The sequence below is a fragment of the Crocodylus siamensis genome, chromosome 2, assembly GCF_052110815.1.
Source record: "Crocodylus siamensis isolate JL-2025a chromosome 2, ASM5211081v1, whole genome shotgun sequence".
In the NCBI taxonomy this organism is placed as follows: Eukaryota; Metazoa; Chordata; order Crocodylia; family Crocodylidae; genus Crocodylus; species Crocodylus siamensis.
The window spans coordinates 231,133,922-231,366,999 of NC_143396.1; the positions used below are offsets into that span (position 1 = coordinate 231,133,922).

At 45.2% G+C, this 233,078-nt stretch overlaps 4 protein-coding genes across 7 annotated transcripts; all 4 read right to left on the reverse strand.

Annotated features, from left to right (window-relative positions):
* Nucleotides 1-343: 343 nt before the first annotated feature.
* On the reverse strand, nt 344-16,655 carry LOC149871854 (cytosolic phospholipase A2 delta-like). The gene is made up of 9 exons (XM_090034646.1): nt 16,617-16,655; nt 13,415-13,532; nt 11,818-11,955; nt 10,824-10,910; nt 10,656-10,712; nt 9,346-9,582; nt 7,867-8,036; nt 3,171-3,357; nt 344-1,773 (listed from the first exon to the last, which is right to left on the reverse strand). Exons 1-9 carry the CDS (start codon nt 16,653-16,655, stop codon nt 1,565-1,567), a joined length of 1,242 nt encoding a protein of 413 aa, XP_089890772.1. The 3' UTR covers nt 344-1,564.
* On the reverse strand, nt 10,824-45,851 carry LOC149871855 (cytosolic phospholipase A2 delta-like). The gene is made up of 13 exons (XM_090033361.1): nt 44,135-45,851; nt 33,675-33,747; nt 32,600-32,736; nt 31,560-31,688; nt 26,156-26,219; nt 23,247-23,374; nt 22,992-23,105; nt 20,054-20,091; nt 18,522-18,657; nt 17,947-18,083; nt 16,617-16,839; nt 11,818-11,955; nt 10,824-10,910 (listed from the first exon to the last, which is right to left on the reverse strand). The coding sequence occupies exons 1-11, from the start codon at nt 44,222-44,224 to the stop codon at nt 16,728-16,730; spliced, it is 1,158 nt and encodes a 385-aa protein (XP_089889487.1). The 5' UTR covers nt 44,225-45,851; the 3' UTR covers nt 10,824-10,910; nt 11,818-11,955; nt 16,617-16,727.
* A 6,580-nt stretch (nt 45,852-52,431) lies between these two features.
* On the reverse strand, nt 52,432-69,677 carry JMJD7 (jumonji domain containing 7). Of its 3 annotated transcripts, XR_016440309.1 has the most exons (9): nt 69,548-69,677; nt 68,849-69,002; nt 67,905-68,158; nt 65,748-65,804; nt 64,789-64,884; nt 57,781-57,857; nt 54,471-54,630; nt 53,781-54,122; nt 52,432-52,650 (listed from the first exon to the last, which is right to left on the reverse strand). XR_016440309.1 is itself a non-coding variant. In XM_090033362.1 (8 exons), the coding sequence occupies exons 1-8, from the start codon at nt 69,621-69,623 to the stop codon at nt 52,562-52,564; spliced, it is 963 nt and encodes a 320-aa protein (XP_089889488.1). In that variant the 5' UTR covers nt 69,624-69,677; the 3' UTR covers nt 52,432-52,561. The 3 variants fall into 3 exon arrangements, 2 of the variants coding, with proteins under 2 accessions (XP_089889488.1, XP_089889489.1); XM_090033362.1 differs by lacking the exon at nt 53,781-54,122; XM_090033363.1 differs by lacking the exon at nt 53,781-54,122 and having other exon boundaries at nt 69,349-69,662.
* An 858-nt stretch (nt 69,678-70,535) lies between these two features.
* On the reverse strand, nt 70,536-201,852 carry MAPKBP1 (mitogen-activated protein kinase binding protein 1). Of its 2 annotated transcripts, none has more exons than XM_090033365.1 (31): nt 201,665-201,852; nt 200,691-201,030; nt 154,301-154,392; nt 130,190-130,252; nt 129,509-129,566; nt 126,427-126,597; nt 123,360-123,497; nt 122,247-122,429; nt 120,838-120,998; nt 115,284-115,473; nt 113,456-113,602; nt 111,457-111,641; nt 111,245-111,336; nt 110,697-110,822; nt 109,853-109,923; nt 109,300-109,421; nt 108,163-108,238; nt 99,366-99,477; nt 98,676-98,739; nt 96,480-96,605; nt 89,050-89,198; nt 88,437-88,486; nt 87,734-87,970; nt 86,444-86,562; nt 84,633-84,778; nt 83,995-84,162; nt 83,012-83,090; nt 79,068-79,378; nt 77,672-78,571; nt 76,170-76,255; nt 70,536-75,607 (listed from the first exon to the last, which is right to left on the reverse strand). In XM_090033365.1, exons 2-31 carry the CDS (start codon nt 200,805-200,807, stop codon nt 75,320-75,322), a joined length of 4,827 nt encoding a protein of 1,608 aa, XP_089889491.1. In that variant the 5' UTR covers nt 200,808-201,030; nt 201,665-201,852; the 3' UTR covers nt 70,536-75,319. The 2 variants fall into 2 exon arrangements, with proteins under 2 accessions (XP_089889491.1, XP_089889490.1); XM_090033364.1 differs by having other exon boundaries at nt 86,444-86,613.
* Between the last annotated feature and the right edge of the window lie 31,226 nt (nt 201,853-233,078).

Below are 233,078 nucleotides of genomic sequence, written 5' to 3' on the forward strand. Positions count from 1 at the left end.
CCCCATAGACTTACCTGAGGGGAACTGCAGGAGCTGCTCTCCACCCTTCCTGGCTGCCACATGCATGTATCCACGCACACATGCATGTTGCACCCTGTGCCCGACTACTTTCCCCCCGCTCCCTCCAGCCCCTTCCAGGCTGGAAGTCTGTCAGGCTGCAAAGAGGAAACCTGTGCTTTCCCGCATTTTTCTGTGGTTGTTCATGTTCCTTTCAAATATTCTTGCGACCCACTTTTGGGTCATGACCATGGCTTGAGACACACTGCTCTAGACAACACTGCCTTTCAAAAGAACCAGGAACCAATCAATCAGAGGTCACAATCCTGCCCACTCTACAGTTCTGTAAAATGATCCTCTTTTAATAAAATAAATTTTAAAATTAGAATATATTAAATAGGAAACCAATGTTTGTAATATAAACAGCAACCAAAAAATATTCTATTAGATTGTTCAAAGCTGGACAAATCACAGTGGCCCCTGTCATCTGGGTGCTGGCGGAAAATGTAGGCCCTTGTACTTTGTAACTAACCCCTGATTTGAATTACTTGTACCAATTAGGTTTCCATTAACTAGAGTTTAGCAAGTAGTGATCAGCACCCCAGATTAGCCGCTTCAGTAAGTATGTTGTCATTAGGTAGGGCATACTGAGTTGCACAAGTGAGATTACACATTTATTAACAAGCCCAAATAAAGCATGACAACTGTAATTATGCAAGGGAGAGAGAAGCAGAATAGAACCAGCTAGCATTCCCGTTACGTATAGAATCCAATGCGGGGAGGCCTGGAGGAGGCTGGTGTTTCACAGACTAACAGAAAGCCATGATACTGTTTTACTTCTCTCCCCGTGGCACTATTTCATGGAGCATTACTGACACTAAATTATCATAACATCTATTTGGCTTATAAATAATTATACTGGGAAAATTTCTCTGTTGCGTTAGAGTTCACAGTCTATTTCTTTTGGGGGGTCTAATTCTGACAGGTTAGTGATCCATCTTACTTAATCATTAGCATTTAATTCATTCAATTACAGTGCATTACGCATTGCAACTATATATGTATTGTCTAAAACTACAGGACAGGTTCATCCAAGTTCTAAGTGGCTACAGGCTGCACCACCCACAAAGGTAACAGCAGGAAGTGGCAGCCCAGAAGGAAGGTGGTGACAACAGCAGCAGTAGGAGCAGGTGATTTAGGGAGATGGCAATTGCTGGGGGGAAGAAAAAATGACAGGAGCCCACAGGCCATGAGCTCATGGACAGCCCTGCCCTAGAATATTAATGACCCATGTTTATGGTTTTTTACTTTATACAAGTCAACTGACAGGTTTTTGTTAATCACTTATGGATAAATTATCTGATTTATGGACGCTTGCTGTCACCTACTTAAGCTGTATTTAGGCCTGTGGCCTTCCTACTTCTGCTATGTATACATTAGTGTATGTCCTCAGTCTACTGGATCATTACTGGCATTACTGCAGAAGCCATATCTTTAAGCATTACCAGGATTTACACAGAGGCCAGAGTGAAAATTGATATTAATCCAGAAATTCCACCAAGGTGAATTAACTTTGTTGATGTTTTCTCCTTTCTACAGCTTTGTAAAAAGCTTGCAGCATCAAGTCTTTGTTATTTTGGACATTATACTCAGTGACCATTAGCAGTTTGTCAAAGTCATCATTGCTATAGGTCAGATTTTCCAGTTTATAAGGTGACATGGAGCTGACAAAATCTATATCATCTTTTTCCATCTCTGCCGGGCTGCGTTTCACTCCTGCAACAACAACAATAAAATATCAGGACCTCAGCCTAGAGGTTGCCAGGAGATGGGAAGCTGAATTAAGGTATGTGACTGTCACAAGGCTGTCTCCCATCCTTTCATGCTGTTACTTAAGCACTTAGGGCATGACTTTCCTCCACTAAAACATCATGAAGTAAAAGAAATATGCTTCTGCTTTAGCCCTGACTGTTAGAAGAGGATCTTTGGAACAAGTTCAACTATCTTCACAGCATTCTGTGAGCCCTTGCTGTGAAACCACTACCCCAACACCATCTAAAATCATTCACTCAGCATCAGAAGCAGCAAGAGGACATTGAAGAGCACTGTTAGCAACTTGTAGGGCAATGAAAAGAGCATTAGCAGCTTTTTCACCACAATGCAGCCAAAATCAAGGGCTTTTGTTGTAACCAACCCAAAATCAAGGATTTTTCTTGCAACAAAGCACAAGCTTATTTCACCAGCAAGATTTAGAAAGATCCGACTGCTGCTTACATTGCAAAGTTTTGTCCCATAAAAACTGTTTCTTTTACATAGCGTTTGATACTGAAATCATCAAACTAGAGAAAAACTGAGGCTTGTAGCACATATGCAACACATCTGATCATTAGGGGTGTGCAAAACAGGCCATATTCAATTCAGATTTGACCCAAATTGGGGGCAGTGATTCAATTCGTTGATTCAGATCACTGTCCCTGATTCAATTCAGCCAAATCTGAATCTGAAGATTTCATGCTGATTCAGAGAATCAGTGATTTGGCACAGCTTTAAATGTTTTTTCTATATACCTCGAGGTACCAGGTACATACCCCCTGTGTGCTTGGTGGCAAAGCTGAAAGAGGACCAGAAGTACTTCCAATCCACTTCCAGGTCTGGACTGGACGTGCTTCTGGTCCACTTCCGAGTTGGCTGCTGAGTGCGCTGCGGAGCCCCCTCCACTCCTGTGAGATGCTCCATCCACCCCAGCATCACAGCATTGACAAGCTGCCTAGTACCTTGAGGTATGTAGAAAAAACATTTACAGCTGTGTCTATGTCTGAATCACCAAATCTTTCCAAATCTTTCTGATTCAATTAGGATTCAGAAATTTAGCCACAGAATTGGGCAGAATTGCCGCCAGATTGAATTAGGGACCGAAGCTAAACACAACCCTACAGATCATACCAATGCCTGTTAAATCAACACTTAAGCAAACTTCCATTGATGAAGATGAGATAAAAATTGTGTTACACCACAGAATGTATTTACACCTTCTGTCAGCCATGGGTTTTTATTTTCCGGCATGGGGCAAAAGGTTCATGATTCTGAGCTACAGTAATTACCTACAAACCCTATTATGGGATGTCAGGCTGAAATGAAATATGATAAGTACCTGTGGAAAGTCAGTCACTCACCGGGTGCCTTGTACTCTTTAAAAGTGTTGTTCACCAGTGGGAAGAAAAGCACAATGGGAACCTCTGGATTCTCATCATCCACAAACACATAGCACTCCTTTGGATTCTTCTTGTCTTCTTCAGTCAGTACGATTTTAGGGAAGGGTAGTTCTTGTTCCACACAGTACTGCCCTGTCTCTTCTATGGACTACATCATCAAGGAGGGGAATAAAATTAGAACCTGAACATCAAAACTAAGCTCTCTGGTCTGTCTTGGAATATAAAAAACCAGCTTGCTACTCAGATTTTCTGCCTCTTCTGCACTTTACAAATAAAAATGTTTGAACATGTATTAGCAAGACTGTTTTCTTTTAAACAAAATTAGAGTAGGACTGCAAGCCATACAGCAGCTAACACACTACAGGCAGTCCTCAACTTAAGACTGTTTGAGTTACGACAAACAGCACTTACGACCTTTGTAAATTACAACACTGTTTCAAGGTTCTGACGGGGTTTCGACTTTATGATGCTGCACACAGCTGCCTCCAGCTGGTAAGTCCTTTGTGGTGGGGTGTGGCGGGGTGGCAGATCAATGTCCCTGCAGCAAGGGAGGGACTGGGGCTGGGACTGGCACTGTAAAGCAAGCAAGGGGAGGGTACGAGGGGGGGCGGCTCCCTCTGCTGTGCCCTGCCGGTCCAGGAGGCTATAAGGAGCATGTGCCCCAGACATGGGCAGGGTGGGTGGGGCTGGGGCTGCCCTCCTGCCACTTGCCTAGCCTGGGTGGGACGGAGCCGCTGCGCTGCCTCCGGACAAGCAGTGCACAGCAGCCAGAGTGGCCCCAGCCTCCCACGCCTCCTGGCCCCGCCCTGCCCCGGCTGGACAAGCAGCAGCAGGGCATGGGGCGGGCGTGTGCCCCCAGATCTGCACAGGGTGGGTGGGGCCAAGGCTGCACTCTGGATGGGCAGCAGGGGCTATGGGGAACTTTAGGTGGCAGCAGCCCTCCCATAGCCCCCAGTCTGCCACCCAGCCTGCCCCAATCCAGGGGCATACTCCCGCCCCCCATGCCCCGCTGCTGCTGCCGCTGCTGCTCACCCAGATGGAGTGGGGTGGGGTGGGGCAAAGCCACGGTTTGTCCAGGAGGCGCGGAAAGGCCAGGGCGGCTCTGGCCACTGTGCACCATTTGTAAGCAGGTAATGCAGTGGCTCTGCCCCAGCCCCGTCCTAGCCCCAGCCCCAATCCCTCCCTCACTGCAGGGGCATTGATATGCCCCCCCCACTACAACAGACTTACCACCTGGAGGCAGCTGTGTCAAGCATGGTAAAGAAACCAAGGCCCTATTTATAACATTGTTCCCATAGGAAAATTGGTTCCAAGTTACAGGTACCCCTCAGACTTATGTTGCAATTAGTTCCTGAAAACCATGTCTTAAGTCGAAACATTGCTTCACCCCACCCTGCCCCGGCTGGGTGAGGAGCAGCAGCAGGGCATGGGAGGGAGTGTCCCCCCAGATTGGGGTGGGTGGCAGAGTTGGGATTATGGGGGGGCTGCAGTCACCCTAAAATTCCCCATAGCCCCTGCCGCCCACCTGGAGCACAGCCCTGGCCCCGCCCACCCCACACAGATCTGGGGGCATACACCTCCCGCCATGCCCTGCCACCACACACCCAGCTGGGGTGGGGCAGGGCAAGGCTAGGAGGCATGGGGAGGCCTAGACAGCTCCAGCCAATATGCACCACTTGTCCAGAGGCAGCACAGTGTCTCTCCCCTGCCCCAGCTCAGCAAGCGGCAAAAGGGCATAGCCCCCACTCCCAGCACCATCCGCTGCCAGCCTGGAGTGCAGCCCGGAGCAGCCTTAGCCCAGCCCACCCCACGCATGCCCCCCCTTTCCCCCCCAGACTGGCAGCACATAGCAGAGGGAGCCACTCCACCACCTCCCTGTGCACCCCTGCCCACAGGCCAGCCCCTGTCCCAGTCCCAGCCCCAATCCCTCCCTCGCTGGGGGAGCATTGATCTGTCCCCCCCATGCCCCACCACAACAGACATACCAGCTGGAAGCATCTGTGTCCAGCGTCATAAAGTCAAAACCCCGTCGGAATCTCAAAACCGTGCTGTAATTTACTCAAACAGTCGTAAGTTGACGACTGCCTGTAAAATGTTTTGACTTAAGACATGGTTTTCAGGAACCAATTGCATTGTAAGTCTAAGGACTGCCTGTATAGCACAGTTAATAGCAGTTCAAGTTTCTTTACAGTGACCCACTAATCATGTCTCTCTACCCATCCTTGGGGAGCACCTCTACGTGAGAAAGTTTAGTTAGTTTCCCCTGCCAGCTCAGTATCTGTGCTATAAACTGACACTTTCTATGAAGGTCAGGCTTATGCTGGGTAGATCTTGCTGGTTATTTGCAACCAATTTCTAAGCAAGTTGCCACAGAAGATCTATTGCAATCAGATTAAATGTATTACTATCTTATAGTGGAAGACCCAGCCAAACATCTAAAGATTTCCTTCATTCACGCACTTTAACCAGATCAGGCAACTGTGATCCCAAAAGATCTGTGAAAGGAATAAGCCAGTAGGCATTGGTACTCCTTTGGATCATGGTATCACCCGTTTCCTCGAAAGAGATTCGTAACTTACATATTATACTATGTCATAGTGGCACGGTTCTACCTCTTGTATCATCTGGCACTTGACCACTGTCCCTACACAGCAATCTGAAAAAAGGTAAACCAGACCCTTCAAAGCATAGTTTTCTCCTGAGGTACTGGTGCTGTGGATGCCCAATTAGGGGAGAATACAAGAATGTCACTTTTCAATTGCATTTATTTAGGTCTGTACTTTTAACTTGCATGATTCTTATAGTCCTTTCTCACCATCCAACAAAGTAAGCTGCTGCTTACAAAAGCTTATGCATCTCTGATTTAGGTAGTCTATAAGGTACACATCTACCCTGCCTTCGTCTGTTACAGCAACATCTCCTTCAACATAATTAGCATATTAAATAAAACTGAGGTGCTCCAGACAGCAAAGGGAGCATGATGGGGTTTGTAAATCCCATGCGGCAGGGAAAAAGTTAAGCAAAGCCCTGGCAAAACTAGGATCTTGCGGCAGCCAGTCTCCAGACTAACCAATCAAGGGGCAAGTGCAGCATGCAACAGAAGAAATGAAGCAAACCTGAGCAATCTGAACACACATCTAAGGCAGAGAATGACCCTGAGACTTAGAGAGAGCTCTGACACTAAGAGGAGCTCTAGGAAGGGAGCTCTGGGTCTAAGATAAATTCTGAAAACTAAGTAAGGGTGTAGTGAGGGGGGCAGAAGTGAGGGCCCTGAATATTCACAGGGGCAGGGGAAAAAAGGGGGAACCCCAGGGGCAGGGAGGGTTCTCCTGTCCCTGCTGCCCCTGGGGCTCCCAGAAGTTGGGGGGAGGCAGGAGTACATGGGGGGAGCTCAGAAAGGGAGTGGAGGCGAGGTGATTCTTACCTTATCTCTACCAGCTGCCCCCCAGCTGTGGGGGAGGAAAAAGCAGCTGGGAGCAGTGCCTCATGGGATTCCTGAGGACCACTCCCAACTACTCTTGGACATATGACTGCAACACAAGCTGCCTGAAACCAGTTAGAGATAATCCTTGATGGAAAAGAATTATCTTCAACCTATTCAGAGCATCCTCAGTTCATGTTTTCCTGCCCTAATATGTGGACATTCCTGTAAGATCCCTTAACACATATTTAAGGTAACATATAACAACACCCTAACTGAGAGTAATCAACATGTACTAGAGGTAGCCACTGTACAATAGGGGGACAGACAAGAATAAAGTTGGCTGGAAAAACTTAACTTCAGGATCCTGGGCTGGGACTCCATAGAGTGGAAAGGCCTGAGTCCTCCTACCTAGCCAGTGAAGAGAATTCATAATATTCATCTGCTCCAGGATTAAGCAAACTAACTGACTTAGGATGGAAACAGACGCTGCTTGGTTTGCTTTTATGAAGCAAAAGCACAGGCAGCCCAGAGCTGCCCATGCTCTCCAGGCACCCCAGGCAGGCACTCCCATAACTTAAGAGGCCCAATCCTGCACACCACATGAACTCCCATGGCAAGTTTGTAAGTAGGGAACCCCAGTTTTCCTCACTTACAGAGATGCATCTTTATAAGCAAGAAAGCCAAGATACTGTGCTTAAAGATGCGCTCTGGGGAATTTCCAAGGTGCATCTCTGTAAGCGGGGACCATGTTGCCCATTTTCCCACAGGTTTGGGCCCCTAGCTGATGCAAGACAACAGTCAAAGTGTGTTTCACCCAATTCAGTGGATCAGTTGTGGTTGGACACATCTGTTCAGCTGAATGATATTGGAATGCAAGCAATACTAACTTCAACCAAAAAAAATTGGTCAAAAACTTGGAGAAAAAATCTTGGAGATAATTGGGAATGCTGGTCAGGGAAAATTCTCAAAAAACCAAAAAGAGATAAGTCCATACTGTTCACTGACCCATTCCAGACTGAATTCAAACACTCACTGTGAACCTATACTACCATGCATAAAATGACAAAAACATATCATTTTTCAATATCTGCAAACATTTTGCTTTTGGGAACAAGTTTCTGGCCCTTATTTGCAAAATGAAAGCAAATTTCAATTCTACACATTAAATGCTACTAGCTCATAGCAAAAGTACAGCCATTTTTGAGCTTCACTAGATTATTTGAATATTCTCACATCAAAACATGTCTTCAATAGGCTGTAACCGAAGTACAGGATAACATCTACTCTTCTTTCCTTCCTCAGCAGTGGTGGGCAACTGGTATTAATGAAATAGGCAGCATCAACCAGACATAATTCCTCTTCCAGAGTTGTGAAATGATTAGGGGGCACATCCACTTGAACATCTGGTCATTAGCAAATATTCCTTGTCATTAGCAAATATTTGATATATGTAAGTATATAAAGAACATTTCTATAAACACAGATAAAAACAAAAGGATCTCGCAGATGCAACTCTGATTCAGTATATTTAAAGTATGTCATTATCCTAACTATAGACAGCTTCGTTCTTCTTGAATTTACAAAGAATTTAGCCTTCATGTTCTTTTGAAATGTGATGCATATGTCTGCAGAAAGGGTCAACATGATGCCTATGCACAGCTTAAATACCACAGAAGAATCAAACTTGAGCTTATAAGAAATTTAAAAGGTACACACACCTGCATTTCTGCCTAAAGATAAACTTCATACCCTATCCTTGTATGTCCTATACAGCTCTACCAATGACCTCACAACTCAATTTGTAAAAATAATCCGATCCTAGAGACAAAGGAAAACTTAGTCTCTTTAGTAATTCAGAGCTCAGTTTAGACTCCTTGGACACTCATTTAGTAGTAAGCATAAGCAGTCCCATTAAACTGGATATATGCTGTGCAGTCTGACTCTGACTCAGTCTATGGGATAAGCAAAAAGGTACATGAGGGAATCCTGGCATTGAAAGCATTTTGTCCTGGAGAGCTACTCCCCACTTAAATCATGTATATGCCAACAGCTCCTGACCCTAACAAAGAAAAACCACAACTCTTTTGGAAAGTTTATGCCACCTGAAATCATACTTGTTTAAGAATGAATGGGATGAAAGATATGGCAATTTTCCAGAATAGTTACTTTGGCTGCTTGTAGATGGGTTGGGGGGAGGGAAGCAGTACTTTACTTTAAATTTAGCATGCTCCTGTGCCAAGTCCAGCACACACCCTGAAGAGGCAATGTGTTAGTTGCATCCAACTTCCCCAACATCTGAATAAATCAGGCACTTCAGTGGGGCTTTTTTGGTGCATTTATGTAAGAACTGATTGAATCCGCTTTAGATAAAAGTGCTAAAAAGCCCTGCTGAGGCACTTGATCTATACAGGTACTGCGGAGCCGGGTCAAAGTAATACACTGCTGCTTCCAGTAAAGTGCATTTTTTTCCGCATCTGTCAGCACCCTTTGTTACCAGAGTATCCTTCATCAAGTCCAAACAAGACTATTTACTTCTACAAGCTTATGTGTATGATGAGGGGTACAGAGACTATGTGGGCCTTGTAACCACACACATTTCACCAAGCGCCATCCACCCTAACTTGTCAGCCCTTCTGTTTAAGATTGGTTTCACATTTGCCCAAAGAATCTGATCAGATCTCCCCCATGAAGTCATTTTTGAGTTTGATTTACCATTCCATGTAGAAAATTCCTCATGCTGGTCATAGTCTTTGTGGAACTGGAGACCTTTCAAGAAGTTAGGGGTCCGTTCTTCCGCTGGGCGACTGGTCAAAATCTTATTGACAATGTGTGAGATCTCATCAGGTGGGCTGAAACAAAAAGTCTTCTGAGCCGAGAAAGGCTGTGTAGACAGACTCTTGTTTTTCTCTAGAATGGAAGGAAAAAAGCAATTTGATAGTGTCAAGGACTCTGATCAGGCAGACTAGCCCTGGCTAAGTACAGCCTGGGACTCCAAGTAGGCAGGCCAGCCTGGACTAAGTACCTCAGTAGCCACACCTGCAGCAAGCCTCGTCTAATGAACTGTGCCCTAGTTTAGGAACTGCAAGCATCCCGATTGCCTGCTGGGAGCACCACCTAGCCATTTAGCACCAGCAGTGGCAAGCCTCCTACTTCCTGACCCTGGTTTTCAGACTTTGGCTCTGCATTTCCCTCCGGTTCTGTTTCCTGGCTCCTGGCCCCAGTTTAACTCTGTTTTTGGACTTTGCCCTGTGGATTCCCCTCAGATTGGTAGTTGGCATCTGAACCCTGGATCCTGACCCTGGACTATGTTGTGGACATTGCTTCTGGATTTGCCTGAGGTTTCAGTATATGGCTCCTGCCCTTGACTCAGCCCCAGGCCCTGCTTTCCCTTGGTGGCCTAACCATTATTCCAGACTGTCCACGTCCCAGTCCTTACAGATAGTGTACTAAATTCTGTTTTCAAAGGCCTATTATGAATATCTTGATTCCTCTGATCAGTAAAATCTACCCAGCAGAAGCCTGACCAAGAACCAGTTGTCAAACTGGTTCAAACTGAAACGTCTTCAGTTGATGATGATGATCAGCAAGTATAGGCTGAGGGTAGGCCTAAGAGAAACCTTAACTAGCAGTGCAGACAGCCTTCGCGTCGTTGCTTCCCCACAGTGCCATGACATTATCTACTCTTTGAAGTAAGAGTGGAGGGAACTTTTGGTAGAAAGACAGCTTTCACATGGCAGGTGAATTCTGGGCCAACGTGAGTAACAAGAGGCCTAAAGATATAAAGAGTCCATTCTCATTTTGTACATTTAAATTTGAGAAAAGTCACTTCTTCCCTATGAAAGATGTCTAAACCTTTATCACCAGCAAGAAAGAGCCAGTAATACTTACAGAGCGGTGGTGAGCAAGAAGCAGAGTCCTTGTCCACAAATAAGAATCAATCCCCAGCCCCTCGATTCATCCTTCTAGATGTAGAAACCACCACTGTATTTTTAACAGGCTGAATACGGAAACATCTTACCTACCTATGTAAACCTTCTCTAACATAACACTTCCCTTCACCAGCTCTAAAGAGACAAACTCTAGAGAGACATTTATCTTGTGAAATCAAATGAGTTTTACTTTACATTTTCTTTCAGCACAACTCTCTCCCATTAATACAAATAAAATGGATAGTATAAAATCCCTATTACCGTCCTCTTCCTTCCATTCTGGGTACAAGCTGGTGACAACATTCCAGACATCCAGCAGGTTCACAGAAAAGATGTTACTCCACACTGCTGTAAATACAGGCACACTGGGGACTGAGAATCTGCTAATTAGATCAAAACCTACAAGTCATTTCATTGGCTTTCCTCTTAGCCTGGTTCATTAGAATAAGATAGTCATCCAGGTGGTCATAAGGGAAACAGGAACCAAATTTGCTTAATTTTTCAAACACCAAGGGCTCAAAATTCAGCTCAACTTTCACACTACCAGATTAGTATTTCTCTTATGAGAAACACTAAAAAAAAAAAAAAAATTGGGGGAGTCTAGGGCAGGGAAAGATCATTGAAGTCCAACAGGTTAAAAATGGAAATGAATAAAAAAAAGAGAGAGAGACTAATACAAAAGAGAGAAAAAATCTAGGCCCAGATTTCCTGTTGTACCACATTACTCCTCAACCAAGGAGGGGAAGAGTTTAGTGGGTGGTCAGTAAGCTGGTGACAAGTCTCTGATTCTGATGGGTGATGTTTGTTGGTCCAAGGCCTGGAGTAGGTTAAAGATTCCTGGAGTTGCTGCAGAATTGCTACCACGCCAGGCAGAATTCTGCTAACACTCGAGCAAGCCAACATTTTTTTTCATCAAAACATGGTTTGGGGGAAAAAGACTTTTTGACAAAACAGAACTTTTTGCATGCATCTAAAAATCTGTTTTCTTCAGTCTTTGCTTTTGGTCCAAAATTGGAAATAATTTCCGTGTTGAGCCATTATAAGCTTTTTAAAAACTTGGAATTTACCATTTTAAATTACTTTACTACAAATTTGAAAATTATGAAAAGTTTCATAAGAAAAAATATTTGCCAATCATCTCTACGTGGGATCCTGCCCCAGGGTCCGCAGGACCTCGGTAGCATAGGCCACACTGTCTTTGTGTGTCCAACTGTTCCTTAGAAGTCTGAGGTTTCCTCTATTGTAATAACTTTACCTTCCAAGTAGCAGATCCTTGATTCTGGAATCCTGTTCATCAGGCGTCCCATGAAGAAATGACTACCAAAATCTTCTGAGCGAATGAAAGCTCCATATTTCAGAAATCCCACCTCAAAAGGAGAAAATTCACACCATTCTGTAACAGAACAAGATGTCAGGAATTGAGATGTGTGCAGTCACTAGTCAAGTTATGACTATGGTGTGAGAGAGTGCTTATGCTAAGCAAGGCCTAGCATTAAAAAAAAATGCACTAAAACTCCCAGAATGCTTCAAGGAGGTTGAGGAGTCAGCGATTGACATTCTGGTAATCACTTTCTGACCCTTAGATGAAAATACTGAACTTCTGACCTTTAAACAATGATAAAAATAACAGACATGCCGCTTACATTGTTAAGAATAGGAAACTGCATGGCTAAACTGCAATGACGAAAAAACAACCGCATATTATGTCAGTTTTGACATTTTAACCCTGCAAAACCCAGCAAAACATATAGATGAATAATGTATTTAGGTTATAGAAAATTAGCATAAGAAATATAAAGGTCATTAAGAATTAACATAAGAAGCGTAATGATTATAATACAAAGCGTATCACCTGATATTATAATATAGATAAGTTAACTAAATAACCAATAGAAGTAAGAATTAGAAATGCATATGTATAAGTGTTATCATATATAACTAATAGTAAAGTTATGTTAGATGCCTCACTTCCACCATGGGGACAGTTTTGTATCTTTTGCCTAAAAAAAGATAAGGGACTCCTTTTAAATGAGCTGTTGACCAGTTCTGAGACTACTGAATCAGGCAACCGCACCTAGCCTCCGGGTTAGCGAGTAAGGGCTTGATTTGGGAACCTCGTGAACCAACAGACCTCCTTTAGTTTATGACTTTGTGAAACAATAAAAGTTTTAAACTGAACAGGTCTGAGCCTGTGCTTAATTCAGTCCTACATAATTCGGCATCGAGCTCACACATATGGTACGCTGGCTAAGAACTCATAAATATGTTTTGCAATGTATGCACCTGATAAACCAGCCCTTTTTTACGGTGTGCTAATTAAGCCACAGAATATCTTAACTGCATTTATTCAAAATATATGCAGAATTTGTCAGCCTCAGCTCTGTAATCCTTCCTCAGTCCAGGAAATGAAGGTACACTAAGGCTGATGTCCAGTAGCATAACTTACAGGGAGCAACTAGGGCAGCAGCCCCAGGCATTGCCTTTGCAGGGTAGGGTGCCCAAGGTGCAGAACTGCCCTGCTATACCTCTGCTGAGGTCTAGTAGTAGTCCAGAAGTATGGCCTGTTGGGAGACATTTTGGGGAAGCTCAGGACCACAGATGGAGCAAAAGACTGTAGGAAGATTTGTAATTAATTTGTTTTATTACTGGAAAGAGTTAGGAATAGAACCTGGCATTGTAACAATCAGGAAAAGGCCATGACAAATTAAGGAAAAATATCTCTCCTCCCAAGTCAGAAGAGGCAAATAATTTCACATGGGAAGGGTAGGTGCAGAAAAGTAAGTGTTTCTTCACATACTCAATATGTGTCTCCTTTAAACAGAGAGGTAAAATACCCCTATTTGAACATTTACCTTTAAATGCAAAACTGCTTTGCATGTCCTTTTTGACATTGAGGGCCAGATAGAAAGGCAAGGGGTTTTGCCCCTGATTCATAGCCTGGCGCTGATTGGAGAGTGTGCTATTATTTAGCTAATCAAAAGCAAAAAACAGATGTAAGAAAATGGCAATGAGGAAAAAAATCACAGCGAAGCAAAGAAGATCGCCTCTTTGTATGTCGGATGGCAGTACCATAAACTAAGAAAAAATAATACCAGAGCAGCAGTGTTACATAACGTGGGTATTTTTAGAGTATTTGTTTTTTCTGGTTCTGAACAATGAGGTATCCTTAGACAAAGACTGCAGCTAATTTAAAATGAAACGTATTTAAAGTCAGAAGTAGCTGCTCGTACCAACCAATGCAGCACTCACATTTTGTATATAAAATGAATCAAACTGATCTATGACAGGGGTGACCAATCTGTGGCATATGAGCCACAAGTGGCACAGGCAGCCTCTGTGTCTAGCATGAAGCAGACTAGGGTTGGGACAGGCAGCACAGAGGCAGAAAGCAGAGCAGCAGTTGTGTAGGAAGCTTGGGGCAAGAAGCAGAAAGCAAAGCAGCAGATCAGGAAAGAAGCACAGGGGAGTTAGCACAAAGCAGAGTAGCAGATGGGGATTGGAATGGCACTTGAGGAGGGTGTGGGGCTAATCTGTAACATTCTTGCCAAAAAGCTGGCCCCCAGTAAAAGTAGGCTTAAAGTAGGTTTTATTCCTCTGTCTGAGAGACTTCTCTGAATGTGAATTTCCAGGCATAACTCTCTAGTGATAGCCAATGCCCCTGGAAGAGTGCTGAAAATAAACAGGACAGCTGGCTGCCCTAAGAACTGGCCATGCTTATTCATCCTTGTTATTAAAATAGACAAGGTGCTTTGGGTAAATCTGATATCTTTTATTAGATCAACTCAAATAGTTGGAAACATTCTTCTTTGCAAGCTTTCAGGTATAAATACCCTTCATCGAGCTGAGGAAGCATTTGCAGTTGACATGTGCTCTTCCTGGATGGAATAAATAGTAAAAAATCCAGAGGCTGGTATGCATGCAAGAAAGCCAGTCAGTGAAGATGTAAATTGAAGAGTCAGTGAGTGAGAGACAGGTTGTGGAAGGGTGATGAATGTTGGTGGTAAATAGTTTAGAGGTACCTGGGGAGTCAGATGTTAGGTAGGTTATGTGTCATAAATCCAATGTCTATATTTAGTCCATAATTTTTTGTATCCAGTAGGTTGACAAAGTGAAGTTTGTAGGCTTGTCTGTGAAAGGTATTTTGTAAATTCCCTTTGAGGATTAGAACTGAGAGGTGATGAGTGGTTTTGTTGTGAGAAATGTTATTTCCTTGTTATTATGGCACTGGGGTGGTTTCCTGGGTTTCACAGTTCATGGCCTTTAACTAGATGAGACAGTGATGTTCTTACCCTGTTGTAAAGATGCCAGCCTTTTAACAGGCTGGTACAACTGTAATTGTGTTGGTTATAGACATCTGACTGTGAGCAGTTGCTGAGGAACAGGGCCTCAAGGAGCTTAATAGGGTTGTCTCCCTGTTATCCCTCTTCTTGTTGATTTATTAACAAAGGTCTATCCTGTTTTTGAAGGCTGATTACAGTTCCTCTGTTGAACCCACTTATAATATGTGGTGCCAAAAGTGGTTTGAGAGAAACTGTTGGCGTTTTGGAAAAGAATGGACCAGATTAGAGCTTCAGTGCATCTGAACCTCTCCAGAAATGCAACAAAAGGCTGGAAGAGATTCAGACAAGAAATAGAATTCTTCTCGAAAGCAAGTAGAGCTACAGAAAAAAGCAAGGAACAGAAAACAACCATTTTTCTGACTATTGCAGGGATGGAGGTAGTAACTTTATTTACCATATTTTCTCACTTACCACGTGCCCCCAAATCAGCAATCAGTAATGGTAAATTTGGCATCAAGAAAGGGAGTGGCTGCAGTAAGAGGTCTACATTAACACCCTGGTTGCTGGCTATCCCAACACCTCCTCCTGCAGCAGCAGCCTCTCCCACAGCAGAGGGTTGAGACTGACAAGGGGACTGGGACTACTGGAATGTAACCCCCATGAGCCCCAAACTCCACCAGCTTTGGGGGACTCCACTGCAAAACAGATCTTGGTTTGCTTGGTTGCTGACCCATAATGTAGAGTATGCCATGCTACTGGGTTCAGTAAGCACAGAACACATACTCTGAAGGAAAAACAAGAACAAGCAAACAAAGTTTAGAGCAATGGGAATTAAGCATGCTGCCTTGGTCAAGCAAAGCCACTACTCCAACCAGAAGCTTGTCAACTGATATCAAGTGGGCAAGCACCTTCCAGCCACATGAAAGGCTGCAGACACTGTGGAGGAAAGCACAGACCCAAAGGGGAAAAAACAGGAAGGATAAAGAGTAGAACAAAGAAGTTCCAGGAGCAGAGGCTGAACCTTTGAAAAAACTGATGTCTATAAGAACGAAAAAGCCTATCCAGAGATTAATTGGGAGCTGTTGCGGCTGGAATGCTATGAATGTAAACAGATATAGCCTTTTATTATTTTTCATAAGAAAAAGGGAGATGTGAAGAGCCTAGTCCTTTAAGAGAATTGCACAAATGTAACCATGTGGGTGGTGGAGAACTGGCTGAGCAGGGGCTGCAAACCGTTTTTTAATAGCGCTGTCTCCCAGTTATCTCTCTCCCTTAGTTTATTTATGATAAAGTCTAATCTGTTCCTGAAAGCTGCCTACAGCTTCTCTGCTGAACCCAGGCATTACACACTGGTTTAGAAAGTGCTTGACTTGCTGAAGGATCAGGAAACTCCCCTGGCTTAGACAGAACATTCGTAACGTCATGGACATAGGGGCAGGAAACAGAATCGGTCCGAAGCCTATCTCGCCAGCACAGACGTTCCAATAGAGGGTACTTAAGTGGTATTTTGGAGCAAGTGAGAAAAGTTATTTTAGACTCTTCCTTATCTAAAATAACCAACTCAACCTGGCTGCTTATTTATATCTCCTTTCTCATATGCAGCTGAGCAACTAACTGCAACAGTAACTCCTGGGAACCATTGAGCCATTTCAGCACCTCAGATTTATTTTCATCCTCAGCCCCAGACATCAAGAAGATCTCTAGGAAGACAGATAAGGACATGGCTCCTCACAGAAATCTGGTAGCAAAGGAGAGTGATTTGCAGAACACATACCTCACCATGCAACATATGTTCAAGTACAAGAGCCCACATGTCTGTGAAAGAAATGAGGTGTCCTTCTTGGGCCCTCTGTCTCAGCTCCTTGATGTAACGCTTCAGAGTCTTTCAGGAAGAAGCGCTTGCCTTGCTTTTGGTGATATGCTTTTGAGCTTTGCTGACTGGACCCACCAGATCCTTGTGTGACCAATTAGCATCTTCATACAAGTTACTGATAGCCCTGGGAAAACAGAGATGTTAAATGAACAATTGTCTGTTAAAGATTGTGAGATTCCAGCATCTGTAATTAATATCTAGGGCTCTTTGATTAATAACTAGAACTCTACATCAAAAATAGAGGCACTTTAACTGCCTACTCAATTTTTCATATTTCTTTATAATTAAATGGTTAGCCATTTAAAAGGGATAATGAAATACGACAATGTCCATATTTCCTCACATACCATACCCGTTTCCCCCCTCCCCACAAAACCAGCTCTCTGAAATTGAGGGTCATGTCTTAAGCACGGAAGAGCTCTCTGATTTTCTTTGCCAGAGTAGGTGCATGGAAGAACAAAATGAGAAAGAAACTCTGCTATTAGATGACTGCCAGCTTCTCTCTCCCCGCCAGCAAGCAGGAGGGGGCAGAGGGCAATGTTTACTCTTTCACAACCACTCTCAGATTGGCACCAGTTTTTGGCAAGCTTTATTGCATAACAAGGTTATGGGGGATAAGGTTATGTCTACTTCTGAGCTTGAGCTTTCTGAACTTCCCTTTGGAGATGCCAATTGTTTATATAGGCTCCCAGCTCTGAATCACTCTGAGCCACCTAAGTGCAATCATTTATAGTATGGAGGTTGTAGGCACCCAAACCCAATCAAACTGAATGACTGTCCTGAGCAAAGTGCCTCATCTTTAGGCGTTCCAACAGCTAAGCATTGCCATACATGGAACCAGCTTGAATCTGACCTTGGGCCTTGAAATACTAAAATATGCAGTGATTCTCAACCAGGCTGCCACAGCCTCCTGGAGTGCCATAAAATCCCTTTAAGGGCACTGTGGAAAGCCTTACAGTATTAGCTCTGTTCCGTGTACAAGCACATGCACATGAGTCACAAGATAAACCCAGAGATTTCAAATAGGAATCCATCGAGTCAAAAACATTTTGACCCGGTGTGGTCTGAGTTCTTTACAACAGAAGAATTGATCCATTATTTTTCTGTAGTTAAGAAATAAGTGAAAGCTAAGAAATGGCATTTTCTGAGTGGTGCCTTGAATCTAACAAGGTTGAGAACTACTGAACAATGATTTAGAATACCACCTCCCCCACAGCCTCTTTGTCTTTACCAAGTTGAACCAGAAGTTCCAGTAAGATATGTAACACAGTCCAGCAAATTCATCTTCTGGAAACCTAGAAGATGGCCATATAGTGATGACATTGCCCTATAGCCTCCACCTGTCGCCATAATAGCTATTAGTGGAACCTGTTAAATACATAAGCATTATCGTTAATGACTAAGGTTCCTGCCTAATGGAGAGAAGCCTAGCCCCTCAGATGTTCACTTGCCCCAGTGGAAGATTTCTAAAGTATTACATTGGTACAGTATGTTTTTCAGCAGAGGATGTAAAACATCCAGTGTACGTGATTAAACATCTCACAAATTGTAGCCAATTGTGTATTAAAATAAATAGTATATCGATATAGTATCAAATGTGCTCCTCTCCCTCCTATTCCATACATTAAGAGTTAACATAAAGAACTGAAGAGAAGAAGCCATTTTAGCAGACACAAGTTTTACTGACCTACAAAAGCCAGGACTATCCTGCATGTTTTTCGGAGATCATCTCCTGGTACCTTATCTATTAACTTCAGCAAGCTCCTAACCAGGGAATTCTACCTCGCAAGCCCCCATGCAACATACCTCGTGCTCTTGCAGATCCTGTTCCAGATAAAGGCACTTTTTCAGTGCTTCAGCAACCACCTTCTTCCTTTTCCTCAGGAAATCCTGCTCCTCCACACACAGATCAAACCCCAGGCGCACATCAAGGCCTTCCAGGCTGGAACATAGAGAGATATGGACACTGATACACCCTGAGGTATTATATATTGTGCATAACGTGACCTCCATCCTGAGGGTGGTACAGATCATGCACCCTCTCCACAGCCACTCTGCTCTGCTTCCTGCTGAAGAATAGCTCAGCCCCTATGTCCTTTGGAATGGCTACAACCAACTGCTGTACGCAATCAAATAAAATGTTGGATCACAATAAGAGGCAAATCATGAGCTCCAACATCCAAGCTCCAATTAATGTCAATGAGACCAGCATGTGCTCCTAAAGGTGACTAGTCTTGAAGAATGTTCATAGCTGTTGGATAACTCCTAACATGCCATTCAACACTACAGGGATTAAAGTATTTGCTAATAGACAGTTACATCACTGTTCAACACCATTCATCCTCAGTCTAGATTATCTCCAATCTTTGTTTGTGATCCTTCTGCTCCACTCATGACACCACCCCCAAATGCCTCTGTATTTGATTGCTTTAGTAGCCCTTCCCCCCTGAACAAGAAATTGGTTCACCCAAGCACCATCACCGTCCAATATTTATTCAAAACCCTCCTAAAATCTCATTCCTTCCATCTTTCCAGCAAGGAATTAGTTACATTAAGAAAAAATAATTACAGAACTTTGGGAACATGGTCATGTTTGAGTGAATGTGCAACCCCATTATTACAAACCTTTTTCTCACTTATTTTTATGTATTGTCCTTACTGTGTGGTGTGTCTGAAACTTGATTCTAAATTCACTGGGATGAAGAACAGAGCATAAATATTCAAGAGCTACTGATTTTGGGATGTTGAACTTGAAAAGGGGCCTCCTGCTTCCAGTGAATTCAACAGAAACTTCCCATCAATATCAGTGGAGTAGAACAGTGGTGTCTCGGAGGTCGTGTATTCAGCATTCTCTAAAAATAAGGCCCCTTTAAAGCATCTTGCATCATATATCCAAAACTTCAGGCATAAAAAGTGGATAAAAATTCTTTTAATCTATGTATTTTAATTTTTTTTAAAGTTCCTAGCATCTTTGTGTGCTGTAATATATTATATTAATTAAAATAAAAGCAGCCCTACAGGACTACTGCTGTTAGCCCCACATTTGAACCTCTATGAAGTTGTTGTTGCTGGTTATTTTGTTGTTGTTGTTGATGATGATGATGTTAGCAGCACACAAGGCTCTTAAAAAATCAAAGTCACTGTGCCCAAAGAAAGGCAGCCATCTAGGAGCATACCAAAGGTGGGTCACAATAATCACCATAACATAGGCTCAATTCTGCAGGGTGCTAAGCACCCTACATCTGATCCAGCAAAGGCTTTTACTACCATGTACTCTCATTCTTCAGCACACAGATCTTCCCTTTAAGTTCAGTTGTGAATAGGACAAAGCAGCTTACCACTCACTGGCCTTCAGCTGTAACTCCAAATGTGCTGGCTGAAAACAAAGGATTTCAGGGTTACGTAACTCAGATGGCAAGAATATGAGCATACTGCAATGAAATTAATTCATGGTTATCGCTGAATAATTAGCATACCCCCCCAAGAGAACCAGACAAACAACTAACATGATGGTTGAATTGTCTGCCACTGCAGACAAGAGATAGACTCATGGGACACATCTCCATATGCAGGGGTATACACTTGCAGCAACAATAACAGTAGTGACACAAATTTGTGCTGCTACTTTTTGCCGCAGCGCACACCTTTGCACTGCCAGTGTATCCATGTCTGACAGTGTATGCTCCTGTTGCATGTGCCATGCTGCTTTTTTTCTTGCCTTTTTTTTTGTTACCAGGATTTCCTGGTAGTAAAATGTTGCCCTGTACTACAAATCTGCAATGTGGGGCACATTTTAACATTCTGCACATGTGGTTTGTGGTGCTGCAAAGAGGTCTGCAGTGCCAGAAACAGCATGTGCCTGCACATCTGGATATGGCTGTGTGTGATATAGATGAAGGGGCCATTATGAACATCTAGTCTACCCCCTGCATTAAACAGATTAAAGAATTTCAAAGATTAAAGAATTTGATGACTGTTACATCAAGCCCAATCACTTCTGGTTAGGCAAAAGCAAGTACTTTAGAAATATATCAACTGTGACAGAATAAATGAAATGTAATCGTAAATTATTATACTCTTTATATACTATCATGTAAAGCAGAGGCAGGCAATTATTTCAGGTAAAGAGCCACTTAACAAGCTTTGGTGAGCTTTCGAGGGCCACATGGGTAGCCCTACCCCTTGACAGTGGCCCTGCCCTCTGTTCACCATCTTGAGACTGGAAGTCCCGCTCCTAACCCCTGACCTTTGCTACCAGAAGTTACTCCCTTTGTTCCCCTCTCCCTACTCCCCCCCACCAAGAAATACTCCTTTTGGGAGGGGGAGGGGTGCCATCTTGGAACCAGAAAAAAATAAATCATACACTAAAAGTCAAACATCTACTATAAAATATTTGAATTTTATTACAAAAAATATTTTTGTCATGATTTGTGTTTACATACTGTATATAGAAGTGATTGCATAATAACTCAAGAATAAATTCTAAGTCTTGACTATTGTGTGGCAGCGTGTGGTTGGGGATGTGTGCATGTGTATGCTGGGGTGTGGGTGTGTGATAGGGTGTGGGGGGTGTGGCTATGTATATATGTGTGGGATTGTGGGAGCAGGGTGTGGGTGTGTGGCATTTGTGGGCTGAGGGAGGGTAGAAGGGTGTGGAGACCCCCTTCACACTCCCCACTATGACACAGCAGCAGCAGGCAGGAACGCTCAGGGTGGTTGTGCCTGGCCGAGTCCCAGGATCTGTGCAGCAGGGAGTGATGAAGGCTTCCAGCTCCAGAAAACGGAGCTTCCCTCCAGTGGCACGCAAGGGCAGGGGCTGCACATGTGTGGCAGGGAGTGTCAATGATAAGGCAGCCTGGCTGGGCTGTGTCCCTTGCTGTGATCTGCAGTGCTGGCCAGAGCTGCATGCCATCAGGCAGCAGCACCTATGGTGGGCACAAGCACCCTGAGCACTCCCACTTGCTGCCACTGTTGCCTGCTGGGCCTGTGCACAATGTGGGGAGTTTAGGGGGTCCCCCCCCCCTCACAGCTACACCCTGCCAACCCAAACTCCGCACTGCCACCTCCCCCCTGGGCAAGGGCTCTATGTTCCTACCCAGCTGCAGCTCCCCACCACCACCACCACTTCCCTATCTGCTGCCCGGAACAAGTGGGATGCTGAGGAAGCTGAACAGGTCCCCTGGCAATGGCAGCAAACCCCGACCTGGAAGCTGTGTGCTGGCTGGGCTGGGCCCTTCCGCCCACGAGGTGGAAACGAGGCGCAATAGGGCATGTTGCGGGGGGTGTATACGTGGGTGCCTCGCTCCCATCCTCATGGGTGAAAGAGCTGAGAGGAGTACAATTAATTGGTGGGCACCGTAGGCCAAATAAAAATGCCTGGTGGGCCATATTTTGCCTGCCCCTGATGTAAAGACTGAAAAACCATGCATCTTATTGATTCAAAAGGCATAACAAATTAAACAAGAACTTGATTATTAAAACTAGCTACCATCATATGCATCTGATTCAACAAAAGAAGGAAAAGCACTTATCCATGGATGGATCTACGATTTTGAAAAAAGAAGTACAAATGGAAAGGTACATCATCATCTATAACACATCATCATCTATAACATATTTTTCTCCATTTAAAAAGAAACTAGAAGCTTTACAAATAAGCTAGGGACCTAAGGCTTATTACTCAGTTTAAGATTAAAGCAAAAAAATGTTGGAATGTGTATTGATTTGCTATATCATATATGATATATAAAAACACAACAAATTAGGCTCTGAAGACATTGCTTCATTAGTCCTGTAGCCATTAGAATTAAACATACATCTCTTTCAGGTTCATAAAATAAAATCAAGCCTTCTTGACAGTGCATCCAGTGCTTCAGTTAAAGTTATTTCCACACCTGAGTTAATGTTCACCTAAATTAAAATATCCACACGCAAGTTAATGTTGCCAGGTAGAGTTAAAAACAGTGTTCAGGCCAGTGAAATAGGAGCTACATTACCAGACTGCAGAATTGCAGAAGAAAAGATAGCTTGATTAGTAAAAATATTAAAAACCATTAAAAAAAAGAGGGAGGGTAATTAATGCTTGTCCAAGGAAGAGTTTAAAAGGAATCAAATTGTAGTGAGCCTTGAAGTCAATTGACTCGTTCACTGCTGCCTGAATAGAAACGCTACTGCCACTGCCAGGCAGTTGGTTTTAAACTTTGGGTGCAGCAGGAAAAAAAGGGGTGTGCAACTGCACCACTGCGCCATGCCCCCCCAGTCCCACCCTGCATTTACCTTTTCCAAAGGCAGTGCTACTTTCATTTTCTGTCCAATGGAGAATGAATTAAGTGGTACTTCCAGGCAACCACTGGAAGCATCTCTTTGCATTTTTGTTTCAGCTGCACCACTCTGAAAAGAAAATCCCAAGTATTTTGACTGCAGTGGGAAACATTTTAAAAACACAGTAAACTAAAAAAAATAGATTAACCTGGTGCACTGTATGCAAACATTGTACAAGCTGACAAATTGATAATGGATAGAGGATGTTACCTCTAGTGTGGCTTTTAATGTTGGCTCCCAACCCTTTATGCAATGCAAGCACAGGATGTCTGAGTCCTCAGTGATTCTTTGCATTTCTTCATAGGATTCCTTCACCATAAGCATAACACTTTCACCCCCTAGATAAATCAGGCCAGTTAGTGTACATAGGGTTATCAACATAAGAACATGACAATGCACCCCTTTGGAACACCTCCCAGCTAGCTGTGTATTCTCTCCCCTGCACACCTTACAAATCCTAAGCAAGCAGCCCTGTAGTCCATTCATCCATGCCAGAGCCAAACCATTATAAAATGGGAGGTCCATTTCTCAAATAACCTTATCGCTTCTAAGTTCTATCTGTGTCTCCACAATTTTTTACAAGACAGGCAATTTGATCACAGAGGAGAAAATTTTTCTATCCAGGTGCTTTCTCTTTCTCTGATAATAAGTTATTAAGGAAGTAATAAGTAATAAGGAAGTCAGCTCTAAGATTCATTATTATTGTTCATTGTTATTATTAATAACAATGAATCATAGAGCTGACTTCCTCCAACATTCAGTTATCCCCACTCTTCCACCATTACCTCCTAGCGTGCACATAATATGGTATGAACTGTTTTTTAGTCTTATTCAGGAGCAGAGGTGAGCCCTACCAGACATCCCATTGAGTAGAATCTCTTCCCATTTCTCTCATATGATGCCCTTATTCAAGAAAAGTAAATTTCAAGGTGTATTGACTTTGGCACTAGAGACTTAGGCACTTCCAAATGCGGAGAATTGTTGGTCATTCAGAAACATGAACAGAATTAATCATTGATACTGAAAGTAGGGCTGTGCAAGTAATTCATAGGTAATAACATTTTAATGAATTGTACCTTGTTGCAGTGCACCCTGGTGCCCTGCGCCTGAAAGTGGAGATGGCTCAGGAGAGACCCCAAGTGCCGGGAAGGGGGAGGCTCAGCTGCCAGTCACCAGGGCTGTGCAGGTGCTGGTTGCCGGGGCAACCAGTAAAACCAGCTGACAGGAAGGGGCAGGGCTTAGCCCTTCTTAAGCCCAGGCTGGAGGCCAGGAAGGCAGTTCCTCTCCGGCAGCCATGGGAGTAGGAACTCAGCTAGGACAGACGGAGGGGAGAGCTCTGGCGGTGTGAACATCCCCTGGTTGCTGCTGGGGTTGGGGAGCTCTCCCTCCCTCTCTCTTTCACTCTCTAGTAGGGGGTGAATCTAGTTTAACCAGATGGTCTAGTTTTTATGTTGTAGCCCAGGGGCTTTGTGTTCTTATGTTCACTATTTTGACCAGAGGACCGGGTGAGGCTATTAGAGGTTGGAGGAGGCCTCATAGGGACTCCCCAGTAGCATGAGGGTTTCTGGCGCCTGAGAGGGCGCAGCATTTGTGGGGTACATTGGCCCCAGCCCTGAGCAAGAGGGGGCAGTGAGCAGCCCCGAGTGAGAAGGGGACAGCAAGGAGCCCCCAGAGTGACGGGGGGCAGTGAGGACCCCCCCAGGAGTAAAGAGCAGGGCCAAGACACAACAGGGCCCAGGTCAAACCATGTCAGCACCATCTGCGAGGCTTGGGCTGCGGTGTAGGGGAGGAAAAGGAGCTGTAGGTAGTGCCCCCTGTCACCGGGGCACAGAAAATGGGCAGCCTCCCACTGATTACAACAATCTATTAATCAAATAAGATCAAGGTGTGGCAGGTGAGTAAGCAAGCGGTTGGCCCATTACAGGAGGGCGGAGAAAGGCTCCGATAGTGATACTCCTGTCACATACCTCTTAGCTTATTAATACATAGGTCTAAGGGAGGGGTTTTCAACCTTTTAGGGTCATTGTACCTCTGGCAGCTGGTCAAAAAGGCAGGAATCCCCTGGTGGCCAGACGAGTGGGTGGGGGAGGAGTCCCCAGCAGCCAATCGGCAACTGGACGTGGGTGGCATGACTGGCAGCACAGCAGTGGTGGAAGCACCAGCAGCACGCACTGGCAGCAGCCACTGCCAAATACCCCCTGAGGCCATCAGAAGTACCCCAAGTGTACACATACCCCCAGTTTAAAACCCCTGGTATAAGGAATTCACAATATTAGTAGTGATTTGAAAGTAACCAAGGAATATTTTCAGTGAACTTTTTGGTCTGAAGCTTGTCTATGAGCATTTCCTTGGGGATATCCAATCTATGGAAATTCAGACGGCTTTCGTAAATTGTGTGATATACCTCTGATCAGTGTTTGCATGATCATAGCTGAAGTCTACCAGACTTCAACAAACTTTTGAATTCTACTAGAATTCTACAAAGACTCGGTATTTGTCAGGAGACCTGGGTTCCAAACTTTATTCTGCCACTGATCTGTTGTATGGGAAAGTTGCTCTATTTCTTTTTTGCCTCCATTTACCCTTTAGCCTTTAACCATCTCATCCATTTAGGCTTTAAACTCTCCTGGTTGTGTATGGTTTCCAGCCATGCATCTGGATCATCTAGTACAATACAGCCTTCTCTTGCTTGTGGCCTCTACTGAAATTCAAATTATTAATAATAATTTTAGAATTAAATTTCTGAATATTTTTAGTTGCTAAATGTAAATTTGTTTTCAAGAAATATTTTCCAATATTTGTCAATATTCTTACCAATAAGGTCATTTGCTAGAACACATCTGGAAAGTTAGCATAAAACAGGATGTGAAAATGGTCTAAGCAAACTTGTTTAAAAATGTGAATGCTGGTAAATAAATATTTGGGGAAGTTTGAAAGGGTTTCCCTTCACCATTTACTCAGATCCACATGGAAGACAGTTGTACCAAGGATCAAGCTTTTCTCAACAATTGTTTTCTTTTGCTATTATGGATATTTGGAAGTAATTCAGAAATTTAATGTTTCTTATTTAACAAGTGTGGGCTGCCAAGTAGGCAGGATTTACTTCATGGTAAACTCACTTTTTAAAGGCTCCTCATTTTCCCCTTTGGTCATCTGAACTTCCAAACATAACATTTCCCGGGCCTGTGACAGACAACCCATAAGGATAAAACCAGCTACTGAGAAGCATTTTGCTCACAGAGAGTAGATGTTTGGTCATGCTTTGCTCTTATGCAACTTGTAATAGAATTCTAATGTGCCTCAATACCCCCCCACTAATCCAGATAAAGGAATTTCTTGCAAAACCATTCAAAATTAAGGTCACATAGAATGCAAATTTGAATACCCATCTGATTTTCACATGGCATACAAATTTATCAAGCTAAAAAGAGACTTTTCCCAGTAAAAATAAAGATTAAAAGCAAAAATGGGTCTATTTTCAAGTGAAATAGGCTTATTTAAACAGTTAAGCAAGCTTTTCCTCTATAAAAATATACATTTATACATGTTTAATATAAAAATTTGATCAACACTGCAACACCTAGTTGTGGGCAGGGAGGGCAAAAGCATGCCTTCTAGTTAGTGTGTTTTGTAAAACTTGGATGACAAGAATGACTCAATTTAAATGTATGCATGATTTTTCCTGATACCAACACTGCTGAATTCAAAAGTTCAAATTCATGAATCAGACCCCCCAAATCAAGTCTTTTCAGCTGCCTTTCATTTGTTTCAGTTTGTGGGCTTCCTTTGTCCTCCTTTACACCTCCCTCCCTGCTTTTCTCTACAAACATAACAGTAAGAAACATTTCTTTTAAAACAGATTTACATAAAAATCACTAGACTTCAGGACCTAGGGCTAAAGGAAATTACAAAATACTATAAGAATTGCAACAAAGTCACAAGAGATGGCATGACACCACCATGATTCAGAAACCTTACCACCAGGACGCCATTAGTAATGAGTTTCTCGGAGGACTGGGGCTGGAAAAAAGGCATTCAAATAAAAGCTTTTAGCAATGAGGTACATGTATTAAATGTCTCAGTTTTAGGCATGTTGAAAAGCCAGCTCTTCTAAGCCTGTGCAACATGTTGTTACTTTATCTGCCTGGGAGGTAAATTCAAAGCTTCCATGGATTACAACACTAAGCCCTTGTTGGTGGGTTTTTTGTTTTTAAGGGAGTGGGGCAATATGGCAATTTCAGAATTAGAACTGGTCAAAAATCAAAGAAACTCTCTCATACAAATGTCCAGGTTTTGCCATTTGTTTTTGTTCTAGTGTAGAGCAACTCAGACACCTCAAAACTTATCACAGAAAAAATCCAAGAGAGACACCTCCAAAATAGTGATAAACTGGTGGCTAGAGCCCTCACCAGAGACCTGGGAGATCCAGCTTCCTGGTCCCTGCTCTAAATCAGGCAGAGCAGAGAATTGAGCCTGTGTGTTCCTCCACCAGTACCACAATGAGAGGTGGGTCATCATGGCAGCAGCTGGACACCCACTTAGGCACAGCACAAGAACACAAGCTGCCATTGCTGCTGGCCCAGCTGCCACCCGGAGTACAGACTCTGGCTGTTACACCTTTGCCCCCAGCATCACCAGTGAGTGCCCTGCCGCTGGGCTACTAGTTATTCCATGAGGTCTCTGTGCCCATCCTCTCACCTCCTTCCATTCTGGACCTGAAAACCTGTTCTGAAAATAATGTCATTCAAACAGTTTCTGGTTTTCCAGTTTTTTAAGGAAGAAGAAAAATCAAAGAAAAAATCCCAACCAGTTCTAATCAAAACACAAAAGCTCAGAGACATAATCCAGGCCAACTCCTGCCTGAGACAGAATCATTTGTACCCAAATCATCCCAAGCACATCCTTATCTAATCTACTACTAAAACTAAACAGGCAACCCTGCCACACGGCCACAAAGCATAGCACCCTAACTTGCCACAGGTAAGGCAGGGGAATAATAATGGCCAATATCCTGTTGCTGCAAAGGTTGTTAGAATAGGCTTGAGAGATCCAAGGAAGAGAGCCACATGCCCCCACTACAGAGGAAGGCAAAACCCCCCACAGTCCACACCAATCTGACAGTGGGTGAAAAATCCTTCCTGTCCCCAGAAGGAATGGGAATTGGTCTGACCCTGAACACAGAAGCAAGACCTACTATCCAGGAACCTCTGGGTTTTAGTCATAGCAGGAACCTTGGCACAACCTAGTGAAAATCCCCAGCCTTGATCTATAATGACTATTATATTATAGTCACTTATAATGCTCTAATTTCAGAGCAGATAACTTACATGCTTCCTATCATGAATTCCACTTCCAAAACCTCCTTTCCCTAGGGAAGAAGACAACAATAAGTGATCAAGGAAGAACCCTGGTTTATCTAAGTCTCTTTTCTCAGGCATCCCTGGTAGCCAGTATGATAGAACATACAGGATGGGTATGACCATATTCTTTGATTACAGTGTGACATGTTAGTAAAGAATTAATAAAGTGGGACAAACAATTTTTGTGAGAGCGCCAAACTCACTAACAAAATGTAGATTTTAAGTTGTACTTGCAGCTAAACCACCCTCAAGGTGCTGTCCAAATAAGAACAGATATTATACTATTGTAGAAGCTAAGACATCAAAAACAATTATCAGCACTAACAATAACCAAACACAAAAGAGCTTAATCATAAAAGATCAGAAAACATGAACTTTGGTGATCTGTTTCTAATTATATGATGTGTCCCATTTGAGTGGGAGCTATTATTTTTTATTCTCTTACAAAGAAGGTAAATCCAGCTAGTGGGTAGCCAGCTGATGTTCTTTAAGCACTGCACAGAACCTTACAACTAGGCTTGGCACAATTTGGTTTTTCTCGCTAAACAATTTCACCTCACATGTACAGACTGACAGAAAAATATTTCCATCAGTAATAAACAAAATGTACAGAAAAGGGATGTAAGAAAAAAAAATCTGAGATGAGGGGGTAAGAAAATCCAGGCTGGGGGTGCTGTGCACAAACACACACATGGCAACCTCTGCAGGTGGGGTGGGGGGAGCCTGGGCTGTGTTGCCTGCACACTGTTCTTCTGGCACTGGCTCAGGCAGCCACTGCAGAAGCTGAGGGCTGTGCTGGGAGGGGTTTGGTTGGCTGCTGGCTGCTGGCAACAGAGCATGGAGGGGGGACACTGCTGCAGGGTCCTGTTGCCAAGAGCCCAGTGCCACAGGCTGCTTGCTCTGTCCAGGTCCCAAATGGGTATCAGATGACAAACTCCCATCGAGCCTGACCCAGCTCCTGTATGCTCGAGGCAGGGCACATGGGGCTGTTCCCAGGGCCCAGCTACTGTCCATGTGCCACCCACACGGGCAGGAGGCTATGGCTGGGCTGCCCCTCCACTGGTGACTGCCAGGCAGGGCTTGCTCCCTAAGGGGCCGTGGGGAGCAGTTTCTCACCTAGAGCTTGGAGACTGCTGTCCCCAGCACAGTGCTCAAGGCATTCAGTGGCATTTGGCAGCCTGGAGTCTCCTGACTCGCCTCCCCCTGCAGCAAGTGCCACCAACTCTAGTCAAAACCTACTGGCACCAGATAAACTAAAAATGAAGGCCATTTCATATTCATATTTTTATTCACTTTAAAACACCTGCCCGTGTCTTACATCTTTTCAGAACTTGAGAAAATTAATGCATCCAAGACTTTGAAAATACATGCAATAAAACACAAACATTAGAAAAGTAGGATATTTCACTGTTTGAGTACTGCCTTTTGTACCACACCTTGGTACAGCCTTAAATCAGCCCCCTGGTATCATTGCCATAATTCATGCCTTCGGTAAATGGGGCATTGCTACCCCATCACTCAATCTGTTAATTGGTACTTTTACTCACTTTACCTGCAGTCTCAGCTTATATTAACATCCCTGGCAGTTTTGATTTGCAGTATTTTTGTGTATGTAATACAAATGCCAAGTAGAGAAATATTTCCCAAATTTCACTAAGTAAGCTTGAGTCTGAATGAAAATTGTCATAGCTCACAAACATCCAGAAAAGAGGATTTGAATTTGTGTTTTCAAAACTCCAGGACCAGTTTCTGTTCTCCAAGCTATGGTTTGTGTGGGTTATGCAACTTATGTTATTAAAAAAAAAAGATGGCCACAAACTCCTGGAAGATCAATTCAGGCTCAACATTAGGAAAAAATTCTTCAGAATCAGGGTGTCCAGACTCTGGAATAAGCTCCCTCCGAAGGTGGTGCAATCGCCTACCCTGGAAATCTTCAAGAGGAGACTAGACAGTCACCTTGCTGGGACCACATGACCCCCAGCTGTCTTTCCTGCTTGGTGCAGGGAGCTGGACCTCATGAATTTCCAAGGTCCCTTCTGGCTTTACAATCTATGAGCAACCCCAGCCTGCAGCCCGTGGCCGAGCTTCTGCCCCTGTGCTTCACTCCATACGAGCAAAGGCTCCAGCCTGGTAGGAATATACTACCACACGAACAGAATGATTTAGAGCAGGTATGCTTTATTGATGTATGGATATTTTGACATGTGCTTTTATAAAGCTTTTAAGAGTATACTGTTATTTCCAAATTGTCTGCCTCCCATGCCCCTAACTGCACACAATCCTGAAAATTTAAATCAATAAAAATCTAAATAAATGCTTAAAAATAAACATTGGTTTTAGCTGTTGAAATTAACAAAAAATTATAATCAAATTCTGCCAAGCCTCATTGTAACCCATCTCACTATTACCTTACTCCTTTCCTGTCTGTCATTTGTATTGGTATTTCTTCTCCCCTCATGTAATTAAATTAAATATTTGTGTTATAGGGATGCATGACACGTGGCACAATAGGATCTTGATATTTGATTAGGATCTGTTAATGCTACACAAGTCACATATATATACAAGTAAATGTATTATTAAAGGTTTTATTCACCTTCCCCTTTCCATTTCCAAACCACAATAATTTCTGTTCCCAGGAATAATGAACAGAAAGATCATTTTTGGTAGGCCTTACATAAATATTTTTATTTTTTTTGATGAGAGAGTAGAAATTTGTAGGAATCCCATTTATTATTCTTTTTTTTTTAATTTATAGACAATACCAGAATACACTTGCTTGCTTTTGTTTGGCATGATTTTAGTTCTTGCCTATATTGAAACTGATTTGAAATGGTTCCTTTTAACTAAATGGGAATCAAGTCATTATAAGCCTGGGATAGAAAAAGCAGCAGACAGTACAGGCTATAGATGAATCAATTCTGAAAAGCTATCTCCTCTCTCATGCAAATGATAGATCATTACAAAAACTACTAAAAATAACTAGCAAGGATGGAAAAAAGAAGGCCTTTCATTGTTCCTTGGAAATGTTCCTCAGAAAAAATCTTGCTGGAGTCAGCTCCACGTGCAAAGTCAAACGAACTCAAACGTAAAAAAGGGTACCACCTGAAAGGAAAAAGACAGCAGCATCCTTCCCAGCTCTGCTTATCATTTTAGGCCTTACCTCTGAATTAAAAGTGAGTTGCTCATGAACTGTTTCTCCAGGTTTGACTTTAGCTACATCATAGGTTACAGTAAAGAGATCATCCTTAGTAACTACATCTTCATCATACAGCTCCATCTCCAGAATGTTCTGAAGCCAAAGGAGAAGATGGGTACGAATTCAAAATTATATTTTAGGGACACCAAGAAATGTAGGTAATGCTCACAATGGCCCTGATGGGTTCAATCAATACGAAAGAATAAGTGATAGGGCTGTGCAAAGCTTTGGTCCCTTATTTGATTTGGCAGAAATTTGACCCAATTCAGTGGCCAAATCTCTGAATCCGAACCGAATCAGGAGACCCTTTAATCTCTCTGAATTGAATCAGAACCCTCCAAATCAATTCAGAGAGATTCAGAAAGATTTAGCAATTCAGACATAGACACAGCTTTAAATGTTTTTTCTACATACCTCAAGGTACCAGGCAACTTGTCAACGCTGAGATGCTGGGGTGCATGGAGTGTCCCACAGGAGTGCAAGGGGCTCCTCAGTGCACTCGGCAACAGACCTGGAAGTGGAGCAGAAGCACTTCTGCTCCACTTCTGGCTTCACTTGGGAGCTCCCCCTGTTCCCCCCCCAGCTCTGGGTCTGGGGGGCACCCAGGGTCACCCCTATGGCCAGTCACCAAGCCAGGTGAGCTCTGCGCATTCAGCAGTGGACCTGTAAGTGGACCGAAAGTACTTCCGGTCCACTTCTGGGTTTGTTGCCTAGCACATGGGGCGCCCCCACACTCCTGTGGGATGCTCCATGTGCCCCAGCATCACAGCATTCACGAGCTGCACCTGGTACCTCGAGGTATGTAGGAAAAACATTTAAAGCCCTGTTTATGGCTGAACTGTTGATTCTTTAAATCAGTGTCAAATCTTCAGATATGGATTCCGCCGAATTGAATCAGGGATAGTGATCCAAATCAACAAATCAAATCACTGTCCCCGATTCAGGCTGAATCTGAATCCAAATCGAATATGGTCCATTTCGCACACCCCTAATAAATGACCTACCTTGACTTGAGTCTGGATCCTAAAATGGAAGCTTTCATTCCAGAGAGGGTTACTGTTGTTTGAGATGGTTTTGGTCCTGACCTTTTCATGTGAGGCTGTAGGCAACCACAGGCTAACATAGCAATCAGAATGGCTCACTACAGCAAAAAAAGAAATAATATATTGTATTCACATGAGACATAAAATACACTAGAAATTTACTAGTCTGATGCTAATGTTAGCTAATGTGACACTGTAAGGAAGTAATTCTGAAAGCAAGAGAGAGAGAGAGTCACAATATGCTCAGCCTCTAAAAAGAACTCCATGACAGACAATGGACACATTTTCAAGATCTAACTCCTAAATGTTTGGAAGTGTGTAAGAGTACATGTGGTAACTACCAGTCACTTCGAACTAAAGCAATAGAAATATATAGTTGGTGGTCCAGGGAGCGGAGAAGAAAGAAGCAAGAGATTTGTTTCTTTTCGGAGGGCTGCCATATAACCTGCTATGAGGCTTGGGGAAGTCATTTAGGCCAACGATACCCAAAGTGGCCTCTTGAAGAGCCACATAGCTAAAATGTGTTCAAATAATGCAAAATATTATGATGAATCCAAAGACAAAGCAACACTTATTGCCTAATGTCTGCACTTAGGTAATGAGAGTATCCCAACATTTTATTTGATTTCTTGGTGATTATCACCTGGGAGGAGCCTTACCTAATAAACTGAGAAAATTAACAAACTATAACTGCCCTTCTCCACCGGACACTACAAATGACTAATAACTGCCTCAAACTAGAGTTGTTTAATAATCAGGGGAATGTACCAAAAGAATTTTGCAATATGTTGCAAACCATTTTTCAAAAAAGAAATGTATAAAATAATCTTCCCATCTCAATCAAGGAAAACCAACAGAAAATCCTGATTAGGAGCCCCTGATTCTTTGAAATGAGTTCCAGCACTGTCCCTCTATCTCTTAGTAGAATACTTAATGAATTTCAGACATTCTTGCTGATTTAAAAGGACTCCTGCTTCTATAATAATCATTGCTCATACTCTGAAAACTGTAGAGGAAAAAGAACATGAATACTCACATAGGTCTTTGCAGGGAATGTGTCTGGCCTGAATTATTCTTACAGAAAGAAGATACCAGGAGGAGGTTTCCTTCTGCGGGAGAAGTAAGCACACAAAACTGAATTCCACCACCTTAGACTTGCGAGCATTACTTAGAGAGAATGCTACATTGTCAGTCTCCATTAAAAGATCAAGTCATCTACTCATTTCTGTTGCCTAGAAATTAAAAGCATCAATCACTGACTTTATTCCATTATTTTCTGACTGTAAAAACCCTTTTAGCTTACATTGAAAATGCTACATATCAGCACAATGGGGCTTGCCATCCTTTATATATCCAAAATATTCAGTATGTTTGAATATACTGCACCTGATTCTTTGCTGCTTTCACTTTGTACAGTCAACCTGTTCAAAAGGGATTGTGAAATGCTACCAGGCTTTCATAAGAACATATCATGCCTACTTTGCAACAGCTAAGCAACTTAAGCTTACATACATAACTAACAAATACTGTGAATAAATTTATCTTGCTCTTATACAAGGCTTTTAATCAGTATATCTCAAAGTGCTTTATAGATGGGGAAACTGAGGCACAAAGCAATCAAGAGTTCTGCAGGTCAGTGTTGAAGTCAGGAATACAATTCCTGAATCAAAGTCTAGTGCTCTAGCCACTGAACAATACTGCCTTGACTTTAGCAGAACTAATCACACATTTCAAGACAGGCATTACTTACTAGAAGCCAGGACAAAAGGATTAAAGGATTGTCATTAAAGAATTGGATTTGTTGAAAGATGAGTCTTCCAATTGGCTTTTTCCTTTACTCTAAACAACATAAACTACAGGTTACCTATTCTGACACATCCCTAAGTTTGATTTCTTCTACACAGAGGACAGAGCTGGACAAGACTGAGCATGTAAGAAGTAATTAACTAAAAAATCTGACATCCTGCCTTCGTGCTTATTTGTCCAAATGAGAAAAGGTTTTCCCAAACACACTAGTGGTTTCCAAATTTCCTTTACAGTGTTAGTCATCGCACCAGTACCACTTCACCACACCTATGACACAGGCTGATGGTTAAGCTAGTGATAAGGAAGGATGTCTAAGTATTTGGAGGAGGAAAGGCTGATAATGAGCAGCCAGCATGGATTTGTTAAGAACCAGTAGTGCCAAATCAGTGTGACCTCCTTTGAAAAAGTAACTAGCTGGGTAAATTAAGGAAATGTAATGAACTTGAAATTTAGTAAGGCTTTTGATAAACTGTCACATGACCTTCTCATAAGCAGATTGGAGCGATGTGGACTAGATAAAATTATCACAAGGTGGAAAGATAATTGGCTCAAAAATGCAAGCACGAGAGAATCATAAATGGCAGTCAGAAAGCCAGGAGTTTTTGAGTGGGCCTTCACGGAAGATCTGCCCTGCATCCAGTGGTTAACGATTTGCATGCCAGAATTCAATGCTTCCTGGGCAGTTTTGCAAATGACATGATTCTGGAAAGGACTTCACACACACTGGACAATAGGAACAGAATTCAGAAGGATCCTGAAAGATTGGAAAGCAGGGCTAAAAATCAAAACAGACAAATGCAATGTGCTGCACCTGTGGAAGAATAAATCAAAAGCACCAATACAGAATGAGAGATAATGGCTGGGTAGCAGCATTGCTGAGAAGTATCTTGGGGGCTTGTTGACTCACATACCTAACATGAGTCAGTAATGTGATGCAATTGCAAAAAACCCCCCCCAGAAAATGATATTTTGATCTGCATCAACACAAGCAAGTATAAAACACAAGAGGTGATAAAGCCATTCTGAACATTACTGGTTAGACCTCATCTAGAGTACTGTGAACAGTTCTGGGCTCCATATTTTAAAAAGGATGTGGAGAAGTGAGAGAGGATACAGTGATGGATGATAAAAATTATTAAGGGGTTGGAAGGTAAGCCTTTGGAGGAAATGTTGAAACTTTGCATGTTTATCTTGCAGATATGTTGATTAAGTGGGGAGATTTGATAATAATTTTCAAATATCTGAAGAGCTACCATAAAGAAGAGAGAGAATAACCATGGATAACCATGCAGGATATGAAGCAATGGATTCAAATTGGAGAAAAGTAGATTTATATCAGATATCAGGAAACATTTTCCTACTGTTAAAATAGCGAGGCAGTGGAAGCCCGAGGAAATTGTGGAATCCCCTTCACTGGAAATTTTCAAGAAAAAGTTGATGATTTTATGATAAGAACAACATAGCCTTGCTGCCCTTAATACTGCTGATCACCAGGTGGTATCTACAAATATGCACAGAGATTGGAGCTATCTGTTTTAGAAACGCCTCCCTGCCTTATATATAGGAACATGGGAAAATAGGACTGGAAAAGATCTCATGAGGTCATCTAATCCAGCTCCCTGCTCAAGAGAGGATCATCCCTAACTAAACCATGTTAGCCAAGTGCTTGTCTAGCCTGCTCGGAAAAATTTCCAGAGATTTGAGAGATCCTAGGGAGTAGGATCCTGGGATATTAATTTTCCTAGTGGAGCAGTAAAAGGCTCCTAGCTCTAAATAGGTCTCACATCCAGTTATTCATGCATCGCACTCCCATACTGCTCTACTAGGAAATAGAATAGCCTCAGCAGCACTGGACACATCTACACATGCACATTTAATGCACATTAGCCTGATTTAAGGTACATTAAGGGTAATCTTCCACAAGTGCACACCTTCAATGTGCCTTAAAAATGGTGAATTTAGGCTAATCATGCTTTGATCTGATACCTGTGTAAGCAGGTATCAAATGAAGGCACGACTAGTTAATGTGCATTAATGTATGTGTAGACGTGTTAATGCACATTAATGCAGGGACTTTAGTGCTGGGTCTGCCCAGCTACTAGGGGGCCGGCCAGAGCCCAGACCCAGAAATCCTGGCTGGCTGCCTCTCCTCCAGGGCTGGGCTGCTCTCTGGCAGCCCCTAGCTGCAGGGTATAAAAGCCTCCAGCCATTTTGTGCCTTGGGGCACACAGCATAAGGAGACCGAAGAAGCCGGCTGTCTGCAGGAGCCCACCAGGCTCCATGTGCCCCCCTGGACAGAATGCAGGCAGCCTCTGCCCGTCTTGTACCCTAGCCAGAGCTGCTCCTTGGCCACAGGTGAGTCTTGCAAAGGACTGCAGATTGCTGCACCCCCTGCCCAGCCCTGAGATTCCCCCAGGGCTGCTGGCCCTGCTTGCTATGGCAGCAGGGCCAGCTCCTGCTCCCTGCTGCCGGTCACCCCCAGCTCTCTCTCTTTGCAGGCATTATGGTGAAGCACCTCTGCCATGCAGCTCAGTCCCAGCCCATGCCCCTGTCCTAGGTGCTGCTGGAAGCTGTCCAGGGCCGGCATCGCAGGAACAGGTGCATGGAGGCCCAGGGAGCTGGCACTGGGAGCATGTCCAACTCATCATCCCTGTTGAGCCCCAGCTCATGTGCCCACACCCATCCCAAGCACCAGGCCCCCAACTGGACCCAGGAAGTGGTACACAAACTCACAGCACTCTGGAGTGGGGCTGACATCCAGAGACAGTTCACGCAGGGCAGGTGCTCAAATGTCCATATATATGAGACCATATCTCATGGGATGCGTGCATGCGGCCACTCCCAGTGTGGCAGTGCCACATGAAGGTTAAGGTCTTACAGGCACACTGGGTGGCCATGACCAAGTTCAATCTTCAGCCTGGTCATGCACAAAAGACCATGCCCTTCATTCAGAAGCTGACCCACATTTTGGCACCCTAAGAGCCAAGCCACACCCCTGCAAGTGCCATGAGCAGGGGCAGCCTGCCCTTGCCCGCACCCTGCCCTGGTGCCTCTGGTGATGCATCATCAGAGGAGACCTCAGGCCTTCAGCACCCCACCCCACTCACCTCCATGACTGCTGCGTCTACTGGCCAGCTGCTGCCTTGCCCTCAGCCCAGCCCCACACTGTGCTATGAGAGGCCAGCAATGTCACTACCAGCCACTAGCTCCTCCCCAGGGAGGACTTTGGCTGGTAGGCTAGTGTGAAGCAGTTAGTATTTGCTTAGGATTTGGATTCAGCCAATGTGGGGGCCAGTGATTCAATTCAGTGATTCAAATGACTATCCCAAATCAATTCGGCCGCAGCCAGATCTCTGAATTGAACAGGCCCTATGCCCTGCCTGCCCCCAACCCCATGGCTGCCCCACCTGGCCTCAGTATCTCGGCTCTTTAAAAAAAAGAAAGAAAAGTCTCATACTCACCAGCTTCTGCCAGGCCGGGGGTGGGGGGAAGGGGTGATCCCTGCTGCCCCCCCACTGCCCTGTGCTGCATCGGGGGCTCTGCCACAAGCTCCCATTCCCCATCCGCTATCCCAGCCCCATCAATGGCTGCCCTGCCTGGCTTCAGCATTCCAGCACTTTTTTTTTAAAGCCCCTGCCAGGCAGGGAGGGCCCATCCCTGCTGCCCCCCACTGCCCCATGCTGCATGGGGGGTTCTTCCAGGAGCCCCAACAGTCGCTGCAGCAGCCAGTGAATTTGGAGCTTTTTATTTTTTTAAGTGCCCGTATGCCAGGATGCTGGGGATTATATTGTTGGTAGGTGTGGAGGATGATGGACAAGTTCTATGTTTTGGGGAGGGAAGTGAGAGGGGGCTCTTTTGGTTGAGGGGGAGGTAGGGGTTGTGAGGGGAATAAAGGTTTTCATGAGAAACATACATATCCTGGAATGGTGCTGGGGGGTAGGCAGGGGGAAAGGGGGCGTGGGAGGCAGGGCATGCAGGTGTCAGTGGGAACAGCTGGGTCCTTCTCCATGTCCTGGCACTCAAGGTGGGGTCAGAGCTGGTGCAGCAGGTCTTCAAAAGGTGGTCTGGGTCATCCAGAACTTGTCAACCCAGTGCTTATCATCCTATTCCTGCAGCACGTGCTGCCACCAGTCCCAGCTTGCACAGCGGGCCCAGAGGGGGTGGACGGCTGGTGGGACAGGAGGGCAATGGTGGTCCCAGAAGTGGCATCCTGGAGACCGTTTTCACCATGGCTAGTGGCATCAGCTGTGCAGTAGCAGAGGCCCCAGAAGGCCATGTACCAGTCATCCAACAAGTGGCAGAGTGGGTGGGGGAGTCAGGCAGTGCAAGGTGGCCAAGCACCAGGCATGTGGAACAGAAGCAGGCACATAGGCCAGGTGTGGCAGCCCTGAAGCATGGAGGACCCTGTCCCTGGGTGCCAGGGCCAGGGCCTGGGGAAGCCAGGGCTGAGAAACACAGCTGTGGCAGAAGCAGAGCAGGCAGATGCTGGCTGTGACTCTGCCAAGTTGCTGTTCTGACAGAGGTCACAGTGTAGAGGGTGTGCTTTTAAGATGGCTGCCAAGTGCTGGCAGCCATGTGTCCACGGCACGGGTGAACAAAATGTGGCCTGTGGGCCGGATGTGGCCCACCAAACCATTCCATCCAGCCTGCAGGGCCCTAAATATTTTAGAAAATTAATATTTATCTGCTCCTGGCTTCCTGTCATGTGGCCCTCGATGGCTTGCCAAAACTCAGCAAGCAGCCCTCAGCCCAAAATAATTGGCCGCCCCTGGTCCAGAGGGTGGAGTTCCCCCAATGGGCACAGGGGGACATGGCAGGGCTGGAGCGACTTGGAACTAAAGGTAGTCCCAAGTCACAGCCACAATTTATACATATATATTTGTCTGCTCCAAAATCCAGCAGTTAATCGAGTCTAGTCTGCATGCAAGCTGATGCACCTGGCGCTGCGTCACATACATAGCAGGCTCACCTTTCAGAGCTTGGGTTGAGGCCCAGGCTTGAGAGCCTGCTGTTTTGATCCACCAATCAGGAGGCAGCAGGAGAACTAAAGTCACGCCCCTTTCCTGAGGGGAGGGGGAGAAGAGGTCTCTGGGACCTGATTGAAGACTGTAAACTGTCAGGTCCGGAGGACTGCAGGGGCGGAGCCCTGGAGCTGCGTGCCCAGCACGAGGGGCAGATGCAGCGAAGGACTCAAGAAGAGCGCAGCCAAGAAAAGCTGGGAACTCTCCCCCAGCAGGCAATAGGCCAGGCCCAAGGCTCCTGAAGCTGCCACTGGAGAAGCGGCCCTGGGAGCGGTGTGAGACTGCTCAGGCTGTTGACGGCGCACAGGGACGGCACGCAGAGACCCGGCCCTGGGAGCAGTATGAGACTGCTTGGGCCCATGATAGCGCACAGGTCAGTGCACAGAGCCCAGGCTTTGGGAGCCGCAAGCAGCGGCTTGAGCCTGCAACCCCGGCAGGGCCAGCAGGCCGCACACTGAGCGGGGCAGCGCATGGGGCAAAGACCTTGGGGCTGCAGTGAGGCGGCTCAGGCCCCATCTCCCAGCAAGCAGCCATGTTCCACAGTGCACAGGGCAGCGCACAGGCCCGAGCCTTAGGAGCCAAGGAGCAGCGGAGGCTGCTTGGGTTAACCACCTGGCGTGAGGATGGCAGGAGCCTGAAGGGCCTGTGCTAAGAGAGCCCTCAGTGCCGAGCAAGGGCACGGGGAAAAGGTAGTGCTGCAGCATGAGGCCCAGCACCCAGGAGCCAGCAGCAGTGGTGCAGCAGTTGAGAGGGGCTGAGCCAGTGCCTCAGAGTGGGGCACAGGGTGGAGAGGAGCCCAGAGGTGCAGGAGAGGCCTGGAGAGGTGCTCCAGGAGAGGAGACCCCATTGAGCTGTGCCCTGACCACTGCCACCTGAGGGAGCATGAGTTATTGGGCCCTTGGGTCCCACAGGGGAAAGATATTTGGGGTGGGCAAACCCTGAGAAGGGGCTGAGTGAGCAGGTCCCCCCCCACCTAGTCAAGGCCCTAAGGGCAGGGGCCCCTAGTGCTTCCTGGACACCCCCCAAAGGACCCCATTGGAAGGAGGGCTATCTTGTGCCATGGGTCAGGGACTATATTAAGGAATAGATGTTAAGATGGGTCATGTTTGCATCTTATATTTTGTAATTGAAATGTCGTATTGTGATGTTGTAAATAGTGTTATTTAGGGTTTGACCTTGGTTATTGGGTAGTGTTCACTGTGTAAATATATGTATATGATATTTAGTTTAATGTTTATGTATATTATAACTTAATAAATTGTATATAGTTAAGAACTTTGGGCTTGGCCTAACTCTAAAGAGGCAGGAGGGATCTGCTTGAAATTCTGGCATCCGTCTCACAGCACCCCCTCCTGCCTACCTATCCCATTCAATTGAAAATAGGGCACACCCTTGTGTACCCAGGTTACACATATATTTGTATAAATGGTGACGTGCATCAGCACTGTGAAAATGTCAGTGGTGAGTTTTAGTTCAAAAGTGTGCTGCCGCCATTTTCTCAGCACCTACGTGCATTTTGCCTTTTATACAAATGCATGTGCCGTAGCACCAGGAGCTTTTTTTAAAAGCACCCGACATCGTGGCACAAGCATATGTACTGCCAAAAAATGCTTAATGAGCATTAGTTTAATATGCACTAAATTTAAGCACACTTAAATTCATGTGTAGACAAGCCCACTATGATTAAAGAGAGAGCCTCACCTAGGAGCAAGGGTTAGATTTTATATCAGACAGCAGGGGTTTTCAATCTTTTTTGGTTAGTGTACCCCTGGCGGCTGGTCCAGAAGTGGGGAGTCCCCCGACAGCCAGTCAAGAAGCAAGGGGGGAGAAGTCCCTCAGCAGCCGGTTGAGGAGCAAAACCGGAAGTCCCGGTGGCTTCTCCAACAAACTGCCATGTACCCCATGAGGCCTTCCAAAGTACCCCCAGGGGTACGCATACCCCCGGTTGACAACCCGTGCCATACAGCATGCAGCACGGAGGTGGCATATAAGGATATTCACAGCTTGTCCTAGATTTGTAAACCTTTAGTTGTTAATAAAACATTAGTTTGGTTCATTTCCCAAAGCAGTTTATTCTCCTGTTAGCTGTCCATATTTGTTCCGCATGTAAGATTATACAACTGTTATTTTGCTTTATCCTGATCAAAGGTTGGAAATAAGCAACTTGCAATCAGAATCATAGTGCTGTCATGAGTTTTACATTTGTTTTAAACATCTGCTGACTTCTTGTGAATGGTGGCATCTTAATTCACTGTCTTTTTTGCATGACTAAGGATTATTTTATTAACTGGATTTTATTAATGATTAATCTTGCAACTTTTACATTTCAGAACAACGTGCACCTTCAGAGGAATTGCAGCCGGTTTAATAAAAATCTAAGCTCTTGACCATTCAGTAATTTTCTAACTTACCCTTAACTTTCAAACCATTCACAAAGTATTCAAATCATCCCAGATGTGGCTGTAAAATCCTAAAATATTCTGCACTATCCTTTTCTCCATTAGATAACCCAAGGTAACACATTTTCAAAACTGGTCCAGTTTATCTTGGAGCAGAATTTTTTTCTTCCTGTGAAAGGCTATATTTTAGTTCTGTTCATACATTTCCCTTTCTCTTTTGTATGTAAGGTTATCTTTCCTGCTCCTTGCTGAACTCCTCTCTCACAAAAGATCTGACAAGAACCAGGTAATTCATGGCTGTTCAGGCACAAGCAATGGTACAGTGAGAGTCCCAAGGTCAAAACTCTGATCCAAAAAACTCCTTTATTACCTAGCCTTCACAGTACTTACATTCAGTACTTGCCTTCTTGTTTATTTTGAACATTTTCTGAGAAATTAAGAGAGTTCTACTTCTGCACATGCTCAGAACTGAGCATCTTCATGCTTATTTCCTCCCTCAGCCCAATCGGACATCAAACCTACAAAGGTATTTTTCCACCTAAGTCCGGTGAGAGGGCTGATGTGGCAACCATGCTCAGAGCACACCACTACAATCAAGTTCCTCAAAAATGTACTTGTAATTACTTAATTCTAATACACAGCTGAAAAAGGAGCTTGAGGTGGTAGTGCTATTATCACCCTACCTTTTATTTATTAACCTACTAGATAGAGATGTCTCTCAGGAAGTGGGAGATATGGGTTTAATTGCTTCTTCAGCCTGAGGCTGCTCAAACCCACATCTATTTCCAGGAGAGTGCCCTAAACCACAAGGCTTTAGGCTATTCTGGGTGAGAGGGATTCTTCCACCCTTCCTGTAGAAGCTGTGTCACTATGCAGCCAAAAATGCAGAAGTCACGGGAGCCAGAAGGAGAGGACAAGTAGGGTGGAGAATCCCTCTGTAGCTGGAGGATTGGTAAGATATTCAGGTCCAAGGATGGAATCCAGATTCTAGTCTCTGCTACAAGGACTGTCCATGCAGTTTACATTTAAAAAGATATATCTTACAATGCATCACACACTTAGGCACCAGTTAGTTATTCTATGTCATAACTTGCCCTGGTAAAAGAGAGTCCAAACATACCATTTCCTAAGAGTAGGATACAAGATTGGATCACTTACTTTCAGCGTGAACAATCTTTTTCTCCAGAACAGCCTCGGAGATTAAGCATCTGCTGGTTCACAACTGAATTTGTCACCCCAATCACTCAGGAAACCTGGCTTCAGTAGTTTATTAAAAGAAGTAACACCATAGATCATGGTTCTTAATTTAGATCTGTTTCTGGCTGTTTTGTCTGACTACAGCTCTAAAAGGGTGTTCCCTACCTGGGAAAAGTTACTATTTAGCCATCCATTTGTATGGTTATTACCAACTTAATAGCTAAGAGTCTTATTAATGAAATAGCTGCTACATTCTCTCTATCATAATAATGCATCACTGGTAAATTTTCTTTAGCCCAGCGCACAATTTTTCTCAACTGCTTCTTATGTTTGCAGATAGGAACAACTCTGAAAACATGATTTTAATCTTTGCATTGAATGCATAGATGAATGAAGTATATGATTACACACCAGAATTAATGGTAGAGTAAGCTATAATAAACAAAGCTAACTGTGTTAGTCTGAAGAAGGTACATCTCTATCTTGCTTTCTGCATATAATAAACAGTAAGAAGAGCTTCTAATAGTATCTTATATTTCTAAAGAGCCTTTTAGACTGAGCAGTCTCAAATCACTTCACAGATGGAAAGCCTCTTGCATAAATCTACGTACAGGAATATTTATAACTGCAGTAGAATTGCACCCACTTATCATATGACAGATGCACGCATTACGTCATTAAGTCCACTGAAGTCAGTGGAATTTACTGAGATGTAGACCGGTATAACTGACAGCAGAGCTTAATCCACTTAAACACTCTAACTGAATTGTCTCTAACATTAATCATTTTTCTTGAAAAAAACTGAAAGTGATTATTATTAGAAAATACACACCCTCAAAGACTGAAAAACATCAGGGTCATCCTGCTGCTTTCCCACTGCTAGCTGGCTAAATGCTTCCTTAGAGCACTCCTTGAAACAAACGCAAGATTCAGTTCTCGTGATCTCCTATTAGCAGCACATCTCCACCTCTCAGAGGACCCAGAGTGCATTTTTTGAGACTTGCTATATAATTCCTGAATAGCCAGGTCTCTGTCAAATTTTAAACACAGGAAACCTTTATTAGTTTTCATACCTTAAGCATTGCAGTCTCTGTGATTGGCAGGATAGATGGGAAAGGTGACACTTGATCAGAAAGAGCTATTGTGTGCTGGCCAACAGGCATGCCCACAGCTCGTCACTCACTGTTAAATACTGTGCGCTGCATGACAGGTTTAATTCATGCAGACTCTGAGCTCCACCCTCTCTAACTCCTACATTTCAAAAAGCATATTCCTTCAATGCATCTCTTATCCAAAAATGCCTACCCATAAGAACCTCAATATCTTCTTCCCTGAGGGAAGAAGACAAACAGCAGTATCAAACACTGACCTCTCAGACGGCAGGTGACCATTTCCATATTCATCAGGGTGAATCCCAACAGTGCCACTCTCTACTGAACTTGCAGAGGTTTATGGCCAAAAGGCATGTCTACTTACCAGGAGGATATGAGCTCAGCACCATATGACATCTACTAAATATCACAGCTTCTGTTAGGTGATTGAAAATCTTCTGAGATGCTGCAAGCTCTGGTGTTTAAACTTTTGGAGACAGTCTGTACCAGCTTAGGAACAACGGAGTACTTCTGTGGCATTCAAGGAACAGGCTGCTCCTTCCTGTGCTCAGGGTGGAGTTAAGGCAGGCTGGCGCCTTTGCTTTATGCCCTAGAAAATTCCCAGCCAGTAAAATTCCTAATCTACACTTACCTTATGGATTCTTTATAAATGCCTCCTATGGCAAGTTTCTTTACCTGTCTAGCTCAGCACTCAGGCTACTCAATATTCCTCTCCATGTTATGGACACTTCCACCTTTTTGACCACTATAAAAATCAGACTTAAGAGATAATTTCTGGTAGTAGGTTGACAGTGCGGTACCTAGGGCAGCTTACGAATAGGAGGGAGGTTGATGGTGATGGTGTGTTTGCCCATTGTGACAGGACTTAATACACAGCTCCTGACTACTTGAAATATGAATTAGGGTACAGATGTGACATGATTACTATGGAGTAATTTATCCCAGATTTTACTCGACAGTACATTTACTACATGGGAAGGAGTAGACACATAAACAGCTTTCCCAAACTGACTGCCAGCAAGAGTGCATCTAGGATTTTGAAAAAGGAGTGAAGTCATGATCAAGCCCTTCACGTCCATGGCTGAGAGAACATGGTAAGCACTGTTGCCTGACCAGTGACCACCCAGCTCAGGAATTGGGGCTGTGCAGTTCAGCCACAGCTTGGCTGCCAGTAGTGTGTGCTATTACAGTGCCTGGAGATAAGGCAGTTCAGAAGCCAGTTTACACAGAGCAAATGGGTACTCAGATTGAACTGACTAGGGGAGCAGACACACAACTGGTATACTGGTATAACACCCCACCTTCTGAGAGGTACCTTTTCCATAGAATGAAGTGATTTACCCTAGTGTAAAGCTCCGTATTGTACATTTGGTGCACTTTTTATTATGAAGTAGTTCATTTACTCTGTAGCAAACATATTGTTTGTCCACACCTCTTGTTACATAGTAACAAGCTTTGAGCATTGTAACTATAGCTTTGAGACTATAACTTTCATAGCATCTGACAAAGCAAACTGTTGCTGCCAGAAGCTTACCTCTCTCTAAATTAGTCTATAAGGCACCACTTTTTTTTCTTTTTTCATTTGGCTGCTAGACCTAGGTCCCATCATAATAAATTAGATAACAGAAATCTGACTTGCAACTACCTTGGTCAAACCCATTCTTTGCAGTTTCAACTGGCTTTCTATTTGGTTGTACCTCCAACTCCCCAGTGTCTTCCACTCAGCCTTCCCCCTGCTACTGTCATTCCCCACCCCCCTTTTGTTTCTTTTTAGTTTATCTTCTCCATTCTACCTCAAGGAAAAAAAAACACTGAATGTGCTTCTTGTCATCACCTTGTCCATTCTGCCTTTTATTATTATATATTGTGTCTTGTCTATTTAGACTGTGAGCTCTTTGGAGCCAGGCATTTTGCTGGTATAATACCTAGCATGATGGAGTCCTGTTTGACAGGGTCAAAAGTACAGCTGTAATGCACATGACTAACAGTAATAAAGTAAAATGTGCTAAAGACCAAGGATCAAAGAGTGTGTTTTTTTAATGTAATACTTTTACCTCCTGGAGATTTAAGCATAATGTTTGTAAATTCTATCAAAATGATGACTGATGATCTTTTTTGTGTCATTCTTTCACACAGTGAGATAGGAACCAAAAGGAGAATTTAAATATTTACAATAAAAAGTTGCACACTCCATGTCAAGTGTCACAAGATAATGTCCTGCAGCTGAGATACAGCTTAGCTGAACTACACATGATCTTGCCAGATCCAGAAAACCCCTCCATTAGCGGGCGTAAGCAGAGAAAGACCCCAGGCACTGTGTAGTCCCTGTGAGCTACAAGGCTCAGCCTATGGTAAGCGGACAGAGTGCTGCCAGTGAGGGATGAGATATGAATGCACAAGTGCTTCATGTTTTTGAAGACTATCACTAGATTAAGTGTCTGGCTGTTGGAAGGTGCTAGTGGTAGCACCCATCCAAAACTCCCCATATTGCACTGTAGGATGGAGCTCCATCCCCTTCCCCCCACAAAAAAACAAGCCATGGAAGATACTTACCCATTAAATGGAAAGGAACATCTGTTTATCCTAAGTGTCCCTTTAAACATCTTCCCTGCCCCCTACCCCACGCCATGTCCTTTTACTCTCTCCTAAATGCCCCTTGTAGCTCCCCATGTTTCTCTTTTACCAGTCAAGCTCCCTTCTCCACTGGCCAAATTCCTCCTTCCTTTCCCATCTTCCTTTCTCACCTTTGCCTTGAAATGTCCCCCTGATCCCCTCCCCAGGGGTCCTCCTACTTACCTTTACAGTAGGCTGTGAAGAACTTCTCGCTTACCTCAGAAGTCACCTTCTCCAGACCACATTGCTGCACTCAGACAGGTGTAGGTTTTGTCTTACATGAGAGTCAGCTAAGCAAGACATTGCTTACATTAGCCCATAGCTAAGCAAGATGTTTGGGGAGAATAAAACATATCAACAAAAAGAAACAGGATGATGCACCTAAGAGTGATATATGCCCTTTGCTGGATGTTGAGCATGGCATGAGCAGGAACAAGATTGGAAGTGATACCGAGGTTTATTCGTTTTCCAGATGAGAAAGTTACTGGGCTGCTTTAACTTGAGAGACATTGGAGTTGAAACAGAATCTATAAGAAGCAGCAGAGAAGCTACCAGGGGAGCAGTGAGTGCAGGACCTCCCAGTGTTGCAATGGGACACTGAAGAAAAAAACAGAACATCGTCACATTTGCTCTGTAGTGACATCCTCTACATTGTTCTGATAGTTAGCTTGTGATGTGCTTGCTGCTTTCACAGACCCGAGGAAGGGCATTTTGTACCTGATTGTCTAATATTTCTCTCAACCATAAGTCGGTCCAATAAAAGATATTACCTCACCTCACCTCACCAATCTTGCATCTATTTAAGCCCTGTTAACAACGACAGGACTATCTCTGCAAAAAGGGGCTCTGAAGATGGGACTCTAAGCAGAGTAGGGATATTATATAGGCTACTGAAATTTGTTCATCTGGGGACTCAAATTAATTTAAAATAAATGTTTAATGTTTGAATTAATTTAAAATAAATGTTTAATGTTTGAATGCCTCAGACTGTGACACAACAAATGGAGGTGCTCCCACAGCAGAATGAACATAGGAACAGATTTCATATACTGGAGCTGTAGCATTTAGTTCATAAAATTCAGTAAAAGAATTACAAGATGTAATGATTTACCTTTCTAGCTGAAGGCAGTCATGCAGATAAATGATGATGCTTTGTCCGTACACAAAATGTCATGTTCTCATCAAATTCTCAGTACATCGTACGCCCATGATGACCTTTCCATTTCTAGATTCTCTCTTTGATGTCAGAATCCTTGTTTTTTTAGGACACCCATTCTCAACCATGCCACAATAACCTAGGGTGCCATAAGATACTTTTAAGGGTGCTGTGCAACACTGGCACCATTAGATGTGTAAACACCTACAAATAATTCACAACATAAACCCAGAGATTTCAAATCTATAGTGACAAAAACAATTTTGACCTATTTGTGCTCTTTCCAAGCTTTTTTTCACAGAAGAATTGCTGTATTAGTTTTCTGTAGTCAAAAAAGGAGTGAAAGCTAAGAGCTGGCAGTCTCTGAGGGGTGCCTTGAGTATAAAAAGGTTGATAACCACTATTCTAGTGGTTCTGATAGTCTGGGGATACTGGCAAAGATTACACACAATGAGTTGCTATGGTTGCCAGCCATGTATTAACATAATGCAATATACAGACAAATGATATTCAGAAGCAGCCATGTCAGTAACTGGTTACAAACTGAATTTAAAGCAATAATAGAGAGATGCTTGCATTTAGTTATGCTGGAACACTGTAGCTACAGCCTCCTAATGTCTTCATTTCCCTTGACATACATTGTAGATAGATACCAGGTTGCCCTGCATCTCATTTGGACATAAACTTCTGGAGGATCCCAGAATTCGTGATGTAAGTATAGATGAAGGGAAACACGAGTTTCTCCACCTACTTAAAATGCTCACGGCAAAAATTCTGAGGCAGGTGCTTTGTTTTGAAGATGGGTTCGAGCAGGAGTAACAAGAATAACCAATCAGCCCTCAAGGTTAGTGGTTAACAACCCATGTATCCAGCAATGAAAATTCAATAGCATCCCAAGTCAATAAAGTGGTGAAAAACTGCATTAATACCAGGATCACTGTTTGGACATTTACAATGACTTAAACCAGGGCTAACCAGCTGGCCTTCCAGGGGTAAAAATACAGCCCCTGGGCTCCTAACCAGCTACTGGTCCCCCCACTACCCTTGCTTCTGCAGTGGCTGAGTTCTCCAGGCTCTCCCTCCCTCCTCCAGCTTCTGCTTCTTGAGCCCATGCCTGGGGACACTAGGCCTAGCAGCAGGAGGATGTTGCATGTGCAGCAGAGGAAGACCCAGGGTGCCCACCTGGCAAGAGAGGGGTAAGTTTGCCCATGCTGTGTACACATGAGCTGTGTACACTGCTCATGCAGTGGAAGAGCTGGGCTGCTTGTGGAGGTGAACTGGAGCTGGTAGGGGGACCTGCACTGCCTGCAATGGCAAGAGAGGTGCTGGTTTGCTGTACAGCCAAAAGGGAGGCTGTGCTCCCCACACAGCAGAGGAGAGTCAGGCTGCTCACACCAACTGCAAAACAAGAAGCAAGCCGTTCACTTAGCCTATGGGACAAGGGGGGGAGTCAAATCATTTCCAACATCCATAAAGCTTGGGAAAGCCAGACTACCTGTGCAGCTTGGGGGGGGGGGGGGGACAGGACTCCAGGGGGAGGAACCTACAGAGTGACCAAGGGGCACCTCCATGTGACCAAGAGGTCTGTGGCCTGAGGAGTGTGCATCCCCCTCACACTGGTCAGAAATTGGACACCCCTGGCTTAAACATTTCATAGTTTACATTGTTCATTTCCACCTTCTATCACAGTTCATGTACACATACTTTGCATTTTCTGATGAGCACAGACATTTCAGCCTGAAACAAATTGTACCTAAGTCAGTCATTGATGTATGTAACAGAACTTCTGCAAAATTTCATTTCTTGGGATAGAACCATCTTTGAGGTAGAGAAAAAAGCATCAGTGCACTTTATATCAGCCACAGAGGTAGATGCCTAGTCACAGGAGACAGGGACCAGGGTTGAAACCAGAAGGGTAGAAATCTTATTATTGGAGTATATCACTGTCTTGTATTCCACAAAGTCAGTTCAACTTGCTGCCATGTTTGTCCCAACGGTGCGCAGACGTGGGCGAATACACTAGGATTTCATCTCAAAAAACTTTCATTCACGCCTACACCAGCTTAAAGTTGTGACCCTGAGAGCTGCTGAGCATATCCAACACCCGCTGGTTTTATTATTTGGCAATAAGCAACTCTCAGGATCAGATCCTAACTCACAGTAAAAACAAGATGAGAGATTAGCAGTATGCAAATGACACCACAAAACCAACTGGCCATGATGGGCACCTTCCGTTCAATAGGGGCTTCATCCAGTGGCATGCTGGCAAGATATGGGCAGATTACACAGTGCCTGCAACCATATACTTGAAACTCTAACATTATCTATAAAGCTTATATCCATTCTAGAATATATATCATATCTATATTCTAGGGATTTTATTTTTTTTAGTTATTTGTGTGTGTACACATGGGGGTGGAGGGGAAAGAGAGAGAGAAGGTGCGCATGCACAAAACTAATGGAGCCAAATTAGAAAAAAAGATCCAAGCCCTTTCTCCTTCCAAACTCTGGAGAAGTTTGGATTTGACTCTCAAATGATCTGGGAACCTCATGGCTTGAGATCCTCCATAAAGGTAGAGTGATTACGACAGGCCTGAATTCCAGGCTGCCTGCGGTTCTAAACTAGTTATAAATCCATCTCTGATTTTCAGTAAACGCTCAGCGAGAACTAGAAGTAAAGCTCACAATTCATTTGTTTCATAAGAAAGATTAGAACAAAGATTAAAGGATTTTTTTCCTGCCTTGCAGTATGTAAAAGTCAGCTGCTGCCAATATACCCCTGACAACATTTGTATGTACCTTTGAAGACTGGGGATGTTATTCAAAAATTCAAAGAGTGTCACGTGTTATTAATAAGAATGTTGCTTGCTACATCTTTTGAACTGTCTATATATTTAGTAGTCGGGCTCAATAATGCAAGCATGAGTACTTTGACTACATTTTATGCAAGTCATCGTTTAAGTGCCTACAGGTACCTACAGAGATGCTAGTCCTTGCTCTAATTAGAATGCTCCAGCATCACCTCACTGTCATGTATATTAAGCCCCCAACACACTTCAAAATGACCACAGGGCACTTTATCTAAACCTCATCTAATGAACTTTTAAGTGACTCGTGGCCATTTTGAAACACACAAGGGTTTAATACACATGACGGTGAGCCATTTTAATTAAAGCGGCTGTCTAGGAACTGCTTTAATTAAAACAGCCCCCACCCCCAAGCACATGCCTTTGTCTACGCAGTTAATTCACACAGCTTGCCTGATCATGCATTTCAAAGGTTTTAAGTAAATAAGAATTTATGATCATCTACCCCAACTGATATAACTAACATAGCATCACAGTTTCCTTACCAAACCTACAGATCAGGGGTTGGAAACCCATAGCTCATGGGCCACATCCAGCCAGGTAAGAGACTGGACTGGGCTCATGGAGGTCTGTTTCAATCTATGTTAAACTAACAACCTGCCAATCTCCAGCTGCTGTCCAGCCTACTGATCTAGCCTATCTTCTGTACTCCATATTTTATTAAATGGTAGACTGATCCCTTGGTGTTGCTCCAACTTTGCTCTCTGTGGAGGGCCGTGCTCTCACTCCCCGCTGCAGCCACTACTTATCATCATTACCCTAAAAGCCACTTCAAATCCTCATTCACCACACTTTTTAGCAGCACATTTTTCAGCAAAGACTGCATTGAGGGGGGCAGCAAGACAGCTGAGCCTTCTACACAAAGCAGGAACAGCTGAAGCAGCAGCCAGGGGACTGGTAGCCCAAGGCAGTAGCTGGGTCAGAAGCCGTGGGCCCCATTAGTAAAAGGCTGCCTATTCTTGCCATGCTTTGGCAAATGGGATTTTCTGTTGGTGGGGCCAAGATGGAATTTGAGTCTCACAGTTAAGTCAGTGCTGAGGAAACTGAAAAGTATAGCTATAAAAATAACTGAAGAAACATCTTCCTTCTTACACCCCCACTACCCACCACAATGCCTGGCTATATGGACGATGAAGTGTATATGGCAACACTGAAAACAATCATAATTAGCCCATGATTTTCTGTCAACCCCACTCCCATATCTCATGTAGGGTCTCTAACAAAAATATAAATAAGTTGTAGACTGACTTGTTTATAACACTGTTTCAAAGCAATAGGTACCACCCCTGAAAACAAGAAGCAGTGGTGTCTTGTAATGAACCCAAGTCCTGGGCCAATTCCATTATTTATGCCAGAGCTTTTTTTCCTTTATTATTCTGCCACTTAACAAATAGATCTCTTGGGTACCACTCTGTATATTCTCTGCAGACTTTATAAAAGGGAAAAGGTTTGCATTTCGGAGTTTCTGAAACCTGGACTAGGTCTGTTAAAATTTTGTTTCATTTGTGAAACCTGAGGCAAATTGCAAAGGCTTAAAAATGAGGTCAAGTATTCTCTTGTCAAAACACAAAATGCAACCAACTGGCCTGAAATTTCACCAAACTTCTGTATGATGTCATCTCCAAAGGCAAACAACACAGTCATCCATTTAATCCACGTTCTGTTCTTCTGGCTCAAGCATAATATTACCCCAGGAACAGGAGTCTATTACATCAGACAGAAAAGTTATGAGCCCCAAGCCTCCTTTCTCTGCTACACCAGTTTCACAGCCTCTGAGAGAGAATCTAGTAGTTGATAATAGCTGTACTTCAGGTCATATTCCATGTCATACCAGTAATTCACTAGAGAAAAAAGAAAAATGGAAATTGTTGCAGTTTGGTTTAAGAAATGCTTTATGGGCATGTTTGTACACAGATTTAGAGAGCTATAATAGCATACATCAATGCTGGGTAGACTTTGAAAGAAGTACAGCAAGCACAACGTAGGCAGGAATTTTTGCAAAGTTCTGTAGATACATATCTGTTTTAACCACATTAACCCCTAAAAAGCTCATCTTTGGCTTTCCCAAATTAGAGGCAGGAAAAGTATTTAGATCTGCTGTAATCTAAACTAACACCACCAAATTAATTTAAATGTACTACCGAATCTAGATATGAGCCTCCTTCCTGCCATATTTAGTGTATTACAGATAAATGAACCCTCTTCCCTACATGGACCACCAGAAAGTGTCCATATTTTATTTTTTTAATTCGGGCCACAATTGATCTGCAATGCACTAGCTATCTAAAAAAAGAGGCAAGTCAAACACATTGTGAAAGCTTCAGTGGTTTTTGGTGACTGATGAAAGTTTGCTCCCAGCATCCATTAGCTCAGACTCAAAAAATATGCCTTCATCCTATACATGTGAGGCACAATTACAGTACATTTCATGGATAAGAGGCTCCGCGTACATACTGAATTCTCCAAGAGTTACTAGATGAGGCAGAAGGAAACTGTCAAAGCAGTCCAACCTTTTCTCAGGCTAGTGATCCTCAATTTTTTTTTAGACTCAAGGCATCCCTTGCAAAATGCCAGCTCTTAGCTTTCGCTCATGTTTTGACAACAGAAAAATAACAGGGCAAAACTTCTGTTGCACAGAACTCAAAAAGACACCCTTAAAAGGTTTCAAAGCACCTGTGCCTCCCCCTGGTTGAAAATCACTGCCTTAGACCAGGGGGGGTCAAAGATACAGACCGTGGAATCCTATCATCTGGCCCATGATACTGCCTGTGAACCTTGGACTGGACTCACATGCAGCACACACTGACCCCAGCCCCACGTGCTGTCCATGGCCATTGGGGCCAGGCAGGGATGGACACTGCAGGCAGTGTACAGGGTTGGTCTGTGGACCCATAAACTGGCTCTGGGGCCCTCATCTGGCCCACAGGGCCTGGTAAGTTTGATATCCATCTTAGACTATGCCTATATATACCTGATTTGCCAGCAGAAAGTTCTGGTGGCAGTCAGCAGCCACCACCACCAAGCTGCCTGAGCACATGGCCACCTGCGCACTTCTGGTCCCTCCACATAGTTCCATGATGGTAACTACACCACCAAAGCATGAAGCTGTCCTCTGGGAAGGCACCAGCTGATGAATGGATCATAATAGCCAGCTGAAGATGTGGGACTGTCTCCATGCCCTGGTGGGCAGCAACAAAAGCTTCACTCCACTCATCAGAACTGGAGTAACTCTGGCCGAAGAGTGGGGTGCTCTGCTGCTTCAGAGGGGCTGAGTGTGCACAGACTCAAAGTTTTGAAGCTTTGCCAGGAAGACCTGATAGCATAAAGCAGACCTATAGTAAGACCTAAATGGCTTAAATGCTGGCCCTGGAAGCCAGAAATACTAATTTACAATTCAGAAATACTAATGTATAGCTTAACTATCTTTTCAACCATGGAAAGTATAGTACTAAAACAAATGCTTCCAATATTTGCAGTGCTGTATGTTCACTTTTCTAACCAGGTTGATATTTAATATAAATTAGAATGTAGAAAAATAATCTATTTAAAAGGATCTTTGGCCCCAACCTGATCTCGGTCAAGAAAATGAATGGCATCTCAGGCATGTCTAGCAGGAGCTATCACAGACTACAAGTCTCTTTGGCACAAATGCTCTTCTTACCTGCTATACAGCCATGTGACTGCTGAACATGATGGAACCAGAGCGAAGGGAGGTACAACATCTCACCAGCTTTGACTACGCAATGCAAAGGCTTTGCTTGGTCATACTCTGGGTATCGTTTCAGATCTGGATTTAAAGGATCCACTGGAATCCATGGTACCTACGTGGAGAAGAATATTTAAAGTACATGGTGAGATTTGACAAGGCAGTATCTACACCCAAAAAACGAAGTTGATAAATAAAATATACCCATACCTAACAAAATACCAAATGTAGCTGTGAACCCTATAAAACCATATTATTGCATCAAAATGCTTCTTTCTAAAAGAATAGATCAAGGGATCCACCATCATCTGTAGATTCTGTAGAAACCATTTTGGAGATGGTGGCAGTAGAGGTGACACAACAGGTAGTGAATTGAGGAGAGAAATGGACAGGAAGGAAGAGTTTTCTTGGAGAATTCCTAAATGAAGTAAAATAGGTTCCACCATTGGTAGGTAAACTGAGTTTATGTCACTTAACATTTGTTGAAATGTTTCCAAGCCAAAGCAGAGTAACTATAACCAGTCTTTCCCTCCTTAGCCTTTTGTTTCCTTAGGTCCGAGAATGAATTGTAAGCTGCGTGAACATATATAGCTCTTTTCACTACAGTACTTTATTAGCTCCTAGTCTTGAATGTACTTATTCCAGGTGCATCCTAGGAATTACGGAAATACTATTATTCTAATGTTATACATGAGCAACTAAGGTACAAAGGAACTGAGCTGTCTGAAATGACACAGGATGTTTGCAGAAAAACTACAAACAGAACCCAGGCCTCCCGAGTCTCAGATCAACACCCTAAGCCAGGGGTGGGCAAAATACGGCTTGTGGGCCAAATCCAGCCTGCAAGGCCGTTCTATCTGGCCCACAGGGCCCCTAAAAAATTCAGAAAATTAATATTATCTGTCTTTGGTTCCTGTCAAAAATGACCCAGGGGACCCCGGTGGGCTCATGCAATAGCAGGGCCTACCCAGCCCCAGCCCCCCAGCTGGAAGTCCCAGCAAGGGCTTCTGGCCTGGGAACATGTGGCTCCCTGGCTGCACCTGGCACAGGAAACTCAGGTAAGGTGGGCAGAGGAGGACCCCAAGCAAGGAAGGAACCCAGAGAAAAGCAGCCCCTTGCCCGCCCTGTGGCCGGCGGTCCCTACTGCAGCCGCTGGCAGCCTGTGAGGAGCTGTCCTGAGCAGGCACAGGCAGCCCCACATGGGCTGAGAGCAGCTCCAGCACTGGGTGCTGGCCATGGGGCAGGGAAGGGGCTGCTTTTCCCCAGGCTCAGCACGAGCTTGTAACCCGCCCCCACAGCCAGCCTGGGCTTGCCGGTCGGGGCTGCGTTGCAGCAGCAGCAGCTGCAGCCCCCCCCACTTGCCACATGGGGCAGTGTTTGCTGCTGTTGCTGCCCACCTGGAGCTCGAGCGCTGGCCAGCCCAGAGGCAGCGGTGGCAAACACTGCCCAGCGTAGCAAGTGGGGGGGCTGCTTTCCTCCGTGCCAAGCAGCTGCTGCCACCATGGTGGAGCCCCAACAGGCAAGCCCAGAGCTGGCACGGGGCCCAGACTGGCAGCAGGGGCAGGTTACAAGCTGGCGCTAAGCCTGGGGAAAAGTGGCCCCTTGCCCACCCCGTGGCCAGCCCCCTGTGCTGCAGTCACTCACAGCTCACGTGGGGCTGCCTGTGCCTGATCAGGACAGCCCTGCACAGGATGCAAGCGGCTGCAGCAGGCAGTGCTGGCCACAGGGCAGGGGAGGGGCCGATTTTTCCCATGCTCAGCACCTACTCCTTTCCTGCTGGCGAGCAGGGGGTCTGGGCTGCACACTGCCCCTCGCCTGTACCGCAGGGCTGGGGGGCACTGGGAATGAGCAGGTGCACAGGGTCCACACTGGTGTCCCAGGCACCAGTGACAGGGTGGCAAGAGCACAGGGTCCCAGCCAACAGAAGCTCTATGGAGCCAGGCGAGCTCCCCACTCTCCCTGCTGGTGCAGTTCCGCCCAGCTCCACAAACCCCTGCCAGCCTGCGCCCCCTCTGGGCCACACCAGTGGTGGCCCTGAGATACTGGTTCCAAGACATAGGGACATTGGTCCCAAGGTAGTGACCAGGGGTCAGGGCACCTGTCAAGGGGCAGGGATACCCATGCAGCCCTCGACAGCTTGCCAAAACTGGGTAAGTGGCCCTCTACCCAAAATAATTGCCCACCCCTGCCCTAAACGTTGGCCAATCTTTCTTCTTCTCACAGTGTGAATAATGCAACAGCATGTTTCTTAAGGTGCGCCTACTTTAAAACACTAAGTACAAACAATACATTCTGCTACTAATAAGAAAACATACTTTGTTCATCACAGTTTTATTGCACCGGAAGGTACTGTTCTGGGTTGAGACTCATTCCTGGTCAGAGGTCTAGCTCAGGGTCTATACAGAGCAATGCATTTCATCCTTAATGGAATCAGTTCCTTTACTAAGAATTCACTTAAAAAAGTGTTGCTGGATCCTTTTCAGAGTGATGCACACAAAACGGTGTATTCTTTTAACAGCTAATAACTTCAGGGATTCCCAGTGTGCAGTAATCCCCAGTGGGACTACATGACACACTGTACTACAGAGCTGACTAATTAACTCCACAGTAAAGCATCACTGTCTACACATACAGCACTATTAGGCTGCAGTAAACTAATTAACTCCTCTGTAGAACCGTACTGCCGGACACAAGTACTATCCTACAGCAGACTAATTACATGCAGCAAAAGATACATGTAGATGGGATGGGGCTGGCTGGGGCATGAAAGTGATACAGCTACAGTGCAGGGGCTGCCTGCCAACTACCCCTGCACTGTAGCACCCTTGTGCCACAGTCAGCTCCTCTGCAACATGTTGAGTCAGATCGAAGCAGTGCCAGGCCAGCAGGCTGATCCCTGGGGCTCCTTGCCAGCTGGGGCTGCTCTGCCCTGGCTCAGCGTGCTGTGGTCCCAGGCACATGTGCAAACACTGCATCTGGGAGCAATAAAATCCAATGCAAACTGAACCAGAGTTTATTGCATGTGCAGATAACAGCCAATATATCTTAAAATATCCTCCATAGAAACAGGATGTACTTCCAAAAAAAATAAAATCCTGAACATAGTCTTCTTTAATCCTATTTTTTGTGAAGAGCAGATCCAACATCTAGCCATAGGTTCACTTTCAGAGTATTGGTGCAGTATGTGAAACTCCTTTTCATTCATTTATTTAAACTTGCAGAATTAGAAACTGATAATGCTCTGTAATACAGATACTGTACATACCTTGTCCATAGCATCTTTATCTACAACCTGAAATGAGCCATTTTCTGATATGTGGTACGTTGCTGGGAGGTAGAATTCTGGAAGCACAGGGCACAAAGAGATAAATGTCAGCCATCTTAATTTCACAGAAAGACATCTAGTAGCAGTGGGTGACAATTTCACTATAGACACAAACGTCACCAGCTCCAGTACTCTTCCTCTTCTTCTTTCCCCTCGTTCAGTATTGTGGCAAAAGAATGAAGAACTCACATAACATCTGAAAAAATGAACAATGCCTTATTCTTCCAAATGAGTTATTTTTCCCCTTCCTCAAAACACACACAACCTTTCTTTCATGACCCCACTCTCTGTGTTCTAGTATCTCATTTTCCTTGTCCGAGTCACAAATTCTTCCTTTACTTACCCAGCATTGTATTCTCTGTTTTCACAGCTTCAGTCATTCTCCAAGACAGGCCTCACAATTATTAATGACGTATGGCTAATCTTTCATTTCTAGATGCACCCTACTTGGTTTATCATATTTGGACCCCTTACTCTACTTTCATTGCTTCGGCATTTATGGCTTTCTAATACTGCATTCCAGCAGTTTCCTTTCCATTAACCTCATCTTCAAAATTCAAGACTTGTCCTATTACTAGATCCTAAAACTGCAGCCTTAGCAATAGGATGTTTTACAAAAAGTAAACCACATGCTATGAGTTTCCAAGTAGCAAACAATGCAAGTATAATAAGTGTCTTACACACATGTGTGCCCCCTTACCGGACCCGGAGCAGAGGCGAGAGCAGCAGCGGCAGCAGAGGCAAACATAGCAGCAGCGCAGGCAGCAGCAGCTGATCCCCCTAAGGTAAGTGGGGCAGAGGGACCGACGCAGCTGAGCCGGATCTGGAGGGGAAGCCCCCCTGGATCCCTTTTAGCTGAGCCGGTAGGGAGCCGTGCTCCCAAGCAGCGCGAACAGATAGCGCAAACAGGTGCGTTCTGTAAGACCGTGCCGGCATTTGCTTTGGTGTTTGCGCTGGAGGGCAAGCAGGAAGGGCCCAGAGGCAGACTCCTGCTAGCGCAGGGCAGAGGCACCACATTCAGCTAGAAACAGGCAGCAACTCCTACGATGGTGTCGACATAGAGTGCTGTCAGGGCCCCTGCCCAGGGGGCACAGCCTTCCCAGGGCTTGTCTGAGGCCTCCACCCAGATGGAGTCCACAGGGGGGCTGGCGTCCCCCAACCCCCTGGCCTGTGGGAGCTGCCCAGCAAGGCCTGGGGGGGCGTGGACTGGGGACCCCCACACCTGTCCTGCAGGCGCCTGCCTTAGGGCCCTGGAGGTGCAGGTGAGGGAGCTCCAGGAGGAGGTTAGCAGGCTGAGGGGAATCCGAGAGGCAGAGGAAGAAATTGACAGATATTTTCTTTTCATGCAGGGTTGTATGACCAAGGAGGATGCACCACAAGAAGTGCCCTCCACTGCTAAGTGGCAGACGGTCACCTCCCGTGCCAGGGCTGCTCGTAGTACAGCAGCACCAGTTCCTCCAATCCGGCTGGAGAACAGGTACAAGGTCTTGGCAGCCCTGGAGGAGGAGGAAGGAGAGGACAATACCGGGGAGGAGGCAACTCCACGCTCCCCACGTCCCGTGCAGGCTGAAGGAGATAAGCAGGCCAGGAAGAGAAAACGTCGCATGATCGTCATTGGCGACTCCATCCTGAAAGGTACGGAGGGCCCCATCTGTCACCAGAACCCCTTGGCACATGAGGTCTACTGCCTACCTGGAGCGAGGATTCAGGACATGAAAGGGATGCTCCAAACCATAATCCAGCCCACCGATTATTACCACATGGTCCTAGTCAATGTGGGCACTAATGATGCAGCCAGGAGATGCCCTGATCGCCCGATGGAGGACTACCAAGCTCTGGGGTGCGTGCTGAAGGAGATGGGTGCACAGCTGGTTTTCTCTTCTATCCTGCCAGTGAGTGGATGTGGCAGACGGCATGAAACGTGCATTGCGGAGACCAACTGGCGGCTACAGGAATAGTGCTTTGAGGCGGGCTTTGGCTTCCTCAGCCACGACCGGCACATCACGACAAGAGACATGCTTGGATGGGATGGGCTCCACCTTTCCCCTAAAGGTAAAGGTGTTCTCTTCCAGGCTGGCGGACCTCTTCCGGCGGGCTTTAAACTAGGCTCATCAGGAGAAGGGGAAGTTGAGGGCAGAGGAAACATCGGACTGCCAGACCAAGCAACACCCACAACTACAGCCCAGCCTAGACCAACGAGCAAAACAAATAAACAGGTAAGCGACAGGGGCCAGGGCAGTGCCGGGACTAGGGGGTCAGTACACACATCCACAGAAGGCCTCAAACGCTTCTACACAAACACTCGTAGTATGGGAAACAAGCAGGAGGAACTCACCCTCCTGCTAGCTGACACCAGCCCGGACATAGTGGGGATCACTGAAACGTGGTGGGGCTACAGGCTGTACAGGAGGGACAGGATAGGAAGGAGAGGTGGGGGCATGGCACTCTATATTAAGGAGGAATACATATCCTCGTCAATTAGCAAGGAGTCAGAGGAAGGGCACTCTGAAGTGCTTTGGGTTAGAGTACAAGGCAGTCGAGGGGAAAGAGATTTAACGGTCGGGTTCTACTACAGACCTCCCAACCAGGGAGAAGAGCTTGACCAGGAATCCTTGGGTCAGCTCACTGAGGTAGTGAAGTCTAAGGATGTGGTAGTCATGGGGAACCTGAACTTCCCGGACATCTGCTGGGAAGAGCAGTCAGCCAGGTCTGAATGCTCACGTAGGTTCTTGGCCAGAGTGCAGGACCTCCATCTAACCCAGGAGGTGCACAGCCCCACCAGAGGAGATGCCTTGTTGGACCTAGTGCTGGCCACGGGTGATGACCTGGTGAGGGGGCTGTGGGTGCTTGACCACCTGGGTGACAGTGATCCTCGCCTGCTGGAATTCACCATCCAGCACAAGGTGGCAAAGGCATCCAGTAAGGCAGCAGCCCTAGATTTCAGGAGGGCAAACTTCAACGAGCTAAGGAGGATAGTTGGGGAAGCACTGAAATCCCAGAGGGGAGGGGAGCCAGGTGTCCAAGAAGAGTGGTCGCTCCTTAAGGAGGCGATCCTCCAAGCCCAAAGGAAGGTAATCCCAACGAGGATCAAAGGGAACAGGAGGGCACACAAGCCTCCATGGCTCACCAAAAGCATCCAGGAATGTCTCCTTGCTAAAAGGGAGGCGTACACCCAATGGAAAGAAGGGGACATCACCAGGGATGACTATACTGCAGTCGCTCGGGAATGTAGGGGGGCAGTCAGGAAGGCCAAGGCAGAGATGGAATTAGGGCTAGCTTCCCAGATTAAGGACAATAAGAAGTCCTTCTTTAAATACATAGCGGGTAAAAAGAAGGTTCCGGGTAATGTGGGGCCCTTGCAGGACACGTTGGGAAATTTGGTCATCACACCAGATGACAAAGCTAACATGTTTAATGATTTCTTTGCCTCCATCTTCCTAAGTAGGGACCAGAACAGCCACCTCCCTGCTGGACCCCCCTCAGGCCCCACAGGAGGCACACCTGGACCAAGGATTAGTGAGGAACTAGTTAGGGAACTTCTGGAGGGACTAGACATATTCAAGTCAGCCGGTCCAGATGATCTCCACCCTAGAGTTCTAAAGGAATTGGCTGAGGTCATTGCAGGACACCACGGCTTTATGAGCGCTCGTGGTGCTCTGGTGTGGTGCCGGGGGACTGGAAGAGGGCCAACGTGGTCCCCATCTTCAAAAAGGGGAGGAAGGAGGACCTGGGAAACTATAGGCCAGTTAGTCTTACCTCAATCCTAGGCAAACTGTTTGAGAAAATTATTCTGGCACACATCCAAGAGGGCCCAGCAGGGGACTGCATGCTTGGGGGCAACCAACACGGGTTCATCAGTGGCAGGTCCTGTCAGACCAACCTGGTGGCCTTTTACGATCAGATCACCAAATAATTAGATGCAGGAGTAGCAGTGGACATAGTCTTCCTGGACTTCCGGAAGGCTTTCGACACTGTCTCTCACCCCGTTCTTGTTAAGAAACTAGGGGACTGTGGTGTCGACGCCCACACAGTCAACTGGGTCACCAACTGGCTGGAGGGCCGCACCCAGAGGGTGGTAGTGGATGGGTCCTTCTCACCCCGGAAGGACGTGGGCAGTGGGGTTCCGCAGGGCTCAGTCCTCGGGCCCGCACTGTTCAACATCTTCACCAGTGACTTGGATGAGGGGGTAAAAAGCACCCTGTTCAAATTTGCTGATGACACTAAGATGTGGGGGGATGCGGGCACACTAGAAGGAAGCAACAGGCTACAGTCAGACCTAGACAGGTTACAAGGGTGGGTGGATGAGAATAGGATGGGATTCAACACAGATAAGTGCAAGGTGATGCACCTGGGGAGGAACAACCAGCACCATACCTACAGGCCAGGGAATTCCCCTCTTGTCAGCACAGAGGTGGAAAAGGATCTTGGAGTCATCATTGACTCCAAGATGAACATGGGCCGGCAGTGTGGGGATGCAGTCAGGAAGGCCAACCATATGCTGTCATGCATCGACAGATGCATCTCAAGTAGGTCCAAGGAGGTGATCCTCCCCCTCTATGCAGCACTGGTCAGGCCGCAGTTGGAGTACTGGGTCCAGTTCTGGGCGCCGCACTTCAAGAGGGATGTCGACAGCATGGAGAGGGTCCAGAAGGGGGCCACTCCCATGATCAGGGGGCAGCAGGGCAGACCCTACGAGAAGAGGCTATGGGACCTGAACCTGTTCAGCCTCCAAAAGAGAAGGCTGAGGGGAGATATAGTGGCCTGTTATAAACTAGTCAGGGGGGATCAGCAGGCATTGGGGGAGTCCCTGTTCCCCCGAGCACCACCAGGAGTGACCAGGAATAATGGTCACAAGCTGGCAGAGGGTAGATTCAGGCTAGATATCAGGAGGCGCTACTTCACAGTCAGGGCGGCTAGGATCTGGAACCAACTTCCAAGAGAAGTGGTGCAGGCTCCTACCCTAGGGGTTTTTAAGAGGAGGTTAGAGGAACACCTTGCTGGGGTTGTTTGACCCCAGTACTCTTTCCTGCTATGGCAGGGGGTCCGACTAGATGATCTGTTCAGGTCCCTTCTGGCCCTAGAAACTATAATATGATTAAAAAAGCAATATAAAAATCCCACACTGAAGTCAGCATAGGAACACAGGACTGGAAAGAGGTCCTGAGTCATCAAGTCCAGTCCTCTGTGTGTATAGGCAACTGTTAACCAAACAACGCCCTCTCCTCCCCCCGATCACTAACTCAAAGCAAAAATTGCCACTTCAAATCCTAACACACAACTACAGGGAGCTATATACAAAACAGCAAGAACACCCTACAGCACAGGGGTGGGCAAGTATTTTGGCTGGAGGGCCACTAATGAGTTTTGGTGTCCTCTCAAGGGCCACATCTTTCTCACTTTCCTCTCCCCATCCCCACATCACCTGGAAGTACAGGATGCCCCAATCCTCACCCTGCCCAGAGCTGCAGCACACCCCAATTCCCACCCCACCTAGAACCCAGTGGCTGCATCTGCAGCTTACTCCAACAACCTAGTGTGGTGGAACTAGCCCTGGGCAGGCACCAGTGTCAGCTGTGGATGCAGTTGGCACATTCCGGGTGGAGATCGGGGCATCCCCACCCCGCCCAGGACCACAGCATGCCCCAATCCCCACCCCGCCCAGAACTGCAGCATGTCCCGATCCCCACCCTGCCCAGAACCTGCTGGCTAGGAAGGGTGGGGTGGCACTGCGGGGGAGGGGGAGGCCAAAGGGAGACATTAGTGATAGAAAACAAGGTAGAAAAGATTTTGTCTGTGAAAAAGAAAATAGTGGGAGATCAGAAAAATAGGAATGAAAGCAGCTCTAATTTTTCCCCCTGCTTTCTTCCCACTCCCTTACCTGCTTTACCTTTTGTCTTTCATATTTCTACCTAATTTACATCCTCACTGACATCCTGCCACACTTCTAGCTTCTCTCATCCCTTGGAGTCTCAGAACAGCAAAGACTCCTTATGCTTGAAGAAGAGTGACTGTGCCCAAAAGCTTGCCAAGAACTTTTTTCCAACTACTCAGTTGGTCTAATAAAAGATATCACATCTACCCAAAGAAGCTTCCCTGCCTATGTCCTTAGACCAACACAGCTACAACCAAAAACCCAGCTTTCCCCTAGTTAAAATTCACCTCACAAATGTATTTGTAAAGAGCAAGCAAATTCTGTCTGTCAGTTTTGCAAAATTAAACAAGGCAAGCTCCTTTAATCTTCTTCCAAAAGAGAAGGACTCCGTTCCCTTGATCATCTTAGTGAGTCTTTTTTGACTTGTTCCAGTTTAAGTTCATCCTTTTAAACCACCACACACAGTATTCTAAATGGGGTCTTACCAATGCCCTGTGTGATAGTATTAGTACCTCTCTGTCTGTAGTCTATATATGCTACCTAATGTACTTAAGATTGTGATAGCCTTTTTCACAGCTGCATTGCACTGGTGATCTTACCGCATATAAAAGCTACCAATGAAAATACACGAATATTAACTGGGAATGTGTATACTATCCAACCTGTATAATAAGGTTAGCAGAGATATGGCCCTCAATGCTGCCTGCTACAAAGCAGCACACACTGGAACCAGCCTTATGTGCTGCATGCAGTATATGGAGGCCATCTGGCATGGGCTGCACATGGCGCAGGGCCAGTCTGAGGGATGCACAGCATGCAGTGCTGTGCTGGACCAGCCCTGCACATTGAATCTGGGGCAAGTCCAGACAGAGCCCATAAACCAGTTTCATGTGCCAGATCTAGCACGTAAAGCCAAACTGGCATGGGCACCACATGCAGTGCATGGCCCAGACCTGTGCTACATGCTGTATGTAGCACGCATTTCAGACTGACCCCACTCACACCCTGTTTTCCTTTGTCACATATACAAACATACACAAACATACATGGATATGCATGCATACTAAATCGCATACCATATGGGATGAAGGGACGATCACTGGGTGGATGCAGTAGAAAGTGCTTCTCTCCAGAGATCACACAGTACAAGTTCTCATAGTGATCTTTATGTACTAAAATTGAGAAAGAGAAGATATGGAAAGAAAAGAGAGGGAGAGGGGGAGTTGATTAGCATTGTTTCTTCTTCTACCATTCAACCTGTAGCAAACTGAAAAGGTCATGTCTTATCTTTAGTGTTTTCCTTCTCTTGTAGCCAGAGGAAAAGGAAAACAACAACATTTCATATACGTATAAACATTTCACTTTTCATTCATAAGTATTCCATATCATTTTAACTACAATAAACAGGCAGTAATACAGATACAGTCACTTCTGGGAAGGAGTGTGGAAGCCAAATGACATAAAACAGACTGATCAACCGTTTGAGGGCAGTGGGAATTTGGGATTTATAGTATCAACTCATCGATTCTTGCCTGCTATGCACTCAACCATACAGAAAGTAGATAGCAATCTCAGATCACTAATTTAATGAATCCAGTGCCTACCTTTACACAGGGCATTTGTTAGTAACTGAAAATTCAGAAGAAGAGGAAAACATCCAAAATGCTATTAATTGTGCAATATTCTACATGACAGAGGAAATTTTTCTTGACTGTAACAGTGATTAGCTGGCACCGTACATGAGAGTGAAATACAAATACTTCACTTGAAGCCAATGTCTAAGACATATAGGAGAAAAACCCTCAGTACCCTTCCTAGAACAACACAAGGAACATACATATAGGGCTACAGCAGTTAGAGGCTGAGGAAGGGTAGGTGGAGAGAAAGGTCATCACAAAATAGGAGGTTAAAACAGACCCTCCCCATCAGAACAAATGGGTGATGCCTACCCATCCTGTTTTGCCCTCAAAAAAAAGTGTGTCAAAATCTGGACTGAGAGCACAAGACCGACCAGACAGCACCATATAATACGCACAGGATGTCACAGCACCAGACTCCCCGAGCCAGAAATTCACGGCATCAGGCTTTTTTCCTGCAGAGAGAGAAGAGGTAATAACTTACAAAAGAAAGAGAATTGAACTATTACGTTTAAAGAATCTCAAAAGAAGAACTTCTAGCCAACTCTGTTTGTATCTCTCCTCCATCACTCTCAGTAAAAATGTCAGTCTTTATTGCTAATAACCCAAATACAACTGTGACCTCCTTCCAGAATTAGGTCTACTGCACTAATCCATTAGACCTGTTAATGGAACACTATTCATCCCTACAGATAATGACCATAGCTATAACTTTCACTTCCTGGAGACTTGGATCTAAAAGTCCTAGCTCAAATCACAAACTTCTGTACATCTATGTACCTTAATTCCAAAGGGACTGTGATATTCCCATTGACAGGAGGAATTTACATCACTATCAGGCGAGTCATGCAAATTCAACAATCCATTACTACAGGGGTGTTAAATCAGCCAGCCCTGCAGGGCCAGTCTGCAGACCAGGTTGGGTCCACACACCAACTCCATACACCAGAGCAAGGACTCAGGGCCAGCCCAGTGTGGCAACTCATTCAGTGTATGTCCTGGACCACCACTGCCAGCTGCATGTAGTGTGCACAGGCACCAGTCAGGGGCTCATTTATGGAACTAGTATGGGGCGTGCTCTGCATGAAGTATTCACACCAGACCAGCTCTGCACACTGGCTCTGATGTGTTGGGCCGGTCTGTGGGCCTGATCTGGACCAGCCAAAGAGCCAGAATACAGGGCCAGTCTGGCAGGGTGCCCCATGCAGTACCCCAACCCAGCTTTGTGCAATTTCCACACTGGGTCCAGCACCATATGCTACATGTAGCACATGCCAGCCCTGGTCCAGAGCTCATGCTACATACAGCTTGCACGCCAGCAGGGGGCATGTGTTGCATGTGGCACACATGCTGGACCAGCCTTGCGTAGATGCAGGGATGGTCTGTGGGCCTGATCTAGCCCTGAAGCCAGCATGCAGGGCTGGCTGGTACAAACACCGTATGTAGTTCATGGCGGAACAGCTCTGCAAGGGGCCAGCCTGTGCCACATGTGGTGCACAGGGTCAGTCCTAAACTGACGAGCTGGATCTCAGGGCTTCATAGGTCAGATCCAGCTAGCAGGCCCCATCCTTGACAGTCCTACGTAACTGACACTTATAACGTCCCAAAGGGCACTGGCTGGATGAGCAGAACACAGACAGTCCACGGGCCAGCTCCAGCACATGGAGCCACATCTGTGAACTATATCCAGCCCACAAAATTTTGTGCACTAGGCCTGGGGTCACACACTGGGCCTGACCCCATATGATGGCTCTGGCTGGTGATCCGTGCTGCGTGTCACATCCAGGGCCACAAACTAAACTCCCATGCTGAGTCTCAAGCCCGCATACCAGGTCCAATCCTGTGCACCATATCCAGGGCTGCACACCACGTCTGGTCGTGGACAGACCCCATAGGCTGGCCTAATCCACCCATGCCATTTGGCCTGTGGGGCTCTCAAAATATTTAGCAACAGGGGAGCAGTGGAAGCACTAATTGCTACATGTCTCCCAGAGCCATGGAAAATAATGCTGCTACCACTTCCATTTGCCAAATTTCCAGATGTGTGGAGAGCCCCACAGGCCCATTGTGCCACTGCTGTAGGCTATTGTCCAGCTTTTGCACCCAACAGCACATAAAGAATTGATGTGGCTAGAATCATGTCTTGCTACCTTTGACTTCCTTTGCTCAAATGACTAGTTACCTATTTACAAATAGGTTAACAGGGGCCATAAGTCCAAAGCAGGACTCAAACTCATGCTTCAGGAGCCATGGTAGGACACCTTAAACGCTCTAATGCTCTCAAAAAAAGTCACACCCTCCCTATTACCAATTCAGTTTCATACAGGGTACATGAGCTCAGAACAGGAGACAGCCAGCATTTTACCCACTATGTGGACAAAAGTTCTGTAGACTACTATAACAGCTAAGTCCAAAATGCATGTAGGGCAATAATTTTGGAGCAGGCCAAACCAAAAGGCCAGGTTAAACTATTGTGTAAACGCTTCTTCTTGAGATAAGCTGCAGTAATCAAAAATATAACAAACAATATTTAGCATATTTGTTTTTTTCCTTACCTAGTGCCTCACTCATCCACAGTATGTCAGGCTCCACATCACCCAAGAGCTCAGAGAACTCCTCAGTTAGGTTTGAACACTGCTTCTGCACATAGAAGACACCAGGAGATGTCACTTTTTTCTCCACAATGTCCAAGAAGCTGCTGAAAGGCATGTGTCGCTCTTCTGGCATAACAAACCGGTCCTGATAAACTGCATCGGCGTAACCATTTGGTGTTACAGCCACACTCACCGCCTTGGAGCCCATTACCTCCCTGAAAAATATATCTGAGGTTCACAGTCATGCGAGGACCCCTAGCGAGCAAACATGTCAGATCTCAGCGGCAATTTTTCAAAAAAGCAGTCTGCTGTTTGGATGTACCCAGAACCCTTCTCTCTTGGCTATCAGAACATTTCTAGCCATTTACATACTGCACCTCGCTGTGTACCTTTAACAGGATTTGTGTGTGGTTATTTTAATAATCCTAACCACAGCTCTCCAGGCCTGTTCACATAGCACTACCAACACTGCTGTCACAGGCAGCCCCATCCCAACTCAGAGATGAAATTCTAACATGTTTACCGTTCATATGTTACTGTTACATGATGTGCAGTATGGGCCACTTGGTGCTGAAGGGGTAATGGGGACAAGGACATTGCTTTATCTACTGTAGGCTTGATCAGGGCACTCTGCACATTCTTCCCTTCTCCTGTTGGTCTCCCTTACTTTTCTTCACACAAATCAAATCTTCCACTTCCCTGAATGAACCCCCTCAAGGTACCACAACACAGCAGCTCAGGGGAGTTGCACCTGAATGTTGGGCCTTTGCACAAGGAGATCCTAAGAGAAGGACTTCAGACATGCATGCCCCCAGCCTAACCAACAGAAACAAACAGCAAACAGCTCTCTCCTGACGGTCTAAATCATTAGCCGGCTACAGGCTAGTTTCAAAAGCAATTCCTACCTGAGGTAGGGCAGTGTCCACTTCTTCAGAGCTGGCCAGTGATTGAAAGCATTGCGAATGATGCAGGGCTTGTTTGGACATACCCATTCCCGATGAAACTCCAGAGGAGACCGTGGGCTCTCAAGGTAGGGCACAGATTCTGCCAGGCTCAGCTCTGCCAGACAAATTCAAATCAATTTTACTGAACTGCAACCAGCTCAGGCCCCTTGCAGCCAGCTAAAACTACTTTTCCCAAGGAGTCTTGCCATGTGGAAGACCAGTTAGAAACTTTCTCAAGGGGATTGCAGGCCACGGAGAACTGAAGCAAAGGAAACTGATCCCAGGCTCTTTGCAACTCAGAAGCTAGGTACTGACAGAGTGAGCTGCACAGGCAACCTCTGCACAGCCAGCCTGCTCTCTGAACCCACTGCTGGCCGCACTCCATCTCCCCAGGGACAAGGACTTAGACACAGACGTTGCCAACGAGCATCATCAGTACTGGGCTTGTACAGCCTAGACACCTGAAGTAGCCCGATCATCTGCAGTGTCCAGCAGCTTTAATGATGGTGACTGAAGCACGGGCAGGGGCATCCAAGCACGGAAACCTTGCCTTCGCTGCTGGGATGGTCTCTGCCGATACCTCGCTGATGCCAGGGGGCAGCCTGGGGCTACTCACTGCCTTTGAAAACGTGTTATGCCCCTACAGCCGCCCGCTCTCACCCCGCGCCTCCGCCGGGAACCCCGCCAGGCACCGCCGCACCCGCCGCAGCGCCGCCCCCGCCCCGGCCCCCGCCATGCCGGCCAGAGGCGGCCTCGGGCACGCGGGAAACGGGGGTGCGTGCGCGCGCGCGCGTCATGTGCATGTGTGTGTGCGCATGTGCGTGCGTGCGTGTGCAAGACGTACGCGGCTGCAGCCGTTCTCGGGTCTGACGCGGACAGAGCGGTGTGGGGGCAGGGCGGGCAGCGGGCCTAGCGCGCCCCTCGGGGAAGCACCGGCCTCGAGGCACGGCACGTCGTAGCGCTGCAAGAGACCTCGGGGGGGGGGGGGCGTCCCGCTCTGTTCACAGCGGGATCCTCTCCCACCCAGCCGCCCTCGGCAGCAGTTGTCTGCCCCGCTCGCGGAAGCCTTTGGGAAGGAGGCTCACGCAGGACCCGGCCCCACACGTGGCATCACTCTGACACGGCGGAGCAGCAGGGAAAGCGGCTTGTGCTCGGGGCTGGCTTGCCCTCCTTCGCCCTCAGGGTGCGAAGGCCTGGACCCCTACTCGAAGCTTTTAGTGAGGACCTATTCCCTCCTCGCCCTGTCCAGAAGTCAGCCAGCATTTGGGGCGCTTCGCTTGTCTACTTCAGGTAGAAAACACTGCATCCCCCCAGGGTACATTCTTACCAACAGTGATTGCAAACCAAACTCAGATGAGCTGCCATCACTGCAGCGCACTGTAACACCTTCATCCATTGCAATGGTCTTTCATGGCTGGCAGGCAGCCAGCTGATAGACTCGCTTCACTACATCTTTGAATAGACAAATTTTTCTTTTAAATAAAAAAAATGGCATGACTCAGTTGGAAGTCGATGATGATGGAAGTCAAAGAACAGAGGCAGGCACAAGGAGGTCAAATTCCAATATCCAGTAGTAGAAGGAGATCAGTCCAGATCATCATTATGGTCCCTTTGGGTCATAAAGTATATGGAATTTCTGAAGCACAGCTTGGTAACAAATGATCACATTTTTATTGAAACAATTTAAAGACATAGAGTACAAATGGATACAGAGTTAAAAACAGCCCCCAGGTGGGTGCTTCACAGTGCAAAAACCCCCACAAACGTAAAACCTTTTTTCAAATAATTATAAAAGACATTTTAAAGATTTAATCCATTTTTACTGAAAGCCAAAGTATAAAAAAACCACACATTTATAAATAAAGGGTTTTTTATTATTATTTTAAAATGGTGGAGGAAAAACGGTAGTGTTGAAAAAACACAGGAAAAGTTTTATGTCTGGTGCCTATGGCATAACTAAGACATGCAGCGTGGACATGGCTTATTCCTAAAGTTGCTGCACCATGCATTTCTGTCCATGCTTTACAGCAGACAACCCACATGAATATGCAGTCCAACTTGGTGTATTATTTACAACAAGCAATCTGGAATTGTGGACACTCCAGTCTTACCTACAGAAGGAACCATCTGCTCATCACTCACTCAAGGGCTGAAAGGAGTCCTGTCTTTTTTAATGAGGTTTTTTGTCATTAAATATCTGGCGCATGAAGGGGAGAGACTTACATGTGTATGACTTAAACAATATTTAAATACCTCAATTTCTGGGTTTTTAAAAATTTATATTATGTACACACACTTAAAAAAAAAAATCAAGTCCATATGTTTTAATCTCCTTTGGAGAAACACAGATTCCTCTGAGGTGGAGCAAGATCAGTAGGATGATCAGAGGGTGCTGAAAGGCCTGCCCCAGCCATTACCTGGGAGATTCAATAGAAAGGAGACAACCTGAGAGAGAAAATGGAAGAAATGCAGACTCATGTAAGAACACCAGTTATGTGTACCAGTGTTTGACCAGGGAGAAAACCAGAGTGATTTGTACTTGAAAGAATCACACACAAGGGATTTGCTGTCTCGTCAGATTCAAGCACTTCTTACTGCACCAGGCTGTTCATAGGTCTTTGTTCCCTGTTCTATGGGCTTACACAGGAAAAGTAATACAATCTACACCAAGCTGAAAAGAAAAACTATTGTATTTTCAGCCATGAGTGTGCTGGTAAGAGCTTATGCAAAGACAACACACTGGCAGACCAAAAATTCTTTTACAGACTTCTCTAAACAGTATTTTTTTTCCACACACGTTGTTTTACATCTGTAAACATGTGCATACACGCACACGTAGTAAAGGCCAGACTCCAATAATGCTCCTCCTCTTCATTTTCCAGCTGTCATTGTTCAGGTTTTCTCAACCCAAGCAACAGAATAAGCTATGATGAAGGCATATGCTTTATATGCAGGTCAAATGTAGGCCACATGGCCAGCAGCTACCACCTTGTTGAGGACATTTGTGCTCCAAACTGGCATTTTATGCAGCATGCTGCCAGCAATGGGAAGTCACCAGTGAATAACCATCTTACATATATTGTGTCAAGCTCTCAAGCTAGAGAAACTGCAATGTTTGAGGAAAGAAAGTATTCTCAGCAACCAATTTGTAGGGACATCACCTTTATTTCATCGGGCTTTAGCTGCACAGCTCTTCTTAAATGGTAAAGCCTTGCGCAAATGGTTGAATCTTTCCAAACCTTCTAAAGAAACAGCTTAGATGGAAGCAAGTGGGAAAACAAGAGGCACAATAAAAAGGTTCTAGAAAAAACTCTCCCCTCCCGCCTATTTATACCACTACATACACTCAGTCCTCGTTCTACCTCCCTGAAGCCATAAGACTACTGTACTATATCTTTCATAGCCATTGTTAACCAACCTATATTCTTGAACCCAAGCTTATTTCTATTCCTAATGGCTATTCTCCTGAAACTCCTGTGTCTACTATTCTAATGCATCTAAGGCTACTCTACTTCTCACCCCTGGCTGATCTACTTGCTTAAGACCACACCTAGCACCATTCTAACCTGACAGCTGCCCCTTGTTTATTGTTTTCCCATCAACACTCAAGACTACAGGCAAAGCCCAATTCTGGCAGGCACAAAAATCCTGTTCATATTTTAAAGTTAATTTCAAGTAAATTATTTGGAGGGAGCCCTAGTTCACAGCACCAAAAATTCTATTAGCTCTTCCTTTTTACCTCCAACAATTCAAGTTAAATCATGGACTTGTTTAATATATCCAACCAGAATGGCTCTGGAACACATTTCTATTCCCTCCAGGCTCCTGGAGCATTCTCTCCAATCCCTTTTTTTGTTGCCACCTCATTCTTTACCTAAAAATAATAAAGGGAATTAAAATTGTGCAACAGAAGGAAGATAAGGAAACCTCAAACCACTATTGTAAGTATCAGAAGATACTTTGAAGAATCTGCTATTTTACCTGAGAGAGTCTGTGGCCTAATACAGCAAGAAACCTGTGTACTGAAATGTACCTTTTCACAGTCTGAACATGGAGGAAGAAAACCTGGTAATCACAAAGACTGCCTAAATCGGGCTATTTAAAACAATATATAAACGAACATGATTGCCACCATCTATTCCACTAGCAAGTGTCCCCTCTGGAACTTTCATCTGAAGAGACTCCCAGCGCTTTTCTCCTGTCCAAACAGCTCCCTCCCCTTGGCTAGAAATGTTACCCATAAAACCCTAGCACACCATCCAATTCAGAATTATGTAATGGTGGGAGATGATCACCACAATAGAACACCTTGAGACTTAAACTTTGAATTAAAATACAGCCCTATTTAACCAGATGTTACACAGGATGTTCAAAACTTCTGAAGACAGATTTGGTTTATGGAGGAACCAGCTGGAAGGCTCAGAAATACATTTCCTTCATGCTACCATGCCTTCAGTCCTGAAACTCAATGAACTGATGACCAGCTAGCAAATAGAGCAAAGGCCCTGCAGTGCATAGAGAAGGGTCAGCTGGCCTTGGATCAGGCTGTACTGCAGGTCTCCAATCCCAGAATGCGTCTAAGTCAAGTTACCAGCTGGCCATATTCCAGAGTACCACAGGATCAAACAGACAGCCAGCTCTCCACTTGGAAAAACGGTTGCTTCAAGTCCTCAAAAATTGAACAACGCTTTGTGCATTGGCCAGCTTTAAAAAACCTCTGTTGATGTTGTCAGACATTTCCATTCAAGGATAAAATTAACTGAAGCGTGGCTGACATACTGGGGTTGTATGAGTCTTGAAAAAAGACAAGTAGTGGTAAAAAAGGAACATTTTAGGCAGAGAAAAAATGTGAATACTCTATGTAACTATCCATTTTTTTTAGGGGGGGCAAGTAAATCACATCTTATTTTACTAGCTTATTCATATTGACAAAGCGCAATATTAGATACAAGCAAAGACACAACAATGCACAAATTATCATTGGGTTGGAGAAGGGCAAGGCAAGAAGAGTATTGCACACTGAATTCTGCAGGGGCTAGGGTTTCTATTTCTCAATTGAGAGACCCATTAAAGGAAAAAAATAATGGAAGGATGCTGCCAATTATATTCCTGAATAACCTATATCTACACCTATAATGTATACTGGCTACTCAAAATTCCTGGGAGGTCATTTTCTGTAGTTAAGTAGAATGGTTTTAGAATATGCTTCTCTAGGCTGTAGATATTGTTTTCTTGTAGAGAGAGAAAGTGAACGTGCTATTAGCAGACTTTCCTACCACAACAATGAAACCATCAAACTGGCACGGATCAAAAGCTGTATCAATCCTTTCTGCTATCAAAGGCATCACAAAGAGATTGAAGCCCTAACTTCCACCCCACTTCTCCAAGAAAACATTTAACACAAAAACTCCTTCTCAAAGTCACATGGACATCAAGAAATTAACATCCATATTCAAAATACAGAATATGATTCAAATGACCTTTGCATCTGTATTTACATTTCCCCAATATTTAAAATCTTATTTTTAATGTCTGATGAAAGACCCAAACTGAAGTATGTGAACACCAACTGTGTCAATTTCATTTTTAAAAAGCTACTATCATTATGGTTTAAAACAAAAAAAAAATCTTGAAAACCTTGGTCCTTCAAGGATCAAAGTACTCTCCCCTTGAGGCGAATGCAGATAAATTATAGCTGAGACAGTTTTTTTAAATAAAAAAAGCATGAAAAGCAGATAGGGTAACCATGACAACAGGAGGATTACTGAAGGTAAAAAACCAGACACATGGGAAAAGAAGATCATCAAGACAGGATGAAGCAGAAACTAGCTCAGTAATTGCACAGACACTCCAGCCTGCCTCCCTGTTGAGGTTTACTATAATACAGAGATTGTGCCTCGCTGGGATGTGACAAAGGAGCAAAAAATAAAAGGAAAGGAAATGGCCACCATAACATGCGACAACATTAGAGAAACAGTGAGGAATAATAAATTAATAAATAAACTTTTAAGAGTCTGCATCTGGATTCTGACGAAACTCTGGAGAGGGAGCAATTGGCTTATTCCACATCTCTTTCAACAGTCAGCAGTTCAGAATTTCTTGAATAAACTGGATTTTTTTGTTCCTATTGGAGATGCCAAACATTCCGGCTATGAAGAAATTTCTAACAAGTTTCTCTAAACTCCTTTTTCAAAACAGTGTGTCCAGAGACAGAAAGCTGAAGAGCAATGGAAAAAGTTATTAAAACTGTGGCCAGCACATTACTAAAAACTATGGCAAATCAGTTTTATGGGCCTGAGGAAAGCAGTTTTAAAAAAGATCTTTTTCCCCTTTCAGATAAGGGTGCAGATAGCATTTGTCTGAGTCTATCACTGTGGTCTTCCTGGAGCTATTTCCATGTATTAAAAAACATTTTTCCTTAAAGTCATCCCTTTAAATGTCCATGCGCCGTTTCACAGCTTGCAGCAGTAGCTCTGAATACTGTTCCAATAAAGCCAGAGTCTGCTCATCTCCCAAACTCCTAGGACTGGATAGGGTGCTTCCATGTTCCTCAGTCAGCTGCCTAATTTCCTCTTGGGGCTTTACCACCACTTTCTTGGCCTTTGAGAGCTCTACTCCCTCCTTCAGTGAATCCAGTTCTTTCTTCATAGAGGAGAATGTCTCTGTCAAAAGGCCTGCTATCTTATCTTTGTCAGTAGAAGACTCCATGTCAGTTGACACCTGGAGAGAAAGTAGATTAGCAATGCAGTTAGTATTTAGATAAATTCATAAAGAAGGCATTTTCAAACTTTGCGTCTTCATGCTACAGACATGCCTAAGAAAAGGGTAAAATGGCTGCAATATCAATATTCTTTAAGTTGTACTGGAGAGTGCACGTGCATTCATTTAGAGAGAGTCAAACTACTACTGCATTTCATATTTGTTAATCTCTTCCTTGGGCATGAATTAATTAATTAAAAATAAATCTTAGTATTTCTATAAGCACTTTGCATCTTAGGAGCACTATATAATCATTAACTAGTCCACGTAATACTCCTTGTAAGGAAGTTTAATATGACCATATGTAAGATGAAGGTAACAGTAATCATTACACTAAGGTACTAGATAAACCAAAATTAGAAGAATGCAGGCATTCCTGACTCCTAGTTCCAATCTCCAGTGTAGTCAGTAAGCCAGACAAACAGCCAGAAGAAATCAAATCCATCCAGCGTCTACATGTGTTAACCTGCAAACTCTAAAATCAAACTGACCAACTAGATCTAAAGGGTCTGAAGTCACTCACCATGTGGTAAAGATGAATGGCCTTTCGCATGCTGTCCTGGAGCTCAGATACAACATGTTCACATTGCTCAAGGCTGACAGAAGATTCTGAAGAGGGAGAAGAAACAAAAGGACTAAGCAAAGAGCACCCCCCAACATCTTAGACCCCATCATTTGACAGGAAACCCTTCTGGAGAACAACCACTTCTCCAGTATTTCAAAGGTGAGGGATGCTTTTAACTCAATCTTTAAATAACAAACTAAAAGCATTGGCTTAGGCCAGGCATAGTGTGGGCAAATTCTATGGAAATTTCCCCTGACACTAATTTAAGAAATGCTCCTTAGGTTCTAATATTCAGCACTTGTACTTCTCTTTTTTTTTAAGCCTATCCTAAGCAAAAAGCAATATCTCAATTTCTGTTACAATATGTAATGGTTTGGTAACCAAGATTGGCTTGGATGGTTTTAAGGTAATCTCAGCTGGGATTCATATAGGCCAAAGGCAAGAAGCATTAAACCAAGGTGTTTCTAGCCAGCTCCACCTAAACAAAACTCCATGCCCTTCTAACACACCCTCTTCAGAATGAAACAAGAATATAATGCATTATGACCAGGCATTAGGACAAGGATTATTCTAAACTACTAAAAGTGTACTATAGTTGGGGAAGCAAAATCCAGCAGTTTCTTGTCAAACAGCCCCATCAGGATAGAAGCGTACTTTGCAAATCCCATGATTGTTATAGGTATTTCAACACAGAACAATGACAAAAAACAGAAAAGCACAGCTTCAGCTATTATACCCCTACTAAGAGGGCAGTTTAACAGCCAAAGACATGCAGACTTTCTATACAATAAACATACTGATTTGAACACAAACCAACAGACACAATTTGCAACTATTATGTCCTATTCTGAAAGTCAAAGGTCAATTCTATGGAAGATCCTTGAGTTACCTATAAAATAGAAAGTGGTCATAAAAGCACTATTACTTTGCTTCTGAACTAGACTCCACCTTTAATTTTCTTCAGTCCTAAAGGCTGGCAAGCTGGCAACCCCCAGGAGCACTTATGCATACATGCATGAGTATGTCCACTTCTACCCCTTTCAGCATATACCAACACAACAAATTGATGGTGCAATTACAATGTGTACTAGTTACCCATGTGCACATACTCTGATCATCAGCATGATATCTTCACTGCCATTGTTACCTACCCAAGCTAGATTCAACCAGCAGAATCAAGCTAGCACATGCTACAATCATGCCAGCTGTAGAACAGTCAACTATTATCTGACTGAGCCTTACACTGAAACATAGAAAAGAAAAGGAAATTGAGGAGAAAAAGATGTCAGCAGCCCGAAGTGTCTCACCATTGAGGGGATGACTTATGGAACGAGACAGGTGCAGACAAGACGAGACAGGCCAGAAGCTGGACGTAAAGAAATGTGATGGAATCATGAAGCGGTTCACAGAGACAGGAGACAGAAGGGGAAAGAAGGCTAGAGATGTGTATCCATGCACACCTGAGACCTGTGTTGAGGCAGCTACTGTTGTGGGAGACCTTGGCCTGATGGGATCTAGTGGGCAAAGTCCAGGCGGGTTTTCTAGCGCACAGCTGATGCTGGAGACCTCCTCTCTGCATCTGGGTAGTCTGCTTTCAGGTGAACTAGGGTAAAAACCTTCTAAAAACTCTTTCAGTTTTGGAGTAGTAACTCCTGGTTCATCCTGGCAATCTGTCCTCAGTGAGGGATTCTCAGTAACAGGTCCCACTGGGCTGTCTTTACTAAGTCCAACAGACAAGCAAATCTGGCTCTCCCTCTTAGAAGCCCGTCCTTCTGGAATGGAAGATTTCTTTTTACAGCCTCCAGCAGGTGACTGTGGAGACTCTGGTTCAAGTGGGGTTTTGGATTTGGTAGTAGGTGAGAAAGAAGCCAATGTAGGTCTATCAGGCAATGGTTTGGGGATGTCAAGAATTAGGTGTGCCCGATTTGATGATGCCAATTTGCTGTGGAAGGACTTGGGAGATGAACAGTTTACGGCTTGTTGAAGAGCTGGCTTCACTGGGACATTTTCTTTCAGAGGTGGCTTATTCTTCTCAGTCTCTGATGGTGGATTTAACTGGTTCTTCTCTGGCACCTGTGGGCTGGTCCTCCCCTCAGTCAATGTGTCAGCAGAGTCGCTAAGGTGGAGATTTTCCCCCACAGAGATGCTACGTGACATCTTGGCCCTAAAACTGGTTGTAGGGTTCATGTAGGACTTGGGTTTTGTAGCCTTGGCATCTTTAATCAACAGGGAGCTGGACCCATCCATCTTTAGCAGACTTGTTGGCAATGTCCTGCAAGGATTAGATTTGGAATCTTTCTCAGCAACTGCTAGTGTCTGAGGCCGCTCCTTGGCAGAAGATAACACTCCTGGATTTTTATCTATGAGAAATTAAACAAACATATAAACCATATAGAACTGATGCAGCAAATTATGCAATTAGAAAGCATCAAAACTGCTCCAATTTCTTTACTTCAGCTCAGCTTCTAGAGAAGCATTTGGAACTACTGAAATGGTATTAAAAAAACTGACAGGTCTCAAAAAATATACCTGCTTCCCTTTCTTTACTCCCCTTACCTATCTCATTAAACACTGTTTGCTTAAAGAAAAAGTACTTCTTGCAAGATGTAAGTTTAGAGCACCTTAGAAGCAGGGACTTAGATGAGTGAGGAAATGAGATGAAACACGTGAAGCAGTTTTCATCTCTCACTCTGGCTCCTCAGCCCACCCACTTGTATATAGAACTGTGGTTATATTTCTTAGTTACTATTTTACTTTTTAGTAGCTTGCTGCACAAGATATATTAATAATTTAAGTCTCTATTGAAACTCAGCACCCCCATTTAGAGTTATATGATAGTCCCAATCATTTCCTTACCCTCATGAACAAGGTCATGAACTGACTGGGCCTTTCTCATCACTGAATTCCCAATACCCTCTGAGAAGGGTGCAGTAACTCTTCCAGGTCCCATAGCAATCCTACTGGCCTCCAAACCCAACTTTCGTTTTCTCTGGGTATAAATCAAACTCTGGGAACTTATACTGTCCAGAAAGCTACCATTCTCCAAGGCAGTGCTAGTAGGGCCATGGCCATTTTTTAACCAGTCAGCAGAAATCTGCTTCAGGTGGGCTGATGACTCAGTGGACTTTTGCCCCAGACTCAGATTTGATGAAGAGAGTGACAAGTGCCTACAGAGACAAAAAAAAAAAAAAGAGGATAAACTTTCAAGAATGCAATAACTGAAACAGTTAAAACATGTAAGTAGGTGACATTGGGTGAAGAGCTAATTTTGCAAGGGCAAAAAACAAGTTCAGTTCATTTGCCACGTCGAGCCAGTCTATACTGTCACCACATTTTTGTCCTTCCTGTGGTTGCACTGATCTGAAGATGTAGAATCACAGAAAATTAGGATTAGAAGGGACCTCAGGAGGGCTCTAGTCCAACCCCCTGCTCAAAGCAGGACCAACCCCAACTAAATCATACCAGCCAAGCCTTTGTCTAGCCACATCTTAAACCCTCCAAGAACAGAGAGTCCACAACTTCTCTGGGTAACCTGTTCCAGTGTTTTTCTACCCTCCTAGTGAGAACTTTTTCCCTAATATCTAACCTAAACTTCCCGTGCTGCAACTTGAGAACATTGCTCCTTGTTCTGTCATCTGCCACTACTGAGAATAGTCTAGCTTTGACTTCTCTGGTACCATCCTTCAGATAGTTGAAGGCTGCTATTAACCTCCCCCCCCACACAAATCTTTTCTTCTCCAGACTAAATAAGCCCAGTTCCCTCAGCCTCTCCTCAGAAGTCATGTTCTCCAGCCCCCTAACCATTTTTATTGCTCTCCGTTGGACTCTCTCCAATTTCTCCACATTTTTTCTGTAGTGAGGGGCCCAAAACTGGACACAGTATTCCAGATGTGGCCTCACCCATGCTAAATAAAGGGAAATAATCATTTCCTTCAATCTGCTGGCAACGCTCCTACTAATGCAGCCCAGTAGGCATTGTAATGTGCAACAGAATGAGCATTACCACAAGCAGCACTAGGTCACTGTCTCATGAAGGAACTTTGCAGATATCAAGAAACAAAGGAAGAGGAGGTTCAAACAGGAGGAACAGTTAGATTCAATTCAGGTCAGGTCCCCTCCAAAAAAATCAGAATGTCAACACCAAAAGCTTTCCGTCATCCACTGAGACTGCCTCACAGAGGATCTCAGAAGACCCTAGGACAGGCTTGTCCAACATACTGCCCGCTGGCCACCATGCAGTCCGCCAAGGCATTTTCTGAGGCCCGCGGTGCTGCAATGGGAAATGAAAGTAAACACTGTTTACTTTCGTTCCCACCCCATCTCTCCGCCAGCCCCTCAGGAGCTTCCCCAGGCTGCTGAAGGGCTGGGGAAGGGACAAGGTTCCCACATGCACTGCATCAGCTTGACATTGCTGACGTGGTGGGTGTGGGAGGAGGAGTGGCCATGTGCTGCTCGGGACTTTGAGCCCAGCCGGAGCAGCAGGGGCTCAGCTGCACTTTCCCTCTACCTGCGCCAGTCAGTCCCAAGCGGCACATGGCTACACCACCGTCTCTGCTGGCTGGTGCCAACCTGGGCAGATCTGTCCCATCCTGAGCAGCATGCGGCTGAAGCCTGCTTCCCATGTGCTGCTGGGGACGGGAGAAAGCCAGCCAGGTCAGCACCAGCCAGTAGAAGTGGTGGCGGAGCCATGTGCCACTCGGGACTGACTGGTGCAGGCAGGGGGAAAATGCTGCTGAGCCCCTGCCGCTTTGGCTGGGCTCGTCCCGTCCCAAGCAGCGCACAGCTCTGCCACCGCTTCTGCTGGCTGATGCAGACCTGGCCAGGCTCCTCCCATCCCCAGCAGCACACAGGAAGCCAGTTTCAGCTGCATGCTGCTCTGGATGGAACAGACCCAGCTGGGTCAGCACCAGCCAGGAAAGGAGGCATGCAGCTGAAGTCAGCTTTCCACATGCTGCTGGGGACGGGAGAAGGCTGGCCGGGTCTGCACCAGCCAGCAGAAGCGACAGCAGAGCTGTGTGCCACTTGGGAGGGGACAAGCCCGGCCAGAGCGGCAGGGGCTCAGCTGCATTTTCCCCCTGCCTGCACCGGTCAGTCCTGAGCAGCACACAGCTCTGCTTCCACTTTTGCTGGCTGGTGCCAACCTGGCCGGCCTTCTCCCATCCCCAGCAGCACATGGGAAGCCAGCACAGGGAGGCCTCGGCAGGCAGGGTCCTGGCTGACCTCTGTGGGGTGAGGCAGCAGGAGCCGGTGTCTGCCGGACCCTGCGCTCCGGGCTCGCAGCACTGAGGCCACCGGGGCATGCACAGGTAGCTGGGCACCACGGTGAGCGGGGCTGTGTGGGCAGCCAGGTGAGGGGCTGCAGTGTAGTAGCCGCCTCGCTCCAGCCCCCCTTGGGCAGCGCTGGCTCGTGGGGCTGTGCTGCTCAGGGGATGGAGATGTGGAGCTATTTATTTCTTCCCTTCAGTCTCTGGGGCAGTAGCTGGCTGGATACAGACTGGGTCCCTCCTGCCCCTGCCCACCAGCAGCTACCATGAACCTTTCAGTAACAGGCAGGTGCAGTAGGGCTACACAGGCAGGGTCTCTCTGGCCCAGGACAGAGGGTGTTTGAATACGGCTCACCAGCCCACTGGGTGATAAAAAATTCATGATCCAGCCCCACATTCAAAAAGGTTGGACACCCCTGCCCTAGGAGATTGACAAGGCCTGAAAGTATCACACACACCAAAGCTGGTCAGCATACTCAGAGCTGTATTTTTTGATCTCCTTGAAAATGACACTAAAAAGACAAACTCTCAGCATCTACATCCTCCCTCTAAAGGAGAACAAAATAAGTACATAAAAAATGGGCACCCCTCAGTCTGGCAGGTTTGGCAAGTGGGCATATAAAAAGCCCAGAATGCTTTCTTGAGTGGCTTACCTTGTAGCTCCTTCTAAAGTGGATTTTTTTTCAGGAAATACCTTTCAGCTTTCCTCTAATACCACCATACTTCTTCTGAAGCTAGCAACAGTAACAGCACTTTATCTACCAGTATTCTTCTCCCACTGTGCTGTTTAAATGCAAGCTAAGCAAGGGTAGTAAATACTAGAACAGCCAGTCTATACTACCATCATTATCATCAGTAACAACTGCTCCAGTACTAAAACAGTGACAGAAAGTGTTCAGAAGGGATAGTGTGTGGACACAGCCTGTGAATATTCAGTTCCTGTTTAAAACAGTGCCATCAAATCAACTTGAATCCAGAGTTTAGATTGTTTAATAAAAATCTTTTGTGAAATCAGTTATCAGTGCTCCCATCATTTTTATTTTAAACTGCAATGGAAACAGCTTTTTTTTTAGAAGACTAAAATTCCCCTGAAGAGTTTAACCTAGGCACTGGAACTTCCTGCAAAGGTATGGAATCACAGATGCAGCATGCTAGGAACAGACTGTAGGCAAAGACACCAGTCTATTTTCATTGTCCAAGATGAATGAAATACAAAATAATACTAATGAAGCATAAACAATGAAAAGCAAATTGGATGATAAGAACTCCTCCACTATAATCATTTACAGTGCTGTTAATAAAACAGTTAAGAAAAATGTATGGAAACAAAAAAACAAAACACATTACTTTAGGGAGATCCAGAGCAACGAGGATTATATGGAGTGGCCAACCTGAATGGTAGCCAGACTGCCAAGTTCCTATTCAAAAGAAACCAGAGTGTCAAAGTACATCAAACCCAGAAGATTTCTGCCATGCCACGGTCCAGCGCCCAGCAAAAAACCTACTCAACACCAGTAAAAATAAAAACATCTGTACCTGAGAGCCGGGGACTGGGAGAGAAAGCGAGAGGAAATGCTGAGGTTTTCTGTTCTCTCCAGGGTCCTACATGATCCACCTATGGGGTGCGGGGGGAAGTGTGCAAGTTAGTTACAAATATGACGCAAACATTCTGACGAGTGATTTTTCTTGCAGTGCATTCTACAAAGTGCTGTTGTATTTCAGAGATGTAAAAACTACTCTAGGTATCAAGACACAGAGAATAAATTTTACCTTCTGTTGCCTTTTCTTCTTTTATTAGATCATACTTCCTCAGCCCCAAACTGTGTCAAAAGAAAGAAGAGTTTCCCTAAGGGTATTCCTCCCCTTCCCCTATTCCCTTTGTGCAGAGTCCTACCCTGTCTATAGGACTGTGGGCTATCAAAATGCAAAAAAAACAACCCCCCCCCAAAAAAACAGAAAGCTTACAAGGGGAATGCTCAACTACAACCACTATTAATACCAGCAAAATATTCTTTGGTCCCGAGCTGACTGAGGGAAACTAAATATCTCCTTTTCCACTTTGATGTTTCGGTGTTGTTCTCATTCTCTTCCTCCACCCTGCATCTCGTCTTTTTCTTTTGTGACGTCTGTTATGCACACATATACCACTAGAGGCCACCACATATTGTACACAGAGAAACAAGCTTATGCCTTAGTATATTCATTGACAGAGGAAAGATAGAGCTGAAATAAGAAAATGGCTTCTTGGGATCCCCAGCAAAGTGCTTTACCAGGTTAACGAGAACAATTTTGCTATCTCAGCCAAATGTCGACACCCCTTTATACCTAGTTTCTTATACACAGTCTCAACCTCCAGACTGTAGGAACTACAGGACTTCCTTTTTTCCCCTTAACCTCTCTGCCTTGGTTTTCATCCCTGCTCTATGCAACTGGAAAGTTGTCAAACCTGATTTAAAGCAAAGCAGATAAATGGGGAGTTATGATGCCTCAGAGGGCTCCCACCAGTTTGGCAGACATACCTTTTTCACCAGTAATGGTCAATGTCTCAAAATGCTGCTTGAGGAACTTCTCTTGATCTGGAGTCCTGGGGACCTCTCCCTCTAGCATGCCAGTACCTGCATCCTCCTCTCCTTCTCCCTCCAGGTCTGAGATCCCATCCACACTGAGGGGCTCTGTGCTCTCAGAGTCTGCAGAGGCACAGAAAGTAACGTTTGGTCACAGTAAAATTTACACATCAACCATTAGCATTGCTCCCCAGAAGAAGCTACTCAGGAAGATGGTACAGCACATTCAGGACTGACAAGAGTATCAGCCAAGCAGCAATAGGATACAATTTCCTGATGTACAGTACCCCCAGGCAGCACAATTCCCCAAAAGCACAAATACAGCTATCTCATTAGCTAGTATACAATAGCAGGTAGTCAAAAAACCCAAACAGTAAATGAACTTCACAAATGATTGTTGCTAAAGGTACCCAAATGCTTAAAAGTAATACCACCAAGACCTTTAAAAAGAGTGTGAAGTCATCTGAGCTCCCCAAAATCCACATAGACATCTCTCTCAGTTAGCATTACTAACAGCAACGAACAATCCTTTTAAGTTTCCACAATGTTCCATGATCACATGCATAGTCTTATAGCATGCATTTACAACTTGCCTTCGTTTGGATGGTCTGGGCTGGAGAGGCGACTGCTACTATAATCTACAGAGCAGGCACTGTCAGGGCTGTGCTTATCTGGACATCCATTGCTGGGGAAGCCTCGACCTAGCTTCCCATGGGGCAGCGCTTTTACTCGGAACTCACTGCAAGTGAGATAGGAAAAATACAGAATTAGAAGAGTGGTCCATTTTGCATTTAAAGAGGCAGTTATCAGCTAAATAGTATACATTTTAAAGAGCCCTTGCCTGTGCCTGTGTTATTAACGCAATAAAAAACCAAGATTAAAAAAAAAGAAAATATTACATCTTTCACAATTTAAGTACTTTTGCGTTTCATTAAGCTTGGACAGTGAAATCAGATTGGTCCATTTCACCTTCTGACTACTGTCAGTTTCATATTCTTAATCCTGAGGCACTAGCCACATATGCTGCAGTAGTTGGGTTCTCAGCACTGCAGAGGAATGAATGTAGGAGTCCATTGAATAAATAAATTTAAAAGAGATAAATGAGAAGATGAGGAAGGGCCCTGCAGTGAAGACATTCCTATATACTATAGGAATTTCCTATAATGAAAACTATTTCCCCACATTTTGAGGTCTTAAGCTGGCAACTTTTCACACACGTGTTCTTTGAGTTGTCTCTGCTGCAAAATATAAGATTCTATGACTGAAGAGGTTAATTTTCAGTAGAGGATATCGTATGAAACTCAGTAGTAGAAGATTTGAATCCCTGCATTTGTTCTAAATTTTGTAGGTCATATTACACTGAATGAGGCCAATGGTATCCTCTTGTCTGTCTGAAGAGTACAACGTTCCATTTTAAGGAACAATTTGGCATTAGAAACAAATAGAGCCCATGCACTAAAATTGTGAGCTGGAACATGGGTGTCACCATAATGGATATTTAATATAACATAACTGTGTGGAGATTAGTTCTGACAGCTTCCAAACTGTGCACACTTTGTAACGTGTCCAATTTGTATCCAGCACCACCACAGGGCCTCCTTTCTAACATGCAAGAATAGCATGCAGGCTTGCTCTGTCTAAATATTATTGCTATAAAATTAAAAACATAAATAAAGAGAAACTGGGAGAAACCCATTTCAACTACAAAATCTTGGCATACACTGCTGCATGAAAACTCATTTCGTACTGGGATAGGGAGAAAGGGGGAGGTATTAAACAGCTATAAGCAGAATTATTCTGAGAAAAGGAAAAACAAGGGAGCAGAGCAGAATAAACAAAGTGAAACTGTCTAAGTATAAAAGAGATACCACAGAGAAAAATGGCCTCTTAAATCTCTCTGATGTCCCTTTAAATTCCTTTCAGATCACATAACTATGTAACAGCAGAAAGACAGGCTATTACATGCTACGTTTATTAGCATCTTGCCCAGTCAAGTTTGAAAACATCCCAAATGATAGGGCTTCTACCAACTTCTCTTAACTGACTGTTCCAAAGCCAAATCCATCTCACTGTTAGGAAGTTTTCCAGCATAACATTTTCCCTTACTTAATTTCAAGCCAGATAAGGGAGAAAGTTAGTTGCATCCAAGATGTTTATTCAAGGAGAAATTGGAGGAGGTTGCTTGACATGCATGGTTTCCTCATGAGCAAAGACTGTTTTAACAGCACTCTCAGCTCAGCATGCTTTAGAACTCAGAATCAGGCTGGCATTAGTAAAGTCCTTAACTAATCATGTCCAGCACTGACCTGGCAGTAAATTTCCTTAGCCATGTTACCATGAGCTGCACATAAGCAAGATATATAGCAGCAGCGTAGCCATGCACAGAAGAGAACTGATTTTTAACCTGCTCGTATCTGTGGGAAGAATTTCATCTTGTTCAGGGTAGATTACACATTCCTCACTCCCAGAGGGCTCCAATTCCTGAGAGAAAACCCCCTCTTCACAGGACACAAGCCGGATCACCTGGGGGCGGACACAAGGCCGGTTATCCTCAGGAGCTATTGAGTTCCCAACCTAGCACAGAAACAATAGACGTTACTAGAATTTTTTCCTTCCAACCCGAAGGACAACATGGGAATTACAAAAAACCCACTACAATAAGGGGTGCAATCAATAATATGAGCATATAAAAATAAGAGTTATTCAACTGAAGTCAGGTCCAGTACAGAATTATCTTTATCTAAACAAGTGAATGTCAATCAGGGTGCCTTGAAATCCTTTCAAGGGTACCATGGGATGCCACACAATTAGGTTTTAGCACTGGTAGGTTTACAAATATGATTCACAAGATAAACCCAAGGATTTCAAATAGAAATCCATAGTTGTGGTCTTTCTGAGTTCTTTGCAACATAAAAACTGCTTTATTATGAAGTTAAAATAAGAATAAAAATTAAGAGCTGGCAATTTCAGAGGGGTCCCTCAAGTATCCAAGGATGCCCTGAGTCTAAAAAGATTGAGAACCACTAATCCAAACAGTACCTCTTTAGTGCAAAATGATACCCTGCTTGTTGCAGCTTATCATAGGGCACACAGCTGCATTAAAAATGAACTTAACCACAGAGTACACTAGAACTCTGAGTCCTCACAGGAGCTACAATTAAGACACTCACGGAAGTGACTTTCAGCACCCCTGGGAGAAGTAGATGGGGTGGCTGGCAGTAATGGACACTAGTTAAATAAAGCATTAGTAGAGGTTACTAGTATTTTTTTCCTTCATATCAGCAGAACACCATGGGAATTGCAAAATATCCACTACCACAAGGGGTGCAATCAGTAATATGAGCATATAAAACCAGCCATTTATTGAGGCAAGCTTTAATTCCTATTGACCACAGGGAACAAACTGCTCCATGAAAGCTCCTCTGAAGAAGCTCAAGTTTCTCACCGCCTATAAATTAACCCTTGTTTCCTTATAGGATTATCCTTAAGGGAAGAAATAAGCCTTGCATAATGCTGTATGGCAGGGTCTATTGTTAATAACCTGGATCTAACAGAGGGTCTTTAATCTTTAATCCAAAGATTAAAAGGGTAATATAAAAGGGTGATGTCACATGCAAGCAACAGTAACCAGAGCCAGAACAAGCACCTGATGAAGTGGCAACAAGTTCATTCACTGGAGAACAGCCACTCTTACCATGTTGATGTGTGAAGGGAGATCAGCCTGCTCTTCTTTATCATCCCCATTGCTGGTTTGGGACAGTGAGTCTCGACTAGCAGACCGAGAAGCTGAAAAAGATTCCAGCTGGCGCAAGTCAAGCATAGATTTAACAGTCATCTCTATGTTACTGGCTGGTTGGGACCAGCGCCCACGCTGCCGGGGCATTTTGTTCGTTGTTGCTTCGGAACGCTGATTTGCTGCAATCTCCTTTGTCTGGAAAAGGTTTAAAGACAGAAGAGAAGGTTGAAGATAAAATTCTGTGACATCTATTAAATTTAGTGACATTTTTACTGCTACAACTATATAGTTTGGAGAGACATTAGACAAGCTTTTGGGCACAAAATGCTCCCTAAACATTTTTAAAATGGTATTTCTCATGTTTTCAGTAATGTCTTGTATCCCATCCTTCACTGACAGTGAAAACAAAGCTATTCCAGTTCCATTAATTTTATTGTTCTCTTCTATAAAATCATAATCCTTGAGCAATACCAACATGTGATATCATTGGAAACTTCCTTGCTAGTTTCTATGCCATCCAAAACAATCTCTCCCAGAAAGGGCTCAACAGTGGAATTTCTGCTCTGGAAGAATTCTTATAGCAGTACCCCTAACACGATGAGTACCTTGTGGTTTCTGTATACATAAGACAGAAGCACATTTTAAAGAATTAGTGACTTACCCTCCTCATTTCCCAATAGGAGAGACTTCTTGAGAGGGTAAATTCTGGATCTGAAAAGAGAAAAAGTAAAACAAGTTGGCATCCTAGCCAGTGAGCACACTTTTAAAGCCTCTATCCTCATCTTTCTAAAGTTTATTTTGTTATGGATAATTCCAGTTGTGATATACTTAACACTAGTAATGATAATCTCTAATAGAAGTTCCAGTAGGTTTCATTAGAATCCTCAGACAGGTCTCTTGGCCTCTACTGGCATCTAGGAATCTGTCACTCAATAAACCTGACAGCTCTCATTCAAAATCAGTTTGGCCAGCCTATTTGGAACTGGCAAGAACCTGGTAAAAACTTACAGTTAAAATGTTAAGGGGCAGGGCAGGGGGAAATATCACTAAATCAATCTCTCTACAGCTCAGTATAAACAACTCAAATTTTATCTAATTGTAGTTGTTGAGCCAACTTGCTATTTTTATTCCTTCCTACATAACGAAGTTGCCTTCCCAGACCCCATACGCTCTCCATTGTCTACTCTGCCTTATACAGCCTCATGAGTACCCTATACATGCTCTTGCACACTTCTCTCCAGCCCCTGTCCTTGCCTCTCCTTTCCCATACATACCCGAGTCTCTCCCAGTGTTGCAGTTGGATTGAATTTGAAAAGACTGCAACCCATGTAACTCATCTTCATCATTCCCTTCATCTTCACCATCTTTGTCACTGTCTGATGAGAGTGCAGGCACAGGGGACAGGACAGAGACAGACTCGTGCCTGGGAGGTAGGAATTGCAAGAAACATTATGGTACCTCCCAAGAACTCCCTGTTGAATCCACATGCTAGCCAGTACATTCCCTCATGTCACTTCTATCACGCATCACATCACTCGTACTCTTCCAATTTCTCCAAATGGGACTGACCTTGTCCAGCAGAACAGACTTTGAGATGTGGTGCCAATTACGCACTGCAGGTTCCTGGAACCTGACCAGGCTATCATGTGCATGTAAGGAAAGATCATGGAATCCTAAATAGTAACACATACAGCAGTGATTCTCAACCAGGGTGCCACGGTACCTGGGGGCACCACAAGATCCTCTTAAGGGTGTACCAAGGTGCCACACAGTATTTGCAGTCTTGTGTGTGCAAATGCTTATATAAACCCAGAGTCAATCCATGATGTCAAAAGCATCCTCATTTGCTGTGGTCTTTGAGTTCTTTATAACAGAAGAATGGCTCTATTTTTTTCTGTAACAAAAAATACTGGTATTCTCTGATGGGTGCCTTGGATCTAAATAAGTGTCATACAAAATTCAATCATAATTTGGCTTTATAATTCAAACTCTGATAATTTAAGACTGACAGAAGCCATTTGAAAAATAAAAATTATTTTTCTACCCGTGGACATTTTATCATGTTTCCCTCTTCCCCTGTTGGTCTTTTTTATGTACCACAACCACCACAAAGGCTTTTCCTTTGATAGAAGTCTGGCATTTGAAAAAGCTACAGATGATGTTGTGAGAGAGAGGAGTTTGATTACTTGAAGCAAACCTACTTGTAAAACTTGCATGCATAGTCTACACACCATCATATTGTCCGGCTGTACTGTCAGCCATAAAGCACACTAAAGAATATCAAACATACCTTGGATAGATCCTTAAAAGGTAAATGGGAGACATTTCCTATATGGATTTCAGTTACCCCAAGTATAACTTCCCATCAACAGAGGATTTTTTTTTTAACCAGTACAAGATACATTTCCCCCCACCCCTCAGTCAGGTTAGAACAGAACCAAATCAACTAACCTTTTTAGCCACCTGAAGTAATAAAGCACAATTAAATAAATTCAGATTCTTTGACTAATCAATCAGTATAGCACACACTCCATGACCTTGAGCAAGACAGCCAAATGTATCATTAGCAATCTTTATAAAGTGCTGTGGGTGGGCTGTAAGCGCAAGATATTCAGACGACAAAAATAACTCATCTACCAAATATAGAACAGCCGGGCCTAGAACCAAATCTGCTGCAATTTACAGACTGTAGGCAGTACTAAATAGGACAGGAGGAATTGAGAACTGCACTATTTTCTCCTTCATAAGACAATGGAACTCAAATTTTCTTCCTATCAGGAAAGAGAGACAGATTATCCAATAGGACAGAGGTGGGCAAATCTGACCCCCAGGCCACGTTGCAGCCCACCAGGTCATTCTATCCGGCCCCCAGCGCCCCTAAAAAATTTAGAAAATTAATATTTATCTGCCCTGGGCTGCCTGTCATGTGGCCCTCAGTGGCTTGCCAAAACTCAGTAAGTGGCCCTCTGCCCAAAATAATTGCCCGCCCCTGCAATAGGATAATGAATAATTTTCAGTATTTTCTGGCTAGGTTGAAGACAACAAATAAAGGCTTACTCACTGGATTCTTCCAGCAAGTTTTCCAATTGCAGATTTCCCTTCTCTGCTTTTTCCCCCCACCTGTCTCCACATCTCTCCACCCAGTCCCCCCTTGGGTCCTTTTTCTTTGTCAGCGGTATCCTCCCAGAGCTCATGTACCATAGTACCTCTTGTGGCTATGCTGTGGCTTATACCACAATGCACATTATTGTTTTAAATATACAGAAGGCATTATTAACTTTGACATACTGGTACATTTTATAGTGGCATCTATGTTTCATGTATTTTGTTTTAAAATGTATAGCCCCTCTTATAATGTTGATAAAAGGTCTGATGAATAACTAGTTGGTATCTGAGATAGCCATCATTAATTAGATTACAGGGCAAGTCATTGCCAACTTTTGGGAAATTCCTCTGAATCTATCATATGATAGATAGGACTGGGAAAGGTTTAGCAAACCAGCATGATTGAAATTATATACAAGAAAATACACACAGTCCATGTTTATCAAACAGAAATTGGCAAAAGGGAAAAAAAAAAGAAAAGAATACACTCAAGCATTTTCAGAAAAGTGGAAAAATAGGAAGTAAATACTGTTATACAACTGTAGAAATAAGAGAGGTCAATGCAAATTATCATCTTACTGAACCTATCAAATAGTGCATCAGGTTAGAGGGGTCTAATACAACTCATGATTCTTTACCATCACAATAAGCCTCATTTCCCTTCTCTGTGCCCTTTCCTGCAACCAGAATGTGTTCAGGCATATTCAATTTGGCCCTGAGGGTAAATTTTCAAAACTGCTTAATCCCTGCTGGCTCAAAACTTGACTTCTGAAAGATAACTTGGGCTCCATATATTAGGCTGCTTTTCAAAATTCTTCTTGCCATTTCTCCTTTACTTGACCAAACCATAAGCTTTATTTCTTTCTCCTACTTTTCTTTCATTGCCTTAGACCAAAAAATAAGAACCCTGTTCTTAACCATCAAACACTGATGTATGCAGCTGATACAACCAATAGTCTCCCTCTCCCTCATCTTACCTGAACTTCAAAGCTAATTTAAATTAAGTTGGCTGTGAAATCAAAGCACAAGAGCTATTCCAGAATAACTCTATACTAGACAAGCCTTAAGGTGACGGTCAGAACAGCTCTCAGGATACAGGTTCAATTCACTTAAACCATAACACAAGCTTAATTTTTCTCTCGTACTCCTTCACTGCTCCCCTAACTTTCTTTCAAAACGTATCGTTTTTTGGCCCCTGAACATACAGCTCATTTCAGAGGTCAACTCTATAGCCCCATAACATCGCACTGAAGTTGCTGGGACTGCATGACAGTTCAAAAAGCTCCAACTTGCTAGAGTTAGTCACAGGATCAGAGCCTTTGGATCTAAGCTCCCTGAAGTACAGATAGAGTTTTGTCCCTGTACTAACACACATTTTTATGGCATCAAATAATTTAGATGTCAGAATAATACACTGTTTAGTGTCCTCTTCTGCTTTCTGAATAAAATCATGTTTAAAAGTGAATAAAGGGAAAAATATATCAAAATGATAACATGGTATCACCATCCTAACTCCAATTCTGTGCTCTTGGTACCTTCAGGGGCATATTAATCAGGGCAAAATACTCTAATAGACTCTAATAATACAGGGGTGGGCAAAATATGGCCCATGGACTGGATGTGGCCTGCCAAGCACTCTGATCCAACCCGTGGGGCCACTCAACAAATTGTGCCCTGCCCAGTCCTTCTGCCTATGAGGGTGGGAGCAAGGCACCCACATGTACACAACGCTCCCAAAATGTACCCTAGAGCCTGGCTCCCACCCTTGTGGGCAGAAGGGCCTGCCTGGCCAGCATGCAGTTTCCGCGTGGGACTGCTGCTGTGGTAGCAGCAGCAGGCTGGGTGCTCAGGGCACAGGCGCCCAGCAGGGCCTGGCTCTGATGAGCCCTGCACATCGCAGTGAGGGGCACAGCCTCTGCTGAGCCGCCTATATCGCTAGCACTGCCTGCCACTCATGTCCAGCCCCTGTGTTTGCCAGGCACGGGGGAAAGCCCCACATGCTGGAGCTGGCTGACTTCCCTACCGGGTCTGCGTAGCACCAGAGAGAAGCCTCAGGCTGGAGCCAGCTGCCTTCCCCACCCCACAGGGGAAGGTACCTGGGGCTTCCCTCCCCTGCAGCGCAGCCTTGGCGGGGAAGGCAAACAGCTCCAGTCCCTGAAGCTTCTCTCGGGTGCTGCGCAGCCCCAGCAGGGAAGGCAGCCGGCTCCAGCATACGGGACTTCCCTCCCTGATGTGCAAGTGCAGGAGCGACAGGGAGCACCAGCGATACAGGCGGCCCAACGGAGGCCACGCCCCTCAGTGCAATGTGCAGCACTGGTTGAAGCCACGCCCCGCCAGGCACCTGAGCCCCAAGTACCCTGCCTGCTGCTGAGCCATGAGGGCGTGGGGGGGTCCCCACACCCCCCAGCCTCCCTCATACCCACACCCTGCCCCCACATATACACAACTACCCACCCTACCTTATGTCCCCCACACACACACAGCCACTCCCTCACAACCTCCCACACCCCACCATACACACCCACAATATACAAAACTAAGACTTTATTTCTGGGTTATTATGCAATCACCTCTGTATACAATTATGCAAACAATGAATCATGACAAAAATATTTTTTGTAATAAAATTAAAATATGTTACAGTAGGTGTTTGATTTCTAGTACATGATTTGTTTTCTTCTCCTTCTAAAATGGCAACCCCCCTCCCAAAACGAGTATTTCCTGGGGACAAAAGGAAGGACTTCTGCTGGCAAAGGTCAGGGGTTAGGGGGTGGGACTTCTAGTCCCCAGATGGTGGCAAGGGGGTGGAGCAACTGTCAAGGGGCGGGGCTACTCAAGCAGCCCTCAACAACTCACTACAACTCATTAAGCAACCAACCTTAAATAACTGCCCGCCCCGATCTAAATGCTCAAAGGTAAAAAAGCACACAATGATACTCATTTTAGTGGAATGACACGACTAAAATTGGAAAAAAACTGTGTTTAATCAGGTTCCAATTTACTTTTGTATCAAAATGGTCACATATGCGGATCCTGGGAAGTACTCAGCTCTTCCTGGAACGGACTGCTGGCTCACTAAGCATTTGATAAAGAGCTAACAGTTTAGCATAAACTCGAGAACAACTGCAGCTTCCCAAGAGCACATAGAGTATATGCAATACTACTTTTAGAAACATTATCCAAAATTAAATCAAGTCTATCTCCTGCTATTAAAGAGAGGTCTTCAATAACATTGCAGAAAAGGGGATTTAGAGATATAAACACTCCCCTAACACATAAGTTTATAATCCTTGATCTAACAGTGGAAAGTTTCAGTGTAAAACCTCTCTTCTAAATGATGAGAGGAAATATTTTTCCCTGAACAATAAATGCCTGCTGAGACCAAAACCAAGAATATACAGGCCTTTTTGCAATTCCAACTCTGAAGCCATAAACATCTAAAAACCCAAATGCACTAGCAGTACAAATGAGTACAGGTTACATTTCTCCTAATAATTAAAAAAATAACTCATCGTCACTGAGGGAAGGGAGAACACACCAGCGATTTTCATGATGAGAAGCAGAACCCAAAGGAATATTTATATACTCTAAAAGAAAACAATGGGAACATAAAAAGATGTTCTTCAAAAGAGATTCATTATTACATAAGGAGACAACATGAATATCAGGCAATACTCAGCTGGGCTAGACCTGTGATAGCTGCATAAAGACAACGTTATACTAGCTAACGAGTCTTCAGCTCCCTACAGTCCAAGTAGAGCTCTCAAGTCGTCAGGTTTCTGAAGCCTCCGTTCCCTGACTGCTCTTAGAATGTGAAAGAAGCTGCATCACCCAGCTGGTAATAGACCTACTTTAACCAATACAGTACAATACACAGTTCAATAAAATCAAATCATATAACACCATGGCTGGAGAACCTTAATGTTTCTGTGGATCTTATGCCTAGGCCACTAATAAGAGGACACTCTTACCCATCTAGATTTAAACCAACTCTACATAGCAGGTTACAAACAGATTCAGAAGTAACCAGAAGAGGTATTACACATGTATTAAACAGGGATTCTTACTCCAGATCCTCAGTTCCTCAATGCCACACAGTGATGCTGAACACAATGAGTTATTCCCTCCAAATTCAACCAGCAATCCGTAAAGCTCTGGTATTATGTCTCTGTCAATACTTGGTGACCACAGCAAATGCTCAGAACTGAAAACAAGCTTCAAAACTCACCAAATCAGAAGGTTCCACTCTAGTAAAGAGGTCACCAAGCAAGTTTTCCTAAATTGCTGGGACTGGCGTGGCATTGGCACCACCCTCCAGCAAGAATATGTGACAGAAATGTGTCTCACCTAGTGCCAAATGAAACTGGGAGCGTCCCTCACAGACTGCACCTCAGTCAGGCAATACTGCAGCTGCTGGAATTATGGAGAGCCTGCTATAAAAAGCACACTGCTTTACAGCTAAAGCATTTTGGCTTCATGGCTCAGTACTGAAGCATCCCAGAATAATTATGGCACACTTGTCAAACAAGAGATGCTCCAAAGAGGAGAGTGGCCCAAGGATCCTGAGTGAAACTACGCAGACAGACTTGTTCCAACAACTCCCAGAGAATGGGAGGCTCTTGCAATACTTGCAAACAACCAGTCTGATGAGACCTTTGATGTTTTGACACTTCATTATTCAGATTTTAAAATCTTTTAGCCGTTTGGGGGAGAAGAATGGATTCAACACCCATTTTTGGTACCATGCAAGCCTGCCAGAGCTGCAGATGCTTCCCTCCTCCACCCCACTATTGTCATATCAGCCACTGCGAGTGCAGTGCTTAAGCCACTAAACTGACCAGCACCCCTAAAAAAAAAAACACCCTAGCCCTTGCAGCCAAGTTAGCTCTGTTTGAAATCAAAGCTCTGTATCTAAGCACCTTTTTTCAAAGTAGGAGCACTAGATAAATTTAGATCTAGCTCACGGTTTCTATTCTGCACTGTAAGGTGGGGAGGAACTGACCAAGACAAATAATTCTTATGGAATTATATTTTTAAACAGTAACCTTCTCTGAAGCTTTCATTCCTGTAAAGGAGATAATTACCATAAAGCCTGTTATCACCCTTCACAAACAATTATAGGTGTTTGCCATGTTGAAAAATGTCAGGTATTTTCCAGTGTGTATTTTGCATAAAATTTAATTTGATTGGTGAAGCTTTAGCCTGGCACCTCAAATCTCTATTCTTAAATGATCACGCTCTCCTAGACACGATGCTTGTGTACCACTCTCAGTGCTGTTTTGTACAGCATGTTTTTAACATCATCTTCCAAAAAATAGATTAAAGGAGATGTGACATTCTGTAAAGACTGCAAAGCAGAATGAAATAATGTAGCTGTCAAATCATACAGTCGGGTGTTTAAATCCAAATGTTGAAAGACATAGAACAAGCAGCCAAAAAAAGCAGCATGAAGACAAAGATGATAAAAAGGAAAAAACTTAAACGATACTACTGATAGGGATTACCAACAACCCAAATAGCACTTAAAATCAACTACCCCAAATCTCCTATATGAAATAGTAGCCAGCATCCCCCATAGTTTTGTATCGGCCCTCCTCACCTGCTAAGTCCTGTCGTCTTGCGAGGTGGCGATTTCTCCACCTGCTTCCCCCTTTGTTTCATGTCAGCTAGTCGCTGTCGCATGTTGATGGTCATTTCAGAACTCAGACGCCAGATAAAGATACAGCTGCAAGTGAGAAAAGAGAACGGGTGGGTTAAGCTTTGTTTCAATTCAGGTTATTAATATTCCTTATAGGTGAATTTAGGAACAGTCCTTTCTGGTTTGGAGAACTAGCCTAAAAAAGCTAGTTCTCCAAAGAGTCAAGAGGACACCACCAGGGTGCATGGTACCTTGACAGTCAGGCCTCCAGAGAAACTTCTCTCCAACCTCAAGCCTGGTAGCATAGGGTGAACTGGGCAACACAGGCTTTTTGTCTCATAAAAGATGCTTCACAGTGTGATTTTGTATGTCCTTTAAAATTTTCTGTAGAGCACCAGGATGTTGAAGCAAAAAGCTAAGAAATACAATTCCTTCTCACATTAGGACGTATCATAGCCTCATAACATTTACAGTTAGTAGGAAATAAAATGATCTGCATTTCAGTAATGATCAATTTTCTCAATGTTAAATGATCTCCCTCTTCCACTGAATTGTTTTGAGCTAGGAAGAGAGAAAATGACAGTATTATGTTTTCAAAAGTGTTGTGCTCCTTTGGACTCCAAACAGGAATTAATAGCATTCCCAGAGACTCGGGTCTAGGAACACCACACCCAGCTTTTTAAAGAACAGGCAAAGTTGTGAGGTCTGGCAGCCAGGAGGTATAACAACCTGAGGTTTTGGAAACCCAGAGCTGGCTGGCCAGCTACTTTCCTTCAAGGTCAGCTCCCTCTCTCTCAAAAACACAACAGTTGAATTAACGGAGGCGATTCCAAGAGCATGAATTAAAATTCAAAAGGCAAGCCTGGCCTGTTCATGATTTATCTTTCCATCCCCTCCACCTCCAACAGCAGGTCAAAGCTAGAGGGAAATGCAGAACAGTTGAATATAAACCAATAAATACATCCCAGCTTTGATACACAAACCCCTTCATAACCTTGCTCCCCATCCACCTTTGTGCTTCAGCTCCTCCTGCGGTACTGTCCCTTGAGCGCCTGCCAATCCTTTTGCCTTATTCAGGCCCCTTATTTTTCTCTCTCTCTCTACTTCATGCCTTCCATCATGCTATTCCATGTGGCAGGAATTCTCCTTCTGTCCTCATGGCCAATCCTGTGGGCCTTGGGGAGCCCCTTCCTTAAAACTGACTTCTCCAAATAATCCCTTCTCATTTCTTAGCAACATTTTCCATACCTTCCTTATGTTCTTGTCTTATTTAATGTGATCAGCAAAGGACAACATGTATGGGGTAAATGGATAATACTATACATTTAAAACAAGGGGTGACATCACAGTTAAAACCTAGCAATGCTCCATCCCCCACTTGTTCCATGCATCTGGAATTCACTCCTTTATAAAGCAGCAGAGCACAAGTGAATGCTTCCCCCAACACACTGCACCTGATTTATATTAATACACACAAGGTGGGTAAGTTGGGAGAGAAGATTGTTTAACTTGAATGAAATCCAGAAACAGCCAAGTGATGCAATACAACATCAGACACTGATATATACAACACAGAACCCCATACACCTCTCTTTACTCAAGTCTCTTTTCTTATTATGGTTACAATTGTGTTTTAAATACTGCCCTGAACAGTCTTAGACAGCAGCTCCAGATGGCATCACAGCCTCAGAGATCCCATGTCTCAGTTTCTGCAGAGCCCATCTGCAGCACCACCATTTAGGATTTCATACTCTGTGCTCCTCTACATGGCTACCAAGCAAGAGCCCTGGCTCCTCCCTATAACTGCTCACCTCGGAAGGGTGAGCTTGTGCCTCAGGCTATGCTAGCAGGAAGTAGCCCATGAACTCGTGGGTCCACTGATACTGGCACCTCACAGGGACATATAATATACTTAAAAAAAAAAACTAAAGCACAGCTCAGCCTGCCCACAGTACCACACTGGGATTTAGGATACAGAAAGGTGGTTTTGGACTCTATAACAGGGCTACCACTACACTGTAGTGCCCCAAATGTTTATGCTTTTACCACCTCCCTGGAGGTGCTTTAACCCTAGCACATAGAGATGGCACAAAATAACGACTTGCCACTCTACCAGATAAGAGGGACTTCGCAACCACAAGACTGTTGCTTGCTTACCTGTCACCAGAGACAGATATCAGATGTTTGCAGTCATTACTGAACTTCATCCCAGTTACAATCTCTGTGTAAAATAAAACAAAGAACAACTCTTGAACTACCCCAGTGAGCAGCACATATCATTAGCTAAATGGATTTGCTGGGCTCAGCTCAGCAGTCAAATACTGATTACATCCAGCATGTTTCCATGGAGCCAAGATACGCAAACTCCCACATCATATTTAAGACCATAGTCCCTGCAGACCAGGATTGAGGTATATAACAGCATGAGAAACCCCATAACTGAACAAACAAGATTGAAACATCTTCCCAACATAAAACAGGGTATCGTTGAGGGCTATTGTAGAGAGACAAGATTTTTTGAGAGGTGTAATCTGCCAACAGAGCAAGAGAATTAACAATAAACCAGTTTTACAGCTAATATATTAAAAACATTAAAAAGTAATAGGTCATTTTAACATAAAACTGAAATGGAATGTTTGGACATCAAAATTTGAGCTAGCCCTCAATTGTCTCAAAGGACCCCAAAAGATTCCAAGGTTTAGGATTTTTAAAAAATTATTAAGAATCGTGTTTTCTATGCAAAGCTTTTTTGAAAACTAAAAATGCAGAAGAGCTAGTCAGCATTATGCTGACCACCATTATACAAACATTAAATCAGCAGATAGAAAAATAGCTTCTGCAACTCACCTGAGTGCCCATACATTGTGGCCACACATTCGCCAGAGTAGAAATCAAAGATGGAAAGGTTCTTGTCAGAACAACTAGTTGCAATATAGAGACCTGAGGGATCAGTCTGTACCTGGTTGGGAAATATGGAAGACAAAGAGGGCTGGTGAGAAAAGTGCCTTAGATTCCCAAGAAATGCCCAAGACAACAGAAAGTTCAGAGAAAGACATTTAGAGTCGGTCTAGACCAGTGAGGGCCAACCTTTTTGGCAGGTGTCCAACAAAATTAGCCCAAACTCTCTACAAATGCCACTACGATCCTCTTCTCCTGCTCCTCTGCTTTCTGTCCCCTCCCTATCTGCCACGTGCCACAGAGAGGCTGCCCATGCTACAGGTTGGCTACCCTGGACTAAACCATAATGTCCAAATGGGTCACCAGGCAGTAATTGTGTGCTGAATGATGATGCACTTTGTCCCATGCCTGGCCAGCTACAGGTTCTCCATCTGCTTCCCAATTTAACAGACTTTCCCACTTTAAAATGACCTGAAGCCCAGCTGTCCTGACAACATTAGAATCTGAAAGGTCCACTCTGACATCAGCTGTTCTTAGACGATGAGACATTAAAAACTTGAATGGGAAATTGCAGAAGAAAAAATCATCCACAGACTGGATTGTATTAAGAATGGTCAAAACCTAAACTACAGATTCTTATCATAGTTTCATAGTTTCTAGGGTCGGAAGGGACCTGAATAGATCATCTAGTCCGACCCTCTGCCATGGCAGGAAAGAATACTGGGGTCAAATGACCCCAGCAAAGTGTTCATCTAGCCTCCTCTTAAAGACCCCCAGGGTAGGAGCCAGCACCACTTCTCTTGCAACTTGGTTGCCCTGATAGCTAGCCTAAATCTACCCTCTGCCAGCTTGTGACCGTTATTCCTGGTCACTCCTGGCAGTGCTTGGGGGAACAGGGACTCCCCCAGAGTTAGTTTGGCTAGTTTGTAACAGGCCACTAGATCCCCCCTCAGCCTTCTCTTGTGGAGGCTGAACAGGTTCAGGTCCCATAGCCTCTCCTCATAAGGCCTTCCCTGCTACCCACTGATCATGCGAGTGGCCCTCCTCTGGACCCTCTCCATGTTGTCCACATCCCTCCTGAAGTGCGACACCCAGAACTGGACACAGCACTCCAGCTGCGGCCTGACCAGTGCTGCATAGAGGGGAAGGATCACCTCCTTGGACCTGCTTGAGATGTACCTGTGGATGCATGACAAGGTACGGTTGGCCTTCCTGACTACATCCCCACACTGCCGGCCCATGTTCGTCTTGGAGTCAGTGATGACTCCAAGATCCTTTTCTACCTCTGCACTGACGAGAAGGGAGTTCCCCAACCTGTAGGTATGGTGCTGGTTCTTCCTCCCCAGGTGCATCACTTTGCACTTGTTGGTGTTGAATCCCATCCTATTCTTATCCGCCCACTCCTGTAACCTGTCTAGGTCCGATTGCAGCCTATTCCTCACTTCTAGCATGCCCACATCCCCCCACATCTTAGTGTCATCAGCAAATTTGAACAGGGTGCTTTTTACCCCCTCATCCAAGTCACTGATGAAGAGATTGAAAAGTGCGGGCCCGAGGACCGAGCCCTGTGGAACCCCACTGCCCACATCTCTCCAGATAGAAAATGACCCATCCACCACCACTCTCTGGGTGCGGCCCTCCAGCCAGTTGGCAACCCAATCGATTGTGTGGGTGTCGACACCACAGTCCCCCAGTTTCTTAATGAGAAAGGGGTGAGAGACATTGTCGAAGGCCTTCCAAAAGTCCAGGAAGACTATGTCCACTGCTACTCCTGCATCTAAGGATTTGGTGATCTGATCATAGAAGGCCACCAGGTTGGTCTGATGGGACCTGCCTCTAACGAACCTGTGTTGGTTGCCCCTAAGCATGATTTCCCCTGCTGGCCCCTTGTGGATATGCGCCAGAATAATTCTCTCAAAAAGCTTGCCCAGGATCGAGGTAAGACTAACTGGCCTATAGTTTCCTGGGTCCTCCTTCTTACCCTTTTTGAAGATGGGAAACATGTTGGCCCTCTTCCAGTCCTCTGGCACCACACCAGAGCACCATGAGTGCTCATAAAGCTGTGCCAGGGGTCCTGCAATGACCTCAGCCAATTCCCTCAGTACTCTAGGGTGGAGATTGTCCGGACGAGCTGATTTAAATACATCCAGTCCCTCCAGAAGTTCCCTAACTAGTTCCTCACTAACCCTTGGCCCAGGTGCGCCTCCCCTGGGGCCTGAGGGGGACCCAGTAGGGGGGGGTGACTGTTCCAGTCCCTGCTTAGGAAGATGGAGGCAATGAAATCGTTAAATATGTTGGCTTTGTCATCTGGTGTGACGACCAAGTTTCCTACCGTGTCCTGCAGGGGCCCCACATTACCTGGGACCTTCTTTTTACCCCCTATGTGTTTAAAAAAGGACTTCTTGTTGTCCTTAATCCGGGAAGCTAGTCCCAGTTCCATCTCTGCCTTGGCCTTCCTGACTGCCCCCCTGCAGCCCCGAGCAACTGCAGTATAATCATCCCTGGTGATGGCCCCTCCTTTCCATTGGGTGTGCACCTCCCTTTTTGCTAGGAGACTTTCCCGGGTGCTTTTCGTGAGCCATGGGGGCTTGTGAGCCCTCCTGCTCCTTTTGATCCATGCTGGGATTACCTCCCTTTGGGCTTGGAGGATCGTCTCCTTAAGGAACGACCACTCTCCTTGGACACCTGACTCCCCTCCCCTCCAGGACCTCAGTGCTTCCCTGACTATTCTCCTTAGTTCATTGAAGTCCGCCCTCCTGAAATCTAGGGCTGCTGCCTTGCTGCAGGCCTTTGCCACCTTGCACTGGATGGTGAATTCCAGCAGGTGATGATCTCTGTCGCCCAGGTGGTCAAGCACCTGCAGCCCCCTCACCAGGTCGTCTTCTGTGGCCAGCGTCTCCTCTGGTGGGAGTATTAATCCAGGTATCCTATTACCTGGATTAGTTTTTAATAACCCTTTTGTTCCTCAGTGAGTTGACTGCTTTGTTTTTCAGGCATTCTCCAGGGAATTGACTGAGGCAACCAGAACTAAAGACCTGATGGGTCGACTACCCTAACATCTGTTGGGAGGACCATTCAGCTGGCTCCAGCAAGTCAGCCAATGTCTTAGCAACTATTGATGACCTGTTCCTGTCACAGGTTGCCAAAGAACCAACTGAGGTACAGCCACTCTAGAATCAGTGCTTACCAAAGGGGAGGACATGGTAGAGGACCTGAAGATTGAAGGTACTCTGGGGGACAGTGATCACGATCTGATTAGGTTCACGATCCACTGGAAGGCTAGGATCCCAATTAGTAAAACAGAAGTCCTAGTTTTCAGAAGGGCGGACTTTGACAAACTCAGGAGGTTAGTTAGAAAGGCCCTCTGCAATCAGCGACTGGACAACTTGAGAGTTCAGGAGCAATGGTGCCTCTTCAAGAGAGCAATTCTCACTGCTCAAAAAGAGGCCATTCCCATAAAATCAAAGAGTGGGAAAGGAGCCAAGAGACCTGGTTTGGCTCAACAGGGACATTAGAGAACTTTTAAAGAAAAAAGATGCATATAATCAATGGAAAAAACAGCTCAGCCACTAGAGAAGAGTTCACTATATAACCTGAGTCTGCAGGTATAAGATAACAGAAAAGCCAAGACGGGCATAGAGATCAAGCTGCCATCCGAAATAAAGGAAAACAAAAAGTCCTCCTACAGGTACAAGGGGAGCAAGGAAAAAAATAAAAAAATCAAGCTCCACTATGGGACCCCTACCGAATACAGAGGGACAGGCCACAGTTGATCACCACAAAAAGGCAGAGCTTCTTAATAAATACTTCACATTGGTATTCCAGAAAGTTAACAGGAGCTGTGAACCCATGCAGAGGCCCAGAGAACACGGGGAAGCCTACAGAAAACATGAAATCAGTCCCAGACAGGTGAGGTTCCTCTTAGAACAAATGGACGTTTTCAAGTCCACCAGGACAGATGACCTACATCCAAGAGTCCTGAAAGAACTGGCTGAACTCATAACAGGGCTCTTGGCAAAAATATTCAAAAAGTCATGGGGTGTTCCCAGATGACTGGAAGAAGGTCAACCTGATGCCCATTTTCAAAAAGAGAGGAGGGATGACCCTGCAACTACAGACTGGTCAGTTTGACTTCAGTCCTTGGAAAAACTTTTGAAAAAATTATTAAAGAGGCCATCAATCACAACCTTGTAACTGACAGAATTAAGAAACAAGCAGCCTGGCTTTGTGGAGGGTAGATCATGCCTAACAAACCTGGTGTCCTTTTACGACCAAGTTTTACTAGATTTCAGTAAGGCCTTTGATTCAGTCTCCCATGAAATTCTCTCAATCAAACTGGAGGGTACTGGCCTGGACCAGCCTACAGTGAGGTGGATGGAAAACTGGCTTTAAGGCTGGTCCCAGAGAGATGTAAATTGATGGAACGGCCTCATCCTGGAGAACTGTCTCCAGTGGTGTCCCCTGGGTTGGTGCTTGGACCCGTGTTTTTTAACCTATTTATTAATGACTTGGATGAGGGGGTGGAACGCTCTACGATTAAGTTTGCAGATGATACCGAGCTGTGGGCACACCACAGGACAGGGTAAAGATCCAGGACGACCTTGACAGACTGGTTCTATGGGCTGACTGGAATCAGATGAGGTTCAACAGGGAAAAGTGCCGAGTCCTTCATCTGGGTAGGAAGAACCTTCACCACAACTATAGGATAGGCAGTAGCCCACTGGCTGGCACAGCATCTGAACAGGACCTGGGGGTCACAATCGACCAGAAGATGAATATGAGCCAACAGTGTGAGGAAGTCACCGGCAGGACAAACAGAATTCAGGCGTGCATCAGCTAATATGTTGTCAACAGATCCAAAGAGGTGCTTCTCTCTCTCTACTCAGCATTGGTGAGGCCGCAACTGGAGTACGGTGCCCAGTTTTGGGCACCACACTTCAAAAAGGATGCAGATAAAACTCGAGAGGATGCAGAGAAGGGCCACCCACATGGTTAGGGGTCTGGAGGATAGGCCCTATGAGGAGAAACTCAGGGAGCTGGGCTTCTTCAGTTTGGGTAAGAGAGCTGCAAAGTGACTTGATAGCTACCTACAAATATGTCAGGGGAGAACACCAGGACCTGGGGGAGCAACTCTTCAGGAAGGTACCCCTTTGGAGGAGGAGGACCAATGGTCACAAACTAATAGAGGAAAGATTTAGGCTGGACACAAGGAAGACCTACTTCTCCAGGTAACCAGAACCTGGAACACACTCTTGGCATTGGTGGTGCAGTTGCCATCGTTGGAGGTGTTCAAGAGGAGGCTAACTAAGTACGTCGTTGAGCTAGTTTGAGCTCTTTAACCTCCTGTCTATGGCAGGGGACCAGACTTGATGGTTTTACAGGTCCCTTCAGTCTATTGACTCTGACTCCTAGCCATCTTGCTTCTTTAGCCAGCACCCTCTCTTTTTTTCTCCCCCTTTCCTACCCTTTCTATTCTAATCACAGCTTCCTGCAGTCCTTTCATAACACCTGGTGAAGTAAGCCCTCTGCTTAAGAAACCTTATACTATACATCTCTGATTTAGTCTATAAAGTTGCAAATCTACCCTGCCTTTTACCAGCACAAATGCCACTCAGTAAGGATGACACACTTAGACACAGCAAAAACCACCATTCATCTTCATAGAAACTAGTCATGATCAGCAGCAAAACTACTGAGTGACTCACATGTGTCCCTTGCCAGCATCCCAGGACAAACACCTAACCACCAACTCACCCATTAAAACCCTTCGCAGAGCTATCTCCGGTCTTATTCTCAAAATACCAGGTAACCCACAGCTTTTCCAACCAAATCCGAAAAAGAAATTGATTATCTTTAAAGATTCCACCACCGATGTGAATTTGCTGTAATGCTCTGATCAAATTCCCCTTTTTCCTCCTCCCTCCCATAATAAACAGAGCTCATTATTTTTCAGTTGATTCTATATTTTTTTTAACAGTTTATGCCACACCAACCCCAGGATAGTCATAGCTAGTAAACCTATACAAAACATCTCCAAAACCTGAGCCTTCAAGCATGGAAACTAGTCTGCTCAAACAGCAATGCAATAAATACTCAAAGAAGTTGTTAACATGCTTACTCTTGTAATTCTAAAATTTGCTTTGTTAATATTTCTGCAAATTCTGTATTGGAGCTCTTACTATATCTGTGTTTTGCAGAACTTCGGAAATTCAAAAATAAAAGGGGTCTGGATTAGTAGAGTTTGTGCTTTTAATAGCAGTTATTTCAGTTTATTGCAGCATTTTTAAGTCCCAATTATATGCTATATAAAAAAGTTTAACCTCAGAGTGCCAGGCTCCAAATAAGTTTATACTGAAGCATCAAAAGAGATCACCATGTTAAATAGTTAGCCTAAATATGTAAAGGAAAAAAATGGAAAAATTATGAGCTGCACAATATTAGTGTTCTGTATCACAGGGTTCTCTCCATGTCAGCAAAGCAAATACACACAATATTAAAAAAAACCCAACCACCTCCCATCAGCAACATTTTACAGTTTGAGGCCACAGAGATATTACTGATCAAGTCAGGTGTTCAGTTAAAAGGTACAGCAGCAATTTTTCATGTTCAGTGCCCTAGTTTATAAATGCTGTGGGAAAAGGGAAAACTATCAAGTTTGCAAAAAAGAAAAAAACCAAACCATGTAGCTCGGTTTATGCAAAAGCAGAAAGGGCAACTCTTCTTTTTTAAACAATGCATTTATTTTCATTAAATCAAATGAGAGTTTACCTCCCTCAGTAGAAATAATCATTAAAAAAAAAAAAAAGAAAGAGAAAAAGAAAAAACCATCAACGAAAACATACAGGAGACACATGTTTGACAGAAAAGGGAAAATGGCCTGAGGCTTTGCTGCAGTAAATTAACTTAACAGATTTGTTTGTTGAAGTCAACTTGCCTTTCATCTTTGGGAACAAGACTTCAAGTGTACTAAGTCATAAGAGTGATCTCATAATTTAGCTGTGTTCTTACATGTCCATCCCCAAACCACCCATGTCTTCCAGGAGTACAGAATGAAGTGGTGCAGTATCCGAGGACAGAGGCACATCTGAACACAGAGCTTGCATTAGTACTGCAAGTCCCTCAGAAGAGCAAGGCATTCCTGTGAGAGTCTGCCTTGATTTCATCGCCATTTCTGCATGTCATTTGTGTGAAGATCACTCTCTGGGCAACACCCTAGCATTTCAAGGGCTTCGTAAATTCCTCATTAACTTTGACCACTGACAGCTCCAACATGTAATCTTAACACAAATAACCAAGAGGGCTGGAACAAGCTCTTCCTAAACAGAGCCTAAGGGATGGAGGGATCACATACAAGCTTCTCAACAGCATCTGAGAACCTGCAGGCAAAAGAACCACATCAAGGCAGGAGTACGCAACAGCCTTCTACAAGGCAAGGTCCTCCTGGAAAGTGCCTCTACAGCTAATAGGGAGAAGTGACTGGTTCTTGCAAGTAGCACATAAGAGACCAAACTCTGCTAGCAAGTATCGGTTCAGTTCCAGCAACTGCCACACTGGCTCAAAAGAAAGTTTGGTACAACACACAGTTTGAAGCACAATGCAGTATGTATTCACTTAGTCTATGTTTTGATGTCAGTTAGCCCAAGTGTGTTTTTCAAGGCTTTTGCTGGGACTTGAAGGCTAGTATGTATAAGAAAGCAAAGGGAGGGTTGGTTTGGATTCTGATTTCATCTTTAACTAATTGTTTTAGGCATCTGTGGTGAGAAACAGCTGCCAGCTGAGTACTTTTTTTGTACATGTACTTAGTCAAATATAAAACAAAGTCTGACCCCCGTCCCCCCCAGCATGGAAAAAGCCCCTTGTCTTATATTCACATACAAAGTGGAGGGAGAAGCAGGAGGCTGTGTATCTCTGGCTCTGGGCCTGAGCCCAGGTCAGGGTCAGTCAGAGCCAGAGCAGCCTTCTTGGCCCTCTCTCCTCGCTACTTCCTCTCCATAGCCTCTGCCCACCAGCCCACCCCCTTACTGTCAGGCACAGCTTGGCTCCAGCGCAAGTTGAATATGGCATGGGGCACAAGGAAACGCTTTCTGCTGCTTCTCCCAATGTTAACACTGCTGCAAGGCCAAGCAAGGGTTGAACTTCTTCCACTGCAGTGCTCTCAGCCTGAACAGCATCTGATAGTAAGGACTGCAGAGACTTGGAGGGAATTTGGGAAAAAGAGGCAGAGACTAGGGGGGAGTTAGGGGAAGGACAGAGGCTGAGGGCATGGGGAGCACCTGACTCCCCTTCCCTCCCAGCCACTGCTTTCCCTGCTTTAGCAATGGGGGTGGGGATTCAAAACAACCCTACAATACTCAGATTTTATACCTGGAAAATTATAACAAAATTATAACAAATTTTTAAGACTTTCTAGGTATAGAATCTAATTATTAGGGCATCATTTTACATTCAGGGTCATTTATACTCAAGTAAATATGGTGTTTTGTTTTGTTTTCAATTATGATTTAGGTCCCAAGAGTCTTACTTGGGAACTTTTTAATATGTACTAAAAGTCAAACAAATTCAGTAAAAGAAAAAATGGCACATATGTCCCTTATTAGCACTTCAGGGGGAAAAGGTTTACATATCATAATACTCTAGACCCATACATAATTCCAGGGTACTGGATTTAGCTCAGAAGAGTGATGAAAAGGATAAAGGAACAGGGAAAAAATAAAAAAGGTTATGTTTGAATTCTTGGAGGTCTTACTTTAATGAGGGTGCCATCTTCACCTTGAGATCCCTTGTACAACTTCTTCTGCTTCCCACTGCTTATATTGAAAATCCTGAGGGGAACACAAGAAACAACTCATTACACCCATGCATCATTCTCCACTACTTCTCACAAGATCCCTTTCCTCTCTTCTCTCCATGGCAGGCCACCCCCACACACAACCGAGTGGGGGGCTATAGAGCCAACAGCCATTCCAAGAAACTATACTGGCCATAATTCATATAGCTCAAATCATTCAAGTGGTTAAATGTATAACTTGGAAACTAGCATGCTGGCCCCAAGATTACAATACAAAATAGATTATCTGAATTAAAACTCTGACTTAAGTCTCAAATTGACTAGGCAAACAGTATGTTTGGTTTCAGGAAACTGATGGAGCAGGCAGAAAAGAATTAGCTTTTTGGCACTGAATGATAGCCACTGGTGATGCATCAGGAATGACGCTTAGCAAATTCCACACAACTAAGACTACTGAAAGACCATCTCTGAGGAGTGCTGTTACAGGAGATGAAGGGAAGCTGGGAGGCAGAACTTCTGTTGGAGCAGGGTATAAAACAAGTCACCTCCTAGAAACTCATCAGCATACAATAAAGGGTACCACTGTAGGACTGGAAAAAGTATCTTTTTCACCGGGGGCAGCAAGTGTAAATAGAAAAATTGAAGACTGGAAGAAATTTCAAAATAGAAGCAGTGTGTCAACTCCAGTTGACATCTGTTGCTAAAGGACAGCAACAGTTAACCCCAGCTTTGGATTCCCCCAATTCAACAGATTTCACAGAAACACACATTATTTTGTCTGACACTCCTGTGATGGTAAAAGCTACTTCAGGGAAAAGAATGCGTGCCATAGGAAAGCACAGTCACTTACTCAACCAGGAGAGCCTCTCCCCTGCATGAACCTCAACCACAGGCTAAGAGACTCAAAGTCATCTTGAAATATACATGGTTTTTCACTACTGGGGAGAAGAAGAGAACTCAGGCTCGCTGGGGCCTGAAGATGACACTTTAGGAATTCAAATTCTAAGAAAAACTACACTAAATGACTCGTAGGGGAAAATATTCTCTGCTAACTGTTTTTTGAAGTGCAAGAATAAGGCAACAAAACAAACCTACCGGATGTTACGGTCTTGACAGCCAATAGCAGCATACTTCAAGCTGGGGTCGACATCCATGTCATACAAAGTAGTCTTTCTAACAATATGGTGGCTCCGAGTAAACTGAACCCCATTCCCTGTCTAAGCAAAGAGGATAAAAAATTAAAGAAAGTCAAGTCACTAAACATGCTCAAGTCCCCCTACCTCTCTACAGATGTAGTCAACACGAGCCAACCACTCCCTACAGTGACTCCTGGAGATGCAATAAACACCTCTCCACAGCTGGTCCTCTCATGACATTCCTTACAGTGACCCCCTAAGGGAAAGAATGGAGTCCTCAATCATTCCCTGCCCTGATTTCTGCTGAGAGGCTGTACCTGAAAGCAGCTGTAAATTGCTCCCACCATCAAATTAAGCACCCACTATAACTTCCTACACCAAGTCACACGCTGGGATAAACTGCAACTGAAACAGCAACCAGCTCCTATGCCACCTCTACTGCAACACTGCCTCAGACCAGCTCCCTTTAGGAGATGTTACAGAAAAGGATGACAGCAGTAACAAAAGGTTACCTTCTGTGCAGTGCGAAAATAGATACTCTTGTCCGCCCCACAGCTGATCATCCTCACCTTCCCGTCATTAGCTGGAACAAAGAAAAAGAAATAGGTCCAACAAGTAAACACAACAGGAACAGTGGAACCGTTGTTTATTACATTGTCCTCATTCCTCCGTCTACAGCTCCAACTAGCCATGCCTGACTATGCTGTAGGGAGTCAGTAGTGTAGGCTGGTGCATACAACACCAGAAGCCCTTTCTGTCCTCAAGAAAGAATAGTCTTTTTTACTAGTTCAGGGGGCTCAGCCACAGAGAATTCCAAAGGGAACTCAATAAACCATCAGGCCCCTGGACAGCAAGTAGACATTTAAAAATTCTGCAATTCCTCTGAGCATAGCTTTTGCTCTCTGGATACTACAGCCCTCCCTCTTGGTGCAGGCTGGGGATGGAGAACGGAGTGTCTACCCCATACCGTAGGCCAAAAATACCGAACTGGATAATTTTTCCAAAGTCAAGTTCCAATCTCCCTCAGCTATAATAACAATGGATGGGTGTAGCCATTTCATATGGGTTAAAAAGCAGGGGAGTGGGGAAATGATTAGTTAAGTTAGCCCAAAGAAATATGAAGGGATTTCAATTCCCACAGGCGGAAAAGATAAGACAAGCCTTGCTTGCTAGTATGACTGTAGCTATAAATGAGGAGAAAGAAGAAAGTTAAACTGTAACCTCACATAAATCAGGAATTACAAGGTTAAATAATTCTACCAAACTTCATAGCCACAATATGGCAGCAACAGTATTCTTGATGCCTGGCAGATTTTGCTTATATCAGCATAAATAAAATTATACGGGCTCTCCAACCTGCAAACTTCACAGCTGTGATGGAAGAGGAATGCTCATCCAGAGTCTGCTGCAATCTATAGTCCTTCCCAGCATCCAAAACATGGATCAGTCTGTCCCGACTGGCTGATGCCAAGAGCTTAAATCCTGCCAGAGATTTTACAAGAGAAGCAAAACCTTTACTGAAAAGCAATTTGCTTCTTTGATCATAATATTAAGCATCTTCAAGTTGCACAGTAGACACCCTTCCTAATAAGTTTAGTACAAGTAAAACAGGTGCATACAAAGGAACATCCCCCAGGTTTCAACTTGCAATAGAAGATACAAAACAGTGATCTAAACTCCCCACGTCCATATAGTAGCAAGAGATGGAAGCCTTTTCAAAAACTCAGAGCCTTCTCCTGCAGTGCTACAAAAGCCTCTGCTCTCAGAGCTAAAGCAGCAGCTGCCCACTAGAAATTTGTTATACATAACAGCCAGAAAAAGAGTTGCTCTACCTCAGGCACACGACAATACATCATGCAGGCCACATAAGCAAGCAGTGGGAATAAAACCCTTCTGTTTCTTACCTGTGTCAGGTTTGGAGTACTCCAGGCAGAGGATCTCAGAATCATGAGCTTCTACCTTCAGCATTTCCCTAAGGGACTGCAACTCATAAATTCTGAAATAAGACAAAAGATTTCAGTGTCCACATGGAAATATAGAGTGGAAAAAGGAAGACAGTCTTCTCTATGTTCACCCCTGTCCCACAATCATCCCACCCTAGAAGCCCTAGGGTTACCTGAGAGTGCCAATCCTGTCCCCTGAGGCCAAATGTTCTCCACTGGGGCTCACACACACAGTGCGAATCCCCACTTTTGTGTCTGTAACCTGCGTGTCAGCTTTATCTGCACTCCCACCAGAGTTGTAATCAGTGTCAAGCAGGTACTGAGTGTTGTCGTCTACATAGATGATTTTCATCAGGTCCTTAAAAGAGAAAAGACCAAGGAAGTACTGAAGTGAAGAATTGGCAGTCAAGCTCAGTAGGGATCTGAACTGATAGCCAATCCAGTGCTTGGGGGGGAGGGGGGAAATATAATGGAAGTTAGAACATCAGTGTCCATCTTCTTTAAAAGAGCCAGAGTGCACCTTATTCTGTGCCACTAAGAATGGAAAAGACTTTCCTCACATCGCCTTTCCTCACCTCTGTGCAGCCATAAAATACTTTATGGCAGCATAAAAGCAAAGCAAACAGACAGACATCCATACCCTTTATTGCACCATAAATGCCCAAAGTTTGTGGCTGTGACATAAATGGTAATAGATTGTGCTACTTTTTTGTGACAGACATCTGTTTTCTTGCGATGGGAGAACACAAGCAGCCTGGAGCTGCTCACGCTCCCCAGCCACCCTGGTATCTCCTCTAGAGGCTTGTGGAGCCTAAATCTTGCAAGCTCCAGGAAGCCCTACACAGGTTTGAGCCCCTCAGGCCCCTGGAGCACCTGCATAGTTTCCCAGCTTACAGAGACACGTCTCCGGGAATATCAGGGCACTTTTCTGTAGAGAGGGAAAGCCAGGGTTCCCTACTTACAAAGACATACCCTGGGATCTCTCCAGGATGTCTGTTTAAGCATGGAAAGCCTGGCATGTCCCCACTTCTGGTGATGCACCCTGGGATCTCCCCAGTGTGTCTCTCTAAGTGGGGAAAGCCCATAATTCCCCACTTACCAAGATGCAACCCCAACATCTCCCAAGTGCATCTCCTTAAGCAGGGAGATCTTGTGCTGTGGCTCCATAAATGGGGAACCCCTAGGCTTTTCTCACTTAAGGACATGTGCTCGGGAGATCTCAGGTGTATCTCCATAAGCAAGGAAACCTCAACTTTCTCCCTTACACAGACATGCCCAAAGATTCCTTGGAGCATATTTAAGTAAGGCAGGTGCTCTAGAAACCTAAGGGGTTCAAACCTGCTAGGGAATTCCCAAGGCATACAGGATTGGGCATCTCAAGCCCCAGGAGAACATGTCACCCACTGTCCCACAGCATGAAGAGTTGGAACAAGGGTGACATGCATTACACCTAATGAAGGAAATCACAGAACACACCCTAGCATAGCTGATGTCATTTAATTTAACAACTTCTGTTTCTCCCCTCAGAGAAGCCTCCAGGCTACAAAATACTAAAATAAGGATGCAGTGAGAACTACATGAAGCATTCTTGAAGGTCAGTGCAAATAGGCGTAAATCGCCATAAATCTCTCTGGCAAAGTAGCTTCTTTTGCCAAGTGCAGTTTACTCAGAAATGGATCTAGAGAGTGGGTCACATAACAGCAACAGAAGCAATTAGCTGGAACCAGTCACTGTACTGCGCTTCTTTCCATTTAACATCACTATAGATAGAAGGAAATAGGAATCAGATGGTGTGGATTTGGAACTCTCTTCCCATCCCTGCCCCCAGTCTCTATCAGTCATGGAGCATTCTTCCACCAATCCTGATAAAGAAATAATTATATGAATTGCAGGATTGGGAGGAACAAGACAAACAGTTATACCATCTTCTGAAACAGCTGGCATAAACCACTCTGGACAGGATGAGACAAGGTGATTTATCTGGTTCAGAATAACAAGTTTTAAGACATTTACAAAATATTCAGATTTTTGTTTACACTTGATCTGCCCCTACACAACCTTCTCCAGGTCTGTAAAACTTCCCTCGGATGACCTTTGGGCCTTAACTCTGACATTGCTGTACATGAGCCAAAGGCCAAGAAATGAGCTGTCTTGGCAGCCTGGGGTTCTTACGCTGCTGAGGATGTTCCGATGCAGAGCTGAGCCATGAATGTTGGAACTCTCTGTGTTCCACAAACGAATGGTGTTGTCAGATGAACAGGTGATAAAGGAACTTGGGGGAAGGTAGGACTGATTGTTGTCCTTCACCTCGGGATACACCTAGAAGTACATAAAGAACAACCCCAAAGTGAGATGTCACTGTGGTTTGTTTTTATGACAGTAAGTTTCAAACTCAAATGCAGATGGCTGCTGCCTCAGCTTCCGACAAGTTAACAAGACAGAAAGGAATGATCCTACTCCAGAATTCTATTCTCACTGGCTGGCCAATCACCGATTTGTGTTCCTTTCACAAACCAATACTGAGTGGAGTTCCCTGGCTAAAACAGTAAGCCCCCTTGCTTTCTTCCACAGCAATGAGAAAGGAGAGAGCTGATATCCCTCATCTCTAAAAGAGCGCAATAGAGGGAGGCACTGGGCTGTTGCCAGACAGGGCACTGACAGAAGTGATGTTCTGTCATGCAATCAGCCCCCGAAAGCACTCTACAGCCATGCCCTGACAAAAGTGCACAGTTGCAGGAAGCTTTATAAATGCCCAATTGCATGACAAATGAACTTTCCTTACATGAGGGTTCAGACGAAGGTACTCCAAAGCAGAGCACCTTCATTAACTTCTGTCCGTCCCTGCCAGGAACAGGACTGAGCTAAAGCATCCCAGTGCTGTGTTCAGAACAGTGGGTGGGGAAAGAAGAGGAGGGAGTTTGGTCTGGGGTTTGCCCAGCCTGCTTTGGAGGCGGTGAAGGCAGGTTGATTGGAGCACCCCCCACCCCCCCGGTGGGTTGGGGAATTGAGGGCTCTAATCCACCCCACCTCCAGTGCAGGTGGGGCAAACCCAAAACCGAACTCCTTCCCCCATCCCATCCTAAAGACAGCACTACAGCTCATGGGGAGCAGGGGCAGGGCTATGGCAGAGGTACAAACTCAATCTGCCAACTTCCTCCCTCCCACAACCCAACAGGCAACATCTGCTGGATCAGGGGGATCACTGTAATTTGTGGTACTTCCTGGGAAGTGCCATGCAGCTCCCTGCTGTAACTCATATCTGTCAGCACCCAGTCCTTTGAAGCCTTACATACCACTGAAGAGTCATGTTCCAGGACAGGTTAGAAAGGTGATAAAGACCCTAGTTTTCTTCCTTCTCTCATTATCAAGTCTCCCTTTTCTGAGATGACCTGTGAATGTTGAAACTCCACACAAATTCTTACTTCCTGCCATGTCTCTCAGAGAGAGAGAGCGCACGCTAAATTTACGTACTGGAAGCCTTGCTGGGAAATGCATACAGACCTGGTAAACAGGTTAAGTGAGATCTGAGTTAAAATCTGATCATGTTTCATACATTTACCCTTAGATCATATGTTCAAAAAGTTATACATCATGCACAGCTAGACTGAACTGAACACATTTTAGGAGTCAGTTTGTGTTTAAAGGCCACCAATGACATCTCAAACATTTAATACTTAAAAAGGTACACATGTACCAGTTTCAACAAACACTGACTTTTTCCTGAATTTCTGGGAGGTGGAAATTGCCTTTTAATGGTATGTTATTTTTCAATAATGCTTTTCACCCAAAGAGCAGAGCCAGTCACAACTGCACATCCAAACAATAGCTCCCAATTCCACTGAGTTACAGCAGAACCAGAAAAACCACAAGAAGTGATTTGGGTTGATCCTCTCTGTAACCAGCATTTGCATTTAATTAAGAAAGTTCCTCAGCTACTTTCCTCACCTGCATCCCCCAACCCACCACATGTACTAGAAAACCACTCGTGGCCCACCATTACCTCAATGCTCCACACGCAGGAAGAGTGATACAAAGCAGAATAAACCTTGCCAACTTTCTTCGGGTCCTTGACATCCCACACGTATAGGCTGTGGTCATTATATACACATGATAGCCACTGGTTGGTGGGGTCAAAAGTCAGGGCAATCGTGTCTGGATACTTGGCATCAGTCATGCCAGAGAAGAGACGGCTGTGCAAAAATAGGACCATATTCTGGTTACTGAGTGCAACACTGGAGAAAAGTCAGACCAAGGAGCAAACAGGAAAAACTGGACCTCTTATCCTCTGAAAGACTAGAGGTTGGGATTAGCCAGAACCATACATTCGTGTAGGGTTAAAGCAAGCAAGATGGAGACGTGACCTGCTTGAACAGTATATCTGCCTACCAAAAGGGGCCTGAGATTTCTTGGATGAAAGGGGCCAGCAGAACTGGTCCCAAGATTTGGTTTTCTTCTTTTCAGTCTGCACATTCTGCACCTAGTTCATCCCTGGCTTAGCAGAGCCTCACTAACGTTCTGGAAACAGCCAGAACAAGAGGGTCTTCAAATCTTTGGAACCCTAGTCATTCCCTGTCCAAACACAAGGAAACGAGGAAAGCAGAGAATAATATTTTTGTCTCCTTACATCTCTGACACAAGCAGGTGGGAGTGAAATGCGGCAGCACAAGCAACAAAATGCCTACTTCTGCTCTAGTCTCTCAGCTACCCACAGGAGAAATTAAATTAAATTAAAACCCAGACAGAGAAGTCCTGGTGCTTCACACCAGCATAGAAAATAAATTCCAGAGCCATGTGGTAGAACAAGGACATCAAACTGGTTTGGCCCTCCAGGCTGCATCCAGACTCATTTCTGGTGGAGGGGCAAACAGCGGCAGTGTTGACCCCTACCAGGAACTAGAGGGCTTAACACCACTGATGCTCATCCTGCCTGTGCAGAAAGAAATCCCCAACAGGACTCCATACCCATATGAAGTAAGTGACTGCAGCACTGCTACTGCCACCTAATTCCTGGCCTCTCCAGGAGCATGATGGACTGGATGATTGCCACCTTTGTAGAAGCAAAATAACCATATTAAGAGTTCACAGAACCATAGAGAAGTGGGGCTGGAATGAACCTCCAGAAGTCATCTAGTCCTTTCCCCTGCTTCAGGCAGGATCATCCCTATCCAAACCATCCCATACCAACCATAATCTAAACTCTACACAAGACTACCATCAACCCTGACAACACAGACCAAACACCTTAACCTGCAGCAGAACCACAGCAGTCAATGTCCTCCTTCTAAGAAATATTGTCAATATATGCTCAAGGGATCCCAGGTAGAGGGCTACATCCACCATTACAGAGAAAGCAACCCCCCTCCCCACCACAGTTCATACCAATCTGGCCATGGGGTAAATTCTTTCTTAATCCCAAATATGGCCATCAGTCTGACCAAAAGTGGAAGGACAAGACCCCCCCTAGCCAGGAGCCTCTGGCTTTGGTCCCAGCAGATTCATTGGCACACCCCAGTTAAAACCCTCAGCTTTAGCTGCAGCCAACACCCAACGCTTCTGGAAAGGCTTAAAAACACCCTGACATGCAACAGAAAGGGCAGAAGGGGGCAACCAGCAAAGCCCAGAAGCACGGGAAATACCCACAGTATGCCTAGATCACCCCTGACAATCGCTGTCCAATCTCTTCTTGAACACCTCCAGTGATGGAGAATCCACAACTTCCCTAAGCAGACTATTCTACTGTGTCACTGTTCAACAGTCGATAGATTTTTCCAGATATCCAATCTAAACTTACTTTGCTACAGCGTCAAGCCATTAGTCCACGTCTTCCTCTCTGCAGCAAGAGAAAAAAAGGTGCTTTCCCTCTTTATGGTAGTCCTTCAAGTATTTGAAGACTGCTGGCATGTCCCCTCTTAGCACCTTTTCTGCAAGCAAGCTGAATATGCTTAGTTCCTTCAGCCTCCCCTTATGATTTGCCTTCCAAGCCCTTGATCATGTTTGTTGCCTGCCTCTGAACCCTCTCTATCTTCTCTATGTTCTTTTTAAGATATTGAGTGCAGAACTGCACATAGTACTCCAGATGAGGCCATGTCTTGTAACTAACGCTCCTACTGATGCAGCCCAAAACTGCATTCACCTTTTGTGCGGCTGCATCGTGCTGCAGACTCGTATAGTCTGATCTACCAAGACTCCCAAGTCCTTTTCCAAAATGCTGCCAGCCAGTCAGATATTACCCGTTTTATATTTGTTTTGATTAGTTCTCCCATTGTGTAGCACCTTGCATTTGTCCGCACTGAACTTCATCCTGTTAGCTCTAGCCCAACTTTCCAATTTGTCAAGATCTTTCTGAATTGTGTTCGCATCCTCCAAGTTTGCAATCCTTCCCAGTTTCACGTCAGCTACAAATTTGCTCAAGAAGCTTTCTATGCCAACATCCAAATCATTAATAAACACGTTGAACATCAGTGAGCCCAGGACAGATCCCTGTGACTCTATTCAAGACCCCTTGCTGTTCTGACATCAACCCATCAACCCATTAATAGCTTGCAGCTATTGAGCCAGTTATCTATTCCACCTTATAGTAGTTTTATTTAGCCTACATTTCTCCAATTTATTTATGAGAAGGTCATGTGAGACCTTGTCTAAAGCCTTGTTGAAGTTCAGATACACTATGAGTAGGGCCTGGTTTAAATTGCAATTTCATATTTTTTGTGAAAAATCATGAATTTAAGTGATTTTCACAAAAAAACATGATTTGCAACAAAATGCCACTATATAGCCACTTGCTAGGGAGTTTCCCAGCAAAGGGCCATACCATGGCATTTCATTGCAACAAGACAGTTGCTGTGAGCATTGGACGAGTGGGGAGTGCAGTGATATAATTTTAATTGCAGATTTTGCAAATGGCCATCCTTAGAATATGCTCCAGTAACTTCCCAGGTACTGAGGTGAAGCTAATCAATCCCCTTGGTCTTTTTTTTTTAAAAAGAGAGAGAAGCACTACATTGGCCTTTTTCCAGTTTTCTGGTACTTGACCCATCTCTCATGACTTCGTGAAGATCATTGCTAAGGACTCTAAGATCTCCTCTACTAGTTCCTTCAGGACCCTGGGATGAAGCTCTTTCAGCCCTACTAACTTGAAGTCAGACACAACAAAAGTTCTCTGACCATCCATTTTGTTATCTCCTCCATAATCTTGTCCCCTTCCTTATCCAGATAATCCTTATTAGGTATCTGACTGCACCTTAATTATTTTGTGAAGACTGAGGCAAAGTAGCTGTCGAGTAGCTCCACTTTCTTTGCATCTTCTTTAAAGAATTCACCCTGGCTTGTTAACAGAGGGCCCATAGTTTCCCTGGTCCTTCTTTTGAGGTCAACATACGTCTAGAACCTCCTCTTCTTATCCTTGTTGATCTCACCCTCCTTTGTGAGATGCAGTTTGTTTTTCATCTTTGCCTTCCTGATTTTGTCCCTGCAGGTTCTTGCTACTTCCTCACATGCTTCCTTGGCGATCTACCCATTCTTCCCTTATGCTTTCCTTTTGCATTTGAGCTAGCGTGAACTTACAAAGAGAGATACTCAGAGAGGACAGAGGTTTGGTAATTTACAAAAGACACTGAGCTCTGCAAAATTGGGCTGGAAATTTTGAGGAGAGAGATCTGCTCATTGTTCAGGTCTCCTGGTCAAAAACTAAGAAAAATGTCCTTTAAAAGTGTTATGAATGCTGCAAAACTCCAAGCAAAGGTTCAAATTAGGTTCAACTCCAAAACCCTGCAGGAAGATTATGAGTCATGTTCTGGCCACCTTAGCATGCAGAGGCCAGGGAGATTCATGCAGTGGCCACCTTAGCAAGCAGAGGCCAGGGGTGATTTAAATGGAACAACTCATGTAGTAAAGTGCAGCTGACTAGGATTCAGAAATTCTGGTTTTTATTGCTCTCTCTGCCACTAACTTGCTGGGCAACTGTAGGCAAGTTTCTTCACCTTTTTGTGACTTATTTTCTTCAAACACAAGCTAGAAATCATGCTTATGCTCATCTTTATAAAAGGGAAAATGGCACGGCTGAGTAAAGAAAAATCATTCTCAAATAATGGCCCCAAATAAGGGGATTTACTCTATTACCTCAGGAACTGTGCCTCCCTCTCCCTCACCACACTCCAAGATGCAAGCAAAAATGTTCTCTTTCGCTAACAGATATCACTAACCGCAGGAACTTCTCTCATCCCAAAAGCCAAGGGAGAGAATGTGAGCAGTCACTCACATTACATTAAAGGAATTCACTACCACCATGGACAAAGAAACAATTCACTCCAACTAATATATGAATTCTTCACCCCAGCAGATCAGACTGATGCTGCTTGGAGCACTCTAGACAGGCAGGTGCCAATGTACATATAAAATTTATCTGTAATTTATTTACAGAGGCTGCCCCTGCTGCCACCCTCAAGAAAAACAAGCACATGAACTGTGAAACTGTCCTTATTGACATGGTGAATCCAACTCCTGCAGACATTATTACTACTGGGTCTTTCCCATTATAGTCCCTAGGAAACTAGAATAGGTTCTCTCGATTTAAGAGGGAGAATAGAGCTTACATCAGCCTACCTAGGTAGTTGCAGCCATAGTATTATATCATCTAGCTCAGCAAATAGAAGGATTAGGTGAAGAATCTGGGGACAAGGGCCAAAGGGAATATACAATAATTGAAGGTTTGTAAGTCTGCACCCTAATTTTGCAAGTGCAAACTATGGGAGAAACACTGGAGGGCTGGGGAAGAGAAGCACAGGACCTCTTTTATTGAAAGCCAAGTAATGAATGCAGCTGTGGGCCGTAATGCTGGAGACAGGCATTCCACAAAGAAACTATGGTATGCACTGGTATAATAAGAACTTCTGTGTTTTCCAGTTTCCTTTAAAACAACACAGTTAGGATTGGAATCAGCCCTACAAATGCATGCTTGGGAGTCCCATGATTGCCTCTGCCTGGGAAGAATGAAAGACTTGGGACTAGTTAAGAGCACTTTTAAAGAGCAAGTGATTGGCTTTCGTGATCAAGTACTACCAGAGTAGGTAACCTCTTCAAAGTCGAAGCAATATTCCCAGCTCCATCCCTGGGTTACCATCCTGCTCCCAATTTAGCCTTTGGGCAATAGATAAACAGTAAATTATTCAAACTGTTTACTCAGCCCTCACAAGAAGTTTTTGCCCTGTTCAACCTTATTGAAACACTTAGGAAAAATTCAGTGCCTCTGTAGAAACAAGCTAAGTGTGAAATGGGGTGGGAAGGAGATGGGTGACAAAGGAAAGGGCAAAAAATTAAAAGGAGGACAGAAGGCACAAGATGGAAGGAAGGAAGAAAGAACATGCAGAAGGCCAAGAGATTGGGTTCACAAAAGCAATATCCCATGAAAGTCGCTGCATCTTTTGTCAATGAAGCTGTGTAACAGGGTAAGAACTCAGGGGTGCCAAGGCAAAGGTAAGCCCATTTAATTCATTATTGCAGCCCCATCTCTAACCCACCCAAGCTTCCTTTGTTTCCTTCCACCCTATTTACATTACCTGGCTTCAGTGATGCTGGCAATGTCTGTCCCCAAGAAATGTGGTTTCGGCAGCGTAGTTATAAAGTGAAGGTTCAAAGGGTTAAAAATCCGCACCGTGCCATCAGCACAACCACAGAAGATGTAGTCATGGTTCACAGAGATGCAGTTTGCCACGGTAGTCTGAGGAAGACACAACACCAACCAAAATGGTAAGCAGCGCTCTCACTTTGAAGATCACCACATGAATGAGAGCACACGAAGCGACTAGGGTCAGAAAGCCAAAGTGAAGTGAAGCGATGCGAAATGAAGCCATTGAGACCGAGTAAAAGCCTGAAATCCTGACCTCCTGTTTGAGAACTATTAAACCCAGTTTGCTACAGGAGCTAAATAGTTACTGAGCAGGGAGATTCAGCACTCAGGCCCTGCTCCTCTGTGGGTCCAAATTAAAAATTACCTCTGTAGATTTTAGCAGAGCTACACAGATTTTACACCAGCTGTGGATCTGAACCAATGAACGTTTCTCTTGTGCTCCTGAGATATGATCCACAACACAGGCTGGGAAAGAACATCTAGTTCTGCACAAGCCACTGAACATGTTTCCTGCTCCCGAGGGACAAAGGTGGGAAAAGTGAGAGTATTCTTCCTTCTGCTGGGATTTTAACAAATGGCAAAAAATGATGGAAAATGGAGAAAGGGCGAGTTGAAGGCAAAGACTTCATTCTGACTTACTGTGAAGCTGTCGGTGTTCTGAAGAGAAGGAAGAGGGGAAAGGCAGAATTTAGAGCAGAAAGGAAACAAAAGAAGAGGCATTTCATTTGGGGAAGCATGGAACCATTTTGCCATGGCTTCAATACGGTGAATCTTTCAGGGTTACCATTTTGCTTTACATTTTGTGGTTTTCTACCTTAAATTTAAACATGAAAATCTTAGGCCTCCCAAGCTGCTTGGCCAGCAAACACCAGCCAAGTCCACTACCACATAGAAAAACTGACTCTAAGACTCATGAAGGTTTTGTTTCTTGGGTGACAGGAGACACTGCAGAAGCAGTTTGCTCTGTCCCCGATAGAATGAGAGCTCCCCCTCGTCACTAACTTCTCCTGACCCTGCAACTCCTCCCCAACAGGGAGGAGCCACATCCAACCTCCCACAGACAGAAGGGCATTCATTGAAGGGTTAACCCTTGCAGACAGCACCTCAAGAATTAGAGGGCCCCTCAATACAATCCCTTTCAATGGCTAGCTTTGGAACAGAAGGCTCCATTTCCATCTCTGCCCTTCTAAGCGTGCCCTTTCATGGAACAAGTCTCCAAATTCTCCTCACGAGTCAACAATTCTCACTGCTAATGGCAGCTGGCAGCCTCCAGATGTCCCTGTCTCTCCCACTCCATGTCAACAGGTATGATCTGCAAGGACAGCAGACACAACTTACCCTCAGCTCCACCCACTTGTCTAGCAGTCGTTTTTCATTGAATTCACACAGGAGGCCTGAGGAGGTGATGCAGAAAGTGCTGTCAGCTTTTTTACCCCTTCCACATGCCACATCAGTGAAGAAGTTGTTCCTCAGCTCTCCCAGCAAACCAGAGCGCCCTAGCAAGGGGACTGTGGCATTCACCTGCCAAAAGACAACAGCCTGCTAGTGAGAGTATATAACATGCTACAGTAGAGACTGCTGTAGACAGTCTGACAAAAGAGGTTGTAATAACTAGAATGACAGGGTTGGCAGCAATCTCAGTCTCAAGGATCATACAAGTCCATCCCCCTGCATAAGTGCTCAATTCCCTCTTCCTAAATCAACCTAGCCAGACCTACTTGCTGCAGCTCCAGAATGCATTAGGACCAGCAGTAGCAGCAAATCGCAGGGAAAGAGTACCTGTTTTTGGCAATCTGGCATACATGTCAGCCAATAAGAGGCACTTGAAGCAATGCTGGGGTTAAACAATGGCTGGTCTTCCCTGATGACTGAGACCAAGCTGCAAACTGTACTGACTGATGCATCAATGGAAGATTCATGATATGAAATGTGAAGTTACCTTAGAATAAATTTGGCTTTGGGCTACTGATAAGCAAACTAACACAGAGTAATTTGATATAACACAGTAGCAGAGGAAGCCATGGAGCTAAATCCACTATCAGATGCTCTAAAAGCACCCCTCAAAATCACAGATGTCCAAATCAGAGGAAGAGGCACAGCACAGGTATGGCAAGCACAACTATGTTGCTATTGTCGCACACAAAAATGGAAGTGCCATTGAAAAAGAGTGTCAGAATATAGTAGAACTATGCTCAACTGCCACATGTGTCTTTGCAGTTGAATATAAGAAACCCCGGTTTGGGTGCCATGTGCAGCCTGCCCTAAATGACTGCCCACTGGAGGGTAAGGCTTGAGAGCCATGGTCCAAAAGACTCTCATTCACTTCAACTGATAAATCAAAGAGTCATTCTGTGGGCTCCTGCTCCCCTCAAAGCTATTGGAAAGAGCCAGATACTAAAGATGCCCTACTCATTGCTTCTCCTTGACATTTTTCCCATCCCTTGTTCTCACCTTGGAGGTTTTGCTGTCATCCAAGTACCAGAACTTGATATGCCGGTTACCAACTGTGACGAAATAACTACAGTCCTCTGAGAATGATACTGCTGTCACCTTGCTTGAAACCTTGTTGGCTGCCACCACAATGTTTTTCTGAAAAAAAAAGATAACTTGTTTAAGCATCTTACTTGATACAAGTACTGAAGAGGTTCATTTCAACTACAGGCCTGGCCTCAGCCATTAATCATATTCTAGTAACTAGCTCATCATGCCTTTGTACCAGTCCCACTTCTCCACTGTCTTAACTAGATGAGTCAGCAACCACCAGGGTCCACAGTAACAGTACTGCCTGGGCCTTGGCTATTGGTTTCATCATCACAGGGAGCTCAGAACAAGCATACTTCCCTTTCTAAACAATGAAAGCACAGTATGCCAATACCAGCTGGAGGTCTTTCAACCCCCAAGCAGCAATGGGCAGAACATCCAGAACAGGTAGTATGTATTTTCCACAGGAAACCACTATAAATCTCTTCACGTGGGGAGTGGAATGAAATTACAGATGAGCAGAGGAGATAAAGAAGATGCTTCTATTCAGCCCTAGAGGAAGAAGCAAGACAGTTGGGCCTGTTGCAGTTCTCCCATGCACACATCAAACGCCCAAGGGAACAGGAGGGAAGAAGCACAAGAGAGGGTTTTTCCCAAGGAGAATGACCAGGCTGCAGGAGCAGTCTCTCCCTGACCCTTGTGCTTGAACATTTTTGTCCACTGATTAGTATCCAAGAGAGGATTAAAAGCTCGTCTCTTTCCTCTGTGGCTGCATCCACATGAGCGCGGATGTTTGTTTCCCTAGGGACAAGCAGCAGCTACTTCCCTGGGGACCGCTACTTGTCCCTGGGGAACAACCATGGCACATGCCCTCTGGCGCATGGCAAGTTACCCAGGGTGGTGTAAGGGGGGCTGCCACCACATGTGCCACCCTGCTTTTTTTTTTTAGCGTAGATTTTTTTTTTACCCCGAGATCTCCCAGAAAAAACACGCCCCACACTGCAGGGTAGCAACATGGAGAACACCTGCACGTGTGATGTGTGGTGTTGCAGACAGATCTGTGGTGCCACCTACCGCACATCCACACTCGTCTGGACGCAGCCAGTGTGTTTTAAGGTGGGCCTTTTTCTGCAGTATTCAATTACCCAATAATGCAACAACTGGAGATATTAAAATGCTCACTTGGATCAACAATTCTTATCCTCATTTTTCCTCCTTCCCTCCCCTCTCACAAGCCATCCCTCCAATGCAGTGTCCAACTCAGAAGCTGTGGCTCTCCAAGAGGCCTGCTGCATGTCTGTCCCAAGTTGCTGAGAGACCTGCGGAGTCAGGGGAGCAAGATAAGGCTGTGGCACCAGCAGCACAGAGGCAGTCTCCAGTCCAGATGCAGTGGGCTTTAAGACAGCTCTTCCCCAAATGAGAAGACAGGGAATGCTTTTAGAGCCCTCCCTCCCAGTCATCAACAATCACACAACTGCTATGGGCTTTCCCCTTGTGAGAACCAGAAAGTACCACAGACTTGTTTCATCAGGACCAAACTTCCAAATCAGCCTCTCAAACTGGAAAAGGGGATATTACAGCAGCTATCTCCTATGAGAGAGGAAAGATGGCCTTCTGGTTAAAGGAAGGTTCTGGGCTCCTGTCCAGTTCCCAATTCCAGGCTCTGCCACTGATTTCTTCTATGACTTTGCAGAAGTCATGCTCTCTGACTTAAGTTCCCCATCAGGAAAATTAGAAAAATAATCCTCTCTCCCCATATTTTTCTGCAGTGGTCTATTAAGTTCTTTGGCACAGAGGAAGTCTATCAACCCATGTATGTGTAGTGTCTACCTCAACAGGGACTCCCCAAGCAAGCACTAAGAAATAAACAATACAAGAACACAAAAACCTGGATCATCAAGGCAGCACAAAGATTTTCATACTAAGTAAGCAATAACTTTACTCTATGATACATTCATCTTTCAATCATTATCTTCAGTTGTCTTATATAGAAGAACTGAAAGATTACACACTGGATTTTCAATGGACATAAGGACTCTGCTGTTTTAAACTTCAGAGAGAGACTCAGACAAGAACTGGGCAGGTTCAGAAAGCAGAGTCAGAAATATTAGCTAACAATGGAGATGACACATGAAGAGAATCTGAACTGTAGCCTGAGGGAGCTGATGAAGTAGTTAACAGCATACCAAAGGGAATGTAGACCTGCAGCTGCATAACAAAATTAACAGTCATATTAAGATTTAAAAAACCCACATCTCTCCTAGAGAGGGCTGGTTACTGCCAGAGGTAAAGACAGAAGTAGAGGGAAGGAACCAACTCAAACTAATGGAAACATGATCATCTGGTTCTCTTAATATCACAAAGGGCCCCAGGCTCAATATGTTTATTGCCATTATAAAACACTTATACAATGTCGTCAATTTGCATATACAATCTAAAAGAGAATAAAATAAAGCACAGCCTGTATTCTGGTCTAGCACTGCCCCCACGCAGTACATATCTGGTCCCTGTGCCAGGTATACCTGATTACCTCCTCCATACAGCTGTACTGACCGTCCTTTTTAAGTGCTTCTCATTCCTCTTCCTTGCATCAAAGAAAGGGTTTATAATATTCCCATTCCAAACAGAACAAAAGCAAAATGATTCATGAATGTCCATAACAGGGACTCACCAAAAAGAGACAGAGCGAGAGAGAGACTTCTAGCTTGTAACCCATTCCCCTCCCCCATCATCACCTTCCCCCAGATGAATTAGTTTAACCAGGCGCTATAAAAAACACAAGACACTAACAGTCTTGCAGCCCAGACCCCTCTGACTCCACAGCAAGATATCATCCATCTTGTAAATTGTAAGGAACAACCCTGGGGATAAACTAAACAACTAAACAGGCCTCTTCCATCTCTAGCTTGTCTGATTCTATGAATGTCAAAGACAATAGACTTAAACGCCATAATCAGACTTACTGATAGTCCCTCTCTCTCCTCTGTGTGTACGCATGCTTTTCCATGACATTAAACCAACCTTCCTGTACACTTACCTTCCATGACCACACATTGACGATCATGTCATGCTGATAACCCACTGAGACAATGTACTTGGAGCTAGGCGAGAAAGAGACGCAGGCCACACCATACTTGTGTTCTTGGAGCTCAGCCACCTGGGTTCGTTCGGCCACATCCCACACGCGAACAGCTGGCATATGTCCACTCTGGAGGGAAGAATGGGACACAGAAGGCAATAAACCTAACTCATAAGATTACACAACAGCCACAGTTTATCAAACCAGGATGAGGAAAGAGCTCAACCCCTAGACCTTCTATTGGCATTACAACTGAGACCACAATTATAATGAATTAGCTAATTTTATCTTTGCCCTTTCAGCCAGTATCCAAGCAGCTAATAAATAACACCCTTAAAAAAATTAGAAGAAAATGTACCAAAATTTTCACCCATCTCTGTTCTTGAGAATGGAAATCATTAACACAAGGGTAGCATTTAGGGGGTCTTAAACCAGGTCTCCACACCTCAAAAACTTGATGCCACCATTGACAGTCTCTCACACTCTCAGAAAGGACTATGGGACATTAGCCATCTTCTCACACTCAGAGGCTGTCACTCATAGTTAGGGTTTCAGACACATGGGCAGAAAGTAGAGCGGGAGAGAGTGCACCCCTTATTTTAGAATATTTGATCTGTGAAGCAGCAGAAGGCTATGATCTCCAGGGATGTTTGCCAGCATTATGTCTGCGAGAATGTGTATATATATGAAGAGCATATATGAAATAAAATAGTGGATAGGTAGAAATGCTTGCCAAATGCGTGCCTGACAAGAAAACCCTACTAAGCATCTTCCTCATGATTTCACATGGAAGCCTGTCAATAGGTAGCCCTGCAAGATAACATCTCCATGGCAACAAGGCAAAATGCATCTTTTCTGGTCTGGGTTAAAGCAAGTCACTTGACTGTGTGTAGGAGTAATACATTTGCTTGCAAAAAAACTTGAAGCCTGGAACCCAGAACCGAGCATGTTTAATTGTCCTGCTGTTTCACAGCTTTACCAATATAGTCACATGGCCTGAAAAACCACAGCAGTCACATTTTAACATGGTCAGCTCAGTTTTCTCTGCTAACATGACACAGTTACACTTAATGACAGAACAGACTCAATACAGCTACTCTTCAAAGCATTTATATTCCTTTAACACATGCAACTTTTAGATTTCCATCCCCCCCTTTGAGACCTTACCAAATTGAACGCACATTAAATAGTGTAATATTCACCAACATTAAGCTCCATCAGCTCCCTACAGACAAGAAACTTATTCTTCTGGGGAAAACCTCCATTTTCTTTTATATTTGAGATCTGCAGACTAGAGTTATCAGGTATGGTGGCCTGAGGGGCAGCTTCTACATTTTGACTCCAGAAAATCTAGTCATGCATCAGCTTGAGGTATTACTAGACAGAGCCAATAGACCTGAGCTTGCTAGAAATCAGACAGCATAAGCTGAATGCCTCTGGGTCAGCAATTACCAAGCTATTCTAACTGCAATACTTCAGGAGGCAGAACTAAGCCAAGAACAAGTGCTACCTCCAGCAGGGGACACTATAAGACAAGATAAATGCTCAAAATAAAGGCCTCTAGGAGGACACAGACCCAAATGGCTGCTGAGCTGGTTAAAATATTTTTTTTTCAAAAATTTTGAGCAAAGGGAAATGGAGGAAGGAGGAAAAACATTTCACCATGTTCCAAATTTTCCACATTCAATTTCTCAGCAAAGTTTCAAATTGAAACACTTTGTTTTGCATCACTGGGGAAAATGACCAAAGCACATGCACATGAGCATTTTTAAACCTTCACTCCATACCTCAAGCAAGGAGAAAAAAAAGTGTCATTCAAAAACCATCAAGGTCAAATTTAGCTTTTTGAAAATAAAATATTTGGCTTTAAGTGTTTATAGCAAAATTCTAAATTTTCAACCAAATGAAAACCATGTTTGGGTTCAAAAAATGAGTTGTTAAAAATAGTTTTGATGGATGATTTTTAACCGTCTGTGCTGAGCAACTGTAACCTGCTACAGAAGATAAAGCATAGGTCACCCTCTGTACTTGATCTATAAAAGAAATGAGCATTATAGCCTTATCTAGGAAGATTTCCAGTTAGTAAGAGCCAACATCTTGGTAACTGAAGCAGGGGCTTCCAGGCCTAAAACAATTAACTCCATAGCCTGCACTCAAGCTTTGTAGCTTGGGGTTGTAATATACTTCTCTCTTCTGCTGTTGGGGCCCAGGAGGGACCTGTAACACATATAGTAAGTCAGTTACATAGGCATGGAGTCCAGTGACACCAAGCGTTAATGACACACAACAGCAAACCCAGCATGACCAAAAAGGAGACAATCAACATTTTTGTGGGTTTCTAAGATCCAACACTTTCAAACTCCAGCCACGTACATTATACATTTCTTAGACTTCTAATTCAGACCAGACCTGCAATGCTTGCCTCCTAGACATTTGAAAGGCAAAAGATGTCACCAGCAGCAAAGTGTACAGTGCCAAAGCCACAGACACCAGCATCTCTGTCACTAATCCAAAAGCTCCATTCCACACAGGCTTTTCACTTTTTCCATGACATTGTTACTGTCTTGGATCATTTCCTGAGGGATAAGACCCTAAATTCAATCCAGCAGCTAGGAATTCACAGTCCCTTCCTTTCCTCCTTCTGTAATGTTAGCAGGTGGAGTCAGTGTCCTTACCTAATCTCCACACTACCTTTAGCACAAGGATACCATCCCAAGAGTTTTACTACCAAGATGGAAAGACAGAACACCTAAAAAAAACACTTTCTACAGGCATTTAGTAGCAACTCAGGGTCATGCTAAAGATAACTGACAGAATGCCAGAACTGTATTTCCCTATCTAAAGCAGTGCAGAGGTTCCCTCTATAGCTTTTCTAGGAGTAAAAACCATGTGAAAAGGCATGCAGACTAAACAAAACCCAGGTCTTCTCCATAGTTCCCATCCCCCAATCTATAGTAACTAAACTTCTTCCACCCCAATCTAAAACGGTATAGACAAGAAAGATGCACCTCTTCCCTCTTAAACAGTTTCCAGCACTTACCTCTCCAGTAACCAGATACTTTCCATCAGGGGAGAAAGCGAGAGCTGTAATTGTTTTCCTAAAAAAATATGAAGAAAGAGAGAGAGAGAATGGGATGCTATGAAATGGTGCCAGTACTTGATTTCACTGCAACCTGCCATGACTGGGGAGCGGAACAGGATGAGCTGGAAGGAGGCCCGAGTTGCATGTAATGACCCGGCATGGCAGTTCTGTTTTCAGGGACTGAACACTTGCAGTGGGGATTCCCTGCAATCCAAAAATCTAGCCTTGTGTTAGCAGCACAGAAAGGGTCCTGCAGGCCTGGACTTGCCACTGAACACAGGTCTTTTTACCTGACAGCTGGAGGGTTGAAGCCTCAGGTGAAAAAAAATTTATGCAAGCCTCACAGAGTTAGAGTAAAACAGCCTCCATGCCATTCCTTAGAGAAGTTCCTCCTGAGCTCTTGCCTAACTGGCATTGCTACAGCTTTCCCTACAAGAACTCATGAGCAGAGGAGCTAGAGTTAAATTAGTTTGCCTTTTCTCCCCATGATAATTGTTGCTGGTAGAATTTTGGACTGAAGTAGCTGGGAGCAGGGTTCCTGCCTCCTACAATTCTTATGATTATGTTAGAGCCATAAAAAGAGGACCTGACTGTTACCTCACCCTGTAACACCAGGGCAGCTGTTTGAGTTGCACTCACCTGGAGCTGTTTAGAATATGGTGCTGCTTGTTTTTCCTAGGGTTGAATAGCACAACAACGCACCTAGACAGAGATAACAGAAGAACAAAATGAGATCGACATAACTGGCTGTGGGTACCAAAGCAAGAGTTACTCTCCTATCCTTGGCAGAAGAGTGAAAAAGCAGCTCAGAATCACTGCTCCACCTTCTACCCTCGTGGGTTGAATTTCAGCTATCTGGGATGGATGCTAATGCCATAAATATAGTCACTCTCAACTGTGAGCCCTGGGTCTCCTACCAGTCACAAGCTAAACAGAAAGATTCATTAGAAAAAAAAAGTCTTTACAACATTGCCATGATTCTGTCCCTCTCCTGCACCCTCACCAACGGCTATGAAAATGGCCCTACACTCTGGCCACCAAACCAGGATGTCTACTTAAGTGGACAAAGTAGGGCATGAAGAAAGAGGGGTTAGATGAGGGAGAGCTTGGGGGGGTTGGGGGAAGGAAAGAACTGTGCCTATTCTCTGTGCAGACTTTAACCAGATTTCCACCAACACCATCTTGCCAGCAACTGCCATTCCAGCTCAACCACCTTGCCTAAAATAACCCAGTGACTAAGACCTAGCCCTATTGGGACAGTAAAGAATTGTCCACGCTGCTTTAATGATAAGCCTGGGAGCACCACTGTGAAGCACAGGCCACCCACTTACTTCTGCTCCAGACATGCCAATTCCCAGAAACCGGACGACCTTGGCACATCCCTGAGCACGTGCTGGCAAGCACACCTGAGAGCAGAGGCTGGGCACGTGCTTGACTAATCCAAGACAGCTACTCTGCCTCACTGCAGGGTCTGGTACACACTGAGCAGGAGTGAACAGGCAGAGCACACTTTGAGGGGTGTTCCTTAGCTCTGCACAGAAGCCGCATAGACAAGCTTTAAGCAATCTTCCATTCCTACCTTTCACAGTAGTCAAGGATAGAAAAGGCTTCAGTTTTGAGCAAGAGTCCAGGTCACTGACCAGTCAGAAAACAAGAGGCGCAATGGAAGAACCCCCCTGGCTTCACAGGAAGTTGGGCATTTTGTCCTTAGCATGCTGTGCTGGCCCCACTTCCATGCTACAAGCTGGGTAAGCTCTTTCCCTTCTCATACTCCACAAGGGTAAACCCTTTAGATGATATTTCAGCACCCTCACACAATGCCGTGCCATGTGACAGCACAGAAACACACACCTCTGTGCCAAGGTGTCATTGTTCCAGCACAAGAACAAAGAATTATACAAAATCGCAACAAAGAATTATACAAAATCGCATTGCCCAGACTAATAAAGAGAACATAAGAATGGTCAATATAATGTCAGATTACTTGTCCTTCCAGTCTGGTATTTTTATTCTAATACAGATCAGACTGCATGGCCATCTTTGATCTGACATACACACACATTCAGTTTTTGCCAAGATGGATTTTACTTTAGTATTTGAAGGAGGAACAGGGCAATAGGTTTGATATTTTTACATCTTTCCCACAAAATTCAGAGCTGGATTGGCACAAGTAGAACAAACCAGTGCTTTTCTGATGGCCTTATGAGGTTTTGGTCAAACTGGTCTGCAGTGCATGAACACTGGAAGGAAACCCTTCTAGTAATGACCCAATGAGAAGCTGTAAACACAGAAAACACACAGCAAACAATGCTTCTGAAAGATGCCTGCATTTCTACCCAGTGGAGTGTTGATTCTGGTGTCTAATGACAGTCTAGATGGTCAACTTGTTCACTAATTTACTGGTAACTATTTCAGAAGCAGCATCCAGCTTCTCAGGATTACCAAAGCAGCTTGCTTAGACAATTACAGCACCTTTTGCTCTCAAACTGAACTCTGGTTTGATTTCACTGATATTTATGGGACTGTACACTACTTAGTGGCAGACTTACTGCTGCACAAGTGGTGTTTCCAGGTAGTCAGAATTAGGTATCGTTTTCTTCACAAAGGCCCTGCAGAAACTCTTGACAATAATATTTAAAGGTTTTATTTCTAGGTTATGGTATCATCCTTAACCTGAAAACGTAGCCCTCGAGAGCACTCTGAAAATACAAAACGGTACTTTTAAAAATAATTCAGTGATTGACCTGAGAATCTTCCATGAATCTTTTGTTTCTTAGTGAAGCACTTGTATGTTTCCCAATGAAAGGCACTATAAAAGTGCCAATTTTTTTTTCCTAAAGGCAGCCCATGTGCAGGGATGTACTGGTTTCTGATACAAAGAGGAAGGAAATCCATCTGTCACCATCACAGCTGCTTCAAAGGGTCATGGAGAAAGTTCTACCCCTCTGCAACAGGAAGACTGCTTGGAATAGCTGAGGTGTCAGTGTGAATGGCTCCTTGGAGAGGTTTCAGGCAGCATACGGGAGGGCACGTGAATGTGCTCTGTGTGTGCTGGGAGTGGCTAGCATGAGACCCCCTAAGAAGAAATAACAAGCAGCTCTGGTAAAGGGAAAACACAAACATTTCCCAAGCTAAATTTAGAAGAATGGAAAGGAATCAGATGTCAATAGCACATTTACGTACAGTATCTGAGTCAACAGCAATTTGCCTTTTTCTCAGATGCACATCTAGTTTCTTCTTCCTCCCCTCCTCCCAGCTCCACTCCTTGTTCTTTTCCAAATCCTACTGGCTAGGGACATAAATAACACACAAACTGATATAAGTGATTGGAAACTGGTTTAAACCACTAACAGAACAGACTTAAACTCCATTCAAAGTGGCCAAAACTGGATAGATGTATTAGACTTAACTGATTTAAGTTAAATAGGTTTATTAAACTTGTGTCCCAGATCCCCTCCAGATTAAAGTTAACTCACAGTTCCCCAGCATCCCAGGATACTTTGTACCCCTCCCCCTGCAAACATCCCTCACAGGGTGGGCAGGCTAGCCTTAGCCCAAGCTGTCTGCTCCAGCCAAGTAGGGTGGCATGCTTTAGTACCCTCAGCCTCTGGTCTGAGCCACTGCAGGCATGTGGCTGCATTTCTGGAATCAAAAGCGAATGTCTGTTCACTTGCTTATTGGTTCAATTTATGCAGCTTAAACTAACCTGTGAAGACTGAACTGATTCAGCCTTGGGCTTTTTGACTATCTGTACTTAGCCCCAAAGTCCTTGCCCCTCTCTGTCAGCAAGCTAATTAAAAGCAGATTTATGCAGAAGTCTGTTTCCTTCTTTCTTCCCTTCCTCCCTGCATTGGCCACCCACCTCCCCAAAAGGTTTGCTAAGATTAAAAAGTCAATTATGTAATTTCTTTCCAAAGCTATTAATCAATTCTGCTTTGTTGCATCTTGTGGGATAAATGATCAGAGACAGAGTTCATGGGTCAAGTTCTTCCCTGCCCCTGCAATCTTGGCTATTAACAGATGCCGCAGGGAAGAGAGAAAACTCCATTTGGACATCAAACAAAAGCCTGGCTCCTCTTTTTTCAAATACAGTCTTCCTTGAACATTGCTGCAGGAGTAAGTGAGAAGAGCAAACAGCTCCATCAACTTCAGATCAGTCACTTCCATAGCGCCTGGCTCATAAGGCTGTCTTGGCTTCTGTCCTCATCTCTCAGGAGTTGCAGTGCCACACTGTGGCACTCTCCTGCCTCCCCCAATTTAGGCAAAGCAAGAGTACCAGAAGTTGCTTACTTTTCCCCTCAGATAACTAAGATAGAAGAAGGAAGCATTTGGTGAGATGGGGTGGCCACCATGCAGCAAGCAAAATGCAAGTGGCAGAGGCGGCCTGTGTGGGTGGCAAACGGAAGATCAAGGAGGGGGCAGGGAGTACAGCTGCAGATAGGGCAGGCAGCCGAAAGCAAAGCAGCAGATCATGGCAGAGGAAGGGGACTGGAATGACACTCACAGAGTGTAGAGCTACTTTGTGACATGCAAGTGTTGGGCCCTATGCAACAGGGAAACTGTTTTCTCTCAAAGTGAAGGAATCCCCCAAAGTGAAAGGATCTGGGTGCTCCTGGAAAGTGCAGGCAAATGGAGAGCTGTTTCCCTTTTCTACCTCACCATCAAGATTGTTATAAGCCTGTGTACAGACAGCTCTAGACAAGGGGCCAGAACTTGCTCAAGAATCTGTCCTGTTGCTGGTGCAGAAAACACTCCACCCACCCTAGACACAACAGTTAAGATGCATGCTTGAGCAAGATCAGAATATATTAGGGGAAAACTAATTATGCAATAAGAAGCCCAACACAAAACAAAAGGATTAACCGTATTTTAAAAGTTACTAAACTGATGAACTGAAAATTATAGGCTGTCAAACATGAATATTGTGTGACCTAGGGCAGTAAGGCTCCCAAAGTCACTAAACTTCTGGAGGGACTGGAAATATTTAAATCAGCTGATCCTGACAATCTCCACCCCAGAGTGCTAAGGGAATTAGCAAAGGTCATTGTGGGACATTGTGGGACACCTGGCACGGCTTTACAAGCACTCATGCTATTCCGGTGTGATGCCAGAGGACTGGAAAAGGGCCAACGTGGTTCCCATTTTCAAAAAAGGGAGGAAGGAGGACCCACAAAACTATAGGCCAGTTGGTCTTACCTCAATCCTGGGCAAGTTTTTGAGAGAATTATTTATCCTGACACATGTCCACGAGGAGCCAGCAGGGAGATTATGCTTAGAGGCAACCAACATGGGTTCATTAGAGGCAGGTCCTGTCAGACCAACCTGGTGGCCTTCTATGACCAGGTCACAAAATCCTTAGACGCAGGGGTAGCGGTGGACGTAGTCTTTCCAGACTTTAGGAAGGCCTTCGACACAGTCTCTCACCCCATTCACATTAAAAAAATAGGGGACTGTGGCGTCAACACCCACAGTCAAATGGGTCACTAACTGGCTGGAGGGCCGCACCCAGAGAGTGGTGGTAGACCTGGAGGGATGTGGGCAGCAGGGTCCCCCATGGCTCAGTCCTCAGGCCCGCACTGTTCAACATCTTCACCAGCGACTTGGACGAGGGGGTAAATAGCACCCTGTTCAAATTCGCACATGACGCTAAGATGTGGGGGGATGTGGGTATACTAGAAGGGAGGAATAGGCTACAAATCGGACCTGAACAGGTTACAGGGGTGGGCGGATGAGAACAGGATGGGTTTCAACACTGACAAGTGCAAGGTGCTGCACCTGGGGAGGAAGAACTAGCACCATACCTACAGGCTGGGGAACTCCCTTCTCATCAGTGCAGAGGCAGAAAAGGATCTTGGAGTCATCATTGATGCCAAGGTGAACATGGACTGACAGTGTGGGGATGCGATCAGGAAGGCCAACCGCACCTTGTCATGCATCCACAGATGCATCTCAAGCAGGTCCAAGGAGGTGATCCTCCCCCTCTATGAGATATTGGTCAGGCCACAGCTGGAGTACTGCATCCAGTTCTGGGCACCGCACTTCAAGAGGGATGTGGACAGCATGGAGAGGGTCCAGAGGAGGGCCACCAGCATGATCAGGGGGCAGCAGGGCAGGCCCTACGAGGAGAGGCTACGGGACCTGAACCTGTTCAGCCTCCACAAGAGAAGGCCGAGGGGGAATCTAGTGGCTGTTTACAAACTAGTCAGAGGGGACCAGCAGGCATTGGGGAAGTCCCTGTTCCCCCGAGCACTACCAGGAGTGACTAGGAATAACGGTCACAAGCTGGCAGAGGGTAGATTCAGGCTAGACATCAGGAGGCGCCCAATTCACTGTCAGGGCGGTTAGGATCTGGAACCAAGTTCCAAGAGAAGTGGTGCTGGCTCCTACCCTGGGGGTCTTTAAGAGGAGGCTAGATGAACACCTTGCTGGGGTCATTTGACCCCAGTACTCTTCCCCACCATGGTAGGGGGTTGGACTCAATCTGCACAGGTCCCTTCTGACCCCACTAACTATGGAAACTATAAGCCTACCCACCAATACAGCAGCAGGGGGACTGGGGTCACACTGCGAGCAGCAGCAAATAAGTAAGAACAAAAGCTCCAGTGACCTATTAGCAGGGCTCCACAATATGAAGGCGGAAATTTCTTCAGGGGTTAGACGTTTACAACAGGCTGAGGATTGCTTAGGTCAGTGGTTTTGGACCTTTTTTGTACTAGGACCTATTTTTAAACATCAATGGCCAGTCTTGACCCAGTGCCCCTCACTCCTGACCCACTGCCCCCTGTCCTCAGGTTCCAGCCCCCCAGTGGGTGTGTGGATCCTCCCCACCCCACATACCCCAGGTGTGTGTGGGGGGGCATGGAGGACCCCAAGCAACCCCTTGCAAGATCGATCTCTGCCAGCCTACAAGAGAAAAGCCACAGTTTCCTACGTTTTTCTCCTTTAAAGGAGAATCCACTTTTCAAGTTTGTTGGCAACCCTTTCATATATTCTTGTGACCCACTTCTGGGTGGTGACCCACAGGATGAGAAATGCTGGCTTTGGTCATGGACTACAAAGAGGAGGAAAAACGGCTTTGGAAAAAACATGAACATTTAAACCAGTTTAGCATCTATGAGTCACTGGGGCTGTAATGAGGTTGGAAATTTTACACATTTGAACTTTTCAGCATAGACGATAACCCAGTTTTAGTTGCCATGGCTCATGGCTGCCATAGCTCCTGGCTGCCGCCTCCAAACTCCTCCTTTCCCCTCAACAGCCCAAGTCCCCAGGTTCTTTCCACCAGGCTCATACCCATAAGATTAAAATGCTTTCTTTGTGGACCCTGAGGAAGGTTATCCCACACGTTCTGCCAAAATACCCCATGTCCAGGCTGCTGGCTGCTCTAAACATCCTGCAGTACTGATCTCAAGCAGCTATTTGCCTCCTGCATCTATCAAACTACACAAAGCACCAAAAGTAGCAGAGGTGGTGGAACATTAGAGTTAAACAAAAGAAACAATCGCATGGTAATCTGTAGAATTGGGCAGCCACAAACCACAAAGCATGTATCGTACTTGCACGTGCACTTAAAACACCCACTCACCCTCTAGGGATGCGGGAAAACTGCCAATTATAGAGCCTACGCTAAGTTCTTAAAACGTGTTTCTATAATGCATGTTCCCTTGACAATTGATTTATTTCAGTTCTAATGCAAAACATCCACACTACCCAGTGACTGAAAGCTAAGGCCATCTCTAGGAGGTGCAGCAGTGATGGGCAGCTCAAGACAAGACAGCTGAAGGTTAAAACGACCCAACCTCCTCCCGCTGGTTTACATTAGGAAACCATCCAATTCACTTATGAAAGAGAAATCTGGCTGTGTAAGAAAAGGAGCCTTGTACAGACCATTTCCAACTGAAATGCTGTTGAGAAGGATGAAGACCTGATCAGCAACCAACAGCAAGATCACAGCCAAAAGCATGAAATCCTCACAAGCCCTGTGCCAAGACTTCCACACACTGCCCTCTCCAGGAACAGTGCTACTGAAACACTTGGGGGTGTGAGGTTTGATGTAACATTGTACTTGCTAATCTCTCAGAAATTACTTGCTTCAATACCTTGAGAATTTTACCTAGAGTCAAAACTGCAATATATACAGCAACATGCAGGAGTGAACTTGCTTTACAGACCTGCTGAGGCACCTGCTTCAACGACCTCTTGCTCACCACCTGTGCTCTCCCTCTGCCTGCTCTCTAGTGCCAGTCCCCCTTTGATCAACATTTGGCTTCCAGCCCCAGCTACAACCTTTACAGCCACAGCACAAGATCAAAGAAACACAGTTTCAGAATGTAAGTCCCCATAGCAGAAAACATCTGGATGAGAGAAATGCTGAAGAGGTATAAACAAGCTACTGGAAGCATGACAGGGAACTGCAGTGGAGACCAGAAGAGAAACTAGGGGCAGAAGAAGAAAGAGAGCATTATTGAAGTTTCAGGTCTGCCCCCAGGTTCTAAGGAAAATCAGGACTCCAGGCAAATTCTTGGGAGGCTGCAGGACCTCTTGCAGAAGTGAAGCCCACTGAGGTCAAATGACCCTGCTGAACAGCAGCATAGACTTGACTGGATTTATATTCTGCCTCTCTAACTGCATTTCAGGTTAGTGCCATCTTCCCCGTGAAGCAGTACAGGGCAAATTTCCTATTGCTCTACAGACCAGCAAGCCAGAGTAGTTTTCCCTGAATTGAAGTCCGAGGGGAAAATATTATGTATCTAAGAATAACTGGACTTCACCTCTTTTACTTTACCAACAGGCACAGCCAGGGCATTCTTCATTGTGATTCAAACAGTTCAGGGACCCAAGGGAGAGGCTTTTTGCATGATGAAAGGGACATCTTGTTGCAAGTGCCTCACTCTTAATTCTTTTACCACTGGCAGTCAATATTAAAACAGCCATCCATCAAAGGAGAGATACAAAGAGCAATAAAATTTAATTGTTTCTGCTTTCAATTTAATCATCCTAGTAGAGAGGAGGCAGGGAAATGGCTAAGTGAGAAAGGGCTGCCTTAGAGCCTGCATCATTCTTCCCCCTCCAAAGAACTTTGTTTGTAAAAGTAATACACATCGGCAGCCCCTTCAAGGATCCAATGACCTAGCATTGCTCTTTATTCCACATTTCAGAGCAGATGAACAGCAGCCCCACTGCAGCAAAAAATTAGAGCAATCCTTCCCCTTGAATGCCTCAGTGAGCATTATTTGCGCAGTAGCTGTGCACAAGTGTCAGCAGCAAATCAGACCAGCTTCCTCGAAAGCACAGAGCCAAAGAACCACTGGCTCAGAACAGGCCACTCACTGCTGGAGGGGAAGAGAGGAACAGAAAGCACAACTGGCATCGCGTGTTACAGCTCTGCACCCTGCGTAACAGAGCAAAATACTTTCAGTGGTGCCCACAGCTCAGCTACCTGGGCTTAAATAAAAAGGTTGCATATTTACTTCAGGATAGCTAATGTTTTTTACTCCAGAGGTAAAAAAACAACAACTATGAGGTGAACTCAGAGGTCAGCAGCGTAGCCCTCCCTCACACAGATCTCAGCTAGTTCTGTTGCAAGTACCTCATCTTCACTGTTTTACATCATGGGAGCCGTTAGTTCCCACAACATACAAAACAAAAAAAAAAAAAAATACAGCTCTTTTCAGCAGCAAAATGAAGTCTTGATGAGACCTCAGGGGTGGCCTTGTAACACACGCCTGTGTGTCTCTTTCACGCACCCAAGTAATAAGTACAATTTCTCAGCACTGCTGCTAGCAAGAGTATTTCTTAGGCCTAGTCTACACTACAAGATTTTGGCAGTATAGATCTGTGGATTAGGAATGCACAAAGATCATACCCAGTGGCTAGGGTAACTGCTAGCAACACTCCTGATACAGATGCAAATACGATACAAGAGGGTTTTTGTTGGCTTCAACCTAGCCTACGCTAGAGTTTGATGGCCAAACTGTGAGCGGGTCTACACTCAGAGCTTCCCTGAAGCAGCAGAAGCTCCTATGTCTGCTTGAAGTTATACCACCTCTCTCAGGCAAAAGGCAGCTTCTACCACTGGGTGACGAAGTCCATGTAGACACCAGATGTCTTTTTGCCAGGTTGAGCAGTCTCCTTTAACAACTGGTGAGCTGCACAGAGCCACCAGAACTGGAGGGATGTGTAGGCACTGTGACGGCATGGTGCTGGCAACACTTCTCTCCTGCCAAAACTGGGATAGCCCCAGCTGATGTTGCTTGGAGTTGAGGTAACTACATTGGCAGAAAAAATCCCTTTTGTCAGTATATGCCAAGTCCTTACTAGGGGACTGTGCCAACACACCAATACCTATGCTGTCCATCAGTGGCAGCAGCTCTGCAGTACAGACAAGTCTTTAGCTTTTTAATACAACACCGCAAGCAAAAACCCCAACACCCACTACAGGGCCAGGTCTTCCAGGAAAAGGAAGGGTGCCCCGCTGTTCTCACCTGGTGATGGGATATTTAGGTTGGGCTTCATGCTTTTCTTTAAATTTAAAGTTTGCAGTCCATGTCAATGTTGCCAGGAGACACAGGGCTTGTTTTGAGATTCTTAGGAGGGTGGAGCTGAGCTGAAGCAGCTGGTATCTCAAAAGTTTTATCCCAGACTTAGCTAGGATTTTTTTTCCTCCTCATTCTTATGCAAGCTTAGAACTTGGCTCCAAAGCAAGTCACGTTGCTGCACCAAGGCACTGGTTGCTAGGAGGCATAACTATCCAAAAGATGCCAAATTCTTCCCAGGGAGGGGAAAGAACAGGTCACTACCTGTAGACAGGCAGCTTAAGGATTTCTTAATCAAATCCATCCCCCTGCTGTCACAAGTAGAGAGAGAACCCCAGCTGCCTTACTGATAAAAAGGCCTTTATGTTCCAAAATAGTTGAGGCAATCCAACTTTTGCAAGGGAAGAATGAGCAGGTGGGCATATAGCAGCTTTCCAAACCTATCAGGGCTTCCTACTTGCACTGCTTCACTGAAGAGAGCCACTCTTGGCTAAAGAGAAAAAGTGCCCGCAAAACAAAACAGATGTAGTCATTCTCTCTCATCTATCTCTATCTCTTCGCAATCTTAAACTCTGCTTTTCTTGTGTTCGGGTATTTTTGTATAGGGTGGCTTCAACTTAGTTCATTCTCTAACTAATTAGATCAAAGCCTCAGGTAAAGTTACATATGTTAAAAATTACAACTTCTTACCTCTTTTTGTTTCCCCATTCAATAAGTAATCTCAATTACTTATGCACATGTGAGTAGGCCACTATTATTCCTATTCCTAAGCATTATTCCTATTTACTAAGCGAGTAAGGCTGAAAGAAGAAAAACTACAACAGAGCTCAAGAGTGACCAATGTAAAATTAAAGGGACTACAACTAAAGGAATTTAAATTCTGAAACCATATGCATCATTCCAAGCACAAGAAATAGAAATATTGGCCCAGATAGCCAGATGAGGACAGAAACAAAATGCTTCTAACAATAACAAAGGCTGAGGTCACTATTGCTCCTTTATGCCAATATTTTCCATAACATTCTTGTGACTTCTTTGCTTAGAAGCTCCAACACCCTTGCTGTTTATAGACCTTTGAAACGGACTAAGGGAAAACCTTAAGTGCAAAGGGCTTTTCTTCACCCTATGAATTTCAGTTGAGGTTTTGCCGAGAGAAAACTGAGAAAGAAAGATTTCCATTTCTTTTCTCTCGCAGTGATCCTCAGCAAGAATTTGGCAGCATGTCAGAATCTTAACACAAACATTTTAAAGCACCAGGCTTATGCTTTCTCTCTCTCTCACACACACTCATACACACACACACACACACACACACACACAGAGCCTACACAATGGCAGCTTCATGTAGGGCAGAGGCTTCTCTCACCTTTTGTAGTATAGGTAATACTTTCAGTAGCTACCCCAAAAGAGAGACAGTAAGCGAGCATCAATGAGATAAAGCTGCCTCTTGTTGCAGGCTAAGTTGCGACAGAAAGCTGTGTTATGGTGCAGAGTTCAAAGATACGTAGGGAGGAAAAGAAGGGCATGAAATACAGATGAATCTGAAACGGTGCATAACTTGAATTTGCGTAAAGGAAACCCACTTTACAATGCAACAAATAGTGATACGTTCCAAGACCTCGATTGTACTGACCCCCCAGACCCATTTATACCACTTTTACCAGACAATTTTGGTACTCCTTGACAAGCACAGGGCAGTGGCAAATGTTAATAATAACGGGGATGGCAACTACAAAAACATGTGTTGCAGACAATGGGTGAAGAGCAGATCTATACAGGAGACTATACTTTGATGCACATCATTTCCACAATGCACTGCACAAAGCAGCTGACTGCAGGCTTCTACCACACTAATTGCAAACAAGTTAATTTACCTTGCATATAACAAATTTTGGTATAAAAAGGGTCATCACACAAGAGCAAATTCACACATACAGAACCCATATAAACCAAGGGAAACCTGTAATAATTTCAAAGAAAGCAACAACAAGTAACTAGATGGAAATAAGAGGAAGGCACTGAAGTGTTACATGCCCTTAAACATTATAACCCAAAATGTTTTGTAGAAAGCTGAATAGAAGCTAAGCAAAAAAACGGAGGTAAAGGCAAGAGGTAAAGAAATCAGCAGACTGTTGCCCAAGTGGCAGGGAATTGAATGATGGAAAGAGAAATGCTCCCTCGAAAGACAAGGACAAAAGCTGTGGTACAAGTGGCTATCCTACAAACATCAACAAGACAACTGCCTCACCTCTTTACTGCTTAGTTCTTATTATGCTACATTTTCCCTGTAGACCTCAAATTGTTTTACAAAGGAAACAAATCCTAACTGCCCCCATTTTAAGCATAGGGGAATTGAGACAGAAGGAAAGGAAGTTACTTGTCTTAGGACACTAGCTAGTGGCAGTGCTGAGAAAACAATCCAGGCCTCCCAAGCCCCAGTCCATGAAAATATGCTGCCTTGCACTCTAATATACCACTTTTAGACACAGATCTGGAGAGCATTGTGGTGAAGCAGTTCCAGTCACCCCTTGATCTGATGTCCGGGCATTATGCAAAGACTGTACTGTCTATAGCTGGGCAGGAAACTGGTTTCCTGTCCTGAAAAAAACTGTAAGATTTCAAAAACATTTCCAGTTCCACACTGGGACCTTTGAAGTTTTCCCACAAGAAACCAGGAGGATGGGAGGCACATCCACTCCAACACAGGCACAGCCCCCACAACTTCATGCTTGTTTCCAACTAGTCTCCTACATACCAAGTCTGTATTCTGATTTAAACTGGAGCAAGCTATGTACTTACTCGCACTAACCTCCTCCCCACCACCTTGAAATTCCCTCTTGATCAAGAAACATTTCCTGAAGTGCGCCATTACCATTGCAGCATGCCCAAGGAAAATTCAGTTACCAATCCACCCACAGTCTTGCAGAAGTGGACACTACTGCCTCTCAATGGATGAGGTTCTTCCTCTAAGCAGTATAGGTAGTAGCCACGTTGGTCTAAGGACATAGGCAGACAAGGTTCTTTGGGTAAATCCAGTATTTTTTATTAGACCAACTCTCTGAGAGCCTCCCAGCAAGTGGTACCCCCCACCCCAATCCTGCAGGGGTTTCCTGAGCATCACTACAGTGTATATGACACTCCTATTCATTGAGCTTAAATAAGGGCACCACTGTGCTTTTGATATTGGTGGGAAAGCAAATGAAAAGTAGATCTACATAGGCTTGATCTAAATAAGGTAGAAGGGGAGTCAATAGGTAAAGGATGAATCAGGCAGATAATCAATCAGTTGGTAAAGCACTCCCCAGCCTAACGTGCCAACACTCCCAGCAACATTAGTGATAAGATACTGCTGAAGTCAAAGAACATGATTGCACAGCAGAGTGCTTTGTTTTGTTTTTTTTAAACCTACATTTGATGGAGGTTGCAACGGCCTCTCTGATATATGCCTTTATGGCAAATTCACCCCTTTATAACCTCCAGATTGTTCTTGAAAAGTACCTAGAGGCTGCTATAACTGAGTGCAGTGACTTGTCCCAAGCAGGATGGGGAGCTGGGAACTCCCAAACAGTGTTCTGTGCTCTCTGCCCTCACTAGTTCTTTTACTACAGAGTGCAATTTGGTCATGTGCAAGATTCTGTTCTCCACATAAGTTAATTAATGCCCCACTCCAGTACTTGGGCTGTTGCTGCTTCCTGGAGCTAACATCTCACCAGACAGAGGCAGAGGCAGAGTGCTCCAGTGAAAGACTCCTGCCACTGAACCATTCTCCCTCCAAGAAATTTCATGAGCTCCAATGGTCAAAGAACAGCTAAGGCCTGTCTCAGTCACTCATTAGCTTAATAATGGGTTTGGATGGGGGGGATTTTTTTTCCTTTCCCCTTTTCTGTTCTGTAACAGGGGATTTGCTGCTTCCCTTTACATTTTCTTATTTTAGAATTGAGTCTCTTTTGCAAGGTTTAAAGTGCCCCATGTTTCTTTCAGATATGTGTGCTTAGAACAAACAGGGCATCAGGAGCAAGGAACAGAAAATACATGTGAAAGACTGGATTCTGTTCTCTTACTGAGAAACCGATGAGATCTTTCTGCAGTGTTTGCTGGTCGATTCTCTTCACATTTTTGCTTCTTTAACTTCTTCATCTCCTATATACTGATGTGAATTAAACAGCAATTTAAATGACTCAATTGACAGTAATTCAACAAAGCAGTATTTCTTTCTGTGGCTGCCATCTTTAGCCAGCAGACTGATGCCTGCACCTTCAGACACTCCTAGCAGCTCAGCAGGACTCCAATGCAGCAGCTCTGTCCGCACAGCATAAGTACACCACAAAGAGCATCTGGGAAGGCACCAGCTGCAGAGGGAACCATTAAAGCTAACTGAGGGCACAGGGGTATCTAAGTACACACACCTACCAGCTAACAGCACAAGTCTATCTGCTCAGATGGTGCAACTGAGCCAATAGGAAGGCAGTATTGAATGTGGGCCCACAAAAATTTGCCAGCAAACTTCCACTTCTGCCATAAAAGCTTTGTAGTGTAGACCAGGAGTCCACTACCTTTTAGGAACAGTGGGCCAAATTAGCAGTGCTAGGCTGGAACAAGTGTGAAACTGCTTCTATTCAACTGGAAGAATTGTTCAACAAGAAATTTAAGAATGGTGATTTAAAATGTCATGTTTTCTAACTATTTCTTTGGAATCATGGTAAGGCTCTGCAGCATGTGGAGGCCTCTTCTAGCATCCCAACCAGGTTTTATGAGTAGAACTTAGGAGAACACTAATGCCCCATCCCATCTCTCTATCCAATCCAATCCAATGCCTGGACAAGTACAAGATAGAAAAGCAGACTGAAGAAAATATATTGAGGCCTAAGTACTTTCTCCTTCAGCATGAGCAGGTTCTCCCCTCCCCTCCTTACACTGCTTAATTAAAATGTAGGAAGGAAGGAGAAGGGGAGAAAGGCAACTATGCCAGCTTCACTCCAACAGTTTTGCCGTTAATGGATGAGTTTGGCCATTAGTCACCTCTTCTTGACCAGAATCAAAATACTGAAACCTTGTGTTGTTCCTTCTTGGCACAAAGTTAAAAAAAATGGTTAAATGCAAGCCCAGCTGCAGAAGTTGCTCCTTATTTCAAATTATGTTAAATAGCCTGAATGAAGGGACCTTCTTGTCCTTCTCAGTAAGACTACCCCCCCTCCCTGTTGTAGCAGTTAAGAAATCTCCCCAGATGGCATCTAAAAGCACAGTATTGCAAAACAAGAAATTAATTCACATCAAGCCAAACTGCCTGCAGGAAGGTTCAACTGCTGCAGAGTATTGTCTCAAAGGAAAAATTCAACCTCCCTCTGGTGCAACAAGTTAATTTCAGTGTTTGAAAACAGGTTCCACACCATTTTAGGGTGCACTTCTATGGAGTTCTTTACAGGATACAAGGTTCTGCTATAAAAAGGAAATCTTAGCTTGTAAACCCAGAAGTGCCTGACAGAAGTCTGAGCAGGGTAAATCAGCACCTGAAGAGCCTGTAGGTCAGGAAAGTTTCAAGAGCTCTGCAGACAGCCTCACTTAGGCTTGGTCCTAATTAACCATTGCCCTACATCCTGCAACCCCATTTTCACCAGTGTAGACACTGGTGTAAAAAGAGGAGTAATATTTTTTACTGACTTCACATATGTCAATGAATATGTAAGTACTAAGAACAATTAGACTTATTTTTGCTCATAAGATTTATTTAACATGCTGGGGTGGGCAGAGTCTAAGCCAAATATACAACTGTTATGGAAAATTACTCTGAAGATGTGCAAGACAACCAGTTACCTAACAGTTTCATTTATTTCCAACTTCCACTCCCATGAAAAAAAAAGGGATGCAGGAAATTTCAGGATGCCAAAGCTGTAAGTATGAAATAGAAATATGGCCAGATACACCAGGGACTAACTCAATTTAGTGAATATACATAGCTGTTCAAATCACTGGGATGCTTCAGTTATGATCACTTCAGGGAGAAGGTTAGGATAGTAGAGTCTTCAAAAACTCATTTTAGGCAAAGAGGCCAAGAAATTAACTACTGTATATAGACTCTGATGGCAGTTCAGATCATGCACATTTGTCCACTGGTAATTACAGGGTGTCATCAAAACCCCCAATATATGCATACAAGCATGCACATTACTGTAATGTTCACTGCCATGAGGACGTGGATGTAAACAGTAAGCATTCTGAACATCTATAGCAGGATGCATTGCTAGTTATGCTTCCTTCTTTCTAAGAAAAGTGCCATCGATCAATGTGTCCATCTATATTCCTGACAGCTATAGGGCATACACATTTCCTAAAACATCCTGTAGAATGAAGCCACCAACTCTACTCACACCACAGTACAGCTGTCACTATTAACATGAGCCAAATTTAGATTGATGCCCTAATTGATTACCAACCAATGATGGGACCTGTCTTGCCTCAAATCACAGGTTCTTACCATACACACCTGCCACCCATCCCCTTTCTCCTGTATTGGCAATACCAGTGTCACCATCAAGACTGCAGATAGCTATCTTGCATGCTGCTCTTCCACCATTTGTTAAATACAGCTTCAGTTAAGAGGAAATTTTCCTATATGACTGACTCATTTCTATGTGTTCCTTATGTGCAATCATCTAAATAATGATGGAAAATAACAGCTAAAACATTCCAGGCAACTCCAAATGGGGATAACCGTGAATGGTTCAGCTTGTTTATATCCAACTGGAAGAGAAATTTGGGAGCACACCAATAAACCACTGCTGAAAAAAGATCTTCACCCATTCAACTGCCAGTGGGACTTACCACTCAGTCATCTGAGACAGCTCCACACGTGCTGAGCAGATTTCTGGCTGGAGAATTGCTGACTGTGGTTGATTCACTCATCCCACTCTCCTCTTTGCCTCTGACACAGGCTGCTGTCATTTTCCTGTTGGTTTGTAATCTGTCAATCACCTGCCCAAATCTGCAGACACACAGCCTAGATGGCCATGATTCAGGAGGGCTGTCCAAGTTCAAGAAGGAGGCAGGCTGTCCCTTCAGGCCAGGCTCTCATGTGAGGAAAATTCTTCACCAACAGAACCCCAAGGAGCCAATATAAAAAGTGAAATTTTCCCCAAGAGAACACATTTTCCCACTCCAAATTACACAGCCCAAGTACCTACCTCTGAGGGGTAATCATTACAATGCATTCTGTACAAAAGGACCTGGGGGGTCTCAGTGGACACTAAGCTGAATATGAGCCAATAGTGCACCTTTGGTGCCAAGAAGGCTAACGGCATACTGGGCTGCATTGGTAGGTGTGTTGCCAGCAGGTCAAGAGAAGTGTTTCTTCCCCTCCATTCAGTACTGGTGAGGCCACATCTGGAGTACAGTGGAGTCGCATCTTATGCGGGGGTTAGGTTCTAGAGTCAGCGCATAAGGCGAAAATCGTGGATAGTCAAAATTACCTTTGAAAATCAGCTGGCCTGCACCAAACTCCCACCTGGCCAGCGTGCACAGCTTCCCAGCAGGGCTGCTCCCAATGTAGCTGCTTGGCCCCATGCACAGCGCTGCGGGGGGCAGCTGCAGACTGCACAGACGCAAGGTCCTAGGAGCTGGCTGGGGGTGGAGGGGAGCCGCGGGGCTTGCCCAGTGGTACAGTCCACTCCCTCCCCCATTCAGTTGCTCTCACCCAGGACAGCCTGCACCAAACTCCTGCCCAGCCAGCGCGCACAGCTTCCCAGCATGGCTGCTGCACAGCGCTGCGGGGGGTAGCTGCAGGATGAATCCAAACAACTGGCACTCCAGGGCATACACGTATGATGAATTCGCGTAAATTAAATGCGCGTATGATGCGACTCCACTGAACTGTGTTCAGTTTTGGGCCCCCTCTACAGAAAGGATGTGGACAAATTAAGGAGAGTCCAGCAGAGGGCAACAAAAAATGGTCTGGGGGCACATGACTTCTGAGGAGAAGCAGAGAGGACTGCACTTATTTAGTCTGGAGAAGAGAAGATTGAGGAAGGATTTAATAGAAGCCTTCAACTACCTGCAGGGGGGATTACAAAGAGGATAGAGCTAGACTGTTCTCAGTGGTGGCAGATGACAGAACAAGGAGCAGTGGTTTCAAGTTGCAGCAAGGGAAGTTGAGGTTAAATATTAGGAAGAAAAAAAAAAAAAAGAAAAAAAAAATCTTACTAGAAAGGTAGTAAAGTACTGGAACAAGTTACCCAGAGAGGTGGTAGAAATCTCCATCCTTGGAGGTTTTTAAGATCTGGCTAGACAAAGCCTTGTCTGGGATATTAGTTGGAGATGGTCCTGTTTTGAGGGCTTGGACCAAATGACCTCCTGAGGTCTCTTCTAACTCTAATTTTCTATGATTCTTAATGTGATACAACTGAAACAAGAAGTTTTGTTCTTAGTCAACATCTTCTGGCAAGGACCACAGGGAAGCAGCATTAACACGTGGTCTTGCATCTTTAAATCTTACCATATGACTCCCTCATTTATTTCCATCCCATCTTCGAACAAGGGTAATTCATTCTGAAGCTGTACAGACACTGAGGTTTCCAGGTCATCTGCTCAGCAAATGCAGTGCACATCCATCCAACTCATCAAGCTGATGCAGTCTCTGTGCAAGCTCTCTGAAGTATATCTTTCATTGCACCTCCCTGGCAACTCACTATTCTAGTCCTGCAACTGTTCTGTATACATAGCAGCCTCTGCTCCCAAATTACATCTGGGGGTTTGTTTTCTTATTGCGAGGAAAGGGGATGTAGAATAACATTGAGCTGAGACCAGCTAACTCACTCATTACCCTTATTACTAATGCAAATCTGACCTGCACTTTCCAGAAGGGATGCTTTTACACTGAAGGACCTCATGTTCTTGCAGCTCCCATCCTAACAGCCACGGGCTGGAAAGAAAAGCTAAACAACAGCAAAACAAGCCAAGTAAATCACTGTAGCGCCTTTACCAGATAGTAGCATTTGAAAGCCATAATGATAGAAATGCACAGCAGGAAATAATTACTACCTTTATCACTAGCCAGCCAAGACAAAACACAAGCCTGCTGGCAGGCTGTGCATGATCATGTACGTTTTTGCTGCTCCCTAGAGCAGGTAACTGAGTTCTCTGAATGGAGCAAAGGTTCATGTCTGATTGTGAGTCAAGGAAAGAGGGGTCAAGAGGAGATTTAAAAAAAATAAAAGGAGCAGGGGCAGGGGTGGGGGGAGGAGAGGAGAGAAGCAAAATAAATCATGAAGTCACGCAGCCCTACAAGCTTTTGAAAACAAAGAGCTGACTCAAGTCATCAGAGCATCTGGCCTGGAATTCAAATGGACGGATATATTTTCCCCCTTTCAAAACATTTTTTTCTTTATGCTAGTCATCAGTAATCTCAGAGGATTTTATTAGCTTTGTTTCCCTTCTTGTTTCTAGGAGACAGAACTTCAGCTAGCTACTGCAAAAAAATAGACCAAGAGGGGCAAGGGAAAGCTGTGGGGAGGCAGACTGGGAAAAGGTGGTATAAGAAAGTATGGCCTGCCAAGAAAAAAAATCCAACAATCTTTTCCCTGTTAAAGCTGACAGTGCCACACACCACATGACCAATAACCCAGACGTAGATCAGGTTAAGCTACTCAGAGCTTATTTCATTTGCGCCTTTGTCAGCTTAAGAGCAGGAAGACAAGAGCAGCAAATGAAGAATATTCTATGAAATGAGATTATAAACACTTCCCATCCATTCACACCTCCCCAGGCAAAAGGAGGGCAAAGGGATTGCCCTAGAATATCGGCCATGTATGCTTGCCCCTATAATTATGTTATCCCACCAAAGACCAGTCAGAAAAGAACACATGAAAAACCATCAGTCCAGGGGGGAAGAAAGGGATGAGAGGCTCAGTGTGGTCTAAGAGGTTCAGTTTGCTCCCAGTCAGGACAGGAGGGCTAATGGCAGTCCATTGCAGATAACCCAGTGCAAAGGTTTGGGCTGCCTGTGATGTTTCTCCCAGAAGCAAGTCAAAGACTCAGAAAGGCAAGGTTTTATGGACCAAATCCTCATTAAAATTAATCCACCCATGTGCTGGTGGATGCACCTCAATTTGCCACCAGGATTATGACTTCAGCAATGCTTTGGGGAAGTACTGAAACAGGCGTGGTGCTTGAAGATTGTTCCTTCAGGGAAACACAAAACTGTTATACAATTTGGCCTTCTGTGGTGGGCCAGGCTGGAAGACCAAGGGGATTTCATCTCAGGACTGTGACACTCAGCATATTTGTACAGAAATGAGGAAGTGATTGGAAGATGTGGGGTGTGGCAGAGGAACTGCATACTGGTGCCAGGAGCCAGCTGCCTTAAGGAACAGCTTGAGTCCAAGAAAATTTGTATCAATTTGAGAAAAAGTTTCAACCGACAAAATAAATAAATAAATCATTCCAAACAAACAAACCAGCACAACAGTGGTGCCAAGTTGCCTGAAGATTGCCCAGGAGGGAGAACCCTACTGAGGATGCAAATGAAAAACAATAACCAAACAAACTGAATTTGCCAGTCATTTAAATCTGCAGGTTGTTTCTCCTGCACTTTGGGCCTGTAACAAACCCCAATGCAAACCAAACACAAAAGACTGGCTTGACAGTGCCAAATCACATCAGTATCACAAAACAGCCAAACCATGGCACGCAACAAGCAAATCAAATAAGCCAATATGCAGCTGGCATGTTCCACAGGTTTCCTCCTTAAGCCCTATGGTGCTACCAACAGGTAAGAACAAGGATACCTATGCAAACCACATAACCTTAATTCCCCAAAGAATCCCCAGGTGTCCTTACATGTTTGATAGCACTAATTAGACTGACACTTGGCATGCACGATCGTAATGAGAGCCCGCTATTAACCAAATTAATTTATTTTAAGCTGTAAAAGAGCCAGAAACACCTCAGTGTGTATCTGTTCTCTCACCTTCTCTCACGATGCCCTCTTTAAATATGAATATATTCAGTGTTACAAAACACCACAGGGAGAAGATGATACATACACTAGAATATATTTGCCTGGGTCCAAATGTAAAGGGATACAGTCAGACTTGGATGCAGATCTTAACCTGCCTTCAGTTTAAACAAACAGAAATCTTAAAAAAAAAAAAGTAAAATGGCAAACATCTGGAGACTCAACCTGGTTCCAGGACAATCCAAGGATGCCATCCTCCCAAAAACAAGCAAACACAAAGTGAACAGAGGCAGTTTATGTTTACTCAGCTGCATTTGCCCTCAGGTCTGACTTTCACAGCCAAGGAAAGTTCTTTTGAAAGCTCTTTTGCCCTGTTATTTAAATAGCAGCGTAAGCTGACAAGGCAGTTTCCAAAAGGTAATGATGATGACTCCTCAACAAAGAACAGGAACCCTGCCCCAAGGGCTCTCAGCATAAAAGGGCAAGACCCAGGACAACATGAAATAGAGCAAACAGAGCAGCCAGTGGTCACGGAGAGAAGGCTTTGTGGAACAGATGTATCTTACCTCATTCAGACTGGCTCCCAGCAAGCCTGGCTCTTGAAGAGCCATGTATAAGGAACAGAACAGTATGTTTATAGTAGGAGCAGCAAACAAATTACATTTTAGCTAAACCATGCAGAAACCTTACATGCACTTGCCAGTGGCAAGTAGGAAACTCTAGAGAGGAGGTTAAAATAAGAAACGGTCAGTTTCACTGTTGTCATTTTATTTCACTTTCAGCAACTGAGAGGCAGGACTTTTCACCATCAACCTCCACTCTCAAACCATCTCAGCTCTCCCTATTCCATTTTCTCTTAACAGCTGAACCCCAGTCACTCAGTCAATTACTATGGAGAGCGGCTCCATTCATTGCCATGTTCTATATGTAAATTTCCAGTCCTCAAAATCTGGAAACTGCCAAGGGTGCCGAGAAAGTGTCTAGTATTACTATTAGAATACAGACATGCTCTTCACAAGGCACAAGGACTGAAATGGAGTGTTGCTTTCATAAGATTTCCAGCTACTTCTGGGATGACTGCCTATCGCTAAGCTGAACTCCCCCCCCGCCCCCCCAAGATCCAAGTCTACATCCCATTAACTGATACTAGGCATCTCTTATGAAAGGGCACAGCCAATGGTTAAAGGAAAGGGCAAAGATTCTGACTTGTTTAAACAAATCCATGTACTCTCTAAATACAATGTTAAATTAGACTGCCCAGATTTGCGTGTTCTCTCTGACATGACAGACTTTGAAGCTCTACCATCCAAGAGATGCATATAGGCTGAAGTAGTAGGAAATGAAACCTAACAAGCACCAGAACAGACTCCATCAAACTTCCCCAGACCGCAACCCAAAGGTAGCTTGAGGACTCACCAAAATGGAAAGGTACGAAGATCACTGACCACAAGACAAAACACCACCAAGCAAGCATAAGGTTGAAGCACTGAACATTGACAAACAGGAATAGCATGTATTCACAACTAAAGTGATAATTTGAAATCAGTGGTTCGTGAACTTCTTAGTCTCAGGCCCCCCCTGCATAACTTTTCAGAATTTTACAGCATCCCAACTGAAAGATCTAAATCTACAGAGATGGATCTAAATTCAGAAATGAAAAAGAAGGGATCTTGAAGCTAAAAAGGTTGAGAATCACTGATCCAGATAGTGCCACTTAAAGGTGACCTCACTCACCCTGCTGTGCCCTGCTCTTTCTAAGTCTTCCTCCTTCCACCCCTGGTCTGTACCTCAGTGGGAAAGGGCAGCTCCCACTGCTGAGGCTGCTCCTGCAGGGTCTCACATTCCAGCAACCACTCCCACACCCCTCTTGCTAGTGCCAGGAGCACAGTTAGCAGTAGAAGGGACAAGGCTGACTGCAAAGCATAGTCCTGCCTGTGTGTCCTCCCACCCACTTACAGCACAGCATGCTGCTGGAAGAATTGGGGGGTGGGGCAGCAACACAGGGGATGCCAAAGGGTAGGGAAAGGCAGTGGCGGCAGTCCCCAGAGGAGCAGCTGCAGGCACCACCAAATTAGCTGGGGCAGGTTCAGGGTGCTAGACAGGAGGAAAGCTTTTACCTCCTCACTCCTCACACAAAGGAATCTCACAGCACACTTCCACCACTCACCCTTTAGGAATCACTGATTTAAGGCCTCCTTGCCTATCATAAGCCCACCACCATGTTTCTAACTACTCTGATCTCCAGGAGCCAACCAAGCAGTTGGCTACCAAAGAGAACTAGCTGGGGAACTCAGAAGGGATGTTGATATCCACATACAAACTGCATTAATGCAGGATACCTGCAAGCAGGTTAGTGTGTGTACAAATGTCTAGGATTAATACCAAAACAGAAGCTAATATTTCAAAGACACAGATTTAGAAATTCCAGCTTCGCTGTGATACACCACCATTTCAGCAGAGTAACATTAAGCATTCTGTGGTTCCCTATCACAGCCTTCTGGAAGCAGTGCGTTTTCCTGTCACATGCAGGGGATCTAAGCCTAGTCTCTCCACCCAGGGATGGGACAGATATACTGGCAAACTGTTCAATTACTGGGTCCAGAGGAAGTATACAATACAATATTACTCTCGAGTAACCTACTGTGACCCATCCTTCACAGCAGTGTCCATGGACTCCTAAACATGCTTTCTTCCATATCTGAGTATTTTCTGAGGGCAGAAAGAAAAGCACAGAAGTGGGAACAAAGTGGGAGTTAAGGTACTGCGTGGTACTGGACACTGACACAAGCGGTCAGCATAGTCCAACATATTTCTCTCCATAGGTGGGTGAAGAGCAAAATTGCCCACAAGATGCCGAATATATACAAGAGGGTTTTATGCTGTAGTTGTCATCATCGCAGAGAGAGCATCACCTGCTCCATTAGGAACCCTCAAGGTTGAACGTGATTCACGTTATGTGCGAGTTTGCCATACTAGAGAATCTAATTAGAAACGCAAGACATTTAACACTTAGCTGAAAGCAGACGGAGGAAGGAAGAGCTACAAAGAAGCTCATTAAGAATGACAGGTAAATGAAATCCTTCTACTCATCAATTAAAGTGACACTGCCTAGAGCTGCTGTCACCCCCACAAGTGAGTTAAGAGACTGCTCAGTGCAAATTAGCCACCTCCCCACAAAAGACTGTACTGAATATAGAGAGTATCTTTATATTGCTATATCAGCCAAGGTTAAGCTCAGCCTTCATTTAATAAATGTGCTCAATAACTCACCCTGCTGGATATGCGACGAGACCAGTTTTGGGGTCACAGGCTAATCCTCTGCCTCCTGACACGGTTATGCCCAACACTTTCTCCAAGGTCACCTAATACAAAAGGAAAAAAAAGAAGTCACAAAGCATCATAAGCTGCAGTCAAAGATAAATGCGTACATGGCTTATCATAGCACTGAGAAAGGGAAGAGATCAACAAGAATCCCCCGTCACTCATGTGACAGCCAATGGAGCAGGCTGCCACCCCTGAGTATCCAGAGGGAGCCTGAAGCTAGAAGAGCAGGGGTCACAAACCCAAACATGATCAGTCCAGTCAAGCAGCTGCTGCTTGAAATGTCTGAATTTTTCCAGACAATGAGCTCAGCTTTAAAAAGACAGAACTGGCAAAAGCTACTTGGAGGATGTAAGAACCCATCATCAGGCCTTCATCCCTTTACAGTGAACTGGGAGTAATCTGTAATCATTCTCATGTGTCTTTGCTTTTCCAAACTGCCGCTAGCAATAAACCCAAAACAGGCAAAGGAAGGATCTTTCTGCAAGGCCTATAGACTAGCTGTTCCAGCAGTTCCTAATAATACTTTAAAGCTTTGGGATTCCCAGAGGCTCTGCTTGTACCTGAGGCTCAGGCAATCCACACAACCAACCTATGGCATGGATTACACAGTACAGAATCCAAGATCCTGCTAGCTTTTTCCTACCTTAACTGTTAGACCAATATTTCAAGTGTTTTCAAGTTGGCAACCCCTTTTCCTCAAAGTCAAACTTCCCAAAGTTCTTACAATTTTTATTCTGACTTCTAGAGTAAATATAGCGATGATAAGATGACATAATACAACTACCAATCTATATGACCTCATAGACTTGGAAAGGTTCTGTCACCCTGAAGTTATTTTGGAAATCTTGTTTCCTTCATTTAAGGTGTAAAAAGTGTTTAATGTTTTACAACCCACTTCACCCCAAATGACTTTCCTGACCCATGCCTCTTCAGAGGTCACAAAGCACACACTGAGAACTACTGCAGGAGACCATCCAACCTAAGAAAAAGGACCAAATGTTCTTGTTTTTTTTTTTGTTTTTTTTTAAGGAAACATAATGCTTGTCAAAGAAAACTGATGCCAGATTAAAAGGCTAGGCTCCTAGTCAATGGCATGAGACATTCTAGGAAACCATGCCCCTAAACTTCAGCCTACGTTCAGCCCTTGGGATCTCCTGATTAAGGCACAAAACCATTTCCTCTTTCCTTTGTATAGTTTGTGCAGTATGGTTTTAGTTATTACATGTTGCATGCATGTGCCTTCTCCAGCACCACAATCTCTGCCAACTCATATTTTTATTGGGTCACGTTGTCTTCTGGTTTTAATTACCATACTTCTAGTTATATTTTGTTACACATTCATAAGCCTTCAGGCATAGGCACTGCATACGAGGATATTACCATAATTATTACTATTATCATTAATGGATGTCTTGGAGACCAACATCTTGTGTTTATGCAAACAACCTGGGACAAAGGCAGAGATGGGACAGGCCTTACCACAGATCCAAAAGAGTCCTCCCTAGCATGAAAAAATGTGGTCTCCATCTGCTTGGTTCACTGCTCAGGTAGCTAAAGAGTATGCCAGGAGTAGCAGTGTGTTTTGGGATGCAACTATCTCCCGTTAGGAGTCAGGCCAAGACACATCCCCTACCCTGAAACAGGCAGAATTTCAAACATTTCTGCCTTGTATTGGCTCCGGACCAGTGACATGAAGGTTAGAAGACTTCATATATCCCAATCTCTGGAGACACTCCATCCCCATTCTTTTTCCTTTAATAACATAGCCCAGAAGTCTTAACCCAGTATGAGGGAACATAAAATTGTCCCTTTCCTCTTGCATAATGAATCTCTTTGGAAATGTGGTTTCTACAAAACTGGATCCGATATTTTTGTTTGGTTTTTTTAATATGAGAGCATGCTATTAAAAATGCATCTCTAGACCCACTAGCAAAGCAGGGAAATAGCTTTGTTTCAATTCAGTATTCCCTTTAAAAAAAGGAAAAGAAAAGAAAAAACTTCTATTCTGACCAGGATTGTTACAGCTACTTCAAAGCATTTAACAACTTACTATTAAAAAGTAATTATAAATGGACATAATCACAGACACACACACACACACACTCAGACACACAAGCACAAACTCTTCTAGAGGTAGAATCAAAGTTGGAATCTCCAGCTCTCTGCCCTCAACCTTACAGGGGTTAAGACTATGTTCTCAGGCCAAGAGAAGATGGCTGACACATGACATGAGTCACTCAAGTGATCCCGCTGTGGCCTTGTCCATGTTATACCTGTTGTGATAACAGAATCAATGTCACCTCAATGCAGGTGTAGCCCTGACTGGCTTTAACGACACAGTTTCCCAAATATTGCTATATAAAATTATCTGCTATTGGCTACATTCCCACTGAAGAAGCCAGGGGGCACCTTGCTACAGTTCCACAGGGGCAAGTTCAAGTCTTGCTCCAGACCCCAGTCAAAGGCCACGATCAGCTGTTCCAGTTTTAAATGAGCACCTGGAATTTGGGCTGAGTTGTCAGCTGTCCAACTGCCTTGTGTGCTGCTAGACAGTAAAACCCACGTGCCTTCACCAGGCTAGCCCAAAGGAGCTGCTAGACTTGGGCAGATCTTTTATCTGAATATTCACATATAAATAATATTCTTTAATAAACTATGTCCAGTTTCTTAGAAGGGCATTACAAAGGATGCTTCCACCACTAACTTAAGGAAAAGTGACCTAAAAGAGTTAATCAAAGGACCTATTCTGTCCTCATTAACTCTTGCTGTGCTGTACACACATATCACCAACACAGCCTATAGCAGTAGTGTTCATCTCTCCCCACAGATCTGGCAGTTTGGTGGCAGAGCCTTGGCAATTCATGCTGCCAGCACCCCCCAGGGCACAGGACCTGGTCTGGCCTACAGACATCTCCACCAAGCTCTGTCTGACAGTAGTACAACATAACTGCAAGTGTAAAAATGCTTGGAAGTAGCAAACACTGCCTCTGTCCTTCCACCCGCAGTCAGTAGGTAGTTCAGACAAAGATATGGCTTAGTCCTTGGGTTCATGACAGCGTTTTCCTACCACTGAACATCTTTGACTGTCAGCAAATGATATGCTCTGCTTCACCTCTACCTTTACAGACAGGCAATTACTGCTGAAGATACTGTTGGTGTTTTTACCCTCATGTTTTGATCTAGTGCTACTAAAAGAATATTCCCATGAAGAATGATCTCAATTTTCAAAGACTCAAAACTGAACTATACATAGATATACATACACACATACACACTAGCTGAAATTTGCAAAACATTTACAATCAAATTTTTATTACAAAAGTATTTCTTTAAATACAGAATTTTTAGTTATCCTTTGACCAAATACTTTAATGGAATCAAAACTTCTCACCCTCAAAAAGGCTACAGAAAGCTGTCCATGTGTAAACACTGGCTTAGGAATATAAATACATATTTTATCAAAAGTCTGACCTTGTGACATGTTTATAGTCATAGAATAAGGGGGCCCTTGTACACATGACTAAGGGCCCTTGTACACGTGAAGAAGTTGTTCCTTTTAAGAATTTCATTGCCCTTTTTAACAATTTAATTGCATAAAAGCGTACACATTTGGCAGCATATTTTAATTAAATTTCATAACAGTATACACACTCAGCGGCATAATTTGATTTAAATGACTTTATGTAGCAAACTAAAACACATCCTATGCATTTTAGTTCGTTACATGAATTACAGTGATAGCTCTCACATGTACAAGGGCCCTATCTGGAGAAGGGGGTGGGGACGGTGCACAGGGCTCTGGAAACCCAGGCATGCTTGGGGAAGCTCAGGCTTGGCAGGCTTCCTGCATCCTGTGCACTGTCCCTGCCACCTTCTCTGGCTGCCAGCACACCCACTGTCCTCCTGCCCCCTTCCCAGGGCAGCCAGCCCGTTCTCAGGGTGTCCCAGGCAGCAGGAAGGTGGCAGGACAGTGCACAGGGTGCTGGAAACCCGCCAAGCCTGAGCTTCCAGCGCCCCATGCGCCATTGGATCTGGCCGGTGCTGCCAGTGACCTGGGGCTGCACCCGTGCAGCTACCACCCCGCCCAGGCCACCCCAAGGGGCACCACCACTGCAAAGAGAAGCAATGGGCCCCTCTGCAGCTCAGGGGTTGCACAACCCGGTGGCAGCTCGTGCAGGCAGACTGAGGAAAAAAAACAAAAACAAAGAAGTAGGGAGGGGCCTGATAATTTTTTTTCTCCCAGAGCCTGCCTGCATCTCCCACAGCTGGGGAGTGAGCTGCCAGAGGGTCACGCATCCCCTGAGCTGCAGGGGACCCTGATGCTTCCCTCCACAGTGGCAGTACCCCCCAGGCAGCACCCACCTGCTGACACTGTGCCCAGGTGGTCCCTGGGGGCACCACCACTGCAGAAAGAAGCACCGGGGGCCCCCTGCAGCTCAGGGCCCACCAGCAGCTCACCCCCCTGCCCATGGGAGAGGCAGTCAGGCTCCAGGGCCAGGGAGAAAAAGAAAAAAAAAGGATCAGGCCCCTGACTGCTTCCTCCCCCCTCCAGTGGAGCCTGCCTGCTCCACAGAGGGGGGCCCCTGGTGCTTCACTCTAGCTCTGACTTGCCTACATATCTGTTTGAAGTGCCTCAGGATCTTCTATAATAACAACACACTTATTCTGTCTGTCCAGAGCACTCCGATTGGTTGTTTCAGTAAGCATTGTGATTGACTCCTGATACAACCAGAGTGCTCTGAATAGACAGAATAAGCCTATTATTATTATAATAGATATATACATATAAAGTTTCTTCTCCCCTTGCCCCTTTTTTCAGATCCAAAGCTGCTCACACAGACAATGCTGTCCCACTTTTGAGACTAGGACTTGGAGTCCTGCCTTGCCATAGGATCTCGCTGAATAACCACAGGCTCAGATTCTGCTCAGCCATAACTATTCTTCTTCAGAACTGCTTACTGTATCTATGAGATTTTGTTTGTTTAATGAGATCCTACAGCAAGGGTAGGATGGCACTGTGCCCAAACCAAAAAAGGAAGCCAACAAGCACTTGTCTCTGAATCCTAATCTGACATGAATGGGAGAGCATAGCAAACATTAAGACAGAAGAGCCCCAGGGCCTAGTCAGTCTGCATGAAGGACTGGAAGCATGGTCTCTATTTTACTAATTGATCAAGTTAATATCCCTTTTTATACCCACAGTCAGCCTTCAGACACACAGATACCTTCTTGTACTTTCTTATCAGGTAACTGGATATTTAACTGCCATCATCTGAGCATGCAAATAATTGCTAAGATCAAGTCTACCATTAAATGTGCCCCCAAATTACCACTGCAGAAAGGAGGCTGGATTTTAGGATATTCCACATTCATTATTTCATGCCTTGTATTATATTTATACTTCTTGAGATCCTTGGCTGAAAGTGCCAAAGTGCTTGACCAGTGTTATTGAACATTGCCGTACATTGTGGACAACATCGCCAAAATTCTTACAGAGTTTAGGTCACATTACACCCATGTTACATATCACTACTCTCTTTGTGTCCCTGAGGTCAATGCTTTCAAATTAATGTTCCTAAAACAAGGCACTTAACTTTAAGTCCACATTCAGACATCTAAGCAGGCCAGACTTCACAGGTACCAAATTTCTCTCCCATGCAAGGAGTTGCAGGTGCACTTCTATTGAATCACTGGGCCCTAAGGTTACTTAGTTATTCCAGCAAGGTCACACTATGAAGACCAACACAGCACCTGCCTCAATGCTGACATGGTAACATTACAAGGAAGTTCAAGTTGTGAGAACCTACTGACAGATCAACACAAAAAGGAAGATCCCGTTACTGTGCTTTCATAGCCGATACTCTCACCACACTGCTGCCAACAGCCACAGATTTCCTGGCTCCCTGCACTAGAAGGCAGACACATTGCAAAAAGCATCACACCCTAGAAAGGCACAGAGCTGCATGACCAAGTGATGTCAAAAGTTCTCTCCAGAATTTTTCTCTGGGTTACTACTGAATTACTGATAAACACTTGTTTTACTGGCACTCAGTCAGCTGCCCTGAACAGGAAGAGCAATCAAAAACAAGAAGTGACACCCGCTGCTCCCAGCTCCCTCAGAAAGAAACTTTACCACTGGTTCAGATTCTCTCCGATTTTTAGAGAAGTTGAACACCACCAGCCACTGGCAACTGTTTCTTTATTTGAGAGGTAGGACAAAAGTAACTGGTGAGCATCACCTAGACCTCCCTGCTCCCCATACACATATATCAACTTTATTCCACATGGGATCCTGTTCCTCTATGCAAGAACAGCCTGAAAGAGTCTCACAACACCCCCTCTTGGTCCATTTAATGTAGCAATATCTATGGTTAGACACATGGGAGTCATACATTGTGCCCTGGTTTGTTTGGACAACATCAGCCCTTGGCAGAGAATCATGCTACAGCCCTCCAAATATATATAGTGTTTCGCCAATGCAATAAATAATGCTATGAAGATAGGCCCCAAAAGGAAGCAATCAAGCCAATGTGATAGTGCAGTACAATTTGGGTTAGCAATATTGAGTTGGGGGTGAGAACCACGGCAGCCATGCCATGCTACTAAACCCCTACCTCCATCCTAGCCTGGTAGGAACTCTGTTACTCTTGTCCCATAGCTCACCCAACAGGAGAGATGTACAGCATGGCTTCACTGTCCAAGTTCCCTGGAAAATATAGAACCCTTGTCTACAATTAGTCAAGTGACCCATTTTTGGTAGCTGGCATTCCCATCCTGGTTCTAGCTGTAGGTTGAACAAGGACTTGTATGTTTCTACAATACCAGACAGAAATACTATAGCAACACAGTAAGTTTGCCACATCTCTCATCCTAACACAAAACAAGGAATTTTCTCCCTCCTTTGCTCACACAAACATGCATGTATGCACATGCACATGTACATGTACACAGACTAGGGCAGAAAACTGCACTTTCTGGTTTTTGCTGCTTTCCACACCTTCCCCAGGGACAAAGGAGCTAAACATTCCCCACAAAAGTAGTCCCAAGTGCAGAAATAAAGACCTAGAGGACCTCAGAAGACAGAGAGGACCTCTCCAACATCCATGCTCTTGGAAACTGTTCCCAGGACAGGAATGTACTATACGCAAGCATAACTACAGCACTACAACCACCTATTCCTACAGCTACAGCAACCAGGTACTTTCAGCAGACTGTAGCTTGGGACGGCCATTCCTGACAAGGACAGTACCCATCCTACATTTTAATCCTGCCTGGAGAGCAATCAAGAGTTCTCCCATCTGCAGCCTGACATCAGTAAGAACTACAACAGCTCTAAGGCTTTGTCCAACTTAGAAGTTTACCCAAATGGCTACTCCAGAATAATTCTCCAGTAGTTATTTCAGCTTACCCCCATCTGAATGCTTATTCTGGAAAATGAACTTCCACATACGAATCTGTTCTGAGAAAAATACTCAATCTGGAATTTTTGAGAAATTTCCCAAGCAAGACAAGATCTTGCATAAAAAACCAAAAAATCCTTCTGTAGGCCAAAGGTATAATGCAGTCAACATTCATCCAGACAACATCCATCACTGGTAATATATCATTCACTTGCATAAGGCATTCCCCTTTATTTGGTTACATTAGCATTCCCCTTCATCTTTCCCTCCTGAATGTGGGTAGATTTATTAATGTATAGGCAAAGGCACAGTCGTGTGAGAGAAGGCAGCCCAGAAAGTCCATTGTGGTTAGTGACCAGGGAAGGAGTTTGGTCACTGCATTTTGAAGAGACTAGATCATCTTCAATAACACCACTATAGTTATCAAATAACCAGTTACAGATTTTGTCTGAAGAACCACTATGTAATAATGTCGTCTTCTTTCTTAAAAAATGCTTTTAAAGGACAGATGATAAGCATCGCTGTATCCTCACTCAGCCATGCAGAAGCCCCAGTAGTGCAGGAAACTCCAAGGAGGAGGGCGCTATTTCATGAGACTTTCAGTTCTCCTGGCTGTCCCTTGCATTCTCTCGCCGTGGGTTCAGAAACTCTTGAAAGTTCTGAATTTAATTTTGGGTGCCCCAACACAAATCTGGGGCTTTACAGTGCCTCCAAACTTAAGTCAGAGGTTTTTTAACATGGATAGCAGATGAGAAATCAAGACTAAAACTTGGGTGAGAGCCAATTAACTGTGCAGAGCAGGCATACCCACTGTAATAAGACAAAGGTCATGCTATTGCACACTGAGGTCTAAATAAAGCTATATCTTTGTCATGTGTTAACAGTGTCAGCACATAAGGATATACAGGCAAAAACAGGCTGAGATTCTGGAGAAAAGCTAAACCCAAATGGGGAGTATCAAATGTTAAAATTAACCCCATATCAGGCAAACACCTCTTCCACTGCCTTCCAGCCCACCCGCAGAAAAAGTGCACCGACTGCCATAAGCATGTTTAATTATCAGGGTCCAGGGCACATGACACAGGCTGTAATCTACTGTCTGAACACTCCGTCTGATTTGTTACTGCTGCAAAATAACAAAAACTCAAAGCATAACATTTAGCTCCGCTGTGCTTTGTTTGGCACATGAAACACAGAACACTAATTGCAGTACACTGTTTTACTTAAAGGGCTGTCAGCGTTTTCACTGTAAAGCTCTCATTTCTGGGGTTTATAGCACAGCTGTGAAGCATTCACTTCAGGCTGAAGCATAAGTTGGAAGATTTGGCCTTGGAACAGTTTCTTCTGTTAGTTTGGATTTTTTTTTTTATTTAGGCTTCGGGTTTTGTTTTTGACATGAAAATTTTGCTTTGGTGGGGGGAAGAATTAACTGGGGAGCTATTTCAGAGATAAAGTACAAAACAAACAAACATCACTATTCTAATTGACTGCCTCCTATTCCAATCCCCTTTTTGATGTTTTCTAATTTAACCAGCTTCAAAGTGTGTCTGTGTGTGCGCGCACATAACCATGAGAACACATGTGTACATACACAGTTTATCAAGTTAAAGGCTTTGGTGTCTTCTCCCTCATCTATGATTTAACCTGTTTTTCTCCCTCTTACCTCAGTGCTAGTGAAATGTGCTGGCTTGACAGGTCTGGAGATTGACAATTTACACCCATGAAAGGAACAGCATCAGGACAAGCTCCCACACAAAGGCCTTGCTGACACACTTCAGGCCTGACTCAGAGAGATCAATCTCTGCAGTCCAATTCATTACTTGGTCCTTTGTCATTTTTGCCCATTCACACCAGGGCTAAGGACAGAAGTTGCACATAAACCGGTATAAGTCATCAGAAACTGGTTTAAACCTGTAACAGAAGTTCAATGCACATAAACCAGTTTCAAAATGGCTGAAACTGGTTTAAGATAAACCTGGCTGAATGTACTATCATACTTAACTGATTCAGATCAAACCAGTTTTTGAAACTTCTGTCCCAGACCCCTTCTCAGTTCAAGTTCAGTCAGTCCCCCAGCATCCCAGTATGCTTTCCAGCCCTGGGCTGGGCTGTCTGCTCTGACAGAGAAGGCTTGGGGGGGGGGGAAGAGGGAGGAAGGCAAGGACTTTCCCCCCAACCCCAGGCAAACCCTGCTGGAGTCCAGAGCCAGAGAGTGGGGTGGGGAGGGGGAGGGGAAGAGGGGTTAAGCCCCTCTTCTCCCAAGTACAGAGCTGCCCTGCCCTGCCCAACTTACTGCTGGCTGCAACTGTGGACTACAGATCCCTGAGGTACCTGGAAGCTGGAGGAGGAAATAATGAGTGAGCCTGCAGAGTCCTACTGCTGTGATTCTGGACTGCAAATCCCACAGACCACAGAGGCAGCAGGAAGAGGAAAGAAAGCAAACACACAGCCCACGCTGGCTACGTCAGAGCTGTGCTCTAGCACCCCCAGCTTTTGGCCTGAGCCACTGCAGGTATGTGCCTGCATTTCTTGAATCAAAAGTGAAGGTCTGTCCAGTTGTTACTCAGCTTAATCTCTGCAGTTTAGATTAACCTGCAAAGACTGAATCAATTCAGCCTCAGGCTTCTGTCTGTACTTAGCCAAGTTGTCTTAACTGGGTTCTCCGTGGTCACTGACCCTCTAGGAGTCGCACAAAGGCCAAACTTCTTTTACATATACATCACACAGACCAGTAGCAAGTTTTTAGGCAGTTCCAGCTTGCACTCAGTTTGAACTGGCATCTGGGAAACTGAAGGATCTAAATCCCATCTCTAACCATCCCCATATTTTGCTTCCTCTCACAGGAGAAATAATAACCATTTTTTAAAATGTGCAAGAAGCCAAGTTTTTGACCTCTCTGACCAGTAACGGCTGATCACAAGGTCAGTTTGGTTACCAAAATTCTGTCAAGGGTCTTTCTATTTTTAAAAATGATGGGAGACATGCTCCCATAGCACAATTACATGACTGACACGTTGGAATCACTGTGGCAAAGGCTGAAATAAAGTTGCCTGAAGGTCTGAATCATCATGATGTACAAAACCATTACAATACAACTCTTGTAAAAAAAAGCCAAGAGTGGGGGGTTGGGTGGGCTTCTAATGGAAATGCTGACAGAGTCTTAGCTCTAATGGCTCTGCCAGGTACCACTACAATGTGTGTGGGTGAGCGCATACATTATACATGACATGTACAGCCTAGAGAGTAGAGAACAGGACAGAGAGAGAGAGAGAGAGAGCGGTAGAGGGAAGGAAATGTGAGCAATGTTGGGTCCCTGCAGATTTGCTTTCTAAAAGTGCAGGCACACAGCCTCTCGCCTGCTCTCCTCTTTCCAGCCTCCCCACACACTGTGTTAGCTGTTTCAGTCCAATTCCAGCTGTCAGGACTGCATTCCTGACCCGCCAGCCCCAGCTGTCTGGCGCTATGCTGCTGAATCCACACTTTCCTTCTCCAAGATGCACCTGGAGTAAAACAATTCCAGAAAGCCCAGAAATACAGTCTCACAGCCCTTGGGGAGTGGGAAGGGACCAGGAGATTTAGTTAAAAGCACTCTGCCAGCAACCAGAAAGGAGGTTTAGAACAGGTAACAGCGAGCAGCTACTGGTACACCATTGCTCTGTGATGGAAGATTAATTCCCCACTGGTTTCTATAACATGGCCTAGCTCAGGGCTATCCAGCCTCTGGGCAGCCAGGGGCTGCATGCAGGTTGGGATGCAGACTTAGGAACCACACCCACAAACACCCTCCCCCTTGCCACATGTGCAGCCATGTGCACAGCACCCCCCCTCCCTTCCTGGTCATGCTGCTATGTTGGAGCCTGTGGGCCAGATGTTCACATCTATCTGTCTACATATGGCCCACAAGTGGTCAGGTCAGTTGGTCAGCCCTAGCCTAGCTGTCATTACATCACAGCCTACGGATCCTGGTTTCTTCACCTAATACTAGGCATACCACTCCCCCACCCCCAATTCCTCCTTCTTCCCACTCCTGCCACACTAAACACTCAAGATTTAATTTCCCTTTGAATATTGTATTTGCCCTTCCTTGTCCTGTCAATTTTTATGGACAGAGCAAAGAAGACAAACTGCCTCCCATTCCTCTCCTCCACACCAAGCCTCTGGTCTGGACCTCAGACTCTCCTGGCATTTTTCAGGGTTTTCCACTGGCCCTCAAAATCTTAGAGGCTTTCAGATCTGCAGCTGAAAAAAAAGGCAACATCAAACAGACTAATGGCTCAGCTACACCCACAATTATCCCCAGCTCTTCCATGTGTAAGCAGCCTGCAAAGGAGGAAGAAAGAAAAAGATGGATCCTGTTTAAACAGACAGCCAAAAAGCCAGTTCTTGAGACCCAGGGTTTTCCAGAGCCACTTACTGACAGGGAATGTGTCATTTCTCCAATTAAAAAAAACGGTTCGGGGCTAGAGGGGCAATGTTTTATTTTCATATGGCAATAGGATGAGGGCAAATCTACATCTCTAGTTTTTCCAATTTTCTGCTGAATGCAAATATACTGGACCATCATCTATTCAACAGATCTGTTCATCTCCCCACAGAGCAAAAGTGACTCGTGCTGGTGACAACTACTCTTTCTTTGGAGCCAGAGATGGTGCTGAAGTTCGGAGAGCAATTTATATGAAGGAAAGGGACAAATAAGTACTTTCAATGTCCCCTCCACTCTCCCATCTTCTAGTCCAAGAACCCACATTCTAACAACTGAGAACCCAGGAGTCTCTTCTCCTGAAGGTAGCTCAGGGCTGCTGAAGACCTGTTGGCTTCAAATCCAACTAGTAGGGCCAAAAATAGGCAGAGAAAGTGTTGAGGCACAGAATGAAATGGAAGCAAGAAAGATTCCCCTGGGTCATGTTTAGGCTGTTCACACAGGGCTCTGGAATCAATCAGGAACAAAAGGTTCAGCAATTGTAAGGGGTTATTGTTCAGCATCATTAATCATAATTTCCTGGGAAGGAAAGGCTCTTTCCAGTCACTTTCCTCTGCTCCCTACAAAAGAAAGCACTCAAAAAGTGAGGACCAGAAGGCACTGAACTTTATCTGGGTGAGTAGGGCAAGGTTAAGCAAGGATCTCCCAAAGGAGCTGGCCTCACCCCAACCCAAGGCCTGGCCACATCCCAAGAAGAGATGGTCACCTGATACAGAGTCAGCAACTGTTACAAACACAGGCATCTACTGTAGGCTACAATAACAACAGATTTGCATCATTTGTGACAAATGAAAAGTTAAAAAAGGTTTACGTGGCACCAACTGGTTATGCCTACTTGGTAATCAAAGTACACAGATCACTTCCAGACCGTGCCTTGCTGAACTCTGAACAATACAGGCTGCCAACTAAACAAGAAAGCTACAAGGGCACCTGGGAAAGAGCCTGCAGAAAGCCTTCATGACTACTGACCCAGAAAGCTGCCAAAACAACCTATCCCATAGCAACAGTAGTAGTATGTACATGTCCAAGGAGGCAGGGGGAGGAGACCAGCTGAGATGCTCCAAAGCAAAACCACAGAAAGAAAATGCTAGCTCTTTAAAAACACAAGAGCCAGACTGATATTCCATGCTATCCCTCTACCACAGTGGTCTCCAAAGTGGGGTGTGCAAGACAATCTGTTGGGGTGCAGGAAGAAAATATTGGAACTTCTATTTATATTTATTTTTTATCTAAAAAAAATAAGAAAGAAATTAAGCTTTATTAATAATATTTAATACACGGATTGACACTGGCACCCTCACTCAGTCTGTATGTGAGACGGTCACGTATCACATATGGTACACGAGGTATCCTGAGGGAAGAGTGGGAGTTCCACAACACAGAGGGGTTGACAGTGGTGCCCTCAGTGGCACCCCCAATAGATATACACATATTGGGGGGGTGTGCTCAAAAATTTTACACTGATAGAGGTGCGCGATCAAAAAAGTTTGGAGACCACTGCTCTACCACACCCAAAATTGCCATATTTTAGGCATGAAAAGACCCATATGATATTTACCAGGAATCAGTTTCAGAGCAAACTCTTCTCTGCTCAGTCAGACCAGACCTGCTCCTCTGCAATCACAGGCGAACAGCTCGGACTGGGCAGGGAAAAGCCCTGCTTCCCCAATTCGGCGAGACCTGTGACTTGGGTCTGGCTGGGCAGGGAAAGTGGGGAGATCACACTGCTCCTCTTCCTGCACCATCAAGAGAGGAACAAGGGGTGACGTGCACTTTTCCTAGTTAAGTGGTTGTGCCACATCACAGCAGAACTGGTCTGCTTCATTTAGCAGTATCTATTTCTAGCCCAAGAGCCCATCTCTTACAACTAATACAATGCTCCAGCCTCTAACACTTTCACTTGCCTAGGACTGAACATCATCTTTGCTCTAGCCAGTGTAATTTTGATGGAGAAAATGCAGAGCTGTATCCATGTTAGGTGAAGAACTAGAGAAAACATTTCTGTGTCACAGGTTAATTCAATTTTTTTAAAAATAAAGAACAGAGGCAGTTTGAAGTCACTCTGGGATTTGGAACACTAGAACCAAAATCCTAGCCTTAGTAGCCAGGGTACGAGACAGCACCATTACAAGGAAGGGAGGGAAGGGAAGGCATTTCTCCAGTGAAATAACAAATCTTTCCTTAAAGACTGTTTGGATATATTTAGGAGTTCCTCAACCAAGATCACAGCCATGTCGCACTGGCTGCTGTACACACAGGGCACATCTACACATGGCCATATGGCACCTTTGTTACTCCGCCGTCATTCAGTACTTCTTTTTGGAAGTATTAAAAGACAGCACAGTAACAGCCCATTCTGCACCATGCCAGCCGCACAGTTATTTTTGCCTACTTTGTTACTGTAGCAATGCGCTCCAACAAGGGAGAACATCACTACAGCGATGTAGTGGCAGCATCTTGGTTTTTGCCAATGGACGCTGCAGCGCTGTAGCATCTTATATAGACACACCCAAAGAGTAAGAAAAAGTCCCTGCCCCAAAGCACCTGGTTTCTAAGTAGACAAAGGAAAGATGGGCAGGGAAATGGAAGCCTAAAGAGATTAAGTGATTTGCTCAAGGTCACATAGCACAGGGTTTCTCAACCTGTGGGTCATGACCCAAAGGTGAGATGTAAGAATATATCAAAGGGTCAAGAACAAATTTTAAAACCAGATTCTCCTTTAAAAGGAGAAAAATGTGGGAAACAGTAGTTTTTCCCTTGCAGGCTGGCAGAGCTCCAGCCTGTGAGGGGCTTCTTTGGGCTCCTCATGCCCCACACATCCCCTCCACCCCACACACTGCGAGGGCAGTGGGCAGCGGGTTGGGAGCAAGTGGCACTGGGTCAAGATTGGCCAGTGTTTACAAATGGGCCCTCATCCAAAAAAGGTTGAGAACCACTAACATAGCAAATGAGTGGCCAAATTGAGAACGGTACCTGTATCTCCAAACTCCTAGTAAAGCCCTCTGTTCTGTGGATTTTAATACCAACATTACTCTCTCTGCCTTCTCCCCAAAACCAAGCCAGAGAGAATTTAAGAAAATGACTTACAAAGAAATCACTGTGCACAGAGGAGAAAGACTGCTTTACTTCCATGCCAGCAGACATTCAAGGGGGATCGTCACACTTACTCCACCTCATTAGCCTGGTCTTCATCTCCTCTGCCTCACTCAGCCATCTCTTCCAGCACGGTCTCTCCTTTACCCTGCTCAATAAGCTTCTTACAGAAGAGACTTTGTCATCAAGTGTCCTCTGTCTCCAAGAATTAAAGGAGCTCTTCACAACTGTTGATCAACATATGCCCTGAGCTCTAGAAATCTCACCCATCAGCTGGAAAGGAGACAGCTTCCTTAAGAAGCAGCAATACAAATTCAGCTACAAACAAGTTTGTTATCCAGCAGAAAACACCTTTAAAAAGAAGGGAGTGAACAGTGACTTCCACTGCTGCCTCAGCAGCAATGCCTTGTCCTTCCCCTCTTCTGGTGTCGCTTGCAAAGCTCATCACCTCCTGTCTGAAGCTCAGGGACTGTCCCACCAAGGATAGAAAATTCCAGATCATTGTTATAAACACAACCAAGTAGAATAAAATATCAGAAGCCTAACCAAACACAGTACATCCCTGACGGACCCGCCCTACAGCTCAGTAGGTCAGCAGAAAGTACTTCTCGACTTCCAGGGAGTCTGGAGCCGATATTAAGGCTTAATACAGCCCCAGAAAGAGCCACAATGAAGCACGCCATGCCCACACCACACATTCCGCCTCCCAATACAGGCAGTCCTCGACTTACAACGTTTCGAGTTACAATGTTTCACATTTACAACGTTTACAAATTGACACCCTGTTTTGACTTTACAACACCAGTTTCAACTTACAATGCTTGATCCAATGCAATGACATGCCACGAACAAGTTCGCTGCACCACTCATCTCCCTGGAGAACGTCTGTCCAAACTTGCTTGGACACTTTCTTTAAGAAAGCAGACAAGACTCTATAAAAACCTGCAGCCAAGATTCCTGACAAAAGTCCAGCCAAGAACCCTTCACAAAGTCCAGCAAAGTCACCTCAAAGTCCTTCTAAAACAATATGATAGCTTTTTACAATATAAATATATTAATGTATCTGTATTACTCATCTATAATTGATCGAGTACAAAATCCTGGGGTATTTTTGGTGAAAATAGGGTATAGGGCCTTGGCTCAGGAACCAATCCCCCATTTATAACATTGTTTCTTATGAGAAAATTGGTTCCAAGTTACAACGTTTCAACTTAAGACAAGATTTTCAGGAACCAACTGTGTCCATAAGTCCGAGGACTGCCTATACGCTGCAGCACTGGGTGCGCACCAGTAGGTTGTATCCAGAACGCAAGCTTCTTGGTGCATGTTTTGCATGAAGCCAAGACAGCAACATGGCTTGCATTTTAGGAGGTAACAGGCATTCTCTGGCAAGATAGTGAGTATAGACATGACCCAAAAAGAGAAAGAGATGAAGTTTTTTGCACCTGCATTCACACACATTGAGGTTTGTATTGCTGCTTTACCTACTTAAAAAAATCTGTATGTACTGTCAGACATGCCAAATCAATAAATATTTTTGAGACCAGTGAAAAATTCAACTGGAAGCCTATTGGGTACACAGTGCCACAGCTACTGCATTATTACCAAGATGCGTCTCTGCTTCACAGATTATTCTCTTTATAACACTATGCAGCCTGTTCTCTATCATTCAAAAGGTATAAAGCTATAGGAAAGGCAGTCACCACTCAAAGTGCAGCTTGTCTCAAACAGTACAGGAGCTTTCCAAATGGCTGGAATTCTAATAGGGCAGATGGATCCATCATCCCAGAGGTCAAAGCAGTTCCTTAAAGTTCGACAGCAAGAAATAACCTTTTCAGATACCCGGAGAAAAGACACCCTGAATTGAAAACACACCACTGGAAGAGGAATATGGAAAGCTGGAAGACAGCTATGAGTCAGTCCTAAGCAACCATAAAATATTTGCTTATTCCATTTTGCCTTCCCCACATGATTTGCACTGGATCAATTCCTCCTATGATTTGTGTCAGATGTGCTTCTCTTGAATGAAATCAAGTAAAGTAAATGAGAGGCACAATCGTTTGAGTAAGTCAATTTGTTTGATGAGATAAAGGCAACCCATAAAAAAAAGATGGGCTAGTCACTAAGGCCGCTGACAGAAGGGGGGGGGGGCCGGAATAAAAAACAAAAAGGCACTTTACCAGAAAAGGAACCACATTAGTTTTACCCAGTTCCCTAGAGTCTATATGGATTGGACGCTTCAGCAGGGCTTTTCAGAGCTTTTATCCAATAGCTGATTGAATCTACATATCTCCAACATTATTAATAGCTATTCAATCAGCTATTAGATAAAGCACCAAAAAGCCCCATTGAAGCACCCAATCTATGCAGACACTGGGCACGCCTGGTCAAACTAACATGGTCCCTCTTCTGGGCAAGTGTTGTGCTCAGTGTGGGGGCACACTGAGCTGAAAGTTAAGCACCATTTTGGGTCTTTTTTTCCACATCTGTCAGCAGCCTATGTGATGCATTAAACCCCACTGGTTGTTTTGTTTAGTGCTTAATCCCTATATATGCAAGCCTCATTTGCCCTGGAATCCAGGCTATGGATGACAAGACAACTAGTAGTATTATGAAACTTAAGCACCAAGGAAGTGAAACCCGAACAAAAAGGAAGCGCTCTTTAACCAGACTTTCTTTTTTGTTTACACCCCACTTCTGATAAGTTTGAGAGAAGATAAATCCCAGTTATTTTCAGACTTTTATATAAAATTGGCACAAGCCCAATAATTCCAAAACCCCCCCCCCCCCCCCGGCCACAGGAGACTAACTATCTTTACCTTTAAATGTTTTTAAGCTCTTGGCAAAAGTATTCTTCTGAGAAAACAGAGCATGGACAAGGTTGCAAGAGATAGCAGCTTAACTTGTCAATGCACAATTTTCTTATCAACATTTTAGATATACTTTTGGTGGCATTTATTTATCCACCAGACAGCTTGGATTCTCAAAAAAGTAGTTCTGGGAAATATATATTTCATGCAAATATCTTTACCACTGATCTCAGAGCTTTTAGTCCATTTCAACTAAGGGTTATTAGGGGGGAAAAAAACAAAAAACAACTATCCAAAGGACCAGTGGTAACCCTTGGGTGTGGCAGCCACAGCATGCTCCTAGTTCAAATGTTAAAAGATCCAAAAAAACCAAAACCCTGTTGTATGCATTACCTATTCATATTGACTTTCATCCTTGCTGGAAACATGAGTTATTTAAGTGTTCTCTCTAACAATGCTAACAAATAGATAAGGGTAGGATACTAGCTTTATTCTTGCTGGTTGACAAATGAGAGGAAAGAGCGTGTAGCTCCCAAGTAAGTTCTGTAGCTCATCTCATTATCTAGTGAAGTGGTAGGATGGAATACAGTTTAGTAGCTTCCAAAGCTGTAAAAATTAAATCTTAATTTGCCTTTTAAAAAAGGAAAGTGTTCCTACACAACAAAGAAAATGCATATAAACACTTGGTAACGAGTTTTGAAAAAGTATCATTACAAGTTAACCAAAGGTGGACAAGCTTCTGCATCCTAAAAGATGTGTAAGCTTGAACCACAAATGGACCAAGGCTACTTCTGGCTTGTCAACACTTTCTGCCATCTGCATGGCAGCCACTTTCTGCCTTTGCTTTGAGACCCAGTTACTTATCTCTATTAAACTCATTAAAAGAGACCATAAAAGCAGAAGACTGCCAAGTATGGTTGGCACGTTCTGGCATGGGGTACTGAATGAGTGAACATTTCTATTGTGTTAGCTAGCATGAGATTCTAGAAGGCACTAGAAATTCAAGGAGGATACCCACCCCAATTTGTGTTGCAATTACTCCATACCCCACAAGTACAACCCTTGGAACAGCCACAGACATGCAGATCTGTGTTTAACAGGTACAAAATATGGATACATTTGATCTGCCAGACCTCCAGGATGCCATGAACCAGCACCATTTTGATGCATCACCATATGCAGTGCTGCTGCATCCAAATATTGCCTCTAAGGCTATATTACAATACCACAGGGAAGGCTGGTGGAAATTCTGCAGGTGGCTCCTGAGCTGTACTAGCACTGCAATTATTTAAAGTGGGGAAAACACCTAAGGCTGCTGAAAGAAGGCATTAAAGAATAATCCACCTCCAAAGCTGGCGTTATAGATCCCCAGGATATCCTCCTCACACAATAAAACCCATGGACTGCAAAGCAAAGGAGCAGGGAAATCAAAGCAATATCTCATGGAATTCCTGACAAATGCTCCCCATTAGGGAGGAGTGAGTACACTATTTCCTCTTCTCCCCAGGGAATGGGAGCTGCAGACCCAGGAATCCTAGTCTTTATGCCACCTCCCGAGGCCAACCCTGGCAGTACAGACTTCTTAAGCACTCTCGTCACCATTAGCTGCTCTCCCCATTTCCTTCCCACCTTAAGAAGCAAGAACTGGCTCTGAAGCACTTCTCTATGCTCGAGAGAAGGGAAGCCTAAAAACTAATGCTATCCCCTTCCCTATTTATACCTACAATATTACTGTAACAGTGCAAAACTATAAGGCTCCACAGTTTATTTCCAACTTGAAGTAACCCAATGCTGCCATGCACATGTTCAGGCCTCCGCAATCAGATAGTCACATAAATGTTGTTACTTGGCCATTCTGCTGCGATGGGTGTGATTTCTAACCTTGCAGAAATATAAGCTGTGCTGGGGAGAGAAACAAACACCAAGAAGCTAAACAGGTCACTTCCCACCTGCACATCACTGACAGATTTCTACTACAGCCCCAAGAGATTTAGGACATGGAAGTTAAAAGCCAGCTCTGCTCAGATGTAAATGTTCAGATTGATTGCCAAAAGACCAAAAGGGGATGGCTGGGTTGTGTGACACTGCAAGGTCAGACACAGCGCACAGCACTCCCCAGGTTCCAGTTGTATTTTCAGTTAAAAACTTAGGCAAGTTGCTGTTGGCCAGTCACTCACAGCTCATTTTTCAGACCAAGCCTGGGCTCCGCTTAAGGCAACTGCAGTCACCATTGTTTCAGGGGGACTAGGATTTAGCTTAACTATCGTAAGGTTCCCACAGAGAGGAGAAATAACATTTTTGGTGTTTTAACAGGCACTTAAAACTGGCATGAACCTATTTCTTTTGGTTCCACTGGGTGCTCGTCATAGGAGGAGTTTGACTGGAGCCAGCTGCCAATCCCCAGCTCTCGAACAGGTTCCATGATGGCCCAGGAGTCGCCTTGGCTTCAGGTGCCCGTGTGCTGGCCACAGATTACCAGAGTGAAGTAGTATATCTGCCATACCCTCTCCCAATGCCATGCTCCTCGACCAGGGCAGGTACATAACAGCCACCTGCCTCCGCTCTAAACCAGCTGGAGAACGTTAGTAGCAAGGATAATTATGTTAATCAAACCAAGTCATGCTAATACATGCTTCTACAACAGCAGCATATACTCTGCATATGGTATTTTATTAAAGGGTTGCAAAAGGGCTTACAAATGTTATCAGTGCTATTTCATACATCCCTCAGGCTATAAAGCCAGGTGTCCCAGTTATCACAAGTTTGATTGTACAGGACTCCCAGGAGGAGAAAGTTATAACTAAAGCATTTTAGCAATCTCCAAAGATATATAAAAAAATCTTTGTCTACACACTGTTGGAAGAGTTTGATCTTAACTCTCATAGTTCCCAGGGTCAGAAGCCTGCCCTGCATAAACTCATTGGAAAACAGTACATCTACCCTGGTCAGTAACATAAATCTCCCATCTCCATCCTCCAAATATATCAAACGATAACTTCACCCTGAAACAGCAGTTAGTGCCTCACCTGAACACCTCAGGCTAGTATAATTCTTAGGGATAATTTAAATTCCACTTTCTGGGAGGAGCAGATATACGGAAAAAAAAACTCTGGCAAGCTATTTAAGCTGAGGCAGGGGGAGGGGATGACTAGCTGCTCCAAGCTGTTCTGGGATGGTTAGGTACATGCCAGGGAAAACTAATTAATGGTAAGTGCAGGCAAGACACAGTGAAGGTAACTGCATGATTTGTGCAGCACAAGCACACACAAAAGTACATAAAATGAGTTGTCATATGTTGTCTTCTTCTGATTAGAAGTTTGCATTTTTCCTTCAAAAAGACCATATAAAAAGACTTGCATTGGGTTTTTACATGCATTTTACGTGCATTTACATTTTTACCTATAACCAGGTCCCCAAGTCCTGACTTACGTACATGTGGCATTTTTCTCTATGCATACCAGACCAAAAATATGTTTCACTGTCATTTCTATTTTTTAAATTTGTAATGAAGTAACCACTTCAGGTCCTTTCCTTGGTTTTTTGACTCTGTGATTTTGTGTGCATGTGTGGGGGGGGGCAGGACACGACACAACAGTACAAGGTCTGTATCTGTAGTTATTGATATTAGGTTCTGGGAAAAGTGTAGGGTCGATTTGCATGTAGGCACATATAATATGCAAAGTTCTGCTTTTGCAAACAAGAAAGCATCTCTTAAACTGTATGTTCATCAGGTTAAAAGACTACTTGGATAAATAAGTGCTTAACTTTATTCAAGCATCATACAATGATGCCATGGCTTTGCATCAGTCAGTTATTTTGTTCTTTCTTTTTTATTTGAGTTCCCTAAGCTTGTAATCATTCTCATCTCATGACATGACACAATGTGATGTTGGTGTTCACTTGTAAATTTTCCTCTATTAAGGAGGCAAAAAAATCTGCACAGAGCTAGGACAGGATATTTTCTGCCTCTGAGTTTTACACAAATTAAGGATCAGAGAAATCTTTTTTTTTTTCTTTCCCTTCTTCCCTGCCAAGCCCAGAAGGGCAAACACCATGTTTAAATATCCTTTAACATCCAAAATCCTGCTTGGCAGCCCTATCTGGGAATCTGAAGGAAGAGATTGAAATTAAAATCACACTAGGGAGCAGCAGCGCAGGGTGTTGGACATACCCCAGACCAGGCAGACCTGGAGACTCAGAAATAAATTCCCTCTTCCAGGGAAGGGACTGCATTGTGTACCAAGCAGTTTTTTTCAGTTTCTAAGAGGCAGGGTGCTTGCACCATGAGAGGCGCCTGCCTGCTTCAGGAGAATCCACACTCCTCAGCAAGGAGAAGCATCCACTTTGGCATTCTCTAATGGATTTTGCTTCTAAACCCTTCCTTCTGTCCTAACCACTTGCACAGCTTACAGTGATAGCTAGTAATTTACCATTCTGCCATCTCCACAACACAAGTGCTCAGAGATGCAGATAACCCCAAACACTGAACACCATAAACCACACGTTCCAGGCCCACGCCACCCTTCCCTGCGGCCTAGGCCAGGTATGTCAACTTTTTTCTGCCTGGAAAGTTACAATCTTGTTTATACTGCTTGCTCTGCAAGGGCTGTTTGTGAAGGCACGCTTGGCTGCTCTTTCCAATAAGAGAAGGGGGCCCCAGGTGCTAGAACAGGTCAGACTCAAAAAGAAACCCTCCCATGTTTGCCATCAAGCCTCCATGAAATAGGTGAGACAGAAACTGGGGAGTTCCCCAGTTTTTTTAACCCCTCTGGAAACAACCAGAGTAAAACAAGAACATGGAAAAGTCCCCCTGCAGGGAGGGACTCCTCTCTTCCCACTACCCAACATGCCCCTACATTAAGCAAAACCCCCTTTCCCACCCCCAAGCTGGCTGAGCCATGGCAGATCCCTTGCATTACCAGGCCCCTACATAATCATCTTCCATTCAGGAAAGAAGAGGAGGTTTTCCCAGATGGACAAGGAAACTCAGCAATCTAGTCGGGACAGCAGAGCTGGTAAGTCTGAGTGTAAATGCCTTTTGGGGGGGGCAAGGGCAGGGGTAGAAAGGAAGGACACACCACTCCCATGCATGCACATACCCCTTCCCTTCCTACTGGTACCTAGGGAGCAAGTGAGGGGATGGGAGAGGGAAGCATGGGCTCTAAAACTTGCCTACACTGACAGTTTTTACCCAAGGAGTTAAACTAATTGCTGAGCGATTACGAAAACGTAAACCACAAATTTGGTGCCTTGGGACAAGATGTGGGAAACCCTGTTCAGACCCATTAAACTGCCACAGGTTAACTAGCAACCAATTAAGAATAGGCGAGTCCCACATGTATACAACCCCAGCCAATGAGCAGCTCAGCAGTACTGAAGAACCGCGCATGCCAAGTCTAGCCTTACCCCATTTACACAACACAGACACAGACTGGACAAAGTAAAACAGTCTCCATGACAAAAGTTTATAATGCCACAATAAGGCTCTGCATAGAAGCAGAGGCCAGGATGAGGAGGAAAGCTACAAATATCCCAAAGAAGGGGTTCTCCACCACGCCGACTCCCTGAACAGACCTGCAGCCTCTCTGTACCCCCAATGCCACCTATCACCCCACAGCTTGCCCCTTCTCCCAAGTTGCACAGCCCACCTTCCTCCAAACCCGCACAGAGGCCCCACAGCCTACCTGCCTTCTGGTCCGCTTGGCAGACATGCTGCACAACGACCAGAGCTAGCTCCACAGGTGCTGGTTTCAAAGCAGAAGCCGCAGAGCCACGTTTGTGCAATGCTGCACCTGGGCTAATTAGTTCTGCCCTTCAGCAGGGCTAATTAGCCCGCCCACAACACCTCACTAAGAAGGCTCAGCTGTTTCCTAGGTCAGAACAAGCACACATGAAGCAGCCTGGTTCCAGGATCAGTAGGGTGTAACAGACAGCCAGACAACCTACCCCTGCCCTTGAGACCTACCTTTGTGACAAGCCCATTTAAAAATCACCATTTATAGGCCTGCCCAGCACCAGCAGGGAAGTGCCCTTCACAAGCAATCTTTTTTACAATCCCCTGTGCCTGAGGAAGAGTGTGCGCACCCAAAAAGCTTGCAAATAAAGAATTTTTTTTTGCAACTATCTAGTTGGTCTAATAAAAGATATCACCTCCCCAAGATTTCCAATTACTTCACAAGCAGTGCATTCAAATACAAATATCTAGGAAGAAGGCAGTCAGAAGCACTTTCTCCAACGGTCCCATCTGCATGACAGATGCCACCTCCATGGGACAATGCACCATGTTATTCTAAAAGACACACGCTAGTTCAAACAGAGCTACTTCAGGGAAGTCAGAAAGTGTGTGTTAATATAGAAGATATTAACCTGGTTACAATGGTCACTCAGGGCTTGGGATCTAGCAGTAACCCTCCCTCCCCCAGTCAAAGTCTGACCCAACGCTGTGGATAAAAATTAATTTGCAAGCATACTCAGCAGACATGGGAGGATCTGTGAGAATATAGCTAGTGTTACAACATATCACAGCGCAGTACAGATACCCTGCAAGGAACTTTAATACTACCCTCAGCTACTATTTCTCTGTTTCCAGTACTCAGACTAAAAGAATAGTGTAATGGCCAGTGGTCTGATTTAATAGCTGTTTTACCATGATGCCCCTAGATATAAACACTCAGTCCGAGTACCTGTCATATACCTAATGCACAGCAAAGACATTCAGACAATACATTCTCTTCTTCACTGCAGTCTTGAACAACACTGTTGCTTTATACTTGTTAGCAACAGTTCTCCCTGGACAGGTCAGAAAATGATTTACACTGGAGCAGAGAAAAGAAAACTATGCTGAAATGCAGCTAAATATGCACTTGCAAGCCACCCAAAATAGTAGGCAAATATAGGATGGCTGAATGAGATTCTGTCCCATGTGCACTAACTGCCAAAATCATACTGTGGTGGAATCACACTAAGGAGAAGTCTTGATTTGAAATACTTGAGGAGAAAACAGGAGCACAAACAGGCAAGTCATTCACTGGGTCTAAACAGATATTAAACTGTTCAGACTACCTTTGAGGTACATGAACAAACAAACAGAGGCCTCCAGACATGTACATGATTTCCCCAACATTTCACCACACACACAAGCCAAGAAAGCTATTACAAAGAACCTAAAGAAAACCAGTCCAGGCCTAGCCAAAGGAGTCTACCCTCACTCTCCTCCTGTCCTCCTTTCTTTCTCTTGTAGTGCCAGGTATTTGAGCTGCTGACTATATTTTATGTACAAATCTCAGGAGCTTAAGAGCAGAGCCTGCAGAAACAGGCAGCACAACCAGCAGATTATCAAGAAGGAAGATTATCTTTCCAGACAGAAAGAGATAGAATCCGAATTCCAGGTTCAAAAGCAGCTCAGGGTTTTATGAACAATAGTGTCTGATGGCACACTTATTAGAATGAAATGTCTGCCAAAGTATTTTATTAAAAACCTGTTACATTTTCATTATCCCCATGGATTCCAAGATGATACTTGCAGAGTCTTTAGAAGAGATGGGTTATGAAGGTCTAGTTGTCACCATCCTTACCTGCATGGGGTTTTAAACCATTTCTGAAATCATTTTAACAGGGCTAATGAAACACCATCTATACTACATCCATGACAAGGTCAGAGGAACCCTTTAAAACCAATTAAAAACAGCAGAAGTGCAGACTGAACCTAGTCTTCATGAACAGAGTGAGATTATATTTACATTACCTCTTTGAAACTGCCTAGTACCCAGACAATTACATTGTTATTAGGTCAAGTTACAACTGTAGCACAGAAGCCAATTTACTACTTGCAAAAAAACCCAAAAGACCCAGAAACCAAAACAAACATCAAGAAAAATGGTTAAAACTCCCATTCTGAAAAGAACCACCGACCTACCTTAAAGAAATGATGGCACAATCATATGAAAGATAGAAGGCAAGGGTTTTGGTTTTCAAATTTTTTGTTAATGGCCTCGCCCACACTTAAAAAAATGGTACTAACAGACCCATGTTGGTTAGAAGGGTGAAAAACAATCCCCCACAAAACACAACCCCAATCTAGCTATGCCAGCAGAAGCCCTAGTGTAGATGCAGCTTATACTAGCAAAGGGTCCTTTTGCCAGGAAGAGCTTGCTTGGTTTGTGGGACTGGTAACAGCTAAACCAATAAAAGGACTTTTGTTAGAACACTCTATCACCATGACAAAGGTTTGCCAATATAGTTCGACTGCCTAGAATCCTTTGTAGCACAGACAGGGCCCAAGACAGCACCTTCCAGAGTTATCTCATGTAACGCATAGACTTTTGTTTCTCCAACACATGTACATATCTTAGAATACAGCCCATGTCATGATTATTGCTGAACACAGCAAGTTCTGAACGCTCCCAACACTAAGCACAAGACATCTGCCACCAAAGGGACAAATTTTACTTACACTAGACTTCTCCCCTGCCCACCCCAAAAATGATCCTGCCTGGGCATGTACACCTTGCCACTGCCATGAAGCAAGCCCTGCCCTCTTGCTCCCATTCCATGTGCAGCAACACTCAGAATAAGGCTACAGAGCTGTCTCAGAACTGCTGGGAGCCCACAACTAGCGTTGCGCTCAAGCTCCCAATCAGACATGCTTGTTGCACCACTTTAACATGACTGCACAGCCTCATTTCCAGGACAACGTGCACAGAGCAGCAGCAAACTGGCAAGGTGCACTTCACAGCGGTACTAGGCACAAAACAAAGGTGGGGTAGCCATGCCCATGATTAACATGTCTACAATAGACACCTAAAGGTCTGTACTAATCCTTGTACATACTGAAAGCAAACTATGTGGGGTATGGGCTGTCAGTCTAAGCCCCTAACCATGCACACTCTTAAAACTGAGTTCAGTAATAACACACTGCACGTAAAGTCAAGGCTGTCCAACTGGCAGCCCACAAGCTGCCCACAAGACATTAAAATGCAGCCTGCATGCAGCCCTCACAATAGGACCTCCAAGGGGGGCTCGTGCAGGAGTGGGGGAGCATGGGAGAGACTGTGGGCAGAGATGGGATGCAGGAAAGCCCACAAAGTAGGGTGGGGGGTGGGACACAAGACAGGGGAGCCTGGGGGAAACCACGCAACTGGAGTAGGGTTGCATGGATGAGGGCAGGGGATCACAGAGGAGACCATGCCCTGGGGGAGGGGAACACATGGTGGAGGGGCATGGAGGAGACCACACATTAGGGAGGGGTGCAGAGAAGCCCATACGGTGAGGGTGGGGAAGGGAAACATGCGGGAGACCACACAGTGGGGGGAGACCATGTGGTGGCAGGGGGAGCATGTGGCAAGGGAACCTGCAAATTTGTGCGGCCTGGGAGGGGCTATGGCCCACGCAGATGCAGCCCCCAGCCGCTAAGAAGTTGGGCACCCCTTTATTAAGTTGATCAGATGCATAAAGCTTTTTAAGATTGAGGCTTAACAGACCATTGCTAAGATTGATTCAGGCACTTGTGCCAATAATGCAGGGAGTGTTTATGCAGAGACCAGACCACTGGCATTTTGCATCACGTTAATTCATCTGGCTCCAAACAGAATCAGGCAATGGTGTTAAAAACAGGCTTTTTCCAAAACCTCCACTGTCCCACTGGTGAGACTCAAATCATTCCTCTCACCAACCAAGCCCAATAGGTAGCCATTCTCTACCCCATTCATCTTTATGAACCGTCAACTTTAAAAGCAGTGGGAAGTAGTTAAATTCTAACACTATTAAGTGGAGGAAGTCTAGGAAGCCAACACTAGGAAGAGTCACTTGAAATGCCTTGTGCTTATCCTTCCCTAGAGCGGGAAGCCATTTTTGGAAACTCAGGGAGAGGGCAGGGTACTGACCTTCCAGGGTCCATTAAACACACAAAAAAGGAGAAGCAGAGAGGCTCAAGACAGGGGAAGAGGAGTTCTTCCTCCCCAAGAGCTCTAGGAAATGGTTTGATCTAAAACTGGATGGCTTCTGACAAACATTTCTGACAAAAAAATGCTTGATTTATCTCAGTTATAGGCATACATATAATCAGTTAATTCAGGGACTAACTCTCCTTTACAAACCCAACTTTGACCTTCCCCCCCATATTTGTGGCTGAAATTCCCATGTGTACTCTCTTGCAGAAGAGAATTTTGGGGAGGTTTCAGCCTAACCATGCAAGGTGATTTACCATAAAAGTTACAGAATGTTTTTTCAAAACTACTTGTTTTCATTTCTTGTAAGACTTGGACTTGTTGTAGTAGGAATATTGTATTTCAAACTTTGCTGGCTTCACTTACCAGTAATGTATATCTTTATATTTTAGGGGCTGGGAGAACCTGGCTTTTAGAGCAGCTAGCCTAGAAACACTGGACCCTGTAGAGTCCAGAGACTTCTCTACAGTGCTGGTTTTCCCCATTCTTACCAAAAAGAGTAGAACACTCTAACAGTGTTACAAAAAGAAACCCTAAAAGCTTTTACTGAGGCCGATATAAACACTGAATGGACTGGGGCTAATGCACTTGAGACTGCTGAAAATATGTCTCCACTAGGGCTTTCAAAATTGTTATAGCAATGGAACTGAATATCAGCATTTGCAACCATGAAGAAAAGTACTTATAAGCAATCCCTTTTGAATGCATGGTCCTTCAATGACAGAGCTCAGAAAGGTCACTAGGGAATCTCAGACTGGGGGAAGATATGGCTTTATGGCTAAAGCTTTAGACTTGAACTCAGAAAATCAGGGCTCAACTCTGCTGTGGCACAGATTTTCTTAATATCTTGGTGTCTCCCTTTGAGTGCTTAGTTTGTAACTTCCATGGGACAAGGACTGTGGCTTTGTCTATATCCTCTTGCTCTGTCTGACAGCTGCTGCAGCCAGAGGCCATGCATATCCATGTGCTGCTGGCAGCACCACTCAGCAGCCATCATACCTCTGGTATAGTGCCCGAAGACTGGAAGAAGGCCAATGTGGTACCGATCTTCAAGAAAGGGAGGAGAGTGGATCCGGCTAACTACAGGCCCATTAGCCTGACTTCTATCCCGGGGAAGATCTTAGAAAAGTTTATTAAGGAGGCCATCCTTGATGGACTGGTCCAGGCTAACATTCTAAGGGATAGCCAGCACAGGTTTGTTGCGGGTAGGTCTTGTTTGACCAATCTCATTTCCTTCTATGACCAGGTGACCTATCACCTGGACAAGGGAGAAGAGATTGATGTCATATATCTTGACTTCAGAAAAGCTTTTGATCTGGTATCCCACGATCACCTCTTGGCCAAACTGCCCAGTTGTGGCCTTGGCTCCACTACGATCCGCTGGCTGGGAAATTGGCTTTGTGGTCGGACCCAGAGAGTTGTGATTGATGGCAGTCATTCATCATGGTGCCCTGTGACCAGTGGGGTCCCTCAAGGCTCTGTCCTGGGACCCATACTGTTCAACATCTTCATTAACGATGTGGACATTGGAGTCAGGAGTGGACTGGCCAAGTTCCCCGATGACACCAAACTTTGGGGCAAAGCATCCACGCCAGAAGATAGGCGGGTGATCCAGGCTGACCTGGACAAGCTCAGCAAATGGGCAGACGAGAACCTCATGGTGTTTAACACCGAAAAATGCAAGGTTCTCCACCTTGGGAGGAAAAACCTGCAGCACCCTTATAGGCTCGGCAGTGCTACGTTGGTTAGCACTACAGAAGAAAAGGACTTGGGGGTCATCATTGACCACAAGATGAACATGAGCCTGCAATGCGATGCTGCGGCTAGTAAAGCCACCAAAATGCTGGCGTGCATCCATAGATGCTTCTCGAGCAAATCCCAGGACGTCATTCTCCCCTTGTACTCGGCCTTGGTGAGGCCGCAGCTGGAGTACTGCGTCCAGATTTGGGCTCCACAATTCAAAAAGGATGTGGAGAAGCTTGAGAGAGTCCAGAGGAGAGCCATGCACATGATCAGACGTCAGGAAAACAGATCTTACGATGACAGGCTGAGAGCCACGGGACTCTTTAGCCTGGAAAAGCGCAGGCTCAGGGGTGATCTGATGGCCACCTATAAGTTTATCAGGGGTGACCACCAGGATCTGGGGGAACGTCTGTTCACCAGAGCGCCCCAAGGGATGACGAGGTCAAATGGTCACAAACTCCTGCAAGACCGTTTCAGGCTGGACATAAGGAAGAATGTCTTTACTGTCCGAGCCCCCAAGGTCTGGAACAGTCTGCCAGCGGAGGTGGTTCAAGCACCCACATTGAACACCTTCAAGAGTAAATTGGATGCTTATCTTGCTGGGATCCTATGACCCCAGCTGACTTCCTGCCCTTTGGGCAGGGGGCTGGATTCGATCTTCCGAGGTCCCTTCCAGCCCTAATGTCTATGAAATCTATGAATACCAAAGCACAAAGGACATTGAAGGAGGCCTCAAGGGCTTCAAGGAGCAAAGAAGGCGGATGAATTGGCTACAACACAAGCTTGAAGTAGATGACACCACGGGTCTGTGCCAGTCAATTATTGGTATTGGAACATTGATTAGAGGCCCTGACAGAGCCCGTTTTGTTAAACACTGTAAGACATCTAGAGAGACAGATCCTGCCCCAAAAATCAAGGACAAAGACTATATTTCAGCAGCTGGAGAATAAATAGCCTGTAGAGTAAAACGTGCTAGGCTGAACTCCAAACACCTGGCTTCAGAAGCAATTTGAACCAAAATGAGCATATTCTCATTCCATTCGGGATGAAGACCCATCACCATGACATAACATAGCTAAGTCTACAGCAAAGATCGTGTTTGACAACAGGTGTTGAACATGCTTACTCCAACCAATGCTGAACGCAACTTGTACCAGCAAGGTCAGTAGCAAAACTAATAGTGCTAAATTCTTCTAATTCTGTCCTCATCCCAAGTGAGGGAAGGGAATGAGGTGACAGAAGTCACAGGTCTGCATTTGACATCCAAGTCAGGCTGGCCTGACTCCATCTAGTGACTGTTACTACTGTAAGCACGAAGACACTGTAACTGTGTCTAGGTAATTGCAGCAGGCCAGCACGTAGCAGGGACACTGCAAACCCCCATGCTCCCGGCCAGCTGCAAACATCCACCCCGCTCCTATGGCATGCTCCACCACCTGAGTTCACCAGCTGAAGCAGCAGCAGCAGCAAGGAGTGTGGGGCCTGCGCCGGTGAGTTCAGCTGGTGAGTTCAGATGGTGGAGCATGAGAATCGCCCCAGTCCTGGCCAAGCGCATTCCTGCTGAGCCCTGTGGTCCGGCCACGCAGTTGGGAGCCGGCAGGTGGGCAGGCAGGAAAGCAACGGGGACAGGGGGAGCGGAAGCAAGCAGGAACGCAGGGCCTGCACCAATGTCCTGGGGCCAGCACCAGCAGGGCAGCAGGAATGTGGGGTGTGGGCTGGCAGTAGGGCTGTGCAAAACGGAAGCGTTCCGTTTCGACCAGCATTTCGACAGAACACTGTTTCATTTCAACTTCTGTTTCAAGTTGAAACGGCTGTTCCATTTCGTTCCATCAAAACTTTTTGCTGTTTCGACTGTTTCAACGTTTCGCCCATAGGATATAATGGGGAAGGTCAAAACAGCCTATAACTTCGTAATTTCATGCCAGATTTGGATGAAACTTGCCGAAATGACAGCCCTTTCTGGGGGCATGGTGCGCGCCAAGTTTCATGAAGATAGGTGCAGCGGGGTTGGAGGCACTGCACCCCAAAGTCTTGAGAGAAAAACTCATGTCATGTGTACGTATTAAGCCACAGCAGGGTCAAAACTGCAGGCGCGGTAGCCCCTACTGAGGCCACAAAACCTGCTAAGTTTCAAGGAGATAGGTGCAGGGGTTTGGGGGAAACTGCACCTCAAGCTGCAGACAAGCAAAACTCATGACATGGGTGACACTGTGTGTGTAAAGGCGCAGCAGGGTGAAAGCTGCAGGCCTGATAGCCCCTGCTGCGGCCACGAAGCCTGCCATCTGTCAAGGAGATAGGTGCAGGGCTTTTGGGCTCTGGGGCCCTGCACCTTTGGCTGCTGACAGGCAAAACTTGTGTCACGGGTGCTTATGCAACTGTGTCTGTCTTGGGGCACGGGGGAGGGGAAACACTGCAGGCCTGGCTGCTAGGCCCTGCTGCAGCCACTAAGCCTGCCAGCTGTCCAGGGGATAGGTGCAGGGCCCCTGCACCCCTAACTGCTGACAGGCAAAACTCATGACATGGGTGCTTGTGCAACTCCTACCTCTCATCAGGCAGCAGAACTGAAGATCCCCCATCACTTGCCACCACAGACCTGAAGGTAATATAATTGACCACAGTATGAACATGAGCTGGCAGTGCAATGCTATAGCCAGCAGGGCCAACAATACTCTGGCATACATCAATTGATGCATCTCCAGCAAAACCATTGCAAAGAAGTGATTCTCCTGCTCTACTTGGCTTTTCTCAGCATTGGTGAGAATCACTTCTTTGCAATGGTTTTGCTGGAGATGCACAAGCCTCAGAAGGGGCTACCATTTCTGCAAGTTTTATCCTAAATGTGGCCAGAAATTACAAAGTTATAGGCTGTTTCAACCTTCCCCATTATAGCCTATGGGCGAAACAGCATCAAAATAGCGAAATGTTTCAGCTTGCCTCTTTTTGTTTCGAGGCCGTCTTGACCATATCTGTTTTGTTTCGATTTTACTGTTTCAACCTCTAAACAGGTCAAAACAGTATCAAAACAAAACTGGTGGCGAAATTTCGCACAGCCCTAGCTGGCAGGGTCTGTAGAGCTGGGCTGCACCAGCAGGGAGAGGGGGGAGCTGGTCCAGATCCATAAAGCCCCTGCTGACCAGGACCCCATGCTCCTGCCACCCTGCTCTGGTCCCACTGGTGCTGGCCCCATGACAATCAGCACAGACTCGACACTCCCGTCCGGCTGCCGCTGACTGCCACACGCCCAGTGGCCCTGTCCCAGCCCCACGCAGACCCAACCCTATGCGCCCCACACTCACCTCCAGGGAATGAGCTGGTGCTCAGCGTGGGGCAAAAGTGCCCCCCTCCCCGTGGCCAGCGCCCCATGCTGCAGCCATTCGCATGTCCTGCCTCTCCACTGCATCACTACCACCCCGTGGGGCAGCAATGACAACAGAGAGCAGGCACACGTAGTCCTGCATGGGCTCCGAGTAGCTGCAGCATGGGGTGCCAGCCATGGGAAGGGGCAGTGGCTGCGGCTGCTTTTTCCACACACTGAGCACCAAGTTGTTCCCCAGAAATTGCTGCTCGGCACGGGGGAAAGCAGCCCCCCTCTCACCCCTGCTGGGAAGTGTTTGCTGCAGCTGCCTGACTGGACCTCATGCTGCGCTAGGCTGCAGTGTGGCTGCTTCACCACCACCTCTGTGCTGCCCGGCACAACAGCAATGGCCAGGTGGAACAGCTGCTGAGCAACACAGAGGTGGCGGTGGAGCAGCCGTGCCGCAGCCTAGTGTGACACAAGCTCCAGGTCAGCAGCCACAGCAAACAATGCCCAGTGAGAACAAGCGGGAGGGGAGGGCAGGGCGCTTCCTTCACACCAAGCAGCAGTTTCTGGGAAACGAACTGGTCCTCAGTGTGAGGGAAAAGCAGCTGCTCCCCCTCCCCTTGGCCTGTGCCCTGTGCTGCAGCCACTTGGAACCCATTCACCAGTTCATTCCCCACGGGTAAGTGTGGGACACATGGGGTCAGGGCTGTGTGAGGCTGGGGCACTGGGAGTAAATGGGTCCGCAGAAGCCAGTGGCAGCCAGGCGGGAGTGTGGGGCCCACACTGGCATCTCAGGGCCAGCGCCGGCAGGACCCAGAGCAGGGCAGCAGGGGTACAGGGTCCCAGCCAGCAGGGGCTCTATGGAGCTGGGTTGGCTCCACCCTCTCCCTGCTGACGCAGCCCAGCCCAGCTCCACAGACCCCTGCCAGCCCACACCTCCACATTCCTACTGCCCTGCTCTGGGCCCCACCAGCATTGGGACATTGGTGGAGGCCCCGCACTCCCACTCGCTTCCACTCACCCCCGCCAGCCACTCTGCACTACACGGCTCCCATACCCATGCACACATCCACACAAACCCCCATATGCAATCACTTTTGCATTTACACCTGCACACAAATAAGGACAAAAATATTTTTTAATTAAATTAAAATATATTATTATGGGTGTTTGGTTTTTAGTATGCAATTTGTTTTTTTCCCTGTAAGATGGCAAACCCTCTTCCCCAAAGGAGTACTTCCAGGGGCAAGGGGAGGGACTTTCAGTGGCAAAGGTCAGAGGTTAGGGGGCAGGACTTCTAGTCCCAAGATGGCGACCAGGGGGTGGAGCAGCTGTTAAGGGGCGGGGCTACCCATGCGGCCCTCGACAGCTTGCCAAAACTTGGTAAACGTCCCTCTGCCCAAAATAATTGCCCATCCCTGCTTTGAAATCTATAGCCCTATTATTACAAGTCTCAAAGGCTGACAAATGCCCTGTACTTCTGTCCAGAGCCAGCAAAGCACCATAGATCTTCCTGTCTAGGACAGAACTAACATTACCATCTGGAGGCACCCAAAATTAATATCAGAGCAAACATTGCTCATGAGGGGAAGATATCATGTTTTGTTTTGTTTTTAAGTAGCCAAAAAAGGAGAGTCACCCAAACAGCGTTACCCACTTACCTCACCCAGACCTCACCAGGACATAAGTTAAAATGGTCCAGGGCACAGGATCAATAACAAGGAATAAATTATGTCTAAGCATCTCCTCCATTCTAGGCCAAATTTTCCCACCCACACAACATTCCAGCACAGTGTAATCAGTATATTCCATGGCTGGAAGAGCAAGTGACCTTTATCAGAGCTTCATAACCACTTAGGTTGTGGCTGGGAAGAACATGGGGTGTGATCATGTTGGAGCATGTTGTAAACTGCTCCATGAAATGGAAGGTAACATTCTCAGCATCCCTCCCAAACCTTGCCAGGAGCAAAAGCTCATAATTGCATCAAACACGCTCTGTCCCGTTGCAAGATACACTACCACCCACAAATCCAACTAAGCCCAACATTCAGCTTCTACTAAAATATTGGCCCTAGGGAAGAAAATCCAGGAAACCCTTGCTATACGCAGGTTTGGCATTCGCGGTTTCAAATATTCGCGAATGCTGACACAACATCTTAAATACACATTTCCCCCTCCAACTAGCACAAATATCTTAAGCACACTTACAGGAGCTCCTTGGGAGCTCTGTGCTTGCCACCACCATGCTCCCGCTCCCATGCCCCCCTCCTCCCCCCCGCTCCCCAGGAGCACTGCATTCATGAGAGCAGTGCCATAGTCATGGATTTCACCATTCATGGGAATTTCAAGAACGTATCCCCTGCGAATGGCAAGGGTCACCTGTATAGGCCCATGTCGCCGTAAGACCAAGACTTGATGACAATTTAAAATATAAGGCCTGTCCCCGCATTCCCATCTCTCCATTGCACTTAAGGTGCCTTTTTAACATTAATTTATCAGAATTACCTTTGTAGTAGAGACTGATCTCCAAGCAACTTTTTTTTTCGGTACTAATTAATGAATATCAGTTTGGAAACTGTAATAAGGTGCATGGCTCAGGGGCTGAAGCCCAGCTGCAGGGGGTTAAAAAGTAATAGCCTGCCTGCCTAGGAGTTGTGGGCCAACTGAGAGGGATCACTGGCTGGCCCTGAAGGAAGTTAAAAGCTCCCAGAGAGGTGACACTGGGGAACGAGGGAAGTTGAAAAGAAAGGCAATACTGTAGCACTTTGGTAAAACTTTGGGCAGGAGAGGCAGAGGTGGCAGCAGGGGTTGTTGATGTTTTGTTATTCTGTTTAGGTTGAGGTAGGAAAAAGGTAAGGCTGGTTCCTGGGCCTGGCTAAAGGAGTAACAACCCACTACAGCAATAAATCTTGTTTGATCAATATTACTCCCCCCACCCCAAGTACAGATGCAGTTATACCAGTAAAAAGGTCCTTAATTGTATGGAGTAAGCACCCTTAAGATGATATAACTACACCCATATAAGAGACTTTACCAATGTAACTACACTGGTTCCTAAACAGTGATGCTTAAATTGGTAAAAAAACAACAGCACAGACCAGTTCTAGCATGCCACAGTGAAGTACAGGGAGAGAGAGCATAGAGTTGGTCCCAGGGTTCGATCTGGAAACCTCAGTTCAACTAAGTCTTTCCGTTTCAATGCCAAGGCTTCTCCTGAAGAATTATCAATGGAACTAAATGGGCATACTCATTAAATAGCCCCTCTGCTGAACATATAACCAAACATAGGCAGTTCTGTGGCGTGGACAACATGTGCTAGAAACTTGATTAAAACTTACTTATTTTGCATAATTTCTCAACCAACCAACAGTAAAGATTTACAGTTGCTACAAATCAGTGCCCTAGTGTTGATATGCTACCCTTTCCTGAGTCTTCACTTATCTGACTCTCAACTAAGAACCATCTGACTCAAAAAGGTGAAACCTATTTCTGTGGAGGTCTACCTTTCACATTACATAAAGAAAACTTAAAACTGAAGCAGATCAATATTTTTTAATTCAATTTTGACAAAGGACACTTTTTAAAAAACAAAACAATTTTTCTCTTTGCCAAAACTACATTTCATTTTTCAACCAGCTCTATCAAAGATTTTTGTTAGAAGGTGTAAGCGGTTGGTGACAAGCCTCCTGGAGCCAAGCTGTCTCCTCACTGGAATTGTAGTATTCTGTCCTTCCAAAAATCACCTGCCACATCTTGGTGTTAATGGGAGAGAGGTACCAAACACTTTAGGGAGACAAAAGGATCAATTAAAGGCTCAGGAGGTCTGCTTCTCTTCACAGGGCTCCACCATCCCCATACCCTGCCCTAACCACACCAGATGTTCTGGACTTGTTGTTGCTTGCCTGCTATACTAAAGGTCTGCTCCTAGTCTTATGGACTACTTTGTCAAGGGGTCCTCCTCTAGGCTGGCTGCTTGCCCCGTTCTTCCTTTCATGAGTCCCAAGACAGCCACCTCTTAATTCCAACCTCACCTTTACCTTCAGGGTTGGGATGGATTTAACCCTCCTTGGGGCGTAATCTCATCCATGTCTCTTTCTTCTTCTAGGATCCCGGAGAGGTTATCTCCACCCCTTGGAACTGGACTCACCAACAGAGTGGTCTCCTTTGTCTATTCGCTGGCTCTTCCCAGGTAAGTCCGGGAATAGGGGCTTTCCTCTAAGGCTCGGGGTCAGTTCCTTCCCCCACATCATCTCTGGACATCCTGTCTATCATCATCTTGCTCTCCCTCTCCTCAAACTGACGCTGGATGCTTCTTTGGCATACCTTTAAATTCCCTCTTTTCCCAGCTGTGTCCCCTGTGGCAGCACGTGATTCACTGCCTTCTTGACTCAGCTGTTCTTTTTCTTTTTCGGCATGACTTTTCCTTTCTTCTTCTGCTGCACCGCACTCCCTTATCTTGGGCTTGAACTCCGGTAGCTGGACTAGCCGCAGCAGCCTTTGAACTGCCCTGGCCCCAGCTGCTTTCCTTAATTAGTCAGGGCATGACATCTTTCCCGCCTCAACTCAGCGTGGTCTCTTAGGCATCTCCAGGTAAGTTTCTTCTCCTAGTATTCTTCTTCACGTTCCTGTGGCAGAGTGTTTCAACCACCCTGTCACAGAAGGGTTTTGTTTTATTTAACCTTTTCTAATCTTAGAACTATCAAGATTGAGTCTTTCTTCACTGATTTTGTGGGAGGTCTTAAGAGGCTTACACTACAACCGCTTTTTAGTTGTAGAAGAGGAAGAGATGCTGAAATTTTGACAGAGGAATCTTTCTTCCAAGTCTGTCAGAAACTTGTACTTATAAAGGCAATAGTCCAGCCCTACTTACACAAGAGGGGCAGTCCTTCTGGGTGCCAAGTTAGGAGGGACACTGGAATCTTCCTTCACCCCTGCGGAGTCCACAATTCCAGCATCAAGAATAGCCCCACAGTTTACCTATGCCAGGACCTCCAAAATATCCCTGGCTCCTGCTGCTGCTTTAAAAGCAACAGCTGGGACACGCAAAGCACAGGGCAGAGGCAGCAGCAGCCCAGCTAGGGACTGTTTAGGACAGGGGTGGGCAAAATACAGCCTGCAGGCTGGATCTGGCCCATGAGGCCATTCTATCTGGCCTGTGAGGCCCCTAAAAAAATTTAGAAAATTAAAATTTATCTGTCCCTGGTTCCTGTCAAAGATGACAGGAACCAAGGGCAGTAGTACCCAGGGGAAGTGCTGGCGAACTCCTGCAACAGCAGGGCCTGCCTGGCCCCACACTCCCAGCCGGTGCCCCAGCAGGGGCTTCTGGCCTGGGACCACATGACTGCCCCAGCACGGGAAACTCAGGTAAACGGGGTGTGGCGAAGGGACTAGCTGGTGCTGAGCCCAGGGAAAACAGCCCCCTCACCCAGCCCATGGCCAATGCTCCCTGCTGCATCTGCTTGCAGCCCGCATGGAGCTGTCCTAAGCATCACCTGCTGGAATTCACCATCCAACCCAAGGTGGCAAAGGCCTGCAGCAAGGCAGCAGCCCTGGACTTCAGGAGGGCGGACTTCAACGAGGTAAGGAGAATAATCAGGGAGGCACTGAGGTCCCAGAGGGGAGAGGAGTCAGGTGTCCAAGAAGAGTGGTCGTTCCTTAAGGAGACGATCCTCCAAGCCCAGAGGGAGGTAATCCCAACACGGCTCAAAGGGGGCAAGAGGACACAAAAGGCCCCATGGCTCACCAAAAGCATACAGGAACGTCTCCTAGATAAAAAGGAGGCGTACACCCAATGGAAGGGAGAGGCAATCACCAGGAAGGACTATACCTCAGTTCCTCGGGGATGCAGGGGGGCGGTCAGGAAGGCCAACGCGGAGATGGAACTGGGACTAGCTACCCAGATCAAAGACAAAAAGTCCTTTTTTAAATACATAGGGGGCAAAAAGAAGGTACCAGGTAACGTGGGGCCCCTGCAAGACATGCTAGGAAATTTGGTCGTCACACCAGACAACAAAGCTAACCTACTTAACAACTTCTTTGCCTCCATTTTTCTGAGCAGGGACCAGGTCACCCCCCACACACACACACCGGGACCCCCGTAGACCCCAGGGGAGGTGCATCCAGGCCTAGGGCCAGTGAGGATCTAGTCAGGGAACTTCTGGAAGGACTGGAAGTATTTAAATCAGCTGGTCCGGAAGATCTCTACCCCAGAGTGCTGAGGGAATTAGCAGAGGTCATTGCGGGACCCCTGGCACGACTTTACAAGCACTCGTGGTGCTCTGGTGTGGTGCCAGAGGACTGAAGAAGGGCCAATGTGGTTCCCATTTTCAAAAAAGGGAGGAAGGAGGACCTCGATCCTGGGTAAGCTTTTTGAGAGAAATATCATAGCATATGTCCACGAAGAGCCAGCAGGGGAGATTATGCTTAGGGGCAACCAACATGGTTAGAGGCAGGTCCTGTCAGTCCAACCTGGTGGCCTTGTATGACCAGGTCACCAAATCCCTGGATGCAGGTGTCGCGGTGGATATAGTCTTTCTGGACTTTTGGAAGGCCTTTGACACGGTCTCTCACACCATTCTCATTACAAAACTAGGGGACTGTGGTGTCAACACCTACAAAGTCAATTGGGTTACTAACTGGCTGGAGGGCCGCACCTAGAGAGTGCTGGTGGACGGGTCTTATTCAACCTGGAGGGATGTGGGCAGTGGCGTCCCCCAGGGCTCAGTCCTTGGGCCCACACTGTTCAACATCTTCATCAGTGACTTGGACAAGGGGGTAAAAAACACTCTGTTCAAATTCGCAGACAACACTAAGATGTGGGGGAAAGTGGGCACACTAGAAGGGAGGAATAGGCTGCAATTGGACCTAGACAGGTTACACGGGTGGGCGGATGAGAATAGGATGGGTTTCAACACTGACAAGTGCAAGGTACTGCACCTGGGGAGGAAGAACCAACAGCATACCTACAGGCTGGGGAACTCCCTTCTCATCAGTGCAGAGGCAGAAAAGGATCTTGGAGTCATTATTGATGCCAAAATGAACATGGGCCGACAGCGTGGGGATGCCATCAGGAAACCGCAACTTGTCATGCATCCACAGATGCATCTCAAGCAGGTCCAAGGAGGTGATCCTCCCCCTCTATGCGGCACTGGTCAGGCCGCAGTTGGAGTACTGGGTCCAGTTCTGGGCGCCGCACTTCAGGAGGGATGTGGGCAACATGGAGAGGGGCTAGAGGAAGACCACTTGCACAATCAGGGGGCAGCAGGGCAGACCCTATGAGGAGAGGCTACAGGACCTGAACCTGTTCAGCCTCCACAAGAGAAGGCTGAGGTGGGATCTAGTGGCTGTTTACAAACTAGTCAGGAGGGACCAGCAGGCGTTGGGGGAGTCCCTGTTCTGAGCGCTACCACGAGCGACTAGAAATAACGGTCACAAGCTGGCAGAGGGTAGATTCAGGCTAGACATCAGGAGGCGCTACTTCACTGTCAGGGCGGCTAGGATCCGGAACCAACTTCCAAGAGAAGTGGTGCTAGCTCCTACCCTGGGGGTCTTTAAAAGGAGACTGGATGAACACCTTGCCAGTGTCATTTGACCCCAGTACTCTTTCCTGCCATGGCAGAGGGTTGGACTTAATGATCTGCTCAGGCTCCTTCTCACCCTACCAACTATGAGAGGCTGCTTTTCCCCTGTGCTCAGCACCAGCTTGTAACCCATCCCGCTGCCAGCACCAGCAGGGCCCAGAGCAGGGGTACAGGGTCCCAGCCAGCAAGGGCTCTATGGAGCCAGGACAGCTCCGCTTTCCCTGCTGATGCAGCCCAGCCCAGCTCCACAGACCCCTGCCAGCCTGGGCCCTGCTCTGGGCCCCACCAGTGCTGGCCCTGGGACATTGTTCACAAGACATTGGGCCATTGGTCCCAAGATGGTGACCAGGGGGCAGGGCACCTGTCAAGAGGCGGAACTACCCACGTGGCCCGCAACAGCTTATCACAACTTGGGAAGCAGCCCTCCGTCCGAAATAATTGCCCACCCCTGGTTTAGAAGTTCCTGGCATGATTAAAACTGCAGCACCCCCTCTCCCCCCACATCTTAGAATCAACATGCTCTCCCCCAGCTCTCAGAACTGCACCCCCCCCCGGGAACCCGTGTGTACTGCCCACTCTCAACCGCTCCCCCCTGCAACCCTCCCCCAGAATTTACTCAGGATGCCAACTCCGCTTGTTAAGCCTCTGTATAAAGGTATTAAACTATGTGGCTGTTAATATTCTAATTAGAATGGCCTTCCTCTTCCATCTGAGCAGATTTCACTTCTTTTCTCCACAAGATCCTCTAGTTCAGAGGTGCTCAACCCTCAGCACTGTTATCCCACCCACAGGGTTCCTCATAAGTCTGAAAACTTCACAGCAGGGAAACAGCACCCCTCCCCTACTAACAAATTTCCAGACTCATGGGAAGGCCCAGACTCCAGCACACATAGCCAGGTGGGGGCAGCACTAGTTTCCAAAGCCTAATCCTGATATGCCCAAGCACTGTCAAGCTCCTGGGGCCCAATTCCAGCAAGAGTGGGTAGTGCCCCAGCAGGAAAAAATAGCACCAGGTCCCCAGGGCCCACTTCTGGTGTGCATGGCCCCATCAATCACTGCTGTAGTTTAGATGCTATCCAAGAAAAACAGGGTAAACAAGGCCCAACTTTTTAAGAAAAAGACTGTTTACTAGGGGTGTACCGACAGAGGTTTTGGGGGCTGATACCAATAGCCAATTTTTAAGGAGGCATATCGGCCAATATCGATCCACTTTCTGATACAGCTGCATCCAGCTGGTAAGTCTATTGTGGTAGAACGAGAGGGGGGAGGGAAGGGGCACGGGGGAGCAAATCAATAACCCCCACGGTGAGGGAGGGAGCGGGGCAGGATGTGGGACAGAGTCATGGCTTGTCTGGGGGTGCCGGGACAGCCAGCGGCTCCAGCCACTGCATGCACCCTGGGAGGGCATTGTAGGGGGCTACCCCCGGATCTGTGTGGGGCAGGGTATGGCAGGCTGCAGTTGCAGGTTGGGGCCAGGGGCTGCACCGGGTTCTTCCTGGTGGGAGGCATGGGGGGCCACACTGTGCTCGGGGTAGGTGGTGGTGGCACTGGGAGGGGGGCTACAGGGGGGTGTATGGCAAAATCTGGGGTGGCTGCAGCACTCCCGTAACCGCCCTCCCAGTGACACCGCAGCCTGCCCCAAGCACAGTACAGCCAGCCTAGCCCCCACCAGGAAGAGCCCAGGGCAGCCTTCGCCCCAGCCCACAGCAGCGCTCCACACAGATCTGGAAGCACATGCATCTCCTTCCCCATGCCCTCCTGGGTACACGCAGCAGCAGGAGCCACTCCCCATCCCCACACCCTCCGGAAGAGCCGCGGCTCTGTTCCACCTACCAGCCCCAGCCCCACTCCCCACGGGGGCCATTGATCTGCAACCCCCACCGCCCTTCTCTCCCCTCTCCCCTTCCACCACAACAGACTTACCAACTGCATGCAGCTCCCCAAGCTGCTGGGCTGTGTTCCTCGCTGCCTGATCTGGGCTGCGCACATGCACGGGCATTTATCAGCCAAATTAATGACCACATCAGGCCAATTTCCAATAAACAATTTTCTTTATACTGATGCTGGTCCAATATCAGACTGCCATATCGATGCACCTCTACTGTTTAGCTTTCAACCCCCCCGCCAAACTATTTCTGGTCTTCATAAAGGGTCCTGAATCCAGCCTTCCCTTCATTTTGCAGCTCACATGAAACACACCCCTTTTTTTGCAAAACAGTTATTTGCACTTGCTCCCACACCTTCTTTCCAAATACTGGATCAACAGGTTTCAGCACAACAACCATCCTATGGTCTACCCACAGCTCACACAGCATTATAGGTCTGTGCCATGGATCGGAACCCATTTGTACAGAGCTTCTCTTCCTCCTCTCTCTGCCCTATTCAAGTCAGAATACCCTTTGTACAGATTTATTTGATCACCATCCAAAGTTCTGGTGACAGTGAATTTCCCAGAATATCCTAGGGGGCCTCAAAACACAATCTTGCTTCACTTAAGGAATCCTCTCACTGGGAACACTGAAACCCAGACACTGAGCTGGCAGTTTTCTGCAGGTATTTACCAATTCTAAATGGAGTTGCTGGAGCAACATGGCCTTGAAGTGCTTGAGAGAAAATAAGGAGTTGAAGCTGTCTCACTTTTCACCTGTGCTTAGCACAAAAGGCAGTCTCCTTTCAGGCATGGATCCAGGAAATTAGTCCTGCTTTGTCTTATATATATATATAACCAGACCATATTCATGAGAACCCAAGATAGCTAGCTACTACCATAAACTTTGCAGACCACCACACTTGGAGGCTATAAAGGGATTTCAACAATGCGTATAACTACATGCCAGATAATATCCAAATGTTGCCATAGAATCATAGGATTGGAAGAGACCTTCAAGAGTCATCTAGTTCAATTCCTTGAACAGATGCAGGATTTGTTCAGCCTCTTCTTGAAAACCAACAGTGAAAAAGGTTCCACAACTTCCCTGGGCAGCTTGTTTCATCATCCTACTGAAAAACATACATTTAGGAAGTTTTTCTGAGATTTAACCTAAATTTGTTTTTCTGCTATTTGAACTCATTGCAAACATCCTGCCCTCTGTGACAAAGGAGAACAATATTACTCAGTCTTTATGGCAGCTTTTCAAATATTCCAGATTTTCCAACATACCTCAAAAGTTAACCATGGTCTGGCAAAAATCCTACCCATTACCCACGGCGGGTAAGTGGAGGCTGAATGAACAAGAGACTCATTTAGAGTTATAAATATACCACTATAATTCAATGCCAGTGGATTCATACTCAAGACTTACAGCAGATGGAAGGTACATGCTTCACAGTTGTACAGTGGCAGGGGTTCTCACCTTAAAGAACATGCACATGACAAAATGAGCTCTCCGCCAGTATGAGCAAGAACAGTTTATTTTGGGACCTTTGACAAAGATTTCATAGATTTCAAAGGGCAGCACAGAAAGCTTCAAAGTCTACAGTTATGGCAGAAAGCAGATTCAACTATGCTGCTTTCCCAGAGCACCACCACATAGCATCTCAGTCCAAGAAATTATCCAAATTCCCCAAGAAGCTGCCTCTAAAGTATCACATCATTGTTTTCCCACATCTTACTGATCTACTGCATTAATGTACTTGTTAATAAGATACAAAAGCTAATTTAATGCGGTGGCATGAATCTCTAAATTTCCCTTGGGGACAAGACAATTGCAAAGGTGCTTTGGCAAGAGTGTTGCAGGAATGATTTCACAACACCAAACTCATGAGGGATACAACAGGGCTCTCCTGAAAGGCTCGCACCATGACACACACTGATCAGATACCAGGGAGGGATTACAGGCAGTTTCCAGCTCAAAAAAGAAACAGCTATAGCTCAGCAAAGCACGGATACCTTTTCCTTTCACTGAGCTGAGATCCAGCAATCCCTCCTTCCTGCAGCACACAGAACTATTTTATAATTTAAAAAAATTCTCTGCCTACACAGATGAACCAAGACCTCCTCAGCAGCAGATACTGAGTGTGTTTCATTAGAGTCTGATCACTCTGTACGCAAGCAACACACACATGTTCCTGTCAGTAGCATAGGTCATGGTAACACAGAGGACTCTCCAAGGTAGATGAGTAGGTTTTATCCTACCAGAAAAGACAGGGTAAACAAATAGTGCATATTGGTAATACCCAGCCAAAGCAATGAAAACCAGTATTACAAGTAGGGTTTCACACTGGGGACAGAGAAAGAATTTCAACAAAACGTTATTCACCGCACCTGCTGTTTTATGTGTTCTCCCTGGTAACATAGCTATATTTGTAAAGCTTCAGCTTCTAAATCTGTGATTTTCAAACTGTGGGGTACACCCCCCTGGGAAGACATAAAGGAACATTGTGGTGGGGGGCGGTTGCAGCACAGGGGGATGTGGGCAAGAAGTTTGCAAGGAGCCGGCGCTGTTGCAGCCTTGCAGGGGGATGCAGGGGTGGAGCGTCCGGGACAGGCTCCACCAGAGGGCTGCTATGCCTCTGCAAGCCCAACGCGACAGGCGCACAGCCTAGAGCCACAGCGGGGGCAAGGAGGCACTGGAGCCATGGCAGGTGGAGCCCACGTGGTGGCTGCTAGGATGAGGGGCGCACCCTATGCCTGGCTACGCTGCCCCTCTGGGGTGAGGGGGGTGGGACGCATGAACAAAATCATAACTCAAAGTGGGGGGAGGGGGTCAGCTCAAAAAAGTTTGAAAACCACTGTTCTAAATAAACAACAGGATGATAGCACTTCAGGGGAAGGACTACAAAGCTCTTCATACTTATTAATCAAACCTTACCGCAGAGAGGAGTTATCCTCCTCATCTTGTAAGTGCAGAAACAAAGATACGTAAAGGGTAAGCACATTGCCCGAAGTCATAAATGAGTCAGTGTCAGAGTCAGGAATAGAGGCTGGTCTCCCTGATTCATAGTCCTTTGCTCTTACCACAAGGCAATGTCACCCAGTCTGGTTCCTCCTCCTGACTGACCCTGCAATTAAATTACCATCCGTTCCTTACGACATCAGAGTCAATTCCAGATGAATGATTGCTTCCATCAGGAATTCAGCTCCCTGACTTGTCTGTGTTCGGTGTCTGCCCCCCTTGGTCCACTCGTTTTAAACCTTTGACCTTCACTCCCATCCATTTTGTATTTTACTTGTCCCAAGCAATCACTTATATGCCCTTAATACCTCCCCCCACACATACACACACACTCTTATTAAATGGGGTTTGTGGCTCTACTCAGTGGGTATTGGCGCACTTTCTGGAATGGCACATCAAAAGGTCTAACTTCACTCTGACACCAGGATGATGGACAATGAGGAGAGAACCAGTGCTTAAAAGGCATACTTACCATCCCCAAGAGCAAAAATGGCAAGAATAGTTCATTATGAAGAACACAAAAGAAAGAGCGGGTAGTTAAATCAAGGGTTCTCACACTTCCTCACAATGGGGACCATAGCTGTGTAGGGAAGTATTTCATGGGCTCGTCTCCCAAGTCTCACCCCACAGGACACCTCACCTTCCATTCATGACCACACGTTACTGTGGCACTGACAAGAAGTGCTTAGATGGAAGAATAGATACACATGCTTATTTTCAGTAATTTTTAATTCAATTTAGCAGATAGAAACATGGGGGAGAAGGCAGGAGGCAGCCACCTACTGACCGCTACCAAGTGGCCCACAGAGCAGGGGGTGGGAATTCCTGAACTAGTTTAATACTCTCCATGCCAGGACTTAGTCTGAAGCTGCTACACCAGTCACCTCCAAGCACTTCCAAATACAATGCATGCATATGAGGGGCTTGGGCTATAGGAAGGTCTGAAGACAAAGTTAAGGTTCCAACTACAAGAGAAAACGAAGCTAGACTCATATTGTGGGACTCGGCTATTTTAGCAAGCACACTTGGATCTTAGCACGGATGGGACCTAATGCAACAAACTCTGATGTGATACAGATGCCGCACTCACCTTGCTGCTGATGTCTTCCCGCTTGTTCCCAGGCTTGCTTCTCCTCAGTTTAATGGACGGGGAGCGCAGCAGGTTTCTTATGCGGCTTGTTATGGTAGACCCTTCAACCGACATCATCGCGAGGTACAGAGGGGCCCCACTTGGAAGCAATGCGCTGGAAATGAGCCCGGCTCCCTGGCTCACGTGCACACAAACACGGCCCCACGTTCTGCTCTTCCACGTGTTGGGTGACTGCTTCCCGGGAGAGTCCCTCTTCTGCTTCAAGGCGCTGTTCTTCCAATGGGGGGGGGGGGGTTCGTTGTCTCCTTCGCCACTTCCAGATGATCAACCCAGTAGTCGCCTAAAAAAAAAAAAAAAAGAGACCCCAGATTCAGGGGTCAGAACACAGTTTCAGTGGATCCTGTTCCTGAGACGCATGCCAGCCAGGCCTTCTGGGCACGCAGGTGGGCGTGACACTGCTTTCTGGGCGCAACACCATTCTCCAGGCATGACACCGGTCTCGGGCCACAGGGGTGGCTGTGACACCCCACTCCGGCGTGACACTGCTCTCCAGCCACGCGGGCAGATGCGACACTGCTCTCTCGCAGCAGCGAAGAACTCCTGGGAGCTGCAATTTTGCCTCCTTACCTCGGCACCTCCCTTTGCCCCTTGCTTCAGGCAAGCGGTTGCATGGGACAAGGCTCATTCCAGGAGGCTGCCACTGCAGGGACGGCACCTACATGGCCAGGGCGACACCCAGCAGCGAGGCCGCGGGAGGCTTTGCTCGCAGCTTCCTGCAAGCGCCCGGCGCCCTCCGCCCCCGCCCGGCTCCTGTTTCACGCTATTTATACCGCGGGGGGAGGACGCCAAGCCGAGACGGCCCGGCCCGCTCCTCAGCCCGGGGGAGCGGGATTCCCCAGCTGAAGTTTGGCCCCGGGGAGAGCGGCGGTCCCGGGCTGCTCGCTCCAGGGCGAACTTTCCCGGGCGGCGCTTACCTGGCGGCGCCGCTCGCCCGCCCGCGGGCAGCTCAGCGGGGCCGGCTCGGCGCTGCGCCCCTCCGCCGCCGCCGCCGCATCCCCCGCCGCCGCCGCCGCCGCCGCCGCCGCTGCCCGGGCGGGAGGCGCTGCCTGCGCTGGTCCGGCCGCAGCCAGGCGGCGCGGCGGGCTCGCTATGGCGGCGCGAGCGGCTCAAACGGCGCCGGGTTGCGAGCGCCTGCAGCGGGCGGCAAAGCACAAGCAGGCCCTAGCGGAGGGAGCGGGCGCTGCAGCGGGCGGGAGCGCCCCCCCGCCTCTGGCAGAGGGGGCGCTGCTCGGCCCGCGGCGTTGCCCTTGGGGCGTCCTTGGCGAGAGGAGCCGCCGCCCGGGGCCTGATGCTGCTGGCGAGCCCCTGGGGGCTGGGGCTGGGGCTGGCTCGCACAGGTCCCCTCTGCCAGCTGGGGGGACCCCTCCTCCAGCACGCCTGCTCGGGCTCTGGCTGCAGGACTCCTGTACCTTTGTGTTCGCAAGCCCCCCATCCACCGCCTCCGCAGCCTCCCACTCAACCTCCGCCAGCCCTAGCCAAGCGCCCCATCTACCTGATGGGGAAGGAGGCTCTGGCTGGGACAGTTTTCCTCTCCCTGCTCCAGTCATCTCTGGGCAGTTTCCCTGGATGGCGTCCACTGGCTCCTTGGACTCATTTGAGGCCCAGTGTGCTCTGTTCTCGGTATACTCATTTTGAACCTTTGACCTCACTCCGGTCCCTGTTTTCTCTTTAGCTGCCCCCCACACTCAGTCAGCGTACATGCAGTATTCCCCCCTACTAACAGGCTAACCCTTGCTCCGTGGGCATTGAGCCCATGTTAACTTTATGTGTTAAATAGGCCTCACTGGCAGGGGAGTGGAGCTGGAAAGGAAGGGATCCTGTTTAGCAGCAAGAGGAAGATCCAGCAGTGTGGGTCCTTTACTGAATGGGGGAGGCAACCTAGTGACAGATGATGCAGCAAAGGCTGAAGTGCTCAATGCTTTTTTTACCTTGGTCTTCACACGCAAGGTCAAGCTGGACCTGTACAAAGCTACCGGGCCAGATGCAATACATATGAAGGTGCTGAGGGAGTTGACTGATGTGATTGCAGAGCTGCTGGCCATCATCTTTGAAAACCTGTGGCAATCAGAAGTCCCAGAAGATTGGAAAAGGGCAAAAGGAAGAAGGAAGATCCAGGGAACTACAGTCAGCCTTACCTCAGTCCCTGGAAAAATCATAGAGCAGGTCCTCAAGGAATCCATCTCTAAGCACTTATAGAAGGTTTTTTAGGAACAGTCAGCATGGATTCACCAAGGTCAAGTCATGCCTGACCAACTAATTGCCTTCTGTGATGAGGTGACTGGCTCAGTGGATGTGGGGAGACCACTGGATGTGGTGTCCCTTGACTTTGGCAAAGCTTTTGATATGGTCTCCTAAAACATTCTCACAAGCAAGCTAAGGAAGTATGGGTTGGGTGACTGGACTATAAGGTAGATAGAAAACTGACTGGATCATCCAACTCAACAGGTAGTAATCAATGGCTTGATGTCTAGTTTGCAACCAGTATCAAGTGGAGTGACCCAGGGGTTGGTCCTGGGGCTAGTTTTGTTCAATATTTTCATCAACGACCTGGAAAATGGGATAGAGTGCATCCTCAGCAAGTCTGCAAACGATACTAAGCTGCGGGGAGTAGTAAATATACTGGGTTCAGGGCTAGGATTCAGAGCGACCTCAACAAATTGGAGGACTGGGCCAAAAGAAATCTCAAGGTTCAACAAGGACAAATGCAAAGTCCTGTACTTCGGATGGAAGAATCCCATGCACCAGTACAGGCTGGGAGCTGACTGGCAGTGCAGCAGCTCTGCAGAAAAGGACCTGGGGGTTAAAGTGAACAATAAGTTGGATATGAGCCAGCAGTGTGCCCTTGTTGCCAAGAAGGCTAACAGCATACTGGGCTGTATTAGTAGGAGAGTTGCCAGAAGATGGAGGGAAGTCATTCTGCACTGGTAAGGCCACATCTGGAGCATTGGTGATGCGTAGGGGGTGCACACAGGTGCATGTGCCCCCCTACGAAAAGGCACTGCTGACACTGCCGGTGGTGCCTGTGGGCAGTCACCACTCGCCACCCCCACCAGTGACCCCACTGGCAGCATCCGTGGGCAGTCTGTGATCGCTGTTGGCCACCACCACCTGCCAGAGCTTGCTATGCTCCCCCAGCCACAGGGGGCACGTGACATTCATGATCTGGAGTAGTTTTCAGTTCTGAGCCACCCACTATAGAAAGAATGTGGACAAGTTGGAAAGGGTCCATCCAGCAGAGGACAACGAAAATGGTTGTGGGGCTGGGGCAGACGATTTATGAGGCGAGGCTGAGGGAACTGGGCTTATTTACTTTGGAGAAGAGACGACTGAGGGGATTTGATAGCAATAGCCATCTTTTAACTACCTGAAGGGGAGTTCCAAAGAAGATGGAGCTAGACTGTTCTCAGTGGTGACAAATGACAGAACAAGGAGCAATGGTCTCAAGTTGCAGCAAGGGAGGTTTAAGTTGGATATTAGGAAAAATTTATCACTAGGAGGGTGGAACAAGTTACCTAGAAAGGTGGTGGAATCTCCATTCTTGGAGGTTGTTAAGGCCTGGTTTGACAAAGCCCTGGCTGGAATGATTTAGTTGGGCTGGGTCTTGCTTTGAGCAGGGACTTGAATTAGATGACCTCCTGAGATCCCTTCCAACCCTAATTTTCTACGATTCTATGATCTTTCATCTATAGCCTGAGACAGGAGTATCCCTATACAGTGGTGTTCAACCTTTTTCCATGGCTGGTCCCATCCCTGATCTGGCACTGGCCCTAGTGCAATGGGCACCATTTGGACAAGTGGAAGGGGGCAGGGGGGGTAGCCCCACCACATCCCAGCCCCAGAAGGGAAGAGGATGTGGCCCAGTCCAGATGGGGGGAAGGGGACATGTCCTGGCTGCAACCAGGCACACAGGGCTTGGGGTTTAGAAATTTGGCAGGGTGATAGTGACCATATTAATGGCCACTGTTCCCCTGCCACCATATTTCCCACCTCATAGGGAAGCCTTGTGGACCACATGTAATGACTCCTTACTTGGCCTGCAGGCCAGGGATTGAGTACCCCTATCCCTATGCAAACCATCCTAACCATCATCTAACCCAGGGATTCTCAACCAGGAGTACCTTGAGATCCTTTCATGGGTGCCACAGTGGTGCCACCCAATGTTAGCACTGTGAGGTGTGCAGACCTGATTCACAAGATAAGCCCAACAATTTAAAATAGAAATCCATAGTTGCAGACTTTCTCAGTTCTTGGCAACAGAAAAATAGCTCTGTTATTTATCTGCACTCAATAACAGAATGAAAACTAAGAGCTGGCATTTTCCAAGGGGTACACCAAGTCTATCCAAAGGTGCCTCGCATCTGAAAAGGTTGAGACACCATCATCAACTTTGGGGTACTGCAGGATCATCTCTGGGATGTTTCTAGCCTTCCCCATCAGTGCAGTGCTGCTGAGATAAGCCCTTGGTAGGCCTTGGCAGGGAGATGGGACTTGCACTTTTCTCTGGAAGGAGGATGGGGCTTGAATTGTGCTCTGCAGAGGCAATAAGATTTTGTGTGGAGGTAACTGCAGAAGTGAGCACCTAAGAGGCAAGTATGTCCATGGACCAAGACAGCCAAAAGGCTCAGTAGTAGAGCCCCAGTAGTAGCTAGTGCCTGCTTAGGTATGCAGTTCCTGTCCTACACTCTCCTAAACACAGGGACGATTGCATCCAAGTGTGTGGGGAGGCTAGAAAGTTTACCCCTTCCCCTCTGCTCTAGCCAGCAAACCTGAGTTACTGTAAAAGTGTGTGTATGCAAGGCATAGCAGTGAATACATTCCCCTGTGGGCTCAGAAGGAATTGTGCAACTACACACTGTTTTCCATTCAGAGCTGTGGCTTAAAGCCACAAGAGTCCCAAGGGAGAGTATAGGAGCCCAAATTACACATGGCAAAAACTAAACAAAAAGAGGTAAGATGCAAGGTAAGATGCAATTGCCACTTACCATGCCTCTCCCCTGCTAACTGCTACACCCTATGTTCTGATTCCCAGTAGCTACCCTCTACCTTCTTCTTCCCCACTTTACATCTCTTCTGATGGCCTTCTTTCTACCTTCCTTGGTAACTATTCTGTCTTAAATGGCTCATTCCAAACCCCAGGTGTTAGAACTGATCACTCAAAAAAAAACCAAAAACACCTCGTGAAAAGCCTGGTGAACAAAATGAGATTCATCATACCCCTTAGATTATGCACCGGCATAATCACAGGATCAGAATACTAACATAGCCTGGTCAAAATCCTGCATATCTGGATATGCTATAAGGAAAGACCCAGAGGAATAACCCAATATATCTTCAGCAGTTCACCAAACTATGTTCCTGTGATATTTAACCTCGCTAAAATGAACCAGCAGTAAAAGGGTTCAAAATGTCAAAGTTTCTAAGCACCCTTAAGTTCCTACCTTAATATCTTTGTGAGAAATAATAGAGGCATTTCATCTTTCTCAGAGCTACTCAGTTTCTCTGCAGACTAAGACAACACTAATGTATCATTCAGACACATGCAGTACAATTGGAAGAGCTAGATTCTTTGGCCCAAATCCAACTCCACCTTTAGTAAGTAGTGTTTATGTGGCTAAGATAGCAATGTAAGTGCCATTTTAGGCCAGGAAGGCAGATTTTAGAACCTATTCCCCCTGGGAAGCATGGAAATCATGTGAAGTCATAAAAAATGGAGGAGAACCTTCCCTTCAACAGTGCTTCTGCATTTTGCATTTAATAGTCATTGGATAAAATGGATACATACCAATAAGATAGCTTCTGTACTATCTCACTGAGTTGCACTTCCATTGGTTTGCTCCCCTTAGAACCCCATAGCTCTCCCCTCTTGGCTCCCCAATAGACCATCTTCAAGAGGAGAGGTGGAGGACACTTCACAGTAATATTTAGCCCATGGCCTCATGGTTAAGATATTTTGCTGGAAAGTGGAAGCCATAGGTTCAAACCTCCTCTGGATGAAGGGTAGGGCCTACAACCTGGATTTTCTGCTCCCTGGATAAGCATCCTAACCAGTCAGGGATTGTGCTAAAAAGGTGCTCTCCCCTTCCTCTTCCATCTCATGATTGTTTCTGAGGTCTGACAATAAGAGAGAGGAGACAGAAAATATGTGTGTAATCTTGGGGCTTAAATGTCTGATGTCTCCCAATATGAGGGACAGCTGAGATGTTTACGTAGGATAACTTGTTCAGCTGCAATTATTTTTTCTTGTTTATGTGAACTCTGAGCACAAGGATACTGAAATATGTGATTGGAAATGTTTGCCTGTTAGACAAATTATTTAAATTAAAAGATGGGTGACAGTTGAAATATTAGTGGCAAATTAAGACCTATCAAAAAGGACTAGGGGGAGAAGAATGCTGAAGTTTCTGATAGTTGCTTTGCCAACATTTTTCAGGAAATCCAAAACTTTCCCACATTTTTATGTTGTGGAATCTGCTTTATTATTGGAGATTGTCTAGAATAGGCTGGATAAGCACTTGTTTGGGATGGCTTAGGAATAAGAGCTCCTACAAATCCATTTGGACCAGATGACCCTTGAGGTCCTTTCAAACAGTCCAATTCTATGATTCTAAGACAAATAGCCAACATGAAATTTCACAAGTTTTCTCCAGTGCAATCTAGTACAGTAATGTGCCTGAAATTTTACATTTATTTTCTGACTTTTAAATGAAGTTTTTTTTTCTGGTTTCAGTCAAGTAGCAGATGAGATACCTTTAGTATAACAGCCTTCTCCTGGATCTTACTGCAGCAGAGAACAAGGTAACAATCAACAGCCTCTTGCTGGTCTTTTTGACAAGCAGACATACTGACATATAGACATGCTGAGTACTGGTAGCAGTCCAATCATGTTAACATGGTGCTCTGCCTGCATTAATTAGTATAAAAGGCAATGGGTTTTTTTGTGATGTCTTTTATTGGATCAACTATATAGTTAGGAAAGCTGTGTTGGGAAACCATGTGAAGGGCTAGATTTGCTGGCTCTAACATTAAAACTATAAGAAATTAAAGTAAAAAAAAAAACAACAATGCAGAACTTTTGCATCCATCTTAAAAACTAGGATTTTGGTATGGACTAAAGCCTGGGGCATTAGAACTGGCTGCACTATACTCAGACTCACCGTCCAATAAACAATGCAATTAAGGGAAACAGGCCTGTATTTTTGGACCACCCAGAATCAAATGGCAAACCCACTAAGCTCACATTGGCTTTGAAATGGTACCTAAATGGCCTAATAATGGTAATCAAGCAGGTAACCTGCTGAAGCTTCCTTCTGCCTTATATAAAAGTCTGTTATTTATATAAAAGACTAAATTATACACGTGGATAGCCCATGGAGCCACATACGCCTATTGTTATCCTCAGCTTTCTTTCCTATAACCTGCATCCCCCTCCCTGTGTTTTACATCTACAGCCAAAAATCCTGGCTTAATTTACACTGTATATTTTTCAGGACCAGTCTCCTAATATGTTTTCACTGCCCAGCACAATGCATCCTTAAGCTTGACTAAAACCTACAGGTGCTAGTGTACTATAATAATGAGAGGCACTGGGATTTTCATTCTCACCACTGGGGGCATGGATTTTGCCTCTTCAAAGAAGATATTGCACAATGATTGGCTATATAATTCCTCTGCGGTTATTTTCTCCATTTGTGTTGCTTCAATGGTGAGCCTCATATTAGACATCATAAATACAGAGAAAGAACAAATGCCTGTAAACAAAGCAAGTTATACATCTGAAAACTGTTGCCCACAACCTTCTGCGGGGGTTGGTTGGTTTTTTGTTTGTTTGTTTAAGAAACATCGTCTTGAAAAGAATTCAATAAAACTACTCAAGGGTTCAAGGCAAAAGGGACACTTTGTGAATTATTTAAATCAGAACATATTTTCCTTGTTGAAATATCCTGATAAATGGATCTCACAAAAGGAGAACACAGACCAATAAAGTTAGAGCTCTGTGAATTTCATGTCAATGCTATCCTAGCTTTGTTCTTGAATTTCCAGCCCCTAATGTACACAAAGCTCTTCTTTGCATCAATGGATCAGGCAGGGAATGTGGGATCATGCTCCCTCCACCTGGCTCTTCTCCTGTCACTCTTAGAAAATGTCAGAAGTGCACGCCTTGGTCTTATTACTAAGAACTGCTGAGCACTGGCAAATTCCATTTGCTCTTACTGGAGTTGCAGAAGTTTGGTTCCTCTGCAGCTCAGGACACTGATGTGGCTGGGCTATGCACTGTCTTTGTCGTTTGCTTAGTATTTTTATTTGTATTATAAAAGAACAACTCTTCAAAATTTCAGCCATGTATACAAAGTGTATTCCTGCCCTTGGTACATTTTTCTTATATGTGTGTAAAGAGGCATGAAGTGCAGGGTGAATAATCTTCAAGCTTTTTTCAGAAACGTGACATTTCTGAAAATTAGGATGGGGCTGGAGAATGGGAGAGATTTACATTCTTTGGGAGGAAAAATAAGGCCAAGTTTTAAGATACTGAAGTCTAACTCCATATGTAGGCACCTTAAGAAGTGGCCTCATTTGCAAAAGTGTTGGGCACCCAATCTGCTTCTCCCTTCCAGCAAGAGATGTTGAAGCCTCGGTATTTTGAAAACCAGACCATCTATTTAAGTACCTAAAAGCTGATTTAAGAGGCTAAGTATAAGTAGGCAGTGATTTTTAGAAATACTGAACAAGTTTAAGCTGGCCTAATAAAAGGCCCAGTCTGTTTTCCCTGTACTTGCTGTGCGTCTCTGTGTACAAAAAGTAAATTCACTAGGACTCAACAACTCTGATGACCAGGCCAGAAGGGACATGCAGCAGACAAGCAGGTGATTGTTCTGCTTTGTAACTTTTTCTGCTTCGTGCCCTGTGATGCCTGAGGATTTTGTGTTCCAATGGAGCTGCTTTAAGAGGTACTCAGAACTGAATCATCAGGTCACCAGGGAGGAAGACCTCACTTGCTCTCACCACTAATGCAATCTCCTAAGTTACTCTGCCGGGAGAAACACAGGCTTTGTAGCACAGAACTTTGGAGCACAAACCAAGTTCTGTTGTCATAGCTACAATCAGCCAGGGGCTTGAAATCTGCATATCCTCTAGTTCACCTTTTCCCAAGCTATGGGGCATACTCCTGTGCCAGGGCCCAAAAGGTCCCTAGGCAATCAGTGGTGCCCCACCCCAAGTTCAGGTGCCACCCGCCACTTTCCTCTCTACTGATTCTCTTGCCCCCACCCTGTACTTCAGCTGCTGCTGCCACTTCCCTTCTGGGAAATGCTTGTGACTGAAGTATAGGGGTGCAAGAAAAGGGCACGAGTAAACTTCATGTGCCTATGATGGGGTGCAAACCCACAAGGGTAGGGAAATGCTGCTGTAGCTAATGTAGCTATATTGGTAAGCTCCCCCTCCCCACCAACACCATCTGGATATAGCCATGCCAGAAGAGGGCTTAGCTTTTTTTTTCATCCAGGAAGGTAGTATAACTATGCTGTGAGAAAAGCCTCTTCTGCCATATGCTACATCTTTACTAACACAGCTATGCCAGCAGCAGCCCCATAATGCAGACAAGCTCTTAGACTTCAAATCTCTATACCAGTGGTGCTCAACTTACCTAGCCCCATTGGCCAGAAGTGGGGCACAGGGCTGGTTCATGGACTGGATCCCAGGGCCAGGTTGGTCCAAAGGTATGATATGGTGTGCTGGCCTGGCACCATGCTCCCAGATCCAGTCCCACATTCAAGACCATGTCATCCAGCCCACAGGGCTTATTACAGGTCCAGAAATTTGGCAGCAGGGAAGCAGTAATTAATGCCCCCTGCTCTTCTGTTGCCAATTTTCTAGACCTGTGGGCCAGATGACATAGCTCTGTAGGCTGCATCTGGCCCATACGCCAGAGGTTGAGCACCACTGCTCTGTAACAGCCAAGAGCAAGGATCGGGCCACTGGCACCTTCCCTGCCATCCACCCTGAGGTGTGCGTGCCAAGCAAAATGTTGCCTACCCCAGGTATACAAGCTGAGGGCTGTAAGTAACAACCTCAAATGGCATCTCTCAAGTGACAGATGTCTCTCAAGGAACAGACTAACTCCTATCCTCACCAAGGTCTTGCAACAGACCCAAATGCCTACTGTGCCACATCAATATAGACCACATCATCACTGGACCAAATAACAAGGAGTATAAAATATCCGAGGTTCATTCACCTTCAAGTCTACCACTGTCATATACACCACCACCTGCTTACAATCCCTCTTTGCTGTCTACATCATACAGATCTTACATGATCTCTTCATGTAAGAATGAATTATATGACATCAGCTGAAGAAAGAAACAACAGCCTGTGGCAGTACACTTTAATCTCCCTGGGCACTCCGTTGCTGATCTCAGGCTGGCTGTTCTCAGGCAGCAATATTTTAAAAAGCAGTTTGAACAGGAAAATTGTAGAACAAGAAATTATCCATAGCCTGGGTTGCATTAAGTATGGTTTAACCAGGGAGCATGGATTCTTACTTGTTACCTGGACTAGCTTTGTTCCTATGATTTTTTTTCTTGTTTGCTGCCTCCCACCCCCTTCTCTCACCCTCCTCCCTTCCCACCTTTTGTATTCAAATCACTCTCTCCATTTTATTGGTCTGTGCATGTCCTTTCACAGCATCTAATTAAATGGGCTCCAGGTCATGAAAGCCTGTGCTATATACATTTTTAAATTAGTCTATAAGGTGAAAAGTACCCTGCCTTCTGCCTGACTTCAGACTAATATGGCTAACAACCTGTCTGTGTAAATATTGAAACATTAGTCTTACAGAAAAAGAACTTGGAAATGTGACTTTAACATTCCTTAAAGGCACAAAAACCTAGGCAAAAAACAAAATCCATACTTTTAAAATTCCATAATTTAAGACAGTTTGTTATGGACCTGACTCATGATTTTTATATGCTTGGAGGCAGTATTACTAAACATACCTCCACCATCTTCCTGCTGCACAGAGACTGCCTCCTCCACAAGGGCAAGTCACTACTTGCTATCGCTGACATTAAAGTCTCAGCACATTAGTCTCAGCAACCCAGAGAATCTAACCCTTAATATTTTAATTATTTCTTTTCACTAGATTTTGCTTTTCTAATACCCGCAATTCAGCCCTTTTTAACAGTAGAAACTGAAAGTTTCCAGGCAGCACGGAAAGCACAGTTAGGGTAAGATATGGAAAGGTGCCGGTTGCTTTAAGTTCTACCCTATGGGCCAGCTGTCACTTCCCCTGGTGGTTGCTGGGCTGCTTTTTTGGTTTGTTTATGAAGGCCACATGAAAAGTGCAGATGTTTTTGTTTCAGCTGTCCCCCACAGACCAAGAAACCAGCAGTAATAGGACATTTTATTTTCTTGAAGAATAAAATAAAAACAGATCCCTTGACTCCTAACAGAGCTCTGACACGTCTCTGCTAAGCTAATGGTTATCTTCCTGATCCTTCCCAGATGTTGATTCAGGCAAGTTCCAATGGCTGCTCCCCTTTAGCTCATTTTTTCTCAGAACTGGAAGCAGCAGACACAAGATGAGGGGAAACTGGATGGAGGAGAAAGGGAACACAGGCTTGTCCTGCAGTATTTTACATCTCCCTTCTACAGCTTAAGTGCTGTACAATTTATATACCATATACCTTTTTCTCAGATGCAAGAGAAGTACAGGGGATTAGACAGCAGGACTCATTCTGTTTACACAACAGAGTTACTAGGGTAATATAGTGAAGATGATACTTTAGAAATAACTTTTATTGAATTAAACTGACAAAGAGCCCAAGGGCATAGACACAGGAATGGCTAAACTGTGAGAGGCAATGCTGAAGGCATAAATATAGAGCAAACTGTGGCAGGTGCTGACAAACAGGCAGGCAGTGTTCAGAGCAGGCACAAAGAGCGGGTTTTGTCAAGAGCTGCACCAAAAGCAGGGTGCTGGTGCCCAGGATCATTTGAGGCACTGCCACTCCCAGCACAATGTGGGATACCTGCTGTGGGCAGATGTTTTAGCCTCAGACTTCGGCTTCTGTTCACTCCAGTAAAAATTCACTGAGTATCTTCTGGGGGAATTAGGAAAATTTCCCATCCTCAGTGCACAGTTTCTCACATTAAGACTGCCAACCTGGATTTAGGTTCTTCCCCATAAGATTTTTTGTTTCTTCTTCTCTCCATTACCACTACAGTAAATTGGGGCATTCAAAAGACCCTCTTAAACGTGGCTCTCAATCCAACCTTGAGTCCTTCTCAATGCCTTCTGGCACTGGACTGACATGCAACGTTTAGATTCTGACCCAAGCACACCTAGAACCTGCTGCCTGGGGTTCCAGGGAGAAGCTAGGCAGATGTCTTCACTTTCTAATGCATCTGAAGAGGACATTATTATATCACCGTTCCTGATTTAGTTTAGCTTATAAACAAAGAAACAAACAATCCAGAAAAGAACTTAAGTAGCTGGGGAGGAATTGTGGCGAATAAGGACAAAATGACTCCTTCTACACATTATACTTGTGCAGCAGTTCAGATGTTAATCGGGCATAAATGGGAAGGGTGCTACATATGCACCAAATCTATGCAGACATAAAATGGGAAACAAGCCATAAAAAGGTTCCATCTTTTAAAAATAGAACTCATATTTTGACAGCCCCCAGGCCTGGTATCAGGGCTCATGGTGTGACCAGCTGAAGGTCAACTCCAGTGTCAATGAAATGCATGCTGTTATGTTAAAACAGTTAAAAAACTAGCAGTGAAATATTTTCTGAATCATTATACATAACTTGTGTAGCAAAGTACAGTTATCGCTGCAGTTCTTAGATGGCTGAAGGAAGTCAGAATTCGCTAGACTCATATTGTGCCCCAGGCATGAGGATATCCGGTGTATGATGAACTATGGTATTACAGCTAGCTGTGAGGCAATAGATGTGATGTAAAATCTGTGGCCAAATGCTCTCAGACCTGAGGACTCTCCATAGCAACCTAAGAACATACATTCTTTGTAGATTTTGGCTAGAGACTCTTCACTACTCAGCAGAGATAAGCATTAGTAAAAACAGATTAGTCCTACCTTTGATTTATTTGGGCTCCATCTTCACAGTCAACACAACACATTTTAAAACTGGGTACTGCACTAATTATGTCCCAATCAGATTAGGCCTGTGAAATGAGACCCAAATGTGTGTTATATTCACATTAATCATGCTTCAGAAAAAGGTTTATCTCCATCACAGAGTTTTCAATGGCAAGAGACTGTGATATAATGCAACACTTTCCCAATATATATAGAACACACTTGGTCTTATCCATGCAGATACTAGTTATGGAAACATTACAGATACAGAGACAGGTAGGACTCAGTTTGTTCAAAAAATGAATCTTTCATCCCTTCCTAGGCCCCTAACACTGCCTGGATTATGGCGTTCCCTTTAAACCAATTCCTAACACATTCCAGTATTCTCTACAAAGCTGATTCAAAGCATTTGACAACCTTGTTAGGCCACAGTGGAGTTACCACTTTGCATGAGCTCAAGTTTTCAATATAGTTAGATGATAATGGCCACTAACAGAAGCAGCTATGCTCACAGAAGGCCTCTGATTAAGTGCAAGGTGAGTAGCTGGAGGCCATGCAGAAAAGTTGTATATGAAGTAGGGAGGTCTCCAGCTGGAAAGTAGTCTAGAGCTGAAAAACACTTCTTGGAAATGCATTTGATTGAATTCACAGAGGTGATGTCTAAACTAGGGTAGAAAAGGACACAGGGGACATGATTCCTCAGAGCACATTTGCCCAGGAGCCAGGCTCAGTCAGCACTGAGAGCCTTACTTTCCCCCCTTTTAATACCAGTCTCTGCTTGCATTGTCTGCAAGCATACCTACTTGGGAAGAACCAGCCCCACCCAGCAGCTCTCTAACTCCTTCCTCACCATGGACTAGGCAATCCACACAATCACATGGGAAAACAGAAGGCTTCCTAAACACCTGCCCTGATCAGATGTTGATAATGTCTCCTTTGTGAGACATTAAGGGGGGGAAGGGTTTTCTACATGGCTACAAGAACCACCCAGAGGCAGATTCCTGGGCAAAAACAAGGTTAGAAAAAAGAAGGCTGGACAGCTCCTCAGAGCCAGAGGCAGGTAAGAGCTGGTTCCCCTGCACATAACCAATAGGGTGATTGTCCTATCTATTCATTTCTGTGCAACCATGAAAGTGTGTGAACATTGTTGCCCCAGTGGAGATATCATGCATGGAAAGTGGGGTACTCTCACCTCCCAGCAGCTGTTCCCAGATGCAGATTTGCTTGCTTCTGCAAGGCCACACAAAGGAGAAACTGTTCCTTAAACTAAAAGCCAGTATGAGGCCTTGGCACCACCTGGGCCTATTAGGAGTGACCAGGTGAAAAAACAGGTGTGGCTATTGCAGGAATGGCCAGACATTACATACATCCTGCAGAGGCCACTCTGAAATAAGCTCAGAGGTACAAGCACACATTACTGTATCTGCCCTTAGGCAGTATGAGGAGTCATGCCACCTTGACAACCACCATTAAAGTTAATACCTTGTTTTTCACATGAATCTGTGCCTCCTTGCCTCTCCCACCTGGTTTACATTAGCCTCTGGGCTGTAGGAGCTAGCTTTCTGTGTTGTTTTTAGCCTGCATTGGTGCATCACTGTCCCATATCAGTGTGCCACCTGCCTGGACAACTGCACTGCTTTTTTCTGCCATCAGACATGTATGCTGGCCCCAGGAACTCAGTATCCCAGTTTGATCCTCATGGCTACCCTTTTGCTGCATTTCTTTGCTTTGCCAGTAGATGTATTTCTCCAGATCTATGCAGCTAAGTGTCCTGAAAACTGCTGTCTTCTTCTAGGAACAGGGAGGTTGCCCCTGAAATAGCAGAAGCCTAAACCTTTACAACAGTGGGGGCAAGACTTTTTCCCTGAACGGGTCTAGATGGACAGGGCTCCAAGAGACTTCACTTCCGGGCAGAGATTCTCCAGAGATTAGCTGGGAAAACTGGCTTGAGGGGTGCATGCCTTCTTGTGTCTACCTCTTCCCTATTGCTTGCTTTGCAACACTCACTGGGAGGATGTAAGCCATAATTTACATTGCTGTTCTTTGAGTGTTGTCTATTTAGGTTTGTCAGCCACATAACTTGTACATTCTTAACTAACAGTTCTGGAATTAACCTTAATAAGCCTGGTTGTTTCATTTCCTTTCATCTTGTGCTTTATCATTCTAGAGAGCAATAATTAAGGAGAAGAGCAGACCACAAATAACTACTACAAACCCAGACTAAAGATGCTCAGGTTGGAGTGCTGGATTTCCCTCCTCTCTGTGGAGCACCAGGAGTGTGCTCAGTACCTTAGAGAACACAATAATTATCAGTCTCTGCTCAAAGCAGCTGAAAGTCCAAGAAATCGTGTGCTGTGCAGCTATACTGCCTCTAATTTATGCTTCCTGTGACTAGCTAGTGTTAGTCTAATAAAAGGACTACATCACTTCACTGACATCAGCAGTACTATTACTACAAGCAGAGCTGTTTCATTTTAAACTATGCCTTTAACAAGCACAACAACAGTTTTTTTCCAGCTAGGAAGTAACAATGATGGCAAAGAGTATTAGGTGCAACAAGCACCATTTTGTATAGTTTTCACAACGTATTAATCAGAATACAATAGTTTCTGGAACTGAAATGAGCTCTATGTTGTGCTAAGTCTCCTCTAATGTCATAATCCCACCTGCCAATAATAAGGATGGACTGCAAATGGCTGGAAATAAACAAATTCTCTTTCCTACATGGCACTGAAGCTAGACATACCCAGCCTCATTTCTAACTGTGCTACTGCCTTAGTTTCCCCCTCTATCCCGTTAGTCTCCAATAGGGGGAAAGGGAAATGGATCTCTCGCTAAAATTCCCCATTGGATTCTTGTTTGGTAAAAGTACTGTGGGGAAAAAAAAACTAAGATCTTTTCCCAGTTCCTTGTTGGGTCACAGTCCTTAGTACAGAGCTGTCCTCCGTTGGGGCTTTCCTTCCAGAAGCCTCTTCTCTGCCTCCCATTACAACCCAGCTGGCCTCTGTCCCTGCAGGATCAAGCCCTGGAAAAATCCACTAAGCAAACTTATAGACTGCTTATAACCACCCAAGCCCTGGATTCAATCCAGTTTCCTGAGAGATGGATAAAGAAAGGCACAGGTGAGGAGGAGCCCAGCTGTCTCAAAAGTCCAGCATCTGAATATGTGCCTGGGGACATGCCTATCTCCAGAAGCTTGTGACAGGACACAGATACTAACTGCACTCTTTCCCTGCAGGGACAGGCAATGCAGGAGGAATGGGATCTCATGCTATCCAGAGTCCTGGTTGCACTGACACCATTTGTTTCTTTGCAAACCAGTCCGACTCTGTCCCACTGGGGACAAATACCAGGCTTACTTTAGCCCCTCTAAAATCCCCAGTTTCCTACTGAGACATATGAGGAGTTTCTCTGTTAGAGGCACAGTACAACTCTGTCCCAGAGGGGATCACACCATGAGCTTGAAGCAAGTCCTGGAGTCCGTCAGAATAAGAGCTCTGGGTTTTTTGGTGTGCTTTTGTTTCGTTTTGTTTGGGGGCGGGAGGGTTGCAATGAGGCTGGAAGTTAGGTATTGAATTCCTGTTGCCTTTCAGTGGAAGTTGAGCCCTTAACTACTGCAGGCCTCTCTGAAAAATCACAGCTTAATTTTTTTCACTAATTCATCCTCTTCATCCTTTAAGCCTCACAATATATAGAGGACCTGGGGTCTTTCTTCTCCCCGTACCTACCCTGCTAATTCACATATTGGCTTGCAAAATTCATAGCCAGAATTACATTTATCTTGTGCTTAGCTATGGCAGCAATTATTCAATTGAACAGGACAGACCTTGGAGCACAGTTGTCCTTAGGACATGACACAGTAAACATGATACAAGCAGGAGAAGGGTGAAACATGAAACCCCATGCACTCCTGAAAACAGTGTTAGAGAGCGGGTGCCCTTCAGGACAAGGACACCCCATCCCCCATTCCAGGACAGTGCACTTGGTAAGCAGAGGGTGACAAATTAAATGGCCTGATTCAGGATAGCTTTTTTATGCCATCCACTCTACCTCTGTTAAATTCAAGCATGCATTTAATTTTAGTTATGTGCTTATTTTTCCTGCCAATGTGCTGTTCTGCTTAGGGATGCTTTCTTGAATTGGGGCCAAGGTGGGCGGCAAATAAATGTCAAATACATGAAAGCACAGCCTATTAGTCAGCCAAAAAGAAGGCTGACCAAAGGAAGAGCTGACAGGAAACTGTAACTAAATCTTCGGCTCACTGGAGAAATTCTTGAGATACCATGGTAAAGAGCATGGTATAAAACCTAGTCAGATAAGGAAAAGCTCCAGACAGCAAAGAGACCTAAACTAAAATCTCCATGAGAGATGAGGGAAAAAATAATGACCCTCTGGACAGTGAAAGGAATCAGAGTGGATGGTAGCTGGCTGCCTTCAAGGAGGCACACAACTGATGTGATGAAAGATAAAGGGCACAGCAAATAAATATCAAAAGTCAAAGGCACAACAACCCACATTTTTATTACCAGAAAGATGGGCATAAAGGAGATCAGAAAGTCAGTAATGATGACCTAAAAAGGAAAACAGAGAAGCTGTAAGAGCTTGGCACTTAGATAACACAACAATGGCAAGGTAGATTTGCACCTTATAGAGTAACTCAATCAGAGATGTATAGCATAGCATAAGCTTTTGTAACCAGAAGACTTGCTTCATCAGATACTTATGCGCTGTACTTAGATAGCAAATCACTGGATAGCTGCTCATTGCAATTTGTTTTAGTTGTTTTTGCTTACTGTAAATATGCGAATTAACAAGTTCCCCCGGTAGGCATGTTCACAAAAACAGTGAGCTTTATACTAATTTTCACTTAGCTTTGGATCCAATTAAAAAAAAACCCAACAAGTTATCAGTTTTCTACACATTTAGTTCCTACTTCTGCTTTAATTATTTGTTATTTTGTGTTTGTTTGTTGAAGCTGGAAGGGGAAACCTAAGTGTTATCTTATTTTGCAGAAAGAAGATTATCTATCCCTTCTTTGTGGTGGTGGTTGTGGGGTGTGGGGGGAGATTTAAAATCATTTCCATTAATGCTCAGGACTACAAAGGTTATGGGTCTGCCAGTCAAGAACCTAAGATTGAAAGCATGTGAACAATCACAACCAACCCAACTCAGTAAACATTGAACTTGGATATTTGCACTGTCATACTCATGACAGGAAATGTGCAAGGTAAAACGTTGCCAAAACTCAGCAATGCTTCAAGTCTGAGTTCACTCAAAGTCAAATTTGGACAATGCTGCCTTTCGTCATGGGGACAGGCTGCACCCAGCTTTTAGCTGTGCCATGTAGCCTGCTGCTGTCCTATGATCATGAGGGTGGAGGGAGGGAGGAAGCTGAATTTGACTACTGCTATTGTTCTTGGTGATGATGACTACAGCCCCTCCTGATGCCATCCGAGCACCCAATTCCTTTGTTGGGCTGTTGTAATGCCCCTTAGTCTGACATTTTTGGGGAACAGCCATACAAACAGGAGTTGCAGGACAGGAGATGTGCAAAGGAGAATTTAGGCACATACCCCTTTCAGGTTGCACTGCACACCCCCCAGCCATAGCTAAGGATCTGCCCTCCGTTCTCCCTACACACAACTCCAGTCTCCACAGATGGTACAGCTTGCCCTGAAGTTGTTTTGGGGTGCAGACTGACACTGCTGACCTTACTCCTTGCTTTTTGCCTCTGCCTTCCTAGCTCCACAAAAATCATCTCCTTTTTCTACCATGAATATACCCCTTGTGAGTTAATTTTCAATATAATTATTTTCTCCCTTGCTCAGCAAAGTTTGTGAAACTGGATTTTTTCCCTGTGGCAGTCAGACAATGGGGCCTTGTCTGTGCTTGGGCATTGTAATGAATAATTTGCCCTGCTGCCACCTCCAGTACAGCTGATCTCTTGGGAATTATATATAACATTCCTTACAGTAAGCAAAGCCTCACAATGGCTGGCCTAATTTGACTGGGCCATGCATAAGAGCTCAGATACACCTTAGTCAAGCTCAGAGGTCTCTTCCCTGCCCACTGTAACATCCAGCTCACATTGCCAGCAACAAAGGTGGGCAGCAGCTTTCAAGTGCTATTAGTTCAGAAGAAGTTTTGGCTTGCCTTCTTGAATACAATCACATAGCTCACACTCTGCAAAGTACTTTGAAGTCTACTCATGAAAAGCACTGGGTAAGAGCTAGGTATTAATAGTTACTATTGTAGAAGTTTTGCCAAACACTGTCTCTAGATAATCATAACACAATGTCACAACACTTGCGTCCCATCTGTACTATGAACTACTGTGGTTATGGAATCCAGTCACAGTACAGGCAACCCCCACTTAGCGCTCTTAATTGGTTCCTGAAAAAACGAGCGTTAAGTGAAACCGAAAGTATTTGATGATCCAAGATGGCGACCGGAAGTGTTTTTAATGACCCAAGGCAACCATGAGCATTATAACGAAACGCGCTGAGCACCAAGTGGAATCAGGTATCAATTTAAAGTGAGTGTTATAGTGAAATAGTGCTGAGCAAAACAGCATTAAGCAGGGGCTGCCTGTACTGCTTTCCATCCAGAAGTTACATCTTATATAGATACTCCTGTATGCCTGCTTATACAAGACCTTGAGGATGTGTCTGAACTGTATCCCTGAACTCTACTATACAGCTGGCCTGTGAAAGGTTCGTCACAAGCTGGCCAAGTTCCCCTCCTCTGGACAGGTCCCAGTCCTCTGTGAGTGGACCCAACTGTTAGATCCTATGAACTTCAAAGTCAACCAGGTGAGTACAAAGCCCAGTCACTGCAGCTTGCTCAGGGTCACAGAAGAATAGAATCATAGAAAAGCAGGGCCGGAAAGGACCTCCAGAGGTCATCTAGTCCAACCCCCTGGCTGAGCCAGGATCATCCCTATCCAAACAATGCCATGAAAATCTTTGTCTCATCTATTATTAAAACTATATAAATCAACCCTGTCACACAACGACAAGGCTTGGTGCCATAAGTTGCCACCAGCAAAGCAGGGGGACAATAGTGTTCAGTGTGCTGCTGCAGAGGTTGTTAAAACACACTTGAGAGATGCAAGGAAGAGGGACGTGCCTCCCACTACACTGGAAGGCACAGACCATACCAATCTGAATTCAGGGTAAAATTCCTTCTTGACCCCAAATGTGGAGATCGCTCTGACCCTGAGCAGAGGGGCAAGACCTTCTAGGCAGGAACCACTTGGTTTTAGTCCTGGCAGAAGCACTGATACACCCCAGTCAAAATCCCCAGCGTTGGCTGCAACCAACACCCAGTGCTTCTGAGGAAAGTGAAGAAAAAACCCCTGACACCTACAGCAACAAGAGGGGAAAAAATTCCTTCCCGGCCCCATGTGGCAACAAGTAACTAGGGAACGGCAAGTACAGCCGGCACATCACACCCTCCTATTGCTCAGCCAGCTTTAGACTACAGAATTCTTGTTGTCATCTCCAAGTAATCCATGTAGTGCTAGCGGGTAGCCCCGGGTTTCTAATCATTGCTCTTTACAGAGCACTTCAGGCATAGCTATTCCTAGATCATCCTTGACCAACGTTTATCCAACCTCTTTATGAACACCTCCAGCAATGGAGAGTCCACCACTCCTCTAGGCAGTCTATTTCATTGTCTCACTGTTCTAATAAGTGACATTTTTCCTGATATTCAATTTAAATCTACTTTGCTGCAACTTCAGACCATTGGTCCTTGTCCTGCTCTCTGCAGCAAAACAGAAAAGGTGTGCTCCCTCTTCTTCATGGCAGCATTTCAGACATTTGAAAGCCTACTGTCACCTCCTCTCAAGTGCCTTTTTGGCAAGCAGAACATGCTCTCCTCATGTAACTTACCTTCCAAGCCCTTTATCATTTTGTCACCTGCCTCTGGACCCTCTTTAACTTCCCCATATCATTTTTAAAATGTGGAATCCAGACCTGCACACAGTATGTGCAGTTATTCAGCCTCTCAGTGCCGAGTAAAGGAGCACTATCACCCCCCACGTCCTGTACCTGCATTTGCCCCCGAATACTCCTATTGATGCAGCCCAAAAACACATTTGCCTTTTGTGCAGCTGTGTCACACTGCAGACTCATGTTGAGTCTATTATCCATCAAGACACTACTTCTCTGTAGTGTTGCCATCCAACCAGTTGTCATCCATCTTATATTTGTGTTTTTGATTATTCTTCCTGAAGTGAAATACTTTGCATTGGTCAAAACTGAACGTCATCCTGTTGGCTCTGGCCCAGCTTTCCAACCTAGCAAGATCCTTCAGAATTGTGCTCCTGTCCTCCAATGTGTTCACAGTCCTTCCCAGCTTCAGGCCACCTGCAGATTTGTTCAGAAAGCTCTCTATCCCAGCTTCCAAACTCAATAAATACAAACAGCACCGGGGCCAGGACAGACCCCTGTGGGACTCCATTTGAATCCTCCTGCCATTCCAGCATGGATCCATTTACACTTACCCTTTCCTTGCAGCTATTGAACCAGCTGTCTAGCCACCTTATAGTTTTATCTAATTCACATTTCTCCAATTTGTTTATGAGAAGGTCATATGGGACCCCATCATAAGCTTTTCTGAAGGTTTCTGAAGCAAGCCCCAGTACAGAGGTAGTATCTACCACCTTGCTTTGGGATGTGGGATATGCTGCCCAGACTCCTTAAACCCAGGAATCAGCACTTCAGCTCCCTCAAAGTTTCACCTTACCGTGGGTGCTCTGAGCTCCTTGATTCATCCTTCGGGGGAAACGTGACAGGCAAGCAAGGTATGCAGACTTAGAAAAGAATTTCCTTACCACAGCTGCTAGACTCTTGAGAGCACTACAGTGGGATACAGCTCTGAAACACTCCCCTTTCCCCCAACTCCCCAATTTGAGCTCTGGTCAGCGTTTCAGACTTAGGAAGAGTCACTGTTCCCTGCTCTTCCGGCATGGAGAGAGAGCTGCCTGGTCCCCCTCTCAAAGAGCATTTGCCCCTGAATAGTCTGACCTTTTTGGTCATGTTTCCAAGCTGAGGAACTCTTGCTCCCTCCCCGAACCAGACTTGCATGTCAAGAGTTAATTGTCCTTACAGACAAATTGGAGGCTGAGGGACAGCTGCTGGCAATCTTTTTGAGTCTTTTCTGATGCATCTTCCACCGCTTCTGAGCAAGGCTGTCTGGCTGTCAGAACACACAGCATATGAACTGGCACATAGCACACACTTCCACAAATACTACCCAGACACAACGAGAACCATTAGCAACAAGCTGTACAAATAAGGAGTGCTTACTGCATCTACTGTGTCATTTGGAGTAAGACTGGGATTATCCAGGATCCAGAGGAGGCCTCCATACAACAGGGGATTGAAAGAGGCTGTTATGATTATGGCTCTCAACATATATTAGGGCTGCTATGAGTTCCTTCAAGAGGATAGTTCCCTTAGAGGGAAGGACAGGAGAACTCTCTTTCAGTTTCCGTACTTGGACTCCATACCAATATCTCTCTTCCGGAGGACTCAAACATGGAGATTCCTATTCAGCAAGCAGTTCTTTCACCTTACTGTTGGAACAGAAACATTAACTGCAGCTGCTACTGCCCAGTTTCAGAAAAGTATGTCATTGACAGAAAACATCTTTCATTTCACTAGCAAACCACCCTAGTGAAACACCTCAGACCCAGCTCAGTAACATGTGGCTATGAAGAAAGAGTATATACAGTGGTTAGACCACAGTCAAAGAGCAGACGTCTTTTCCTGGCAGTGCCGTAGTAAGTGGGGGGCAAGCAGGCCGACCATCCCGGGCGCCAAAGCGAGGGGATGCCAACAGACGCTACTCAGCCAGGGCAGAACACGGGACGGAGCCACGAGCAGCTCGTTTGGGGGGCACGGGGATGGGGGGTGGGCAGCTCATGCCACTGCATGCACTCCTGGGCAAGCGTGGTGGGGAGGGATTGTGTGCATGGCCCAAAGGCAAGTTGCCGCTGCAGGCTTTGCCCCAGGTACACCACTGCCTATGACTCGCTTCATAACCTTGAGTAAGTAGCATTGTCTTTTCATGCCTCCTTCCTTACCTGTACATTAGGCATCATTATCTCTACCTTACATGGGTTGTGTAAAACCTAATCTTTTTAAAGCCCTGTGATGTCCCTAAAGGACTTGGTAGGTGTAAACTATTAAGCACTATAGTTACAATTAAAGGACAGGATCCTTTTCACGGCCACACTTCCAACCAAGTGAGCTATACAGAATCAATTTAGAAGTATTTTAGCTTTAGGCCAAGTTATTTATGTGGGTTTGTTGGGGTGGTTTAAATCAGGTACAAAAAATGAGGAAAATTCTGATTCCACTAAAGTCAAGCACAAAACTCTTACCGACTCAGGGCATGGATGCAATCCTAGCCCCACTATCTCCTGGCCACATGGATGAGCACACCACACTTGAAACAAGTGTTTTTGAATAAGCTTAACTGAAGACTGGATGTCCTTCCAAAATAATGGGCTAAATCAACCATTAAGGCATTAGTGTGGCACAGACATTACTGGGTAAAATTCCTTGTCCTATGTTATGCAAGAGGTCAGACTAGAGGGTCATGGTGGACTTCATTGGCCTTAAAATCTACAGCAAACAGAGAAAAGGATTCAATTTTACTGGCACATGGTCATCTAGCACATTATGTTTTTAGCATATATGGAGCCAACTGCAGATGAAGCCTAACTTATCGTTAATACAGAACTCATTGCAGTAGGACTTCCAGTTTTATGCAGTTATTTCTAGACAAGTTAGTATCCATTTGTTTTCAAATGATTTAAAGATGGTATTTGCTTCCCATTGGTGGTTTCAGCAGCTGGCTTCCTTTGTAGTTGGTCCTCACAGAAAACGCTTTGCATCTGACAGATATTTCTCTACCAATACTTTTTATTCCAATAACACCCAGAAGAGGATGTGCTGTCTTAGAGCAGTTTGGCAAGTGCCTAACTCTGGAGACTTGTTCTAGACTTGTGCCACAGGCTATTCTCACTTGATCCAGCTGTAAATGGGTGTCTGGTCAGTCATTCAGCCAGAGTCAAAGGCAGCTGGACATGATTCCCTTGAGTGCAATTACCTACAGCAATCGGAGCTCCTGAGGCCTGCTAGCCCAGTGGGCTGCAAGATTGAGGTGGACCTTCAAGCAGTTTGCCCAAGCGCCTCAACTAGGCCTGCCAAATTTCCAGACTCACGAGAAGTCCTGGGCTGTGCATGCTAGTTCTGGTGCATAGAGCTGGGAGGGAGCAGCTGGCCCCAGGGATCAATTCTGGCACACAGGACTGGGAGAGAGGCCTGCTGGACCCCAGGACCCAATCCCACCATGTAGAGGCAGTGCCAAGCCCCAGGGCCCAATCCAAGCATGTGGGGCTGGGAGGAGGCAGTGCTAGACCCCAGGACCCAATCCCAGTATGTTGGGGGATCTGGCCCCTGGACCCAACGCAGATATGCAAGGCTTGATCCAGGCTGTCCCCATATTGCCCACAAGGCCAAAAGCTTGGGCACACTGCACTAGATCAGTGGTTTTCAACCTTTTTAGACTCAAGCCCCCTCCCCACCTTGGAAGACACCAACTGCTCTTTTTCACTTATTTTTTGACCATGCAAAAATAGGAGAGCAATTTCTGTTGCAAAGAACCCAGAAAGCCCACACTGGGTCAGGTTCCTTTTAACACAGTGGATTCCTATTTGAAATCCCTGGGTTTAGGTTTAACTTGTGAATTGTGTTTGCACACCTAACATTGTACAGTGCCCCACAGCACCCTTGAAAACATCTCCCTACACCCCAGGGAGAATCAGTGTATTACATAATGTACAAACACATATGAATGGGGCCCTTGGACAGAAAGGATGGCAAGTGGCATACAATCGAGTAGACAGGAAATGTCTACATGTTGCCCTATGGTGACGATGGTACTGTACCATGCTTTAGGACTTCTTTTTGGAAGTACTAAAGCACAGGATGGTAACTGCCTGTACTGCACCGTACATGCGGTGCACAATTATTTTTAGCAGCTACTTTACTATAGTGACCTAGCGTCACATGTAGATGTGCCCACAGTCAGCTACATGGACTTTTTACCACAGATATTGTCCATGTAGATGTCCCTGGAGCAACCACTCTAGCCTGTCCTGACTTCTGGAGGTTGAAACAATTAATTGACTACAGATCGGTCCAGGGAACTTGTGTATGCACAAGGAGCAAGGTGGGAGATGGAACAAAGACACTGGACTGAGGCACTGAATATGTGCGTCTGTGCATCTTTTATAAAATCCAATATGATTGTTTTTAATCTAAAACCGGAAGCCCTGGCACACTTCGCCTCAGTGCTTGCTGGTGGCCTCCACCTTGTGGTAGATTTTTAGAGCTACAGAAACAAACATCAGCCCTTCTACTGCTTTGTCGCTTTGGCCAGGCCATCCTGTATTTGTTTAAGAGGCGCTGTGAACACACAAGATAGACAATGCCTACATGCTTGATTGAAACTGGAGTTTTACGCTCCCTTTCCTTTGTTCTGTGTAAAAAACCCAAAACAACGACTTTAATTTCTCTGCACCTTGCAGAAACACTAGAACAGCTCCAGCCTTAGTAAGAATGAGTCTATTTGTAATTTATCCCTCACTTGCAAGAGTGCATATCCAACCTCAAAAGTTTATTCAACAGTGGAAGCAGCAATCAAAGAAAGCTTGCTAGGGTATGGTGCATTGGGCAAGGTAAAATATGATGGAAACTCAGCTCATATGGCTTCAGCTTCCTGACTGTTGTTTGGAATCAGGTTTTACCCCAGTCAATAGCACCACTTTCTTCCCAGGTCCACAAGGTTTCCATGCAAATTGTTTATCCCCAAGGGCTTCCCTACAAAAACAGAGGTCTGGCATTCTTTGGCCTTGTTGACACTTACCTGCATTTACCAGCAGACATTCTGGCAACAGACAGCAGCTGTCAAAATGGGTGCCTGTCCACACAATCCTGGGGCTCCATAGGGCCTGAGACAGCAGCTGCATCCACAGAACATCCTAGAAAGGCACCAGACTGCTGAAGAAAGCACTGAACTTGGCAGAAGGCGTGGGCATATCTACATGACTCTTCTGCCAGGTACCAGATGGCAGCAAAGGCATTACTTTGCTCAGTATGCCCTGCATAACTACTCCCAAGAGAGCATGAGGGTGGATACATTTAAAGTTTTTTGAGACGAACTGAATGTAGACTAGGTTGCAGTGCTAAGTTAACTGCCTGGTATACTGGCTCCTCCACACACACACAAAAAAAAAGCACGGAAACCTAGGACATTAATGGCCAGACTTTTAGAAACTTTGGCTGTTATTAGATTCCTACCTGAGGTGGCCCCAAGCTCAAAATTACTTAGCACTAAGCATATCCCAGCTTCTTTAATGGAAGCCACAGGGGCAAGCTCTCTAGATGCTCTAATCCAGAGGTAGGCAACCCCTGGCACAGGGGCCGTGTGGCATTTTGCTAGGCACTTGTGACTCAGGGTGGATGACAGGAAAAGGGTTGGAGCTGCGCTGCCCCAACAAGAATTGGGCCACTCCTGGCTCCCCCACTGCCTGCCCCTGGCACACCAACATCTTACAAGTCAAAGTTGCAGGAGTTTTTAGCACTCTGCCCAAAAATGTTGCCGACCCCTGCTCTAGTCCCTTAATTCTGGTGCCTAAATGGGAACTGAGCTCTTCTAATTAAGCCAAAGTATCACAACCTTGCAGCAGGAGATAAAACTGAGCCAATCCCCAAATACAAGGGCCTTCCAGCTTTGCGGTGTGGATCAGTTTCTGAACTCCATCCTCAGCACCCTCATCCTTCCCAGAAGCAGTTAGCTATTTCCCTTAGCATGGAAGTGATCACATTTCATAAAAAAGAGGATGTTCAGAACAACTGGGTTGGTGCAGGGGGAAGAGAAGGGAGGAGGGAAGTAATGTTACAGGAAAATTTCTTCTTGAGCTGTGCCCTGAATTTTTTAAAATTAAGCCTTTCTGCCCCCACCTGCTCCCCAATTTTAATCACAGTTTAAATCATCTCTACACTATAATACTAAGTCAGGGATAAGATGCTATCAAAGTGGCTCACTAGAAAATCCATGTATAAATTAGATCAGCCTGAAAAGGAGCCACAACTCAAGAGCAAAATATACCTACCGCTGGGGGGGGGTCAGACTTTTTTTTAATGGACTGTCCGAGAATTTAGAGAGTTGGCGACCCTGCCTTGGATCATCTTCGTCTGCTCTGTGGACTTAAGGGAGCATAAATACCAACAAGATGTGGGTTCTAAGCATGTAAGTGGAGTTATGATATTCATCTCACTCCTCCAATATCCTGACCTAGCAAAAGCCTACCAAACCATCCAACTATCTGGTTTGCAGAGATGGAACTGAGGAACAGTCAGTGTTCACACTGTGTTTTGAAGGCCTAACAGTTTTCTAGTGCTTTTTCAACTATAATTAGATGTCTCCTGTCCAATCAGATTTTTCCATGAAGAGCCACGGTTAGTGCTGTTTAGAGCACTCTACTACAGGGGTAGAAAGGAAATGGGACTCCAGTGACAGTGCAGCTTGAATAAACCACACTACCATCACACTGTAGACCAGAGAAGGTAGTGTTTCATGCAAGTGCCAGAGAATCCATAGCACTGAGTCTAGCATTTGCAACTAACACTTGAGATCTGCATTTTGATTAACTGCTTTCTCAAGATCTCCCCTTCTGCACAGAACTGGATTTTTAAAAAAGGAGACCTCTAAAGCAGTAGTTCCATATTAACAAGCAGTAGCCATGTGGTAGATAATACCAGCAAGCTTTTACAGAACATTTTTTGCCAGGGGTCTCTCTTAAAAAAACCCTGCTTTTGCTCTATCTAGGTCAGGATGTCGGGAGAAGGAAGATGGAATTTTCACGCACAATTTGTCGCCCAAATTAAAGGGAAGACTGTACAAGGAAGCCTCACAGGTAGCACTCAGCATAGAGGGTTCAATACAGGACCATTGTTGAATTGGCAATAGGCAATCAAGAGGCATGAATCCACTGAACAAAAACACAGCTTCTGGAATATTTTCCATCCAAGTTTCTTGACTGAAAATAGCACTCTCCACACTGCAGAAGTCTTCACAAAATACTGGCTATTTTGAGGGGAAACTCCACCCTTCTCCTAAAAAAACCCCAACCCTTTTCAGCAAAATCAAATGTTTCAAAGACCTTTTCTCCCCCCATAAAAATGATTTCCCAACCAGTTCTAATAAATAATATGAAGAATGAAAACTGACCTCCCCATATTTTGGGATGGTAGCTCCCCAAATACCTTTTAAGCAATGTCTGCTCCAGTAGTGTTTAAAAAGTGACAAATGTGTAATTAAATTGTGCATCAATGAATTCTAGACTATTACTAAACTTATTTGCATTATGTTTAGTTGCACTTGATTTTCATTTTTTGTCCAGAATGTTTTTTCTTTTTTTTAGAAGGTATTAAAACCTTCTTAAGATGACTAGAAAGACCTTTATATCTCAACCAGCAATTACCTGAACTTTTGGAAAGGCTCTATCAAGAACTGCTCAGCTGTTTCTGTGGGCTTCTTCATCAGTCACCTTGAGATCCATGTCTGTATTACATAACCCTTATTCTGCAGAGCTGAGGTGTCTGCCAAAATCTCCTACAGAGTCTTCAATCTGTTGGTCCTGGATAAACTATCATACTAGAAGCAGAATCTGAAGTTTCTCCTCCAGGGTGTTGTCACTCCAAAACAATACCTCACTTGAACCCTGGAAGGCACTGAAGGACGCCCCATCACAACAGCAAAGTTAAGTGGCATTTGCCTGTGCTCAGTTATCATGGGTCTGAATTCTAGATAAGCATGAGACAACATGCCCCAAGATGCCCTGCTTTGCCAGAAGTATGGCAAGTCACAGAGCCAATGACTGACCAAACCAACCCCCCCACCCCCCTTAAGGCACTAGCACACTTGGCAAGAGAAGGAAGACTTGTCCTGGCCTTTGCAAAGGAACAGATGGGGAAACGAGACAATAGGAAAAAGAAAATAATGCTAGGGTTAAAAAGTAGTACATGACAGTAAGAATTGCTAACAAAGTATAAGGAAAAAATACATCTCCATGTTTTAATATCCTATGTTTTATCACATTTTACAGGTGGGGGGAATTAAAACTTTTTAAAGGGGCAGGGAGGCTCCCCCTGTAAGACTGAAATCTGTCTAAACCAGTCCCTTTCAATTCCAACTTAGGTTTCACTGTGTATATATAACACACACCATATAAAATATATTTGCAGGCTATATAAACTCACCCAACACCCCCCACCCCAACTATTCTATCAGGCTTAGAAAGCTGAAGGTGCAGTCCATAACTGCTACAAAAGCTATACCCTTCCTGTTTTGTTTTGCTTTTTATAAACATAGATTCTGCACAACACTGGGGGGGAGGGGATCCTATGGACAGAGCACAGTTCTAGTGACTGGCTTCTACTGAAATGGAAAGCTATCTGTTCATGTCAGCAAGAAAAAGTCAAAAAGGTATTAAAAAAAGTCCTAAAAAGTCTCTCTCTAACCCCAAACCATTTCTGTTTTCAAAATAAAGCTTTCCAAGCAGGTCCAAACATCCCCTTCCCCCACCACATACACTTAGATCCGGGGTAGATACACCCCCAGCTCGGATGCCGAAGTGCAGCACACAAAGGCAATTTGCTTGGCATGCACACCACAGGACGGATGGCAGGGATGGGGACGAGGGCCCTTGCAGCTCCTCAGTTCACCCCGGCATACCAACATCTTACAACCCAAGTTTGCAAGTGTTTTTGGCATTCTGTCCAAAAATGTTGCTGACCCCTGGCTTAGATGATTGTTCTCCTGGGTTAAGACCTGATGGTAGATGAAGCAAATCCTGAAAACAAACTTGATCCAATAATTAAGGCTCCCTTTAATAACGGACACTCCCTTCCCCGCCATTATACACGAAAACCAGATTTTTATTTGGAAACCCATATCAAATGAAGGGGTTGCAAGCTCTTTGGGAAAAGGACTGGCTTGTGTTCTAGCTGTAGGCAGTGACCAGATCAATTGGGTTCCGGGCCATGACTGGCAACAGTACAACACACATAAGTACAGAGTATAAAATGTTATTCATTCAAAGCATAGACAGATACTGAAATCCTTCGTTATGCTATGCGTCACCACTAAGACAATTCTGTACTATACAACCTGTTCAACCTCCAAAAGAGAAGGCTGAGGGGGGATCTTGTGGCCTGTTATAAACTAGTCAGGGGGGATCAGCAGGCATTGGGGGAGTCACCGTTCCCCCGAGCACTGCCAGGAGTAACACAGTCACAAGCTGGCAGAGGGTAGGTTTAGGTTGGATATCAGGAGGCGCTACCTCACGGTCAGGGCGGCTAGGGTCTGGAACCAACTTCCAAGAGAGGTGCAGGCTCCTACCCTGGGGGTGTTTAAGAGGAGGTTAGATGAAGATCTTGACCCCAGTACTCTTTCCTGCCATGGCAGGGGGTCGGACTAGATGATCTGCTCAGGTCCCTTCCGACCCTAGAAACTATGAAACCCTCCCTCCATCCTTTGTGCCCAGTAATGAGCTTCCAAAGTCAGTTTCTGGTTGAATTTGATTGGTTTATTTTAGTTTTACACTTTCTCCCTCACATACAGTCATTGAATAGTCTGTATTGTTAGATTTCTACAAAAATATCCATTTTTCAAAAGCAGAAAAGAGGGAAAGATATTTCAATATATAAAAAGGGGGAAAAAAGCTAAATCTGACATTTCATTATATTCTTAAAAACATTCCAGGCTATTTACAGATGTATAAAAAACAAAACCAAATCTCCAGGGCTCTTGGTCTAGTGAGACTGTGCTCCTTGCTGGGGTTTCCATTGTTCTTCCGCTTCCAAACCCTCTTGCTACACAAGTCACACATCCTTGCTTTACTGTCTCTTAAAATTGTGTACATGATTTCCAAAAGATTTGTTTCAAACCAACAGTGGCAGGGGTGGTGTCAGCATTCAAATTCATAACTAAACAAAGCTGCAGAGATGGGAGGTGAGGACTACAAAAAGCAAAAGACTGATGATCATTTCAAACAGGCTTTGTTGCTAGGCAGAACCTGCCAAACACCTCTCTTGGAGCTGTGCCAACTGGTTCTTTCCGCAGTTCAATTCGGGGTTTGTTCCCAGTTGATTCTGTGACACCTTTGTGGAATAAGGCATGTCACCTTTTATCTCAACTGTATGCCTTTGATACAGCAGGAATTCCTGACTGCCTGCTGCTAAACCATAAATATATCCAGGCATTTTCCACCACCTTGATGATCAGCAAGAGGTCCCTCAAGGCAGGGAGGGAAATTTTAAAATGAGTGTATGACTTTAATATACCTGTCTTACGAAATGCAAAAGACGCTTTTTTTTATGTACAGAAAATGATTTATGCACCCTTTCGTAGTTAAAATGAGCCATGGTGAGTCATGAAGGGGTGGGGTGCAGAGAGAAGGAGCAGCAGAAAGGAAACAGGGCACGTTTGATAGGTTCTTCAGCATGCTGTCAGCTGCTGTTTCACACAAAGCAAGAGTGGAATTTACTGGCAAATCAAATTTTAGGCAGAACAACAAGTAACTTCAGCCTGTTAAAAGATGCCCCAAACCAGGTTCCCAGGTAAATCAATTCAAGCCTGGAGTAACTCCACTAAAGTCAGTATCATTACTCCAGATTATGTCATGGGGTTAATTTTCTTCCCTTAATATCTCTGCACTGCGTATAAAATGTATTTAGGTACTATTTCCCTTTTCTAAGGCATTGTGTGACAGCTGTACAGCTTTGCATGACTCTCATGCCAACCCAAGTCATCTTCTCAAAACCCTCTAACGCAGGAAGGAGATTAAGCATTTATGACACAAAATGAAGTTAAACAGTTAAATAAGTGAAGGCAACAGATATCCAACTGTCCAACTGCTTTACAACATGCCAGTTAACATAGTGAGGTGAGGAAACCTCCATTATTAGGCGGACTTTGGAGTAACTTTACGTATACATGGTTTACAAACTCTCTCTTTGCTCTGCAGCCTAACAGAAAATTGTAACAAAGGAAAGGAAATAAATCACAAGGTATCCATATCCCCTGACAAAGCCATTCAAGACACAGATCCAGAGGATTTAGCTTACTGAATAGGGCATACA

Bases quoted from the DNA above. Each gene is read 5' to 3' on its own strand.
- JMJD7 (XM_090033362.1), bottom strand. From the start codon at position 69,623: ATGGCGGGGGCCGGGGCGGGGGCGGCGCTGCGGCGGGTGCGGCGGTGC. The intron at 69,003-69,547 runs GTGAGAGCGGGC...TTTGTCTGGCAG, and splicing joins GTTCCCGGCGGAGGCGCGGG to AGCTGAGCCTGGCAGAATCT. The intron at 68,159-68,848 runs GTAGGAATTGCT...TATATTTTTCAG, and splicing joins TGGACACTGCCCTACCTCAG to GGAGGTAATGGGCTCCAAGG.
- LOC149871855 (XM_090033361.1), bottom strand. From the start codon at position 44,224: ATGCCTGTTGGCCAGCACACAATAGCTCTTTCTGATCAAGTGTCACCT. The intron at 20,092-22,991 runs GTAAATGCAGGG...CTTTGTTTTCAG, and splicing joins TAGCACTGCCTTTGGAAAAG to CCAGCACATTTGGAGTTACA. The intron at 16,840-17,946 runs GTAAAGACAAAG...CTGTTTTCCCAG, and splicing joins GGAACTTCTGGTTCAACTTG to GGCTATCAGTAACTTGTATG.
- MAPKBP1 (XM_090033364.1), bottom strand. From the start codon at position 200,807: ATGATGTCGGTTGAAGGGTCTACCATAACAAGCCGCATAAGAAACCTG. The intron at 126,598-129,508 runs GTAAGTGCTGGA...TCTTCCCTCCAG, and splicing joins AGTATCTGGTTACTGGAGAG to AGTGGACATATGCCAGCTGT. The intron at 84,779-86,443 runs GTTAAAAATCAG...TCTCACTTGCAG, and splicing joins CTTCCCACAGATACGAGCAG to TGAGTTCCGAGTAAAAGCGC.
- LOC149871854 (XM_090034646.1), bottom strand. From the start codon at position 16,655: ATGTGGGCTCTTGTACTTGAACATATGTTGCATGGTGAG. The intron at 10,911-11,817 runs GTAAAGTTATTA...CTGTATTTACAG, and splicing joins AAGGATCTGCTACTTGGAAG to CAGTGTGGAGTAACATCTTT. The intron at 3,358-7,866 runs GTGAGAATATTC...TTGATGATGTAG, and splicing joins TATTGAAGACATGTTTTGAT to TCCATAGAAGAGACAGGGCA.